General features: G+C 45.2%; 6 protein-coding genes and 1 pseudogene across 27 annotated transcripts; 4 read left to right on the forward strand and 3 right to left on the reverse strand.

The window, feature by feature from the left end:
* Positions 1–4,990: 4,990 nt before the first annotated feature.
* On the reverse strand, positions 4,991–18,826 carry LDB1 (LIM domain binding 1). 2 transcript variants are annotated; one of them, XM_035027814.1, is made up of 11 exons: positions 18,492–18,826; positions 9,992–10,094; positions 9,823–9,867; positions 9,636–9,711; positions 9,405–9,507; positions 9,060–9,232; positions 8,465–8,587; positions 7,923–8,006; positions 7,703–7,826; positions 7,359–7,501; positions 4,991–6,674 (listed from the first exon to the last, which is right to left on the reverse strand). In XM_035027814.1, the coding sequence occupies exons 1-11, from the start codon at positions 18,514–18,516 to the stop codon at positions 6,444–6,446; spliced, it is 1,230 nt and encodes a 409-aa protein (XP_034883705.1). In that variant the 5' UTR covers positions 18,517–18,826; the 3' UTR covers positions 4,991–6,443. The 2 variants fall into 2 exon arrangements, with proteins under 2 accessions (XP_034883705.1, XP_034883701.1); XM_035027810.1 differs by having other exon boundaries at positions 7,353–7,501; positions 18,492–18,769.
* A 12,233-nt stretch (positions 18,827–31,059) lies between these two features.
* On the forward strand, positions 31,060–46,399 carry PPRC1 (PPARG related coactivator 1). 8 transcript variants are annotated; one of them, XM_035027818.1, is made up of 14 exons: positions 31,060–31,224; positions 35,849–36,037; positions 36,609–36,755; positions 36,875–36,976; positions 37,091–39,983; positions 40,283–40,336; positions 41,178–41,235; positions 41,990–42,060; positions 43,050–43,773; positions 44,739–44,888; positions 44,999–45,065; positions 45,184–45,305; positions 45,556–45,707; positions 46,000–46,399. In XM_035027818.1, the coding sequence occupies exons 1-14, from the start codon at positions 31,072–31,074 to the stop codon at positions 46,101–46,103; spliced, it is 4,986 nt and encodes a 1,661-aa protein (XP_034883709.1). In that variant the 5' UTR covers positions 31,060–31,071; the 3' UTR covers positions 46,104–46,399. The 8 variants fall into 8 exon arrangements, with proteins under 8 accessions (XP_034883709.1, XP_034883710.1, XP_034883706.1 ...); XM_035027819.1 differs by having other exon boundaries at positions 36,875–36,967; XM_035027815.1 differs by having other exon boundaries at positions 36,875–39,983.
* Positions 46,400–48,059: 1,660 nt separating this feature from the next.
* Positions 48,060–59,345, forward strand: NOLC1 (nucleolar and coiled-body phosphoprotein 1). 4 transcript variants are annotated; one of them, XM_035027843.1, is made up of 13 exons: positions 48,060–48,269; positions 50,952–51,007; positions 51,119–51,258; positions 51,362–51,492; positions 52,711–52,875; positions 54,574–54,681; positions 54,783–54,954; positions 55,320–55,448; positions 55,645–55,755; positions 55,843–56,487; positions 56,670–56,776; positions 57,376–57,468; positions 57,618–59,345. In XM_035027843.1, exons 1-13 carry the CDS (start codon positions 48,150–48,152, stop codon positions 57,774–57,776), a joined length of 2,136 nt encoding a protein of 711 aa, XP_034883734.1. In that variant the 5' UTR covers positions 48,060–48,149; the 3' UTR covers positions 57,777–59,345. The 4 variants fall into 4 exon arrangements, with proteins under 4 accessions (XP_034883734.1, XP_034883729.1, XP_034883740.1 ...); XM_035027838.1 differs by having other exon boundaries at positions 48,061–48,269; positions 51,116–51,258; XM_035027849.1 differs by having other exon boundaries at positions 48,062–48,269; positions 51,116–51,258; positions 54,801–54,954.
* Positions 59,346–88,965: 29,620 nt separating this feature from the next.
* Positions 88,966–97,679, reverse strand: LOC117998443 (annotated as a pseudogene).
* A 6,268-nt stretch (positions 97,680–103,947) lies between these two features.
* ELOVL3 (ELOVL fatty acid elongase 3) lies at positions 103,948–107,485 on the forward strand. The gene is made up of 4 exons (XM_035020686.1): positions 103,948–104,672; positions 105,647–105,778; positions 106,484–106,635; positions 106,895–107,485. The coding sequence occupies exons 1-4, from the start codon at positions 104,572–104,574 to the stop codon at positions 107,320–107,322; spliced, it is 813 nt and encodes a 270-aa protein (XP_034876577.1). The 5' UTR covers positions 103,948–104,571; the 3' UTR covers positions 107,323–107,485.
* Positions 107,486–108,093: 608 nt separating this feature from the next.
* On the reverse strand, positions 108,094–119,105 carry PITX3 (paired like homeodomain 3). The gene is made up of 4 exons (XM_035020701.1): positions 118,862–119,105; positions 110,117–110,246; positions 109,742–109,944; positions 108,094–109,201 (listed from the first exon to the last, which is right to left on the reverse strand). The coding sequence occupies exons 2-4, from the start codon at positions 110,232–110,234 to the stop codon at positions 108,614–108,616; spliced, it is 909 nt and encodes a 302-aa protein (XP_034876592.1). The 5' UTR covers positions 110,235–110,246; positions 118,862–119,105; the 3' UTR covers positions 108,094–108,613.
* Positions 119,106–122,844: 3,739 nt separating this feature from the next.
* Positions 122,845–242,431, forward strand: GBF1 (golgi brefeldin A resistant guanine nucleotide exchange factor 1). 11 transcript variants are annotated; one of them, XM_035027861.1, is made up of 41 exons: positions 122,845–123,083; positions 135,782–135,887; positions 138,353–138,419; positions 210,224–210,355; positions 215,902–216,020; positions 216,529–216,637; positions 217,149–217,209; positions 218,444–218,498; positions 222,013–222,160; positions 222,489–222,712; positions 223,244–223,412; positions 223,857–224,068; positions 224,407–224,505; positions 225,047–225,241; positions 225,471–225,660; positions 226,551–226,691; positions 227,023–227,111; positions 228,609–228,811; positions 229,282–229,405; positions 229,690–229,815; positions 230,085–230,167; positions 230,801–231,037; positions 231,325–231,418; positions 231,790–231,966; positions 232,295–232,359; positions 232,443–232,566; positions 232,768–232,839; positions 232,986–233,080; positions 233,334–233,487; positions 235,995–236,220; positions 236,733–236,893; positions 237,027–237,273; positions 237,397–237,602; positions 238,461–238,611; positions 238,702–238,832; positions 239,031–239,132; positions 239,409–239,522; positions 239,673–239,853; positions 240,017–240,145; positions 240,622–240,776; positions 241,621–242,431. In XM_035027861.1, exons 2-41 carry the CDS (start codon positions 135,792–135,794, stop codon positions 241,795–241,797), a joined length of 5,640 nt encoding a protein of 1,879 aa, XP_034883752.1. In that variant the 5' UTR covers positions 122,845–123,083; positions 135,782–135,791; the 3' UTR covers positions 241,798–242,431. The 11 variants fall into 11 exon arrangements, 10 of the variants coding, with proteins under 10 accessions (XP_034883752.1, XP_034883761.1, XP_034883755.1 ...); XM_035027870.1 differs by having other exon boundaries at positions 237,397–237,590; XM_035027864.1 differs by having other exon boundaries at positions 223,247–223,412.
* The last annotated feature ends 4,912 nt before the right edge of the window (positions 242,432–247,343 follow it).

The raw sequence follows: 247,343 nt of genomic DNA on the forward strand, positions 1-247,343 counted from the left end.
CCCTTTAGTGACAATCCATTATACTTAAGATTTTTTTTTTTTGAGAAAGAGAGCACAGGAGCAGGGGCAGAGGGAGAGGGAGAAGCCGACTCCCCTGCTGAGCAGGAAGCCCAAACAGGGCTCTATCCCAGGACCCCAGGATCATGACCCGAACAGAAGGCAGATGCTTAACCAACTGAGCCACCCAGGCACCCCAACAACCCATTACATTTAGATGAAATTCAAAATCCTTGCTGACTCTATGACCTTGGGCAAGTTGCTTGGCCTCTCCTGGCCCTTAGTTTTCCCCCTTAGTTTCTGGCTGTTAGCAGTCTCCTCTTAGTGGGAGATAATAACAGCACCTAAACACAGAAGTGTGGTTAGCTTTTTTTTTTTTTAAGATTTTATTTATTTGCGAGAGAGAGAATGAGAGACAGAGAGCATGAGAGGGAGGAGGGTCAAAGGGAGAAGCAGACTCCCTGCTGAGCAGGGAGCCTGATGCAGGACTCGATTCCGGGACTCCGGGATCATGACCTGAGCCGAAGGCAGTTGCTTAACCAACTGAGCCACCCAGGCGCCCCGTGGTTAGCTTTTAATGAGATCATTGATATAAGGGATTTCTCACAACACCTGGGGCAGAATGGATGTTAACTGCTAACAACATCATCATCATCATCAACACCACGGTATTGTCCCATCTGGTCTTAGCCTCTTTCTTGTGACCATTTCCTCTTGCTCACTAGACTCAGATCCCACTGGTGTTCTATCCTTCCAAACTGCCAAGAATTTCCCAGCATCAGGACCTGCTTCCTCTACCTGAAATCCTCTTCCCTATGCTCTTCACCTGGTGAAGCACTCCTCACCCTTCATGTCTTAGCTGATAGAACTTGGAGAGGCCTTCCTTAACATACCGATTGAACCACCGAGGTGCCCCCTCACTACCAAAATAAAGTTTTAGGAATACAGGTATCACCCGCTTTTCAAAAGTTCATGTTGAAAAAAAAAACCTTCACGCTAAACCACTTCACTTTTATGAAAGACCTCCCTTAGTACCTATTTTCAATAACTGAAAGAAGTCTGAAGAAGATTTTCACTTTTGGGGCACCTGGGTGGCGCAATTAAGCATCTGACTCTTGGTTTCAGCTCAGGTCACGATCTCAGGATTGTGAGATCAAGCCCTACATCGGGCTCCATGCTCAGTGCAGAGTCTGCTTAGGACTCTCTCTCACTTAAATAAGTAAGTAAGTAAGTAAGTAAGTAAATCTTTTTTTAAAAAGCCTGAAAGGTTATTTTTTGAGTCTGGGAATGCTCAAAAAATTTTTCCATATAAATTATTGGTAATTGCTTCTTTACACCATTTTGTTACAGGTTTCATGGGAATGTTCTACTTTCAGACAGTGGGGAAAATCTGTACATATAGCAAAGATAAATATATAAAGAGGAAAAAAGAAGTTGGAATGGTGGGAGAGGAGTGGGATGGGAACGGATCACAGATTTCAGTTATTTCCAAGGTCCTTGTTTTCATGTTAATGAGTTCTTTTAACAGTATTATAAATAAATGTGTCCTGTGCATGGAACAATGAAAAGAACGTGTCATGAACCAAAGTTATGATTAATCTAATTCTGTGCACCTGACATCCTTAAAGGAAAAGGAGAGAAATTACGCTTACCTTCTCCAGACAGACTTACTTATTTGGGAACGATGGTGAAAAGATTCTTCACCCCCAACCCTCTCTAGGATTTTTCTCCAGGGACTGTCTCTAGTTTCTCCTCCTGCAGAGGTGAGCTGGTGGGGCAGCAATGAGGGGAGTAATCCAGGGTTTGGCTACTTCAGGAAAAGGATCCCGGAATTGGTGGGAAAATGGACCCTTCCCAAGGCTGGAATAGGAACCTGGAGATGTGGGTCAGCTTCCATTCCTATCCAGCTTCCCCTACTCTCCAGGCTAAGAAGGTCAGGTGTGTAGTCTCCCACCCACTTCCTGTTGCAATTCGTCAAAGACCTCAGGGTGGGGGTGGGGAGGAGCCTCAGAGGTGGGTCCTGAGAGGTGGGACTGTGGCCACATGGTAGACAGTTGTAAGCAGTCTGGATACTGGGGAACTGGGACCAGCAGGGGTCAAACCCAGCATCTTTGAAGTTCAGCTTAGAACTGGGCTGCTGATTCAAAACATTTTACGTACTCCTTTCAGCCTGGCCCAGAATACTCCTGGGCCATTCTCAGCACTTCTTGCTCCTCCTTTGCTTGCCTTCCCTGCCCATCCTCCTTCATCCAGGCTGTAGCTCCAATCCCGTACCCTCACCTCAACTTCTACCAATCCCCAAGATAAGGCCCTACTTTATGAAGTAAGGGTTAGGGGAAAGCCCTGGGGGAGCAGCTTAGAACTTTTCACCTTTCGTAAGGGACTTGAGGTCAGATTGAACTGGGTTGGTCTGGCTGGGCTGGAATCTTACCTTTGGGGAAGGGGCTAGAGGTCAGGCTGGATTAGGCTAAGAGTATAAAAGACGTGCTGGAATCAGGCTCCCTGCTCAGCGGGGAGCCTGCTTCTCCCTCTCCCACTCCCCCCGCTTGTGTTCCCTCTCTTGCTGTGTCTGTCAAAATAAATAAATAAAATCTTTTTTAAAAAGGGGGGGGGGCACCTGGGTGGCTCAGTCGTTAAGCGTCTGCCTTCGGCTCAGGTCATGATCCCGGGCTCCTGGGATCAAGCCCCACATCGGGCTCCCTGCTCAGGGGGGAGCATGCTTCTCCCTCTCCCACTCCCCCCGCTTGTGTTCCCTCTCTTGCTGTGTCTCTCTCTGTCAAAATAAATAAATAAAATCTTTAAAAAAATAAAAATAAAAGAGGTGCTGGAGGTTGTGCTGGAATTCCTAAGAAAGGGGCTGGAGGTCAGGCTGGATTGAGCTAGAATAGAAACACGGGGAAGGAGCTTGGCTCAGGCTGATCTCAGGGTCTGGGGGTTGAGGGCCTGTGTCTTTGCACTGGGGCTGGCCGGGGTACACAGTTGGGCTGAACCAAACTTTTCAGCATCATGCTGGGGCCTGGGGCTGGGCCTTGAAGGGACTTTCCCTTCCCCCCACCCTAGCAATTCCTCCAGACTAAGGGCCTTCCCCAGAGCGGCTGCTGTGGCAAACAGGGAGGAGTCAGATCTAGGGCTCCAGAGGAAGTCGCTGGCCACTGTGCTTCCTGAGTTCAAAAAGTGGGTTCCCCTGTCTCTCTGGCTCACTGCCTTCCCCCAAGAAGGGCAGAGTCCAGGCCTGGCAATCTACCTCTTCCCTTGACCACTGCCTCTTCCAAAACACACACTCACACACAGAGGATATGAACCTGCAACGTTGTCACACAATTGCTGGTGCAGCAGTCCCATAACACAACACAATACTGCCAAGCCATGCATTTAACAACATACCCTCATTTACGTACTTGTAGCCTCCCAGTCACACCTAACAGTCATTCCTTTTCTGCTTTGTTCAGTACCGCATCTCTAGCACCTAGAGTTAGGCCTGGCACCTAGAAAGGGCTCAATGAACAAATAAATCCAAGACACATCTCATAAACAAATGCATAGATAAGCCTACATACATATTCACACATGCAATGTGCCCTTACATACCCATATCCAAGCCCTCTCCCAGCCCGGCAGTCACATACACATATACACTGGCAAACACTCGGGCAGAAAAGCCAGATGTACACACACCTAGGTCCAAATGCGGACACACTGCAGATCGATGTTACCTAGCACTCCCAGGGTGAGTTGGTGGTAGCAGCTGGCTGGTAAAAATGTCCATCAGGTCAGGCCTGCAGTGGAATGAAGTGGGCATGTGCACGAATGCAGGCGTTGGGGTCCTGAGGCAACGGGCAGTGAGGAGCTGGGCTGGCGGAGGACGGGCCAAGATACCTATATGGATTGGAGAGGGGGTGGGAAGGGCCATGCAGTCCTTTCCTCTGGTTTCTTCCTGCCAGCTGAGGAGGTGAGAGTAGAGGTACAGGTCTATGAGGCTACTTCAAATCCAAAGACTTTAGTGGGGTAATAGTCTGAGAGGCCAGATTCCCCTGTTGGGATGAAAAGTCTGGGCAGAGGAATTGGTAGGTGCTAAGATCCCATCCCCAACCTAGAGCAGGGTCTCCCTATCTTGCCAATCTTCTTTAATGGTGGGAGAGAAGAGAGAAGGGGACTTGGGAGGAGTCACCACCTGGAAAGGAGTTTAAAAAGCACACCATTCTTCCTTCTACGTAAGGAGCTTCAAGCTGCCCCTAGCAATTGCACTCAGGCATCCTCCTCCATGTCCCCACCCAAAGTCAGCAAGCAGACAAACAATCCAGCTACTCTCTTACTTCCCCACCCAGGACCTAACACCAGGGGATGCTAGCTCAGAGAGCACAGCTGGGCTGGTAAGCTAGAGGCTGGGTAGGGGCAGGAATCTCGCTGACAAAAACAGGACCAAGTCTCCCAGTCATTCTAACCACCCAAAGCTCCTTCAACCCAAGCCTAGGCAAGGACCCGTCCCCCTCCCCAACATCTGATCCAGGGCCTTCCATCCTAGGAAACCTGCCTCAGGAAGGCCATCTGTCTGGCAGCCCCATGGCAGTTGGGGGTGAGGAATTATTCAATTGTCCCACGGGAGGGAGTCAACTTTTGAGGGAGACAGGGCCAGTCTGGGACAGGAGGAGCAATGGCAGAAGAGTAAGGGGAAAAGATGAGACTGAAGGGGGATCCACAAACATATTCCCACTTCCTTCCTAATACCTGGTTTTAGGGACTGTAGGAAGGAGTGGGGGAAAGACTGCTTGGGACTGAGTTATTAGGCATCAATGACCAACCAAGACAACACTCTCAAACCAAAAAGTCTCTTTATTGATCGGTACCATACATGACTCAAATGGCCCAAAAAAAAAAAAAAAAAAAAAAAAAAAAAAAGGCATTACATTTGGGGTGGGATATCCATCTTCCCCACCCCTTCCCTCAGCTCGACACAATACCCTCCCAACAGTGGCAGCTGGAGTGAAGGAAACTGGGTGTGGGGGACCCCAGAATCCAGAAGGAAGAGTAGGGGAGAGAGGTGGTGCTAACACTTCTGGAACTGGCCACAGGAAAAGGCAGAGAAGCCACAGAGCTGGGCCCAGACCCATGGGACCCTACTCCTGGCCTCACCCTGGGCCCAGAGCCTCGGAGTGTCCAACTGTGAAACAGAGCTGAGGATCCTGGCTGCTTCCCCCCTCCCTTCTACGAGGAAGGGGATGGAAGGGATATTGGAGATGAAGACCCTTCACTTCAGCTGGGGAACAGAGGTCTATTGCTCCCAGGTGGGCTTAGAGCTGGGACATCCTCCGTGGCTCCTTCCCCTCTTTGGAGGACAGGGGAGGATTAGATACACAGTTTGAGGAGTTGGGGGGAAGAGAGTACTGGAAAGAGTGGATGAGCCCTTCCCCCTCCATCCCATGCCAGCCCAGCTGAGACAAAACAAACAGTGACAAACAAGGCGCTCCCTTCCTGCCACACTTCCTAAGGGAGGGAGCCTCCCGTCCCCCCATCCAAGACAGCTGCTCTAGTGGAGGACTTGTAAAGAATATACACGCCATGGGGGAGGGGGTTGGAGGTGGGATAGTGGGGGTCACAAGCACTAGGACAGCAGGCCAGAGTCCTGGAGGATGGGGAAACAGAGACAACAGCAGGGGGTTGTCACAAAGATGAGGCCATCAATGGCCCCCTACCCCAAGGTATGCCTTCCCCAGCTCCAGTCACCCCAGAGGAAAAGGGAAGAGAGATGATAAAGAATCTCCTTGGTCTGAAGCTCTCAAACTGTATAAAATGGTAATACATACCGCCCTACCCCCACACTCACCTCCACCTGGGCCCTAAGCCCCACATTTGCCAGGAGTAGGGAGGTAGCTGGACTTTTTAATAAGGGGAAGAGGGGGTACATGAGTGATTTTTTTTTAAACTTACATTTTTAATAATATTATTTTTTAAAAAACTTGGGAGCTGGCATAGGTGGCTGCAGGGAGGAGCTAGAGCTTTACCCCTCTACTACCAGCCACCCAGGGGAAGGTTTAGGAAAGGGGCACTCAACCAAGCCCCATAACTTTAAGTCCCTAGGGGCTGTGGGATAAACAACCCCAGGCTTGAAGGGGATGGAATCAGGAAGATGTGGAACCCAGAACCTGGGGTGAAGATGGAGGCAAATGCCCTGGGGGTGGTCAGGACATTTCTGAGAGGCCCAGGGTCCACAGAGGCATCCACATGAGCACCCCTTTCCCCCAAAAAGGCTCTGCAGAGGCCAGGCCCAGCCCAGGGCCACTGGGGGGCAAATCTTGGCACCTGCCCCCAGTGAGTCCAGTTCCTCCCTGATGTGGGTGGATGGAGGCTACCCATTTTAGATGCTCAGTCTCTTCATTCTGTCTTCTGCTCCCTAGGGCTGCGAGGGGTGGGGCAGGCAGGCAGAGCGCTGGGTGGTCATGGCAAGGCCTTTACTGGGAGGCCTGTGACGTGGGGTTCTCCGATTTGCTTTCTTGGCTGGATGGAGGCTTGCTGTTCCAGGGGCTGTTGGCGCCCAGGGCGGGGGAGTTGTTAAAGCTGTCCTCGTCGTCAATGCCGTTGGCCGCGTCAAACTGGGTGTTCTCCAGCCGGGTGATGAGCCTCTCGTCCTCGTCCCCGAACTCCCCGCCCATCAGGGTGGGCTCCCCCACCACCATCACATCCTGAGAGTGGCGGAGGTCCCCAAACATAATCGGGGCAGGGGCTCGCCCAGCCCAGGGCAGCAGAGAGCCCCAATACCCACCCAGGAAACTCAACACCCCCAACCCCTTCTCACCCAAATTTAAAACCCCAACTCCTCTGACACTCTCAGGATCCCTGGAATCCTTCCCACTGAAGGACTGCAGAGCATCACAAACACTAGATTCTAGGAGAAGTCAATCTACTCCCCTCACTCCCTAGTTCATATCTCCCAAACTTCAGGGCGCTCCTAAACTTCCTGTTTAGGAAGCAGAGAAAAAACACCAAATGGGGAAAGCGTGTGCATGTGCCTATGTGCGTATTCTAGATTCGCACACGTTCAAATTCACGTGTCCCTCTGTCAGTGTGTGTGTATCTGATGGTATATGGGCCTCTAAGCTATCTCTCCTGAACATCCATGTTCTAACAGCTGTCTCTGTCCCTTTATGTCCTATGTTCTGTCTGAGTCTGTGATCACAACCATGGCACGTGACTGACAAGGACTCTCATCAGTGACAGGAGCCAGCCCATGCTGGCAGCGCACACCAGGAAAAACTCTCTTTGCTTCTATGCCTGCTAGTGAGCTCAGGCTGGGACAGGGTCAAAGGTTAGGGGTCAGCAGTAGGGCAGCCCAGAAGAGAGAAGAAAGCCGAGATGCTTACAGGTACCTGGCTGGAGAGGGCGAAGGTGCTGGCTGGGCTTTTCTTCTTGCTGTTGCTGTTGTTGGCGTTGCCACCCCCCGAGCTCATGGTGCTGCCCCCTGACATCTTTCGTTTCCGCCGCTTGCTGGGCTGCTGCCGCGCAGGCTCCGCTGTACCAGGGAAAGGAGATTCAGGAGGGGCAAGACCTCGGGTCCCTTGTGCCCCATTCTGGCCCCGAGGGAGCCTGAGCCTACCCCAATCCCAATCTCACAGACCCAAGAGCAAGGAAGGGGCTTCGTGAGGAGAGAGACCCAGCGCTGGGGAGCGTCACCAGACCCCGGTAAGAGCAGGGGCAGGTGGAAGGCACTCACCGGGGGGTGCTACCATGCGCTGCCACTTCTGGAAAAGGCAGGTCTTGAGGCAGTCACGGGGGCTGAGGCTGTAGGTCTTGTGACGGGACATGAGCTCCTGCATTGGCTCGAGTATCACACAGAGCTGAGGGGAGACCGGGAGGTGGCTTGTCAGGGGAGAGCTGACATGGAGTTGACACCAAATGGGATGGGGGCAGAAACCGGGTGGTCAAGGACTCACTCGGAGGTAGTTGAGAGTGGAATTGGACAGCCCACACCGGGTGATATTTTTGGAGAGCTGATCCAACATCTGGGGGTCCTGGGCCTAGGTGAGGAGAAAGAACAGAACACTAGCAACTGGGTTACATCTGCTCACCTGACCTATCACCTGGGCCTCATGACACTCCTGAGAGAAGAGGGGCTCTTATGAAACCCATTTTTCAGACGGAGATACTCCGACTCTCTGTCTGAGGTCATGGTCAAGAAATGGCAGACCTTGGGCGCCTGGGTGGCTCAGTTGGTTAGGCGACTGCCTTCAGCTCAGGTCATGATCCTGGAGTCCCTGGATTGAGTCCCGCATCAGGCTCCCTGCTCAGTGGGGAGCCTGCTTCTCCCTCTGACCCTCCCCCCCTCATGTGCTCTCTCTCTCTCTTTCTCTCTGTCTCAAATAAATAAATAAAATCTTTAAAAAAAAAAAAAAAAAGAAATGGCAGACCTTGTGCCACCCACCCTTCCCAGTGCCTGCCCTCAACCCCTGCAGCTTGGGTCCTGCCCACAACTCACATGCATGGCAAGGATGCTGCGGGGGATGAGTTCTCGGTGCTGCCGGATGCTGAAGTGCCACGTCTTTATCCGCATCATGTCATCAAACATGAACTCTAGGTACAACCGGCCCTCCACACACACCTGGAGACAAGCTTGTCACATCTCGGCCCCCTCCCCACGTACCTGAAAGTATACCTGTTCTCCCGTTTGCTCACAACTCTCCCACTGAATACACTTCTGCCATCTGCCCATAAATCTGGGTGCATAACTGACAAAGACCATTCCCTCATACACCTGTCACAAGCCTGGCCCTTACACACACACACACACACACACGCAGTAGAAATGTTGAACAGACCCTTGTCCTCTTCCCAAGTAGCTAGTGATACACTCATCTGCTATAAACTCATTCACTGGTATACCCCTGCAGCCCAGAAAACCGTCATGTACAAACTCAGTAAATGCTTGATGGATGCTGCAGCATGCCTGCCCTCCCTTCTCGTCTTGCCACTTCCTGTTTTGCCTCCCGGGGGAACAGCTGAGTATATTTTGGAGAAAGGAGGGGAATCAAACCCAGGTGCTTCAGTGTTCCACATCCAGCTGGGCTGCTGACCTGGGTGAACATGGGTTTGCCGTGCTGGGTCACCATGCTGCCTTGGTCACAGTCGAGAGACACAAAGTTGCTGTGGAATGCCTCCTTGGGATGCTTAAGCACATAGTACAGCTCCGTAGCACCCCCTTCAAAGATGCTGCGGAAGTAGCGTGGGATCAAGGTCCGGCCAATGGCTGCAGAGATGGGACAAACTCAATAGAACAGAAGGACCTCCAAAGGGGTCAGACAGATGCCATCATTGCCAAAACAGATCCCCGGAGACAAATACCTACTCCCAGTCCTTAGATGGACACAGAAGGTATTACTCTCACAGCAGAACCAGCAGGACCCCCAGAGGCCACTCACTATATCTCTTTGGTCCATCCTCCAGGCAGAAAGTGATGGTTAACATGGCATCATCCTCAAAGAACTCAGTTGTGAAAGCATCCCACCAGAGATTGTCACACTCCTAAGGAGCACAGGGCAGGATGTTTGTGTGTGTGTGTGCGCGCGCGCGTGTGTGTGTGTGTGTCAGAAGACACCCCACAGGGGTTCCCAGATGGTCCTCCCCTCCCAGCCCTTTTCCCCTGGCCATACCTCTGTCCAGTTTTGAAGCCGTTTGTTAAGCTCAAATATTCTGTAGTCAGTTTGGTTGCCATACGGTGTGTGCCTCCTGAGGGAAGTGAAGAAGGGAGGTCAGTAGGAAAAGAGCCTCCCCACCCCCGCCCTTCTGCCTTCACCCATATAATGGAAAGCACCTTCCTCCTCACTGGACTCCACTTACCCAATCCCAGGCTCCAGGTACGTAGGCGGGTACATGGGAGTTGGGCTGTGTAAGGGAAGAGGCTATGAGAATGGCGGTGGAAGACAGGAATTATTAGGGAGTGTCACTCCCTCCCCCTTTTCAGGCAGGATCCCATCTGAAGAAGAGATGGGAAGTAGATAAGACTCACCCCACATCCCGATCTAGCATGGTGCCGGGATGGAAAGGAGGGAAGGCGTTGCCGTTCGGGGGCTCCTTCGGTGAGTACAGCTTGAATGACTTTGAGGAACAACCTAGGAGGCAAAGGAAAAAAGGGTCCCCTGAGTCCCAAGGATCTTTCCTGGAAGTCTCCTAGACTGTGTGGACAGGGACTGGTCTTCCAGAGCCCCCGGAGTGGGTGGACTAGGGGAGGAGGATGACCCTAAGGAACACCTACCTCTGCTTCTAAATCTAGCTTCACTTTTGTTTTATCATGAAACTAGAAGTACTCAGCCCTAATACCCAAGACCCCATTTCTTCATGTGGCTGAACCCTCGATGAGAGAACTGAAGCTGGGAAATGTCAATACCATAGAATAAATGAATATCCAAACACTAGAATCTAATTTTGATAAATCCCCCTTCCATCTGTATCATATTGTTCAATCATCACAACCACCTTGTGAGGTAGCAAGGTCAACTATAAAATCCCCATTTTACAGATGAGGCAACGGAAAGCTCAAGGGGACTTGCCAAGATGATAGAGCTAGTAACTGGCAGAGCTAGGACTTGAGCCTAGATCTGATTCCCATATCCTGTAGTATTTCCACCCCTCTATTGCCCTCTGGAGACCAGGCTGGGGGAGGGGAAACGGGGGGGGGGGTGGAATTTGCCAACTCCCTGCCCCTCCTCCAGCCCCAGGGTCTCAGGAGGGCAGGGGATAAAAGATAAAGGGGAGTGGGTGCCTGCTGGGTGCCTCCCACCAGATAACCAGTTGGGCCTTCTGCCTCCCCCACCAACGGCCACTCCCTTATCAGCCCAGCCCCCTCCCCCACACCCACCATGGGTCTAGTATTGTCTCCAAACCAGAAACCCAAAGCCTCAACCTCCTTTCATTTCTGAGACTTGCAGTGGGGAAGGGAGATAGCCAGGCTTCCAATGGATTCCACTGTATTTACAAACCTAGGCCTGGGAAGGAACCTAGGTTCCAGGGGGTTCAGTCTAGGAGGCAAGTGGTAACTAGACAGAGGTCTCTGCTTATGTGTCTCTGTGCATGGGCACACATGTCCCCTATCCACCTTAATGAGCAGCATACTGTTCCTGGAAGTATTACATTCATAGTTGGGTATGAACCAGGCACCCCTGCAATCTTATCTTCCCCCTCCCAACCAGATAGGAGGGGACACTGAGGCACAGAAACAAAGGTCCTAGCCCCAGTCATAGATGCTTCCAGGCATCCCCAAAACTTGATTGCATTTGGAAGGGGGACCATATTGGCTGTATCTAAGCCCCCTCCCCAAATTAGATACAAAATCTATTTTGTTCCTTAGGGGGAAGAGACAAAAGAAGACCCTGTGCCAACATGCATCATTTAATTATCTCTCCAGGGCCCCCTCCTCACAATATGGGCAAAGGAGCGTCCCAGAGGGGCCTACGCTACACAGTTCCTGAGGGTGCCAAGACTCAGAGCCTGTGTGTGCCTGTACACGCGTGTGCCTCATCCTGCCTAGCAGGCTTCCACCCTCAGCTCGCCCTGACTTGCCTAGCAAGAGCTGGAACCCAGCAGCCCCAGGCAGGATCAGGGTGCCTGCAACAGGCCCTTGCTCCGTACACGATCTCTCACAGGCCACATCCACATGCCCCCAGCACAGCGCACAGCCTTCACATGCCAGTCTGGACTGAATGAGGAGCCTGTATCCTTAGGAAAGAGACAGTCGCCCCACCCAGCCCCCAGCCCCAAGTCTCCCCACTCTGTAGACAGGTAGAATAAGGCCACATAGGTGGCCCCAGCTCCCAGAGCCTACCAAAGGCCAGGTCTGGCCAATGAACCCAAGAGTCTAGATTATGAGACCTGGCCCTTGCCCCCTAACTAGGCCATCCTTTCCCCAAAAGCATCACCGCCCCTGCCCCACAGTTTCAGGGCTACTTGGGAGAAATGTGTCAGCTCAAGACCCTCAGGAGAAGAGAGGCAGCACACGGGTTCCTCTCTAATTTTGAAAAAAGTTTCAAGAGCTTCAATTTCTCTCACCAGAGACCTGGCAGACATTGCCTGGGGCTGGGTAACAGTTCTGAAGAGCTAAAGCCCAAAGTTCTAAGGCCTCTATTTACACCTCCAGTGAATGGACACAAACAAACTCAGCATCTCTTCGGAGCCATAGCAACTCCCAGTAGCCCCAGCACAAGGGCTTGGGAGTGAGAAGAGAAGGGGAGGGAACATCACCCAGACCATCTGTCCCTGTTGCTGCCTGTCCCCAGCAGCAGGGGTAGAGGGAGCAAAGTGGGGGTGGGGGTGAAGGGGATGTGTCATCAGCCTTGGAGTCAGACATAGCCCCCACAAACACACACAACCTCTAGCAATCTGGGAGCCCTTAGGAGGAGGAAGATGAGAGGAAGAGCCCAGAACTAGTAAAGTTTTCTCAGGATGGGAGCTGCATCCTGGGGCTGAGGGGGGCACCTCCAGCTGGGCATTTCCATGGTAACCAGCCTGACCTGAGGGCAGGGCCCCTCCCTTTGGGGGCTGACACAGGTCAGCAGGCCTGAGAGCCCTGGCCTCTCTGAGCTGGGGCACCTCTCCCCCAGCTAGCATACCAGGCCAGGGCCAGATCCAGGATCTTCCACCCACCCCCAAAAGGCTTGCAGGGTGCCCAGACTTACCTGGGAGAACTGAGGGGGCCAGGAGAGGTGCGGGGAGCGGCTGGAAGCCCAGAGGGGCCTTGGCAAGGGTGAGGACTCAGGGGACCAACTTCAGCCGCTCATGTCCCGAGTGGGACAGGCAGGCCTGGCTGGGAGCTCCACTCCACTGGCCGCACAAAGACTCGCATGCACAGCCTCGGCCAGCCCCGCAGCGGCCACAGCCCCGGGGGAAAGTTACAATGGCCACTGGGCCAGGGGCTGGGGGCCAGGGGACCGGCCTGGGGGGCGGGGGGCCGCGGGGAGTCCGGAGCCTTCTTTGTTTGCAAGGTTTCCCTCAACAATGGCTGCTCCGCTCTTTCCTCTCCTCCTCCTCCTCCTCCTCGGCTCTCCCCGCCGCCGCCTCTCGCTGCCTCTGCCTCCAAGCAGCCCGCCCGCCCTCCCCAGGCCAGTAGGCCCCTCCGCGGGAGCACCAGGAGAGGCAGGGCCCGGCACTCACACTCACTCACACTTGCACACGCACAGACACACGCAGCGCCCGCCGGCTCCCTTCCTTTTCTCCCTTTCTATCCCTCCCTCCGCTCGCTCTCCGATCTCCGAGCCTCTCTCAGAATGAGGCCCCAGGGCGGGCGGAGGGTGGAGCTGCCCCCACCGGCCCCGCCCCCTCCCTGCGAGGAAAGAGGAAGAGGGAGAGAGGGAGGGAGGGAGAGACGGAGGCAGGCAGGGAGGACTGCTGAGAAAAACAAAAGAGAGACAGAGACCGAGAGAAGCGAGAGGGAGAGATGGAGACAGAACAGATTGGACCTGGAGAGACCTGGATGGAGGGGAGATGTGTGGGGCCAGGAACTGAAATGCCCCCAGCCCCCAGCCTGATGCTCAGGGGTGAGCAGGCCAGCCGGAGCCACTGGCAGGGATGCAGAAGGGTGCTCTCCTCTCTGGAGACTCCCAGCATCTTCAAACTGCCTCCCCAACATCCCCCAAATCTCTCTTCCTCTCCACTGTGATCTCTCAGGTTGGAAGGCTGGCGGGAGCTGCCACCCTGGGCTTCGGCCCCTGGTGAAATCCCAGAGCAGCTGGGGGGAGCCTCCAGGGGGTTATTTTTGACAGAGACACACACACTGCTTCAGCAGGTAAACAGTGATTGGAGGGAGGGGGACACTCCAGGCTCCCTGTCCCCAACCCAGCTAAGTTCCTAACTCCCTTCCCTAACCCCCACCACCAGAGTCTCGTGGGTGCAAGGGAAAGAGGCCCTGTCACAGCTAGGGAAAGCCAATTTGCCCATCCAAGGGTCCCCAGAAAGGACCTAGTCTGCTGCTGAATTCTCCCCCATCCCAGGGAAAAACTGGTATACGGTTACTGAAGTAGGGCCTGTTCTCCAATGCAAGGGGGAAATCCCAAGAGAGTAGGCGTTTCCAAAACTTGGGTAGTGGGCTGCCTGGGTGGCTCAGTCATTAAGCATCTGCCTTCGGCTCAGGTCATGATCCCAAGCTCAGGTCATGATCCCAGCGTCCTGGGATCTGGGATCGAGCCCCGAATTGGGCTCCCTACTCAGCAGGAAGCCTGCTTCTCCCTCTCCATTCCCCCTTCTTGTGTTCCCTCTCTTGCGGTGTCTCCCTCTGTCAAATACATAAATAAAATCTTTAAAAAATAATAAATAAAACTTGGGTGGTGGTCCAGGCCCTACTACCTGGACAGATAGGAAAAAGGAAACACACACACAGGGGTGCAGCCATACAGACCTCCGACTGCTTTGCAATTTGAGTCTCTGCTCCTTATTCCCTGCCCTGCCCCCCCAACCACATTCACACAGCCCCACGGCAAGATTTCTCATGACAAACACACTGGTTGACTGTGCAATACTGCACCTGGCTCTGTGAACATCCTCCACACATAAATAACACATCTTACTTTCACATAAATCAGAACCTGATACACACAAGCTGCGACATACCTCAAATGCTAAATAAACCCAAACCCAAGACAAACACACACACGTAGTCTATGGCAGCTCTGACTTCTGTACACACTGGGACCTGTGACACATGCCCTTTGACCCCAATACATACACCCAAACTGCATTATAGCCCCAGAACCTGTGACAGACTATTACATACACACCCTGACCTTTTGTTACCAGGGACTTACTCCGTAAACCATCCTCCTGAAACCTGCATACCATTCTCCATCATGGTCTGACTATATGATATGCTCCAGCTTTCACAAACATATTGAAATCTGTGATATTCAGCCAGACCCTGCAACATACTGCCTACCACCAGGAATTGAAATATTCCATTGACTCCCAAATTAGCAGCCCAACTCTGAGATGGCCACACTTCTCCCCTACTGACAGGACAATTCCTGTCATTTGTTTCATGCCTTTAAACTTTCCAAAGTGCATTCATACGCAGTACCTCAAGAGATCCTTACTGACTACAGGGCCAAATATGATGCTAATTTGAACAGATCACAGTGAGACAGGAGGGCCTGAACTGGAACCCTGGACTTCTAACCCCACTCATACAAGCCCAGCCCTGGGGCACTGCAGCCATTCCTATTCCCTTCCCCCTCCAAGGAATGGCCACTCCAGGCCCCAAATGACTGTCTACATGAGGAAGAGGGATGGGTGTGTGCTCTGGCGTCTGCCCCCAGTTTAGAGCTCAGAACCCGCACCCAGTTTGTCTCCTCAAATTTTGGAAAGAAAGGCTCCTAAATACCAAGATGTATCAGGACTCTGGCCCATCACTCAAAAAGGGGCCCTGCTCCTCGTTCCCGTTCTCTAGCAAGTCTGCTCCTCTCTCAGTTCTAACTTAATTCCCCCACTTGCACAGAAGCCGAAGAGGTTCAGCTAAAGAAAGCAAGTCGGAGTTAGAAGGCCCTAAAATTGGGGGGGGCAGTGGGGAGAAAGCAGGGAGCAGCAAAGAATGACAAAGGTGATGAAGGAGAGAAGAGGAAGAGTACCCGTCCTGGAGGTGCTACTCTGAAGGGCAGCAGCCTGTCCCAACCCACAGGATAAGGTACCAGCACTGCCCCCTGCCCGGGCCCCTGGGGCTCCCTGACCCAGGCCTCCAGTGTGCCTGCCCCCCTTCCTTTGTCTGTGCCCGGCCTCCCGTTGGCCTGGCGCTCTGCCATCCTCCTCTCCTGGCTCCCAGCCGCCACCACTGCTGCCTCCTCCCCTCCCCCTACTCCTCCCTGCCTTAACCCTTTTGAGCCACATGCTGCCCCAGACAGGCCCTGGCTCCCTCAGCAACCTGCCCTGCCCCAGTGATGCCCCTTAGCAGAGGTTCTCCCTGCTCCTGACCAAAGCTTCAGAAGCTACTACCTACCCCAGAAGCACTATGGGAGCTGGGGGGGAGGGGGAGGGGTGTGTATGTGTGTATCTTGTGGTGTTTCCTTCCGCGTTTGCATGTGTGTGGGTCTGCGTGTGCTCTGGCTTCCCTCAGTCACATGTGTGGGGCATGTGCTGTCTCTGCTGGGCTGGGGGAGGAGGAGGAGCCGGGAGACAGCAGAGCACAAAGGAGAGACTCAGACAGGCAGGCAGGCAGCAGGCAGGCGGCCTGCCAGGGCGCCTCGGCCCCCACCCAGGCCTGCTCAAGTGGGGGGGTGGGTCTTTGGGCCTGGACTGTACACGCTGCCATGATGCCCTTGTATTCAACCATGTGCTCCCACCCATCCATACAAGCCTGGTCCCCTCCCTTATTCCAACTCCTAACTCCCACCCCTGGCCACTCTCAGGCCCTTCCCCATTTGGTTCTCCTTGAAGTCTAACCTCCATCCACTCTGTGGCATCAATCCATGACTTCTTCACATTCAGGGAAAAAAAACTCCCCACTCTTAGCCATCTTTTGCCCCCCTTTCCTCCAGCCAGGCCACCCAGACACACAAAAGGAACATGTCTTTTGGGGCACTGACTGAAGCTGTTCCCCCTCACACACCCCTGTGCATGGGTCCTCTTCCTGTTCCCATGCTGCTCCCAGGGAAACTGAGGGGGAATCTTTATCCTTTTTCCTACTGGACCCAGCACCCTGCCTCAACTTCAGGACCAACCTCTCATCTACCTTCAGCCTGACAACCCTTCCATACCTACCTCCTACCCACTACTTGTAGTAACTAAGAATTAAAATCTAAGACCCAGCTCTCTAGCTTGTTCAGAACCTTAGTTTCTGCTAAGTTCATGTGTGGTGATGGAGGATGAAGGCCATGGGGAGGACTCACAGTGTGGATGGATCTGAATGGGTACCCAGCACAGGGCAATTATAAAGAAAATACACATATAAACATGCACACCAAGCTGGTAGGAGGAGGAATGATGGGGCCAGGCAGGATTCCAGCTTGGCGAGCTCTTCCCTCTCCTCCTCTCCCCCACCCTCTGCAGCAGGAGCCAGGGGTTCCCACACCCGGATATTCCAGGATCCTCAGGCTCTACTAGTCCTCCCTCCCTTAAGGGCCCCATGCCCCTTTAACGTCAGCCTCACCAGGCACTTTAAATGTGTGCCCAGCCCAGCCTGGCCTGTCACATGATTTTCAAGGAAGCTTCCGCACTGGCAGCTCCCCTTGGGGATTGTGTGTATATGTTTGTGTGTGTTGTTTGTGTATAGTGGGGGTTCAGTTGTGAAGTATGGGGCTCCCAGAGAACGAGGCATGTGCAGAAGCAAAGGATCCAAACCAGACTAGATTCTGGGACACCTGACTTTCAGAAGAAAGCTAACTCCAGCTTGGGACAAGATGAGGTCCTGCACATAATTCAAGAACCCAGAGTCCTGGGCGCCTGGGTGGCTCAGTTGGTTAGGCTGCCTTCGGCTCAGGTCATGATCCCGGAGTCCCTGGATCGAGTCCCACATCGGGCTCCCTGCTCGCCAGGGAGCCTGCTTCTGCCTCTGACCCTCCCCCCTCTCATGTGCTCTCTCTCTCTCATTCTCTCTGTCTCAAATAAATAAATAAAATCTTTAAAAAAAAAAAGAACCCAGAGTCCTGAGAATGAGGATAGACAAGTGTGCTGAGGCCCTCTGAAAACTAAGTCTCCAGTCACATAGCCTCCTGGCAGTGAGGTAGAGCCCTCCCCCTCTCCAGGAAAGAACTCAAACCCAGGCTGTCACTAGCAAGAGCTGATAAGTGTTTTGGGGAGACAGGGATCTGGGCCCGAGTCCTCTCCCAAGTTCTCACTTTGGGGTCAAGTATTGCTCCCCTGAACTCGACTCCCACAAATCACTCTATTTCCTAACTTGCTTGGAGCTGCCACATTCCCCCTCCCACCAGGGTGGAGATGCCAGACCCTGAGGGCCTAATTATCTGCCCCCCTTCCCCAGAGTACCTCCTGTCCCTCAGGAGGGCTAACCTTCCCTGGCAACAGGCAGGAAAATTTGGAGGAGGGGGACAAGATGGGCCCCAATCAATCCCTCCCCCCAAACATAGTCCTCAGAAACAGCCTGGAGGGGGGTATCACAGGAAAAGTAAGAGGGGAATAGGCAGCACGGAAGGGGGGGCAACCCAAACCAGCCAATCACAACTCTATGATGACCTGGGGGGGGGGTCAAAAGTCCAGACTCACTTCTGATTGGCTAACACACTGGAATTCTGGGAATTTCGGCCCCCCAAACCTCTCCTCAATTAGCCTCCCCCACCAAAACACAAACACACAGACACACAGACTACCCCTAGCACCCCCTCCCATGCCTCTGGGCTGCTGCGCATTTGCATCTGAGGAGAGCCCTCCCCCGGACTAAGGCCCCGCATACCCCTCACAGCCCCCGGCCTCCGCCATGCCATCGACGCCCCCCACACAAGTTCTCGCCAAACAAGGGGTGAGGGATCTGCCGGGAGGGCTTGGGAGGGAGGGGCCGGGCGGCCGCGCGCCCCACTCACCAGGACAGGCACAGCCCACTGACATCTTCACATCGCCCGCCGCTGGGGGCCCAGCCGAGTCACGGTGCCCGCCCGGCGCGGGGACAGGCCAGGCATGAGCCGCCGCCGCCGCCCGCGGTCCCGCTGCCCTCGCCGCCGGCCCGGCCCGGCCTCGGCCCGGTGCTGGCGGCCCCTGGCTGCAGCGAGGGGCCTGTCAGGCGCGGAGCAGACAGGAAGGAAGGAAGCCAGGCAGGAAGGCGAGCTGCCTCTGCGTGTGTGCGCGCGGGTGTGCGTCTCCGGAGTGTGTGTCCGTGTGTGCGCGTGTGCGTGTGCGTGTCTGTGCGCTCCCGCCGCCCTCCCCGCCGCCAACGCCGCCGCCGCTCGCCCCCTCTCCCTCCCGCGTCCGCTCGCGCTCTCGCTGTCGTAGGCGCCCGCTCTCCAGCCCCAGTCGGGCTGGGCCGGGCTTTATTAATATGCTAATTGCCTGCTAGTGGGAGGGGAGAGCCGTGTCAAAGTGACCCGGGCGAGCGCGCAGCGAGCGACGACGTGCGTGCGCCGCGCGGCGGGCGGGCGGCGAGGGGCCGCGAGCGTTCAGGGAACGGCATGCATGTGACGCAGCTTTTAAAAAAGGAGACGGAGGCAAAGACCCCAGTGGGGAAGGGCGGGGGAGGAATAAGAGGCGAAGCCTCACACTCGGTGTCCGTCTTCGGGGCGCCGCCGAGTTGGGAGCGTAGCTGAGCCGGAGCGGGAGCCGGGACTGGGGGAGGCGGAGTCAGGGTGGGCCGTGAGGTGTAGCTCTTTTCTCCACCTCGGCCGCGCTCTGGGAGGAAAAAGGGACTGCCGACCCCCACCCCACCCCCCCGCCCGTGCTGTCTGAGACCCCAGTCTTACTCTGGAAGGTCTTTAAATTCCATCCTCCCACCCCCACCCCCACCTGGGCGGGGAAAGCACTATCCTAATTCCTGTAGCAGCCCAACTCACCTCCTCCCTAAATTAACCACCCCTCCCTTGCCTGCTAAACCAGTTAGGACTAGAGCCAAAAGGGTTAATTAAGTGGTGTCCCCGCCCTCCCCCGCCTAAGGGCTGAGATCCTGGGTTTTGCTGGGGGGAGGGGGCGGTGGAATGACCGCCAGGTTGGACTGGGGAGGGGGTAATCCGCAGGCCATCCTTCCCCCTTGCGGGCTCTGACTAATCAGTCAAGACACTGTCCTCCCTTCCCCCTTTCTCCATCCAGTCTCGGCCTCCCCCCACTCCCCCCTCGCCTGCAAGCTGCTCTCCTTTGAGGGCCTCGAGACTGGGGAAGAACAGGAAGTAGACCCCTCCAGTGCCCCCTACCCGTAGGGGCTGAGGCGTTGGTGGGGAGTGGGAGGGAAGAAAGTCTGCGTGGTCGGTGTAAGCAACACTCCTTCCCCAGGGAGGAGCCTCCCAACCTTCGGGCACTCCTCAAGGACTCCCCAGGCCAGCCCTAGGAAGCGGGGCGGGGGGGGGGGCTCCATCTCCATCCCTCCCCAAAAGCCCGGCCTTAGCTGCCTTATAAACAGGAAATACCTATTAGCAGGGAAGAGGGAGGGGAAGGGAACTGTCTGGAAGAGAGAGCTGGCCCTCTCCCTTCTGGGGGGTCCCCAGCTGCCAGCTTAAGCTTTAAGGTGGGCTCCAGGAGTAGACACTGGGGACCTGGGCTGGTGTCCCCTCTCGAGGGCGTCTGGCCCAGACTGGGTAGGGGATCCTTCTCCCCTTTGTTACTTGGGAGAGGGGGCGCTTGATTGCCCCCATTCCTGCCCGTGTCTGCACAGCTGGCTTGACTGGCTGGGGGAGGGTTGCAGATGTTGAAGTTCAAGTGTTTATGAGACCCCCTTCTCTCCACCTTTGTTTTTGCTGAGGGAGCATGAAATGAAGGGGAGATGCATAGTCGGGATTGAAAAGAGGGCCTACCTAGAGAGGTGAACCCCCTCCATATGCTAAGGAGAGGATGGGGGAGGGGAGCTGTGGTTAACTCCAGCATTCCCATCCACCTTGTGGATTCCCCCATCCCAGGGGTGGGAGGGGAGGGGGGAAGCTGCAGAGAGACGTGACTGAAGCCATCCATACTTAACGCAGGTATTTCTTTGGCAGCATCCCCTGCCTGTATCTATCGCCTCCTCACATTTCCCCAGGCAGAGTTCAGCACTAGAGGGAGTGAGGAGAATCTAAAGCAACAGAACCCACGCCTGGAATTTGGGATACCTGGGTTTGAATTCCAGCTTTGCCCCTCATTAGAGCAAATGACTTGAGACAATTGACTTTCCTACTCTGAGCTCTGGCTTTACCCTCTGTAATTGGTACCTGCAGCTTGGTGAGAATCAGTAGACAAGGTATGCCCAGTCACCTAGCCTGATGCATGCCATGTAGTCAGTTCTCAATATACTTTAGCCCTTTTCTGCTTTCTGTGAGGTTATCTGTTATTTCTAGAGTGTCAGGAGTGGGCTGGAATGACTGGAGGATTAGAGATAGTGTGGAGGAGAGGGACTGCCTGCTTTGAACCCTTTCTCCACTGTCCATGAGGTTGCCTTCCCCCAATCCTGTGACCACTTAACCCTGAGGCCACTCATTCCAAACAACTAGCTTGGCCAGATTCCATGGTGATCACCAATCACCTGGGTGGACAAAGGGGCTTGCAACCCACCCAATAGGGACTTGCCTCCTCTGAATCTGAAGTTCCCTTCTAGATTACACATATGGAAGTTGGAAGTCAAGGAAGAAGCAAAAATGTGTCGAGTATACAGTATGTACCAGGCACTGTGCTAGGTGTTTCATACCTGAGATCTCACTTTTCATAACGACCTTAGGAGGAAGATATTATTACCTCCATTGAACAAGCAAGAAAAGTGATATCCAGAGAGATTAATAAATTTGAACTTGTCTGTAAAACATTCTTCTTCCTCTTCTTGCCTACTAATTAGTTAATGCCTCTTTAAACCTCAGTTTCTAGCTTCACCTCCCCTTGGAAGGAACCCCTCCCACTCCTACCCCAGCTGATCTAGTGGCCCTGTTTTCTTTAAGGAAATATCTCAGTGCGGGCGCCTGGGTGGCTCAGTTGGTTGAGCGACTGCCTTCGGCTCGGGTCATGATCCCAGGGTCCTGGGATCGAGTCCCATATCGGGCTCCCGGCTCAGCGGGGAGCCTGCTTCTCCCTCTGACCCTCTCCTCTCTCATGCTGTTTCTCTCTCGCTCGCTCTCAAATAAATAAATAAAATCTTTAAAAAAATAAATAAAAAAAAAAAAAGGAAATATCTCAGTGCTGTTGAATGGGTGATTAATGGCTTGTCCTTGAGGAACCAGACTTACAGAGGTTAAGCATCTTGCCCAAGGTCAAACAGCTAACTAGTACTCAACCCAGGGCCCTTCTACCTGCCTTAACTTCTAGTATGGACCAGACTTGGGGAAGGAGAGGACATCTTTGGAGCAGTTTTCTGAATTGTGATGCAGGCAAAAATGGGAACTTACAGCTGCCTGGCAGATGGACCTGGGGTCTGGTAGGGAGGCAGTGAGTCTATGTGGAAGGTCTTTAATATAATGACATGTCCTGGAGGATGGCAAGCTTAGCTCATTTGGATGGATGAACATGAGCACCTAGTATTTTTTTCTTTTTGAGGTGAAATTACATGACATTTAAAGTGAACAATTCAGGGGCGCCTGGGTGGCTCAGTCATTAGGCGTCTGCCTTCGGCTCAGGTCATGATCCCAGGCTCCTGGGATCGAGCCCCGCGTCGGGCTGCTTCTCCCTCTCCTACTCCCCCTGCTTGTGTTCCCTCTCTTGCTGTGCGTCTCTCTGTCAAATAAATAAATAAAATCTTTAAAAATAAATAAAGTGAACGATTCAGGGTGCCTGGGTGGCTCAGTTGGTTAAGTGACTGCCTTTGGCTCAGGTCATGATCCTCGAGTCCCAGGATCAAGTCCTGCATCGGCTCCCTGCTGAGCAGGCAGTCTGCTTCTCCTTCTGACCCTCCCCCCTCTCATGCTCTCTCTCTCTCTCATTCTCTCTCTCAAATAAATTAAAAAAAAAAATCTTAAAAAAAAAAGCACTAATCCCATCATGGGGGCCTCCCCCTGATGACCTCATCTAAACCTAATTACCTTCTAAAGATCCCATCTCCAAATACCACTTTGGGGGTTAGGTTTCAACACGTGAATTTTGGGGGTATACCAACATTTAGTCCATAGCATTCATCATAAATCTATATAGCAATAAAACACAGTAGAGAAATTAATCTTTATAATAAAGTCATTTAAAAAAATAAAAAAGTGAACAATTCAGTGGCATTCCAGTATTTTTTAATACCAGCCATTAGTGCAAGATAGACTATAGACACGGGATGAAGTGAAGTAGGAGGTACTAAGGAGAAGAGGTGAGGTGAGGAAAGGAGAAGGGGAGAGGAGCCCTACAGAGAGGCAGGCAGCAGAAGCAACTAGGTCAGCTTGTTCCCAGAAAGAGGTGGGCTCCTGCTTTCAGCCCCTAGAACCTGTCTCATCCAACTCCCTCTCCTGACTTTGACCTTGTCCTGCTCTATTTTCTCCCACATTTCTCTACCCCTGAAACACCCACAAATATTATTGGCATCACTCTCTTTCAAGGATGAATTTTCTTTTTCCATCGAGGTAGTAGTTGATATGTCTTATTAATGGCTATATCCCTAGCACCTAACAGAATGCCTAGTATTCAGAATACCTACAACTTTGTTGAATGATATAAGAATTTGGACAGGATTTATCTTCCCCTGCCCCAAAATATGATGCCTTTCCCTCTTGTCCATTTACCATCATTATCACCATATACAACCACCACTTCTTTCTCTGCCAAAGCAGTTTCCTAAAGTGTGTAAGAAACTCCCAGGAACGGGTGCCTGGCTAGCTCAGTCAGTGGAGCATGCAACTCTTGATCTCGGGGTTGTAAGGTTGAGCCCCACATTGGGTGTAGAGATTACTTAAAAATAAAATCATAAGAAAAAAAACACCCACAACTTCCCAGGAAACCTGTTAAATATGCAGAAGACCCCACCTTCAGATGGAAAAAATCTCTTCTCCGGAGAAGAGATCTGAGTAGTCTGCATTTTAAAGAAGTTTCTCTGGTGATTCTTCTGCATGCCCATATTTGGAAATAGTTCTTTTTTCTAAAAGTGTCCCTACCCCTCAGAGCATTCCCACCAAGGGGATGAAACCTATTCATTCATTTCTCCTTCAATAAGCACCTGCTTGGTATAGTGGTGGAACTAAGGAGCCTCACTGTGTGCCTCTGCCCAAATGGTTCAACCCTTCCTTAGCCTCAATTTTTTCCTCAGTAGAAGGGAGATAATAATCCTCAAAAGTGGGTTTTGGGAACTAAAAATTAAGCACCAAAAGAGGCCTGAAGTGCTGGCAGCTCCCTAGCAGAGTAGCGGCAGTCCAGGTATATTAATTATCTAATGCTATGGAACAAGTTACCCTCAAATTTAGCATTTTAAGACCACAAACTTTTGTTATTTCACTCAGTTTTTGAGGGTCAGGAATCCAGAAGTGGCTTAGCTGGTGTTTTAGCTCAGGGGCTCTCACAAGATTATAGTCAAGCTGTTGTCGGGGTCTGCAAGGTTTGACTGGAGGTAGAGAATCTGCTTCAAGTTCACTCTCATGGTTATTGGCAGCTGCCATTCTTCAATGGCTGCTGGACAGAGGCTTCAGTTTTTTGCTACATGGGCTGTCCATAAGGCTGCTCTCGCAACATGGCACATTACTTTCAGAGAGAGAGAAACAAGAGCACCTGGGCTGAAAGCCTCAGTCTTTTTGTGACATTATCTCAGAAGCAATATATCATCATTTCTACTTTATGTTATTGGTCACACAGACCAACCCTGCTACAATATGGGGGTGTGGGGGGGCTAAGAAGACTGTGACTAACAAGAGGCAGAGATTATTGGGGGCCATCCGAGGGTTTCCAACCACACCATGTCCGGTCTTCCGCATTGTAGGCCTAGAGATTCAATTTAGGCAGTGAATCAGAATACATCAGATTCAGGAAACTGATTCACACAAATTAAATACACATGAAATATCCTGGTAGACTCTCCCTCTTCTCTGGAATACTTTAGTTAAACTGGTCTTCCTTTGGAACACAACAAATGGGTTATGGGTTCCCACTTCAGAGCCTACGTGCTGACTGTTCTTCTTAGAATGCTTTTTGAATGGCTAAGTCCTCCTTGTGCTTCTGGTCTTACTTCAAATGTCTCCTCAAAGGCCTTACCTGTTCACACCATATAAAATTTTTCCCACTTACTTTTTATACTCTTCATCCCAATTATTTTCTGATAGCACTTAACAGCTCTCTGGTATTATTTTGACTTTTTATTTACTTGCAGAATTTCTCCCCAGTAGAATTTGAGCTCCACTAGGGAGGGTTTTTGTTTTTGTCTGTTTTTTGGGGTTTTTTTGTCTGTTTTGTCATTGCTGTATCTCCAGTGCCTAAAACAGTGCCTGGCACATAGTAGGCACTCAATAAATACACCAGGGTGCTGATTTGCTAATTCACACTGAAAAATATGTCGTGTGAACTGGGCATTTTATCTCACTTGATCAACACACATTCTCAACATAGAAAATGATATGGGAAGGTGGTTACTACAATCAGGTGAGTCTTTGGTGAGCATGGAGTCAAGCAAGGACACATGATTGGAGGTTCCCAAAGTTTGGTGGTTTATAAGGTTTTACTTTTTTTTTTTTTAAAGATTTTATTTATTTATTCATGAGAGATAGAGAGAGAGAGAGGCAGAGGGAGAAGCAGGCTCCCCGCGGAGCAGGGAGCCCGATGCGGAACTCGATCCCAGGACCCTGGGATCATGACCTGAGCCGAAGGCAGACGCTTAACCGACTGAGCCACCCAGGCGTCCCAGGTTTTACTTTTTTTTTTAATATTTGTTTATTTTAGAGAGAATGAGAGAGAGCAGGGGAGAAGGGCAGAGGGAGAGGAAGAGGGAGAATCTTAAGTAGCCTTCCCGCTGAGCATGGCACTCCACCTGACACACAGTTTGATCTCACAACCCTGAGATCATGACCTGAGCCAAAAATCAAGAGTCGGACACTCAACTGACTGAGCCACCCAGGTGCCCCTTTCCTTTTATTTTTTTAATTAAAAAAAATTTTTTTTTAAAGTAAAATCCAATGCGGGGCTCAAATGCACAATGCTGAGATCAGGAGTTGCATGTTCTACCAACTGAGCCACGCAGGCAGGCACCCCTGAGGTTTTCCTTTATGGCTCTTAGAAATGCACCTGCCAGGGGCACCTGGGTGGCTCAGCCCTTAGGCATTTGCCTTCAGCTCAGGTCATGGTCCTGGGGTCCTGGGATCGAGCCCCGCATCAGGCTCCCTGCTCAGCGGGAAGCCTGCTTCTCCCTCCCTGGCTCCCCCTGCTTGTGCTCGTTCTCTCGCTGGCTCTCCCTCTCTGTCAAATAAATAAAATCTTTAAAAAAACGTAAGAAGGGGCACCTGGGTGGCTCAGTCGTTAAGTGTCTGCCTTCGGCTCAGGTCATGATCCCAGCATCCTGGGATCGAGCCCTGCATCAGGCTCCCTGCTCCACAGGAAGCCTGCTTCTCTCTCTCCCATTCCCCCTGCTTGTGTTTCCTCTCTCGCTGTGTCTCTCCCTGTCAAATAAATAAATAAAATCTTAAAAAAAAAACCAAAACGTAAGAAAAGAAAAGAAAAGAAATGCACCTGCCAGGCACCTGGCTGGCTCAGTCGGTGAAGCATGTGACTCTTGATCTCAGGGTTGCAATTTCTTTTTCTTTTTTTTTTTTTTTAAGATTTTATTTATTTATTTGACAGGGAGAGACACAGCGAGAGAGGAAACACAAGCAGGGGGGGGGTGGGAGAGGGAGAAGCAGGCCTCCCGCTGAGCAGGGAGCCTAATGCGGGGCTCGATCCCAGGACCCTGGGATCGTGACCTGACCCGAAGGCAGACGCTCAACGACTGAGCCACCCAGGCGCCCCTCAGGGTTGCAATTTCAAGCCCCATGTTGAGTGTAGAGATTATTTAAAAATAAAATCTTTAAAAAAAAAAAGAAAGGAAGAAATGCACTTGCCAAGGAGACAAGGAACCATGACACACCTGTCTGGGTGGCACTGGAGATCCAAAGATACCTTCTTATCTTTTTTATATATTTTATTTATTTATTTGACAGAGAGAGAGTAAAAGAGCACAAGCACAGGGAGCAGAGGGGGAGAGGGAAAAGCAGGCTCCCTGCTGAGCAGGGAACCTGATGCAGGGCTTGATCCCAGGACCCTGAGATCATGACCTGAGCCAAAGGCAGACGAGTAACTGACTGAGCCACCCAGGTGCCCCCAAAGATTTTTTTTTTTTTTTTTTTTTTTTTTTTTAAGGAGAGAGAGTGAGCACAGGAGGAGCGGAGGGAGAGGGAGAGAGAGAATCCCATGCAGGTTCCATGCTCAGCATGGAGCCCGACAAGGAGCTCATTCTCACCACCCTGAGATCATGACCTGAGATGAAATCAAGAGTCGGAAGCCTAACCGATTGAGCCACCCAGGCGCCCCTATATATTCTTACTTTTTGAGTAGATTCCATGCTGACATCATACTTAAGAGATTAGATTGTTTCACTGGATGATGAAAAAGCAGAAATGGCACAGTTTTCTGCTTTAACATTAATCTTCTTCCCAAAGCCCAATCACCAGAGTAATGACCATAATTAGAGCCCAAATCACTAGTATTTACAGGGCATCTCTTAGAATTTGGTTCTTCCAGGCTGCTCTTTCTGCCCATGGGTCCTGTCCTGGTGCTATAATAAAATCACTTTTTGGAAAAAAAAAAAATGTTTCCTCCATAGAGGAACAATTGTGCCATTCTGTATTGGTTCTTTTTTTTTTTTTTTAAGATTTTATTTATTAATTTGACAGAGAGAGAGACAGCAAGAGCAGGAACACAAGCAGGGGGAGCGGGAGAGGGAGAAGCAGGCTTCCCGCAGAGCAGGGAGCCCGATGCGGGACTCGATCCCAGGACCCTGGGATCATGACCTGAGCCGAAGGCAGACGCTTAACGACTGAGCCACCCAGGCACCCTCTGTATTGGTTCTTAATGATTTCTCATAGGCAAATTATTTCCAAATTTTTGGAAATAAAACTTAGTGTTTCCCTCATTTGACAATTCTATGAAAAAATGGTGAACAGATTCAGTTTCTGAATTTACGGCTTTTAAAGCTTATTTGGGAAGGCAAAACTAATACACTTGAAATATTAAGAAAATAAAAGGAGGGGGCACCTGGGTGGTTCAGTCCGTTAAGCATCTGCCTTCGGCTTGGTCCTGATCTCAGGGTCCTGGGATCGAGCACCACATTGGGCTCCCTGCTCTACGGGGAGCCTGCTTGTCCCTCTCCCTCTGCCTCTTTCTCCCTTGGTGCACTCTCTCTCTCTGTCAAATAAATAAATAAAATTTTTAAAAAGAAAAAAGAAAAGGAGGTTGTATTAATCTATCCAGGCTGCCATAACAGAATACCACAGACTAAGTGGCCTAAAAACAAATTTATTTTCTCATAGCTTCAGAGGCTGAAAGTTCAAGGTCAAGGTACTCACAGGGCTGGTTTCTGGTGAGACCTCTTTCCCTGGCTTGCAGGTATCTCTTCCTCTTCTGACACCAGTCCTATTGGATTAGGCTCCCATCTTTATGATGTCATTAAATTTAATTACCTCCATAAAGCTCTATCTCCAAATACAGCTACTGGGGCTGAAGCCCTTCAACATATAAATTTTGCCTGGATCAGGAGGGGGGTTACAATTCAGTCCAGAACAGAGGTCCTCTCCTCTCATGATTTCTTTTTTTGTGTGAGAATGTATATTGATACAACCTTCCTAAAGGGCAGTTTGGCATTATCCACCAAAATTTCAAATGTAAACATCCTTTAACTCAGCAATCTCATTGGAAGGAAACTATTTCATAGACAGAATGTACAAAAGGGCAAAGATACATGTACACGTGCACAAGAATGTTCACTGTAACTTAATCTGTAACAGTGAAAAATTTGAAATAACTTAAATATAATTTAAATAATAGTATAGTCATATAATGGAACTGGTACTCACTAAGGTATCAGTAAATAAGATCTCAGTAAAGACTAATGTATTGTTACCTGAAAAAAAACCGAGTTGTAGAATCATACATATGGAATGGTCACTTTTTTGGGGGGGGGGTAAAGACTTTTTCTTTTTTTTTTTAAGATTTTATTTATTTGACAGAGAGAGACACAGCAAGAGAGAGAACACAAGCAGGGGGAGTGGGAGAGGGAGAAGCAGGCTCCCCGCCAAGCAGGGAGCCCGATGCGGGGCTCGATCCCAGGACCCTGGGATCATGACCTGAGCCGAAGGCAGATGCTTAACAACTGAGCCACCCAGGCGCCCCCCTAGACTTTTTTTTTTTTTAAGATTTTTATTTATTTATTTGTCAGAGAGAGAGAGAGAGCACAAGCAGGGGGAGCTGCAGGCAGATGGAGAAGCAGGCTCCCTGCTGAGCAAGGAGCCCTCTGCAAGACTCAACCCCAGGACCTGGGATCATGACCTGAGCCAAAGGCAGACGCTTAACCAACTGAAGCACCCAGCCATCCTGATTTTTTAAATTTATCTTTATTTTTTTATTTTAGTTTTGTTTTTGTTTTTTTTTAAGATTTTATTTATTTGCGAGAGAGAATGAGAGACAGCATGAGAGGGAGGAGGGTCAGAGGGAGAAGCAGATCCCCTGCTGAGCAGGGAGCCCGATGCGGGACTCGATCCCGGGGCTCCGGGATCATGACCTGAGCCGAAGGCAGTCGCTTAACCAACTGAGCCACCCAGGCGCCCCTATTTTTTTATTTTAAAGTAATCTCTACACCCAATGTAGATCTGAAACTTTCCCTATGTATTTTTACATGAATACAAAAAGTGTGGATGAATACACACCAAAGGTGACAAGGATTAAATCTGGGGAGTAGAACTGGAATTTGCAGGCCAAGAGCATTTTTAATATAGTTTTATATATAGTTTTGTGCTATTTGAATTTTTTTTTTACATTTATTTGAGAGAGAGAGAGAAAGAGAGAGCACATGCACACGGGGGAGAGGGAGGGGCTGAGGGAGGGGGAGAGAGAAACTTCAGCAGACTCCGCCCTGAGTGCCAGTGCAACTGGGGCTAGATCTCAGGACTCTGAGATCATGACCTGAGCTGAAACCAAGAGTCGGATGCTTAAGGGACTGCACCACCCAAGCGTCCCTGAAATGGTTTTTAAACTTTTGTTAATAGAAAAGTTTTTTAAAAATAAGAAAACGATAAGAAGGAGCTTCTAAAAGGCAAATGAATGACTAGCAGTGATAGTGATGGACTGTGGAAATACAGAGAGGTATCATGGTTTGTTGGGATGATCAGAAAAGCTTTCCTGGATAAAAGAGGGCATGAAAGATGTTTCCAAGTTCAAATATTCCAAACAGAAAACAAAGGCAGGAGAATACCAGTTGTCTTTGTAGGACAGCAAGATGATGTGCAGCAGCAGGAAATACCTTTGGTAATGAGGTGCCAATGTGGGTTTCTGAGTAGCCCAGAAAGACCCCAAGAATGCCTTGTTTTAAGATTAAGCCTACAAACTTCTTGGGGCACCAGGGTGGCTCAGTTGTTAAGTGTCTGCCTTTGGCTCAGGTCATGAGTCCCGCATTGGGCTCCCTGTTCAGCGGGAAGCCTGCTTCTCCCTCTCCCACTTCCCTTGCTTGCTTGTGTTCCTTCTCTCACTGTCTGTCAAATAAATAAAATCTTAAAAAAAAAAACCTCTACAAACTTCCATTTATAAGATAAATTAGTAGTAGATATGTAATGTGCAACATTACATAGCTAATACTGATGTATGATATATAGGAAAGTTGTTAAAGAGTAAATCTCATCACATGGAGAAAAAATTTTTATTTTACCTATGTGACAAGATGGGTTAGCTGAACCTGTCTATGGTGCTCATCATTTCACAGCACATGTAAATCAAACAATCATGCTATATGCCTTAAACTTATACAGTGGTGTATATTAAATATTTCCTAATGAAACTAGAAATAAAGGAAGATTAAACTGTAACAACAAAAAAAGATTAAACTAGCAGGTAGTGGCGCAGTAGATTAGGTGAAGGTTAGCTCCTGGAGTGCGGGTGCCCACTAGGGGGTGCTGATTCAAAGCATAGGCCCACTTGGACTATGTGGTAAAAGGAAAGTACCGCTTTATAGAATGTCAGATAAAGAGGGCGTTTGGACAGTTGGACAAATTAGGAAAATAAAGAGGTGCGTAAATGTTAACCCTCCCCTTATTACCTCGCGCTCCCCAACCCATAGAACCCATAGAACACAAAACTAATCATGACAGTATGACTGTAGCATGTGCCGCTGGGGCTCTGCTTAGAACAACTACTATTCCCAGGCTCCCTTGCGAGGCCAGGGCCCTCTTCCCAGGTGCAAGTGGGTCTCGCCGCAAGGCCTTTTGGGATCCGTAGTCTTTGCAATGTCTTCCGGGAATTGTAGTTCCCATCCCACAGTCTGCTGGGCGAGGCGGCGCCGGCGACCAGAGCTGCGCTGGGTGTTCAGGGGCCAAGATGGCGGCGCGCCGGGGACGGAGAGACGGAGTCGCGCCGTCTCCCAGTGGGGGCCCCGGACCCGACCCCGGCGGTGGAGTCCGCGGCAGCAGTTGGGGGAGTCGGAGCCAAACACCGTATGGGACTGTGGGATCTGTGAGTGGCGGGGAGCAGGTGAGAGGCTGGCGGGCGGCCCGCGGCTGGCAGCAAAGCGGCGTGTGCCGGGCGGTGACACGTGGACGCAACAGGAAAGGGAGGAAGCGCTCGGGAGGCGATGCCGGCTGGCTGCGGGAGACGGGTTGGGCCGAACGGACCTGGGCTGTTTACTGGAGGGACGCAGGCAGAGGCGGGGGTCCCCATGGCCATTCCTCTGGAACGCCGGAGGGGCATAGCCGGGTGTTGGAAACATGGCCCGTGGTGGGGAGTCAGAGATTCGGACTTGGAATCCAGGGTTAAGACCTCCCTCTGAGGATGCCGAGTGGGGGTGCCCCTAGCACCGCGCTGCAGTGCCTTTTTGGAGCCACGTGGGGTGGGGGGAGCAATTTTCCCGGGAGAACTTGTCGGCTTCCCCTCCCCCTCTAGGCGGCTCTGGCACCCACGTGGGTTGGGCTTCTGGTTGGGGGGTGGCCCGCGGGTCCACGTGGGGGCGGGGAGGGGATGTCCACGTGGCTCCCGCTCCAGGCTGCCCGGCATCTCGTATCGGCGTTGGAGCCGCGCTGCTGGGAACTGGGTGTGTCTCAGCCCGTCCCGCCATCTCCGGCCGTGTTGGGGGCCCCTGGCTGAGAAGGAAGGTAGGGCCTGCTAGAAGCAACTTTGCCCAGGGTCTTGGAGTAGTTTTTTTCTCCTGCATTGGTTCACGGCGCCTCGACAGCGGACGGTGAAGGACCTTCCAGATGTGCGGGGAGTCAGTTCCCTGCGGTTGGTGGAGTGTGTTGGGGAGGGCAGAAGGCTGAGGTTAAAGGGCTGTGGAGTAAGCTTGTGGTGGCTTCTGTCTGACCGGCTTGTGGTGGGTTGTGAGTCATGGGCACTGGCGTTTTGGTTGCCTGCGGACCTGCCTCATTCGTGATTCAAGGGGCATGGGGAGTGTCAACATATACGTGGGACAAGCCTAAGTAAGGGAAAGAGAATCCTTTCTCCTTCCCTTTTTCCTTCAGCGTCTCTTTTGAGGAAGCAGCTAAGGCCTCCTTCTGTGAACTGACACATAAAAATTGAGGTGATCTGTATTTAGAGCTCTTTGGAATTTTGCTGGGGATGGGAAAAGTTGGAGGCGATTTAAGAACTATTCAACACTAGTGGATAGGGGTGGCTTCTGTCAGATTCTGTTTCTTTGGTCTTCATTTCTCTATGCTTAGTGTTACCATCTCACTCCTCAGAGGGCTTCTTAAAAGTTGCCACCTAGAGTGGTGCGCAGGACTTAGTCTGAACTGTTCTCTCTCTCTCTTTTTTTTTTTTATAGATTTTCTTTTTCTAAGATTTTATTTATTTATTTAAGAGAGAATGAGAGAGAGCACATGAGAGGGGGGAGGGTCAGAGGGAGAAGCAGACTCCCCGCCGAGCAGAGAACCCGATGTGGGATTCGATCCAGACACTCCAGCATCATGACCTGAGCCGAAGGCAGTCGCTCAACCAACTGAGCCACCCAGGCGCCCTGAACTGTTCTCTCTCTTAAGCAATTAAGCTGAGTCCTTGAAAGCTTTTGGGTGTTTTGCTTTGGTTTGGTTTAGTTCTAGGTGGGAATTGGGCTGCAGGCTACCAGGTAATGTCAGTTCCAGCAGACCAATCCAGGCCCTTGCTTCTGAGGCCCTAGCTTGGGAGCTGCTCACCTTTTAGGGGAGAGACAGGAAGGATCCATGACCCAGCTGTAATCCAATTTAGGTGGTCATCTGGGGTTGGAGAGGGTCTCATGGAGAGATTGTGTTTCCTCTCTCACCTCTCCCCTAAGAAAGGTAGGTATGTGGAAGCTAGTCAGTCAACCAATATTTATTGAGATGCTGTGTTCAGACATAAGGGATCCTGGGGTAAACCACACATAGTCCCTGTTCTCTAGGATCGTATGGTTTTATTGGGATAGACAGACAATAATGATGAGTGGGACAAAAGGAAAGTGCAGCATATTTGGGATTATATAATGAGTAGTAGTAATAGTCTACATTGCAGAGTCTGGGAAAGGACATTTTAAGCTGAGACTTGAAGGCTGTCTGTGGTGAAGGAGGGAAGCTTTCATCAGAGGAAATAGTATGGGAAGGATTTGAAGTGGGAGAGAACATGGCTTATTGAAGAAATGGAGAGACCTGTATGTCTGATGAATAGAGAGAGGCATAGTGGTAAGAGAGGACACATACTGGGGCAGAAGAGCCTGCTGGGGAAGACCAGGACCCCTGTAAGTCATATTAAAGAGTTTAAATCTAGTGCTAAGAGCAGTAAGATGCGGGGCGCCTGGGTGGCTCAGTCGGTTAAGCGGCTGCCTTCGGCTCAGGTCATGATCCCTGGGTCCTGGGATCGAGCCCCACGTCCGGCTCCCTGCTCAGTGGAGAGCCTGCTTCTCCCTCTCTTTCTGCCTGCCTCTCTGCCTACTTGTGCTTTCTCTCTCTGTGTCAAATAAATAAATAAAATCTTAAAAAAAAAAAAAAGCAGTAAGATGCCATTGGAGGGGTTTAGGGAGCGTCTCAAAAAGTGATCAGATGTGTATTCTTAATAGTTTGTAGTTGGTTTTGACCCCTGTAGGGACAGGACTGCATGTGAGAAAGCCAGTTGGGAGGTTGCTGAAGTTAAAGATGCTGGTGGCTGGCTCACTTTTATTTATTTATTTTATTTTATTATTTTATTTTTTTAAAGATTTTTATTTATTTATTTGACAGAGAGACACAGCGAGAGAGGGAACACAAGCAGGGGGAGAGGGAGAAGCAGGCTTCCTGCTGAACAGGGAGCCTGATGCGGGGCTCGATCCCAGGACTCCGGGATCATGACCTGAGCCGAAGGCAGACACTTAACGACTGAGCCACCCAGGCGCCCCGCTGGCTCACTTTTAGCCTGGGTTTAGCCCCTAGATGATTTTGGTAGTCTGACTGCTGTGCTCTTTGGGGATTAGGGATAGATGATGTCAGGTGAAGAAAGGAGTGTCTCTGACTGGGGCTCCAGTACCTGCCTGGGGGTGGTGAGTGGGTCGCAGAGCTGGGCATTGTTTTAAGATTCTGGCCTAGTGACTGGGTCAGGTAGGTGGTAGGGCAAGTTGAGATGCAGCCTCCTTGCTCACCCAGGAGTGTTTGCTGAGCCAGGTGCTATTCTGCTGCTGGTTGTAATTACAGGATTGTGAAGGCTTGGGAGGAGTTAGTGCCTAAAACCTGCCACCTTTCACTTCTCCTCTGGGCATTGAAACTCCTCAGCTTAGTTAGGAGGGTGGGTATGGGGGTATAGTCACACCTGTTGCTTTTTTTTTTTTCTCTTGGAAGAGGTGCAGAGTTTCCCTTTGCTGCAGGAGGGGAGAGGGGATTAGCTTGTTCTTATTTGTTCCTATTCTTTGGCCTTCATCATCTGTTTCCTATAGTGGACATACCCCTGGTTCTGGCCTCCGGCCTTGCCAGCCCCATTCTAGCTACTTCTGGCCCTGCCCACGCCCACACTCTTGAACAGGCCTGGGCGGGTGGCTCCCTGCCTGACAAGGCTGAAGATGTTGCTAGTTTTTAGGCAAGTGGTGGGGTGGGGCTTTTCCATGTACTGAATCAACAAATCAGGCTTTCTCTTTTGTGCTCACATGGTCGAGGTGGGAGACTTTCCTTTGGGACTATCGTTGAGAGATTGAGTGGCCCATTGTAGGGCCTTCAAAATACAAAAATGTGAGTTAAGTGTGAACGTCGACTCTGTATAAGACACTGTGCCAGGTGGGGCGCCTGGGTGGCTCAGTCATTAAGCGTCTGCCTTGGGCTCAGGTCATGATCCCACAGTCCTGAGATCGAGCCCCGCATCGGGCTCCCTGCTCCACGGGAAGCCTGCTTCTCCCTCTCCCACTCCCCTTGCTTGTGTTCCCTCTCTCGCTGTGTCTCTGTCAAATAAATAAATAAAATCTTAAAAAAAAAAAAAAAAAAGACACTGTGCCAGGCATCATGGATCATCAGGAAGTATAAGCACATGTTTAAACCCTTCCGAGATCCAAGAGGGATATAGGCTAGTATGGTACAAAGGGTTGTTTGCCTTAGAACTTAGAATCGGTTTTAGTAATGATGCAAGGAACATCGTGATTGCCAGAAAAATGAGTGCTACAGAAATCTGATTGAATTCAGGGGTATGAGGAGAGATCAGCATGGGTTGGGGAAGTCCGCGTTGTCTTGAACAAGGTTGGGTTTGAGCTAAGTAGAGAAGAAAGGCCTGAGTGGGACTTGAGGGAGGTAAGGTGGTTGGAGCTGAAATTGCCTCCTTGCTGACCACTTCTCCTTTGGTGTACCCCTCAGACTGTCTGCCTTTACCACTGCCAGCAGACAACTCTTCTGAACAATTTTGATCTTTTTGATGTTTTTACTCCCTAGTTTAATAATCTTCTGTGGCTCCAACTGTTTCTGGATGGAGTCCAGACTTTTTTTTTGCCCAGAAGGTCCTTGAACACTGCCATCCTGACTGGTGCTTTGGCTCATGGGTATACTTCTCTCTGCCCAGCAAGTCCAGAGGTTTGGCTTTGGTGGGGCTCCTGAGTCTGGGGCATTGGTGGAGGGCTGAGCGCCTGGTTTACAGAACCTATCACACAGCTGCCCTGGAGGTCCCATACCCTGCAGCCTTCATGCCCTTATGACCATCCTGTTTGCCCCAGGTGCTGCTGCATGAGGAAGGGGATGATTCTGGTTTTGTTAGTCTGTCTCGGCTTGGCCCCTGCCTGAGGGACAAGGACCTGGAGATGGAGGAGCTGATACTGCAGGATGAGACACTGCTGGGGACCATGCAGAGCTACATGGATGCCTCCCTCATCTCCCTTATCGAGGATTTTGGGAGCCTTGGGGAGGTGAGCTGGGGCTGGGCCTAAATGTCTTTAGGTGGGAGGTTTGCATTGGAGGCTATGGCTCAGTGACTCTGCTCTCCCAGGATCTTGGTTCCTGGATACCCAAACCAAGTCCTTGAAGTGTGTTTTTTGTCTCTCAGTGAGAGTTGGGCTGTAGGATGCTAGACTATGTCCCATGTGAGAATGCCCTGGCAGGCTTGAACAATAGTCCAAGGCCTTTCCCCCTGCATGGGCCCCCATCTTACATGTCCAGGGGGTTCCAGTTTGTTTTGAGTCCAGTTCCAGCCTAGCCAAGGGTTGTCTGCTGAGCATCCCACATCTTACCTGAGGGTGGAGGGAGTATATGAAACATAAGCCTAAGCCTTAATTTTGACAGGCCTCTCTTGGCACTAGAGAGGTGGGAGATGGCAATGAATGAAATTGGAGCCCATGCTTTCTGGCATTCAGATCTCTCTCTGGCAAATTGAGTTGAACTGAGCCTGGGAGACTATGTCTCTTGGCGTTCAGTCCTTCTCAGTGGCCAGTAGATCATTAAGGATGATGGTGGGACCTTCCCGTTGTCTTTCTGGAGCAGAGCAGGTTATCTCTGGAGGACCAGAATGAAGTGTCACTGCTCACAGCTCTGACAGAGATCTTGGACAATGCAGATTCCGAGAACCTGTCTCCGTTTGACAGCATTCCTGACTCAGAACTGCTTGTGTCACCTCGGGAGGGCTCCTCTGTGAGTGTGGGACCCGGGAGGGCGGTGTGTGGTTGGCGCAAAGGTTAGAGCCAAGACTGTGGGCCTACTCCTATAGTTGTGAAGCACGAACTCATCTCAGGTCTTTTCCTCCCTCTCAGCTGCACAAGCTGCTCACCCTCTCCCGGACACCCCCAGAACGTGACCTCATCACCCCGGTTGACCCATTGGGGCCCAGCACAGGCAGTAGTAGAGTGAGTGGGGTAAGCCTGACCAAGGGAGCCTCAGAGACTCCCAGGAGGGAGGAGTGTGTGGGGACAGACCTGGAAAAATGTATCCCTGGAGAAAACTTCTGCAGCTTCTCTTCTTCCCTGCAGGTTGAGATGTCTCTCTCAGATCCTCCTTGGGACTTCTCCCCACCTTCCTTCTTAGAGACCTCCTCCCCTAAGCTTCCTAGTTGGAGACCCCCAAGATCAAGAGCCCGCCGGGGCCAATCCCCTCCTCCCCAGCAGCGCAGTGATGGGGAAGAAGAGGAGGAGGTGGCCAGCTTCAGTGGCCAGATGCTTGCTGGAGAGCTCGACAACTCTGTGAGCAGTATCCCAGACTTCCCTATGCACCTGGCCTGCCCAGAGGAGGAAGATAAAACCGCAGCCACTGAGACGGCAGTGCAGACAGCTGGTGATGAGAGCATCTCCTCCTTGAGTGAGCTGGTGCGGGCCATGCATCCATACTGCCTGCCCAACCTCACTCACCTGACATCACTCGAGGATGAGCTTCAGGAACAGCCGGATGATTTGACACTGCCTGAGGATTGTGTGGTGCTAGAGATTGTGGGCCAGGCAGCCACAGCTGGTAATGACCTGGAGATTCCAGTTGTGGTAAGGCAGATCCCTACCCGGCCCCAGCCTGTGCTCCTAGATGACTCGCTAGAGGCCAGTCCAGCTTTGAAGCTACTCATGCCTACACTAGAGTCGGAGACAGAAGCTGCTGTACCCAAGGAAGACCTCTGCCCTGAGAAAGAGGGGTTGTCAGTAGACTCAGAGGAAAAGCTGGAGTCAGTCTGCTTGTTGGAGCCCAGGGAGGTCATGGAGCCCGTGATGCCCAAGGGGCCTCAGAACCCATCAGCCAACACAATGCTGAGCTCCCAGAGAGCTCGAAAGGGCAGGAAGAAGAGGAGCAAAGAGCAGCCAGCAGCCTGTGCAGAAGGCTATGTCAGGAGGCTGAGGTCATCTTCTCGTGGGCAGTCTACCATGGCTACAGAGGTGACCTCTCAGGCAGGAAACTTGCCTCAGGAGGAACTTCAAAGAGAGGTTGGGCCTCCTCGTAGTAGAGGGAAGCCCCGGGCTTGGGCTCGGGCCTGGGCAGCTGCCTTGGAGAAACCTAGCTCTGGGAACTTGGAGAGTAGTGCTGGGCAAGCTAGTCCTGACAAAGAAGATCCTCTAGACCTTTACTCCAACCTGGTTGACGGTATCCAAGCCAACCCTGTTCCAACCCATGTCTCTGCTCAAGCCGGCCCCATGCCACTTGACTCTGTTGAAACCGATCCCACTGAAGTTAATCCTGTTCTAGCCGACCCTGTACCTGTTGATCCTGCATTGGTTGACCTTGCTTCAGCAAACTCAGAGCTGGTTGACCCTCTCCCAGCTGACCCAGTGCTGATTGACCCAGTCCTGGCTGACTCAGCAGAAATTGACCCTACAGTGGTTGTTCGCATCTCAAATAACTTGCCATCAGGTGACCCTGTGCCAGCTAACTCAGCACCAGTTGACTCTGTTCCCAATGACCTGGCTCTGGTTGATCCTGTGCTAGTTAAGTGTAGGCCGTCTGATCCCAGACGTGGTGCAGTGTCATCAGTTCAGGGGAGTCCAGCTCCCCAGATCCTTCCAGAGTCAGAGTCCTTGGACTCCCTAAAGGCTATCATCCCTGAAGTCCAGGAGGTTATGGGTCCTTTGAAGGTAGAAAGTGGTACCAGTGCCACACCCCAGGAAGCCAGACCTCGGCCTCTTAGCCTATCAGAGTACCGGCGACGGAGGCAGCAGCGCCAAGCAGATGCAGCAGAGAGGAGTCCCCAGCCCCCAGCTGGGAAGTGGCCCAGTCTCCCAGAGACCCCCACAGGGCTAGCAGACATCCCTTGTCTTGTCATCCCACCAGCCCCAGCCAAGAAGACAACTCTGCAGAGAAGCCCTGAGGTTTCTCCTGAGGCTTGCTCTGTGCCTGTGGGTTCTAGCCCTACTTCTCCTAGTCCTGAGCCACCTGCAAACAAACCTATGGCCTCAACTCCCACTGAGCAGGTGCCATCCCAAGAGCTGCCACTACCAGCAAGACCTCCACCTCCTACTGTGCAGCCCATGCCTCCCAAAATGCCCACTGCTTTGCCTTTCCCTCCAGGTGGGCTAGGCATGACCCCCATGCTGCCCCTTCCTACAAGTGGGCAAGGGATCCCCAGTCTGCCCCCACCACCCTTGCAGCCTCCCAGTCTTCCGATGTCTATGGGGCCAGTGCCACCTGATCCCTATACTCACTATGCTCCTGTGCCACCCTGGCCTTGTTATCCCCCTGTGTCCCCTTCTGGCTATCCTTGCCTGCCCCCTCCACCAACAGTGCCCCTAGTATCTGGTACTCCTGGCACCTATGCTGTGCCCCCTACTTGCAGTGTGCCTTGGGTACCCCCTCCAGTCCCAATCCCACCTTATAGCTCCAGCTGTGCCTATGGGCCCTTGGGATGGGGCTCAGGGCTGCAACACCCTCCATTCTGGCCTACTGTGCCACCACCTCCTTTGCCTCTAGCATCTGTTGGGAGAGCTGCTCCCCCATCCAAGGTGGAGCCCAGTGGCATTCCAGCTGGCCCTTCTGAAAGTGTACTTCCTGGGCCAATGACTCTCAGTCTTGGGTCAGCTGGCCAGGGAGCTCCGCAGGTAGAGCCCACCAAGGTGGAGGTCAGGTCAGTGCCTGCATCTCCCCATCTGAAACACAAGGTGTCCTCCCCAGTGCAAAGCCCTCAGATCAAGGCTCCACCATGTCTGCCTGCTGAGAGTGTGGCTGTTGAGGAGCCTGCATCAGAGAGGCTAAAGCCTGAGACCCAGGAGACCAGGCCCAGGGAGAAGCCCCCCTCTTCTGTTGCCAAGGCTGTTCCCACACCCACACCAAAGCAGAGCACTGTAACTAAGCTGCCTGCTGTCCACCCAGCCCGTCTAAGGAAACTCTCCTTCTTGCCTACCCCACGTACTCAAGGCCCTGAGGACGTGGTACAGGCTTTCATCAGTGAGATTGGTAAGTGCCACACAGTTTAGTTGATGTGAGTGAAGGGCATGGGGGTTGGATGGTGAGCATACTCCATAGAACAGGACAAACCACCTTGATGGGGCTGGGCTTTGTGGAGGGTCATTTGTTTGTTTGGAGTGTTTTTGAAGCAGAGCTCTGGGTTTGTTTGATTCCTTCCTGCTTTGTGTTGCTGCCTTCATTTACTTAGTATAGTGGGCAGAGGGAGCATAAAGGGAGAAGTGAGGTGATTTGGGAATTCTAGGACTTGAGTACTTCTGTTTCCAATCCTGTGTTGTGTGCTTCTACAGGAATTGAGGCGTCGGACCTGTCCAGTCTGCTGGAGCAGTTTGAGAAATCCGAAGGTGAGGAACCTGGGTAACTATGCTGAACCCCTTTCTGTTGCTATTTTCTTTGGGCCCAGCCCTGTAGTTACTTAGATGGAAGGAAGGGAGTGGTGGAGGGGCAGTCTCAGAGTCTCAAGAGAATTAATCTTATTCTGATAGGAATGGGGAGACAAGGTTCACCTATACTACAACCTAATCCAGGGAGAGGGAGGTGGTACAGCATGGCAAGAACTATAAAGAGTAAATAGATGTTGGAGATCCAAGAGGGTTGGGTTGGTTGGGGACATTTTTCTAGAGGGTAGTAGCTCTCAAGCTGGGCCTTGAAAGACAGGATGTGTGTGTGGTGAATAAAGGCAGAAGTGTAGGAAGGATTGTGTGTGGTGTGTTTGGAAGGCAAGGGATAGCTCAGCCTCTCAGTACAAAGCAAGGACCTAGGTGCTGTGGAGGGTATTGTGCCCTGTTCTCAAGGAGCTTATGGTCAATGGGGAGGAAAATTACAGAAATGACTCCTGAATTAGTAACAAGTATCTATAGTACAAGGAAAAATATAAAATAAGTGTAGAACAAATAGACCCCAAGTCCAGGAAGTTGCTTAGATCACGTATAACCTTACATGCTAGGCTTAGAAGTTTGGGCTCTATCTCAGATTCAGTGAGTAATTAACAGATGTCTCTGAGCAGAGACATGATTAAAAATAGTACTGGCATACCCACTAGAAGAGAATGGATCTCTCTGGGGAGAGTCCAGTGAAATACTAGGTAAACTGGATTTTCCTTCTTTGGGTCTCAAAGTCAGTCCTTCTGCACCTCCTCAATCTGGAACATCTGGTGGCCTTTTAACTAATTTGGTTTCTTTGCAGCCAAAAAGGAGTGCCCTCCCCCGGCTCCTGCTGATAACCTGGCTGTAGGAAACTCAGGGTGAGTATGGAGACATATAAGTGAGTTACCCTACAGCTGTTGGTCAGTAGCCGGCTGGCGCTTCAGGAACGTCAACTGGATGCCTCTGTCACAGGGACTTTTAGTTAGCTTTAGAGTCTTTCCCTGTTTCCCCGTGCCCCACTCAGCCCGTCACTATTGGACACTGTCTTGGGTGGTGAGATAGGAGGATGTGTACCATCCTCTGCTGTTGCCAGTCTGGGATTCCAAATGTCCTGGAGGTGTTTTTTATCTTCTGGCAAATTGTGCCTTTGGGGATTGCTTTCCTTTCTTTAACAAACTTTAAGCTTGCTCAACACTGGTGATGGTATAAGATCAAATGGGGAAGATACTCATGGCTAGGGCTCTCCTGACTCCTTGGAGGAGGCACCCTGGACATCTTCCAGCACTGAGAGGCCTTTTTTCATTTATCATGTTCATGCTACCCTATCCTCTTCTGACCAGCCTGTTCCCATTCACATTGATAGTGGGTTGTTTTTGAGCTAGGTAGGCAAGGCTCCTGGCTTAAAGGAAGCGGGGGGGCGGGTATTCAAGGTCATAGCCAGCCTACCTTCTGAACAGAGCCGAGTTGAGACCCAACCTACATTTCGGTGCTAAGAGCCCATTGTGTTGGAGGAGAGTAATAGGGGCAGTTTGTGTATCTTGTTCTTCTCTGCACAATTGCTTTGTGAGGAAAACAGATGTACAAGATGTTGAGGAGGCAATGAACCAGGCTTTCCCTTTTCCCCCCCGCCAGCAGCGTTGACACTCCCCAGGAGAAGAGGCCCCTAGACCGGTTACAAGCCCCAGAACTGGCCAACGTGGCAGGTGGGTTCAGAGTGGGGAACTCTGCCTTTGATTAGTATGCAGCAAATGTTTATAGAACCTGCCCTGCACCGGGTGTGTGTAGATGTTGGGAATACAGAGATCTGATCCTCATCCTTGAGGTTCTCATAGTCCAGGGAGCAGATGTATAAACCAATGACCATGTTGAGTATCAGAGAGGTTGTATGTTAAAGAAGCCTTTGTGGTTTATAGTGGGGTCTGAGATGGGATAGTCAGGGGAGGGTTATATATAGAAGGTGTAATCCCTGAAGCAGAGGTTTGAGAAAATCACTGATACCAATCAGATTTAGGGGATGGGGCATTCTAGGTCGATGGAGCAGCTGGAGTGAACTGAAGAAACAAAACGAGCCTGGTATGTTTGGGGAAATTGCAAGTTGTTTGGTTTGGCTGGAGTGTAGCGGCTGATGGGGATGGTGGGTAGAACTAAAGCAAGAGATAAAGCTGAAGTGGTAAGTAGGAGGTCAGATTATGGGAACTTTGAGTGCCATGTTAAGTTGTGTGGATTTTATTTTGTGTATTGAAGAAGCAATTGGTTTTGGGGTGTTCCCTCTAGCAGGAATGTAGAAGACAGGGTAGATGGGCGTAAAACCTGAGATAGGAGATCGTTGGAAGATGATTACATGAGTCCAGGCAAGATGTAGCCGTGAAGTCACGCAGTGCTGGGTGGGGAGGTGTGGGGCTGGGTCTAAGAATGGAGGGGTGGACCAGACAGGAGCTGGTCACTAGCTAGGTTTGGGCAGTGAGAGGTTGAGGGGTTCAGGAGGACCCTAGCTGGCTGGGGGTTTCTTTTGCTTCATCCTCAAGATGGGGAACTTGGGGGAAGGAGTAGTTGCAACAGTGGGAAAAGTTGGGCTGTTGACTCTCGGTTACTTTGTGACATGAGGTGGGGGTCTCTGGACCCTCTCTACACAGTGTTTGGAAGTATAGAATCAGATCTCATCCTGCTATCTCCATCCTCCCTCCCCTCACAGGGCTCACCCCACCAGCTACCCCTCCCCACCAATTATGGAAGCCCCTGGCTGCTGTCTCACTGCTGGCCAAAGCCAAATCTCCTAAGTCTACCGCCCAGGAGGGAACCCTGAAGCCTGAAGGAATTACAGAGGCCAAACATCCAGCTGCAACCCGCCTCCAAGAAGGGGTCCATGGCCCTAGTCCAGTCCATGTGGGCTCTGGGGACCATGACTATTGTGTCCGGAGCAGGACTCCCCCCAAAAAGACGCCTGCCCTGGTCATTCCAGAGGTGGGCTCCCGATGGAACGTCAAACGCCATCAGGACATCACCATCAAACCCGTCTTGTCCCTGGGCCCAGTCATCCCCCTGTCCCCACGCACAGCTGCTTCCCAGGAGCCACTTGATCACAGGACTAGCAGTGAGCAGGCAGATCCCCCAGCTCCTTGCCTCGCCCCATCTGCCTTGCTGTCCCCTGAGGCCTCACCTTGCCGGAATGACACGAACACTAGGACTCCCCCTGAGCCCTCAGCCAAGCAGCGGTCAGTGCGCTGTTACCGAAAAGCCTGCAGGTCAGCCAGCCCCCCCAGCCGGGGCTGGCAGGGCTGCCGTGGCCGCAGCAGCCGTTCTGTCAGCTCTGGGTCCAACCGGACCAGCGAAGCATCTTCCTCTTCATCCTCATCGTCGTCTTCCTCATCCCGGTCCTGGTCCAGGTCCCTCTCCCCCCCACACAAGAGGTGGCGAAGGTGAGCTCTGATGGCCTGTTAGGTCCTCTTCATTTAGGAAGTCTGTGTGCTCTCCTCCAGTTTACTTTGAGAGCTTTTGCACATTGAGTTTGATATTTTCAGGCTCTAAGGCTTCCACTTCTGTCCTTGGCTTTTGTCTTCTCCCCCTTTCTTAGATTATTGATGGAGGCAAGTTGTGAGAAGATAGCTTCCATCCCTGTTTGAGTTTGGGTATCCCTGAGGTCACCTGCTTCCTCGACCCCTGCCTTGGGGAGACCATTAGGGCTGGATCTCGCCCGTGTTTACTCTGTCACATACTGTATCAGTCCTCACTTCTGCTCTCTTCTTGGTGGGCTGCCGAAAGATGGGATAGTGGGTTGTTGATAGCAGTTCTAATTGTCTGTTGAGGAAAGAGTCTGGACAGTTCCTTTGTTACTGTGGCCTCATACATTTTTGGGCAGTACCTTTTTCTCAGTAACAGACCCAAATTTTCCCGCTTAATCCATGAAGAATTCTTGGTTTTGGAACCAGAATGACCTCTTGAGAAATGACTCTACTACAGGTCTGGCAAGTCACCTCCCTTTTACGCCATGGTCACAGCACTGCTATGAGACATGTTAGGGGAGGAGGAACCCAGAGACGCAGGCCTGGCACCCCCAGCTAGTTGTAAGACCTAGGGCCCAGTCCTTTATTTCTGAGTCTCCATTTATTTTTCTTCTTACTGACTTGTTAAATATTTTTGTTTTTAATTGCATAATTGAAAATAACTATGATCTGTGCCAAAACACTCTAAAACATTCCAGATACATCTAAAGTTCATGAGGGCCTCAGTTTTATCATCTGTGGAGTTCCTCTAGACCTCTTTTGCTCTGCTTTACCTTTGGGCCTGAGCTTCCTGACAGAGAGGCAAGGCTGGGGCCAAGGTGAGGTAAGTAGAATATATTTGCACCACTCCCAGCATTCCCACCTGCCCCTTTATCCTCCAGATCCAGTTGCAGTTCCTCTGGACGTTCCCGAAGATGCTCTTCCTCTTCATCCTCCTCATCTTCCTCCTCATCTTCCTCATCTTCCTCATCCAGTTCCCGAAGCCGGTCCCGCTCCCCATCCCCCCGACGGAGAAGTGACAGGAGGCGGCGGTGAGTATGTGGTCATGGAGTCTGTGCATCTGGGATGCAAATGCCTGAGAGTTCTGAGACTTGAGGTATTTAATGTCTGGGGGGCTGATCGCACCTTCTTCTCATGTCAGGTACAGCTCTTACCGTTCACATGACCATTACCAAAGGCAGAGAGTTCTGCAGAAGGAGCGTGCAATAGTGAGTAGAGGAACATGTCTTGGGAGGATGGGGCTTGCCCCTGGGCCGTGAGCTTGGAGGGTCTTCTACGTCGGTAGCCCTGGATCATGGTGTGTCAATTTTCCTTGTTCCAACATAGGAGGAGAGAAGAGTGGTCTTCATTGGGAAGATACCTGGCCGCATGACTAGGTCAGAACTGAAACAGAGGTTCTCTGTTTTCGGAGAGATTGAGGAGTGCACTATCCATTTCCGCGTCCAAGGGTAAGCTTGGGCCCTAAGGTCAGAGTGTCCTTTCCGTCCCATTCATCTACCGTGATGCTTCTTTGCCTTTCCTTCTTCCTCTGGTGTGCTAGGCAATGTAGGATGACCCCTGCACTCCCACAGTCAGAGGGTTGGCCATTTGGGGAATGAGAGGAACCACCCCAGTGCCTCTCTGTACCCTGGGAAGTATCTGTTCTCCATGGCATTAGCCCAGATAGCCATCCTAGCCTTGCCTCATCTTCCTCACCAGTGACAACTACGGCTTCGTCACTTACCGCTATGCTGAGGAGGCATTTGCAGCCATTGAGAGTGGCCACAAGCTGAGGCAGGCAGATGAACAACCCTTTGATCTCTGCTTCGGGGGCCGCAGGCAGTTCTGCAAGAGAAGCTATTCTGATCTTGGTGAGTGGAAGAGACCCTGAGGCTTTGGTATACTTCATATTGTCCCCAGAAGGGTTCCCAACCATTTTGAGAGTGGGGCTCTCCTTCATGGAGCTGACTTAATGCTGAATGTGACACAGAGAACCTGGAGGGTGGGATGAGAGGAGAAATGGGGGTTCTCTTGTCTTTTTGACTTAAAACCAAGGTGATATTATTTCCATCCATTATTGGGGTGGGAGGAGGCTGGCCTTTTGAGGACCCTGTGGTAGGGAAGTGTTGTCAGAGACCTTGATGTCTGTCTCTATTTTTATAGACTCCAACCGGGAAGACTTTGACCCTGCTCCTGTAAAGAGCAAATTTGATTCTCTTGACTTTGACACATTGTTGAAACAGGCCCAGAAGAACCTCAGGAGGTAACCCTGGGCCCTTCTTCCCCTTCCCTTTTTCTTTGGAGGTGTCTAACCTCCTCCACCCCCTCTCCCCCACTTTAGGGGAGAGAGCTGCTAGTGAGGAGATGACTGTTTTATAAAGAAATGGAAAAAAGTGAAATAAAAAATGTGTTAAATCAGATTTTTTAAAGGGTTATTCATTTTTTATAACAGGCATTGAAACAAGTTAACTTGCATTCCTATGTTCCGATGGGGCTGAGGGGTTCCCCAGTGTTTGGAAGATCTAAGTCACTATGCAGACTAATAAACACAAACTAGAGAGAATTCCCAAGTGCTGTTGTGCTTCTTTCAGTGGTGCCAGTGCCAGACACACTCTTCCAATCTGAACACAATGAGGGACATGCTTACCTCCATTTAATTCCTAGGACCTCTCTTCGGTCAGGTGCAAAATCCTGTTGGACTTGAAACTTTGCTCCTCAGGATGTGTTGTCAGTGAAATCAGTCTTCTGGGGCAGTGCTTCTCAAGCTTTAAAAGAGAATTTGAATTATCTGATGATCTTTTTAGAATGCAGATTCTGACTTCAGGGGTGGGGCCTGAGATTCTGCATTTCAAACAAGGTGATGCTGATGCTGCTACAGTCCCAAGGAAGGGATTTTTACCATTAAGGACCTAAAAGAAGCTCACACTTGTTCCAAATAAAGATGGGTTTTTTTTTTTTTTTAAGTTTTTTATTTATTTGACAGCAAGAGAGGGAACACAAGCAGGGGGAGTGGGAGAGGGAGAGGGAGAAGCAAGCCTCCCGCGGAGCAGGGAGCCCGATGTGGGACTCAACCCCAGGACGCTGAGATCTTGACCTGAGCAGAAAGCAGATGCTTAACGACTGAGCCACCCAGGCGCCCCCAAATAAAGGTTTTCTAAAAGAGACTTATGTGTACGTGTATGTACCAGTTTAGCTTGAGCACAATGCTTGGCACACAACAGGTACTCGGAAGAATGCATGCATGTGAATAGACCTCTGGGTAAAAGAGATGTAGGAGTTATATCTAAGGAGAGTGCCTATTTTGAGAAGAGCAAAGGAAAGGTATGTCCCCCGAGAAAGTGGATCCTTACCTTTCCTGACAGGTATGAATGGGGAAGTAATCAAAGGGTAGTGGGTAAAGGGATTGATGTCTGCTAATGTGAACTGAAATGTGATAGAATTTGAAATTAACTTGGCAGGCCTGGGCATTGATTTTTGAATACTCGTAACAGAGGCAGTTGGAGGGTTTTCTAAAGTTCTCCCACAGGGAGAGTTCAGGTGTGAACTGTGGCTCAGCAGATAGGGTAATTTCCAGGATTTCAGATTTGCAGAGATTGCTGCTGCTGTGTCACTCAGGGTTGGTGCGCAATGGCTTTTCCCTTCATGGAGCTGACTTAATGCTGAATGAATAAGGGGCGAAAGGGTTCATGATTGAAAGAGGGGCATTTTTAGGGATCGTCGACCCACTGTTACCATGAATAATCTGAAGGATCCTCTGCAGTGGAGGTGGGAGTTGGAGCGGTATCTGACATACGGCCTCGGTGGGTGTTGCAGGCAGGGAAAATGAAGGGTGGGAATCGGCTGGCGGCGAGAATGGGGGTGGTTGGGAGATCCTGTGACCAAGTCTAGAGAGTCCAAGGACAGCTCAAGCCCGCCGGTCCACTCTACTCTGGAATGCGAATCCCAGCTGCGGCTCCAAACCGCAGCTCTGAAGGAAAGGGCTCGAGCTGAAAGGGCGCGGGAAGTCTGAAGTTTTCCCGCCACTGGTGAGGGCGTGGCCAGTGACGTCAGGGCTCCGCCTTCACAAGGTGGTGGACGGAGGGCTCCGCCCTTAACAAGATGGCGACACTTGTGGCACCGGAAAGAGCTTCTAGATTTCGCCTCGATCCTGCCACCAAAGTGGAGGCGGGACTACCCTGTGGAGTGTGCCGCCCCTTCCGCCGTGCGCCCGCGCCGCGCGATGAGGTCACAGTGGTTCCGCCCTCACCCCTCCGGGTTCCCGAGTTCCTGAGTCTTGAGCGTCGGCAACCGTAGTGACGCGTATTGCCCGGAGGATGGCGGACGCCGGCTTGCGCCGCGTGGTTCCCAGCGACCTGTATCCCCTCGTGCTCGGCTTTCTGCGCGATAATCAGCTCTCGGAGGTGGCCAATAAATTCGCCAAGGCAACAGGCGCTGTGAGTGCGGCCTTGGGACAAGGGCTGGGGTGGGATGACCACAGGTCTTCGGGCCCTGACATGTTTAGGTTTCCGGGTACCGAGGTCTGTAGGGTCCGCCAATCCAGCCTTTGTGCCGAGCTCTCGGCGGTGACCCGAGAGCCTGGAGTCCCGGCACCTGGTCTCCCATGAAGTCTCACTGGATAGCATTGAGTCTTGTTGCTTTTTTCTATTGAGCGGTGCAGCGACGGCAGCGTGGGATCCTCGTGGCCCAGGTCACGTGGCTGGCGGAGTGCGGCGTGGAGGAGGGAGCGTGGTGTCCCACCGGAGGCGTTGGAGGCTCTTGGTTCCTTCTTGGGTTTTACATTGGTTGATGCAAAGTGTGACGACCTTAACTCTCAGTCGAATTTACCCCGGACTCAAAGATAAAATTGCGTTAGAAACGAGGGATGGGATTGTCGTTAATAAAGAAGAAAGTGAAAGAGAGTAGAGACAAAAAGCAAAATTGAGCATCATAGCCCTGCCAAGCAGTGGGCTTGGATCTTTGACTTCTGGAATCAAACACATCTAGATTTGGGACCAGGCTCTGTTTTCTTAAAATGTATAATCTGAACATCTTGCTGAACCGCTCTGAGTTTGTTTCTGTTCCTAAGGGAGATGCCATCATCCACTTTATAAGATTTTTGTGAATTTCAGTAACATGATAAATATGAAGTGGCAATTCCAGTGCCTCGTGCTCAGGAAGCATCAGTGAGTGAAAGCTGTTATCATAGTTATGGTAATCTAGGATGTTCCAAACACACGTAAAAAGTGGACTAGGGATGTGAAAGGTTTGGAATCTCCCTAAAGAAAAGCTATCATGGGGCACCTGGGTGGCTCAGTCTGTTAAGCGTCTGCCTTGTTCAGGTCATGATCTCACGGTCCTGGGATCAAGCCCCACGTTGGTCTCTGCTCAGTGGGAAGCCTGCTTCTCCCTGTGTTCCTCCCCCTGCTTGGGCTTGCTCACTTTCTCTGTCAAATGACTAGGTAAAAATCTTTAAGAAAAAAAAATATGATGCATGGGAAAACATCTTGAGAGAGGGTATAGTCTTTGACAGTCTTCTTAGCCTTTAACTAAGAAGATAAGTTTTTTCTTTGTGGCAGAATCAGGCTGCACAAGGACAGAATCAACTCAGCTTCAGAAAGGACTTCCTTACGCTGGGACAGCCTGCCATGTGATCTCCTACAACTGCTTTCATATTGGAACTGTTTTTTGAATTGACCATTAGGGAGACTGCAAAAAGTATTTTCACAATGGGCTGGATGGAATTGGGCCTTTCATAATCAGGATTTTTTTTTTTTTTAAAGATTGTTTATTTATTTGAGAGAGAGAGAGAGAGAGAGAGCATGAGAGGGGGGAGGGTCAGAGGGAGAAGCAGACTCCCTGCCGAGCAGGGAGCCCGATGTGGGACTCGATCCTGGGACTCCAGGATCCTGACCTGAGCTGAAGGCAGTCACTTAACCAACTGAGCCACCCAGGCGCCCCAGAATCAGGATTTTTTTATATGACAAAAACTAATCTTTCTGGAAGACTTACTAAGGGCCAGATGGGGTTTCCAGATGCTAAGTCCTCTATATGCATTATCTCTAATTCTCTCAACAACTTAATAAGATGTATAGTATTATCTCCATGTTATAGAGAAGTAAACAATCTCAGAAAGATTAAGTAATTTGCTCAGGGTCACACAGTAATAATAGGCAGAGGTGAGTTTCACGTCTGTACACTTCTAACTCTGAGTCTATACTCTTGTTGGTACTGTAATGCTTTGCAGTTTTTTTTGCATCAAATAATCTGTATCAGTGTAATTAATAGCTGAATGTAATTTTGTACTGAGTATATAACTTAGCTTTTTAACCAGTATTGGAGGCTGGATTCCTATGATTTGGTATTATGAACCACATTTCAGGAAACACCCTCTTCCGTTAATGTTTGTGTCCTTGTTTCATAGGTAGGGATAAATTCCTAGACAGTGCATTGCTAGAGTAAAGAGAAAGCACAATTTTTTTTTAAAAGATTTTTTAAAATTTTTGTTTGAGAGAGAGTGCGCACACGCAAGCACGAGGGGGGCAGGGGCAGAGAGAGAGATGTAGACTCCTTGCTGAGCAGGGAGCCTGTCACTGAGCTGGATTCCAGGACCCTAGGATCATGACCTGAGCCGAAGGCAGATGCTTAACCGACTGAGCCACCCAGGCACCCTGGGAAAGAAGATTTTTTAAAAGGCTTTGATAAATAGGATTGACTAGGGATAGATGGTGACAGAAACTGTAGGAGTAACCCAAGTTTTTGATGTCAAAAATTAGGAAGTACATAAATAGGTTATTTTTCAAGTAGAAGTCTCACAAAGATGTAACAATTACACGAAATATAGCAGGTATAAAAGAGGTCACTTTTTAAAGATATTGTTTATTTATTTGAAAAAGAGAGCAAGTAGCACGAGCAGGGGGGAGAGGGAGAAGCAGACTCCCTGCTGAGCAAGAAGCCTGATACCGAACTCCATCCCGGGACCTGAGATCATGACCTGAACTGAAGGCAGACACTTAAGTGGTTGAGCCACCAGGCACCCCAAGCAGGTCATTTTTAAAGAGAGAATAAAATAAAATCTGGTTTCCCCCTAGAACAACCAGGATAAAATTTTCTTACTAAGTTATTTTTTTCTCCTATAGACCCAACAGGACGCCAACGCCTCTTCTCTCTTGGACATCTACAGCTTCTGGCTCAAGTAAGTCTTCCCTGTACCACTGTGACTGTTTTTCCCCCAAGGAGTTGGGCTGTGTTCCCTGGTGTGGGAAGGTCCTGATCCCCCAAAAGTTAGCCTCATCTATCTCAGCAGGTCCACCAAGGCCCCGAAGCGGAAGTTACAGGCAAATGGACCAGTGACTAAGAAGGCTAAGAAGAAGACTTCATCCAGTGACAGCAGTGAGGACAGCAGTGAGGAGGAAAAAGCCCAAGGACCTCCAGCTAAGAAAGCTGGTAATGCTGGACAGGGAATTGGGGTTAGTGGTTCCCAGAAAGGAATTTGTAGCCTGCCTGTACCACATGGCTGATTCTCACTGGGGTCTGTGGTTTTGTTCAGTTGTACCTGCCAAGCGGGCCAGTTTGCCTCAGCATCCTGGAAAGGTTGCAGCCATAGCATCAGAGAGCAGTAGCAGTGAAGAATCCAGTGATGATGAAGAGGACAGTGACAAGAAGAAAAAGCCTGTTCAGGTTTGCAACTTGAGGAGGGAAAGAGGTTGTTTAAGGGATTAGAAAGAAGAAACCTAAAGTCCTGGCTTGTAGCTTGGAACCAAGGGATGGCAGTGGGTATATAACAGGTGACTGTGGGGGTGCCTGGTTGGCTCAGTCAGTAAAGCATGGGACTCTTGATTTCAGGGTTATAAGTTTGAGCCCCATGTTGAATATAGAGATTACTTAAAAAATAAATAAATAAGGGGCGCCTGAGTGGCTCAGTCGGTTAAGCCTCCAACTCTTGGTTTTGGCTCAGGTCATGATCTAAGGGTCCTGGGATCTAGCCTCCATTGGACTCTGCTCAGCAAGGGGTCTGCTTCTCTGCCTCCCTCTCCCTCTGCCCCTCCCACTACTCCCAACCATGTGTGAGTGCGCATGCGCCCTCTCTAAAATAAAATGAATCTTTAAATATATAAAACATATATAATAGGTAACCATGGAGGAGAAAATAGATGTATGAAACTTGGAAAGGATACGTGAGGGTGAAGTTATACCCTGAATCTAGGAACCCATTCTCTTTCCCAGGCGGTGGTGGGGGAAGAGGGAGAGGGAGAAGCAGACTCTCCACTGAGCAGGGAGCCTCGCTTGGGGCTTAATCCCAGGACCCTGAGATCATGAGCTGAGCTGAAGGTAGACGCTTAAGTGACTGAGCCACCCAGGAGTCCTCTTTCTTCCTCCCTCCCTCCCTCCCTTTCTACCTTCTTCCCTTCCCTTCCCTTCCCTTCCCTTCTTTCCCTGTTATTTTTCTTTCTTTCTTTTCTTTTCTTTTCTTTTTTCCTTCCTTCCTCAAGATTTTTGAACTATTTTTAAGTAATCTCTGTACCCAGTGTGGGACTCAAACTCATAACCCCAAGATCGAGTTGCATGCTCTACCCACTGAGCCAGCCAGGCACCCCAATATTTTTGTGTCTCATGAAGAATTTGGTGCCCTTTCCAGAAGCTATCTTTTTTTTTTTTTTTTAAGTACACTCTGTGTCACACATAGTGCTTGAACTCCTGACCCCAAGATCAAGAGTTGCATGTTCTACCAACTAAGTCAGCCACGCTTTCTCAAATGTTGTCTTGCTCAGCTTTCTTTTGCTCTTACTGCTCCATTAGCTCCTAAAAAATAAAAGTCTACCATGGTTTCCACCTTAGGATGCTGTTTGGGTACCCAGAACCTCTTGCTGATTCTCCTCATTGTGTGTTTCCTTACAGAAGGTAGTTAAGCCCCAACCCAAGGCAGTCAAAGCTCCTCCTAAGAAGGCCGAGAGCTCTGATTCCGATTCAGACTCAAGCTCAGAAGATGAGTCACCAAAGAACCAGAAGCCAAAGACAACACCTGTGGCAGCTAAAGCTCAGACTAAAGGCTCAGCCAAACCAGGTACTATTTCTGTTCCCAAGAGACCAGGCTGGGGACTAGCTTGCTCTGGGGACCGGTATTAAAATTGCTCATTCAGGGGCACCTGGGTGGCTCAGTCGGTTGAGCTTCTGCCTTCAGCTCAGGTCATGATCTTAGGGTCCTGGGATTGAGCCCTGCATTGGGTTAAGATTCTCTCTCTCCCTCTCCCTTTGCCGTTCCCCATCCCGTGTGTGCATGCTTGTGCACGTGCGCTCTCTCTCTCAAAAAAATTGTTCATTCAGCACAGGGGTGAAATGGCACTGGTTGTTGAGCTAGAAGTATTGATTAGTGTCTCTCCCCCCACTTAAAGAGGCTTTTTATTGGGGTTAGTAACTGGAGAAACAGTCTGCAGTGAGGAAAAATGTGTTTTTAAAATGGTATCCAGAGGCACCTGGGTGGTTCATTTGGTTGGGTGTCCGACTCTTGATTTCAGCTTGGGTCCTGATCCCAGGGTCGTGGGATTGAGCCCCATGTTGGGCTGCACTCAGAGAGTCTGCTTGAGGAATCTGTCTCCCTCACCTCCTCCCCCCAGTCTTGTGTGCTCTGTCTCTCTCTCTCTCAAATAAGTTAATCTTTTTTTTTTTTTAATTTATCTTCTCTTAAAGATTTTATTTATTTGAGAGAGAGAGACAGATAGGGAGAGAGAACAAGAGCGGGGAGGAGAGGGAGAAGCAGGCTCCCCGCTGAGCAGGGAGCCCAGTGTGATGCGGGGCTCGATCCCAGGATGCCTGGTCATGACCTGAGCCGAAAGCAGACGCTTAACTGACTGAGCCTCCCAGGCGCCCCTAAAATAAATAAATCTTTAAAAAAAAAAAAAGGTATCCATTTGCCATTCTTGTTCATTTCATAGATGATTTACATTCCCACAAATGCCATTCTGTTATGAACGCTTATACATCTATCGTTTGTGCTTCTTTTTTTTTTAAGATTTATTTATTTGAGAGAGTGAGACAGAGAGCACAAGATGGGGGAGGGTCGGAAGGAGAAGAAGACGCCCTGCTGAGCAGGGTGTCCAATGCGGGACTCGATCCCGGGACTCCGGGATCATGACCTGAGCCAAAGGCAGATGCTTAACTGACTGAGCCACCCAGACGCCCTCCTTTGTGCTTTTCATTGCCATCATTTCTCCTCTGTATTCACTCCGTAGGACATGTGAGAATTTAAACTCTTTTCTGTAATATTCTTGTGATGACAGGTTATGATTTATAGGAGTTTCTCTGAATGGAAGTTGGAGTGAAAGATTTCAGAGAGCACGTCTGAATTATTTACATCACATCTTTTTTATTTTCTTTTTAAAGATTTTATTTATTTGAGAGAGAGAGAGCGAGCTTACACATGAGCTGGGGGAGGAGCAGAGTGAGAGGGACAAACAGACTCCCCTCTGAGCCCAGAGCCTGACAAGGCTTTGATACCATGACCCTGAGATCATGACCCGAGCCGAAATCAAGAGTCGGACACTTAATGGGCTGAACCACCCCGGCGCCACTACATCGTATCACTTGTTGAAGATAGTTTTCTGCTTGAAATTGCTCAGGAAGGTCATCTTCCGATAGTCAGCCGTGGCAGTCCCTCATGCCTGCCCCAAAGCCAGGAGCATTGATAGACTCCTAAGTTCCGAGCTGACCGGTTTCTGTGGCCCATTAAGGCCTTGCTACTTCTTGCCGTGTTTTCCCTTCCCCGGTACCCCAGGCCGGCTGGCGTCTAAGCTAGCCAACGGTGAGGTGGCCGCCCGCGAGAGCAGCAGCAGCAGCGAGGACTCGGAGGCGCCGGCGGCCGCACCGAAGAAGGTTTGGGCCATGACTTCCACCAGGGCACCCGGTTGGGGTTGGTGAGGGTGTCTCCATTTCTTGGCAAGATTAGTTGGACCAGCTTTTTCCTGTGGTAACAGATTTTCTGTATGATGCAGACTGTACCTAAAAAGCAAGGTGTGGCCAAGGCCGCAGTGAAAGCCACAGCCGCCCCTCCCCAAAAGAGTTCCAGTAGTGAGGACTCCTCCAGTGAGGAGGAGGAGGAGGAGGAGGAGGAGGAAGAGCAGAAAAAACCTATGAAGAAAATGCCAGGTGAGGTTTGTTTGGTTTTTTTTAAGATTTATTCGTTTTTTAGAGAGCACAAGCAAGCACGCACGTGTGGTGGGGGCAGGGGGAGGGGCAGAGGGAAAGGGAGAGAATCCCAAGCAGACTCCCTGCTGAGCATGGAGCCCCACCACAACACTTGTCTTTTTTTTTTTTTTAAGATTTTTATTTATTTCATTTATTTCAGAGAGAGAGAGCGAGCACGTGTACACAAACAGGGCAGCAGCAGAGGGAGAGGGAGAAGCAGGCTTCCCAGTCCCCTGGGATCATGACCTGAGCCAAAGGTAGACGCTTAACTGATTGAGGAACCCAGGCGCGCTGACACTTGTTTTTGTTTTTGTTTTTTTAAACAGGTCCCTATAGCTCAGTCCCTCCGCCTTCTGCTGCCCTATCCAAGAAGTCCCTGGGAACCCAGGCTCCCAAGAAAGCTGCAGAGAAGAAACAGCCTGTGGAGAGCAGTGAGGACAGCAGTGATGAGTCTGGTGAGTCCCCACCCGTGGAGAATGGGTCTGGGGAGTAGATGAGGAATATAAAAGACAAAAATGCCTCTATGCCTTTTGTTTTTCACTGAAGCAAGACAGTGCTTAAGTTTCTGTGTGGGTCTTTGTAGCCTCCTTTTTACTGCTTTTGGTTGGGTTGGGACTCTGGTCCCAGCCTAATGCCATAGGTTCTCTCCAGATTCAAGTTCTGAGGAAGAAAAGAAACCCCCAGCTAAGGCAGTCATCTCTAAAGCAACCACCAAACCAGTTCCAGCAAAGAAAGCGGCAGACAGCTCTTCAGACAACTCAGGTGAGGCATATGGAGGCCCTCAGGGCATTGGGAGTTCCAGGGGCTCTCTTCATTCTGATTTATATGTATTCTTTGCTCTCTCTCTAGACTCTGACAGTTCTGAGGATGAAGCTCCTTCCAAGCCAGCCAGTACCACCAAGAATCTACCAAGTAGGCCGGTTGCCACTCCCAAGCATCCTGCAGCTAAACCAGCCACAGCTCCCAAGCAACCTGCAGGTAGTGGCCAGAAGCCTCTCACCAGAAAGGCTGATAGCAGCTCCAGCGAGGAGGAGAGCAGTTCTAGTGAAGAGGAAAAGACAAAGAAGACTGTGGTCACCCCCAAGTCCAAGGCAGCCGCCAAAGCAGCTCCATCTTTGCCTGCCAAACAGGCCTCCCAGGGTGGTGGGGACAGCAGCTCTGATTCAGATAGCTCTAGCAGTGAGGAAGAAAAGGAAGAGAAAACGTCAAAATCTCCAGTTAAAAAGAAGCCACAGAAGGCAGCAGGAGTTGTAACCTCTTGCAAGGCAGCTTCCACAAAGAAAACAAAGGCCGAGAGCAGCAGCAGTTCTTCCTCTGATGATTCCAGTGAGGAAGAAGAGGAGGAGAAGCCCAAGGGCAAGGGCACTGTAAGGCCACAAGCCCTCAAGACCAATGGGACCTCTGCACTGACTACCCAGAATGGAAAAGCAGACAGGGATAGCGATGAGGAAGAAGAAGAAAAGAAAAAGGCAGCAGTGGCAGTTTCTAAGCCAGGTCTGTATCCAAAGAATCTGTCTCCTTAGTGTGTTCCCCCAAATATGGGTGGGATATACACTTGGGGGATGGGGTGGAGAGAGGAGGCCCACGATTAGGTTTCCAGTTGCATGCCCTGGGTGTGGAAACCCGGGAGGAGGAACATGAAACTGGTCTCCTGAGTCTGGCTTTTTGTTTCGTAGGTTCAGGAAAGAAGCGGAAGCAGAGTGAGGCTGCGAAGGAGATAGAGACTCCTCAAGCCAAGAAGATAAAGCCCCAGACCCCCAACACATTTCCAAAAAGGAAGAAAGTAAGTTATCTTATTTTCTTCTCAGGAGCCAGCCTTTAAAGAGTAGAAAGGGGGCGCCTGGGTGGCTCAGTTGGTTAAGCGACTGCCTTCGGCTCAGGTCATGATCCTGGAGTCCCGGGATCGAGTCCCGCATCGGGCTCCCTGCTCGGCGGGGAGTCTGCTTCTCCCTCTGACCCTCCTCCCTCTCATGCTCTCTGTCTCTCATTCTCTCTCTCGCAAATAAATAAAATCTTTAAAAAAAAAAAAAAAAAAAAAATTTAAAGAGTAGAAAGGGACACCTGGCTGGCTCAGTTGGTTAAGCGTCCGACTCCTGATTTCCTCTCAGGTTGTGATCTCAGGGTCGCGAGATTGAGCCCCGAGTAGGGCCCTGTGCTCAGCGCGGAGTCTGCTTGAGATTCTCTGTCCCTCTGCCCCTCACTCCATTCTCTCTGCCCCCCTCAATCAATCAATCTTCAAAAAAAAAATAACAAAAAAAATCTGGGATCATCTTGACAGCTCTCTGCCTGGCCTGGCACTCGTGCACATGTGTAGCTAAGGAGGGCTTTTCTGTTGAATGGCCACTCCGTCTTTAACTTACTTCTTACTTCATTCTTCTCTAGGGAGAAAAAAGGGCATCATCCCCATTCCGAAGGATCAGGGAGGAGGAAATTGAGGTAGATTCTCGAGTGGCAGACAATTCCTTTGATGCCAAGGTGAGGGGAGAGGGTGTTTGTCATTCTTAAGGGGGATGGATGGAAGAGAGGGCAGCTTTTTGGTTCAGGTTGCCTTGAGCAGGGAGAAGAAAGTAACAGGGCCTTGATGTTGTTCTTCCGTGTATTAATCACTTCTCTCTGCTTACCAGCGGGGTGCAGCTGGAGACTGGGGGGAGCGCGCCAATCAGGTTCTGAAGTTCACCAAAGGCAAATCGTTCCGGCATGAGAAAACCAAGAAGAAGCGGGGCAGCTACCGGGGAGGCTCCATCTCTGTCCAGGTCAATTCCATTAAATTTGACAGTGAGTGACCTGGGGCCACCTGTGGTGAAGCCAGCGTGATGATCCAAGACCACTTAACTTTCCCCAGTGGACCTGGGAAACCCTCAGCTCTATTAAGAAAGGGTCTTGGTGAGGACAGCAGTTTAGAATAGGTCCGAAGACTTTGCTTCGTAACATCCTCTCTCGTCCTTTTCTGTGTTCGTAGTTTTGTACAGATTTGTTTTTGAGTGTTGAGTAGCAAGGACAACATAAGGGTCGTGTTCTTTTTTAAGAAAAAGAAAAATTTTAGTTGTCATCCCCTCTCCCTGTTCTGTGAAAGTCCTCATACTAAGAAATTTGTATATTTTATATTAAATCATTTCCTATTGATTTTTGTTGTTATTTCACAGGTGGGTTCCCACAGATAAAATCTTAGCTATTGCCTAAAACGTAGTAAAGGTCGTCACATTATGAGTTTTTATAATTGGAGAATTCTGCCTGTTGTGCACATTTCATCCGTCCTACCCCTCACAGCTTTGGGAAGGGGCAGTTAAGAGTGGTAAATGTATGTGTTCGCTAAGCATGCACTGTGTAGTTTATACTCATTCATGGGGTTTAGGACTGATGTTTTCAGCGAGCATGGACTTAACTACTTTTTGGGATAAAATTTACTTTTGTTACAGGCAAAATTCTGGTGTAGTGTGAATGCCATGCGGTTAGTCTAAATATTTTGTTTTCTGTAATTTTAACATCTAATGTTTGCAATACGTGTTTAGTTTTTTAATTTGAAAACATAAACTTTTCTATTGTTCAAAGACTTTTTTTGATGACCCTTAATAGTACTAAATTGAGGACTGCATTTCCTTGTTTTTTACATTTTAGAGAACAAAATAACTATGAAAAGTATATATCACTTGGTATTTCTGTTTTAGTAACTGGTGACACAATTAGTTTCATTAACTCCTATGTGGTTGGAAATCACTGATCAAGAAGGTGAAAGAATAAAAACTATAATTAAAAACTTCAATCCTCAGTAGGAATTAGATTACATTAGTCAGGCAAATTTATAGGTAACCTGTGTGTGTGCTGATGGAAATGGGAAGAACCTTTATAAAAGCATATTAGGGGGTAAAACTCAAGTAGGGTGGGATTGGGAGAGCATCCCAACAAGATTGTTGTGTTTTGTAGTTGGAACAAGGGAGCAATTGATGTACCCCTTTCAGAACCTTAATTGTCAGTAACAGTGGAGGTAACGGTAAAAACCAGTGAGCAGAAATACAACTCTGAGGCCAAGTCGGCTGATCATAAAGCTGTAGGAGATGACAGTGTTTGGCCAGAGCAAGATGGGAAGGGAAGAGGCAACAGCAAACTCTGGAGGCTGGGACTGTTCCTGAGCTGGGAAAGTGTGCCCTAGCTTCATGGATGAGGGAGGTGTAGGTTTTAAGATTAGCCTCCCCTTGTTTGGATTCCGTACTTGCCAAGTAACTTGATAGTAAGTTGGTTTTCCATGTAACTGCCTCTAGGAGGAACATGCACCATTCATGCTGACATAGGTACATCAGTCTGCATGGTAAAAGTTATCCATCTTACAAAAAAATAATAAACTGGCTGGTTTATAACGTGTCTTGGGAGTTTTTTATTGTGAGTCCAAAGCCCTCCCACCTACTCAAACCGGAACAATTTGCCAGTTAGAGGGCTGGAGTGAGACCTGTGAGTTCACTGCAGACCTTCTTGGCAGCAGCTTGCTGGCTTTTCTTGGCCATACCTTGTCTCATGGTGCCTTGTCCAGGCCGTAGTCCAGAATGTGCACAGTCTAAACTGGGGTTGGCAGAATGGCCTATGGGTGAGTCCAGCCCACGGCTTCTTTCTGTAATGCTTAGACGCTAAGACTGGCTTTTACATTTTAATTTTATTTATTTGTTTTTAAGTAGGCACCACACCCAACATGGGGCTTGGTTTTTTACATTTTAAAAGTGCTTGAAAGAATATGTGGCTGACTTTATGTGGCTCACAAGGCCTACAGTATTTACTAACTGGCCCTCTGTGGAAAACGTTTGCTAATTCCTGGTCTAAATCAGTGATTTCACAACACTGGCTGAAAATTAGAATCATCTGGGAAACTTTTTAAAAATACTAAGACCCAAGGGCCCATCCCAGACTACCTGAGTCAGACTCTGGTACTCTCTGGTGGGGCCTGGGTGTTAGGACTTTTTTTTTTCTTTTTTTTAAAGCTACTGGGTGATTCTGATATATGAGCAGCTGAGGTTGAAAACCACTAATCTAAGAGTGTTTGAAAATAATTGAATTGGGGTGCCTTGCTGGCTCAGTCGGTTGAGCATCCGACTCTTGTTTTCCGCTCAGGTCATGATCTCGTGGGTCACGGGATTGAGCCCTGTGTCGGCTCCGTTCTCACAGTCTGCTGGAGATTCCCTCTCCCTTTGCCCCTCCCCTGCTCGTGGGCACACTCAATGTCTAAAATAAATAAATCTTAAAAAAAAAACCTGGTATTTTTTTCATTCCTTTCATGCTTTCATTTTCAAATATACTTGTTAAATTTAATAGTATAAAATGAAAATTAAATTTCCATCTTAGCTCAGTTTCCTGGGACTTGATTCTGTGTCTTCAGTTTCTCTGAATGTACTATTACATGCTTCCACTCATATTTTTCCTTACACAAATGGGGTAGCAGTGTTTCGTAAGTTTGGAGCTCATTTTATAACACAGCAGCTCATTTTTAATGGCTGCATGGTACTCCATTGTATGGAAATAGTATAAGTTATTCAAAGCAGTAATGTTGGTAGATGTTTTGGTTTTTTTCAGTATTTTGCTACTACAAAAGAACCACAGTGGTTATTCCTTTTCTTTTTTTTTTTTTAAGTAAACTCTGCCCCCAGTGTGGGACTCAAACTCATGACCCCGAGATCAAGAATCACATGCTCCTCTGACTGAGCCAGCCAGGTGCCCCGCACAGTGAATATTCTTGTACACAAAACTGAGTATCTGTGGATTAAAAAAAAAATTTTTTTTTTTTACAAGAGTTCATTCTTAATTGTACAACAGGATCTAAGACCTAATTCTAGCTATAGATGGCAACATGCTATGATAGGAAAGCCAGATGTTTATTTTTTTTTAAGATTTTATTTATTTGACAGAGACACAGCGAGAGAGGGAACACAAGCAGGGGGAGTGGGAGAGGGAGAAGCAGGCTTCCTGCAGAGCAGGGAGCCCAATGTGGGGCTCAATCCCAGGACCCTGGGATCATGACCTGAGCCAAAGGCAGATGCTTAACGACTGAGCCACCCAGGCGCCCCCCTTTTGCCACATTTCCTAATTCCACTTGTGGCCCGGGGGCCTTTCCCCATGGCCTTCATTTTTAGCTCCTCGAGTTTCTTCTGTTTCTGCTTGAATGTCTTCCTTTTTCTTTTCTGATTGCTGGGACTTCCAGTACTATGTTGAATAGAAGTGGCAGGAGTGGACATTTCTGTCTTGTTCCTGATCTTAGAGAAAAAGTTTTCAGCTTTTCACTGTTGAGTATGATGTTGATTTGGCATATATGACTTTAATTATTTTTTAAAGATTTTATTTGTGGCACCTGGGTGGCTCAGTCGGTTAAGTGGCTGCCTTCAGCTCGGGTCATGATCCCAGGGTCCTGGGATAGAGCCGCATGTTGGGCTCTCTGCTCTCTTCTCCCTTTCCCTCTGCCTGCTGCTCCCCCTGCTTGTGCTCTCTCTCTCAAATAAATAAAATCTTAAAAAAAAAAAGATTTTACTTATTTGAGAGAGAGCGAGCATGCACCAGGGTGGGGGGAAGGGCAAAGGGAGAGGAGAAAGAGACTCCCAATTAGATGTGGGGCTCAGTCTCACAACCCTGAGATCATGACCTGAGCTGAAGGCATAGGTTTAACTGACTGAGCCACCCAGATGTCCCTGGATTGATTGATTATTTATTTATTTATTTATTTATTTATTTATTTATTTATAAAATATTTTTTTGACCCACACTGGGGGTAGAGTTTACTTAAAAAAAAAAAAGGATAAGAGAGCACAAGCAGGGGGAGCAGCAGGCAGAGGGAGAGGGAGAAGCAGGCTTCCCACTGAGCAGGGAGTCCAAAGTGGGGCTCCATCCCAGGACCCCGGGATCACGATCTGAGCTGAAGGCAGATGCCTAACCAGCTGAGCCACCCAGGCGCCCCTATTTATCTTTTTCTTAATAATTTGTAAGTGCTCTTGATGTATTAAAGGGATTAGCCCTGGGGCGCCTGACTGGCTCAGTTGGTGGAGCATGCAACGCTAGATCTCGGGGTTGTGGGTTCAAGCCCAACATTGGATATAGAGATTACTTAAAAATAAAATCTTAAAACAGGAAGAAAAATAAAGAGATTAGCCCTTAATCACAGATTAAAGTTTTTTTCCAAATATTTTCATTTTAAAATGGAATATAATATGTATCCATTAACTTTTCTCCTTAAAATAGATGAATAATTTGTAAGCTTGTTGTTTTGTTTTGTTTTTAAGTTTTTTATTTTATTTAAGTAATCTCTACACCCAGCGTGGCACTCAAACTTGTAACCCTGAGATCAAGTCACATGCTCTTCTGACTGAGCCAGCCAGGTGCCCCAGCTTATTGTTTATTGTTTAAACTATGACGTATTTGTTTTTTTCTTTTGCATTTTATAAATATAACCCATCCTAGCCTTGTTTGCCTTTTTAACTTAGTAGACCTCCTTTTCCCTTAGGGCCTTGCAAAACTCAACCTGCTATATATATACATAATGTGTATGTGTGTATGTATGCAGGTAAAGTGTTACACAAATGAAGCAGTTTAGTAAATTGTCTAACAGCATTTACTAGAAAGATTACTTAACTCCTCTGAGTCTATTTTCTCATATTTAAAATGACAGAGTATTTTATTATCTTGTCTGTAAAATCTGACTACCCCAGAAGACTGTTGTAAGGACTGAGGATTTATCTAAAGCACTTAGCACAGTTCCTGGCACATTGTAAGGACTCTCTGACTGCCACTTGCACAATAAAAGGGGATTTGGGGAATAACACTCCTTGGTGTCCTTGTGATATGCAACATACCTTTTGAACAGTCTTTTTTTTTAAGACTTTATTTATTTGAGAGAGAGAGAAACAGCATGAGAGGGGAGAGGGTCAGAGGGAGAAGCAGTCTCCCCGCTGAGCTGGGAGCCTGATGTGGGACTCGATCCTAGGACTCCGGGATCGTGACCTGAGCCAAAGGCAGTCGCTTAACCAACTGAGCCACCCAGGCACCCCTTGAACAAAGTCTTGAATCGTATCTTAGAGTTAATGGTTATATCCAGGCAATATTTTTTTTGTTGTTCTTTGATGTTTATCTATTTAGCATCTTCATTCATGATGCCAAATATTGATACGCAGAATTGATCCTATTTCTTAGGAACTTTAGGTTTGTGAGGAATCTAGAATTCCCACCCAATGCTGATGGGTTCTGGAACTGTTGTTGAAATCCATAAATTCAGTGGATCCACACATCATAGCTCATGCCCCTCATGCCCCTCTGCCATGTACTTACTTCATATGGACAAAAGGTAGGAGACTTTCCAACACCTTGTAGGTTTGTGCTTTGCAGGTTATGTCCTCACTGCAACCCAAACCTGTTAGATCAAGGTTTCTCACCCTCAGCACCGGTACTATTTTGGACCAGATAATTCTTTGTTGTGGAGGACTGTCCTGTGCTTTGTAGTTTGTGTGGCAGCATCCCTGGCCTCTACCAGTGGGTGTCAATATCATTTCCCAGTTTGGGCAACCAGAAATGCTCTTGATAGATAGCTAGGAAGAAACCTAACCAAAGAGGCAAAGGATCTTTTCTCAGAGAACTGTAGAACACTCATGAAAGAAAATGAGGAAGATACAAAGAAATGGAAAAATGTTCCATGCTCATGGATTGGAAGAACAAATATTGTTAAAATATTGTTAAAGTGTAGGTAGAATGCTACCTAGAGCATTCTACACATTCAATGCAATCCTTACCAAAATACCATCAACTTTTTCACAGAGCTGGAACACATAATCCTAAAATTTGTATGGAACCAGAAAGGACCCCAAATAGCCAAAGGAATGTTGAAAAAGAAAAGCAGAGCTGGTGGCATCACAATTCTGGACTTCAAGCTCTATTACAAAGCTGTAACCACCAAGACAGTATGGTACTGGCCCAAAAGACACATAGATCAATGGAACAGAATAGAGAACCCAGAAATGGACCCTCAACTCTATGGTCAACTAATCTTCGACAAAGCAGCGAAGAATGTCCAATGGAAAATCAAGACATCTTCAACAAATGGTGTTGGGAAAATTGGACAGCCACATGCAGAAGAATGAAACTGGACCATTTCCTTACACCACACACAAAAATAGACTCAAAATGAATGAAAGACCTCAATGTGAGACAGGAATCCATCAAAATCCTAGAGGAGAACACAGGCACCAACCTCTGTGACCTCAGCCGCAGCAACTTCTTGCTAGACACGTCTCCAAAGGCAAGGGGAACAAAGGCAAAAATGAACTATTGGGACTTCAGCAAGATAAAAAGCTTTTGCACAGCAAAGGAAAACCAAAAGACAACTGACAAAATGGGAGAAGGTATTTGCAAATGTCTCATCAGGAAAGGGCTGGTATCCAAAATCTATAAAGAACTCATCAAACTCAACACCCGAAGAGCAAATAGTCCAATCAAGAAATGGGCAGAAGACACGAACAGACATTTCTGCAAAGAAGACATACAAATGGCCAACAGACACATGAAAAAATGCTCCACATCACTCGGCATCAGGGAAATACAAATCTAAACCACAATGAGATACCACTTCACACCAGTCAGAATGGCTAAAATGAACAAGTCAGGAAATGACAGTTGTTGGTGAAGATGTGGAAAAAGGGGAACCCTCCTACGCTGTTTGTGGGAATGCAAGCTGGTGCAGCCACTCTGGAAAACAGTATGGAGGTTCCTCAAAAAGTTCAAAATAGGGGCACCTGGGTGGCTCGGTCAGTGAAACATCTGACTTCACCTCGGGTCATGATCCCGGGGTTCTGGGATCAAGCCCTGCATCGGACTCCTTGCTCAGCAGGGGGGGGGGGTGCCTGCTTCTCCCTCTCCTTATGTCCCTTCCCCTGCTAGTGCTCTCTCTCTCTCAAATAAATAAAATCTTTTTTTTTAAAAAAGTTGAAAATAGAGCTACCCTACCACCCAACATTTGCACTACTGGGTATTTACCCTAAAGATACAAATGTAGTGATCCAAAGGGGCACCTGCACCCCAATGTTCATAGCAGCAATGTCCACAATAGCCAAACTATGGAAAGAGCCCAGATGTCCATCGACAGATGAATGGATAAAGAGGATGTGGTAAATATATACATGGAGTACTACTCAGCCATCAAAAAAATGAAATCTTGCCATATGCAATGATGTGGATGGGACTAGAGGGTATTATGCTAAGCGAAGTAAGTCCATCAGAGAAAGACAATTATATGATCTCACTGATATGTGGAATTTAAGAAACAAAGCAGAGGATCATAGGGGAAGAGAGGAAAAAATAAAACAAGATGAAACCAGAGAGGGAGACAAACCATAAGAGACTCTTAATCTCAGGAAACAAACTGAAGGTTGCTGGAAGGGAGAGAGGTGGGGGGATGCGGTGATGATGTTAAGGAGGGCACGTGATGTAATGAGCAGTAGGTATTACATAAGACTGATGAATCACAGATCTGTACTTCTGAAACCAATAATACATTATATGTTAATTAATCGAATTTAAATTTAAAAAATGGAAAGATAAAATAAAATTTAAAAAAATGCTCCTGGGGCCGCCTGGGTGGCTCAGATGGTTAAGCGTCTGCCTTCGGCTCAGGTCATGATCCCAGGGTCCTGAGATCGAGTCCCGCATCGGGCTCTCTGCTCCTTGGGAGCCTGCTTCTCCTCTGCCTCTCTCTCTCTGTCTCTCATGAATAAATAAATAAAATCTTAAAAAAAAAAAAATGCTCCTGATAGTGCCACAAGTCCCCTGGGAGACAAAATTGCCCCTAGTTGAGAACCACTGGGGAAACAGCTGAGTATCAAGTGATTTGCTTAGGGTTGATAAAACTGTAACTTGTGGCATACTGAGATAAGAACTCAAGTCTCTGTCTTTTGAATATCCATCTACCTGAATTCAGCATTGTTTGATTGTCTATATTGTACCAGCCATAGAACTCTTTGAGAGCTCAGTGTCTAATGGGGGAAGTTGGACCTGGGAACAGTTCTGTACACCATGCTGAGTCCTGACACCCAACGGCCAGAGTAGCACCTCAAAGGGGACAAGCAAGGAAAGACTTAGCTGGCGTTGGCCCAGGATTCCGAGAAGAGTAACAGCTTCACATATAAGGAAGGCACATGCCATGCAAGAAATGAAAATTTTCTAGTGGGAGAATAGGGACTTTAGGATGGAGCAAGTGGAGGGTGTGTGGGAGGTAGGGGCAAGATAATGCTGTCTGTTCAATGACAGTGGCCTTTTGTACCTGGATCAGGAGTTAGTACTTTGTTTGGTCCACCCATGTATGTTAGGGGATGCGTATAGTCCAGTGCAATGCTCCTGGCACTAATACAGCTGCCAGGAAAGCCAAGTTACTGGTCACTGAGTTCTCCTGCTCCCCGCAGAACCTGCTTAAACTGTCTGCAGTTACTAAAGAGGCCAGTAGATGGGGCTCTTGCCCACTGCTGTGTGAAGGTTGGCATCCTTACTCCAGTTACATTCAACAGACTCAGAGAACCTGCTGTCAACCTTTGGATACAGAAATGAATAAAACAGGCCCTCATTTGAAGACCCTTGGTTCTGGAGAGTGGAGAGGGGAGGCCCTCTGGTCTCTAGTCTGTTCTGGTTATCTATGAGAGGTGACCAGTTAACCTGAAAGTTAGCAAGAGGCAACATGGCTTATAAAGGAACCACAATGTTCACCATAGAACCCTCAGCCTTCCCCTCAGGTTTTCACAAGGGGGACTACCTACAAGTCTGCACTCCTTATGGAAACTGCAGACCTGTTTCCTTCCTAGGCTTGAGAGCTCAGAGGCTCTGGCACTCTTCCCTTGTCTTGCCTGTGTCCCCTCCTCTCCCAGCATAATCCCCTTATGGAGCTCCGGATTGAGAACGAACGGCCAGGCTTCCACCTCGGAAGTGGGTTGGAGGGTGGGGGTGGGGGACAGAGTATTTCAATAAATTAACCTTCCAGACACAGAAAAATCATCCATTTAGCAATTATGAGTGCTTGCTATGTGCCAGGCACATATGTGATTCTGTGTGATAGATAATGAGGGTACAATCATGAATGAAAAAAAACAAAAAACAAGACACAGTCCCTGCAACCAAAGTTTACCCAGGCTAATGAGAGGGCAAAGATATTAATCATTACAAGTAAATGCATAAATATAAACATAAGTGCAATGAAAGCAATGTGAAAGAGCTATGAGAACATGTAATGGGCAGCTGACCCATGTGGTGGTGGGACTTCCTCACAGATTGGGTGACCATGTAATTTATAATCTAAACTGGGATGCTTTTGAGGGTGAAAGAACAGTTAATTTGGCTGGAGATAAACAGGTATAAACTGAGAGTGCCCTAGGTATGCCAGGACATATGGTCACCATAGTAATAGAAATTTTTACTGAGGAAGTGATGTTTCAGCTGAGATTTGATGATGAGAGTTAATTAGGTGAAGGTGCCTTGTGTGTTTTTTCCAGTTAAAGGGAATAGCATGTATAAAAGCCTTTTGGTGAGAAGCAGCATGATGGAGACCCCAGTCTGAAAGAAGGTCTATGCAGAATGAGGAGGAAAGCTGTGTAAGATGAGGCTAGAGACCTACATAAGTATTAGAGCATGCAGAGCCTTTGTAAGGCATGTTTAAAATTTTGGTCTTTATTCTGAAGGCAATAGGAAACTATTGAATAGTGTGTGTCTTAGCTTGGGCTGCTGTAACAAAATACCATTGATTGGGTGGCTTATAAACAAATTTATCTCACAATTCTGGGGGCTGGGAAGGCCAAAATCAAGATGCAGGCATATTTGGTTCCCGGTGAGAGCTGTCTTCCTGGCTTGCAGATGGCTTTTTGCTGTGACCTCTCATGGTGGGGAGGGAGAGAGCAAGCTCTCTGATCTTTTTATAAGGACATTAATCCCATCATGGAAGCTCCACTCTCATGACCTCATCTAAACTTAATTACTTGCCAAAGGCCCTGCCTCCTCATACTATCACATTCAGAGTTAGGACTTCAACAAATGAATTTTAGGAGGACATATTATGGAACAGTGAGTATATATGCATGTGTTTTAAAAATTTTTTTATTGGGGAAAATTTCAAATATATACCAAAGTGGAGAGAACAGTATAATAAATCCCCATCTTCCCATTTAGCTCTTATCAATCCATGGTCTGTCTTGTTTTATCTCTAATACCCCAACCCATACCTTTCCCCAATCTCTTCCCATTGGATTGTTTTTTTGTTTTTTGTTTTTAAAGATTATTTATGTGTCAGGGAGAGAGAGAGCACACAAGCAGAGGGAGCAGCCAGCAAAGGGAGAGGGAGAGGGAGAGGGAGAGGCAGACTCCCCGCTGAGCAAGGAGCCCAATGCGAGCCTTGATCCCAGGACCCTGGGATCATGATCTGAGCCGAAGGCAGATACTTAATGAAGGAGCCACCCAGGCATCACTCTTGTATTTTTTTTAACAGAAAGTTTGCTTTCTCATTTAGTCAAATGCTAGATATCTTCCATTTGCCCCTCCATATACACTTTCTACCTTTCTCCACTGGCTCTCTGCCTGGGGAGGTTGACCTCTAGGAACTACGTCATTGGGCTCTGTGCCCTTTGGCTTCCGGTTGGGTTTGGTCCAATGGGGTGTTCCAGTAGGATAGTATAAGAAGGTGGAGAATGAAAGGAGATATCTATTTCTTCTCCTTCAACCTCCTGTGTCCTCAAATAAAAAAATCACTGCTCTTCTTCAGGCAGTCTCCTTTGCAAATTTTTTCCATCAGGGATCAGAGCTCCTTATGGTCACTGCTTTTGCTCAGGTGTGGTAACATCCTGCTGCCTGTAGCTCCCAGTCAAAGCACTGTCTTAAATTCTCCTATACCCATACTGCTGTAAGTAATCTTTTTAATATAAAGGACCTTTTCTCAGACTATTTTAATCTGAGTGTGTCATCTATTTCCTGTTGGATTTAATACTTACTAATATTTTAAAATTAGTGCTTTTTGTCTGTTCTTTAACAAAATTTTCTTGGGGTGCTTGGGTGGCTCAGTTGGTTAAGCGTCTGCCTTCATGATGCCAGGGTCCTGGGATCGAGCTCCTTGCCGGGCTCCCTGCTCAGCGGAGAGTCTACTTCTCCCTCTCCCTCTGCTGCTACCCCTGCTTGTGCTCCCTTGCTCTCAAATAAATAATGAAATCTTTTTAAAAATTAAGAAATGTTTAGGGGAAAAAAAGAAATTTTTCTTTATCCTAGGGTAACGAAAATATTCTATATTATCTTCTTTTTAAAAAAATTTATTGGGGCACCTGGGTGGCTCAGTCGATAAGCGTCTGCCTTTGGTTCAGGTCATGATCCCAGGGTCCTGGGATCGAGCCCTGCATTGAGCTCCCTGCTCCGTGGGAATCCTGTTCTCCCTCTCCCACTCCCCCTGCTTGTGTTCCCTCTCCCACTGTGTCTCTCTCTCTCAAAAAAATAAAAAATCTTTTAAATTTTAAAAATATATATATATTTAAATTCAGTTAATTAACATATAGTATATCATTATTTTCAGGGGTAGAGTTCAGTTATTCATCCATTGCATATAACACCCAGTACTCATTACATCCCGTGCCCTCCTTAATGCCCATCACCCAGTTAACCCATCCCCCCATCCTATATTATCTTCTAAAAGCTTTATTATTTGTTTTCCTTGTTTTGTTCTATAGTTTACCTGATTTTAATTTCTCAGTCCTCTTATATTTATAAAGATTATGTTATTATGGCCCAGCAAATGGTCTGTCTTGGTGACTCATGTGCACTTGAAAAGAACGTGTGTTTTGGTATTGTTGGTGGAATGCTTTATAAATGTCAAGTAGGGCAATTTGGTTGGTAGTATTGTTCAGGTCTTCTACATCTTTGCTGATTTTCTGTCTACTTGTTCAATTACTGAGAGAGGCATTTTGAAACAACTATGATTATGGATTTGTCTTTTTTTTCTTTCTGTTCTCTTAGCTTTTTCTGATATCAGTATAGCCATTCCAACTTTCTTTTAATTAGGGTCTGAATAGTATTATTTCTTTCAATCCTTTTACTTTTTTTAAAGATTTTATTTATTTGTCAGACAGAGAGAGAGGAGAGAGAGAGAGAGAGAGGCAGGCAAGGGAGAAGCAGGCTCTCTGCTGAGCAAGGAGCCCAATGCGGGACTCGATCCCAGGACCCTGGGATCATGACCTAAGCCGAAGGCAGACACTTAACCAACTGAGCCACCCAGGTGTCCCTCCATCCTTTCACTTTTCACTCTTGTCTTCATATTTAAGGTAGATTTCTCAAAAACAGGATAGCCTCTTTTTTAAAAATCTAGTCTGACAATCTCTGCCTTTTAATTGATGTGTTTAGACCATTTATATTTAATGTAAATATCAATATAGTTAGGTTAAGATCTATCATTTGATTATGTATTTTATGTTTTCCCCATCTGTTTTTCTTCTTCTTTTTATTATTCCATTTTATCTTCCACTATTGGCTTATTTGCTATACCTCTTCATTTTACTTTTTATGTTTGCTCTAGGGATACAATATGCATCATCTTTAACTGATAACTGTCTACCTTTAGGCAATATACCATTTCATGTATAATATAAAAGCCTTCCATTTTTCATACCCCATTCTTTGTGTTATTGTTGCCATACATTTTACTTCAACACATTATAAAACCAAAAATACCTTGCTGTCACGTTTGCTTGCTTGCTTTATTTATTTATTTAAAAATTTTTTTAAAAGTAGGCTCCATGCTAGGCATGGAGCCCAATGTGGGGTTTGAAATCACATCCCTGAGATCAAGACCTGTGCTGAGATTGGGACGCCTGGGTGGCTCAGTTGGTTAAACGTCTGCCTTTGGCTCAGGTCATGATCCCAGGGTCCTGGGATCAAGCCCCATATCAGGCTCCCTGCTCAGCAGGGAGCCTGCTTCTCCCTCTCCCACTCCCCCCTGCTTGTGTTCCTTCTCTCGCTGTGTCTCTCTGTCAAATACATAAATAAATAAATCTTTAAAAAAAAAAAAGACCTGCGCTGAGGTCAAGGGTCGGATGCTTAACCCGCTGAGCTACCCAGGTGCCCCACATTTGCTTTAAATAGTTATCTTTTCTCTATATTTTTTCCACAGTTTTATTGAGGTATAATTGACATAAAATAAACTGCACGTTTTTTAGGTGTAAATTTCATGACGTTTGACAAATGGTTTACATCTGTGAAACCATTACCATAATCAAGATAATGAATATTTTCTTTTTCATGTAATTCTTTGTAATCTATTCTTGTTGTATACTTAGGAGGGAAATTGCTGGGTCATATGGTAATTCTCTGTTTAACCTACTGAGGAACTGCCAGACTGTTTTTCAAAGTGGCCTCACAATTTTTTTTTTTTAAGATTTTATTTATTTGACAGAAAGAGACAGCGAGAGAGGGAACACAAGCAGGGGGAATGGGAGAGGGAGAAGCAGGCCTCCTGCTGAGCGGGGAACCTGATGCGGGGTTCGATCCCAGGACCCTGAGATCATGACCCAAGCCGAAGGCAGACATTTAACGACTGAGCCACCCAGGTGCCCCAAGACAGGTAAGTTTTACTACAGAAACACGTAGGATGTCTTTTCGGAGGGGGAAACACAAAGCCAAAAGACAGAAAAAAACCTATGGGAAGAATATTTGCAAAATAGGACAGACAACCATTTTCCTATTATACAAAGAATATTGTATTTTTTTAAGTTTTATTTTGTTATGTCAATCACCATACATTACATCATTAGTTTGTTTTTTTTTTTAAAGATTTTATTTATTTATTTGACAGAGAGATCACAAGTAGGCAGATAGGCAGGCAGAGGGAGAAGCAGGCTCCCTGCTGAGCACAGAGCCCGATGTGGGGCTTGATCCCAGGACCCTGGGATCATGACCTGAGCCGAAGGCAGATGCTTAACCATCTGAGCCACCCAGGCATCCCTACATCATTAGTTTTTAATGTAGTGTTCCATGTTTGTTTGCGTATAACACCCAGTGCTCCATTCAATACGTGCCCTCTTTAATACCCAAAACCAGGCTAACCCATCCACCCACCCCCCTCCCCTCTAGAACCCTCAGTTTGTTTCTCAGAGTCCATAGTCTCTCATGGTTTATCTCCCCCTCCAATTCCCCCCCCTTCATTTTTCCCTTCCTACTATCTTCTCTCTCTCTCTCTCTCTCTCTTTTTTTTTTTTTTTTTAACATATAATGTATTATTTGCTTCAGAGGTACAGGTCTGTGATCCATCAGTCTTACACAATTCAAAGCACTCACCATAGCACATACCCTCCCCAATGTCTGTCACCCAGCCACCCCATCCTTCCCACCCCCCACCACTCCAGCAACCCTGTTTGTTTCCTGAGATTAAGAATTCCTCATATCAGTGAGATCATATGATACATGTCTTTCTCTGACTGACTTACATCGCTTAGCATAATACCCTCTAGATCCATCCACGTCATTGCAAATGGCATGATTTTGGTTTTTTTTTTTTGATGGCTGCATAATATTCCATTGTATATATATATACACCACATCTTCTTTATCCATTCATCTGTTGATGGACATCTTAGCTCTTTCATAGTTTGGCTATTGTGGACATTGCTGCTATAAACATTGGGGTGCATGTGCCCCTTCAGATCACTACATTTGTATCTTTGGGGTAAATACCCAGTAATTCAATAGCTGGGTCATACGGTAGCTCTATTTTCAACTTCTTGAGGAACTTCCATACTGTTTTCCAGAGTGGCTGCACCAGCTTGCATTCCCACAAACAGTGTAAGAGGGTTCCCCTTACTCTGCATCCTCGCCAACATCTTCTGTTTCCTGACTTGTTAATTTTAGCCATTCTGACTGGTGTGAAGTGGTATCTCATTGTGGTTTTGATTTGGATTTCCCTGATGCCGAGCGACGTTGAGCACTTTTTCCTGTGTCTGTTGGCCATTTGGATGTCTTCTTTGCAGAAATGTCTGTTCATGTTTTCTGCCCATTTCTTGATTGTATTATTTGTTCTTTGGGTGTTGAGTTTGGTAAGTTCTTTATAGATTTTGGATACTAGCCCTTTATCTGATATGTCATTTGCAAATATCTTCTCCCATTCTGTCGGTTGTCTTTTGATTTTGTTGACTGTTTCCTTTGCTGTGCAAAAGCTTTTTATCTTGCTGAAGTCCCAATAGTTCATTTTTCCCTTGCTTCCCTTGCCTTTGGTGATGTTTCTAGGAAGAAGTTGCTGCCACTGAGGTCGAAGAGGTTGCTGCCTGTGTTTTCCTCTAGGATTTTGATGAGTATTTTATTTTTTAAAAGATTTTATTTATGTATTTGACAGAGAGAGCACAAGTAGGCAGAGCGGCAGGCACCTCTCTGCAGGCACCCAATGCAGGGCTTGATCCCAGGACCCTGGGATCATGACCTCAGCCGAAGGCAGACGCTTAACCAACTGAGCCACCCAGGTGCTCCTCCTATACAAAAAAAAATCTTAAGAAAATAAAACAACCCGGAGCGCCTGGGTGGCTCAGTCGTTAAGCGTATGCCTTCGGCTCAGGTCATGATCCCAGGACTCTGGGATCGAGCCCTGCATCTGGCTCCCTGCTCAGCGGGAAGCCTGCTTCTCCCTCTCCCTCTCCCTCTGCCCCTCCCCCTGCTCATTCTCTCTCTCTAATAAATAAATAAAATCTTTAAAAAAAAGAAAATAAAACAACCCTATAAAAAATTGGGTAAAAGATGTGCATAGATTGCAGAAACTGAAATTAAAATAGCCAATATAGAAAGATGGTCAGCCACACTACTACTTAAATAAATAGAAATTGACATACAATAGAGGTCGTCATGTTCACCTACTAGTTTGGCGAAGACATAAAAGATTATTGAAATCCAGTAAGGGAGTGAGAAAATAGGCATTCTTATATATTGTTAGTAAATGTACAAATTCGTGAAGTTCTTTTTTTTTTAAATTTTATTTATTTATTTATTAGAGAGAGAGCACACGAGAGAGAGCACAAGCATGGGGAGGGGCGGAGGGAGAGAGAGAGGCAGACTCCCCGCAGAGCAGGGAGCCCAGTGCGGGGTTCGATCCCAGGACCCTGGGATCATGACCCGAGCCGAAGGCAGACGCTGAACAGACTGAGCCACGCAGGCACCCCAGAAATTCGTGAAATTCTTAAGGAGGACAGTTTGGCAATATCTTTTGAAATTTTATTTTATTTTTTAAAAACATTTTATTTATTTGAGAGAGAATGAATGAGCAGTGGGGAGGGGCAGAGGCGGAGGGAGAGAAAGAGAAAGAGAGAGAGAAGCTGACTCTCTGCTGAGCAGGAATCCCGATGCAAGGCTTGATCCCAGAACCCGGAGATCATGACCTGAGCAGAAGGCAGATGCTTAACTGTCTGAGCCACCCAAGTGCCCCATCTTTTGAAATTTTTAATTTTATGCCCTTTGTCTGACTAATTCCATTTTTAGGGAGAGGTATTCTAGAGAATTACACAAGTGGAAAATTATATATTTACAAGACTCAACACTGACAGAAAGGGACACTAAGTACTTGTTTAGCATACCAACAGAGTAAGAGTAGCAAAATAAAAAAACCTTTTGAAATAATTTAATATTCGGTATTGTATTTTTTTTTAAGATTTTATTTTTAAGTAATGTCTACACTCAACATGGGGCTTAAACTCACAACCCGACGATCCAGAGTCTCACACGCCACTGACAGCCAGTCAGGCACCTCTTGATATGTGGTATTCTAAAGCAGTATTGAGTAAATTATCTTGAGAAAAAGCAACTTTGCTGGAATTTCTTACACTTGATTTGACATTGGTGTTGATTTTATTTTTATTTTTTATACAAGGGTAGGAAGGAGCATTGTAATATTTCCAATGTTTAATGATTCTGAAGGGTTTGCAATCCAATCTTCAAAGCAGTGTTTATTGTTAATTAGTGTTAGTTTACTTATGTGTATAATAATAAATTTACACAATAGTATTTTAGCTGGGTTAAAGATGAGACACTATTAGGCTGGAGTGTAACAATACAACACTTGCCTCTAGAGGTCCTCTGTGTGCTTACTCCAGACCAGCCTTTCAGCAATAGTATAGCGCTTTTTTTTTTTTTTAAGATGTTATTTATCTATTTGACAGAGAGAGAGAGAGACAGCGGGAGAGGGAACACAAGCAGGGGGAGGGGGAGAGGGAGAAGCAGGCTTCCCGTCAAGCAGGGTGCCCGATGCAGGGCTCGATCCCAGGACCCTGGGATCATGACCTGAGCCGAAGGCAGATGCTTAATGACTGAGCCACCCAAGCGCCCCGTGCTTTATTTTTATTTATTTATTTTTTAAAGATTTATTTATTCACTTCTAGAGAGAGCAGGGGGAGAGGCAGAGGGAGAGAATCTCAAGGAGACTTCCTGCTGAGTGGAGAACCCAATGCAGGGCTCAATCTCACGACCCTGAGATCATGACCTGAGCAGAAGTCAAGAGTCAGACACTTAACCCACTGAGCCACCCAAGTGCCCCAATAGTATAGTGGGGTTTTTTTGTTTTTGTTTGTTGGTTGGTTTTGCTTTTTGTTTTTTAGTATAGTGTTTAAATGCTCATGTGGTGGGGCTCCTGGGTGGCTCAGTCATTGAGTGTTTGCCTTAGGCTTGGGTCATGATCCCAACATCCTGGGATCAAACCCCATTATCCCCTGAGCCGGGAGCCTGCTTCTCCCTCTCCAGCTCCCCTGGTGCTTGTGTTCCCTCTCTCACTATCTCTCTCTGTCAAATAAATAAATAAAATCTTAAAAAAAATAAAGGCTCATGTGGTGACAGATACTGAAACATGAGGTATGAAGGAGGCCTAGGAGTGCAGGTAAGGCAAGAATTGGAACCTGGTCCATATTTAGAATTCAAAATGTGTGCTCCCAGATAGCCTAAGGATTTCTGAAAAAGTCAGAATCATTGGAAGGATATATCATTAGCTGGGATCTACTGGAGTGGGCTGGACCAAACAGCATAGCTGGGTTTTGTTAAGAGCAGTGGTTCCAGTCTGTATATAGAATGTCCACAAAGTCTGGAAACATAGATAATAGTATTTTTACTTTGAAATAGTAAAAATAGTATTTTTCAAAGCAAAATACTATTATTGAAGATGCTTTGATGGTATGTCACCTCACTGGTGTTTCTAAACTGTATGGACTGTGGTGGTCAGGAATCCCGAACACTTTCTGAGTCTCTCAGAGAGTCTGTTCAGTGAAGGGGGATCTGTGGTGTCAAGGAATGACTTGAGTCCTTACAACCTCAACATCTCTGCTGTGGGAATGCCCTCTGGTTGTGAGAGAGGAATTATCCCTTTGTCCAGAGGGTTTTGAGCACTAAAGGTTGGCAGCAACTGCAGCTGCTGAGGTAGTGGCCAGGCAGGCAGCCATGACACTGAAGAAAAGAAAAGGTCAGCAGCAACCTAAGCGCCGTCATGATTAGTTGGCAGCAATGTGGGCATTGGCCTGTGGACAACAGGGTGACAACAGCCAGCAGACCAGCAGTAGCAGCTGAAACGAATGCTGATGGCTTACAGAGCTGTTGGCAGCTGTTCTGATGATATCAATAATAAATATCTCCACCCCCACCTCTAAAACCCTTAGAGAAATAACTATAGAGGAAGATCCTGGAACCAAAGCTTGAAGATATGGGTGTTGCTATAAATGTGACCCATCAGTGGATGGTGGGGAACCTATGGATATATCAGTCTCTGATGAGGGAAATCTGCTAGTCCCTTAATCAAAGGAACTGTAAGTCACATATTCAAAAGATTAAACACTCTGAACACAGTACTAGGACTCTTTTTGTTTTTGAATTTTTTTTTTTAAAGATTTTATTTATTTATTCATGAGAGACAGAGAGAGAGAGAGAGAGGCAGAGGGAGAAGCAGGCTCCCAAGGAGCAGGGAGCCTGATGCGGGACTCGATCCCAGGACCCTGGGATCATGACCTGAGCCGAAGGCAGACGCTTAACCATCTGAGCCACCCAGGCGCCCCTGTTTTTGAATATTTGAATCTTCTTTCAGATGTATACTTTACCTTGTTTACTTGTTTACTGTGACTTGTTTTCAAATGTGTATTTTATTTTAATTAGTATTAGTACCCCCTGCCATTTTCAAAATAGATACCACAACCTTTTTAATATTTTGGCATTTGTTTACTTGTGTGGACAAGGGCCTTCTTTACCTCTAGATCCCAAAATGATTTCTGGAAAAATTGGGAAGGCAGCAGGTCTTGAGTTGACTTCTGTATAAGAAAACCCATGAAGCCAATGTGTTAAGAGCTAAAGTGAAATACTACCCAGATTCTGATTGGGAGAACCTCTTCTCACTTCCTCCTTCATGCAGATTTTTTTAGTAAATGCCCAAAATCATGTTTCAAAAACTTCCGCATTGTGGTCTTATTTCAATAATATTATAGGGGCGCCTGGCTGGCTCACTTGGTAGAGCATGTGACTCTTGATCTCAGGGTTTTAAGTTCAAGCCCTTTGTTGGATGTAGAGATTACTTAAAAATAAAATCTTAAGTAATAATAATACATATACAATGGAATATGACAACTATTAAAATGAATACAATAAGGAAAAAGATGTAGCAGGATATACATCAAACTCCTAAGATTGGCTATCAAAGTAGGGTAAATGGAGGTAACCTCTTGTAATGATGCATATTATAATCTCTGAAGTAATCACTAGAAGCATAATAAAAGAAAGTACAACTAAAAAGCCAAACAGGAGTGAAAAATTGAAGTGCAAATATTACTTTATCACTCCAAAAGGAAATGAAAAGGGAGGAATGCAGGAAAAAAGAACAGATGGGAAAAATAGAAAACAAATACCAAGATGGTAGGGTTTTTTTTTTTTTTTTAAGATTTTATTTATTTATTTATTTGACAGAGAGAGACCCAGCGAGAGAGCGAACACAAGCAGGGGGAGTGGGAGAGGGAGAAGCAGACTTCCCGCTGAGCAGGGAGCCCGATGCGGGGCTCAATCCTGGGATCATGACCTGAGCCAAAGGCAGACGCTTAACGACTGAGCCACCCAGGCACCCCTCAAGATGGTAGTTTTAAGGCCATCTATATCAGTAGTTAACATTAAATGTGAATGGTCCAGGGGCACCTGGGTGGCTCAGTCAGTTAAAGCATCTGCCTTCAGCTCAGGTTATGATCCTGGAGTCCCAGCATTGAGTCCCAGGATCGGGCTCTGCTTCTCCCTCTGGCCCTCCATCCCCTCTTGTGCTCTCTCTCTTTCTCTCTCACTCTCTCTCAAATAAATAAAATCTTTTTAAAAATGTGAATGGTCTAAGCGCTCCAATAAAGAAACACTCCAATAAAAAAGAATATCAGGTTCTTTTATCTCTGCCACTGACAAGCCATCCAGAGTGAGGAAGACCCAGAATTTTGGGGCCACATGAGCCATGGCCAAGGCTGCATGGGCAAGTACCCAGGAGGTTGGGGTAATGCCGGTGGTGTGCAACATCACAGGATCAACTTTGACAAATATCACCCAGGTTACTTTGGGCAAGTTGTATGAAGCAGCATCACTTAAAGAGGAACCAGAGCTTCTTGCCCAGCTGTCAACCTTAATAACTGCGGTCATTGGTCAGTGAGCAGACACTGGTAAATCCTGCCAAAAACAAGACTGGACCTGCTCCTATCATTGATGTGGTTCAACTGGGGTTCTGGGGAAGGGAAAGCTACCAAAGCAGCCTGTCATTGTAAAGGCCAAATTCATCAAAAGAAAAGTTAAGAAGATTAAGGGGGGCAGGTGGTGTCATGGTAGCTGGAAGCCACAGAGAGGGAAGTTCATTAAATGCTAACAAGTGCTTTAACAAAAAGGAAAGAATGTCGGACTGTATATAAAAGAACAACAACAACAACAAAAAACCCACCACAAATCTTACTTATGGTACTTATAAGAGATACAAATTGGCTTAACATTCGGGGGCCTGGGTGGCTCAGTCGTTAAGCGTCTGCCTTCGGCTCAGGTCATGATCCCAGGGTCCTGGGATCGAGTCCCACATCGGGCTCCCTCCTCGGCAGGAAGCCTGCTCTCCGGAGCTCTCCCACTCCCACTGCTTCTGTTCCTGCTCTCGCTATCTCTGTCTCTGTCAAAAAAAAAAAAAAAAAAAAAATCTTAAAAAAAAGCAAATAACAAATTGGCTTAACATTCAAAATCCATTTGATATCATCACCAGTTAACAACATAAAGGAGAAAAATGTGGTTTTGACCTTTTTTTAAATCCATAGACTTTATATTTTAAAGAAATTTTAGGTTCACAGAAAAAATGGAACAGAAAGTACAGAGAGTTCTCATGTTCCCCTTGATCCGATATACACACAGCCTCTCCCACTATCAGCATCACTCATCAGGGGCTCCTGGCTGGCTCAGTCAGTAGAGCATGTGATTCTTGATCTTGGGGTCATGAGTTTGAGCCCCACATTGGGTGTAGAGCTTAGTTAAAAAAAAAAAAATTGTTTTATGGCCTAGAATATGGTCAGTCTTGGTAAATGTTCCATGTGCACCTGAGAAGAATGTGTATTCTGAAGTTTAGTGGAGGGTTCTATAAATGTCAATTAGGTCAGATTGTATAAACCAGTCTGAAGAACACTATAAACGTGTTCTTCAAATCTGTATCATACTGATTTTCTGCCTAGTTTTCTATCAGTTACTTAGGGAAAAGTGCTAAAATCTCCAATTACAATTACAGATTTGTCTATTTCTTATTTTCAATATAGCCACTTCAGCTTTCATTTGATTTTTATTTGTATGATAGACATTTTCCCATCCCTTTACTTTTTTTTTTTTTTTTTTAAGATTTTGTTTATTTTTTCATGAGAGACAGAGAGACAGAGGCAGAGGGAGAAGTAGGCTCCCCACGGAGCAGGGAGCACGATGCAGACTCGATCCCAGGACCCTGGGATCATGACCTGAGCTGAAGGCAGATGCTTAACTGACTGAGCCACCCAGGCGTCCCTCCCATCCCTTTACTTTTAACTATCTGTTTCTTTATATTTAAGTGAGTATCTTGTAGACAACATGTGGTTGAGTCTTAGTATTTTATCCAATCTGATCATTACATTTTAATTGGGTGTTTACAACATTTACATTTAATGTAATTATCAGTATGGTTGAGTTTGAAGCTATCATCTGGGCTATATATTTCTTATTTGTCCCATCCTCTCTGTTACTTTGTTCTTGTCTCCTTGCTTTCCTTTGGATTGACTATTTTTCATAATTCCATTTTGTCTCCACTATTGGGGTATTAGTTTTTCCTTTCTTTCTTTCTTTTTTTTTTTTTTAAAGATTTTATTTATTTATTCATGAGATACAGAGAGAGAGAGGCAGAGGGAGAAGCAGGCTCCCAAGGAGCAGGGAGCCCAATGTGGGACTCGATCCCAGGACCCTGGGATCATGGCCTGAGCCGAAGGCAGACGCTTAACCATCTGAGCCACCCAGGCGCCCCTTTTATTTCTTTAGTTGTTGCCCTGGAGTATATAAAATACATTTTTAAAAAAGATTTTATTTTTTTATTTTTTAAGATTTTATTTATTTATTTGACAGAGACACAGCCTGAGAGAGGAAACACAAGCGGGGGAGGGGGAGAGGGAGAATCAGGTTTCCTGCTGAGCAGGGAACCCAATGCAGGGCTTGATCCCAGGACCCTGGGATCATGACCTGAGCCAAAGGCAAATGCCCAAAGACTGAGCCACCCAGGTGCCCCAAAGATTTTATTTTATTTTGTTTTTTTTCTTTTTGTTGTTTTGTTTTTAATTATTATGTTAATCACCATACATTACATCATTAGTTTTTGATGTAGTGTTCCATGATTCATTGTTTGCGTATAACACCCAGTGCTCCATGCAGAACGTGCCTTCTTTAATACCCATCACCAGGCTAACCCATCCTCCCACACCCCTTCCCTCCAGAACCCTCAGTTTGTTTTTCAGAGTCCATAGTCTCTCATGGTTCATCTCCCCCTCCGATTTCCCCCCCCTTCATTCTTCCTCTCCTGCTATCTTCTTCTTCTTCTTCTTCTTTTTTTTTTAACATATAATGTATTATTTGCTTCAGAGGTACAGATCTGTGATTCAACAGTCTTGCACAATTCACAGCCCTCACCATAGCACACACCCTCCCCAATGTCTATCACCCAGCCACCCCATCCCTCCCACCCCCCATCACTCCAGCAACCCTCAGTTTGTTTCCTGAGATTAAGAATTCCTCATATCGGGGCACCTGGGTGGCTCAGTTGGTTGAGCGGCTGCCTTCGGCTCAGGTCATGATCCTGGAGTCCCGGGATCGAGTCCCGCATCGGGCTCCCTGCTCAGCGGGGAGTCTGCTTCTCCCTCTGACCCTCCCCCCTCTCATGTACTCGCTCTCTCTCATTCTCTCTCTCTCAAATAAATAAATAAAATCTTTAAAAAAAAAGAATTCCTCATATCAGTGAGGTCATATGATACATGTCTTTCTCTGATTGACTTATTTCGCTCAGCATAATACCCTCCACGTCGTTGCAAATGGCAAGATTTCATTCTTTTTGATGGCTGCATAATATTCCATTGTATATATGTACCACATCTTCTTTATCCATTCATCTGTTGATGGACATCTTGGCTGTTTCCACAGTTTGGCTATTGTGGACATTGCTGCTACAAACATCAGGGTGCACGTACCCCTTCAGATCCCTACATTTGTATCTTTGGGATAAATACCAAGTAGTGCAATTGCTGGATCGTATGGTAGCTCTATTTTCTTTTTTCTTTTTTTTTTTTTTAAAGATTTTATTTATTTATTTGAGAGAGAGAGTGAGAGAGAGAAAGAGCACAAGAGGGGGGAGCAGGAGAGGGAGAAGCAGACTCCCTGCTGAGCAGGGAGCCCGATGCGGGACTCGATCCCAGGACTCCAGGATCATGACCTGAGCCGAAGGCAGTCGCTTAACCAACTGAGCCACCCAGGCGCCCCTGGTAGCTCTATTTTCAACTTTTTGAGGAACTTCCATGCTGTTTTCCAGAGTGGCTGCACCAGCTTGCATTCCCACCAACAGTGTAGGAGGGTTCCCCTTTCTCCGCATCCCCGCCAACATCTGTCATTTCCTGACTTGTTAATTTTAGCCATTCTGACTGGTGTGAGGCAGTATCTCATTGAGGTTTTGATTTGGATTTCCCTGATGCCAAGCGATGTTGAGCACTTTTTCATGTGTCTGTTGGCCGTTTGGATGTCTTCTTTTGAAAAATGTTTGTTCATGTCTTCTGCCCATTTCTTGATTGGATCATTTGTTCTTTGGGTGTTGAGTTTAAGAAGTTCTTTATAGATTTTGGATACTAGCCCTTTATCTGATATGTCATTTGCAAATATCTTCTCCCATTCTGTCGGTTGTTTTTTGGTTTTGTTGACTGTTTCCTTTGCTGTGCAAAAGCTTTTTATCTTGATGAGGTCCCAATAGTTCATTTTTGCCCTTGCTTCCCTTGCCTTTGACGATGTTTCTAGGAAGAAGTTGCCGCCACTGAGGTTGAAGAGGTTGCTGCCTGTGTTCTCCTTTAGGATGTTGATGGACTCCTGTCTCACATTTAGGTCTTTCAACCATTTTGAGTCTATTTTTGTGTGTGGTGTAAGGAAATGGTCCAGTTTCATTCTTCTGCATGTGGCTGTCCAATTTTCCCAACACCATTTGTTGAAGAGACTGTCTCTTTTCCATTGGACATTCTTTGCTGCTTTGTTGAAGATTAGTTGACCATAGAGTTGAGGGTCCATTTCTGGGCTCTCTATTCTGTTCCATTGATCTATGTGTATGTTTTTGGGCCAGTACCATACTGTCTTGATGATGACAGCTTTGTAATAGAGCTTGAAGTCCGGAATTGTGATGCTGCCAGCTTTGCTTTTCTTTTTCAACATTCCTCTGGCTATTCGAGGTCTTTTCTGGTCCCATACAAATTTTAGGATTATTTGTTCCATTTCTTTGAAAAAAGTAGATGGTATTTTGATGGGGATTGCATTGAATGTGTAGATTGCTCTAGGTAGCATCAACATCTTCACAATATTTGTTCTTCCAATCCATGAGCATGGAACGTTTTTCCATTTTTTTGTGTCTTTCTCAATTTCTTTCCTGAGTATTTTATAGTTTTCAGAGTACAGATTCTTTGCCTCTTTGGTAGATTTATTCCTAGGTATCTTATGGTTTTGGGTGCAATTGTAAATGGGATCGACTCCTTAATTTCTCTTTCTTCTGTCTTGTTGTTGGTGTATAGGAATGCCACTGATTTCTGTGCATTGATTTTATATCCTGCCACTTTACTGAATTCCTGTAGGAGTTCTAGCAGTTTTGGGGTGGAGTCTTTTGGGTTTTCCACATAAAGTATCATATCATCTGCAAACAGTGAGAGTTTGACTTCTTCTTTGCCAATTTGGATGCCTTTTATTTCTTTTTGTTGTCTGATTGCTGTGGCTAGGACTTCTACTACTATGTTGAATAGCAATGGTGATAGTGGACATCCCTGCCATGTTCCTGATCTTAGGGGGAAAGCTCTCAGTTTTTCCCCATTGAGAATGATATTCGCTGTGGATTTTTCGTAGATGGCTTTTATGATATTGAGGTATGTACCCTCTATGCCTATACTCTGAAGAGTTTTGATCAAGAAAGGATGCTGTACTTTGTCAAATGCTTTTTCTTCATCTATTGAGAGGATCATATGGTTCTTGTTCTTTCTTTTATTAATGTATTGTATCACATTGATTGATTTGTGGATGTTGAACCAATCTTGCAGCCCAGGGATAAATCCCACTTGGTCGTGGTGAATAATCCTTTTAATGTACTCTTGGATCCTATTGGCTAGTATTTTGGTGAGAATTTTTGCATCCGTGTTCATCAAGGGTATTGGTCTGTAATTCTCCTTTTTGATGGGGTCTTTGTCTGGTTTGGGGATCAAGGTAATGGTGGCCTCATAAAACGAGTTTGGAAGTTTTTCTTCCATTTCTATTTTTTGGAACAGTTTCAGAAGAATAGGTATTAATTCTTCTTTAAATGTTTGGTAGAATTCCCCTGGGAAGCCATCTGGTCCTGGGCTTTTGTTTGTTGGGAGATTTTTGATTACTGCTTCAATTTCCTTAGTGGTTAAAAGTCTGTTCAGGTTTTCTATTTCTTCCTGGTTCAGTTTTGGTAGTTGATACATCTCTAGGAATGCATCCATTTCTTCCAGATTATCTAATTTGCTGGCATATAGTTGCTCATAATATGTTCTTATAATTGTTTGTATTTCTTTGGTGTTGGTTGTGATCTCTCCTCTTTCATTCATGATTTTGTTGATTTGGGTCATTTCTCTTTTCTTTTTTGTAAGTCTGGCCAGGGGTTTATCAGTCTTGTTAATTCTTTCAAAGAACCAGCTCCTAGTTTCGTTGATCTGTTCTACTGTTCTTTTGGTTTCTATTTCATTGATTTCTGCTCTGATCTTTATTATTTCTCTTCTCCTGCTGGGTTTAGGCTTTATTTGCTGTTCTCTCTCCAGCTCCTTTAGGTGTAGGGTTAGGTTGTGTATTTGAGACCTTTCTTGTTTCTTGAGAAAGGCTTGTATTGCTATATACTTTCCTCTTAGGACTGCCTTTGCTGTATCCCAAAGATTTTGAATAGTTGTGTTTTCATTTTCATCTTTTTCCATGAATTTTTAAAATTCTTCTTTAATTTCCTGGTTGACCCATTCATTCTTTAGTAGGATGCTCTTTAGCCTCCATGTGTTTGAGTTCTTTCCGACTTTCCTCTTGTGATTGAGTTCTAGTTTCAAAGCATTGTGATCTGAAAATATGCAGGGAATGAGCTCAATCTTTTGGTACCAGTTGAGACCTGATTTGTGACCTAGGATGTGATCTATTCTGGACAATGTTCCATGGGCACTAGAGAAGAATGTGTATTCTGTTGCTTTGGGATGGAATGTTCTGAATATATCCGTGAAGTCCATTTGGTCCAGTGTGTCATTTAAAGTCTTTATTTCCTTGTTGATCTTTTGCTTAGATGATCTGTCCATTTCAGTGAGGGGGGTGTTAAAGTCCCCCACTATTATTGTATTGTTGTCGATGTGTTTCTTTGCTTTTGTTATTAATTGCCTTATATAATTGGCTGCTCCCAAGTTAGGGGCATAGATATTTACAATTGCTAGATCTTCTTGTTGGATAGACCCTTTAAGTATGATATAGTGTCCTTCCTCATCTCTTTTACAGTCTTTGGTTTAAAATCTAATTTGTCTGATATAAGGATTGTCACCCCAGCTTTCTTTTGGTGTCCATTAGCGTGGTAAATGGTTTTCCACCCCCTCACTTTCAATCTGGGGCTGTCTTTGGGTCTAAAATGAGTCTCTTGCAGACAGCATATCGATGGGTCTTGTTTTTTAATCCAATCTGATAGCCTGTGTCTTTTGATTGGGGCATTTAGCCCATTTACATTCAGGGTAACTATTGAAAGATATGAACTTAGTGCCATTGTATTGCCCATAAGGTGACTGTTACTGTATATTGTCTGTGTTCCTTTCTGGTCTATGTTGCTTTTAGGCTCTCTCTTTGCTTAGAGGACCCCTTTCAATATTTCTTGTAGGGCTGGTTTCGTGTTTGCAAATTCCTTTAGTTTTTGTTTGTCCTGGAAGCTTTTTATCTCTCCTTCTATTTTCAATGACAGCCTAGCTGGATATAGTATTCTTGGCTGCATATTTTTCTCATTTAGTGCTCTGAATGTATCATGCCAGTCTTTTCTGGCCTTGCAGGCCTCTGTGGATAGGTCTGTTGCCAGTCTAATGTTTCTACCATTATAGGTTACATATCTCTTCTCCCGAGCTGCTTTCAGGATTTTCTCTCTGTCTCTGAGACTCGTAAGTTTTACTATTAGTTGTCGAGGTGTTGACCTATTTTTATTGATATTGAGGGGGGGTTCTCTGTGCCTCCTGGATTTTGATGCCTGTTTTCTTCCCCAAATTAGGGAAGTTCTCTGCTATAATTTGCTCCAATATACCTTCTGCCCCCCTCTCTCTTTCTTCTTCTGCTGGGATCCCAATTTTTCTAATGTTGTTTTGTCTTTTTTTTTTTTTGTCTTTTTTTTTTTTTATTTGAGACAGAACGAGAGAGAGAGAGAGCACATGAGAGGGGGGAGGGTCAGAGGGAGAAGCAGGTTCCCTGCTGAGCAGGGAGCCCGATGCGGGACTCGATCCAGGGACTCCAGGATCATGACCTGAGCCGAAGGCAGTCACTTAACCAACTGAGCCACCCAGGCGCCCCATGTTGTTTCGTCTTATGGTATCACTTATCTCTCGAATTCTGCCCTCATGATCCAGTAGCTGTTTATCTCTCTTTTTCTCAGCTTCTTTATTTTCCATCATTTGGTCTTCTATATCACTAATTCTCTCTTCTGCCTCATTTATCCTAGCAGTTAGAGCCTCCATTTTTTATTGCACCTCATTAATAGCCCTTTTGATTTTGACTTGGTTAGATTTTAGTTCTTTTATTTCTCCAGAAAGGGTTTCTCTAATAACTTCCATGCTTTTTTCAAGCCCAGCTAGTATCTTTAAAATCATCATTCTGGGGCGCCTGGGTGGCTCAGTCGGTTAAGCGTCTGCCTTTGGCTCAGGTCATGATCTCAGGGTCCTGGGATTGAGCCCCACATCAGGCTCCCTGCTCCTCGGGGAGTCTGCTTCTCCCTCTCCCTTTGCCCCTTGCCCTGCTCATGCTCGCATTCTCTCTCTCTCTCTCAAAAAAAATAAATAAATAAAATTAAAAAAAAAAAATAAAATCATCATTCCAAACTCTAGTTCTGACATCGTACTAATGTCCGTATTGAGTAGGTCCCTGGCAGTCAGTACTGCCTCTTGTTCTCTTTTTTGAGGTGATTTTTTCTTTTTCTTTTTTTTAAAGATTTTATTTATTTATTTGACAAAGACAGAGATAGCGAGAGCAGGAACACAAGCAGGGGGACTGGGAGAGGGAGAAGCAGGCTTCCCACTGAGCAGGGAGCCCGATGTGGGACTTGATCTCAGGACCCTGGGATCATAACCTGAGCCAAAGGCAGACGCTTAATGACTGAGCCACCCAGGCACCCTGAGGTGAGTTTTTCCATCTTGTCGTTCTGTTCAGAGAAGAATAGATGAATGAGAGAGCAAAATACTAAAGTGGCAACAATGATCCCAGAGAAATATACACTAAACAAATCAGAAGAGACCCGAAACCAGGAAAAAAAAAGAGAGAGAGAAAAAGAGAGAATATAATCAGACAGGTGAGCAGAATAGAGCAATACACTGGATTCGGTGTGTATTTTGGTCTGTTTTTTAGAAAACTAGATATCAAAATTGTAAAGAAAAAAATATGTACAAAAATAAAATTAAATACAGTGGAAGGATAGAATGTAACTGTAAAAATGGAAATTGAAAGACAAGAAAAAATAAAAGAGAAACAACAACAACAACAACAACAAAAAAGGAAAGGATATAAACAGGTGAACAGAACAGAGCAATACACTATCTCCTGAGTGTATTTTGGTCAGTTTGTTAGAAGAAACTATATCTAAAAATTGTAAAGAAAGAAAAGCTTTAGGGTGCCTGGGTGACTCAGTCGTTAAGCGTCTGCCTTCGGCTCAGGTCATGATCCCAGGGTCCTGGGATTGAGTCCCACATCGGGCTCCCTGCTCGGCGGGAAGCCTGCTTCTCCCTCTCCCACTCCCCCTGCTTGTGTTCCTGCTCTCACTGTCTCTCTCTCTGTCAAATAAATAAATAAAACCTTTAAAAAAATAAATAAATAAATAAAAAAGAAAGGCTTTATGTATATATATAAATATATATACACACACACACAAATAAAATTAAGTACATTGAAAGGGTAGAATGCAACTATAAAGATGACAATTAAAAAAGATTTTAACAAAACAAAAAACCAAAAGAACCAAAAAAAAAAAAAAAAGGGAAGAAGAAGAAGAAAAAGCAAACAAACAAAAAAGAGAATATGATCAGACAGGTGAATAGAACAGAGCCATACACTAGATTTTGGGTGTATTTTGGTCTGTTAGAAGAAACTGCATCCCAAAATTGTAAAGAAAGAAAAACCTATATATATACAAAAATAAGATTAAATACAATGAAGGGTTAGAATGTAACTGTAAAAATAAAAATGAAAAAAAGATTTTAAAAAGGAGTTGATAAAATAAGAGATTGGTTGAGAAAGGAAAGAAAAAAAAAAGTTGAAAGACTAAAGAATCATGGGGAAAAAGCCATGAATTCTTTTTTTTTAAAGATTTTATTTATTTATTTATTTATTTGTTAGAGAGAGAGAGCGTGGGCAAGAGAGAGTGAGCGAGAGTACAAGCAGGGGGAGCTTCAGGCAAAGGGAGAAGCAGGCTCCTTGCTGAACAAGGAGCCCGATGCGGGACTCAATCCCAGGGCACTGGGATCATGACCTGAGCCGAAGGCAGCCGCCCAACCGACTGAGCCACGCAGGTGCCCCAGATAATGTATTTTTTATATCTAGATGTTTCATTGGATCTTTCTTATATCTTCATTTTCTCTAATTATTGTGGCCATGTTTTCCCCTGTCTTTTTGAACTTATAGAGCATTTTTTATTTTTTTTTATTTTTAAAAAGATTTTATTTATTTATTTGAGAGAGACAGACAGACAGAATAGTGAGAGAGGGCATGAGCAGGGAGGAGAGGGAGAAGCAGGCTCCCCGCTGAGCTGGGAGCCTGACATGGGGCTTGATCCCAGAACCCTGGGATCATGATCTGAGCTGAAGGCAGACGCTTAACAGACTGAGCCACCCAGGAGTTCCTACAGAGCATTTTTTAAAAGATTTTATTTATTTATTTGACAGAGAGAGAGAGCACAGCACAGGGAGAGGGAGAAGGAGAAGCGGAGGAAGAGGGAGAAGCAGACTCCCCACTGAGCAGGGGCCCGATTCGGGACTCGATCCCAGGACCCCAGGATCATGACCTGAGCTGAAGGCAGGCACTTAACTTATTGAGCCCCCCAAGCGCCCTAGAGCATTTTTATAATCACTGCTTTTATGTCCTTGTTTGTTCCATCACATTATTATTTCTGGATCTGTTTTTATTGGTTGATATTTTTCTTTTTTTTTAAACAAAGTTGTTGAGGTTTTATTTACCAGTAGCTTCTCTCTCTTCTCCCTGGCAGCCACTGTGCCCTTTTCCACACTCTCAGATTCAGGAGAGGACTTCCCTGACCTCATCAGTGGTAATCTTATGGGAGTAGAGGTCCGTGGAAAGAGCTGCCACATATTAGTGTGCCTCCTCTGGGGCCTACAAGTCCAACCAGGCCAACCTTTCCTTCAGCAGATGTTCCAGAACTTGCCTCACTTTGTCTCCCATTTAAGACTGGCTTTGATCTCCCTGTTGGTGACATGGCCATCTTCCCTGCAGGCAGCAACACCTAGTGTGATCTCTGTTGAACTCAGAACAGATTGATGAGGTAAGAGCTACCCACAGGGATGACGCTGAAGCCAGTGCCTTTAGTTACTTAATGGCCCTGATCAGATTGTCTTGGCTGATATCCTAGGCAAATTTTCTTCTTTCTTTGAATAGCTATTGATATAGGTCCTCCAAAGTTCTCCAAAGAAGTTTCATTTGGACCTATCTTATATCTTCCATTTCGGGGGAAATGGAAGGGCCAGGCACACTGTGATAATTTGTATCCCCAGCATCTCAGACCAAAATCGTTTTTCAGAAGTCAGAGGATCCACACCAGTGGTGGCACACATGTCCTGGAACTGTACTTGGAACTTGAGGACTCTTCTGGATCTTCTGCTTGTGCTTGCTGGCAAATGGCCCCAGATTGGTCTTGAATACATTCAACTTCTTGACATCTGGGCCAGTGATACTCAGCCAAGACAGTCACTTGCTTCTTATAGCTGGCCTTGGCACACTGGCTCTATCCTTGCTATCAGCCAGTGGGCCACCCTGCTGCCAGGACCCTGGGTTTCTGCATCCCTTGATCCACCACTGGCCTCTATTGACTGATTTTTATCCTGTTTATGGGTAATATTTTCTTGCCTTTTTTTGGATGTTTAGGTTTTTTTGAGTCAGACATTGTGAATTTTACATCATTGGTTGCTAGATTATGTTGTATTCTTTTAGATAATGTTGGATTTTTTCTGGTGTGCTGTTAAATTTCTTGGAATCAGATGGATCCTTTTGAGGCTTGTATTTAAATTTTGTTAGAATAGATCCATAGCAATCTTTAAGGATTTTATTTATTCATTTGCCAGAGAGAGAGAGAGAGAACGCACAAGCAGGGAGAGCACAGGCAGAGGGAGAAGCGGGCTCCCCGCTGAGCAAGGAGCCTGATACAGGACTCAATCCCAGGACCCTGGGATCATGACCTGAGCTGAAGGGAGATGCTTAACCTACTGAGCCACCCAGGCACCCCTGGCTCTCAGTTCTATTCCATTGATGTATGTCTGTCCTTAGGCCAGTACTACACTGTCTGGATTATTATAACCTTTTTTTAAAAGATTTATTTATTTATTTGACAGAGAGAGTACAAGCAGAGGGCGGGACAGGAAGAGGGAGAGGGAGAACAAGCAGGGCCTCCATTTTAACTGTTTTAAAGTGTAGAATTCAGTCGCATTAATTATATTCACAATGTTCCGCAACCATCACTATTATCTGTTACCAAAATTTTTCTGACTTCTTTCACTTAGCATTATGTTTACAAGGCTTATCCATGTTACACCATGTATCAGAACTTCATTCTTTTCTATGGCTGATTAATATGCCATTGTATACATATACTACATTTTGTTTATCCATTCATCTGTTGAAGGACACTTTGGTTGTTTCAACCTTTGAGTATTGTGAATAATACTACAGTGAACATTAGCATACATGTGTTTGCTTGAGTCCCTATTTTCAGTTTTTCTGGATATATACATAAGAGTGAAATTTCTGGGTCATATAGTAATTCTATGCTTAACTTTTCCAGGAACTCTAATGCAGACTTTTAAAAATATAGATTGAGGGGCACCTGGGTGGTTCAGTCGATTAAGCGTTCCACTCTTGATTTCAGCTCATGTCATGATCTCAGGGTTGTGTGATGGAGCCCTGTGTAGGGCTCCACACTCAGCGTGGACTCTGCTTGAGAGTCTCTCTCCCTCTGCCTCTGTCCCTTCCTGCACTCATGCTCTCTCTCAAAATAAATAAATATAATCTTTAAAATCTAGGGTGTCTGGGTGGCTCAGTCGGTTAAGTGTCTGCCTTTGGCTCAGGTCATGATCCCAGGGTCCTGGAATCAAGTCCTGTGTAGGGTTCCCTGCTCAGCAGGGAGTCTGCTTCTCCCCTTCCCTCTCCCCCTCCCCCTTGCTTGCTCTCGCTCTCTCTCAACTAAATAAAATCTTTTTTTTTTTTAAGATTTTATTTATTTGACAGAGAGAGACACAGCGAGAGAGGGAACACAAGCAGGGGGAGTGGGAGAGGGAGAAGCAGGCTTCCCTCCGAGCAGGGAGCCTGATGCGGGGCTCGATCCCAGGACCCTGGGATCATGACCTGAGCCGAAGGCAGATGCTTAACGACTGAGCCACCCAGGCGCCCCATCAAATAATTAAAATCTTTAAGAAAATAAAAAATAATAAAATCGGGGCACCTTGGTGGCTCAGTTGGTTAAGCGACTGCCTTCAGCTCAGGTCATGATCCCGGAGTCCTGTGATAGAGTCCCAGACTGGGCTCCCTGCTCAGCGGGGAGTCTGCTTCTCCCTCTGACCCTCTCCCCCCCTCGAGATGCTCTCTCTCTCTCAAATAAATAAATAAAAATCTAAAAAAATAATAAAATCTGTATCTATATAATATATAAAAAATCTAAATCTATATATAGATTTTAAAGATTATAAATATATATTATATATAAATAATATATATGTATAAATTATATGTTATATAAACATATATACTGATGTGATTCCCCTCCTTAAAACCTTGTAATGCTTCTCAATTTAAACTTATTATAAAGTTATAAAAGGTTGCCTGGGTGGCTCAGTTGGTTAAGTGTCTGCCTTTGGCTCAGGTCATGATCCCAGGGTGCTGGGATTGAGCCCCACATCAAGCTCTCTACTCAGCAGGAAGCCTGCTTCTCCCTCTCCCTCTGCCTGCCATTCCCCCTGCTTGTGCACACGCTCTCTCTCTCTCTCTCAAATAAATTAAAATTTAAAAATGAAAAAAATAGTTAAAATGGTAGTTTTCATCTTTATATATTTTATCACATTAAAAAAAGAGATTGCTTTGGCAGCTGTGAAGAAATCAAAGGTAAGGTTACTGCAGGAGTCTAGGTTAAAGACGATGTTCTGAAAAAAATAAATAAATAAAGATGATGTTCTGTTTACCATTGTAGTTTCACTCTATCCTTCTCTGGAAGTCAACCTATATTGACTTATTAACTGGCTCCTAGGCCCTCAGGCTTCTGGTTGAACTTGGCTCATGTGCAGCACCAGCAAGAGATCAGAGGGTGGGAGGAGCTCAATCTGCAGGGTTGCTGTGGGCACCTATGGCAATTGATTACAGGTCACAGCTCCTGTCAGGCAGCCCTCTCCACAATGCTCTGTGTGTCTGTATTCTAGGAATGGCTCCCTTCCCCCATTCCTTCCTTCTAGGGGTAAAGTGGCCACCACCTGTATTTCCCTATACCAGTTTATTAGTTTAATAGTTCCCTTATTAAACTTTTTTAGAATTACCCAACTTGAGTGTGCTATTAGTTTCCTGCCTTAGACCCATTTGGATGTAGTGGACAGAGCAATGAATATATTTGGCAGTAGAACCTTGAGGTTTCGATAGATTGGATGGTGTGACAGACATGGTCCTGGCTCTCAGAAAAGTTCTAATAAATTGGGGGAGGAAGGATGACACAGTCTAGAAAAATAAAACAAAACATGATTCAGGCTCATACCAGCTAGCGATAGTCCAGCTACGGACTCAGGTGCTAAGGGGGTTGGAACTGGCTACTCAAGGCACTGATCCAGATAGTACTAATGAACTCTTTCCCTATCTCGGGGACAAAACTGACATTTCTCCAAGCTCTCAGATATGCAAGGGAGAAACCAAAGGACGTTGGTTGTTTTCCACAGAGGAATTAGAAAAGTGAGGTCTCAATGAAGCAGTGGAAATTGAGGTTTGGAAACCCCAGGAAAAGATCTATTCAACTGGGTGAAAGGTCAGGATGCAGACACTGACTTGCAATGGCTCAGCCCTCCCCATCAGACAATCTGGAGATGTTCAGGCCTTAGGGTTAATTACGTAATACCCTGTTCCATCCACTAGTTGGCCTCCTGAGCCCATTCTGTCCCTGAAGCCATGTATGGGCTAATTGGGGGCGATTTCTCTATCATAGACCCTACACTACTTCTACCCCTCCAACTATTTCCCTATTTTTCCTCTTTTCCCTGAATGCCTCTCATCTACACATGGCCCTTCCAGCTGCCGTAGGGACGCATTAGCCGTACATCCCTGCTAGTTGACCAACCATCTCAGATCAGGTTTTCCTGACTCATACTGGAAATCCTTAATGTCTTGCCTGCCTTGCTTATTTCCCTTTGATCAAACATGGAGAATTCTGATTGGGGTGTAACTCCCACAACATGACCCTTAGATCTTGAGTCCCTGGACCCGTTCTCTGAGGCCTGCTAGTTGTTTCAGCTCAGCTTTCAGACCAAGGCCTTTTGTGGGCCAGAACAGTAAACTTTCTTTCTTACCACACCCACTTTACACCCACAGGAAGCACTTACCCACCCCATCTTAGTCTCTTCTATGCTGTAAGGATCCAGTCACCTTCAGAAATTCACAGCTTCTGGCTAGCTGTATAATCTCAGACGCATTACTTAACTTCTGTATGCCTCAAGTTCTTAACCCATGCCTGGCATATGGCAACACTCAGTAAATGTTAGTTGTTGTTGTTGTTATAATTGTATTTTTAAAATATCAATATGTTCATATAACAGGTATGACCCACTTCAAATTTGAGTCTAAAAAAATCATGTTTCTCTCTTTAAAAAATTCTGAGTCTAAATTCAGTTTATTTTTAAAAGATTTTATTTATTTTATTTGAGAGAGAGTGTGTGTGCAAGTGGGGGAGGGGCAGAGGGAGAGGGAGAGAATCCCAAGCTGACTCCGCGCTGAGCACAGAGCCCCATGTGGGGTTCAATCCCATGACCCTGAGATCAGGACCAAGCCAAAACCGAGAGTCAGACACCCAACCAACTGAGCCACCCAGACACACCTAAATTCAGTTTATTTTTATACCTGTTTTATTTTAGCTTTCTTTTCTTTTCTATTAAAGTAAGCTTTATGCCCAACTGGGGCTTGAACTCATGACCCTGAGATCAAGAGTTGCATGCTTTACCTTGTGAGCCAGTCAGGTGCCTCTGTTTTAGCTATTTATTTCTTAAGTAGTACACCCAGAAAAAATTCCCAAAAATGTCAAAAGGCTCACCACTTCTCCTATTCACCCAGTTCACCTTAACAGCTCTGCATAGACAGCACCCACACCATAGACAGCTCTCTTAACAGTTCTTTCCTTAGATATAAAATATTTCTATCACTATGAAAAGTTCCCTTTACCCCATTGCAATCAATCCCCTTACCTAACACTTAGTTCTGTCCAACCACTGACCTGCTTTCTGCCACTGTGATTTTGTGGGTTTTTTTTTAGAATTTCATATAAAGATTAGAGCAGAAATAAATGATATAGAAACTTAAAAAACAATAGAACCGGTTGGTGAAACCAGGATCTGGCTCTTTGAAAAAAATCAATAAAATTGAGGGCTGCTGGAGGGGAGAGGGGTGGAGGGATGGGGTAACTGGGTGATGGACATTAAGGAGGGCATGTGATGGGGCGCCTGGGTGGCTCAGTTGTTAAGCATCTGCCTTCAGCTCAGGTCATGGTCCCGGGGTCCTGGGATCAAGCCCCACATCGGGCTCCCTGCTCAGTGGGGAGCCTCCTTCTCCCTCTCCCACTCCCCCTACTTGTGCTTTCTCTCTCGTTGTGTCTCTCTCTGTCAAATAAATAAATAAAAATCTTTAAAAAAAAAAAGGAGGGCATGTGATGTAATGAGCACTGGGTATTATATAAGACTGATGAATCACAGACCTATACCTCTGAAACCAATTCTACATTATATGCTAATTAATTGAATTTATTTTTTTAAATGATTTTATTTATTTATTTGACAGAGAGACAGCAAGAGAGGGAACACAAACAGGGGAGTGGGAGAGGGAGAAGCAGACTCCCAGCTGAGCAGGGAGCCTGATGCAGGGCTCGATCCCAGGACCCTGGGATCATGACATGAGCTGAAGGCGGATACGTAATGACTGAGCCACCCAGATGCCCCTAATTAATTGAATTTAAATTAAAAAATGTTTTTTTAAAAAGATTTTATCCATTTATTTGACAGAGAGAGCACAAGCAGGGGGAGAAGCAGAGGGAGAAGGAGAAGCAGGGACCTGATCCCAGGACCCTGGGATCATGACCTGAGCCGAAGACAGATGCTCAACCAACTGAGCCACCCAGGCACCCAATAAAAAAATGTTTAAAAAATTGATAAACTGGGGCTCTTGGGTGGCTCAGATGGTTAAGCATCTGCGTTCGGCTCGGGTCATGGTCCCAGGGTCCTGGGATCGAGTCCCGCATCAGGCTCCCTGCTCGGTGCAGAGCCTGCTTCTCCCTCTCCCTCCGCTATTCCCTCCACTTGTGTTCTCTGGCTCTATCTCTTTGTCAAATAAATAAATAAAATCTTTTAAAAAATTGATAAACCTCTAACCAGACTTATCAAGAAAAAAGAGAAAGGACTCAAATAAATAGAATTTGATATAAATGGCATCACAGTATGTAGTCTTTTGTGTTTGACTTCTTTCACTTAGCTTAATGTTTTTCTTTCTTTCTTTTTTAAGGTTGATGATGTCGACAGTAGGTGGATGTGAGACAGGTTGGGTCAGGGAGGCCCTTGAGAAGAAAGTCAGGTGTAGCCCACAAGACAGAGACAATCCTTAGCAGGACTGGTGAGCAGACGGCATGGCCAAAGCGAGGGCGGCTTCTCTCTAGCCACTTCCAACCTTCCTTTTAGTACCTACATCTGGTGGGGCTGCCCCATCTTGCATAGCCTCCTTCTGACCTGCGCTGGTGGCTTGGACAGCAGGGGTCACTATGGGCTCTTGGTGGAGCCATGGCCTTCATGAATTCATTTGTCCAGTAACAGTTAACAAGTGAAGAACTGAGGGTTCTTCAAAGATGACTCTCAAAAACTTTGAGCCTGTGGAGAGTTTCGATTTATTTTTTCCTGGCTCCCAGCAACACCCTCTCCCTCTGCTAACTCCTTAACCAGTGGTTTTCAAATTACAAGATGCAGCCTATTAGTGGGTCATGATGGGCATTTTTTTTAAAGATTTTATTTATTTATTTGACAGAGTGACAGTGAGAGAGGGAACACAGCAGGGGGAGTGGCAGAGGGAGAAGCAGGCTTCCCGCCAAGCAGGGAGGAGCCACCCAGGTGCCCCATGATGGGCACTTTTTTTTAAGTCGTCTCCACCCCCAGTGTGGAACCCAACGCGGGGCTTGAACTTATGACCCTGAGATCAAGACCTGAGCTGAGATCAAGAGTAGAATGCTTAACCAACTGAGCCACCCAGGCACCCCATGATGGGCATTTTTAAATAATGAAATACAGTGGCATAAAAATACCAGACACAACATGGAAAGGATATGTATGTTTTGAAAGATGTTTCCAATACATGTGTATGTGTGAAGTTACAACATAACATGTATTTATCCTTGTGTGTCTCAATCAAAAAATTATGAAAGCCACTAACATTGATATTTCTCCTGGGGTTGTAGCCTCTTCAATCTTCTGACTCTCATTAATAGTTCCCAAACTCTAATGAGCAAAAGAATCACCTGGGAAGCTTGTTGAAAGTGTAGTTCCCAAGCCCTACCTACCTCTAAATATATTCAGTATCAGAAGGCTGGCGTGAACCCAGGAGACTTCATTTTTTTAAAAGATATTCATTCATTCATTCATTCATTTATTTATTTGAGAGAGAGAGCACAAGCAGGGTGAGCAGCAGGCAGAGGGAGAGGGAGAAGCAGACTCCCCACTGAGCAGTGACCACCCCCCCTCCCCAACTGATGAGGGCTCGATTCCAGGACCCTGGCTGGGTTCATGACCTGAGCCAAAGGCAGATGCTTAACCTACTGAGCCACCCAGGTGCCCCAGGAGACTTCATTTTTTTTTTTTTAAGATTTTATTTATTTATTTGAGAGACAGAGAGCATGAGAGGGAGGAGGGTCAGAGGGAGAAGCAGACTCCCTGCCGAGCAGGGAGCCCGATGCGGGACTCGATCCTGGGACTCCAGGATCATGACCTGAGCCGAAGGCGTCGCTTAACCAACTGAGCCACCCAGGCGCCCCCAGGAGACTTCATTTTTAACAAGCTGGAGATGACAGTGTAAATGGTCTATGGACCCCAGTTTGAAAGGCCCTGCTTGACCTCTCCTTGGCCAATTTCATCCACAGCCAAGAGTTCAGCGGTATCCTCTACCCTGAGAGTTGAAGGCAGATTGACAGCCTGAGTTTTAGACAACTGGTTATTTTCTGTGTTCTGTCACTAAATTGGCTTTTCTGCTTCTACCTTCCGCACCCTCAGATCCTGCATGTCCATGTCAGATCACCTCCTTTCCCCGGTATTTTTACTGTCTTGGTTTTGCTTCTATATTTCTTCCTGTGCCTTTGCTGGTCTTCTTCCCATACTTCCCACCTCTTTAATGCTATTGTTTCTTAAAGTCCTGTCCCTGTCCCTTACTCCATCTCACTGTATACTCTTTCCTGGCTAATTTTCTTTCATGATTTCACCTGTTACTTCTATTTGGCTAACTCCAAACTACTTATTTTCTATCTTGACCTCTGTTCTCTGTTCTTGCTCATATTTCCAACTTCCCACTGGACTTCTCCACCTGGCTGATCTGAGTTACAGACAACTCACATTCAGGTGTAGAAACCCTATTAGTTTTGATCACCTATTAGTTTTGAACATTTACTGATTACAAAAATAATTTTTAAATCACCCATATTCTACCATCCAAACTGTTAGCATTTTTGTTGTATTTCCTTCCAATGTTTGTTTTCAGCATAGTTTTCTTCCATATTTTTTCCTCTAGAGAAAGTTTACCAATATTCTATCTACAGTCTTTCATGTTTTTGCTCCACAAATCTGAGACCATACTATACATATTCTCATATCCTGCATTTTTAAAAGTTTACATTCTATCCAGAGCACTTCCTATGTCATTAAAAGCATTTTTCCCTGGATTTCAAAATCTTGTGACATCAATTTTAAAGTATCATGAAAGAAAATTTAAAATACTTCTAATTTTTTTCCTATAATATCACCCACCCCATCAAATGATTTCACGTTTTAGTGTCTCTTTTCAACTTCAATCTTTAAAAACATCATCACTGGGGCACCTGGGTGGCTCAGTCATTAAGCGTCTGCCTTCGGCTCAGGTCATGATCCCAGATCCTGGGATTAAGCCCTGAATTGGGCTCCCTGCTAAATGGGAAGCCTGTTTCTCCCTCTGCTCTCCACTCCCCCTACTTGTGCTTGTTCTCTCTCTCTCTCAAATAAATAAATAAAATCTTTTAAAAAAGATAAAAACTGAGGTAACTGAGGTAATAGGATAGATACGGTTTTAAATATTGTTTTCTTTCACATTATTTTGCAAACATGGTTTCATGTTTCTCCATGTTCTGGTAGCTGTAAGCTGTTTTATACTATGAAGTGTTTAATAATTTAATCACCTACTGACATAAGTGTTTCAGTACATACAGATTTTTTTTTTTGCCTATATCACTGGTTTTTAAGTTTCTAGGTGAGGGTTTGGGTCAAAGCATACCAGCTGACTCTTGCTAAGTATTACCTATGTGTGCTTCTAGAAGGATTAAATCAATTTACCCAGCCACTAGCCAGGTGTGTATATATCTTTTCCCAGGGCTTTGACTGGCGTTGGGTATTTAATTTTTACTTGGTTTAATGGCTGTTAATTGGGACCACAGTATACATATAGTCTTTAATTTGCATTTCCATAATTACTGAGGAAGTTGAGTCTTTAAAATATATATATATTTACTGTTTGTATTTCCCCTAGATGCCTGTTCAATTCAAAGCAACAGACATACTCTGAGTGCCGTCTATGGGCCTAGAGCTGTGTGCTTCCCTCAAGGATGGGTGCCCTAACAAAAATGACCTTTTGGGATAGGGTGGGGGAGCCAGGTAGTACAGAAAATATATAATTAACTTTACTCCATTGGTGGAAGCACAATACCAGCAGGCAGTTTGGGCAAAGTCCTGTGGGTGGAAGACAGAGAAGGAAGGGTTTGACTCTGAAGCAGGTTAGGCTTTTGCAGGTCAAGTGCTTTAGAGCTAAGGCCAAACAAAGAGTAAGATTTGTCCAGATGAGAAGATGTCTGGAGAGATAAAACAATGTGGAGAGAGGTAAAGGGGTTGAAAAACATGAAATATAGTATTAGTTAATGGAGTTGTGACTTTCTAAAGCTAAAATGTGAAACACTGGGACGCAAAGGGATGATGGAACATTGGCTGGAGAGGAAGAGTGAGGGCTAATCTCAGGATTCTGACCTTTGCCCTGAGAATTTTTTTGTTGTTCTTAAAGAGGAATGGCATGAACTAACTTGTGTTTTAGGAAGATATTTCTGGAAGCTAATGACAGATGGATCTGGGGACACTAGAGTCTATAAGATGAGCATATCTATGTTTTACCCATTTATCAAGGGTCATAGATAGGACTAAGGGTAAGCTTTTTAGGTAGTATGCACATTAACTCTTTATCTTAAAACTGTTCCCATTTTATAGCCTTCCTTTAAATTTTTTAAAAATTGCGGTAAGATATATGTAACATAAAATGTACCACCTTAACTATTTTTAAGTGTGTAATTCACTATTGTTAAGTACATTTCACATTGTTGTGCAACCAGTCACGAGATCGTGACTTTTTTTTAAGTTAATTTAGTTCAGTTTTATTAAAAAGAAATTGAGGGACACCTGGGTAGCTCAGCTGGCTGAGCGTCTGCCTTCAGCTCAGGTCATGATCCCAGGGTACTGGGATCGAGCCCTGCATTGGGCTCCCTGCTCAGTGGGGAGTCTGCTTCTCCCTCTCACTCTCCCTCTGTGCTTTCTCTCTGTCAAGTAAATAAATAAAATCTTTAAAAAAATAAAAAGAGGGCGCCTGGGTAGCTCAGTTGGTTAAGCAACTGCCTTCGGCTCAGGTCATGATCCAGGGTACTAGGATCGAGTCCCGCATCGGGCTCCCTGCTTGGCAGGGAGTCTGCTTCTCCCTCTGACCCTCCTCCCTCTCGTGCTCTCTGTCTCTCATTCTCTCTCTCTCAAATAAATAAATAAAATCTCTCATTCTCTCTCTCTCAAATAAATAAATAAAATCTTTAAAAAAATAAAAAAATAAAAAATAAAATAAAAAGAAATTGAAATTTGTACAAATTTAACTTTTTTGGTAATTACTGATGGCTGCTTAACACTTTACATTGTATAATGCTCTTTAACATATATGATCTCATTTGATCCTCATAAACATCCTTCTAAGGTAGATATTATCCCCATTTTACAGATGAGAAAGCTGAGGCCAAGAGCCAAAAGACCAGACAAGCTTGGGTGTGTGTTTATCCTGGAGAAACAAAGAGTGTCACCCAGATTTATAAGCTGAGGATTTCACCCATCCAATCAGTCATGCAGCAAATATTATCTGAGTACCTAGTATGTGCCCAGGGTTAGGAAAATGATGTTGAGCAAAAAAGACATATTCCCTGCATTTATGGAGCTCAAGGACTAGTGGGGTAAACAGGCATTCATCAAGAAACCATAAGGGGCACCTGGTTGGCTCAGTCAGTAGAGCATGTGACTCTTGATCTTAGGGTTGTGAGTTCAAGTACCACACTGGGTGTAAAGATTACTTAAAAATAAAATCTTTAGGGGTGCCTGGGTGGCTCAGTCAGTTAAAAGTCAGACTCTTGATTTCGGCTCAGATCATGATCTCAGGGTCCTGGGATCGAGCTCCCTATCTGGCTCCGTGCTCAGAGGGGAGTTTGCTTGAGCTTCTTTCTCTCTCCTTCGGCCCCTCCCCCTGCCCCTGCTTGTATGTGCACATGTGGTCATGCTCTCTCTCTCAAATAAATAAATAAATTAAAAAAAAAACAACAACAGGGCAGGGCACCTGAATGGCTCAGTCAGTTAAGAGTCTGCCTTCGGCTCAGGTCATGATCCTGGGGTCGTGGGATGGAGCCAGCATTGGGGTTCCCTGCTCAGTGGGGCGTCTGCTTCTCTTTCTCCCTCTGCCCTCCCCCCGCTCCTGCATGCTTTCTCTCAAATAAATAAATAAAATCTTAAAAAAAATAAATACCACTTCTTCCAAAAAACCTTTAAAAAATAAAGTAAAATCTTTAAACTTCACAGGGAAAGACGATGTAAAATATCCTCTTTTGAGAGCAGCTCAGGACCACGTATGCTTATGCTATATGCATTTGTAAACCTTCCAAAATGATTCACCCTGACATTTCCATGTGTCTGTCTAATCCACAATATCCTTTCCTTGACATTATATGATTTGTATACTGACCCCCAACCTTGTGAGGTAAGCAGGCAAGTATGACTGTCTATATTTTACTGATGAAAAATTCAAGTCTCAAAGACTCGATAACTTGCCTAAAACCATATGACTAGTTAATGGTGAAGCTGGGATTTGAATCCAGGTCTTGTAACACCTAGATTGTTATTCTTGTAGTTTTCATTCTTCCATCTATTCATTCCTTCATCAAATATGCACTGATCATCTTCTGAGTGTCAGCCTACATAGGGAGCAGTCAAGAGCCACAGAAGGGTTTGAAGCAGGAAAGCAGCATGATCCAATTTAGATTTTTTTTTTAAGATTTTATTTATTGGGGCGCCTGGGTGGCTCAGTCATTAGGTGTCTGCCTTTGGCTCAGGTCATGGTCCCAGCATCCTGGGATTGAGCCCCACATCAGGCTCCCTGCTCAGCGGGGAGCCTGCTTCTCCCTCTCCCACTCCCTCTGCTTGTGTTCCCTCTCTCGTTGTCTCTCTCTGTCAAATAAATAAATAAAATATTTTTTAAAAATTAAAAAAAATAAAGATTTTATTTATTTATTAGAGAGCATGAGGAGAGCATGAGCAGGGGGAGGGACAAAGGGAAAGGGAGAAGCAGGCTCCCCGCTGAGCAGGGAAGCCCCACACAGGGCTGGATTCCAGGCCAGGACCCTGGGATCATGACCTGAGCCAAAGGCAGATGCTTAACCAACTAAGCCACCCAGGTGCCCCTCCAATTTAGGTTTTAGATGAGAGGGCAATGATGGTTTCCAAAATATGTTCTGGGACCACCTACTGGGTCTGAATCTCTGGGATTGGGGCTCAGGAATGTCACCATCAGCCAGGTTTGGGAATTCCTTTCCAATTCTAATGCAATGAAGAGAGAGAAGCACTGTATTAGAGAAGGAGGTGGTGCAAACAGTTAACATGACTAAGGTAGGGGCTGTAGTGAGAGCCAACCAGGTGAGAAGTGATGAAGTACAGGGACAAAGTGATACACTTGAGGATCATTAGAAAGCATGGGCAGGGGGTGCCTGGGTGGCTCAGTTGTTAAGCGTCTGCCTTCAGCTCAGGTCATAATCCAAGTGTCCTGGGATCGAGCCCCACATGGGGCTCTCTGCTCCGCGGGAAGCCTGCTTCTCCCTCTCCCACTCCCCCTGCTTGTGTTCCCTCTCTCGCTGTGTCTCTCTCTGTCAAATAGATAAATAAAATCTTTAAAAAAAAAAAAAAAAGAAAGAAAGAAAGAAAGAAAGAAAGGAAGCATGGGCAGGACAGTGGCTGAGGTTCAAAGAAGTAGAGCTGGGATTCCTGCCTGGGGCCTCAGGCTCTGGAGCCTGTGCGGTTTACTGCACATAGACTTTTATAACCATGTCCCGATTTTAAATATCTATATTTACATCTCTCGGCCCTTGTTTTGCAAATCTCCATCTTATTTCAAACTGCCTTCAAGTCTTGTATTTCTCCCTCACTTTCATAAAGCCTAGGAGAGACATTAGGGACAGACAAGGCCTTAAAAGCTTTAAAATATTTATTTCTTTGGGGCTGGGTGCCTAGGCAAGGAAAAAATAGATTTAATTAGACAAGCACAAACTCTGGGAGAGAATAGTAAGATACTGGGGAGATGCACTGCATCTCCTCTTCTATAAACCCTAGAAGGCCTCCAGAAAACCTGAAGACAATAATCCCAGAAGCCCAGAGGGTGACCGTAATTCCTCTCCAAGGTTATTACTGGGTTTCAAGCTGGAGCAGTTCAAGAATTCAGGAAACTGTAAAGAATCCACAACAGCCTCAACTACCATCTCCCCAAACATCAACATCAACAACCTTGACAATAAAATTTTTAAAATTCAGGGCACCTGGGTGGCTCAGTTGGTTAAGCGTCTGCCTTCAACTCAGGTCATGATCTCCGGGTCCTGGGATGGAGCCCCGCATCAGGCTCCCTGCTTAGGAGGGCATCAGCTTCTCTCTCTCTCCCGCTGCTCCTCCCCACTCTCTCTCTCTCTCTCTCTCAATTTTTTTTTTTAAAGATTTTATTTATTTGACAGACACAACAAGAGAGGGAACACAAGCAGGGGGAGTTGGAGAGGGAGAAGCAGGCTTCCCCCTGAGCAGGGAGCCCGATGTGGGGCTCAATCTCAGGACCCTGGGATCATTACCCGAGCCGAAGGCAGACGCTTAACGACTGAGCCACCCAGGCGCCCCCATAAATAAAATCTTTAAAAATATATTAAAAGTAGTCTCCTTCCCACCCGCAACCACAGACCTGAAGAGGGCAGATGGGACTATGGGGGATTCGTCTGCATCCGGGGTCTGGGTTTCCCAGGGTCTCAGGGAGACGAGAAACTGACACCCGAATTTCTGAATGCAGGCATCAGAGGCTGAGGACGCCTCCACTCTCTCCTCACTGCCAGGTAGGTCAGGATTAAAGCGCACTCAGCCAAAGGCTATGGTTGGCAGTACAGGGGCTTAGCCAAGCAGGTGGGCGGGAATGGAGGTGTGGGAGAAAAGGATGGGAAAGTGGGTGTGGTGGGATCCTACCACTGGCATTTGGGTTGGGGTGTGAGAAGCACCTGGGGGAGGTACCCTGGAGGATGACCAATCAGAGGGCGGGTTGCGGCCCAGGGGCAGGACAGGGGCGTATCTTGGTCGAGATTGGATAACGGTCTGGAGCTGGGAGGGGCCGCGCGCCGCCCCGGCCCGCAGCTCTGCAATTCAGCTTCATAAACCGCAGCGGCAGCGGCGGCGGCGGTGGAAGTCGTCTGACTGTGGCGCACGTGCCGGAATCTGACGCTCCTCGCTTGCCGCGGAGTTCCTTGCCTGGGAGTTCCGCGTGCGTTTCGTCCTGCCCCAAAGTTCGCTCCATCCTCGGTGCCCCAACCTCTTGCCCAGCTTTTCAAGCTCCGGACCTCGACGTCTGCAGAACGAAATGGTCACAGCCATGAATGCCTCGGACGAAATAGAGCAGATATTGCAGCCTTACAACTTCGAGCTGTTCCAGGACATGAGGCCCCTTTTGGAGGAGTACTGGTGAGACCTGGGGAAGGCGAAGGGCCGTGCCAGGGTCCTGACCTTGATGACTGCTATGGGGGGGGGGGGGGGGGACACTGGATGCCTGCAATGATTTTCTTAAAGAGCAAAGGTATCGGGCTCCTCTGTACTGACTCCATATCCCTGTTGTCCAAGGTGCAGTTAGCGTGGCATCTCAGAGATTAGACCCGGAGGAAAGAAAGAAAGAATGAGAGAGAAAGAGAAAAAGAAAGAGACAGGGAGGAAGGGAGGGAGAAAGGAAGAAAATGGGTTGAGGAAAGTAGGAGACAGAAACCCAGGGGAAAGAGTGTAGTGAGAAATGATCTCTGAGGAAGGGGTTGACCTGAACTCCTACTCCCACCCACCTTATAGACGACTCTCCTTTGTCCTTTGTGGCCGTGTGTGCAGGCATAGTGCTGGTCCCAGGGACAGTCTGCCTTTACATTTATCACGCTATTCCCCAAATGCTCCATTGTCCCCGCTGTGGAGAAGGAGACACAGTCAGGGAGCTCTTTCAAGATTTCCCCAGGCTCTTTGATCTTGCCCTAAAGCTCCTCAGAGGTGTTTGTGGGCTGACTTTGTGCTCCAGCCAATTTACCATAACCCAACCAGGCAGAAACTATTGCCACATTCTTCTTATACCAGACCTCTGGGTTGGTTCTAGGCATGGACACAGCAGCTGTCACCCACTCAAAATTCCACTGAGAGCAATAATCACAGAAACCTTGAACACAGCCCCTGCCCTGCACTAGGTACTTTATATACCTTAACACTGTCAGGCGAGGAGTGTTATTTCTCCTTTATAATAAGGAAACTGAGGCTCAGAGAACTAAGTAGTTTTTTCCCAATGTCACACAGCTAGTAAGTGGCAGAGCTGGGACTCCAACCCAGAGCACTCACCTTGAGAGACCAGTGGGCATTCCTGTAACCAGCACCCACCCATAAGCCCATCCCCTCTGCCTTCTGCCTGCCAGGGCAACCTCATTCCTCATAGCTCTGGTCTACCTGCTACTCATCTTTGTGGGGCAGAACTACATGAAGGCACGGAAGGGCTTCAACCTGCAGGCGCCTCTAATCCTTTGGTCCTTCTCCCTTGCACTCTTCAGGTAAGACCCCCCTCCCCCCAGTCTTCACTCCCTGCCTATCCTGTAGACCCTAGACCCTCATTCTATCCCTAAAACCTTTCTGGAAACCCCAAGTGAGTCAATGCCCCAAGTTGCCATCTAACTCTTTCCCTAGCCCATTCCCTCAGCTCCAGCTCCCTCCCCAGCTTCCATCCTCCTCCCACATTACCCTGTTTACTTTCTTCCCCAGGCCCCATACAAGCAGCCTCTGCTCTCTCTCATGAGTCCTCTTGTGCTTATGGAGTCTGTGTACTTTTAACAATTTTCTCCAGCCTCTAATGCTCTCAGAATCTAACACCCTCTCCCCCCCCCAAAACAAAACAAAACACACTCTCCCAAGACCTTCCAATAACTTCTGTAGCCCCTCCTTCCCAGATTTCATTCCCCAAACTCCTTCCATCTTCCCAATCCTGTTGCCCATCCCCTCCCACGTTCCTACCCATCCCAAGAACCCTAGTCCCTAACTCAGTTTTCAGTCCCATCCTCCAGCATTCCCTGGTCCTTCCCCAGCCCTAATCTCCTCTAGATTACAGGTTGGATCCTGGCCCCAGGATCTCAGAAGCTGTGACCCATTCTGCTGGAAGGGGGAAGTGGTGGAGCTTGGGACAGTGACCTGCCAGGCCACGGGGGAAGGGTGAATTGGTGCCTGGGGATGACCTTACACCCTTTTCCTCTATCCCATTTCAGTATCCTGGGGGCACTGAGGACATGGGGCCATATGGCTACCCTGCTACTTAAGGGGGACCTAAAGCAAACTGTGTGCTTCTCCATCTTCATCAGCACTCCCATAATCAGATTCTGGTCCTGCCTCTTTGTTCTCAGCAAGATCATTGAACTTGGTGAGTGGCAAGTCTTTGTCTCTCTGGTGCCCAGTCAATGGCATCCCTCCTCAGGAACCCCCCCCCCACCTCCCCCATCACATGGAGAGGCCCTTCCCCACCCCTGGGTCCTAACACCTCTTACCCAAGCCCCTCTTTAAATTATTTGCCACAAAGGCCCTTCTCCATGCCCTGAGAATTCCCCCTATGTCCCTCTGTTCATCATGGAGGGTGGTGCCAACACTGGGTGGTATGCCAGCTATGACTCCCCATCTCCCAGGAGACACGGCCTTCATCATCCTGCGTAAGCGGCCACTCATCTTTGTGCACTGGTACCACCACAGCACAGTGCTAGTGTATGCGAGCTTTGGATACAAGAACAAGGTGCCTGCAGGCGGCTGGTTCATGACCATGAACTTTGGTGTGCATGCCATCATGTACATCTACTACACTCTGAGGGCTGCCAAAGTAAAGTCCCCCAAGTGGTTACCCATGCTCATCACCAGCCTGCAGATCCTGCAGATGTTTATGGGAACCATTGTTGGCTTCCTAACTTACATCTGGAGACAGGAACAGGGATGCCACACCACAATGGAACACTTCTTCTGGTCCCTTGTCTTGTATATGACCTATTTCATCCTCTTTGTCCATTTCTTCCACCAAACCTACATAGTGCCCAAAGTCAAAGCCAAGACCAAGAGTCAGTGAAGGGTTGGAGAAAAAGGAGCCCCAGGCTCTCTCCCTGCCAAGGCACCAAAGGGTTGAGCTTAGGTTTGGGAGAATAATTAAGATGCCTTCCCTGCATGGTTTTTCCCATGGGATCTGTGCCCCAAGGTGGCAGGAAGTTGTGTCAGCCGTGGGTGGGGTGTAATCTAGTACTTTGATGTTTCTATTTTTAATGTGAAGGCCAAGCAAGCCCTGGGATGGGGGTAGAACTGAGAAAGATTTCCAGAGCTGAATTTATATTTCTATCCAGAAATTTTCTTACTCCATTTTTAAATTAAAGATTTCAACAAGTCTTTTTTGGGGGTTTTGAGATTTGGGGGAAGAGGACTGCTGTGATGGGAGAGGGCTGCTGGCAGCGGGATGATCACTGAGTGAGAAGCCTAAGAAGGTGTGAAGGTGTGTGGAAAGATGAGAGGCACACACACACACACACACACTCAATAAAAATTCTAGGCCTGGTAGGCACTTAATAAATGTCTGTTACAGACCAGAATTTTATTGCTATTAGAGACCCAAGCCCCTCATAGGAACAGTGAGAAACAGGTGCAGAAAGGCGGTGTAACTTATCTAAGGTCATAGGCTTCCTAAGTTGCAAAATTGACACCTGCAAGCAAGCGTTCCAGACCAGAACTTCCAGTTATCCTGCATAAGACCACGAGGTGGCGCCGCAGCACCAGCTTTGGCCAACGCTAGCGAAGTAGCTAGTCCCTAAGCCACACCTACATACTCGCTCGCAGGTGCCCCCCCCCGCCCCCCGCTCCAGGAATCCCCCAGCTGCCCCATCCGGGTGTTGGGAGCTGAGAGGGGACTGAAACCCTAGAATCCCAGGCCCTCACTTCTGTCCTGTACACCCAGCTCTCCTTTAAACATGGGGTAGCCTGAGGGGAGGGGGCTCAACCGCAACTCTGAATCATCAGGCCTTTGGCAGTCCGCGCACGTTTATTTCATTTATCTTTGAAAATGGGGGAGGGGAGTCTGGAGAAGGCGGGGTGGGCCAAGGGTCACTTGGCCCCCGGGGAACTGGTCCCTGTTCCTGGCCTTAGTCCCAGGGGCGTGGACTGTGTGTAGGGTGTGTAGGGCCCAGTCCATCCCTCAGGGCCGGCAGCGGGGAGGCTCTCTCCTGAGCTGGCCGCCCACCCCTCCGCCCTCCCCGAGCTGTCCCAGCACCCCTCTCAGACCCCGGGATAGGGGCAAGCCAGTCAAGACGACCCCAGTCCGGGGAGGCTGTGAATTCTCGCCCCCGCCCTCGGGGATGGTCGACGGACCGGGCCGTTCATACGGGCCGTTCCACGGCGTACTGACACGGACTGAGATTGGCGGCCGGGGGCGGCCCGGGCACGGCGGGATAGCTGAAAGAGGCGTGCTGTTTGGCCTTGAGCCTCAGGCTGGCCAGACTCGAGTTACACGGGTCCCGATATACGTAGGGGGAGGAGGCGGCTGCAGCTGCGGCTGCAGCGGCCGAGGCGTAAGGGCAGGACACTGCCCCGGAGGACACTGCGGCCGGAGCCAGCCCGGGGGGCCCCCCGCCCAGGCCCTGCAGGGCCCCGGGCCCTGGCACGGTGCCCGGGGCGGCTGCGGCCGAGGGCACCATGGAGGCGGCGATGGAGCTGGGTGGCGAGAAGACGGGCTGCGAAGCCAGAGGCCCCACGTTGACTGAGTTGAAGGCGAACGGGAAGGTCTTGGCGGCGAGTGGCGGGCCGAGCGCCTTGGGTGGCCAATTGCCGTACGAGTAGCCGGGGTACACCTCCTCGTAGGGCGGCACCAGCCCCCCTAGTGGCGCGGCGAAGCCGCCCTTGCACAGCTCGGCTTGCTGGCTGCGCTCGCGCTTCCGCCACTTGGCGCGCCGGTTCTTGAACCACACCTGCGGGCGTTGGAGGAAGGCTGTCAGGGCCGGAGCCGGGCGGGGGGCCGACCTGGGTCCGCGCGGCTGGCGGCGGGGTCACCGAGACCGGGGTTCGGGCCAGGACCGCGCCAAGGATAAACCAAACGGAAGCGGGGCAGCCAGGGGGTGGGAGGAGCGCGCCGAGTCAGGAGGCTGAGAACAGGAGTGGGCGGCACGACTGAGTCAGGGGCTACAGGGTCGGGGCGGGGGGGCGCGTAGGATGGAGTCAAGGAGGGGTGAAGAAGAGAACGGGAGACAGTGCCGGGGGGAAAAGGAACGAGCGGCCTGGAGCGACAGGGTGGAAGGAGTCAGAGCAGAGGCCGGAGGCTGTGCGGGGCAGCCCACGGAGGCAGGGGCACGTCGGGTGTTGGGCCGAGGATAGGCAGTCGGGGGGAAGCGCAGGCTGCTGGCTCCAGGGCAGCTCGCTGAGCGGCCAGTGAGAAAAAGGCCCGGGGCCGGAGCAGGAAGGCGGGCGGGGGCGCGGGGCAGGAGAGGGTTGCGGGTTTGGGAGGGCCGTACCCGCACGCGGGCCTCGGTGAGGTTGGTCCACACCGCGATCTCTTCGCGCGTACTCATGTCGGGGTAGCGGTTCCTCTGGAAGGTCGCCTCCAGCTCCTGCAGCTGCTGGCTGGTGAAGTGGGTGCGCTGCCGCCGCTGCTTCTTCTTCAGCGAGCCGTCTTCCGGGGAGCCGCCGGGCAGCGAAGCCGAGGCCTTCTCCGAATCTGGGGGCCGAGGTGGGGGCAGGTCACAGGGCGCCCAGGCCTGCGCGGATTCCGCGGCTCAAGGACCTCCTCCACTGACCCCTCACTCCCACCCGGCCTTCCACTGCCAGATCCCACCCCCAGGAGGGACAGAACTGTTCTCTCCCCTACCCCCAGTAGGGGGTGCGCTCACCACTGTGCTCTGGGCCCTTGCAGCCGTGCTCTGGGAGTGGCGGGTGGGGAGTGCCCGCATCTGACAGCGAGAGGGCCGGGCTCCGGGCCTCCGCCTCGCTAAGCAGGCCGAACTCCATGGAGGGAGGACTCTGGAAGGGAGAGAAGACACAGGCCAGGTTGATGGGGATAAAATCTCCCGGTTATCGGGTTCCCAGTAGTGTTTCCCCTCAAGTTCACTGCCCCTTTCTCAGCTACCGACATAAAGCTATCCCTGTGTGGGGTACCCTAGGATAGAATAGGGAAACAGCAGCCTAAGGGGAGAAAGATGTGTACCCAGGGGTATTATGCACAGACATGCACACTAGACTGTGTTTTGTTCACTGCTGGGCACCTAGCTAGAACTCTGCCTGGTACCCAGTTGGTGTTCAATAGATACTTATTGAATTAGCTAAGGAAAACCACGCTATTGCGCACCGCATACTGTATACCACATCCTCAAAAACTTCAGTTCCTTCTCACATGTATGTCCGGTATCCACACAAACTCATACATGCCCCTCAGCCCCTCAGCCAATCACACCTGAACACAGTCTGTTACTCTCCGGTGGGACAGATTTGATTTTGAAGCCGACCCAGTATGTCTCGCATGAAGATAACCACTGCTATTATTTATGAATACTTACGATGTGCCTTTACCTCATTATCTCTCTCCTCACAAGAATGCATCGAAATTAAGTATGATCACCCTCATTCAGGTGAGGAAACAGACTTGAAGTAACCACTAAGGTCACAGAGCTTAGTACGTCGTGAAACCGGGATCTGAACCAGGCCTGGGAAACTCCTAAGCTAATGCTTTTTCTTCATTTGCTTTTTCCATTTGTTTTCCTTGGGGCCCTACCCAGACACCCCCTCAGGGACTGGAATTTGGGGCTAGCCTCAGGGATAGAAGTCTAGCTTGGCCTTGCTTGGGTCTGCTTCAACCAGGGCAATCCTGCTTTTGCTTGTTTTGTTTATGCTTTCTAGGGAGATAGCATTTGAAGAAAGGATTCCAGGATCAAAAACAAGTTTGAAAGTCCCTAGGCCTTCTGGCCTTGTCCGCTTCTGTGCCCGTGCAGACACACCTCACCCCCTTACCAGTTCCACCCATGCCAGCCTCCACTACCCCCCCCCCCAGCAGATGTGAGCTTCTTAAAGCCACATTCCCGCCCTTATTCCCTATCCCAGGAGATGACCCAGCTCCCTCTCCAAGTCTCCCCAGTAGGGTCCCCCTTCCTGCTGGCTCTCCCAAGCCTCCTCTGGTGGGAGGAGGAGAAAGGGGCACTAAGTGAGGCTCAAGAACTCTGGATGCCTCTTGGTCAGAGGAGAACCAAAGGAGTCTAGGTACAGAGGAACAGGGGTAAAGAGCTGGCTAGGAGGGGTCCATCTGCCTCTCCATTAACAGGGACTTAATGCAGGCTGTGCAGGGTGGCATTAATGTGGTGGATTAGCCTAGATTGAGATGTGTGTCACTTGGCTCTTCTGAATTTATAAGGAGCCTCTCTCTGGGAGGCGCAGATGGGCAGCGGCCTGTATTTGCACATGGTAATGCCCCCGTCAACCAGCTGAGAGAGGACAGCTGCCCCCCCCAACCTCTCAAGTGAGATTGGGGGTGCAACAGAGGTCAAGGCAGGAGGTTGAGAAGCAGTCCCTGTTCTTTTTGCAGGGGGTGGGGTCTAGACTTGAACCTTTTTCTAAGGTTGGAGAGGCAGGACTGAAGGGAACCGGGAAGGAGAGAAGTCAGGCTAGGGGTGGGGATGCTCAGCTCACCTCCCCTTCCAGGTCTGTGGTCAGGAGTCAGAGGCTTGGGGCTGGCCCAGCGATGCTCTGATAGAAGGGACATGCCCTTGGGTGAGACCTGTGGCAGCCCTGACTAGTAGTTCTTCCCAAATAGCTCAAAAGGCTTAGAACTGAGAGCTGGAAAAAGGGGTGCTCTCAAGTCTCCTCGTACTTTATACCCAAGATGCTCTCAAAATGCAAGCCACGCCCCTGGCTTCTCCAGAGGCCATGGGAACACCACCACTGGGAAAAAAGGGACAATTTGGTTCACCTGTAGAGAAAACTAAATCCCACCAGTGCCATTTGTCTTTCCAGTCTGCCTTGGCTCCAGATTTCCAGTATTCCAAACTCCCCTTCCCCCAGCATTCCGTACCTGTATCTCCGTTTCACCCTCAACTGCAGCGGAGGGAGGCAGGGTGGAGAGAGATAAGGGCCAGAGTAAGAGATGAGGCCGAGAAAGCAGAGTTCAGGCTGTGTATTCCCAGAGACAGACAGACACACATGCAGACACACACGAGCCCCCACTCAGACAAAATAAGCACTTGGACTTGGAGCTAGAGGCATACAAACACATACTCTCCCACACATGCGCTCCCACATTCAGGCAGACAGACCCACACCGTCACACAGTCTCCTCTCTCTGTGACAGGGACAGCTGCCTTGGCTGTTTTGGAGCTAGCCATTACTCTCCCCCCCTGCCTGGCCCCTCTGAACCTCAGCTCTCAGTCCCAGGAACTAAGGACTCTGGGGGGGAGGAGGAGGCCAAAGGGGCCAGGGGAGTGGTCTATACTCAGTGGCTGCTGGGGAGACCCTGTTTCCCTGGGTGGGGAGAAGTCTGAGGGAAGAGGATGGCTTGGGGGTAAAGGGTGGAAACTGCCCAGGCCCCTCCTAGGAAAGTAATCTGGAATAGCCAAGAAGAAAATAGGTTTGGAGACAAAAGATCTGGGTTCATGTCCTGGCTCCCCAACTTACTAGCTGTGTGTTCTTGGCAAAGTACTTTACCTCTCTGGACATATTTTTTCATCTCTAAAAGGGAGATCATACTCCCTTCCCTACCTACCTCTAGTATTGTTATAAGGTTAAAATAAAACATAATGTAAAAATGAATGGGGATAAAACTCTATCCAAGTTGCTTCCCCGCGCCCCCCTCCCCATTCATTGAACAGATGTCTATTTGGCACCATCTATGAGCTGGGCATTGAGTAAGGCACTGAGGATAGAGTGGTAAGTAAGATCTCATCCTTATCTCTGCCTTTGCTTGAGTTCACCTTCCTAGACCCTGTATCACCCAGTGAAGAATTCCTCTGGTGAATAAAGGTGAGTTCGCTGCATTTGAGAGTGGGATGCAAAGGTGTGTTGTGAATACTCGGCCCTGAACATAAAGGAGGACCCAGCCAATAAGGTAACAGCAAAATGGGCAGAGTAACCGAAGCTGAGAGCCATGGTAAAGGGAAGAAGGAAACCTTCAGGCTCTTGACCGGTGTAGTAATAGTGGAAAGAGGGGTTGAGGCCGAGAAGAGCCCTGCCTGCGAAAATGAAAAGGCAAGAACACCACAGCCAGGCAGGCAACAGAGAGATAGACAGCGGGAGCACAGGCCTCCAGCGGACTCGAGTCCGGGTGGGCTAGCCAGGCAGAGGCTGGGGGTGCCAGGCTGTTGTCTGAGCTGGAGACAGGCTGGCTGAGGATTAAGCTCCCCCAAACTGTTGGAGGTCAGGAAGCTGGGGAGTTGGGACTGAGGCCAGGGGCTTCGCCTCACTCGGTGGACAGGGACAAGCAGTAGGTCTGGAAGCTGCAGGATTGGTTGATGCTGGTAGGAAATACCAGGCAGGGGCAGAGAGAGTCAGGAGATAACAGTGGGGTGCTGAATCCAGCTCTGGGAGGGGCTGCCGGTCCCCCCTCCAGCCTTCCTGACACACCCTACTGGGGATGTATGGGCCAGGCTCCATGGTGTCAGGGTGACAATCCCCACACTGGGAAGAAGAAAGGACCTGCAGGTGTGCTTTGATTCTTTAGTAAAAGCTGGCATTACAGGAAGCCTATCATGGACTGCAGGAAGAACAAAACATTCAAGATATATTAAGGTGGAGAGCACAGGTTATCCCAGGTCAGAGAGGTCAGAGAGGGGAAGTCATGGTTTCCAAGGGACCCAAGCTCATGGCAAGAAGGCAACTGCCACGTGTGCCCACTTATGCCCTGACGCCAAAGGGGCAAATCAGGGCCTCAGCTAGAGAGCTCCCAAGTAGTTGCAATAATGATGCCTGGGCGGAAGGTGTACCCTAGACCTGAGATAGGAGAAAACCCTTGGAAGATGGAAGGGATAGAGTCGTGGCACCATGGCTCAGCTCAGCAAGTAGCAAGTTGGTGATAGAGTATAAACCAGGGCCCTTAACTAGCATGGAACCCACCTAGAAACCTGGATCTGAAAGTGAGCCGTTTAAGTTCATTAGGGATGCTGAGGACCCAACTTGTCTGGTCTGCTGAGCTGCGGTGAGCAAATGGGCGCAAATGAAAACAGCTATAGACGAAGGTCACAGACCCAAGAGGAAACCCTAAGACTCGAGTGGAGGCAGCAATGATTCTATGCAGTTAATTTATCAAGGGGTAAATTAGGGATCAGAGAAATGGGCCCCCACACCCACCCCTCCCCTTCCTCCCGTCTTTCCTTCAGCAAGTGTTAGGTGCTAGGACAGATCCCCAAGAACGGTAAGGCACAGACCCTAATTTCTAGGAGTCTACAGTCTGGGAAGGTAAACAGGATGGACAATGATGGGTTAAATAGGCCTAATTCTCACATTGTGGGGGGTCAGAGAGATGGAAGCCCATGTAAGCTGATATCAAGTTATGGGGCTCAGAGAATGTAGCACATGGCAGAGCTGGGAACTAGGGAGGCAGAGAAGGAGCAGAGGCTTCTAAATAATAGAGCAGTACTGGGAATGAGCTGGCAGGTTCCGAGGGCAACAGGCAGTCTCAGGCAGCCAGGGTCTCAGTGTGGGCAATGGGAAATCATCAGAGGAAAACAGGTCAGGCTGCAGGAGCCTCCAATGAAGGGCATGGGGTGGTGCTTCAGGTCTGATAGAGTCTAAGCTAGAGCATCTCCAGCTTTTCCATCAAAACCTCCTAAGACCAGTAAGAGAGAACATCACTCTGGGAAACTGGGAGCACAACCTCAAACAGCTGCCACCAGTTTGAAATTTCTTTGAGATCTCCAGCCTTACGTTAAAAATTGAAGCAAGTTTTGCATTCTATTCCACACTTAAGCATATTTATTTTGATATAAAAGTAAAGTTTTCTCTCCACGTCTCCAAGTGACATCTTCAAGTGACATCACCACACCAGGAAGATGGGGCACATTTCAGCTGCAGCATCATGCCCCTTCTACTCCTGACCTGCCTGCTCTCCCCATCCCCCGCTTTTGAGAAGCAGTACTCCAAGCAGTGGGAGTCGCTGGAGGCTTGTAGGCAGGGGAGAAACATAAGGGCAGCGGCTCTGGGACCTTGACTTGGCTGTGGTGAGCAGAATGGATTGGGCGGGGGAAAGGTGGGAAAGGGGGAACTTAACTGAAAAGTGTAAAGAAGGCCCTGGGGAGGACAATGGAGAAGGAGTAGAGAGAATTTTGAAAGCAGCTCTCATTCCCCCCACTGCCTACCTTCTTTCCCTTTCTGTCCCCATCACCCTCATCGTGGGTCCCTGCGCATGACCATGGGCTAGACACTCCAGATAATCCCAAAACTCAGGACCTAATGGATCTTTCAGATTAGCTGCCTTCTTCCTCCCCACTCTCTAGGATGCATCATTTGGAGCGAATGGAGAAGAAAAGATCTGGGTGGCTCTGTCCTTCTCTCATGCCTATCCCCAGCTCAGCTCTAGCCTGCCTCCCATTCCCCTCCTGGACCTGTGTCCCAGGCCCATATTCACATCCTTGAGCAGGAGGCAGGCAGAGATCAGATCAGGGTATGTGGCCTGGTGGAGGAGTTAAGCATTTGGGGAGCTCCCTAGAACTCTTCTTGGAGAGGAGCAGGGATAATGGCTGACATTGGAAGCTTGGGATAGGGTGTTCCATCTGTCACTGAGAATCTTCCTATGTCTGGATCAGGGGTGCTATCAGGCTTCTCTAAGACTTGAGACTCCATCCTTCCAAACAAAGATTCTGTGGTTACAGAGGACCTACAGTTTGGGCATAATAATAGCAATAATGTTTCTTACTTCTGTGGTGTTTCTCCATTTGCAAAGGACTTTCAAATACATGATTTCATTGAACTCTTACAACCACCTCGGGTAGCAGGAATATCCATCCTTATTTCACCTCTAAGAAGATAAATTTGTCCAAGGTGACAGAGATTGAAGAAATTCGAATCCAGTTCTCCTAAAACCAGGGTCTGAGCTCTTTCCATGCCTTGCCCCCTCTACTCCAGCAGCCATTTGTGGTTCTGACATGCACTGATCCTCCCAAGCCCTGAAGGATTCCATTTCCACTTCCTGCCTCTGCCTCCTCTCTGGAAAGCTCTGGAAGTTTGCTGCCCACTGTGTGCCAAGGAACATTTTCCTATTCATCTTGAGTTTGCATCACTCCAGTTCTACGAGGCCCCCTCATCTCCCATTTCAGGATTTGGGGAGCAAACAAATCTGCTTATCTAGGCCTTTCATTATTTGTGGATTTCCATCCTGTTTCACCTTCCAGAGGCCTAAGCTTTTAAGTTTGCTCTCTCTAGCAGCCCCTGGCTCCCCATTCTGTGGATCATTTTCTGACCCTTCTCTGGGTCCATAACATTCTCCCTAAGAGCCAGTGACCAGGCATGCACTCAGCTACATGGCTTTATGCAAGGATGAGAGAAAGTTCTGTCTTTTGTTTCCATTCATCTTTATTATAAAGCCATTACTTTTTGGCCTTTTTGGCAAATGCAGAACTTTGGGCTAAGGTCTTCAGGGAACCATCTGCAATGCCTTTGCTATTCCTTTCCTGACTCAGAGACTTTCATTTCACCCATAATTTCAGTGATTTTCAAAGGTGATGGGAGCACAAGCCCCTGAAAAGTGTATCAGAATATGGTAGGAGTAATTGGGGTGTACCTTTATATTTATCAAAAGGGGGCAAGGACAAAAAAGGTTGAGAAACAATGTCCTAGCCAGTGATAAGCAAACTTTAAAACTGAGGAATGGAGGTGAGAGTGTGGGGAATACATATTATATGTCATTCATGGGTGGACGGTAAGAGAGGTTGAGACCCACTTGTTTAGATTACTGATTGCTAAATATATCACCTTGCACTTATCCCATGAAAACTCAGTCCCTAGCTGAGTTGTTTTGCTTACTTACACAGACTGGGAAAGTTCTCTCTTCTTTGTTCCCTTTAGCTTAACTGGGCTCTGGTTAAAGAGATGGGGTCAGGGTGGGTGGTCACTATATGGATCCAAAGGAATCAGGGCCCTTTCCCAACTACAGAAAAAACAAAAGGGACAGTTGGGTAGGGCTGAGACATCCTTCCCAACCAGTCTTGGAGGGCCGTCTAGGCCCCATGTTGACCCCAGAGTCTGGATTCCATGTGTCTCCTTCCTCTCAACCATCAGGGTAGTGTTGGGATTGGTGGGGTTGAGAGAGCCAAAAGGGAAAAAAACCACAGGGTTTGCTTTGCTAAAGGGCTGCAGTTTTCTCTTTGGGCCTGGGATCCTGCCTCTTGCAGGGAAGGAGGCTTTAGCCCGCTGACAACCAGGTAGGAATTCAGGGCTATCTGGTCAGCTGTATTGGAATTAGGGGTTGACTATGAGTTTGTGAGGAAACTGAAGCTGTCAGGGAGGCTTGTGTTGGACTCCTCCTTAGCCTCCCATTGCCCTTGTGGTTCATTTTCCCCTTTCCTTGTCTTTTACTAGTTGTCCTGCCATGGGCTTTCTCTCCTCAAAGTTGGATTCTAGAAGTGCCGGGTGATGCTCAGATCTAGTCTGGGTTGGAGGGTGAATGTCCCCCAGCGCCACTGCACTCCAAGGCCAGGCCTTTATTCTCATTTGCCTGCTCCTGTCATCCCCTCACCCTCACTCTGCAGCCCCTAGGAGCAGAAACTAGTTTGCAAAGTGTGAGCCGGGATTTGAGGCGACCCACCAGAGCGAACCCCACTGAACACGCAGCTGGGCAAGGCGCGGCCGGGTACATGGACATGCCACTCGGCCAGGGACATTCTGTCCGCCCCTGCCGGACACAGCGCCTGCTCCGGAGAGACCCACCTAGCCTCCCCGGACATTCTGTCCGCTCTGAGCCCCGCGCGCCCTGCGGACATTCCGTCCAACTCCATGCGGCTCCAGGCCGAGACCCATCCGGGCCCTGACACCCCAAGCCCGACTTGCCAGCCCCGCCGCCTAGTCACTCGGGCTGCCCAGCTTTGGCCCGGCGGCCCGCACAGCGGCCATCTGACCCGGTCGCAGCCAGGCTCCCACAACACGGCTCCTATCCAAACTGCGAAGCGGCTGGGAAGAGAAGCGTGTGCGACCAGACTCACCCCGGCTCGCAGCCCCTAGAGTCTGAGCCCTGGGCGAGGGGCGTCCGGAGCCGCCAACTACCCTCACGCTGTGCGGCCGCCGCCAGCTCCCCCAGCTGGCCAGGGCTTCGGCAACCCCTTTAGCTCCCTGGCTGCCTGCCCCGCGCCCCCGAATTCCAGGGCGCTTTCTGGTAATGATTTTCCGACTCTACTCCCTGCTTCGCGGAGCTCCTGTCCTGGCTTCATGTCTCCGGCTTCCTTCTGGATCCCTTGAGTCTCCCTCTTCTCTGTCCCCCGAGTCCCGACGCTGAGTTTTCCTTTTCCTAAGTGCTGGCCCCGGGTCTGCAGTACGCCCTCCCAGTCTAGACCCGTTCCCCAGGCACCGTTCCCCAGTTCAGCCACCCAGGTCCTGTTTTAGGGATCCCGAAGTTCGGTCGTGGCCCCTCGGCCCCATGAGCCCCTGTCCCCGCATAGTCAAGCACTCACAGTGAGTCCCGCAGCAGGCAGACTCCCGGCAGCGGCGGCGGCGGCGGCAGTCTGGAGGGCAAGCAGGGGCCAGGGGCCGGGCACCCGGCCGCGGTGGGGGCCGCCCCCCTGCGCCCGGGCCGCCGCTCCGCTCCGGCGCTCTCCGACTCGCAGAGGGAGAGAGTGAGCCTCGCGGCGGACTGCCACCCCCCGCCGGAGCCCATTCACTTTATGGCAGCCCAGGGCGCCCCCAGCCCGCCGCGGCGAGCCTCGCGCGTCGGGCCCCGCCCCCTTCCAGCTGCGCCGCCCGGGCTCCACCCTTTCCAGCTGTGAATTTTCAGGCCCCGCCTTCGGGGGAGGGGTCCGGCCGGCGAACCGCCAAGAAGCCCGCCCCTTGGCCAATCGGAGGCACTCTTCAGCATTGGGCCACGCCCCTCCCCACGTGGCTGAAACCTCGCCGAGCGAGACCGTTTTGGCAGAGCCAAGCGGGCTAGAGTATAGTGGCCCCGGTGGCCCCGGAGAAGTGGGGCCAGGCCGCCACCCTGAACGATGTGCAGTGGTGCCGGGCGAATAGGGCAGCCCGAGCGCCAGGTGGGAGGGCGCACGGGCCGGGAGAGGCCACCGGGTTTCAGCGCTTGGTTGCCGCTCACGTTTCGCAGATTTTCTCCACTTGTCGCTGTCTGTCTCTCCGCGCCTTTGTCTCTGCTCCAGTCCTCCCACATCTTGCCTTTCTTTCCTCTTCTTTCTCCTCCGCCGCTTGCTCCTGCTGTTTGTCCCTCTCCTCCCTCCTCTTCCACTTTGAAAGACTAATTTACCTTTCTCTGTGCTCTTTTTTTTCTTCACATCTTTCTCTCTTCCTCTTCTCGGCTATCTCCCGCCCTCTCCCCCCACCTTTCCTCTCTTCCAATTAAGGCAGCTTCGTGGACAAAGCAGAGTTTGTTTGGCATGAGGCAAACCAAAGAGTCATTCTAACCCTGCTACCAACATTCTAATCCAGCCACCATCACCGAGTGACCTTGGACAAGTAACTTAACTATCACCCGTCCTACTCCTGCCTACCCCTCAGAATTAAAGGAAGCTCTTTCTGTCAGTACTTAGGCTGGGCACTCAGGCCTGGGTGGTTCGCCTGTTAGTCTGCACCCTTGGCTTGCCCAGGCTATGCTCTCCCAGCCTTAAGAGGGCTATCATCTTCCTGGTGATACCAGGTTCAGTCCTGTGGGAGAGGTGTGGCCTTGGTGCTTGCTAGCTAGGGAGTTGCAAGGAACAGGACAGATGTCCCAAGGAACATGTGGAGTCAGGCTGGGTAGCTTGGGTGCCCCTGAGGGCCCTAAGTGATCCTAAAGGAAATCCGACCAGTCATGTCTCTGCTTAAAACCCTGCAATGGCTCCTAATTGTCAAGATAATGGCTAACCCCCCTAGCCTGGCATACAAGACTTTCAGCACCTGACCCTGTCTTTTTTTTTTTTTTTTTTTTGTAGTTAAAGCACAGGGACAGGACCCATGGGCAGGAAGAGCTGCCTGGACCTAACCCTGTCTTAATATCCAATCTCTGAGTGGTTTCCTGCACATCTCTGGCCTTTCTTCTGACAGTAACATACTTCCAGTCTTCATCTTGCCAACTCCTACTCATTTTCCTCAGCTCCAATCAGGTTTCATTCTCTCTGAGAAACTTTTCCTGAACTTCCAAGATAGCCAGATGTCTAGCTTCTTCCTCCCACAACCCTCTTACACATACCCTCTATTATCCCACCCACTATACTGAAGAGATCAGCTTATGTGATGTCCTCTATGATGCTAAGACTGAGGAGGGCAAGTACCATGTCTTCCTCATATTTCTATTCCTAGGCATAATGTAGGACTCAATACTGAAATCTGAGGGAGATGTTCTGCCTGGTAAGATGATGGGCATGTTCATCTTTCTCCTCCTCATTTCTAACATAATCCAATTCATGCTTTTTAATTTTTTTTATTTTTTACAAGATTTTATTTATTTTTAAAGATTTTTATTTTTATTTATTTATTTGTCCGAGATTGAGAGAGAGAGAGAGAGAGAGAGAGAGAGAGAGAGAAAGAGAGAACACAAGCAGGGGGAGTGGGAGAGGGAGAAGCAGGCTCCCTGCTGAGCAAGGAGCCCCATGTGGGACTCAATCCCAGGACCCTGGGATCATGACCTGAGCCAAAGGCAGATGCTTAACGACCGAGCCACCCAGGTGTCCCAAAAGATTTTATTTTTAAGTAATCTCTATGTTTAACGTGGGGCTTGAACTCATAACCCTGAGATCTAGAGTTACATGCTCCATTGATAGAGCCAGCCAGGTGCCCCAACCATTCAGCTTTTAGGTTGATTCATTTTTGGAGGTATATGAGAGTGGAGATGAGGAAGACAGGGAGTTTTGGTCCACTTAGGATTTTCCAGTTGGCTATCCAGACCTCTCAATCTGAGACAGGCCCAGAAGACCAAATCCCAGTTTTCAAATGAAAGTGGAAATGGTTCAGATGTACTGTGGAAAGATGTGCTAAGGTGGTTTTATCTTCTTCCTCTGACTCTCTTTGGTTGAAAGATCCTCAATCTGGACCCAGAGTTCAGGAGCCCAATATGCAGGTGCAGGGAGCTGTTGAGGAGTTCTTCAGGTCTGATGTTTAGTCTTATGGATTCTTCAAATTAGAGGAATCTAGAGCATTCCCACATTCCTACAGGTTAGGTATGGGGTCTCTCTGGATTTGGGTCATCCATAAGTGGGAAGAAATGAGGAGAAAGTTGGTATCTTTTTCCACTCCCTCAGCAGTCTCTTCAGGTCTGCCTGTAACCCTGGGTTCTATCCCAGCAGATAGGCTGAGAATTCCACCATTCAATCAGCAAGGAGGAAACCCCCCTGTCTTCTTCCCCCGCTTTTCTCACTTCTAGGTAATTCTAACTATACTGGAAACCTGTATCATCTCTAGCAAGGGGAGAGGCAGCTGGGGGTAGAAGAGTGAAGATTGGGGTGGGCATCTAGCTCTTAAGCCTTTTAGCATTTCCAAGGCAAACAGGAAAAGCTTCAGTTTCCTGTGACTGGTGATGCTGACTAACCCCCTGATTAGCTTTTTTCCAGGTAGGTAAGGAGCACCCAAGGCTTAGTATGAGGAGCAGAGTTGGGAATCACAGCCTGATAGACTAAGGCATAAGAGGTAGTGAGAGGCAGTGAAAAGGAGAGCTGGACTGAGGGTGAGGATACCTGGGTTTGTCCCTCTGCTCTGCCTGCTCTGCCATTAACTAGCTATGTGAACGTGGGGGCCATCTTTCCACACTGGGACTCGGTTTCCTGCTCTGCAAATTGAGACCTGAATTAGATATCCAAGATTCCTGCCTCCTCTCATTTTCTCTGTTTCTGGATGATAGGAATGGGCACAAGACACAGAAACAGTTGGGATGGGACAGACAGGTGTATGAGAAGCCAAACGGCAGGCAGACGGGAGGGTGGGGGAGGGGAGGATGGACTAGATTGAAGGACTGGTCCTAGGACGGAAAGAACCCAGAGCTGCCTCGAAAGGAAGTGATCCCTCAAGGGGCAAGATATTGGCCTAGATGACTTTGATAGGTGGTGGCCGGGGGTGCGCAGGAGAGTAGGGTCGCCCGCTCAGGTTCTCAAAACGGACCCCGCCCCCTTTCCAGCAAATCGTAGCTTTCCTCCCCATAATGCCCAGCAGCCACTGCTAAACCGCGCACTGCAACCGAACTCTACCTAACTCCGCCTCCCTGACCGCCCAGTACAATTTCTCCATTTTTATTGGCTTTTATGGCTGTCATTCAGAGAGTACCCGTATTCGTTGGTTGTTCCTCCTACCTACTCTTTTCTTTCCCTTTTAATCTCGCCTACTTAGGCTGTACTTGCCCCCCGAAGCCAATTTCCTTTTTCTATTGGGTAGCTGGAATGCCATTTCTCACGATACAAGCCTATGATTGGCTGTGCGCGCCAGGGCTCGCGCAGTTACCAGGCAGCGGGCTAGACTGAGGCTAGTTACCACGTCAGTGAGCTGACAGGGAAGGTAGCCGGCTCCACCGCCCGTTCTGGCCGAGTCTTTCTGGCCGACTGTGCGGTCCCTGACTTCGGCCTCAACTTCCAGGAAACGGGCTCCTTCCCTTCTCCCATCTGCCACCAGAGCCGGGAGAGTCGGTTAAAGACGTCTTCGGGGCCCGGGCTGGACATGAACAGCGGCTGCGGGTCCTGGGACTAGGCCCCGCCATTTTGGATCCGCTGACAGGTCAGCGAAGTCTCTTCTTAGAGTTCCAGTGTCGTGAAGGCCGCCCTGACATCGCCATAGGGAATGAGGGGAGGAGGGCCCTTAAGTTGGACGAGCCGGGTGGGTTAAGAACGCAGGGGCAATAATAAAACAGGAAGAGATTGTTGTGGGAGAGAAGTGGGAGGCATGCAGGGGGCAAAGGTCAGGCCCTTGCGGCCAGAGGGGCGACTTCAGCTCTGACTTCTGATCCCTTTCGCGTGCTGGAATCTTTCTTCTTGTGTTCTCAGGCTTCACCTAGCCTTCAGCTTCCCTCTTCTAGAGCTTTCGGTATCCCAAAGAGCCCAGTCCTCAAAAGCTGAAAGCAAACCTAAAGAACATTGTATCTACTTTTTAGGGTTGATTTTTAGACCTTAGAAATTAGAATCTCTGCAGATCCTGTACAGCGTCCACTTCTGTGTGACTGCCTCCTTAATACAGCTGAACTGCTTCATTAATACTGGATGATGAACTAGTGCAACCTAGACTCAGGTAGTGAGAAGAGGTGTGGAAGGATTGAGGCCAGTCTTATGAAGATCTGGGCTAAGAGAAGACTTTCCACTTCTGGGGCAGCTCAACTGCCAGTCTGGGTCTGTATGTAAACACTGGACTTACCTTCTGAGAATGTTTCTTCCTTTACACAATCTTTTACAGGTATTCCCTTCTGGTGTGTATTTTGGTTGGCATTTCCCCCCAAGGTGGTCTCGTCATTTGACCTAAAGAGATGTTTAATCACAAGGGAGCCACTCTATTATGACATATTTGGCCGAGAACAGAGAGGGATTTGAGTATTGGTGAAGTTTGGTAGTTGGCCTATTATTTTTAATGGGTAAAAAGGCTCATGAAAGATGTTCAGCTAATTTAAAAGTGGTAGGGTCAGGGCAGCAGAGTGAATGATGGAGCATAACTCCAAGGAGTAGTTTATGGCACTGTGGTAATCTTTGATAAACTGCTGTATTGTAAAACTGTAAAAGTCTTCAGAGTGCCTTCAGAAATGAGGAATAGTGTAAATAGTGTTTTTTGATGCACAACATAGAAATGTTTACGCCTTTAATTCAGGTATATAAGGCACTTCTCTGGGCCCTGTGGAGGATACAAATAGAAAGGTCTGTTTTGGGATTGCTCTGTTTAATTTACCCACTTCTTAAAAGCAGTGGCATATATGTACAATGGCCTACCTAGAGCATGAGCTATAAGCAGTATCAACCTAATGCCTTTCAGAAAGTAATGGACACTCAAAAAGTGTTATCTGTACCTAGGATTAGTTGTATGTAGTATGTGATCCTGACTTGTGGCCTAGTTCTGGCCTTGGCAGTCAGGACTTTGCAAGGTGAGGTACTAACAAGGAGGATCAAAACCTCATTGTGTTAGAAGGAAAAAATGTATAGGAGTGACAGTGACTAAACTCAGTTTCTTCTTACCTAATGCCCTCTGCCCTCCTGAAATTTTGTGTGTGTGTATGTGTGTGTGTGTGTGTATGTTGGTGGGGGATAGCATTGTTTGTATTTATCAATTTTAAATAAGTGGGAGGGAAATGGTCCAGGAAACAAGTTTGTATTTTAGCTTGCTGATCTAAGTTGCAGAATTTCTACAAAAAAATAGAAAGTGGCTTATGAAATGACATAGCCCAGGAAGTATCCAGGTTTGATGAACCTGCCTTGCTCACCTGGGTTGATGTGCCCTGTTGTGCCCTGTTGAGTTGATAGGCTTTTGCATAACAGGCAGTCTAGTCTTTGAGTAGATAGTGTGACCAATCCAGCATCTTTTCAGTTGGGCCTGGAGGTGACTCAGGCCTCAAAGATTTCCCCTTTCTTTACCAAAAAGTCATTTTCTAGGTAGGAATAGTTTTTCACCCCCAACCCTCACCCCAGATCAGAAAATTTGTTCTTTTGTATGTCAACCATACTTCAATTAAAAAGAAAGAAAAGAAAATTTGTTCTTCCTTCAAGACTTGAATTTGAGCTATATTTCAGAGGTGGCTGTAGACAGTGTCTTCTAATTTTTTTTTTTTTTTTTTTTTTTTTTTTAGTGTCTTCTAATCTTGACAGTGATGCTTATTGGCTCCGTGGGAGCTCAGGTTGTAGACACCTCTCCTCATGAGTAGCCGGGCACCAATCCCAGTTGAACTCATAGTTCTCAGAGTTCCACTACTTTCACGTTCCAGAATGCATGATGACTGCCACTTTTAGATAATAACTTCATTGATAGGGTACTTAGACTGGCTAGTGTGGGCAGCTGGAGAGGCAAAAGATGCAGCTCCTGCTTTTAAGGAGACACACTGTATTTATACAGTACTCTCTGGAAGGATCATCCTCGTCTTTGTTTGCCACTTCTGTTGATTGATCACAGTCTGTCCCTGTGGTTCAGTGTGACTGATAAGAATGATTCTGCTGTTGGGGTAATAATGGTGAAGTTGAGTTGAAGGGAGAAGGGGAGGTTTGTTTTACCATCAGGCTGAAAAGGCTTGTGTAAATATAATTAGCAGCTGTTTAGCTTTTATTGTTCTTTTTCTATATTCAGTATGTTCAACAGCAGTTGTTTAATTAAATGAAAACATAATAGAGCAGTCTGTTGATTTGGAGCTCCAGTCATAGTGAGAGTGATCATGGAAGTAACGATTTGTTGCCGTCACATAAACCAAGGATTACAAGCTTAAATGCCTGAGTATCAGGCAGGTAATGTAAATGAGGGAAGTAAGCCAGGTATGAATGTATTAGGATGTAGTAGGGACTGTTGTGTACTGGCATGTGGGCACAGTATGACCAGTCTTCCTATTTTTCAGGAGAAACTTGAAATTCAGATCATTGTGTTTTAAACTCTTGGCAACTAGTTAAAGTCTTTAAAAACCTTTTCCGGATAGAACAAATATGTCTGTGGATTGGATTCTATCCATCATGGGTGGATGATGACCCCTGATAGACAAGACATGCCTTATGAGACTTAATCACTGCAGTTCTCCTTATATAATCACACAGGCTAACTTTTTATCTTTGTCCTACTCTGTGAACTGTCACCCTCAGTTGTCACTTTGGGTGCTATGAGTGGTTAAAAGATGAGTGAGAGAGAGAAGCATTGTTTCATTTTTCATCTCCAGGCTGGTAGAAAGGACATCTTTGGACATATCTTAGTGGCTCACCTTGCATATCATCTTGGGATAGACTCAGAATCTCCATAGAGGGAGGAGGTATCATGGCAGAGCTGAGGTACACTGGTTACCTGATTATTGGGTTTGGGAGGATTTTCCAGTCGTGACCTCTCAGGGCACCAACTCTTTCTAGTTTGACTTTCACTTACCTCCACCTTCTGGGTAAATTTCTTGAGCCAGTAAGTTATTTACTAATTCAGTAATTCTTGGTCACTCTCTGTGCTTTATTAGCACAGAACTGTGTTATATTCCTTGGCTAGCTCTGGGAATTTTTTTTGGTGGTGTTGTTTTTTAAAGATTTTATTTATTTATTTGACAGAGAGAGACAGTGAGAGAGGGAACACAAGCAGGGAGAGTGGGAGAGGGAGAAGCAGGCTTCCCGCGGAGCAGGGAGCCCGATGCGGGGCTCGATCCCAGGACCCTGGGATCATGACCTGAGCCGAAGGCAGACGCTTAACGACTGAGCCACCCAGGTGCCCCTAGCTCTGGGAATCTTACAGGCTGCATCTTTAGTGCTTCTCTGGAATATTTGAGAGAGTGAAGATAAACCTTGGAAGGGCCAGTTCAGGGTTATTTAGCTTCTGCCCTCTCAGAAAGCCCATCCATTTTCTTGGTTTGCACAGCTCTGTATTAGACAGCAAAGCACCATGAAGCAGACAAATAGCTTTTGCCTTTGGAGAATCTAATTTCTTATTGGATAAGGGCAACTTTTTTTTTTTTTTAAGATTTTATTTATTAGAGAGAAAACACACACACACACACACACACACGAGTCGGGGGGACAAAGAGAGAGGGAGAAGCAGACTACTCACTGAGCACGGAGCCTGACTTGGGGCTCTATCCCAGGACCCGGAGATCAGAACCTGAGCTGAAGGCAGACGCTTAACTGACTGAGCCACCCAGGCGCCCAAGAATTATATATTTCTGAGAATATGTGAACATGCATATAGCACATGAGGAGACTTCAGGAAAATAGATAAGAAAATAGACTGGTGGGTAATGTGGGTTCTTTTTGTCTTTAGAGTAGCCTGTGTGGAATTTGTAAGAATATGAAGTTCTTCAGTTTTGCAGATAGAGAAACAAATACGGGATGCAGAAAGAAGGTTTGCCTGCCTGGCTTAGAGTCCTTGTCTTCTATGAAGTTATTGTTCTCACAAGAGCTGGATGTGAGCTGCACTATATTGAAGAGTCAGTCTTTGATGTTTTTTCATCCATTTGTTCATTTGCTCCTTCAGTATTTATCATTTATCTTACAGGCATTGGGGATAAAAAGGTGAATAAATCATGGTGTCTTCCTGAGATACCTATAGACTCATGGGAGAGACAAACTAAATGAATAATTATAAATGAGTATAAGTTCTTTAGAGCTATCTATGTACAGTGTAATGGGATGACAAAAAGGACTACTAATCCTCTCTGGGGGAGTGGGTTAGCTAGGGAAGATCTCACAGAGCAGGCATTGTAATAACAACTAATTTTTGGAGGGTTTAAATAGTGCTGGTACCATGCTAGGTGCTTTACAGTCTTACGTAGGCCTCACAACAAACAGATGAGGAGGTACTATCTTCATTTTGCAATGGAGAATTGTAAACTGGGGCTCAAAAAGGCTAAGAAACTTGGCTAAGATCATAAAGGTGGTAACAGTCAGGACTGTTTTGCTTCTGAAGCTTGTTCTTGTAACCACTGTGGTATTCTGACTTTCTCATTGACTTTTGGATGGAATGATTAAGGGTTTACCAGGTGGACAAGAGTGAGAAAAAAAAATGCAAAACAGAGAAGGAACAATAAGTGCAAAGGCAGACAACAAAGACCATGATTTTAAAAAGAAGGAACTTTTGATGGTCTATTTCATACATAGAGAATATGTATAGCATATATGGGGTATCAGTGTCCCCTACCCAGCTTAAAAAACAAAATATCACCAAAACGAGGGCTGCTTGTATATCCTTCTCTGTTAGTCACATTCCCCCTCCCCTTGGCCACTATTCTAAATGTTTTTTGTGAGTTTCTCTGGGGTATAGTCTTAGCAGTGTAATTGCTGAGATATAGGATATGAAGTTCTTCAATTTTGCAAGATGATGCTAAATTGTAATCCAGATGAATTGTATCCATTTACATACTCACTAGCCACTTGCTCTGCAACTCCTAATATATTTTTTTTTTTAAAGATTTTATTTATTTATTTGAGAGACAGAGTGAGAGAGAGCAAGAGCACAAGAGGGGGGAGCGGGAGAGGGAGAAGCAGACTCCCCGCCGAGCAGGGAGCCCGATGCGGGACTCGATCCTGGGACTCCAGGATCATGACCTGAGCCGAAGGCAGTCGCCCAACCAACTGAGCCACCCAGGCGCCCCGTCCTAATATTTTTTTTTTTAAGATTTTATTTATTTATTTGACAGAGAGAGAGATAGCGAGAGCAGGAATACAAGCAGGGGGAGTGGGAGAGGGAGAAGCAGGCTTCCTGCTGAGCAGGGAGCCCGATGTGGGACTCGATCCCAGGACCCTGGGATCATGACCTGAGCCAAAGGCAGATGCTTAACGACTGAGTCACCCAGGCACCCACCAACTCCTAATATTGTCAGATTAAAATTTTTGTGCTGTAAAATGGTATCTCATAAACTTATTTTACAATTTTCTTGATTATTAATGGAGCTAATAATGTTTTCATATATTTATTTGCTGTTTGTATTTCCTTATTCTGTGAAATGCCTATTCATGTCTCTTGCCAATTTGGGGGAGGGTTTATATGTCTATTCTTATAGTTTTGTAGCATTTTATTATTTTATTTTATTTTAACGATTTTATTTATTTATTTGAGAGAGAGAGGCAGCGAGAGAGGGAACGCAAGCAGGGGGAGTAGGAGAGGGAGAAGCAGGCTTCCCGCCAAGCAGGGAGCCCGATGCGGGACTTGATCCCAGGACCCTGGGGTCATGACCCGAGCCAAAGGCAGACCCTTAATGACTGAGCCACCCAGACGCCCCTGTAACATTTTATATTATGGATATTGCTTCTTTATTAGTTATATGTGTAAGATATACAAATATTTTCTCCCAGTTTGTGACCTATCTTTTCTCTCTTTTTCATGGTGTTTTTTGAACAAATGTCTTTAATTTTAACATGATTTAATTTACCAGTTTTTTTAAACCAGTTGTGCTTTTTGTTTCCTGTTTAGGTGCTTCTCTTCTATGCTGAAATTATAAAAATATTCTTATATATTCTAAAACTTTTCAAGTTTCCTTTTTCACATTTAAGTCTTTAATAATTCATTTGAAATAGATTTTTTTTTTTAATTCCATGAAGTAAGGATCCAATTTATTGTTTCCGTTTCTCCTGCTTTTGTTTAGATCTAGAGGGAGTTGCTAGTTGATAGAGTGACTCCTCTTTGGATCCTCTTGGGGTGAGTAACTGGGATGCCACAGAGCACCAGGGGAATGCTATAGACTCAGCTTTAAACAGACAGTACTTTCAAAGGGTATATGTGGCTTAGAGTCTCTGGGCCAGTGGCTTATTTGGCTGGGGATCTTAGTTGCTGCTTATTTGGTTGTTCCCTCTCATGTTATTTCTGATACAAGATAGACCTTAAATTCTTTTCTACCATACTTAAATGAGGTCTCTGCAGGCCTTTGTGACCTTGTTTTTGTTTTGGAAATGACTGCTTTATTTTTTTTAATTTGATTTTTTGGAAGATTTTATTTATTAGAGAAAGAGAGCACGAGCGGGGGGAGGGGTAGAGAGAGAGGTAGAAGCAGACTCCTTGCTGAGCAGGGAGCCCGATGGGGGACTCGATCCCAGGACCCTGGGATCATGACTTGAGCCGAAGGCAGACGCTTAACCAACTGAGCCACCCAGATGCCCCCCCTTTGTGACCTTGTGACAAGGGGTTCTAGGCTTTCGCCTACCAGGTAGCAAGTGCTTCATCTGAGCTTCCCATTTGAAGCTGAAGGGCAGGTTCCCTTGGGAGAATCCTTCTGTGAGGAGACAAATGCTCAGAGGCCTGGCAGATTAAGGAACTCTGTATGGTCCTTGAAAATAATTCCTCTTCATTCTCTAGTTGTTTCTTTTTTACTAAGAAATGAAGCTTAAGACAGTGATTTTGCTTACATCTTCACTGTCTTAGAAAGTTCTTAGCTTTTGGTGCTTAATAAATTTTGATCAAATGTTAGGTTGATTACTTCAGTTGGAGTCCCACTTCAAAATTTATTTTCTCCGGGAAGGCTTCCAAATAGCCGGTAGATCCTTTAATTTACTAGTTAATAATTGGCACTTTTTTTTTTTTTTTTTGCAATTTGTAGTATAGTGTTGTTGTTTACCTGTTGCTGTGTTATTTTCAGTATGGGTGTTTTCTCTCATTCTCTTAGTTCTTTGAAAGAGAAATTAAATATTCTTTTTCTTTTTAAAGATCTTATTTATTTATTTGAGAGAGAGAGAATGAGAGATAGAGAGCACGAGAGGGAAGAGGGTCAGAGGGAGAAGCAGACTCCCTGCTGAGCAGGGAGCCTGATGTGGGACTCGATCCCGGGACTCGAGGATCATGACCTGAGCTGAAGGCAGTCGCTTAACCAACTGAGCCACCCAGGCACCCGAGAAATTAAATATTCTTATTTTATAGTGTCCCTTTACAGGCCTTCCAAAATATATTTTTTAAGATTTTATTTATTTTAGAGATAGAGACCGCAAGCAGGGTGAAGAGCAGAGGGAGAGGGACAAGTAGACTCCATGCTGAGTGCAGAGCCTGACACAGGGCTAGATCTCACAACCCTGAGATCATGACTCCAGGTGAAATCAAGAGTCTGGCACTTAACCGACTGTGCCACCCAGGCGCTCCCAAAATATTTTTTATAATGGTAGGTATTCAGTATACATGCTGAATAATAACTATATATTGAAGGCCCTCCATGATATGCCCCACACTTGCTGTTCTAGCTTTACCTCCTATTATTCCCCTAGGAATAATGTTCCAGCCAGTTTGGAATAATCATGATCCCCTAAATACCTACTGAATTTTCCTGCCTATGAGCCTTTACCCTTACTATTCTTTCCTTATATTTTTGACCGTTTGAATCTGGTCTGGTGGCACCTGGGTGGCTCAGTTAAGCATCTGGCTCTTGATTTCAGCTCAGGTCATGGTCTCAGATTCCTGAGATAAAGCCCCATGTTGTCAGGCTTCATGTTCAGTGAGGAGTTGGCTTTTCTCCCTCTCCCTCTGCCCCTCCCCCTGCTCACTCTCTCGTGCTCTCTCTCAAATAAAAAAATAAATCTAGAAAAAACCAACAACAAATCCTGTCTTTTCAGTTGCCTTTCCAGAGCCCTCTGCCAGAAATAATTTTCTTTGTTCCACTACTGTGACACTGTGTATTACTCATGCATCAGAGATATATATGGGTTTGTGTGTGTATGTATATATTTTATCTAATCTACTAAATTATAAATTCCTTGTGGGTAGGTAGTGACAATTCTGTATGCTGTGCCTAGTATTTTGCTTAGCATGTGTTAGGTAATGTCTGATTGGCTGAAGTAAATGTTAGCTAATTAACTTTGATGGCTGCTCTTAATCATTACATATGGAATAATATAACTACTCTTCACTATTCTAATTTATTTTTTTAGTACTTTAAAAAAATTATTTTATTTTTAAATTATTTTATTATTTATTTATTTATTTTAAATACTTTGTTTTTTTATTTGTCAGAGCACAAGCAGGGGGAGTGGCAGGCAGAGGGAGAAGCAGGTTCCCTACTGAGCAGGGAGCCCGACGCGGGATTTGATCCTAGGACCCTGGGATCATGACCTGACCCAAAGGCAGACACTTAATGACTAAGCCACCCAGGTGTCCCTTTAATTATTTTTTAAAAAGATTTATTTATTTGAGGGGCGCCTGGGTGGCTCGTTGTTAAGCGTCTGCCTTCAGCTCAGTCATGGTCCCAGGGTCCTGGGATCAAGCCCCACATCGGGCTCTCTGCTCAGCGGGAAGCCTGCTTCTCCCTCTCCCACCCCCCCGCTTGTGTTCCCTCTCTCGCTGTGTCTCTCTCTGTCAAATAAATAAATAAAATCTTAAAAAAAAGATTTATTTGAGAGCGCATGCACAAGTGCGAGTGGGGGCAGGGGCAGAGGGAGAGAATCTTCAAGCAGACCCCCCACTAAGTGGGGAGCCCGACTTCTGCTGGATCCCACCACCCATGAGATCATGACCCAAGCAGAAACTAAGAGTTGGTGGCTCAATTGACTGAGCCACCCCGGCGCCCCTTTGCTATTCTAATTTAAAAATAGGCAATAGGTAATATATATGTGTGACACAAAATTCAAGAGGTACAAAAGAATATACAGAGAAAAGTAAGTCTTCCTCTCATCCTGGTTCCCTACTTCCCTTCTCTGGAGGCAACCTCTGTTAGCCATTTTTTCAAAATCCTTCCAGAGATGTAGAACATATTCATCTTGCCTAAATAATTTAAGGATGGAACGATACTAGAGATTTTATCTTTTCTCTTCTGATACTTTGAATTATTTTTGAATTTGTTAATCTTCTGTTTCTTGGTTCTCTTCCTCCTTATTGTTGTTATGTTCTCATTGTTGAATCTTGTCAGGAGAGAACACGTGCCTAGGGCATTTGGAAAGCAGATAAGTCTTCTGGGACTAACCTAGGTGTTTCTTTTCTTTCTTTCTTTAACCTAGTTGTTTCTTTAAATTGTCATTAAAATCAATGTTTTGTTATGTTGGATTCTCTTGTGGATTTGAAGGCGGTATTATGGTCCTGGACAAAATTTGTTCCTGTCCTTTTTCCCTTTATTATAATGGTTTTCATACTTCCTGCTTTCTGGGGGTCCTGTCTTATGCAAAATATGCAAATGGTCCTACTGGAAGGATGTATTTTTTTCTGTAGATCTCTGGCTCATTTTCTTTTAGATCCCATCAAACTCTGTAAATGCCTCATGGGCAGAAATTATATTTCATCTCTTTCATCATTATTGATTTTAAATTATATATATATATATTTTTTTTTTAAGATTTTATTTATTTATTTGAGAGAGAGAGAGAGAGTGCACATGAGAGGGGGAGGGCCAGAGGGAGAAGCAGATTCCCTGCAGAGCAGGGAGCCCTATGCGGGACTCAATCCTGGGACTCCAGGATCATGACCTGAGCCGAAGGCAGTCGCTTAACCAACTGAGCCACCCAGGCGCCCTGATTTTAAATTATATTGATGGTATAGTAATATAGTTTCCTTGTAAAAAATTAAAAGATTATAGGTAAGGCTAAAGTGTCCTCTGATTACACCCTGATTTCACAATATCATCTCGAGAGATAACTATGGTTGTCGAGTTTGGGGTACATCTGCCCAGACTTTTTCTTTTTAAGATTTTATTTAGTTGACAGAGAGAGACAGCGAGAGAGGGAACACAAGCAGGGGGAGTGGGAGAGGGAGAAGCAGGCTTACGGCTGAGCAAGGAGCCCAATGCGGGGCTCGATCCCAGGACCCTGGGATCATGACCTGAACTGAAGGCAGACGCTTAACGACTGAGCCACCCAGGTGCCCCCATTTTTTTTTTAAAGATTTATTTATTTGGGAGAGAGAGAGTGTGGGTGCGATGAGCGGGGGCGTGGGTGTTTGTGGTGGTGGGGGATAGGGAAAGAATCTCAAGCAGACTCCCCACTGAGTGTGGAGCTGGACGTGGGCCTGTCTCACCCAGAGACCATGACCTGAGCCAAAATCAAGAGTCAGACACCCAACCAACTGAGCCACCCAGGCACCCCTGCCCAGACCTTTTATTCTCTGTTTACATAGGTATAAATTACCTGGACAAAATACATTAAATACACTTAGCAACATGGATGACTCACAAACATAATGTTTCAAGGGAAAAGGTCAAACTGCAGAAAAATACATGCAATATTATATTGGTTACATAAAGTAAAAAAATATGCAGAATAATACTGTTATTTAAAAATATTTATCGGAGCGCCTGGGTGGCTCAGTCGTTAAGCGTCTGCCTTCGGCTCAGGTCATGGTCCCAGGGTCCTGGGATCGAGCCCCGCATCAGGCTCCCTGCTCAGCCGTAAGCCTGCTTCTTCCTCTCCCACTCCCCCTGCTTGTGTTCCCTCTCTCGCTGTGTCTCTCTCTGTCAAATAAATAAATAAAATCTTTAAAAAAATAAAAAAAAAATTTATCAATGAAGTAAAAGTATGAAGCAACATAAAAGTTTAATAAACATCAGATTTAGAATAGTGAGACCTATGGATGAAAGAGAGGAGGATATGATTAGGGAGAATACACAGAGACTTCAGTTGTATTATTCTTAATCTGGATCCTGGCTGTTCTATTGCTTTTTATATTGTACTATATGTTAAATATTGCATATTTTCAAAAACAAATCTAGTATTTTATGTAGGGTGGGTGGGTTGGTTGGTTTTTACATAAATGGTAACATAGAATTATATACTACAGTTCCTTTTTTTTTAAATTCCATATATCTGAGAGCTCTATCCATGTCTTATTTGCTTTGTATCCTTAGAACTTTGAAAGATGCTGTTTGCATAGTAGGTGCTTAATAAGTAATATTTGTGGATTTCTTTCTTCCCTTACCCGATAACCTTACTGTTTTAACTTTCCTGGAGCCTGATCTAAATGTTTGTCTAACTATATGCCTCCGTCACCCTTTCCCTTTCTGCTTTTTAAAATTTTGTCCTTGTGAGGAGGGTTTCTAAATAATGGAAAGTGAAAAGTACCTAGGGTTTTCTCTATGCCAAGAAGATATTCTGTTTTTTTTATATTTTCACCTGGGAAGAGAATTAAATATCTTTTCTAAGTGCTGTTCTAGGCAGCAAAGAAAATCCTGTGATAATTCAGTTGGGAACACTTAAAGTACTAACGTAGTATTTTAGCTTCACTTCAGAGATTCATACAGAAGGAGCTTTAAAATGAGTCTACTTTTCAGTCTATCTTATTAGAGAGTTCCTGCTCTAAGCAAGTGAACTTGACCTTTCAGAACTTTTTAAAGGTGGTATCACTGCCACTGTCCAGTTTTCTGGAGCTGACTTGGTAGAATGGATGTAGTCTATAAGTTGACATTGTAATTGTGGTTCCAAACCAAGGCTATTTTTCTAACAGCCTTCATTCTTTTCTTTTAACTTAAGCTTTCACTGTTACTTTATTGAGGGAATAAAGAACAACAAAGGGAAGATCTGAAATATATCTTTAACAAACTAGTGACACAGATGTATCTGCGAACCTAAAATCCTCACAAGAGAGATTTTGGGGACAATTGACTTTGAAGAATTTGACACGCTTGCTAGATATTGTTGAGGTGCTTTTGAGAAATTTTCTGGATTGATACTTTTTGAGTTGTATCTTGAAATTCTGGAGACCTCCAGGAGAGCCGGGTAGCTGGATTCATAACATAAGATGGACTTCATCCCATCCTGGTATTACTGGGGGGAAATCATGGTACTGAGAAGTTAAATCATAATTCTGACCTTATCAGGTACTGATTTAAACATGGGTATGCTCTGAGTAACTAAATATTAACTAACTTTTAACTGTTTTGGTAGGTTTACCAGGATGGTGGATAAAAATATTTACATCATTCAAGGGGAGATTAACATTGTGGTTGGGGCAATCAAACGAAATGCCCGATGGAGCACTCATACTCCACTGGTAAGTAGGGAATGGGCAGATAGCTTGGTCACTGAGTTGTAAGGGATCTGATGCATGGTTAAAACAGTAATCAATTTCTCTGTAATAATGAGAGTAGTAGGAACTCAGAATTGTTCTTGGTATCAAGGACCCTTTTATTTTTTAAAGATTTATTTATTTATTTGAGAGAGAGAGAGTGCACGAGTGGGAGGAGGGGCAGAGAAAGAGAGAGGGGGAAGCAGACTCCCCATTAAGTGGGGAGCCTGATGTAGGGGTTAATCTCACGACCCTGAGATCATGACCCTAAGATCATGACCTGAGCTGAAACTAGGAGTTGGTCGCTTAGCCGACTGAGCCACCCAGGCAGCCCTATCAAGGACCCTTCTGTTTTATTCCAACTAGTGTCAAATTCATAGGCTGCCTTTTTTTTCTCTGGGACCCAAAAGATGATACTATTCTTCTAGCTATTTTTGTGGACAACTGAAGGTAGCACTCGGGACCTCTTAAATATGCCTTACCTTTAGATTCCCTAGGACTATAATTAGCTATCAAATTGATACATGCAGGGTGGCTTGGTGGTGGTACTCCTTGGGAGTATATAGAGCAGACCATATCTTGCCAATCAGATGAGTAAGAAGTTTACCTGTTGTAAAGCTGTCTTTCTTTGTTGCATATGTATGTTCAAGGATATTTTTTGCACAGTTGTATAAAACAATATTTGGCACAATTGTAAAAACAAGTTTAGACATTTCCAACTCAGTGAATATATGTACATGTGTTTGGAAATTTCTCATGTTCATTTATAAAAATGGATTGTTTAGGGGTGCCTGGCTGCCTCATTCGAGGTTGGAAGTTTGAGCCCCATGCTGGGTGTAGAGATTACTTAAAATCTTATTTTATTATTATTATTTTAGTAGGCTCCACGCCCATTGTGGGGCTTAAATTTACAACTGTGAGATTAAGTGTCCCATGCTCTACTGACTGAGCCAGACAGCCGCCCCAGAGACTTTTTTTTAAAGATTTTATTTATTTTAAGGGCGCCTTGGTGGCTCAGTCGGTTGAGCGACTGCCTTCGGCTCAGGTCATGATCCCAGGGTCCTGGGATCGAGTTCCACATCGGGCTCCCTGCTCTGCGGGGAGCCTGCTTCTCCCTCTCCCCCTGCTTGTGTTCCCTCTCTCGCTGTGTCTCTCTCTGTCAAATAAATAAATAAAATCTTAAAAAAAAAAAAAAAGATTTTATTTATTTTATTTGAGAGAAAGAGCAAGCACGAGTCAGGGGCAGAGGGAGAAGCAGACTCCTTGCTGAGCAGGGAGCCCGATGCGGGGCTCAATCCTAGGACCCTGAGATCATGACCTGAGCCAAAGGCAGACGCTCAGCTGACTGAGCCACCCAGGCACCCCAAGACTTTTTTTTTTAGGATTTTATTTATTTTTTATTTTTATTTTTTTAAAAGATTTTTTATTTGACAGAGAGAGACACACAGCGAGAGAGGGAACACAAGCTGGGGGAGGGGGAGAGGGAGAAGCAGGTTTCCTGCTGAGCAGGGAGCCCGATGCAGGGCTCGATCCCAGGACCCTGGGATCATGACCTGAGCCAAAGGCAAACACTAACAACTGAGCAACTCAGGCGCCCCAAGATTTCATTTTTAAGTAATCTCTACACCCAGTACATGGCTTGAACCCACAACCCCGAGATCAAGAGTCACATGCTCTACCAACTGAGCCAGACAGATTATTATCTCCAAAAATAAAATCTTAAAAAAATAAAAATGGTTTAGAAGTGAGAGTGGAATCAGCAATGTCTTAAAATGAGTATGTATGATTATATAATGAGTATAAAGAAGGAGAAGAGATAGAATAATACATTATTTTAGTCTTTTGGGATGCTATAATAAAGTACCACAGATTAGGTGGCTTATAAACAAGAGAAATTTATTTCTCACAGTTCTGGAGACTGGAAGTCCAAGATCAGGATGGTGGTCAGGTGAGAGCCCTCTTCTGGGTCTCAGACTTTTCCTCCCATGATGGAAGGAGCAAGGGAGCTCTCTTGGGCCTCTTTTATAAGGGTATTAGTTCCATTCATGAGGGCAGAGCCCTCACCACTTTCTGAAGGCCCTAATCACCCACCTTTTAAAGGCTCTACCTCTTATACCATCACATGGACATAAGGATTTTTACATATAAGTTTTGAAGGGACATGCACATTCAGACCATAGCACATATAAAGGCCCTGGCAATCTATGGTAGCTTGAGTGCTGTGGTTATAGTATAGATTTAGTATTTCAGTGTTTACTATTTTAGGTAAGCCCAGAGTATCTTTATGAAATAGGAGATTAGGGAACTGGGAAACTGAACCATGGCTAACTTTATTTTCCTCAGAAGGGAAACTTAATCCTTGGATTCAAAGTGCCCTTGATCTATCTGTTATTTCCTTTTTCCTTTTTGTCTGATACTGACTCTTTTTTTTTTAAACCTATGTACTATAGGATGAAGAACGGGATCCTTTGCTGCATAGTTTCAGTCATCTAAAGGAGGTTTTAAACAATATAACAGGTAAGTCCCCACATCTAAGTAGGATTATTTATACTGATAAAAAACCATGTGTTTGATTTATTGTAGGGATAGACAAAACTTTTCCTGAAAGGGACTATATAGTAAATATTTTAGGCTTTGCAGGCCCTAGCAACTGTGCAACTGCTCAATTCTGCCATTGTAGCTCAAAAACAGACATAGATAATACTTACATGAATGAGTGGTAAATAAAAATTTTTTCAGAAACAGGTACAAGCCAGGTTTGGCTCATGGGTATAGTTTGCCCCTGGTTTACTCCATTGTTGATCCTTTTCCTTGAGTTCCTGGTACAATGTCCCACTTTAGTGGGGAATCAATGTTCATACAATTAAAGCTTCCTTTAATAACCCTTTGAGTTATTATGAAGTTATTTTGGTCTTGTTTTAACTACTTTCTTTCTCTGTCTCATGCATGCCATGAGGTAGGAAGTTGGTGGCACAAGTGAAGTTTTTATTATTATTTTTTACAAGTCAAGTTTTTAGTACTTGCAACAAAACCCTTCTCTTATAGAAAGTCGTTGTCACTTTTAGGGCCTTATTTGTGTGTAATATAGATCTTTCAGTCATCATGTGTTCCCAAAGTCATTTGTCCCTTTTTTTACTCCCTGTTTTCCTAGTCATAATAACTATGTAATATTCATATGTTTAGAATTTTCAAAGCCTCTTTCATGTTTATTACCTTATTGAACTTTTACACAATCCTGTGAAGGAGGCGTAACAGACATTGTCCCCTTTTTATGAATGAAGTTGAAGCCCAGAGACATTTTAAATGATTTAGTTGAGGTCACATTGATCCTAAGTGGTGGAGTCAAAACTAGAACTTAGGCCTGGTTTAGTGCCCTGGTCTGCGTTGCTTCTGTTTATGAAATTAGAAGAGAATGTATGCAGGAAGTACCTCCCATTATGTATATGTATGTGTCAAAGGAGTAGGCAAATCTCAATACCCTTGGGTTTTTCAAGGGGAGAGAGATGGAAGGGGAAAGCCTCAGAGCTATGTTCCTCTGTCAACCAAAAAGGACTTTTGCAATTTATATTCCTGGAGTGGAACAATTGAAATAGTTTTTAGGTTTCTGCAAGTTAAGTAAGCAATAACACATTTTTTCCTTTCATGAGAAATGTAGGAGGATATCTGGAGAAAAACTCCTTTTTACTTTCCTAAACTTGGGCTGAAGTTATCTAAGTGTTCTCTACATGTTTATTTAAAGGAGCAATTTCACTCAGTTGAAAAACATCGGAAATGTTAGCCAAAGATCAAGTATAGAGGAAGCGGTTAGTAGCCAGTTAGCAGGGTTAAAGCTGCAACTAAGTGGCATGTTCATATTTTATGGCCTGTACTGTAAGTGACTTGGCTGCTTTAGGAAGTTGGCTACTTGAACAGATTTTTTTTTTTTTGTTAACTTTACAGATAAATATGCTTACCTATCCCAATTAGAAAGAAAATGTAGTGAGTAGGTATTTACAACTCTTTTTGGTGGCCAAAGTTCAGCGTGCAGTTGATCCTTGAATAATACAGATTTGAACCATGTAGGTCCACTTATATGTGGATTTTTTTCAGTACATACAGTACAGTACTGTAAATATATTTGCTCTTCCTTATAACTTTTTTTTTTTAAGATTTTATTTTCAAGTGATCTCTACACCCAGTGTTGGGCTTGAACTCACAACCTTAAGAGCAAGAGTTGCATGCTCTACTGACTTCACCAGCTGGCTCCCCCCTTATGACTTGCTTAATAACATTTTCTTTTCTCTAGTTACTTTATTATAAGAATAAAATATATAATACATATGACATATAAAATATGCATTAATTAACTGCTTATGTTATCAGTAAGGTTCCTGATTAACAGGCTATTAGTTAAGTTTTTGAGGAGTCAAAAATTATACATGGATTTTCAGCTGCAAGGGGGGGTTGGTGGCCTAAACCCATGGGTTGTTAAAGGGTCAACTGTACTATCTTTTAAGAGATGTGAAGAGGATTAAATATGTTAGTATACTTGGAAACATATGACAAACAATTTATACCCAGTATTGTGTTGTATGTGGTTGGAAACACCCAAAATGGCTGAGATCAGACTGGAGTAGCCTTGTAGGCCTTTTGGGCACTCTGCAGACGTTGAGGAGCTGAGATGGTGCTGCTATCCTTTTTTTTTTTTTTTTAAAGATTTTATTTATTTATTTGACAGAGAGAGAGACAGAGAGGGAACACAAGCAGGGGGAGCGGGAAAGGGAGAAGCAGGCTTCCTGCCGAGGAGGGAGCCCGATGTGGGGCTCGATCCCAGGACCCTGGGATCATGACCTGAGCCGAAGGCAGACGCTTAATGACTGAGCCACGCAGGCGCCCCGGTGTTGCTATCCTGACAGAGCTACATTTCCTTCTTGCCGTCTAATCCATATCCCATACTTGTTTTCTCTATCCTGACATATCCCTGACATATCTCAAGAGACCATATCTGTGGTGAGTGGCGCAGTCCAGGACTTGGGGTTCTTGACCATCTAAGAGCTGCCAGAGTTGAGTCTTCTGCTTAATTTTCCTTTATCTTTGAGTCAGGAATCCGGATTATCTGCTGCTTCAAACTAATAAAATCAGGATGTGCTGAGGAGCCAGTTCTGTCAGTGGTACTAGGAACATAGCTGGGTGTTGCCAAGCTCTCTCCTGGAGCAAGAAGGTAATAGTATTTTCCAGGGCAGATGTTGAAATGGTGTCTGCCAAGGTTGCTCATTGTTCTTAGGTTTTAACATATTACCTGCCTGAAAAAATGACAGAGTGGACCCAAAATGGAACATTTCGTAGTCTTTTTTTTTTTTTTTTTTTTTTAAGATTTTATTTATTTATTTGACAGAGAAAGAGGGAACACAAGCAGGGGGGAGTGGGAGAGGGGAAGCAGGCTTCCTGCCGAGCAGGGAGCCTGATGTGGGGCTCGATCCCAGGACCCTGGGATCATGACCTGAGCCGAAGGCAGATGCTTAACGACTGAGCCACGCAGGTGCCCCCGTTTCATAGTCTTCTGATTGGTTCTGACCCCCCACAAAGTGCTGGCTTCCAGGAGCAAGTTTATGGGTCAGCTGCCCCTGTGGTCCTGGACTCTGTAGTCCATGACCAATTTCTTGTTTCTTTTACTGAGACAAACAGATTTTTCTGATTGGCAGTGTCAGGAGGACTGCTTTCTTGGAAGCCTATTAATGCATTAATGGTAGGAGGCTGGGAAAGGGTTTTGAACTTGGAAAGAGAAACTGAAGGGACTGCCTGCTCTGTGTGACTGGGAATGGTGTCCCACCTAGACTGGAGGAGGTATGGCAGGAATTCTAGGACTTCCATTCAGTTTAACTCATGAAACTGACTTGGGCTTAGACTCTTCTTATAAAAAGGCTTTCTACCTCTGAAACAAATAATGCAATATATGTTAAGAAAAAAAAAGAAGAAGAAGAAGAAGGTAGCAGGAGGGGAAGAATGAAGGGGGGAAATCGGAGGGGTAGACGAACCATGAGAGACGATGGACTCTGAAAAACGAACTGAGGGTTCTAGAGGGGAGGGGGGTGGGAGGATGGGTTAGCCTGGTGATGGGTATTGAGGAGGGCACATTCTGCATGGAGCACTGGGTGTTATGCACAAACAGTGAATCATGGAACACTACATCTAAAACTAATGATGTAATGTATGGGGATTAACATAAGAATAAAAAAAATAAAAAAAAAATAAAATGGAGCAGTTAGAGAACAACAAAAAAAAAGGCTTTCTATTTGCTTTTTTCTAGGCTATCTGCTGGCTTGGTTGGTTAGGAGTATCAGTGTTGGAAATGGGTAGTTCATTGGACAGTGTCAGTAAACCAAAATGATTTTTTTTCTTTTCTTGTAAATAGAGGATCTTTTAAGTAGATAAGCACTACCTACTCTTCCAGGAGTATTATCTGAGCATTGTGGAAGAAATAAGTCCATTGTCTCTAATAAGGTTAGCTAACTCAATACCAGTTATTCTCACAGATACATGTTTCTGGACTACGTTCGCAGTTAGTATTTGCCCAAATTGCATGATGACTGCATGCTTTGTAGCATTTAGAGTAATAAAATAGTCTAATATCAAATCTAAAGTGACGGTTGCACTTGGAAGATACTGGGTACCTAAGAGCAAAGTTTGCATGTTGCTATTTTGGATAAAACCTTAGCTCACCATTAGTGAGACTTGAGTGCTGCCCCTCATTTGGTCTTTAAGCCGTCTTAGGAATCCTTTTAGGAGGTTATTCTGAAAAGTTAAATTAGATGTGTGGTTACCAGGGGCTGGGAGGGGGTCTGGGGAGTGACTGCAAGTGGGTATAGGGTTTCTTTATGGGGTGATGAAAATGTTCTGGAATTAGATAGTGGTCATGGTTGTACAACTTTTTGAATATATTTTAAAACATTGAATTGTACACTTTAAAAGGGTAAATTTTATGGTATGTGAATTACATCTTAATTTTTAAAAACAGCAAATGTAGGCTGGAAGAGTAATGGGATTCGCCAGTTCTTCCTCAGGACTCAGAGCTATGGAGGGAAGCCTCTGTAGCTGCCGCTGTGCCCTGAACCCATTACCCAGCAAAGGCAGCATAAGGCTCTCTTCAGCCTCCTGGCCCAGTTTGTCCTTTTATGTCTCTCTCATTAACTCAAGAAGCACATGGCTTTTATATTTAAATTTATTCAAGCTGTAATCTTTGACATTTGAGTTAGCTTTTAGTACAGTTTTGCATTTATAGTAATATATATTATGTATTTTCTCTATCCCCAAAGAATCCGTTTTAATCTTTTCCGGATGCAAATTTCAGGCTGTCTTGTCCCATCTCCCCTCTCTTGCTCTCTTTCCCCTCCCCCCACGGAGTGTGTTTGATCAGGTGTGGCAGGAATATCCACTGTCAAGCTGCGCCCTTTATATTAGTCAATATTATCCTTCTCCCCCCTCCCTGTCTGTCTGCCCCTATGGGCTTTCCCAGTTGATTTATAATTTTGGAATTCTCATCGGAGTCTGTAATACAGTTTGTTCATTATTTAACCAAAACCTGTTTAATGAGCAGAGAGAGGCAATGTAAATGTTAGGCATGTTGCAGTGATGTACCTTTGTGCTTCTCAAAGCGGGTGGGTAGTTAACTCTGTGCTGCCTGCTGGGCTGGGGTGTCTTGGCCTTAGGGGCAGAAGGACCACTGCTTCTCCCTTACATCTTCCCAAACCCTGCCGTGGTTTGGGATTCCAAAGACACGTTTCCTTTTATTCTTCTAGAGATCTTGTGGGGGTTCTTGCATATTGAAGTTATCTTCAATCTTAACTGCTAGACAGGTGGTAAGATCTGTGGCATGGGATAGGGGGGTGAAAGGGAAAGGAAAATATCAGGATACTTGGTACTGCTCCTGGTTTTAGGTCTGAAGAAAGTAAGCAGTTAAAAAAAAAAGAAGAAGAAGAAAAGAACATAAGCAGTTTAGAAGAATCCTTCTAGCCAACATGGTGTATGGTCTTTGATCTCTTTGTTCCCCAACTAGACAAGTCCTTACAAGCCTTAGTGCCCTCATCCAGTATAGCTTCACGGAAAGGGCTCTAGTCAGTTGTGATTTGTGGTGTTTGACTGTGGTCATTTGCCTCCAGATTTAGGTTGTCTTTGTCCTTGGTCTTTAAACTTAGATAATTACAAAGAGGTTCTTTTCCAGGAAATTTTTGGTTTAAAGCAGAGAGAGCGGAATAGTCTAAAAGTATCATAGCCAGAATCTTCTCTCATCTTAAGGGATTACCTCTTAGGGCCAGAGCTTGAGGGAGACTTTTTAGGGGTGTGTGTGTTGGGGATGGTGGGGGTTCAGTGGGGTGGGTGTGAGTTTGCCTTTGGAGAATTAACTCTAGTCATTTAAAATTCTGAGGACCTATGAGGATTGGGGATATTCAGCATAAGACTAAGATGGTCTTGAGGCCCAGTATAAGCATCTGTATTAACTGTGGAATTGTTTTATCTTCTTGGACCTTTTTTTGCTGGGGTTCACCAAGATTTGAATTCCTTCTGGGTCAGGATTATTAAATTGCTTCTAAACAATATTTGTTGAATATCTGCTATGTGCTAGGCATTTTGATTAGGCACTTAGGAATTGGGTCTGTAATGGTATAGCCAGCTCATAGCCACTGGTTTTACAAGACTAGTGGCTCTAGCTGACCATTCCAAGGCCAACCTTTATGGCTTCTGTTCTGTGCCATATGGTTCCCTGTCAGGCATGGAATGGCTGATAGTGAATGAGGGCAGTCTGTGGCCATCTTTTCATGTCTTACTAACAAACAAGCCAAAGAAATGAATAAAAATTGTAGCTTATATATTTGCTTATTTGGCTTTTTCATATAAAGCAGTTCTCACCAGAAGTAGATATTCCGAAAGACATCAGTGGTTTGTGTAGAGTAACTCTATGGGAGAGGATTTTTTTTTTTACTGGACAATAAGATATGGTGTACTTGAGTTTAAGAGGGAGAAGCAGGTGCCTGGAGAAAGTGGATGATGTATCAGGAGTTTATTTACATATAGTTTATCCTGGACAAACACACCTGTAGAGTACTGTCTGTCTCAAGCTCTGTGAATTCAGAGCTAGGAGGTTTGAATCCATATAACCTCCAGAGGTTTATAGAGAACATTTAAACAGAGTCTGGAAGCCAACCTGGGAGGAACGATGACTTAACACCTGTCTAGCTTAGGTCTCATAGAAATACCCTTCTAAGTAGAAGCGAAACTGTTCAAGGATGCCTCATACCTCAAGTTTAATCTGTTTTATTTGGCACATGGGAAGGTATTAGGAAAAGAGACTTAAGTAGTCTCTGTCAGGGAAAGGATTGAGTACGGGTGCATTATTTGAATAAAAATTTTGCTAGAGTTATCATCTCCCATACTGATTGAGTGCATACTCACTTTTTCTGTAGGGGCCTGTAGTTTGGGGAGTAGTAAGTAATACTTCATTATTAGTCAGCATGAGAAGAAAGTTGAATGAGTCATTAGCTTTGTCCCACTTGAAATTGAGCTTGTGAATTGTTCAAGGCCTAACTGGAGACTGAAAGAACCAAGTGTGTATGATAAAATCTGGCAGACAAATTCATGTAATGGGTTGAGTGTTGGAAGAACAACGTTGGGCACACTTATGTAAGTATGTATTTCCTGTGCCCTTTTTGACTTTTTTGTTCTATAAATAAAAGATTGTATTAGTTTGGAGATCGTTGAGCAACACATTAGGATGTGACCTGAATTTGAATCAGACTGACTTTGGCACCTTAGAATCTTGGTAGCTTGAGTGGCTTCAGACTTGTGGGCATTTCAGCACAGTTAGAGAAAATAAAGGTACTGTGATTATTTTTTTCCCCAGGGAATATTTATATCAACAAGGTGACTCTAAGAGGCCTGTAATTTGATGACTTTGTCCTTCCTGGGAATGATCTGAACCCTCCTCAGTTGACACTTCTAAACCAAGAAGCTCTTCCAAACATTTGTTTGTCCTAGAGATTAGAAAAATGAAGACTTTGAGAAGAAGAATCAGCTCTGCATAGTCTGGCTTCTTATGAGCCCAGCTCTCCCTTTTTCTCTCCGTAATACTTAAATACATTTAGCTATCAGAAATAGTTTGCTGACAAATTTACTACATGTATCTGAAAGTGGGTTATGATAAAAAGGGTTTTCTTAATAGCTTGGATTCAGAAGCAGAGGCAAAGGAGCCTAATTTTTTTCTAGTAGAGGTTAAGGGATGGTGTGACATTGTCGTCTGAAGTGGGCATCAAAGTTGCTGGTATTGCTGTCATTGCCATTGTCCTCTTTGGCACAGATACCTCTTGAGGCCTGAAATTTCTCTCTGAGTATGTGCCCAGCTTGCCATGGCAGCAGTCAGATGAGTAAAAAGAGGAAAAGCCAGCTGCTGCTTTGTTTTTAACAAGGATGCAGGCAGAGTCTCTTTCTTCTTTTCCACCCACTCAGAGTAAATGCCAAGAGAGTTTCAGAAGAAGCCAGATATTTGAAATTTAACGTGCAGTTTTGATTAGAGATAGTAGAGTTATTTGTCTCAGCCTTGCCTTCTCTAACCACCTCTTTATGTTCATAGATGCTTAATTGGTCACCCTAGTTTCTAAAGTGATACTGGATATGTTAATGGAAAGGATGAGTGCATTTGTTTTTTCTCTCCTGGCACCCATTAGAAGATAGAACTGGGTATAGAGTAAAATGAAGATTTGATCATTTCAGCTCAGATCACCTCATTAGGAAAGGTTGGTTGATGGAGAGCAGTGACTCCCTTAAGCTCTCAGTTTTGCTTCTGGAAACCAGAAGATAAGATGCTCCTTAGCAGGTTTAAGGCTTTTGTTTCTTTACTTTGGTCTTTGGAGATCCTGAAGGACTTAGATGGACAAGCACTCCTGGCTGCCTGTTGTCTGGCTTCTCACTGCATACCTCTTCTGTAACACCAGCCTTCTGTTACCACTGTTACCACTGTAGGTTGAGTTGTGAAGGGCTGCCACATGTGCACACATCACAACTGACCTTTCCTTGTTCCACGCTTATTGAGCAATTACTTGCCCATTTGTAGAACTCACATTATTGCCTTGGGTTTCTGGCCCAGTGTTAAGTGGGATCATCCAGGAAGTGGCCTGATAGACTGTACATCAGAGGGCAATAAATTGGCATATGAATTGGTGGAAAGGCAGGGCCAGATGTAGTGTGGGAGCAAGGGTTTTTCTGTAGTCAGTCATGCAGCTTGCTTCCAGGTGTCCTGGAAAGCAGCTTGGGAACTGGAGGTTGAGGGTAGTTGGGAACATTAACTAGGGAGGAAAAGGATCAAAAGGACTTCAGTGTTATCTGTGATGGGCCCTGCATTGGGAAAAATCCTCTAAAAGTAGAGGGACAAAGGAAATTTCCTCGACACTGGTAGGAATTTTTCCACTGATTATTTTTCCTTTCAAATAAACTGAGTTATTAATTGGCAGAAAAAATACAAAACTTGAGAGACTCCTAACAAGGGGTTGCAGAATAAGAAAGCCTCATTCCACATGAGATTTTTCATGAGGGCTCATTCTTCTCTTTGGACAAACAACAGGTTTAAGAAAACTGGCTCCAAATTGATAATAAAGTGAGAGCTAAGGTATTATGACTGCCCTACCATGGGCTAGAGTGGTATCTTTCAGACTGCAAGTTGCATTCTGTTAGTGGATTGTGAAATCATTTTTTTTTTTTTTAAGATTTTATTTATTCATTTGAGACACAGAGATACAGAGAGAGAGAGTGAGAGCATGAACAGGGAGAGAGGCAGAGGGAGAGGGAGAAGCAGGCTCCTCGCTGAGCCAAGAGCCCAATGTGGGTCTTGATCCCAGGACCCTGGGATCTTGACCTGAGCCGAAGGAAGACGCTTAACCATCTGAGCCACCCAGGCATCCCTCGTTTTTTTTTTTTTTTTTTTAAGGTTTTATTTATTTATTTGACAGAGAGAGACACAGTGAAAGAGGGAACACAAGCAGAGGGAGTGGGAGAGGGAGAAGCAGGCTTCCCGCAGAGCAGGGAGCCTGATGCGGGGCTCGATCCCAGGACCCTGGGATCATTCGGCAAACACTTAAGGACTGAGCCACCCAGGCACCCCTAGGCCATTTATCTTTAGAATGTTGTACGTTCTGGTTTGTCTGTGTCCTTGTGGTATCATTTAACTTGTTCCTCTATCTCATATATTCCTATATTCTAGAAGTTAGGATTAAAGGCTTAACTTGATGCAGGTTAAACATTTTTGGCAAGAGTACTTTGTAGGTGATACGGTGTATTTCATATTATCACAGGAAGTATATATTGTCAGGTTGGTCCCCACTATTGGTGGTGTTAAGTTGGATTACTTGCTTCTGGTTGTGATTGCCACATTTCCTCATTGTAAATTTATTTTTCCCTTTGCAATTAATAAGTACTCTGTGAAATAATAATTTGGCACCTTTTTTTTTTTTAATTTTTTATTTATTTGCGAGAGAGAGAATGAGAGACAGAGAGCATGAGAGGGAGGAGGGTCAGAGGGAGAAGCAGACTCCCTGCCGAGCAGGGAGCCCGATGCGGAACTCGATCCCGGGACTCCAGGATCATGACCTGAGCCGAAGGCAGTCGCTTAACCAACTGAGCCACCCAGGCGCCCTAATTTGGCACCTTTGACTATCCTGTTCTCTAATATCTTTTTATGTAATGATAATCTACTGATGAATTTTTGCCAGTCATTTATTTCAGTGGGGTTTACAAAATGATGATTTTCTAATTCATTTTTTCTACATTGATTAGCTGGCATTCTCTGTTAAGAACCACTTTCTTTCATAAACTGGAGGATGAACCATAGTTTCTCCTAAAAAAGCAGGGAAAATGCTTAATTATTTTCCTTTAATTGCCTACTTTCAGAGTAAGGAGTTAGTGTTAATAATGATCACTAGTGGTGGCAAATGAGGGTTTTCCCCCTTGGGGGGCTTGTGAATATTTATTCAGTGTTTTACAATTTATTACATTTATGATTATTTTTGGTGCTCACATCATTTTGAGTTTGGCCCCTTCCCCTTAGTGTCTTTGTTCCTTTGATATGACCCCTTTGAGCACTTCGCTGTTTTCTGGTACCAGCTTCAGTTATGAAGGGAGGAAAAAAAAAAAGGAATAGAATAGAAAGTATCCATGCATCACACATAATAAGGATAAGTATTATTTTGGGGAACTTTTGTTTTAGTTAGAGACCTTGTATTCTGAGTTGTAATATAAACTATATTTCTCTAAGTCATGGTCAAAAAGTTTCAAAGCTCTAGTAGAGAGAGCTTGTGATTTACTTCTAGCACTGGTTTGAATTTGTCTCTCTGCAATGTTATTTCTTGGGCAAGGAGTCAAAGAGGGTGTTGAGTTCTTGACATTCTGTGAAGTGCCTTAGCCCCCTTGACATTTGGAAACCAGTGGACTATTATATCTGAATATTATCCTTATCAACTTTGGTTTCAGTAAAGCATATCTGTCTATTATCTTTTCTGTTATCTATTCATTTATTTAAAGTTCTATTACATGTTATTTTCTGCCCCCCACCTTTATTGAGATTTAATTGTCATAATACCTTATGTAAGTTTAAGCTGTACAGTATGATGATTTGTTTTTTGTTTTGTTTTTAAAGATTTTGTTTATTTATTTGAGAGAGAGAGAGATAGCGAGAGCAGGAACACAAGCAGGGGGAGTGGGAGAGGGAGAAGCAGGCTTCCCACTGAGCAGGGAGCCCGATGCGGGGCTCGATCCCACGACCCTGGGATCATGACCTGAGCTGAAGGCAGATGCTTAACGACTGAGCCACCCAGGCGCCCCTACAATATGATGATTTGATACAAGTATACTTTGCAAATATTTGTACCACAATAAATATTTTTCCATCACCTTGCATAATTATAATTTGTGTGTGTGTGAACATTTAAGATCTACTCTCAGCAACTTTCAAGTTTATAATACAGTATTATTAAACCATAGTCACCATGCTGTCTTATTCATCGTATAACTGGAAGTTTATACCCTTTGACCAACATCTTCCCATTTCTCCTACCATCCAGCCCCTTAGCAAGCACCATTCTGTTTCTATGAATTTAGCTTCTTTAATTAATTAATTAATTAATTAATTTTTTATTTTTAAAGACTGTATTTATTTGAGAGAGAGAGAGAAGCACAAGCAGGGTGGAGGAGCAGAGGGAGAAGGAGAGGGAGAAGCAGACTCTGCACCGAGGAGGGAGCCCAATGCAAGGCTCAATCCCAGGACCCTGAGATCATGAACTGAGCCGAAGGCAGACGCTTAACAGACTGGGCCACCCAGGTACCCTAAATTTAGCTTTTTTTAGATTCTACATATAAGTGAGATACATTATTTCTTTCTCTTGAAATTGACTTATTTCAATTAGCATAAGAGTCTCAGGGTCTATCCATGTTGTTGCAAATGCAGGATTTCCTTCCTTTTTTTTTTAATGGCTGAAGCAGTTCTTTTTATATGGTTGTTTCTCTCTGGGTGAGTCAGCTTTTGCAAAGCAGAGATTAATTTGAGACCATTTGAGTCATAACAGTCCTGGAGAATGTTAGAGTAAGTATTCTTCCCCAAGGAAATAGGATTGTGGATGTAATTGTGCCTGGCTAGTCACTCTGCACCTTGATCCCTTTTATGTGATGTTAAGCTGATTGTTCAGGGAAAGGAGGATAGTATGTTACACATGGCTTGGCCATGCTTTTGAGTCCTTTTGGTGGGTTGAGGATGGAGTCGTTTGTTCTGGAAAGACTCCAAAACAGCATCTTCTCCAGGAAGTTTGCTCTTGACAGGAATTCATTTATATATTCAGTCAACAGATATTTCTTTTCTTTTTTTTTTTTTTTTTAAAGATTTTATTTATTTATTTGACAGAGAGAGACACAGTGAGAGAGGGAACACAAGCAGGGAGAGTGGGAGAGGAGAAGCAGGCTTCCCGCGGAGCAGGGAGCCCGATGCGGGGCTCGATCCCAGGACCCTGGGATCATGACCTGAGCTGAAGGCAGATGCTTAACGACTGAGATACCCAGGCGCCCCATTCAACAGATATTTCTTGAGCATTTAATGTGTGCCATACACTGAACTAGCTATTAGGAACCTAGTTTTCAAGGAAACTGACACAGTTCCTGTCCTCATAAAGTTTACGGTCTAATGGGCTGGTGATTTGAGAAGCTCTGGAATTTGAGTAGACAGTTGGGCACTGGTTTGAAGGCTGCCCTTCTTCCACATGTGACCTCAGGAAATTGTCGTATGCCGTGGTGTGCTGAAAGAGGTTCTAGGATGGTCAGGAAAACAGCAGTGGTGTTTGTCTGTGTTGTCTATCCTGCCCCTACCCTCTGCCCTAGCCCTGGCTGCCTGGCAGCAATAACCAAGTGCATAGCAGCTTCATTAGCTGCTTTACGGCTTTGGATATCTCAGGGCTCAATTAGTCCTTTAATAGTCACCTGTGGTTAATCAATCTGTGTATCTCAGAACTGAACTGACTAAAATTGTACCATAGGATATCAATGGCTGTTTACCTTTTCTAATAAAATTCAGCTAATAAAATATTCTAATAAAATTAAGCTCTCAGGCTTGGGTTTCTGACACAGTTGTTAGCATTTTGAAGTCTAGGGGCACAAAACAAAGATGTTAATGGTTATTTGGCTAAGGTGCTAAAAGAATGAGGAAAGTCCTTTGCTATAGCTTGGATCTAATAGTCCCAGTTCAAAAATAACATGAATGTTTTATAGTAGCAACCCATTGTCTTTAGTCCAGGAGTTCATGTGAGGAACAAGTATCAAAACCCATGTAACTTTGGATGAGGTTTGGCTTCAAATTAGTAGAATATCCCATCATATATTTATCTTCTGAATCCCAGAGAAAGCATCCTTATTTAGAAATAGCCCTTGGGAACCTTAGGTCCTCAGGGAGAATACCCTTTAGAAATGTCCTTTCTCCTCAGGAAAAGTTGTCCTAGGATTTTCAAGGGTGGAAGGAGATAACAGTGAGACAGTGAAGCAATTAAACAGTGGTTAAGCTATTTCTAAAAGAGAGAGTTGGAGTGGATGTTGGAATACAGATATATTCCACAAAAATATCAGTGACTCATCATTTGCTTGATAGCTTATTGTGTTCTGAATTTAAAGAGTAGTTTTTTCTCCTTTGCCTCTTTTTTTCTGAGATGAGCCTACTGCCAAGGTACATCATTAATACCTACCATAGCCAAATACTTTTTGTGACCAGATTCTCGTGACTCTGGCAGAGGATCCTGGTTCTGTCTGGCCCAGGAAGTTCTTGGTTTAGCTCACCTGGTCAGAAGCATTGTGGGGAAAGTAGTCCAGGGAAAATGGATTTCTGTTGCCAGACTCCAAATATGGCTCATTAATCCTCCCAAGTGAGCCCAAGATTAGCATCTTAATCAGTCTCATTTCAGAGGTTTTAAGACTCATTCCATTCTCTAGGTTCTCTGTAAGGAAGGAAATGAGCATTTGGTAGAACTTGTTGGTACTCAGAAAATGGAAGACTTTGCCAGGGTCCTAAGTAGGCTACAGGCTCAAGAATCGATAAAATTGGGTTGTGTGCATGAAGTAACAGAAGGCAGAGAATGGGAAATCTTTCTGTTGGTAATAGTCTTTCTCTAAAGGCTCCAATGGGAAGGAAAAGTTGGCTTGTTCCCCTGCCAGAGGTTGTTTTAGTGTTATCTTTTACCTAAGATAAAAGAAGTAATACAGTATTGTTAAACCATAGTCACCATGCTGTCTTATTCATCATATAACTGGAAGTTTACGTAAACTAGAAGTTTGTCAGGACATTTGATCAGGTCAACTGATGAATTTTTTTGAATTTTTATTTTGAAATAATGTCAAACTTACAGACACATTGCAAGGATAATACACCCTTTTGCTCCCATATACCCTTTTGCTACTTGTTTTTCATTATTCTCTTTCTCTAATATACACACACACACGTAATTTTTTTCTAAACCATTTGAGAATAGGTTATATATACATCATCACCTTTTATTCCTTGGTACTTCAGTGTATACTTTCTAAGAAGAAGGATATTTTCTTACATAATCTTTGGCACAGTTATCAAATTCAAGAAATTTAACATTGATATAATACTTTACTATTGATTCTAATTTTGTCAGTTTTCCCAATAATAAACTTTAAAAATTTTCCCCTTCAGTCAAGGATCACAAATCCAGGTAGTTGTCATGTTTTTTTAGTCTCCTTTCATCTGGGACAGTTCTTCAGCCCTTCTTTGTTTTTCATGGCATCAACATTTTTATTTTTTTATGATTATAGGCCGTTTTTTTTCTTTCATTCTCTTTTTTCTCCCTCTCTCTTTTTTTGGGGGGGGGAACGTTCCTCCTTTTGGGTTTGTCTGATGTTTTCTCATGATTAAATTCAGGTTATGGGGGTGCCTGGCTGTCTCAGTAGAGCATGTGACTCTTGATCTCAGGGTTGTGAGTTCAATTAATTAATTAATTCATTAATTCAGGATATGCGTGGGCATGAATCTACATGTCACTACTGATAATAGTACCCTGAGGATTTCATATGTAGAGGTATCCTTCCAATGGTGATATTACTTTTGATCACCTAGTCAAAGTGTTACTTTGTTTTTCCACTGGATAGATACTGTTTTCCCCTTGGAACTCATAAGCAATCTGTGGGGAGATGACTTTAAGACAGGATTTTGCTCCTTATTAAACTTTCCCCCCATGATTTATCATACATTGATGATTCTTGCCTGAACAATTTTCAGGTTGCAGTGATGGTAAATATTGAGTGGTTGTTTAAAATATCTGTTCCCTGAGTGATAGACGTTAAGGAGGGCATGTGATGTAAGGAGCACTGGGTATTATATGACTGATGAATCAGTGACCTCTACCTCTGAAACCAATAATACATTATATGTTAATTGAATTTAAATAATAATAAAAAAAAATAAAATACCTGTTCTTAAAGGACTTCTTAGGGGTGGACATGAACTGTCTTTGTAGCTTACTTATGTTTAGAGTTTCTTTCTTTTCTTTTCTTTTTTTTTAAAGATTTTATTTTATAAAAATCTACACACAGTGTGGGGCTTCAGCTCACAACCCTGAAACCAAGAGTTGCATGCTTCACCAACTGAGCCAGCCAGGTGCCCCAAGAATTTCTTTTCTTTTTAAGGAACACAATTTTATACCCTAAAAGTCTGTATCTCTTTATGGCTTTAGTGATGCTTTTTTTTTTTTTTTTTTTTAAATAGTAACTAAAAAGAGTTTTCAAAATTGGAAAAAGTTTTATCTTGATGAGGCTTGACTGGGGGCTTGGCGTTTTTTTTAGAATATGGCAACATCACCTCGTGGCATTTGTTCACCACTCAACCAGCAACATGAATGCTTCTCCTCCAAGACAGACTGGGAACAGTCATGTGAAGCTGGTTCCCTCCTTCTTCAGCTTTTTAAAATCTGTAAAGTTTGGAAATGCCCATTGTCCAATTCTTTAAGAGAAAAACATTTCCCATCTTTATTTAGTATCACCTTTTTCTCTCCTTCCCTCTTTTTTCTCTGCATTTTTCCTTTTGCCTCTATTTTCCTTTCCTTTGAAGAATCTGATTAATATGCATGACTGAGCTGCCTTAAGAAAAGAAAAGGCAGAGAGAGAGAGGTATTACTCTTGAGTCTCACGTTCTTCGATGTTACTACTGTAGAGAGTAGGCTAATGATATGATATTATAATGAAAGCCTTATTAGCTATCAGTTATGTTTTGTTGAGGTAACCTTGCTCAGAGTAAAAAAAAAAAAAAAAGTAAGGAGAAAAAAGAACTAGAGAGGCAGAAATTAAGGAGGAATGAACAGAAAGGAGCGAAAGAAAAGGACTTGGGACTGGGAATACAGGAGTGGAAGGGAAGGACCAAGAATACAGAGCTGTTAAAATAGGAAAATGGGAGTCAGCTCTAGCATTTACCTTTACCCAGTCCAGTGTTTGGGCTTCCCCTTTCAGTAGAATATGTTACAAGGTAAGATGAGGTGGGGTGAATGAAATGATCCCATCCTTGACTCTTTAGATTCATCCACTCAGAACTGAATTTAGATTCATCCACTCAGAACTGAAGAGTTTACCCTGTAATAAGGTGACTTGAGAGCCTGATCCTAGTAGGTTGGGGTGGAAGAGGCTATTAAGTGATGCTTTTTGGGCAGTTAGCATTAACAGAATTATTTTTAACCTCCCATTTCAACCCCTTCATTGTGCAGGCTCCTCCATTGGCTACTATGAGAGCAGTCAAAATTAGCAACTATACAAAATGAAGTACCTCTTGTCTCCCCAGTCACTTCCAAAATAAACAGGGAGTAATACTGTCCGTATTTTGTCTCACTTTACTCTGAAGGCTACCGATAGAGGAAGCATGGATTAGTGTGTAGTGATTTCTAGGCTCTGCCCTCTGGACAGATTCCCCTCAGAGTGCTGTGGCTGAGTGACAGGACCATGTGGCAGGAGTGCAGCTGGAAGTATATCATCGGCAGATTTGGGTTGGGTAAATATAGCAGGAGCAGGATGTCAGTGTGGGAGATGGATTGTTCTGGGAAAGGAAGTGTTGTCTTTCGTCTGCGAAACAATTTCCTGCACTTCTGGGACTCTTGCTTTCTTCTTCTTCTTCTTTTTTTTTTTCCAGGGCAGAACAGGAGTTGGCAGGAGTTGGGTACACTTGCTGAATTCTATCTCTTTGTGTCTGTCTGTTCCTACATTTGAAGTTGGGAGTAGAAATCAGATCTATTTCAGCCAGTTAGGAAATGGACCCAATAAATAGCTATATCCATGCCTTACAGTTCACATTTTTGCAATCTTAAGGCACATACCTGTGTAGAGCCTCTTTTTAAAAAATAATTGTTCTTTTAGTAAAACTGATAGGTCGAGAGACAGAAATAATTATACAAAGAGAATCAACCCTATTGAAAGTCAGACATGAGGCACCAGCTGGCAGGAAACAGCTGGGATGTTTCTGGGGGCTAGACTCTTCCACACCAGAACTTAACTCTTCAAGCCATCTCTATTATATGAGCTACTAAGATGGCTGCCTACCTGCCAACAATCTACATAAAAGACTAAGTCTACTAAATTATGCAGTATTTTACAGTTGACTAGAACTTTAGAATTTTTATAAAGTTCTTTTGCATATTTTCTTTACTTTTTAAAATAGACTTAAAAATTTTTTTTTTTTAAGATTTTATTTGTTTTTGGTTTTTTTTAAAAGATTTTATTTATTTATTCATGAGAGACAGAGAGAAACAGAGGGAGAAGCAGGCTCCCAAGGAGCAGGAAGCCCGATGCGGGACTTGATCCCAGGACCCTGGGATCATGACCTGAGCTGAAGGCAGACGCTCAACCATCTGAGCCACCCAGGCGCCCAAGATTTTATTTGTTTATTTGTCAGAGAGAGAGAAAGAGCACAAGCAGGGGGAACGGCAGGCAGAGCAGGCAGAGGGAGAAGCAGGTTCCCTGGACGCTGGACTAAATCCTAGGACCACGCATGACCCGTGCCCAAGGCAGACGCTTAACCAACTGAGCCACCCAGCGTCCCTAAAATAGCCTTTTTAGAATAGATTTAGGTTTATAGAAAAGTTGTAAAGAAGTTCTCATACGCTCCACACCAAGTTTCCCCTGTTACTAACATCTTACATTATTATGGTACATTTGTCACAATTAATGAACCTGTATTGATACACTATATTAACTAACGTCCATACTTTATTCAGATTTCCTTAGTTCTTACCTAATGCTTTTTTTCTGTTGCAGGGTGTCATCCAGGATACATTACATTTAGTTGTCATGTTTCCTTAGGCTCTTGGCTGTGACAGTTTGCCTATGTTTTTATTTTGTAACAACTCACAAATAGACTTGGCCTTTATTAGCATTTCCCTTTCACAGATAAAACTCAGGTTCCAAAAAGAGTAAGTAACATGTTTAAGGCTACACAGTTAGTAAAAGTTTCTATTAAAATATGACTATGATTTAGAAAAAAAATCAATGAGGTAACTTTATTTGCTTTTTATGTGAATGAAGGCAGAACAGTAGTTAACCTTCAAATGGGCCATTTGCAGAAGAGGAACAAGAGACAGAGGTGAACATAGCACTTGTTTCTGGGCTTTTCCGTCTTACTTGCATACAAATTAACATTATAATTTTAATCACAATGCCATGGGGAAACACCCTTTCTCTTTGTGATTCTGCTCTGTCTGTGAAAGGAGCAGATCCCAGAGAATCCTGGCCTGCTGTCCTGTTGATCTTGTTCTCCATCAGCTGACTTCAGGCAGCTCACTGGTCCCTGTTGTTAAGACACCCAAGTTTAATAGAAAGGCCCACTGAAAGCCTGGCATACACACTAACACAACCAGCCTGTTTCAGGCATATGTCAAGGTAACTACTGGGGAATAAAGCACATGAGCTTTTTAGTTCCAGTATCTAATTGGGCAGACTGATGTTCTGGCTTGGGGTTAGGAGATTCACAGAAATGCAATGCTGAGAGGTAGTAGAAAGACTAAAAATCCAACAAGACATGGCAATTACTGGCTCTGAATGCTCTACCCAGAAGGATGAGTGAGGGGAGAGGTGAGAGGAGGTAAAGTGTGGTATGATACTGATAATCCTAGCTACTATTAAAAGATCATCTCAGGGTGATGGAAACTATTAGGGGTACAAACCATTAGATCTTAAGGGATGGCATAGCACCTCTTGCTTAGAAAAGTAGTCGTAAGGATTGTACCTGGATTGTAAAGAACAACTTTTATAAAGTGTTCCGACTTTAGCTGACAGGGTAAGAGGTAATTGATACCATTAACAACCACTTTTATTGGAGCAGTTTTTTTAAGATTTTATTTATTTATTTATTTGAGAGATTCTTTGCACCATAGCCTGAGGTGACTGCTGGTCTCTGCAGAAGCTATAGAGGAGAGACCAACAGGCTTTAACTGAAACTTGTTTATGGTGTCTCAGAAGGGAAGCTCATATCCTGTTAAAGCACTTTAGAAAAATAAAGAATTAGAGATAAGAGTCTTTACTTTTGTTTTAAAGAGCTTTTTAAAAAAAATTGAGGTAAAATTTATATAACATAAAATTAACCATTTTAAAGGGAATAATTCAGTGGCATTTAGCACATTCATAGTCATGTGACCACCACCTCTGTCTAGGTCCGAAACATTTTAATTACCCTAAAAGGAAACCATGTACTCATTAAGCAGTTGCTTCCCCTTCCCCCTTCCCTCCAACCTCTGGCAACCACCAGTCTGCATTCTGTTTCTATGAATCTACCTATTCTGGATATTTAACATAAATAGAATCATATAATATGTGACCTTCATGTCTGGCTTCTTCCACTTAGCAGAGTGTGTGTGTGTGTGTGTGTGTGTGTGTGTTTAAGATTCTATTTATTTGTCAGAGAGAGCAACAGAGCACAAACAGGGGGAGCAGCAGCAGAGGGAGAAGCAGGCTTCCTGCCAAGCAGGGAGTCCCCAGCGGGACTCAATCCCAGTACCCTGGGATCATGACCTGAGCCAAAGGCAGACACTTAACCGACTGAGCCCAGGCGTCCCTAGCGTAGTGTTTATGAGGTTCATCCGTATTGTAGCATGTATCAGTACTTTATTCCTTTTTATCGCTGACTAATATTCCAGTGTATGTGTCTACCACAGTTTGTTTATCCATTCATCCACTGATGGGCATTTGGATTATTTCCACCTTTTGCTATGGTGAATTGTGCTGCTAGGAATATGTGTGTACATGTATTTGAGTACCTGTTTTCAGTTATTTTGAATTTTATAACTGGAAGTGGAATTACTGGGTCATATGGTAACTCTGTGTTTAACTTTCTGATGAACTCCCCAACTGTCTTCCACGGTGGCTGAACCATTTTACAGTTCCCAGCAGCAATGTGTGAAGATTCCAGTTTCTCCTTACCAACACTTGTGATTTTCTGGTTTTTTGATTATAGCTTCAGAATCTTTTGAGACTGGATAGGACTTTGATGATAAAACTCTTTCCAATCTTTATGGATCTCCTGGCATGCTTCTCTTGAGGAAGCTGGATGGCTCTTCTGGGCTAAAAAAGGTATTGAGGTTCTACATTTTGTGTTAAAGAATGATGACTTGCTTCTGGGTGCCTGGGTGGCTTAGTTGGTTAAGCAACTGCCTAGGGCTTGGTCATGATCCCAGAGTTCCGGGATCAAGTCCACATTGGGCTCCCTGCTCAGCGGGGAGTCTGCTTCTCCCTCTGACCCTCCTCCATCTCGTGCTCTCTCTCTCTCTCTCAAATTAAAAAAAAAAAAAAAATCTTAAAAAAAAAAGAATGACTTCTAAAATTTGTTGCAAACCTAGTGATCACAGCTGATACGGGTTGCCTAGACAGGGTTGAAATCTGACTTGCCAAAAAAAGAGTGTTGGTTACATTTTGGGTATTGAGAGTAGATGATGGTATTTTTGGTTTCATCTGCCATCAGAATCCTGGACCAGGCAATGGGCTGGTCTTGCTGACTATACAGGAGGCTCAGTTTGCTCACAGATTGCCAGCTTATTTTCCTGCTTACTGAATAACCATCTGGAGAGGGGGTTAACTCTAATTCCTGATTGGTGACTGATTCTTTTTAAGGTGCTATATAAGCTGATTTCAGTTGTTAGTCCATTACTGTTTATATGAGATTACATATAGATGTTAAAACTCTAATGTTCCAGGATTGAGTCCCGCATCAGGCTCCCTGCTCGGTGGGGAGTCTGCTTCTCCCTCTGCCCCTCCCCCCTCTCATGTGCTCTCTCTCAAATAAATAAAATCTTTAAAAACAAACAAACAAAAAACTCTAATGTTCCCATTTCTTTGCTGTCTGACCTGATGGTTTCTTATTTTGATGTCTTGCATCAAATTACTGAGTTCCTACATGCCTTTCTCTTACCTTCTCTTTTTAGGTCATCAGTATCTAATTCATGTGTTTATATATTTGTGATTGCCTAATAGTCACTATGGTTAATGTTTTAGTATGTCTTATCTAAATTTATTTTTCTTTTTTAAAAATTACTTTCTTCTTGTGGAAGGAGAAAATTGATGTTGGAATATAGGGTGCTTGCACTTCCAGCTCTCTCAGTTTTTTCTATAAATTTGTCTTTCCTTTTTTTGTTGATACTGTTTTCTCTAGTTTATGTGTTGGGTGGTAGATTTTTCTAACTTTTAGAATAAAACATTTTTTTGCTACCATAATGTGTTTGCTGGGTTTTTTCCTTGTAATATTTTAAATCAGAATACATTGCAGTGTTTATTGCTTTCATTGGTTGCTTTTTCTTTTTTTTTTTTAAACGAGTTTGGACCAGTTTTCAAAGTAAACAGAAAATTGTAGTCTCTATTGCACCTGCCCCCAACACACACTGGTGTTAGGTTTGTAAATGCATCCTAACCATTTGATCAAAGTCAGGCTTTGAATAAGGCTTTATAGTCAGGTGTGGTTGAATGACAGGTATGTCTGGATTTGGTCTTGAGAGATTTGGGGATGTAAAAGTATGAGGGTTTTTTTTCTTCCCTTTCTTTCAGTAATACACTGTGGTCTATAATAGGTTGAGTTGTAACATTCATTAAACCACTCCTCACATTCCCTGTTTTCAAAGCTTATCAGGATGACTTTGATTTAGTTATTTGGAACCAAAAAGGCAGTTTGTGGAGCTGGTCTGGAGCTGTGGAGCAGTAATATATCAGAGATCAGACTTAGGTCCCAGTGGGATTATTCCTCGGGATTTATTTGCCTGGAAGTACACACAGGAGTCAAATGGTATGTATGGAAAGCTTTGCTGGAATGCAAATTGGACACATTTTGTTGGGACCTGTAGGGGATTTTCACTGCTTCATAATTTTTCAAAGGTTTGTTATATATCAGACAGTCACTGCCTCTTCTTTAAATCTTTAAATCCCCCCTCTTTTTCCTGTTGTAAAGGTCAGATTTTTTTGACAACTGTGTGCAGGAACAAGATTTGCTAAATCCCTTCATTTTTATTCATACAAATATCGGCATTCAGTGAGCATCAGTTATCCCAGCATTTAGAGGTAAGGAAAACTCAAGGAGAATCTTGTGAATCTCAGCTTAGTGCCAGGCATATATCTCTGGGGATAAGTTTGCTGCCTCAACCTTAACCCTTGACTGCTCTGATAGGGGACAACACCCTTATAGTGGCTTGCATGTGAAACCTACCCTTCACTAACCCATGTCTACGGCTATAGGATAGATAATATAATTAGTGGGAGGGAATTGTGTTGGACTCTTCTCTTTGACTATGACAATCCTTAACTTAGTGTTAGGAGAGAGAGATCATTCATTCCCTCCAGTGGGACCTCTTCTTTAGCCTTATTTAGCTTTTAGTGGTATCTTGGGCAGTATACCGCTTTTAATTTGAAGGTGACCCTTTTCTTCACAGAATAGATGAAATCATGATATTACCATATAGCATTGTTCCCCATCAAACTTACTTACTTTGATGTTATGTTGTCGTATTATCTATTGCTATATAACAAATTACCCTAAAATTTAGAAGCTTAAAATTTTTTTATTATTTCACACAGTTTCTGAGAGTCAGGAATTTGGGAGCTGCTTAGCTAGTGGTTCTGGCTTAGAGTCTGTCAAGATGGTTAGCCAGGGCTGCAGTCATATGAAGGCTTGGCTGGCCTGGAGAATCATATCCAAGCTTCATGTGACTGTTGTTATGAGTTCTCAGTTCCTCAAAATGTGGGCTTCTCCATAAAGCTGCTATGGAGCTACTATGTTGTTACCTGGCAGGTGGCTTTCTCCCAGTGAATGATCCAAGAAAGAGATTGAAGAGAGAGCAGAAGCCACACTATCTTTTCTGACCTAGTCTTAGAAGTAACGTAGTAACACTTCTGCCATACTATATTGGTCACCCAGACCAACCCTGATACAGTCTGAGAGAAGACTGCACAAAGTTGTGTTATCTTGGAGGCTGGCTACACAGGAAGTTAATTGGAAAATTTCAGATGTTTACTTGGACTTAAAGATTGATTTTTTTTTTTTTCCTGAAAAATTGTGTTCTCTCTGCTCAGCCCTCTCTGTCTTTTCTCAAACTCTTTTGAAGAGTTTTGAAATTACCCAGTGTGTATATGGCAAATATATGTGCGAATATTGCTTCAACATGTGCATCTCTTTCTCTCCCATTGTCATCTTAGCCATAAACAATAATAATTTTTTTAAAGATTTTATTTATTTATTTTGACAGAGAGAGACACAGCGAGAGAGGGAACACAAGCGGGGGAGTGGGAGAGGGAGAAGCAGGCTTCCCGCCGAGCAGGGAACCCGATGCGGGGCTCGATCCCAGGACCTGGGGACCATGACCTGAGCTGAAGGCAGATGCTTAACGACTGAGCCACCCAGGCGCCCCCGTAAACAATAATAAAAACCCTCTCTTCTTCTAAAGCAAGCCAGTAAGCATGATCCCTCCCTCTCCCACTGCTTCCTCCTTCTCTCTCCTCCCTCTTCTTTTTCTTTTGAGGGGACATCTCTGGCAGCTGGTCCAAGGAGACCTCTTCTCATGAGAACCTCTCAGTTGGATTCAGGTAATCCTTTGTGCTTCCTCAATCCTTTTTACTAATGATCCTCTAAAACTTGGTGCAAATAGACTAGAGTGACCAGAGTTTATGGAGCCACTATGGATCTTCCAGACTGAGATTTGTAATGATGTGAGCTCTTGGATTCTATTCAGGAGTTCCAAAATGGAGGTAAAGGCCTTGTGCTTGGAGATACTTAAATTACTTCACTGTTACTTGATGGAATCAACTGGTCCTTTGTATACCAGTCAGAAAAAAGCCTGAAGAGTTATTTGCTATTCTTTACCTTTCTGGGACAAGCAGGTGTATAATCATAGTGAGGAGGAATGCATAGGTTGATCCTGAAGCTAACCAGGGACACTCTCCTGCCTGTTTGGTGACCATGTGAGCCATGCTGTTGTTACATTGACATCTTTCCCCCACCTTGGTATATACCAAATTCTGTACCTGATAACAGAAATCTCTGTTGTGAAATTGAACTTGTTCAGCTCTTGGGCGGGTTTGGGCTGGGGTGGAGGGCTGTTAAAATGGAGAATAATTTACTTTCTCAAAAATTCTAGATCATCTTTGGCTTCCTAGGGAACAGGCTGAAGCTATGAATGAACTGTGGCCTCAGATTCCTGTTCCCATTGACTTGGCTTAGTAGAAAATTAATACCTGGGAAAATCCATTGGATGTGGCTTTGTGTGTGTGTGTGTGTTTGTGTATGGTTTTTGCTTTTTGTTTTTGTTTTTTGTTTTTGTCTAGGCTATACAGAACCAGAGAAGATCCAAAATTATGTTTAACTCTATAGAAGAGTATAAACAAAAGTGGCAAAGCAGGCAAACAAAAAACCTTTTTACCATAAAATCACTATTTATCTAACTCTCTGACCTCCTCTAGTCCTTGTCATCTTAGACACATAATTTAAGTAGCTTAATCAATGTGCCATATTATTTTTGTTCTTTTTATTCATTTAGCACAATTTAATCCAGAATTTTTCCCTGCAGTCACCTATATATTTATTATCTCTAATGATACTCTAAAAATACGTTGAATCAGAATGCCATAGGTTAATTATTCTTTTCAAGTCTTTAATTTGTTACATATAATGAAACTTTAATCATCTTTGTGGCAGTAATATAAAGATGATACCTTTATAATTTGTTTTACATTTCTTTAATTACTAGCATTTCCTGAGGTGTTTTACTATTTGGATTTTTTCCTGTATCTCTTCTTAACTCTTGGCCACTTATTTGACAGAAATTGGATGATATCCTTTCAGATTTGTATCAGCTCCTTTCATATCTGGATAATGCTTTTTTATCTTTTCATATTTATTGCCAGGTCTTTTCCCCCCTATTACTGTGGGCTATTTAAAGCCTAGGTAGGTAGAGGTATTTTCAGGTCCTTACAGGAAAGTATTTGGGCATCGACTAGTATATTTGCATCTGAAATTTAGAAATGAGAGGTGCTGTGAGAACCTTTGGCTCAGAGTATACATGGGAGCCTCCCTGTGTGGAGAGCTGGCCATCCAAGGTGTAAGGAGGGGAGATGAGGACAAGGTTGACACCAGACCTATAAATAACCCAAGATTTAGCTTTGTACTTTAAAATAGAAATTAGGTCACTTTTATTGTCTTCCCCGTTTTTTACTGGTTGGCCATGAAGAAGAGGCGTTAGGATTTTGGGAGAAAACATTACTGTTTTCAGCTCTCAGAGAAGTGAAGAGTGCTGATACTGGTCAGCCCTGCCTCTTGTTTTGTCCATTCTCATAGAGTGAGATGACTAAGTGAAAAGTTTAGGTTTGGGGATTTGTTTAACTAGACATGATATCCAGCTTCCTAAGTAAGAAAGTGGAATTCTAAATGGTGAAAGGGCCTGTATCCCTTTGCTGTGGCACCATGCCTAGGACAGATTTACATGGTCACCCAGCATGTGTCATTCTTTTCACCATTGAACGAGGTCCTTTTTTTTTTTTTTTTACCTCTATTATAAACTGTTGTGCCCAATCATTCTCATTCATTTCTCTGCAGAGAGTCAGAGGCCCAGACTCTTAGAACTTTGTCTATGGTGCTAGTATCTAGTGTTCTCTCTGGGCTCTCAGTTTTCTTCTCTAAAATGAGAAAAGTAGACCAAATGATCTCTAATGTCCCTAAAGTCCTAAGATTCTTTGGGCCCATTGCCCTCTCACATAAGTTTAGAAATCCTTTCAGAAGAATTCTGTTCTATATGAATGTCATTATACTGTACTTGTAATGAAAATTTTGATGTTAGAATATTACAGAATGTAATTAAAAGAAGAAAATATACACAGTCTTTATTCCTGTGTGTTTTGAGGTAATCCAGCTTTACAATTTCCCTTTGTCTTTCTGTTGTTCAGTTAGGTCACTTTTCAGATGAACTGTGTTTTTTTTTTTTTTTAAAGATTTTATTTATTTATTTGAGAGAGAGAATGAGAGAGAGAGCACATGAGAGGGGGGAGGGTCAGAGGGAGAAGCAGACTCCCTGCTGAGCAGGGAGCCCGATGCGGGACTCGATCCTGGGACTCCAGGATCATGACCTGAGCCGAAGGCAGTCGCCCAACCAACTGAGCCACCCAGGCACCCCAGATGAACAGTGTTTTAAGCTTGTTATATAATTGTGTAATAGCCGTTGAGTTTCAAGTGAATGATTTTAAGATCTTTGAATCTCTCTCTTTTTTTAAAAAAAGATTTTATTTATTCATTTCAGAGAGAGAGCTAGAGAGAGCACAAGCAGGGGGAGAGGCAGAGGGAGAGGGAGAGGCAGACTGAGCTGAGTTGGGAGCCCAACATGGGGCTCGATCCCAGGACCCGGAGATCATGACCTGAGCTGAAGGCAGACGCTTAACCATCTGAGCCACCCAGGCGCCCCGAGATCTTTGAATCTCTTAAAATTTTCAGTAATTCTTGAAAATGGATTATTATTGCATGAATGTCAAGTGAACGTGTTCTGTTTTGACTTAAAATTTTTTACTCATTAAAACGATTTATATTTTATATGTTAATATATATGAAGATATATAGGTATGTGTCAATTAAGCCTCACAGCAGTCCTGTGAGGTAGGTATGAAGATGTGGAATAGTACTCCCTAATACCTACTCTTTCCATCATATGCTACTCCCTTGGCAACTCCTTTCACTTCTTCTAGCAGATTCTTTTGGAATTCACTTCTACAGTTGTATACTTAAATTACATGCTTATATTGCTACTTCGTGGTTTTTCAGTTTTGTTTTTCATTTTAAAGATTTTATTTGTTTGAGAGAGAGAGAGCGCACATGCGTGCACATGCATAAGTGCGGGGCGGGGGGGTTCCCTGGGTGGCTCATTCGGTTAAGTGTCTGCCTTCCACTCGGGTCATGATCCTGGGGTCCTGTGATTGAACCCCACGTCATGCTCCCTGCTCTGTGGGGAGTCTGCTTCTCCCTCTTCCTTTGCTGCTCCGCCTGCTGTGCTTGCTCTTTCTCTCTCTCTCTCTCTCTCTCTATGTCAAATAAATAAATAAAATCTTAAAAAAAAAGGTGGTGGGGAGGGGCAGAGGGAGAGGGAGAAGCAGACTCCCTGCTGAGTAGGGAGCCCAACATGGGGCTCCATCCCAAGCCACCCAAGCCAAAGGCAGCCGCTTAACTGACTGAGCCACCCAGGCACCCTGGTTTTTCAGTTTTAAGCATGAAGTTCCACTCATTGTATTTCTCTCTCTGTTAATGTTTACAAGAGTCAGGGTATCCTAGAACTGGAAGAGATGTCAGATCCTCCAGAGACCCAAACTTAAAAAACTTCAAGGGCCTAGCAGAAAACTATTTATTTATTTGAGATAGCAAGAGCAAGAATGCACGAGCGGGGGGCAGGGGAGGAACAGAGGGAGAGGGAGAACCCGACTCCCCATTGAGTGGGGAGCCAGATGCGGGACTCCATCCCAGGACCCTGGGATCATGACCTGAGCTGAAGGTAGATGCTTAACCAACTGAACCACCCAGGCAGCCCCGTTCAGTTCTGTTTGTTTGTTTTTTTTTTAGATTTTATTTATTTATTTATTTAATTGACATTCCAAATTGAGCCCTAACTAAAGCACTAATTGATATAATGTAATATTCTTTTATATATTTTTTGGCAGTTATTATTCTTTTAGATGTGATGACAGTGATATGCTTATGTTCTCAATGAATGATGAATGAAATGAAATTAGTTAGGGCTCAATTTGGAACTATTCAATTTCTATAATTATCATAAACTTTTCTTTCATGTTATGTTACGTTTGTATGAATCAGGATCCAAATAAGATCCATATATTGCAACTATTTGATACGTGCAGTTAAAAAAACAGAAGGATTTGCTTCAAAATAATATGGGAGTAGGAGGGGATAATGAAAAAACAAGATTAGCCCTGAGTTGTTAATTATTGAGGCTCGGTTTATGGTACAAGGGAGTGCATTAGTTTTGTGTAATTTTAAAAATTTTCATAATAAAGGTTAAAGAAATTATATTATTCAGAACCTAGTCTCCTTAGGACAGGAGTATAGAATGAGGAGAAAAGGAATCCAAAATAGGCTAGAACAAAGGCAGTTCTATTAGCTGTACTGTTTAAAGGTTGTCACCAGACCCTTAATATATTCAGTTAAATAACTGTTTGTTGTTATAAATGTTCATTTGTCTAGAATATTCTATTATTTATTTGTATACTCAGTTAAATATTTATTTGTATTCTTAAGTAGTTGGTAATAACATGTAATTCCAAAATGTGGTTTCAGTTCTTCTCAATAAATTCATTTATTGCTATAAAAAGTAAAACTTACAGCATATACCAAAAAATCCCCACATCTTTGGATCCAGCCTAAATTTTTTACCTGGCCTTCAGTTTGTGATTTCTGAGTCTGCTACAGCCTTCTCATTTTTTTACAGAAGAAGAAACTAAAGCACAGAGTAGTTATGATTTGACTAAGATCACAGGTTATTAGAGGGAAAACTAGAACTCAGGCCTCCTTACTTCATACATTGTTTCTTATGAGAAAATTGCCCAGTTGACTTAAGATAGAAGGGTTATGGTTATGCCTGGCAGTTTTCTTGTTTGCTGACCTTAGATATTTGTTTTTAGAACATTGGCTAGAGATTTAGCTTCTCTCTTTTTGTAGGGTGATAGGGCTGAGATTCAGTCTTTTTTTTTTTTTTTAAGATTTTATGTATTTATTTGATAGAGACACAGCAAAGAGGAAACACAAGCAGGGGGAGTGGGAGGGGGAGAAGCAGGCTTCCCGCCGAGCAGGGAGCCCGATGTGGGGCTTGATCCCAGGACCCTGGGATCATGACCTGAGCCGAAGGCAGACGCTTGACGACTGAGCCACCCAGGTGCCCCAGGATTCAGTCTTAAAGTCTGGTGAAAATCCAGGCCAGGGATGGTTATATTTCTTAAGATGATGATGAATTGGGCGCCTGGGTGGCTCAGTTGGTTAAGCGACTGCCTTCGGCTCAGGTCATGATCCTAAAATCCCGGGATCGAGTCCCACATCGGGCTCCCTGCTCGGCGGGGAGTCTGCTTCTCCCTCTGACCCTCTGACCCTCTTCCCTCTCATGCTCTCTCTCATTCTCTCTCTCAAATAAATAAATAAAATCTTAAAAAAAAAAAAACCATTAAAAAAAAAAAAAGATGATGATGAATTGCAGAGCTTAAGCAAGTTATAAGCACAAAACTAGTTGAAGCAAGGTGTGCCTGGGTGGCTCAGTTGGTTAAGCATCTGCCTTCAGCTCAGGTCCTGATCCCAGGATCCTGGGGTCCTGGGATGGAGCCCTGTGTCAGGGCTCCTGCTCAGCAGGGAGTCTGTTTCTCCCTCTGCCCTTCCCCCGCCCCCTGCTCATGCTCTCTCTCTGGAGTCCACTCTCTCTCTGTGCCCCCCCTCAAATAAATAAAATCTTTTTTTTAAAAAACAACTTTAACTGAGGCAGGACTGGAAAAATGAACCTTTTGGTTCTATTTGATCCCCAAGTGAGATTTCACTCCCACTAAAAACTACTTGTGTATATGAACAAAAAAAATTTTTTTTAACTATTTTCTCCCAAGTCCAGAGCACTAAGCCAGCAGCATAGATGTTCAGACTTGCCAACTGTGGGGAATGTGTTACTAAGTAGCTGTGAAGAGCCTTGGTAAGATGCTTTGCTGTAGAGCTGTTACTAGGTTTTGTTCCCAGGTCAGATTGGGAAATAAGGATTTGGTCAGTCATATTTTGTATATATTTTATTTACATGCTTAATTAAAAGCCTAGGAGCACCTGGGTGGCTCAGTCGTTGAGCGACCATCTGCCTTCAGCTCGGGTTGTGATCCCAGGGTCCTGGGATCGAGCCCCACATTGGGCTTTCTGCTCAGCGGGGAGCCTGCTTCTCCCTCTCCTCCCTGCTCCTGCTGTCACTATCTCTGTCTCTCTCTCAAACAAATAAATAAAATCTAAAAAAAAAAAAAAAAAAGCCTAATAAGCCTGAGCTGACTTCCAGTTATTGCGATACTGGCAAAGATGCACATGGTAAACACTAGTTGAAGGAAGAGGATTTATAGAAAGCACCAGAAGAAAGTAGAAAGATTCTTATAGATAGATTTTAATAGTCTTTCCACCATTCCAGCTTTTTCTCCTCTTTTTTACCTTCCTACCCTAAGCCTGTTTATTTATATATTTTCCTACCAAGACCAAATAGAAACAAAAGAGAAGGAAATGATCTTACAGAATTCCTTTGGATATGGAAGTTGAGTTCCTTTAGACTTTAGTTCAATAACCCTTTTGAAGCATACTCTGTCTTTCTAAAGAAACCAAAAATTTTATTAAACTAGTCAGTCATCAGTCACTTATCTGTCACAGAATTTAGGCCATTATGTATTTTTCTTCCTCTCAGATGTCAAAGATTATTAGGGAAAATACCATTTTTGAAATTGACGCAGATACCTGGAAGGGAAGAGTTGGAACCAGTAGTTTTGAAAATACATTCTAGATGTTGACTGGTAAAGACTTTGCCTTTAACTATGCCTAAGGAATATTCTAGGCTAGAAGACAAGTGGATTCCCTTCCTTACCTGAGTCTTGATTCTGATTTTTAAAAAAATTAGGGATGCCTGGGTGGCTCAGTCAGTTAAGCATCTGCCTCCAGCTCAGGTCATGATCCCGGGTCTGGGATTGAGCCCCACATTGGACTTCCTGCTCAGCAGGGAGTCTGCTTCTCTCTCTCTCTCCCACTCTGTCCCTCCCCACTGCTCATTCTCTCTCTCTCAAATAAACAAAATCTTTAAAAAAAATTAAATAGGAAGTTCAAGTTATTGGCTAAAATTAAATTGAGTTTGTCTCTATAGTTTTATAGATCCAGTCACACAGTTTAGTATCATATAATGGCATTAATTCTATTTTTGGGAAACTGTCTCTTTAGCCAGAATATATGTTCCTTGTAGTCAGGGACTATGCCCCTTACATCTTTCAGAGCTTAATAAATACTGACTTGTGTGTTTAGTAGGTATTTTGTTTGGCATGACTTTATTGGCTCTGTTCAACTTGGGTGGCAATAATACTGTTCTTTTTTTTTTTTAAGTTTTTTATTTTTTTACAGCTTATTTATTTCTTAGTAATCTTTACATCCAACAAGGGGCTTGAATTCGTGACCCCAAGATCAAGAGTCATATGCTCTTCCGACTGAGTCAGACAGACCCCCCCCTTTTTTGACAGTAATATTGTATGTCAGGAACTTTACGTTTTCTCATTTAATCCTTCCAAGACTACTTCAACATAATATTATCCCCATTTTATAGAAGGGAAAACTGAGGTTCCAAAAAGTAAAGAATTTGTGTACATTTACATACTTAATAAATGGCAGAACTGGGATTCTAAACCTAGGCCTGTTTCACTGATGATAGTTCCTACCCTTATCTCCATATCACGCTCACTTAAGAGCTTTGGAATCATTGCCAGAAGTCTTAATCTATTCTCAGCCTCCTTTTTAGTAAATATGAACGTCATTTATTCTATGGGCCTAGAGCCCTCCGTGGGTTTTTGTTTTTTTTTTTTAAGATTTTTATTTATTTATTTGACAGAGAGAGACACAGCGAGAGAAGGAACACAAGCAGGGGGTGTGGGAGAGGGAGAAGCAGGCTTTCCACTGAGCAGGGAGCCCGACGCGGGACTCGATCCCAGGACCCTGGGATTATGACCTGAGCTGAAGGCAGATGCTTAACAGCTGAACCATCCAGGCACCCCGCCCTTTGTGTTTAAAATTAGGATCATGGATTGCTCTTTTGAGAGCCTAGGTGGCTAATAGGGGGCAGTATGTATAGTAGTTAAGAGTATGGGTTCTAGGGGTGCCTGGTTGGCACAGTCAGTTAAGCGTCCGGCTCTTGGTTTTGGCTCAGGTCTGATCTTGGGATCGTGAGATCTAGCCCCATGACAGGCTCCGTGTTCAGCATGGGGTCTGCTTGAGTTTCTCTCTCCTTCTGCCCCCCCGCCAATTAATTAAAAAATCTTAGAAGAAAAAAAAAGTATGGGTTCTAGAGTCACAAAGACCTGGGTTACAAGACTAGCCTCAATTTGGTGACCTTCAGCAGGTTACTTAACCTGTCCAAGCCTCAGCTGCCTTATCTACAAAACAAGGACAGTGTGGAATGCTACTCAGCAATAAGAGGAATAAGCTATTGATATACACAAGAACTTGGATGAATCTCAGAGCCATTATGCTGAGTGAACAGTTCCAGTTATATGACCTTCTGGAAAAGGCAAAACTATGGAGACAAGAAACAGATTATGATTGCCAGGGGTTAGAGGTGGGGAGAGGGTATGACTACAAAGAAGGGTAGTAGAGGGAATGTTTGAGGTGATGGAACTGATCTGTATCCTTAGTGTGTGGTGGTTAAATGACTGTTTATATGTTAAGGAATAGAACAGTATTTTCCCCCACCCTCAAAAAGTCTACTTACTGTATGTTAATTTTAGAAAATAAGTGTAAAGGGGGCGCCTGGGTGGCTCAGTCGTTAAGCGTCTGCCTTCGGCTCAGGTCATGATCCCAGGGTCCTGGGATCGAGCCCCGCATCGGGCTCCCTGCTCGCCCGGGAGCCTGCTTCTCCCTCTCCCACTCCCCCTGCTTGTGTTCCCTCTCTGGCTATCTCTCTCTCTCTGTCAAATAAATAAAAATCTTTAAAATTAAAAAAAAAAAAAAGAAAAGAAAATAAGTGTAAAAAATGAGGACAGTAATAAACCCTTTCTCATAAGGCCATCATGAAAATTAAAAACAAGATAATGTAACTGAAGTGTTCATCACAGTAGTTGATATGTAGTACAAATGACTAAGTGGTTGTTTTTTTATTGTTATTTTTATCATTAAAAGTATGACATTAAATATAGTGATACTCATTGAAAGGAAGATGGAATAAACTTACACACCATCTGCATGGGTAGAGTCAGTAAACAGAAAAGTGAGTAACCGTGAGTCAGATGGAGTGTGCATTTTCACATGTTTTGGCAAGGGACTTGAGGTCTTCTGGAAGGTAGGGAAATATTAGGCCTAGTATTTCTGGAGTATCTTGCAGCTGGCTTCTTTTCTGGCTGCATATATAGTTCCCTTGATATTATTCCTCAACAAAATAGCTTTGGTCTCAGAAGCCACAGCTCCTTTCACTGGCTTCAGATTAGAGCTGAAATTTTGATTGAGCAAACTGATCAAAGAAGGAGCTGGAAGTGGTTCTCATACTTGGAAGATGGTAGCTGGTCTGTATAACAGCTGTGGCTTCCAGAGCCATTTCCTCCTGCCAGCCACAGTCTCTGTATTAGACAGTGACAACAGCAGGGCAAGCATTATTCAAGAGGTAAAAAAAAAAGTTAAGGTCAAAGTGGCATTGTAGTTGTACTAGCAGTGAAAGAGAGGCTTTAAAGTGAAACCTTGACCTTTCCACCATGCAGGTTGTCTTGTACAAGAGCTCAGAACCTGAATTTTAAAACAAGTTGAACTGATAGTAAAAAGGATTCTGACCTTACAATATCTGCTATACTAGTTACTTACCAGTATTACTAGGAAGTACTGGTCTGTGAACTACATTCATTTTAGTTAATGACACTGGAATTGAGGAAGCAGAAAAAAAAAAAAAAAAGAATAGGGATCTTAGTACAGGACTGTGGTTTAGAAGTGACTTATTTTTTCCTAGTTTCTTCACAGCAGTGACACTAAATTTTAAGCAAAACTCTATTATTCATTTTGCTTCTTTCATAGCTCGTCTTATTGTATATATGTGACTAAGTCATTGATTGCTATGAGGGACATTACTCCTTTCTAGATTATGAGGAGACAATGCCAAGGTGACTAGCCTATTTTTTTGCTTTGGTTTTGGTTTTGGTTTTTAGTTCCTTGGTAGTTGTGCTGAGTAGTTGGTTAGGACAGTGGTTTAAAATAAAAGAGGATCAGTATTTTCGAAAATCACCATGCTTGGTTGCACAACTCTGAATATATTAAAAAGCATTCAATTGTACAATTTATTTATTTATTTATTTTTAAAAAGATTTTATTTATTTGACAGAGACCGACCTAGCGAGAGAGGGAACACAAGCAGGGGAGTGGGAGAGGGAGAAACAGGCTTCCCGCTGAGCAGGGAGCCCACCACTGGGCTCGATCCTAGGACCCTGGGATCGATCCTAGGACCCTGGGATCATGACCTGAGCCGAAGGCAGACATTTAACAACTAAGCCACCCAGGCGCCTCTCAATTGTACAATTTAAAGAGGTAAATTATATGGCATGTGAACTAGATCTCAATAAAACTGTTACCCCCAAAAAATGCCATACCAAAAAAAAAATTATCATACTGATCTATAGCCTTATCTTGGAAGGAGTTGGACTAAGAATTTTCCAGATGGATATTGGCATTTAGGCAGGATTCTGAGATCATCTAAAAATGATGGCTTATGGAGTATTAAATGACTTTTCTGAGAAGTTCTTAGAGTTCATCTACTAAGCAAATAACCATTTGGGTAGTCATGACGTAGACATTGGTAATTTTGCAAGGGAGGAGGATAAGGAGCATCATTTAATTTATAATAGTAAATCTCAACTGGCAGTTTTGCCTTCCATAGAAATCTGGCAGTATATTGAGGCATATATTGGGGAGGGAGGGAGGCTGCTAGTATCTATCAGGCAGAGGCCAGGGGGATGCTGCTAAACATTCTGCAGTGTACACAATAGACTTGCAAAACAGAGAATTATCTGGCTCAAACTATTATTAACGTCAAAATTGAAAAACCATGGTGTACAATTTACACCTATGTTTTCTTCTAAGATTTGTCTAGTTTTAGCTCTTATATTTAGGTCTTCCATCCATTTTGAGTTAATTTTTGTGTGTGGTATGAGGTATGGGTCCAACTTCATTCTTTTGCATTTTGCATTTGGGTATCTAGTTGTCTCAGCATCAATTGTTAAAAAGACTATTCTTTACTCACTGAATGGTCCTGGCACCCTTGTGAAAATTAATTGACCATAATTGACCTTGGTATAAAATGATTTTGATATTTATATAGACTTCCCTAGAAAAGCCAACACAGCCTCCCTGAGGTCTTAGATAATCTTTTTTTTTTTTTTTTTTTTTTGGGGCAGAGAGAGAGAGAGAGCATGAGCAGGGGAGCAGCAAGCAGAGGGAGAGGGAGAAGCAGACTCCCTGCTGAGCAGGGAGCCCGATGCGGGACTTGATCCCAGGACGCTGGGATCATGACCTGAGCCGAAGGCAGCCGCTTAACAACTGAGCCACCCAGGCGCCCCAGTCTTAGATAATCTTGATGACTCTGTATTGCTTCAGTTATCTGAAGAATAACTCAGGATGATTCCTATGGTTGCAGCTACACCTGAGTAAGAACAGGTTAAGTGAGGGTTAGGGTGTCTCTAAGCCTCCTCCTATCATATATTCAGGCAGCTCACACCACACAGTCTCAGGGTTCCTCAGGCAAAGGTGTGGCACTAAAATTGTGAAGGGACCCTAATGATCATTTAATTCAATTCTCTACCAAGTACTCTGAATTTTCTAACATTATTGTTTATAATATATTTTAATGTACTGTCAAGTACCCTCTCAGTACTTAGCTTTTTCAGAAATTTACTCTTGTCTGGATGTTTTATATACATTATTTTATTTAATTCTCAAACAAGCCTATGAGGTAAAGTTTTTAAATCTCCCTTTTTATAGATGCTGAAACTGGGGCTTAGAGTTTATTTGCCATTGTCATGCCAGAACTGGAATTTGAGTCTAGGTGTTTTTGACTTCAAAGCTACTGCTTTTAGAGGCATATAATAATCTTCACATAAAATGGAGTCCTTCTAATGGGAATAAAATAACTATAAAAATGTATACAAACTTAGAGGGGAGGGGGGTGGGAGGATGGGTTAGCCTGGTGATGGGTATTAAAGAGGGCACGTTCTGCATGGAGCACTGGGTGTTATGCACAAACAATGAATCGTGGAACACTACATCAAAAACTAATGATGTAATGTATGGTGATTAACATAACAATAAAAATTTTTAAAAAATGAATGTTAATTGAAATTTTTAAAAAATGTATACAAATGGAAAAATGGTACATGAGCTTTAAGTTCAAACCAGTATATACATGGGGTATGTGTATGTGTGTGGGGGAGCTATACTATATTTAAGATTCATTGACGTTTTGTAGTCTGTATTCTGACCCAGAAAGGTAATGTAGACTGTTCTCTAAACACACTGGGCTTCTTATTTGCTGTATAGCTAAAGAGGTTCTTACAATGGTGGGCCTCATCCTACAAGATTTTGAAAACAAAATCATAGCATACCAACACCTTGAAGACCATATGTGGTTCTGGTTGTAGCATCTAATAAAGATATATTTTTTTAAAAACCTTTTTGAAAAAAATTCAGAGAAAGTTAAAATAAAATGAAGAGATGACTTCCAAGTCTTGAAATATTAGAATTCAGGAACATAATCTTCAAATTGGAATTGGGTATAAGAAAAATTCTTCCTTGTGTGGTTATAAATAAATTTATAAAATTTTATACAAGAGATTGATTCAAGAAGGATTGAGATCAGACATTCTGATTTGGGGTCTAGGAATGGGATTCAGGAGATTAATAGACTTCCTGAAATTATATGGAGAATTATGTGTGTATATGTGTATATATGCACACTAACACACACACTTTTCTGAGAAGATCCATATCTCATCAGAATCTCAAACAGAGCTATTAAGTTCTAAAGCTCCATGAACTAACTTTACCTTTTTGTGTTTCATTTTCTTTCATCTGTAAAATGATGGAGCTATCCTGTGATCCTTAGTTTCTTTCCAACTCTGGTGTTGAGACTTCCTTTTCTTTATGAATTGGCATTCTTGGTTCCACATGCCTGAGGAAGTGTTAGCTTTTTTTTTTTTTTTTAAGATTTTATTTATTTGACAGAAAGAGACACAGCGAGAGAGGGAACACAAGCAGGGGGAATGGGAGAGGGAGAAGCAGGCTTCCCGTGGAGCAGGGAGCCCGATGCGGGGCTCGACCCCAGGACTCTGGGACCATGACCTGAGCCGAAGGCAGACGCTTAACGACTGAGCCACCCAGGCGCCCCAGGAAGTGTTAGCTTTAAACTTGATTACAGTGAAATAGTATTAAGAGGTACCACTTCTAATTCTGGGCAGTATCTCTCTCCTATCTATAGAAGTCAAAGTCCTCTCAACTATGTTTCTTTTTTTTTTTTTTTTAAAGATTTTATTTATTTATTCATGAGAGACAGAGAGAGAGAGGCAGAGGGAGAAGCAGGCTCCCAAGGAGCAGAGAGCCCGATGCGGGACTCGATCCCAGGACCCTGGGATCATGACCTGAGCCGAAGGCAGACGCTTAACCATCTGAGCCACCCAGGCGCCCTCAACTATGTTTCTTTCCTAAAGAATAATTTTCAGTACATTTCTATTGAATGTCTTTGGTATGCCAGACACGGGTGCTTTGTTGTAGAATACAAAGATAATCACATTTATTGAGTGACAGGTACTGTTTTGGACAGGTAAGGGGTAAAAGGAGAGCATTCCTGCCAAAAGATGGAGGTAGGACAATTCAGGGTTTGGGGAAGAGCAAGGAATCTAGTGAGAGAAAAGGGTGACAGGTAGGTTGGATTCATGTTGTAGAGGGCCTCCCTGCCAACTGAGGAAGGGCACTGGGTATAGTGAAAAGAGACCTAACTGGAAATCTGAAGACCTAAGACATAGACTGGGCTTTGTCATAATTATGTGTGTGATCTTGAGTAAATGACTTAACTTCAGTTTCATTACAAACACACACACGCACACACACACACACAGTTGGGAATGGGCTGGATGAGTGTTTGTTTCTTTAGAACTCTAAAATTCTATTATTCTCCTTAATTCAGTTAGAAGTGGGGCATCATTGAAGTTTTCTAAGCATTGGGTGTTTTCATCAGCAGAATTACTGCTGTCTCACTGCTTGGATGCTCCTGTTTATTAATGCTGCTTCTTTCACCCTTATGTGATGGATCTGGAAGGACTTTCACTTTAGATAGTTCTTGATGTGGTCAAGGAGTTGGCCATTGTCATTATTAGGTTGTGTTCTGAAGAACTTGGGAACTACCAGATATCTGTTCTTGAGTCAGATCTGAAGCTAGTCTTGTTTCCTCATGTTATCAGTCACTGACCTGAGAGCTGGAACATGTGTCCAGAGTGTGGGCAGCAGGTAAGTGCTGACATTTTGATGGCCACATCATATTTCAGGGATCTGTGAGAAGGCCTGTAATGACCATAGAAAGCCAGCCAAGAGTCTCCTTGCCATGGACAAATGGGAGAAGTTACTAAGTTTAGCTGACATTAAGCTGTAAATTATTTGAAAGGTGGAAGAGGATTCTATTCAGAGGCTATCTAGAATTTCCATTTACTAATCAGGTCTGTGTGCTATAGGGGCTTTCATCCCAGGAAAAGTATTGCTTTCTCTCTTTCTGTTTCTCTACACTTTGTCCCTGTTATGTTGGGAAGATGATTTGTAGCTCTTATTGGGACCTGGCATTTTAATGCTTCCTGCTATTCTTAGATGCCAGGGTACTCAAGATGATAGGATCAGAGGTTGGAACTACTGGTTAAAAATTGAAATACAGGCTTAGTTGGAGTTGGGTTTTATCTGGAGCATGATAGAGACATGTATGAAATAGCATTAACTCCTGATTTTTGAGAGGAATATTCCTAATGATACTCACAAATCACCAAACTTGGCAAATAAAAGTCTTTATAAGAACTTAAATAAATTAATAAGAAAAAGGCAGATTTTCCAACAGAAAAATAGCCAAAAGACTTGAACAGACACCTCACAAAAGAGAATATCTGAACAGTCAGTGAACATAAGAAAAGGTGTTCAACTTCGTTAGTCATTAGAGAAATTCAAAGGCACAATGAAATACTACTACAGGTAGAGCAGAATGACTAAAATAAGCTGATAATGCCTATACCCTATGAGCCAGCAATTCCATATCTAGGGATACGCCCAATAAGAATTTATACAATATATTCACCAAAAGATGTTTATACGAATGTGTACAGCAGTGCTATTCATAGAAGGCAAAAAGAGGAAATTACCCAAATGTCCACCAGAAATAAAATGGATGAATAACATACTATATTCTCAGTGGAATACTATACAGCAAGGAAAATTAGTAAACTACAATACATTACAGCACAGGTGAATTTTTCCAATGTAATATTAAGCAAAAGAAACCAAACACGGAGGAGTCCATACTACATGATACCATTTACATATTAAATGCTTTGCATTGAGTATGCAAAGCAAATCACTGGTAGTAGAGGTCAAGATAATGGTTACCTTTGGAGAGATTGTGACTGGAAGAAGTCATGATAGGCACTTCTGTTCTGGGTCCTAGTAATCTGTGTCTTGATCTGGGTGCTGGTTACATGGGTAGCTAAATTTGTGAAAATTCATTGGGCTACACTTAATGTTGTGTACTTTAGCTGAAACATTTCCTTAAAAGGGGAGGGAGGGCTTAAATTTGCAGATGCTGAGGAATTGGCCAGCTCACTCACTAGCTAAATAAATTACTGTTACAAATCGGCTTTAGAGCAGAATTCAAACTTGTGTCTCAGAAAAGTTATTACAATTTGTCTTGGATCTTCAGAGTCACTTTTAAATAGTTGAAATGGTAAATGTTAAATCTATGGATGCAAGGGTATATATTATTTTGGTTATCAATACTAATAAGATGGCCTTTGGAGAAATGAATGTAAATCACTAAAATAAAATGGCAAGAGGAGGTGTACTGTTTACCCTGATATTAACTTTTTAAAAAATATTTTCTTAGAGAGAGAGAGTGAGCGAGAGAGAGGGCATAAGAGCACAAGCTGGGGGTGGGGGGAAAGGCAGAGGGAGAAGCAGACTCCCCGCTGAGCAGGGATCAGCCCTGATGCGGGGCTTGGTCCCAGGACCCTGGGATCATGACCTGAGCCGAAGGCAGTTAACTGACTGAGCCACCCAGGCACCCCCCCGCCCATATAGATTTTTTTTAAGATTTTATTTCTTTCTTAGAGAGCATGAGCAGAGGTAGGGGCAGAGGGAGAGGGAGAAGCAAACTCCCTGCTGAGCAGGGAGGCCGACACAGGGCTCGATTCCAGGACCCCAGGATCATGACCTGAACCAAAGACAGATGCTTAACCATCTGAGCCACACAGGTGCCCCACCCTTATATTAATTTATCCCCTCATCAGAATCAGGCTCCCGTGGTTGTATACGTGAAGCTTGCTCTTTCTCTTTAGGCTGTTCATTTCGTGGCTTTTCTTAGTTTTGCCTATCTTGATTCATAAGTAAGATATTGCTCCCACCTTCCATGGCTGATAAGCAACTCTTGTGCATTATATTTGGTCAGAGTAGGCTGGATTTTTGTGGGAACTTTTTGAGAATTTTTGGTCTTTTTAGTTACAATTTTTATGTGTCCTTGTTTGTGGATCTGGAACTTGATTCATTATTAGTTGTGGAATGAAAGGCAAGATATATTTTGGAAAAAATATATCTAAAAAAAATCCTGATTTTCTATTATTATTATTTCTATTATATTCTATTATTTCTATTCTATTCTATATTATATTATATATAATATATAGTTCTATTATAATTTCTATTATGACAGCAGATCTTTACATTTGCTCTCATAAAGCTTTAATCAGAAGCTAATTTGGTGATGGAGTTAGTCCTAGAAATTGCCTTCAATTCTAGTTTATCCTGTGTTTCTGGGTTATAGAAAAATCTCATTTTATGATTCTTGGTTTACATTTGTATAATTTGGGGAAATATGACCATCTGTATTTTAAATATAGATAGGCCTCATTTTTTCTGTTGAGCTTAAAGAGCTGTGTTGGATATTGTGGAACTGGAAGGAGGCCATGTGGATAGTTATGGGATTTAGGTGGATTTGCAGTGGGTAGAAGTGGTGAATTGGAAAAATAGTAGGGTACACGTGTTTTTCATTCAAGTCTAGTCTATTCTTACTGTTTGATGTCAGAGTAAAAAGTGTCAGTAGCTTGAAAAGGCAAAAGCATCTTGACAGAGTGGAAAAAGTTGTGCTTCGTGTTCTGTTGACTAAGAGGAGGTTATATTTTCAAACTAGCTTCCTGAGATGAAACTGTAGTTGTACATCTGCCCTGCTTATTCTTCTTAATCCTGATTTAGGTTTTTCAAATCTTTCCTATTAAATATGATGTGTTATATTAGCATTGGATATTTCAGAGTCGGCTATGCCTATATTGGTTGAGATCCCTATTAATCTGTTAAGTCATTTCTACTATTGGCATCCCCTAAAATAGAGGTATGCATGCATGCTTGTATTCTGATGAGTATAGGCACTAGGGGTTTTTCCTGGGACTGTTAGAAAACCTTTCAGCAGCATTAACCTAGGAGAGACTTGGGGTTTGCAGGTAGCTATGGGGGTTTGGTCAGTTTGTTGCCTCTACACAGGCTGTTCTTTATCAGCCCCAAGCCATGGGGGTTTGAGCAGGGGTTGAGGAAGGGGTTGATTTTCTATTTATTAGAGGTGACATGAGCAGTGGGGCAGCGGCAAAGAGGCCATGTTGCTCTTGCTAAATATACATCCCTGACAGTTGGATAATAGGTTCCAGGAAGTTCAGTGGAAAATTAAAACAAAGCAACATTTATAGCTGATTGAACTTGAAAAGCCATTTTGGTGTTGAATGGCAAATATGTAGACTTCAGCATTCCTGGAGCCTGATGCATCTCGCTGGATGGCCCTGTTCCTGTGTACATGATGGCCTGGGGACTCAGCAGTGTGCAGGGTACTCTCCTTTAGAGAGTGCTTTGAGGAAGGAATGTTTACTGCTCTTGCAGAGTCCCCTTCCCACAGACTTATGTAACATAGGTTCCTCATGTCTGGGGAGCACCTTTCCTCTGATGGTTTGAGGACTTATTAGAAGGACAGGAATGTCTGGCGAGAGACAGGGGAGCTGTTAAGTACTATAAATACTCCTACTCTATTGAGGCTGAAGCTCTAAGCAGATTGCTGTGGTGTATACACATGATCTTAGCATGGTAACATTTCTGATTAATGTCCTTAGCTGTCCTGAGGCCACTGGCTTGAGCCTTAAATTGAGCTAACTTGGCTGTGAAGAAAGAGCTTTGGGGTCTATGCATGGGGTGGTTAATTTTCTCAGGACCAGGAGAGAGGCTGTGAGAGAGGAGACAGTGAATACACTGAACGTAGGTGACTTGAGCCTTTTGCAGCTATCAAGAAAAGTTGCTGTGTGTACCCATCTTTTTCTCTAGGATGATCGCATGCTGTTATTCCTGTTTGTCTTGTGGAGAATGAGGCTTAGATGTCTGATGGCAGCTTCTGAGCATTGGTTTGGTGAGGGTCATAAGAAAGCCCCTGTCACTTAGCCCTGTCAATCCCACAGCACTTCATGCTTAACCAGCCTGGCTGTCAGGAAAACATGAATTGTGGATACGGGCCTAATTTTCTTTTGTTCTCACCCAGGTGAACTGCCTTTGTTGGCTATTGAACCAGCTATTCCTGTGCCCTATGAATTTCCACATTTCGAGTGGAACTAAGCTAACAGGTTCTCTAGCTTATCAGGGCATCCCCCCACCCCCGCTAATGAGAGGGTTTTCTTTCCTTGCGCCTTAACAGGAAAACAGATCCAGCCTTCAATAATCCCCTCAGCTCCTCCTTTTGTTAGTGAAGAGCTTGAGTGGGTCCCACTTTTAGACGTCCCTCCTGTAAGTATGGTGGAATGTTTACAAACTTAGAAAATGTTAAGTCTGTCTTTGCCCTCACTCAGCTGAGGGGTTGAGGTATAAAACACTTATACCTCAGGTCTCTTCTCAGCTGCAGCCACAGCAGGGCTATGCGTAGGTTGCTTAGCAAGCATTTATAAACTTTGGATAACCTGGCACCAGGCCCTCGGTTCACATATTTTAATGCTAGTGAAGTTTAACCTTTAGTTCAATAACCTTTGTTGCTCGGGGCCTAACTGTTCTAGTTGGCAATCTCACCCATCGCAAGGCTGTCTTGGCAACCGATCCACTGTTGTCTGTGCAGTTTAAAGAGTCTTTAGTTGGAGTAAACCCCTACTTTTGGTGTTCCCAAACTATGAAACTGATGCTGCAAGGTAGAAGCAGTTGTTTCAGTTTGGTTTCTCCAGCACAAACAACTCTGCTCATGAACCTCTGCTCCAGGTGTTTTCCTCAGGTAGAGTCACTGAGGAAGAAAGATTTCTAGTAAATTGAGTTTAATTGTGGCCTGTTGTCACACTGTTGTGGTCTGCATGTCACACTGGCACCATTAGTTTGCTTTCTAAGCCAGTCAAAACAAAGATGTGCCTTGTCCTGTGATCTAAGGCTTGCTAGGCTCATCTTGGTGGTCTCTTAATGGTGAAATTAAAGCCAAGGAGCAAGGGAATCCTGGTTCCTGTGGTGTCTTGTGGATATAGTTCTTAGTGCTCACTTTGGCAGGACCAAGAAAGTAGTTCTGAACGTGCACTTCAAAGGCCCTGCAAGCGCAGCATACTGTGGGTGCTAAGAAGACGAACTATGCCTCTGGGCAAAGGAAACAACTCCTGACTTGAATAGCAGGCTCCTTGTATTGTGGAGGGCAGGTTATTTTCCCAACTTGAGGGAAGTGATACTACAACAGAAAGCTTCATGTTTTTCTGAGTACATGCAAGTCTAAACTGCAGTTAGTTAGTACTTTTCTTTTCCTGAAATAAGAAAGTGATTTACGAGGTGAGGGCCCTGACGTGAAAGAAAACAAAACCGGCTGCTGTGTGGGCCCGTAAAATTCTTGTGCCACCTCGGTGGTGTGGGTTACAGGAGGAGAAGATGGAGAGGGCTAACTGGCCCTCCCTTGCTGGGGCTCAGCTGCCCCAAATACTTGTGATATTGTGGGTTATTTATGAGCTCGTCTGGGCTGGGACTCACCACCCCACATCCTGGTAGGTGAAGATTTGCAGGCAGAATGTAGAAGTCCTCATTAATCTTTCTGGTCTTGTTGAGGATTTCTTGCCCGCTAGAGCTCCTATTGGAAAACGTACTGGCCTTTCCCACTGAACGGCAACGGCTCAGATTAATATTAATCCCTTTAATGCTGCAGTTCATGATATAGTCATTAGGTGACTTGGAACTAATCCTGTCCACCTAACTAGTGTGATTTATTAAATACACATGGAGATCGAGTCTGAATACAGCCAGGCAGAATCAGCAGCAAATAAATACCTCTGTGTATCTGTATTAATGCTGGTTGATTGGGACACAATTGCAGGCTGGGCTGGGGAGAAACAAGGGAAAAAGGAGGCTGAGCTCTCTAATCAACAGCATTTGCCCACCCCTAGTCTTTAAGTGGCAGAAAATAAAAAAACTCTAAAGACATAGGCCCATACTAGGGAGGAAGAAATCTCTTAAACATATCAATTATTTGAATGACTTTTCTCCTATACTTTTTCTTCCTTTAAGTTTTCAGAGTAACTATTCAAATAGAACTTTCTCCATGACTTAACTTGCTTAGATTCTTTGAGTTCTTAATCAGTAGACACCCTAAGCAGGGCACTGGGCATACTGGTCTATCTCCTCTTCTGGCTTCAGGGCTTAAATTTTTCTTTTTGAAAGGGGTAAGGAGGTAGAGCAGCCAAGCCTTCCAGATAACAGTTCTCTTCTTTGATATCCTTGCCCAAGCTAGCAGAAGCATAATTTCTTTTGTAAATAATTGAGGTTTATCATTTTCTTTTCTCAAACCTCCTTTTCTTCCCCTTCTTTGCTCTTTTAGCAGAGATGGCATTAGTATGAAAAACATCTACCTAGCTGGCTTCGTTTAATCAGGCAAGTCTGACATTTGTGAAACCTCTCATTAACATTTTCCCCAAAGAGCACAAAATGGCCTCTCCTCCCATCTCCCCTCCCAATACAGCCACCTCAAAGTTTAGGCTGCTTTCCATCACTACTGGCAGACTGTTCCCAGAGATGTTGCTTCTCTAAACTTTCACTCTTGGCCATTGGCCACTGGTTACATATGGGGGGACCTTCTGTCAGGTGCTGCCCTATTCCTTGTAAACATTCCTTTTTACCAGTTTTTCCTGGAAATGATAAGAAATCTTTGATAGGAAGATTGGGGTGTGGATTTCTTTAGTACTTCTTTGTGACCTTTTTTCAACTAATTCAAAAACATGGGTTGAATACTACTGTGTTCATGGCCTAGTAGGCCCTCTGTTTAACACAAAAAGCACAGAAACCTTGTCCCTCTCTGCCATCAAGGGGCTTACAAACTATGGATAGCTGTTCCATAAACCAGAATATGCTATACTAAAGCAACAGCACTCTGGAAGTACCAAGAAGGACGAGATTACTTCTGGTAGCAAGAAGTCAAGTATAGTCATCTTTGCTGGGATTGAGAAAGTGAGTAGTGAGAGAGTCAGGCCTAAACTCTTGGGAAGATCTTGGCTTTGTTACTACCATCAAAGCAGAGATCTTGTGTGCTCTGAACCAGTGGGTAAGAACTAACCCAGAATAGGGATCCTGACACATCATGGGGGCAAATACTACTACCTAGTTTTGCTGCAAGGTGGGCAGTAGTAGTCCTCTTCATTGCTTGTACTCTTCAGTTTTGTCATTCCATTTGTCTACTTTATTTCAAAGTAGCATGCTAGTTCATATCCAAATGAGGATAATAGTCTTTTGTCAGTTCTATGTTTAGAGCATATTTGTGAGAGATTCTACCTCTCTAGTTTTGTTCTTTTTTTGTTCTTTTTTTTTTTTTTTTTAAAGATTTTATTCATTTATTTGACAGAGAGAGAGAGACAGGGAGAGAGGGAACACAAGCAGGGGGAGTGGGAGATGGAGAAGCAGGCTTCCTGCTGAGCAGGGAGCCTGATGCAGGGCTCGATCCCAGGACCCTGGGATCATGACCTGAGCCGAAGGCAGACACCCAACGACTGAGCCACCCAGGCGCCCCTTGTTTTGTTTTTTTAAGATTTTATTTATTTATTTGACAGGGAGAGGCACAGCGAGAGGGAACACAAGCAGGGGGGAGTGGGAGAGGGGAAGCCGGCTTCCTGCCGAGCAGGGAGCCCGATGTGGGGCTCGATCCCAGGACCCTGAGATCATGACCTGAGCCGAAGGCAGTTGCTTAACGACTGAGCCACCCAGGCGCCCCTACCTCTCTAGTTTTTGACTGAGTATAGTTTAGGTGAGGATATGGCCTCCTTATCTCTTGGTAATTTCGGTCGTCTTCTTCCCCTTCTCCTTTCTTCATACTCCACCTCAGCCCAGTATTAGCGACTACTCAACAAGCATTAGCAACAGAACCACCACTTAAGTCCTATGTGAGCTACAGATTTAAAACTGTGCCCTGGTTAACAAGTAGGAACATTTGGCATGCCTTGACAATTAGAAATCATAGTCATTAATTTCAGAGCCGTATTGTCATTTCCAGTTACTATTCTTTCAGGTAGATAGAAAAATAAATCAATTAAACCCCCCCCGCCCCCAAATTTGAGGTTTGGCTATGGTCATACAAGCTAGTGTAGTCTATAGTCTGTAAACAAGAACTGTAGGTTATTCATCTTTGTATCTCCAAAGTTTAGCATAGGACCAGGTCCCACAGGAGGTACGAAATAGTATTTGTTGAAGGAAAAGATGAGGGATTTGAATCCAGAAAGGCCAGTATTGTTTCAGTGATCTTCCAAGTGTAACGTGTTTATGATTATTTTTAATTTTCTAAAAATAGAATATTACAGTAAAACCTCATCCTCAGCTGTTTATGAACAAAAAATCAGTATTCATATATTAAGTTTTGGTTAAGTGACAGTTTTACTCAAACAGTAATAATATTCCATCACACTCTTGTGACTTAAACTGCCTAATTCTCCCTTTTTTCCAACTAAGTTTTAAAAAATTAAAAATAATATTAAATTACATAATGTATTTCACATAGAAGAATTTGGAAAATACAAAGGAGTTGGAAATAAAAACCATCCATACTCCAATCATCTAGAAATAACTATTATCTCTTTTTATACGTGCACATGCACACATACACACAAAATAACACCCTTCAGCAAAATTGGGACCATATTTTATATGTTCTTTTTCCCTCTTGCTTTTTTCTTTTGTTATATTATGGGCATTTTCCCATGTCGTTGCACATTCTTAGAAAACAAGATCTAGGGGCGCCTGGGTGGCTCAGTCATTAGGCATCTGCCTTCAGCTTAGGTCATGATTCCAGGGTCCTGGGATCGAGCCCCACATCGGGCTCCCTGCTCTGCGGGAAGCCTGCTTCTCCCTCTCCCACTCTCCCTGCTTGTGTTCCCTCTCTCGCTGTGTCTCTCTCTGTCAAATATATAAATAAAATCTTTAAAAAAACAAAAAAAACCCCATGATCTAGGGACGCCTGGGTGGCTCAGTCGGTTAAGTGTCTGCCTTCAGCTCAGGTCATGATCCCAGGACCTGGGATTGAGTCCCAGGCTTCCTGCTCAGCAGGGAGCCTGCTTCTCCCTCTGCTGCCACTCCCCTGCTTGCCCTCCCTCCCTCTCTCTCTGACAAATAAACAAAACTCTTTTTAAAAAAATCTAATGATCATTGTATGAATGTTTCAAAATTCATTTAAATGGTTTCCTGTCAGTCATTGATTATTTAGACTATTTCCATTTTTCAATAGTATAAGTGTTGTAGTATAAATATCTTCGTACAGAATTCTTTGCCTGTCACTTTTATTTCCTTATGGGAGATTCTTTTTTATTATTTTTACTTCTATTTAGGTAATACAGAGTTTTAAAAAGTCAAATAGTGCTACAAGACATGTAACCGGTGCTGCTCCCCCCCCCCCCTTTTTGGGATCCCTCTCGAAACTCTTTTAGCTATTTGTTTAGATATTTACTTTTATATTTCTAAAAAATATGCTGATACCACCTTTCTTTAAAATGGAATTTTTGCATTTGAAGCAGTATCTGTTGACTTCTTACTCATAGATGTAGAGAGAACACTTTTTGTAGTACTTCATGTTCCCATTTTCCTTCCCTTCATCCTCGCAGTATAGTTATCTCTCCACTGGGTTAAACCAATATTCAATCTTTACTTTATTAAGATCTTAAGTATTATCACTACCCAGTCAAGTATTTCTTCCTATTCAAAAACTATGCTTAGTTTTCTATGTTACTATCACTGTTTCTTCTCAAGCTCTACAATACAGTTCTTAAAGCTCTCTGAATACTGTTTCCCCACATGATCAAACACACAGCTCTTCTATTCCCCTTTTATCTCTTCCTAGAGACATCCTTCTCAGAGCCTCCTGTCCTCTTCTTCCATTCTGCATTGTTTGCTCTCTAAATGGAACTTTCCTCCACTTTTCTCTAGACTCCATTTTCCTGGATCCCATGTCTACTTTTTATCTTGGTTTATTCTCTCATTTTGGTTAAAAAAAAGAAAAAAAATCCTCCAGAGGCTCTTGAGAAAGGATACCTGGGATGTAATTTTCTTTAGACCCTGCATATCTGTAACTATTTTTATTCTATACTGACACTAGATTGAAGATTTGACAGAATAGAGAATTCTAGTTTGGAAATTATTTTCACTGAGAATGTGGTGGCTTCTTCGGTCTTCTCATTTCTAGTGTTGATCTTGAGTAGTCTGGTGCCATACTGATTCTTAATCCTTTGTATTTGAACTAGACTTTTTTTTTTTTTAACAATCTTTTTGTTCCCAGTGTCCTAAAACACTGGTGTGGGTTTCTTTATTCATTGTGCTACGTTCTTAGTGAGGGTCCTTTTGATCTAGAAAATCATATTATTTGATCTTAGGGGATGATCCCATATTAGTTCTTCAATGATTTCCCCCTCTTCCATTTTTCTTCTGTTTCCTGAACTGGTCCTCCTGTTTTCTTGTCTTCCACCTGGTCCTTCCGTTTCAGAGCTTGTTCTTCATTAGTGCTTCTCTTTAAAGGCACTTGGTGTATTCAGCCTTTTCAGCTCTGCTTCCATTTCCTTTTCTTCTGCTAAGAACATGTTGATGAATCTCATTCACTACTTTCTTTTCACCTCAGGTCCACTTTATTCTACCTATTATATATTTCAGTTTTTATATTTTACTTTTGAACACTCTTAGCACCTTGCACTTCTTCATAATACTTGTGTGAGCCCTTGCCTAATGTTGTTCTCTTCCACTACACAGGAAACTCTATGGTGGGGGGGCAGGGATTGCATTGCGTTGTTCACCACTGTGTTTCTATTATGCACTCCAGTGACTGGCACAGAGTTGGTGCTCATGAATGTTTGTCTAGTGAATTAATATCTTCCTTTAATCAAATAGAATTTATTTTATCAAGTGGAATGAAATAGGAGTTTAACGTTTACCCCATAATAATTAACCATGTGTTACAGAACTATTTATTGAATATTCTTTCATCATATATAATATACTATACATTGTCCTACCTATTCTTTTGCTAGTAGTGTACTTATTTGTTATAGCTTTATCATACATTTTTAAATGGTATTGCAAATTTTCTGTCATTAGTTTAACTATTTTAAAAAGTATTCTGACTCTTCATCGGGTTTTTCTTTCACATACAAAGTCACTTACTCAAGTTCTTTTTAAAATTTCCATTGGAATTTTGATTCAAAAACATGAGTTAGTATGGGGAAGATTGACATCTTTATAATATATTTGGCCTTCCAGGGGCGCCTGGGTGGCTCAGTCGTTGAGCGTCTGCCTTCGGCTCAGGTCATGATCCCAGGGTCCTGGGACCAGGTCCCACATCAGGCTCCCTGCTCAGCGGGAAGCCTGCTTCTCCCTCACCCACTCCCCCTGCTTGTGTTCCCTCTCTCGCTATGTCTCTCTCTGTCAAATAAATAAAATCTTTAAAAAAAAAAGTATATATATATGTATATATACATATATATATATATTTGGCCTTCCTTCCAAGAACATGCTATGGCCTCTACATTTGTTCAAGACTTCTTTTGTGACTCTAGTAAAATTTGTAGGTTCTTTTTCCCCCCATTTTTGTGCCATAAATTTCTTAAGTTTATTCTTAGGTATTTTTTTATTTTCAATTGCTAATGGGAACGGAACTCCCCCTCCCTCCCATCATAAATTCCTTTTTTTTTAAGATTTTTTTTTTTTAATTTGACAGAGACACAGCGAGAGAGGGAGCACAAGCAGGGGGAGTGGGAGAGGGAGAAGCAGGCTTCCTGTGGAGCAGGGAGCCTGATGCGGGGCTCGATCCCAGGACCCCGGGATCATGACCTGAGCCCAAGGCAGACGCTTAATGACTGAGCCACCCAGGTGCCCTTAAATTCCTTTTATTTTAACTAAAATTGGGTAGATTTTTCTGTATTCCTGAAATACAGTTTATGTTACTTGCCCAGGTCAAAAGAACTACTAGTTTCATTTTTAGCAAAATCCAGCTGTTTCAGTTATCTATTGCTATATAACACACCGCTCCAAAACTTTGTGGCTTAAAACAACAACCATTTTATTATATCTCATAATTCCATGGGTTGACTAGGGCCCAGCTGGGCAGTTCTTCTAATAGTCTCACTTGGGGTCTCTTCTGTGGTTACAGTCAGCTATGGCTGTGGCTTGGATGTCTGGCATCATGTGGCTTCTTTTGATGTGATGCCTCAGTCTCCAGGGCTTTTCCTCATGACCTCTCCCTTCCATAGCGTAGCTTAGACTTTGTACATGGCAGTTCAGATCTCCAAAATGGAAGAAATGGAAACTTCAAGGCCATTTTAGTGCTTGGGTGTGGAAATCCCAGGTTGTCATTTCTTCTACATTGTATATGTCAAAGTACTCACCAGATTCAAGGGGAGCAGACATAAGCTCTACCTCTTGATTGGAGGAAGGGCATATGAGGGGTAGCACTGTATGGGACTATCTTTGGGACTAATTATGATAGTGGAATTTGTTGCTACCTTTTTTGAATTCCTTCTACCAAGTAGCTACCCTGAACTCTTAGGTTCCCATAAGCAACTTTTGTCCAGTCAACTAACAGTACCAAATAACTATATTCATTATATAGCTGGAATCTGGTTGAAGGGGGTAGCAGAGGAAAAAACAAAAATGTTTCCACCTTGCCATTTGTTCTCCTTGGTGAGGCATAACTCTCGTGGACAGAAATACAGAGTTTGCTTGAGCATGAAATACCAGACAAGGGGACAGGTGTAAATTGGCCTTGTTCTCCTGAATCCTGCCTACTCTCCAGGAAGGACAGCCTCCCCCTCTCCTCCCCAGCATAGTCCAACCCCTTCCCTCATTATGGCTTGTCATAAGAGCTCACTCCTATGCTGGTTCAAGTGGAAATCAAAGAAAGTGTTATTCCTTTTCTTTTTTCATATAGTACTTCTTCCCACCCTGGGGTTACTAACTTCTGGCTTAAATATGCACCAAGCGAAGATGTATAGTCTTCCTCCCTTCCTCCCCCTCAGCTTGGTCTGAAGGAAGGCAGCAGGTGATGGAATGCATAAAAGTTGGGGGGTTGGGCAGGGGGTGGGTGGGTGGAGGAGGAATCTTCTCACACATTATGGATGTTGCTCAACAGAACGGGTGTGAAATTTAGTCAGAGCCACAGCATGTGTTTCAATTTTCCAGGGAATTTTCTCTTCCTAACTGTAGGTTTAACCCTTTTTTCTGTGTAGTGCCAAGGGCTACCCAAGATAGATGAAATGAGTTATTTGCAAGAAGGAGAAAATGCTGGGATTTCACAGGGCCCCTTGAAGATCTAGGATCTCTAACTTATTTCCTGCCAAATGGTTGTGGAAAAAAGCATAAACTTTGGAGTTGAATAGACCTGGCTTCAGATCCCATTTCTACCATTGGGTGGTCTTAGGCAATTACTTGGACCTATTTGAACCTCCATTTTTTTATCTATAAAATGAAGATAAAAGGGGCGCCTGGGTGGCTCAGTCGGTTAAGCATCTGCCTTCGGCTCAGGTCATGATCCCAGGGTCATGGGATCAAGCCCCGCATTGGGATCCCTGCTTGGCAGGAAGCCTGCTTCTCCCTCTCGTGCTCCCCCTGCTTGTGTTCCCTCTCTCGCTGTCTCTCTGTCAAATAAATAAACAAAAATCTTAAAAAAAAAAAAAAAGAAGATTAAAAACTTGTCTTATAGGGTTCTTGTGAGGATTAATGAGATGATGTGTGCAAGGTGCCTATTTGTACAATGCATACCTTGCATATAGTAGGTACTCATATAGTAGGTACGTTTGTCTGTTTTCCTTCTCCAGTCTTCCTACTGGATTTTGAGGGTATTTACTCCTCTTTAACCTGTGCCACCTTGTGTTTGCCATTTAAGCAGCTTCTCACATCTTAGATTTGTTGCTTTTCTCTCTAACTCCTTAAGTGTGTTAGAGAGGAGGCATCCTTTCACATGATATGCAGAATCTCTCTGGAGGTCCTCATTAAGCTAAAGGATGAGTCTATGTAACAGTGCTGAGAAGGGTTACAAGACTTGCCTTTCCCATCTGATCCTGAAGGCCACATGAACTTAAAAGAGTTATAAAATCATGCAGTGGTAGAGTTAAAATGAAACATAGAAGTCATCTAGTCCAGGGTGCTTGGGTGGCTCAGTCGTTAAGCCTCTGCCTTCGGCTCAGGTCATGATCCCAGAGTCCTGGGATCGAGCCCCACATCGGGCTTCCTGCTCATCGGGCTTCCTGCTTCTCCCTCTCCCACTCCCCCTGCTTGTGTTCCCTCTCTCGCTGTGTCTCTCTCTGTCAAATAAATAAATAAAATATTAAAAAAAAAAAAAGTCATCTAGTCCATTGTATAGAGAACTGCGGCTTAGAGGTCATGTCTTATGCAAGGCCTCATGACAGAGTAGTGGCAGTTCTGAAACTGGAGTGTTGACTTGTCTGTTAGTCTGGTTATAATTTAATTTTTTTGAAGACTGAGTTGTAATTATTAAGGGCCTAGTTTTTGTTGTATATGAACTTTCTTCTTCTAAATTGGATCCCCGATTATACTTCGAGCAATGGGAAGTAAACACTGTTGAAGACAGTTCAGTGACACTCCTTTGGGAAGCAGGAGGGCACCATTGAAGATATATCAGTTACCACCTGAAAATCTCTTCTTCCCCAAAGGTTGCCCAAGGGGCACTGAGGTGGCAGCTCAGCTGGCTGTTGAGCCTCTGCTACCAGAATGGTGAGTTGGGAAGTAAATTTCTTTCTTCTCTTCTATATCTTCATTCTCCCAAATAATGCCAAGTAGGAGAGGCTTACCCCAAATTCCCAGTTCTTTTCTCTTTTTAAATTGAGGTATAATTAACATACAATAAAATGAACAGACCTTAGGTGTTTAGTTAATAAATTTTGATAATTATATAAACACATTGTAACCACCGTACAAGGAAAAAAAAAAGATACAGAACATTTTCATTACCCCAGAAAGTTTTCTCATGCCCCCTTTAAATTACCCCTAACACACACAAAACCACTTTCTGTGTTCTATTACCATTGATTAGTTTTGTTTTTGGGTTTCATATAGTTGGAATCATAGGATATGCTCTCATATCTAGCTTCTTTTCACTTAGCACATTTTTCGAATTCATCCCTGTTGTTTCATGTATCACTGGTTTTTTGTTTGTTTTGATTTATTTTGTTTTACTGACTAGTTTCCAATTGTATGGATAAGCCACAGATAATTTATTCATTCTCTTACTGAAGGACATTTGGATTATTTCTAGTCTTTGTTAAGAATAGGCTGCTATAAATACTCCTATAGAAGTCTTTTTGTGAATGTATGTTTTAGTTTCTCTTGGATAAATACTTAAGAGTGAAATTGCTGGATCATAATGTAGATGTGTGTTTAACTTTAAAAGAGGTAGTTTTTCAAAGTGGCTGTAGCCCCCAGTCTATCTTCTTTCTCTCCTGAGGAGCTAGGCTCTTTAAGTTGAGGATTTGGCAGGAGAAGAGAACCCACATCATCAGGGTCCCTGCTGCCAGAGCACAGTGGCGTGAATCGGACACTTAAAAAGCTGAAACAGGTGTTTGAAACCCTACTCCAGCCTCCCTATTTGATGCCAGCCCCCTGAGAGGCTGGGGCTTGGCCAACAGAATTCAGACCTAATCTAATGGATATTGGATTAGAGACTTTTGCTTGCAGGACAGGGGTACATAATAGTATATATATACTGTGACTTGATACATTTGAAGCAGGTAAATGTACATCTTCATGTAGGAGAGAGGGGCCTTTGGTGTCCCACGTGCTTCTTGAGCATGGGGTAGTCTGTGTCCCAGATGAAAGCCCCTCCTTACCTTGCTTCTTACCCCCACCCTTCTCCTCGAAACTGTGTGCAGAAGTCAGCACTTTCTTTAGTGATGTTCATATTGCCAAGGGCCTTTAGCGAGGTAAGAGTTGGTACCCTATGTGTCAAATATTATGGGAGAGAAATTATTCCCTGGTAAACTGTTTCTCTATATTTTTATTTTTTTTTTCAAAGATTTTATTTATTTATTTGAGAGAGAGGGAGAGTGAATGAGCAGTAGGGAGGGGGAGAGGGAGAGGGAGAGAGAGAAGCAGACTCCCTGCTGAACAGGAAGCCTGACACAGGACTCAATCCCAGCCCCGGAGATCTGACCAAAGGCAGATGCTTAACCGATTGTGCCACCCAGGTGCCCCTGTTTCTCTATATTTTTAATGCCTCTATCTTACCTAGGCCGTGGGGAACTAATTCTCAAAGGTTAAAGCAAGAAACTGAAGGTTAGGGTGCGGGATCCCAAAGGCAAATGACTTAAAATACCAAAGCAGTAGTTTCTCTAACCATGCTCAGTGGGGTTGAAGTTAACAGAAATGTAGTCTATCATTAAAGGGCAGCTTCAACTGAAAATTTTGAAAGAATAGGTTCCAGTTCTAAATCTTCTCTAATATTGGTTAGAAGAGTCCAGGGAGAGAGGAAATAGGTTCTCCATGCTAGTCTAGCCTTTCCACAAATCCTTGACAGGAAAGGGCATTTCTGAGTTTAGGTCGACCTTCATAGGTGGCCTTTCCTTTAAACCTAATCCGGATATCTTCAGACCTCAGTCTTGAAAGGCAGGGCCTGCTCTTGGGCTGCATCGTGTGGATGCCATCCTTGGTATGAACTAGGCTGAGACTCATAGACTATGATTCTTTCAATAGATATATTTTCTTTTTTTAATTTTCATAGTAAAAGTAACTTTTTTTAGTATACAATTGTATGAATTTTGAAGATTTATTTATTTGAGAGAGAGAGCACTCATTCGCGAGTGGGGGGGGGAGGGCAAAGGGAGAGGGAAAGAGAGAAGCTCTAGAGACTCCCTGCTGAGCACGAAGCCCTGAGATCATGACCTGAGCCGAAATCAAGAGTCAGACGCTGACCCCACTGAGCCACTCAGGCGCCCCCAGTTTGTATGAATTTTAAGATACACATAGATCCCTGTAATCACTGTGACAATCAGGGTTCAAAAGAGTTTCATCGCCCCAGAAAACTCCCTCTTATCTCTTTGTAGTCACACCCTCCTCCCCACTCAAACCCCTGTCAACCACTGATGTATTCTCCATCACCACAGTTTTATCAAGAAGGTCATAAAATGAAATCATACAGGATATAAACATTTGTGTACAGGTTTTTGTGTGAAGAACAATGGTTTGCATTTCTCTGGGATAAACACCCAGGAGTGGGATTTCTGGGTCAAAGGGTAAGTGTACGTTTAGCTTTATAAGAAACTGCCAAACTGTTTTCCAGAGTTTCCGTATCACTTTGCATTCTCACCAGCAATGAGAGTTCTGGTTTCTCCACATCCTGTCTGGTACTTGGTATTTTCAGTATTTTTATTTAAGCCATCCTAACAGGTAGGTAGTGGTATCTCCATGTGGTTTAGATTTGCATTTCTTTAATGGCTAGTGACACTGAACATCTTTTTCATGTGCTTATTTGCCATCCATGTATCCTTTTTGGTCGACGTGTCTGTGTCTGTTCAAGTCTTTACCCCATTTTTTAAATTGAATTGTTTGTTTTCTTACTGTTGAGTTTAGAGACTTCTTTATTTATTCTGGATTCGGTCTTTTATTGGCAATACAATGATTTACAAATGTTTTCTCCCAGTCTGTAGCTTGTCTTTTCAATCTCTTCACGGTATCTCTCATAGAACAGACATTTTTACTTTGGTGAAGTCTGGTGTATCAATTTTTTTTCTTTTGTGCATTATGTTTTTGGTGTCATATCTAATACTCTTTGCCTAATCCCAGGCCACGAAGATTTTTCCTATGTTTTCCTCTAAAAGATACACAGCTTTATGCTTTTTGTTTACATCTGTGATCTATTTTGAGTTAATTTTTCTATAATGTGTGAGGTTTGCATGGAGCTTCTTTTTTTTTGGTTGGTTTTGGAGGGGGGGTTGGGGTTTTTTTGCAGATGGATGTCCATTTGTTCCAACATCACTTGTTGAAATTAATGCCTTCTTTAGACCAAATTCTCCTTAGGACTGTGCCTTCTTTAGAAATGAAGGAGTTACAGAGGATTCTTTCCTGGGTTCCTCCTCTCTTTCCAGGAATCACCCTTGTACTCCTGTTCCTTATTTCTTTCTGAGTCTTTCTGATTTGGGGTTTATTTTTAATGCCATGTAGTGGAACACTTATTATTTGTGAGTTGATTGAGCATAAAGTATTTCATTATAAAGTGGCCATCCATCACAAGAAGGCATGTGGGCTGTAAAAAACATTAACTGTGTGCCCTGGGCTGGAATGCAACTTTACCAGAATAATGCAGCTTTTGTATTGTGTGCAGTTGGGATAAAACGAGAGACAGATAGATAGACAGATATTGTTGGGGAAACAGGTGTTGGCTGAACTCGGGTTCTGCATGTTTTCTGAACATGGTTGTTTCCCAATGCTTTCAGGATTGTTCCTCCAGATTTGGCTGTCTTAAAGGTTCTCTAGGTACCTTTCAGAACAAATAATGTGACTTCTCAGAATACTGCTGTTTCCAAAAATGTTCTTGTTCATTTTTCAGCTTACACACGTCTTTAGAGACAGCAATGGCAAGTGGTTAGAATACTTGTTCTGGCCCTTATGGGTTACACTTTTGATGCCTTTGTTTTCCCCATCTGTAAAATGGGAAATGTACATTATCGTCAAATTCTTGAGCCCAATAGCACAAAGGATATCTGAGGCAGAATAAGATTCCTTAGTCTTAGTGTCACTAAGAATTTATGATCTGCTGCTGTAGAAACCATTTTCAGCTGTTGGAGAAAAGTGAATAAATAGGATTCTGTACACTTAAGGCACAGGGGAAGACTGCTACCAGTCCTGTAATTGATACTCTTTGGGGACTCTGATTCTTCTCCAAAAGTTTTGGCTGTTGACCCTTCGGTCTTTTCCATATCCGTAGACTTTGCTAATGTCAGTTCAGAATTTAGTTCTTTTTTATTTCCTTTTATTTCCCCTTCAGGGCCCCTAGAGGAGACCTGACAGGGTGGTAACTGATAATAAACCTATAATTGCCTTCTCTTCTTGCTACCATCAAACACTGGAACTTTTTTACAAGACTATGAGAGGAATTTGGATTGAAAAAGTTGCTCCAAGTGTAATGACTGCATAAAGTTGGGGTGAATTGTTCTCTTTTAAAGTGTAGCAACAGAAGTTTTTAATTTCTCCTGGGCTTTCAAATTGCCTGCTTAAGTTTGGGCTTGGTCTTGTACAATGTATGCAGAAAACGGCAAGGCAGAGTAAAGGACCAGAGCAGCTCTGGCTTTTGCCTGTATGTTACAACCTAATTGCTTTCCTTTCAATATGTGCCAATTTCCTCTAAAAGGAAAAAACTAGTGTTTATAGAGTTGATACATATCAAACTTTGCTCTCAGTAAGACAGATGGATCAGTCTGTCCTCAGGCCTCTGCGTTACATTTGAGGCCAGTCCCTGTGGGCCTCATTTAGCCCTGCCAGCCTTGTTAAAGGAGCCTCACTCTTCCTCTTGGATTAGGAGGCAACCTGGGCAAACCTGATGCTTAATTCGTGTGGCAGTACTAAAATCAATAGCGAACAGTGTTTAGTCAATGGATAGGAGGAGGAAAGGTAGAGAAGAAACTTCAATTCCAGGATAGCTGAATTTTAAATTTTTATTTGCCATCCAACTCATGCAGTTAATAAATATATCTAGTAGTAAACCTGTAGCAGCAATAGCATGGTATAATATTAAAGGACATAATACAGTGTTTAAGAGCATGGTCTTTGAAAGCCAGAAAAGACCTGGCTCTAAATTCTGGCTCTTTGATTTACTGTGTGATCTTGGGCAAGTCTCTTAGCCTTAGTGCCTTGGTTTGTTCCTTCCTTCCTTCCTTCCTTCGAGAGAGAGAGAGCGAGCAGGGGAGGAGGAGAGGGAGAGAATCTTTTTTTTAAAATTTATTTCTTTGACAGAGAGAGAGACAGCCAGAGAGGGAACACAAGTGAGGGAGAGGGAAAAGCAGGCCTCCCGCAGAGCAGGAAGCCCGACGCGGGGCTCAATCCCAGGACCCCGGGACCACGACCCAGGCCGAAGGCAGATGCTTAATGACTGAGCCACTCAGGCGCCCCGAGGGAGAGAATCTTTTCTTTTTTTTTTTTTTTTAAGATTTTATTTATTTTGACAGAGAGAGGGAGAAGCAGGCTTCCCGCGGAGCAGGGAGCCCGATGCGGGGCTCGATCCCAGGACCCCCGGATCATGACCTGAGCCGAAGGCAGACACTTAACGACTGAGCCATCCAGGCGCCCCTGGAGGGAGAGAATCTTAAGCAGGCTCCATGCTCAGCAGTGCAGAGCCCGACGTGGGGCTCGATCTCACCATCCTGAGATCATGACCTGAGCAGAAATCAAGAGTCAGTCGCTTAACCGACTGGGCCCCTGAGGTGCCCTGGGCCTTGGTTTCTTTATATGTAAAATGGAACAGCAATACTGTTTCTCAGGGTTATTGGGAGAATAAAATAAATAATCTATGTATAACAATTATGCTTAATAATCTGTGTAGCTGTTCCTGATGTCCGAGTCAAATTAAGGTGGTTGTTCTTGGCAGTGGAATAGGATTCTTCTTCTAAGGGTGGTAGATAGCAGCTCCTAGCAGCAAGCTAAACTGGCTATTCAGGTTGGGTTGGCCATTGAGGGCTAGAATTAGCCTAAAAAATGAATACTTCCTAAAGAGTTTTTTGGTTTTTTTTTTAAGACTTTATTTATTTATTTGACAGCACAAGCAGGGGGAGTGGCAGGCAAAGGGAGAGGGAGAAGCAGGCTCCCTGCTGAGCAGAGAGCCTGGCATGGGGCTCGATCCTCACGACCCCAGCTGAAGGCAGATGCTTAACCAACTGAGCCACCCAGGCGCCCCTCTAAAGAGTTTTTTAAAAGGATCAAGTATTAGAAGTAATTTGCCTTTCTTAGTGTAAGTGGTTGGTACCATTATCTTATGCTGGCCATGGAGTCACCTTGTACCTAGATGTGGTAGTGATTAACCCAACATCATATTTTGTCTCTTAAGGGTCATAATATCAAAGATAATTGACCCCCTTCCCAAGTCTAAAGGCGCCTTGAGAAACTAAGCATTTGGGACAGATCTGGGAACTGTTAGGTGATAGCTAAGAAAAGAGGATCTCCTGTCAGGAGCTTAGACAAACAAACTGGGCTTGCTTTTCCCCCAGGCTTCCTTTGTAACAGACTGTCTGCATTCATGTGCACTTACCTCAAACTGTACTTTGCATTTTATAAGTTTTAGGAATCTAAAGGAGCCTTAAAGAATTTAGTTAAACTACCACCACTGCCATCTTCCCTGGGAAAACTCTATGGATGAGGAAACTATGGGCCAGAGAAGTGAAGTGTTTTGCCTGAGATAGGCCAAGACTGGGCCAAGTGCATTTCTTTATTTCTCCTGTTGTATAGAGCAAGGTTGCAAAGGCTTGTCTGGGTTTGACCCTTAAGCCTGGAAGATAATACATTTCTCTGAAAGCTGCCCTTTGTCAGTCAGTCTTCGTTCAAGTCAGTTCCTGAAGTCAAGCCTAAATCCCCACATAACCATTTGAGGTCTGGAAATAAAGGTATGGCAGGTGTGGCAGATACTCCAGGGGCTTCTGGCTTTACCAAAGTTTAGTTTTGCTCATCCTTTGGACCACTACTCTTGATGTCCTCTAGTGACCACAAAGAGTACAGTTTCTTCCTACTGAACTTAAGAGTATCTCAAAAATTCCATTTGTAGATCATTCCCAATCTTACTTCGACTTTTACCAAAAATATTCCTAGGTATAACATAGTCAGAAAAGTAGAATATGAGGACCTGACCATTTTTCCTAAAATAAAATGTCCAGGCATAGACAGAAAAGCCAAAAACCCAAAAGCTTTTTATGTTCAAATAATTTTGTCTGTGTCTCTGAATACAGAAATATCAAGAGGGGTAAATGAACTTGACTTTTGTTTGTATCATGCTCTGATTTATTAGTCTGTTATACATGATCCACCTTGTGAATGACAATATTCTGTCTCCAGGAACATGAGCCAGTATTTGCAGGATAAGGAGCAAGGATGGGAGCAGGCTGGTGACCCTCTAGAAAGCAAGAAGGGAGAAATAGGCTCTGAGGGCAAAAGGGTCGAGACAGGCATTTCTGAAGCCAAATGGTGTTGAAATAATATACCACAGGCCTTTTTCCTTGTCAGCGTAATCCAATTGAGAATGCCCATCCGCCCCTGACAAGAGTCACTCAGGAGTGAAGAGCTTCGCTACCAGGGAAAGCAGCTTATGTGTGCATTTTGGCTCAGGAATGTGCCAGCCCAATGCTGGCCAAATGAGAAAAGGCTGCTGCAGGCTGGAGAACCCCAAACTCCTAGGAGGAGAGTGACTGTTCCCCTATAGGCTAAGAAGAGAGTGTTCCCTTTTGTCTAAGGGCAGTGCTTGATGCCACATGTTGAGACCTTTGGCATAGATTATCAGTGAGGGTGGCAGCTCTGACGTAAAAAGAAAACAATGTCAGGATTCATTCCCTTTTGGACAGGTCAACTCATCATCTGGAAAGACAAGAGACTTGGGGGACATCTGCAGATTCTCAGATTGATGTTGGGCCAAACTGAGACTTCTCTGTTTTAATATCTTTTTTTTTTTTTTTAAGATTTTATTTATTTATTTGAGACAGAGAGAATGAGAGACAGAGAGCATGAGAGGGAGGAGGGTCAGAGGGAGAAGCAGACTCCCTGCTGAGCAGGGAGCCCGATGCGGGACTCGATCCCGGGGCTCCAGGATCATGACCTGAGCCAAAGGCAGTCGCTTAACCAACTGAGCCACCCAGGCGCCCTCTGTTTTAATATCTTAATATAGGGAGTTGAACTCCCTGTTCACAGCTGTTGAACAGAGTATGAGGGGAATACAACCAAGACATCTCTAAAGGGTTTCACTTTGCTTGGTGTTGAAGTGGTTCATGAGCTTCTCCAGAAATAGTTTAATAATTCTTGTTGTAATTGTTCTTATTCAGCACTGATTAGCCAGAAGTAGGACTCAAATTTGGTTTTAGAAGCAGGTGGCCTAGGGCGCCTGGGTGGCTCAGATGGTTAAGCATCTGCCTTCAGCTCAGGTCATGATCCCAGGGTCCTGGGATTGAGCCCCACATTGGGCTCCTGGCTCAGCGGGGAGCCTGCTTCTCCCTTTCCCTCTGCCTCTCTCCCTGCTCATGCTCTCTCTCTCTCTGTCTCAAATGAATAAATAAAACCTTTAAAAAAAAAAAAAAAAGAAGCAGGTGGCCTAATCCTAGAAGGATCCCAAGTGTTCTTTTTTCAATGAGGAGTTGCATTTCCCCTCCTTGTACTCCTTCCCTTTTTTCTGTCCCATCTTGGAACATGGACCAGTCACCTTCAGAGTACCCCTCTACCTGATCTGCACTCTCTGTTTACTGGACTGTTTGTGCCTTGAAGTTGACAACCTTCCAGGGTGGGAATTTTGGCTGCTTGGCAGTGGTGTCAGATGTCTCCTTGGTTGTGAAATTACTCAGCCTGATTACTATGAGCAGCATCATGGGCACCTTTCCCCTGAAGGACTCAGGCAGCTTTTTCACTCTTTTGAAGAAGATCTAGACAATTGAATTCATTTGCCAGGCAGGCTGAGCCAGAAGGCAGAACACCAGAAACTTTTCTGTTCTGGCTTCGTAGGAAGCAGTGGAGTTGAATAGCTACAAGCACAGATTTTTGAGTCACATGAACCTGGATTTGATTCTCATTTCCACCACTTGTTAGCTGGTGGGTAGATCTACTTTCTCAGTCTCATTTTCATCTTCAAAATGGGGATAATTTTGGGGGTGCCTGGGTGGCTCAGTCGTTAAGTGTCTGCCTTCGGCTCAGGTCATGATCCCAGGGTCCTGGGATCGAGTTCTGCATCAGGCTCCCTGCTCCGCGGGAAGCCTACTTCTCCCTGTCCCACTCCCCTTGCTTGTGTTCCCTCTCTTGCTGTCTCTCTCTGTCAAAAAATAAATCTTTAAAAAAAACCAAAAAGCAAAATGGGGATAATTTTGAAGAGAGAAGGTATATAAGGTGCTTAGCACATGGCATGGCACAAGGTAATAAATAGTAGCTACTATTATTGTTATTTTTTTATTTTTATTTTTTAAAGATTTTATTTATTTATTTGAGACAGAGAGAATGAGAGGGGGAAGGGTCAGAGGGAGAAGCAGGCTCCCTGCCGAGCAGGGAGCCCGATGCGGGACTCGATCCCGGGACTCCAGGATCATGACCTGAGCCGAAGGCAGTCGCTTAACCAACTGAGCCACCCAGGCGCCCTATTATTGTTATTTTTATCTCTTCTAAAAGGAGGATGAATATTTCACTCATTTGTTTAAGAAAGGGGAGTCTCTTCCTTTCTCTGATAACTATGCATACCTTGGAGAAAGCTGAAACCTTCAGAAATTAAAAGAGCTATCTGAAATTGCACCATACATAAATAACAACCACTAGTTATCTTGGTATCCTGAATTTTTATCCCTTTTAGTGTTTAGTAATCAAAGATAGAGAAGGCTTGCCTTTGAAGTTTTTGATATTTACTTAGATCTTAAGAAATAAAACTGAGGGACGCCTGGGTGGCTCAGTCGTTAAGTGTCTGCCTTCGGCTCAGGTCATGATCTCACGGTTCTGGGATCGAGTCCTGCATCAGACTCCTTGCTCGGTGGGGAGCCTGCTTCTCCCTCTGTCTGCTGCTCCCCCTGCTTTGCTCTCTCAATCTCTCTCTCTCTGACATATAAATAAAATCTGGAAGGAAGGAAGGAAGGAAAGAAAAAAGAAAAGAAAGGAAGAAAGAAAACTGAACTGGGACGCCTGAGTGGCTCAGTTGGTTAAGCGTCCGACTCTTGATTTCAGCTCAGGTCATGATTTCAGGGTCGTGGGATTGAGCCCTGCATCGAGCCCCACATCGGGCTCCATACTCACTGTGGAGTCTGCTTATCCCTCTCCCTCTGCTCCTGCCCCCATTTGTGTGTTTGTGCTGTCTCTCTCTCTTTCTAAAATAAATAAATCTGAAAAAAAAATAAACTGAACTTAAAGTAACTTACAGTATTAAGAACCCTGGACTGGGACCCAGGACTAAAAAACTAGAATAATAATATCTTAGTTATATTTTACACATTTACTGTATTCCATGCATTGTACAATATATTTATATGCATTAAATGAGATAATTTATGTAAACTACTGAGCACGGTGCCTGACACATTCGTATATGCTCAATAAATGTTAGCTGCTGTTATTTCTTTTTAAAATATAATTAATTTTTAATTCTTTAACACCTATTTTACAGGTGATAAAATACAGGCTTTGAAAAATTTAGTATCTATCACACAGCCATTAAGTTGCCCAACTGGAATCTAAATCCTATTGAGAAGCCCATTTTTTTTCCACCTAGTGCCCTCAACTTCTAGTCCTGGATCCAATACTAACTGGCTTTGTAGCATTTTACAAATTACTTAACCTTTCTAAATCTTTTTTTTTTTTTTTAAGATTTTATTTACTCATTTGAGAGTGAGAGACAGAGAGAGCACAATCGGGGAGAGGTAGAGGGAGAGAGAGAAGCAGACTCCCCGCTGAGCTGGGAGCCCAACAAGGGGCTCAACCCCAGAACCTGGAGATCATGACCTGAGCTGAAGGCAGAGGCTTAACGATCTGAGCCACCCAGGCATCCCAGCCTTTCTAAACCTTAATTATCTCATTTGTAAATTTTTAAAAAAGGTATTATTTATTTGACAGAGAGAGAGAGAGCACAAGTAGGCAGAGAGGCAAGGCAGGCAGAGGGAGGGGGAAAAGCAGGCTCTCCGCTAAGCAGGGAGCCCGACGTGGGTATCGATCCCAGGACCCTGGGATCATGACCTGAGCCGAAGGTAGACGCTTAACTGACTGAGCCACCCAGGCACCCCTCATTTGTAAATTATTTTTAGGGCCTATCTTAGCCATAATATCCTAGGATTTGGAGGATTTTCTAGAATGGCCAGTTGAAAATTAGGGTTTATTTTTCTAGAGCACTGTTACTCAAAGTATAATCTATAAATCATTTTAGGTTCACAGATTGCTGCTTGGTACATGATGGGATGTATGCAGAAATTGAGGGAAAGCATTTAGAAATTTTTATAACATCTTGACAGTAATTTTATATATTGTTGATTTTAATAATAAAATGGAGTTTATATTATGTCTTTGTTTTTAAAATTTCATTCTCTAGCAGTTCATTTTATTATGGTTTATAAAATGATGGGTCTGCAATGGATTGACATAAAGGAAAAAAAATAAATTGGCCCTAACCACAGACTGTTTGAGAAAGCACTATTATAGAGGACCATCTGAACATCTTAACAGGATTTTGAATTGAAATTCCAGGGCTGGTTTTTTGTTTTTTGGTTTTTTTTTTAAACGTGTTTACAAAGAGTTACCTCTTTTTTTTTTTTTTTAGAGAGCGAGCAAGAGAGAAACAGCATGAGAGGGGAGAGGGTCAGAGGGAGAAGCAGGCTCCCCGCTGAGCCGGGAGCCCGATGCGGGACTCGATCCCAGGACCCTGGGATCATGACCTGAGCCGAAGGCAGTCGCTTAACCATCTGAGCCACCCAGGTGCCCACAAAGAGTTACCTCTTAAATCAGAAGTGTCCTCACTAGTGGCACCCTGCTAGTAGCACAGTCTCCCCTGCCATGTCTGTCCCGCCCACTACCACCACCAAAAGCTGCAGGGGGTGTTCCTGTTAGAGTGTCCCTGATGCTCTTAGCAATCAGCAGTTGAACCTAGAGAGCAAAACTCCAATTCTGCCTAGACCAAACTCTTGGAAAAATTAATTTTATATATCACGATTCTCTTTTTTTGTAGGGGTTATGGGAGTGAGGGTAATAGTGAAGGTTCCTGGTGGGCTAATTAAAAACTCTGGCTCTGGGGCATCTGGCAGGCTCAGTTGGTAGAGTGTGTGGCTCTTGATCTCAGGGTTGTGAGTTCAAGCCCCACACAGAGTATAGAGAGTACTTAAAAATAAAATCTTTTTTAAAAAAAGTCCAGCTCTTCTAGTTTGCCATCACTAAGTCTCCATAAAGCATTGATTCACAGAATAGAAGTGTCAGAAAGAACGTATTTTAGCAGTCATAGATTCTAACTACCTAATTTGACAGATGAGCTTGAGTGTCATATGCCTGGCTATTGGTAGTAGTGAGAAGTAGTGAGACTAATGATCCCTTGTCCATTGACTGGATTATATACTGTGCAAGGGCCACATCCAGAGCCTCCAGAGAGTTCTCTATGGGACTTTGTCCAAGCCTTTATATGATATCACTCCTGCCAACTTCAGGCCTCTCATGCCATAGTGAGCTCTTTCACCGTATGAAACAGATTAACAAATAAAATCTACCAATATATTAAAAGAATAATATACCGAGACTAAGTGAGTTTTAATCCTAGGAATGCAAGAATGATTCAATATCTGAAAACCAATTAATCTGCCATATTAACATTCTAAAGAAGGAAAACCACTTGATCATATCAATTGATGACAAAAAGGCATTTGATAACATTGAAATCCACTCATGATAATGAACAATTACAAAAAAACTTATGACTAATATCTACTTTACAGTGAAACACTGAATGCATTTACCCTAAAATTGACAGCAAGGAAAGATGTCTGCTTTCATAGTACTGGAAGTCCCAGCCTGTACAGTGAGTCAAGAAAAGGAAATAAAAGGCATGTAAATTGGAAAGGAAGAAATAAAACTCACTGTCTGCAGATAACATAATTGTCCATGCAGAAAACCCCAAGGAATCTACAAAAACAAAAACAAAAAATCCTAGAACTAGTAAGTGAGTTTAGTAAGGTCACAGGATATAAGGTCAACACACAAAAATCAGTCACATTTTGTCTCTTTGATCTTGGCCGTACAGATGAGATGATGAAGGGGATAGCATTTGGAAAGCGTCTCAGTAAGACGCACACATTGTGTTGCCGCTGTGCCTCTGAGGCCTGCCACCTTCAGAAGTCAACCTATGGCAAATGTGGCAATCCTGCCAAGCAGAAGAGAAGTATAACTAGAGTGCCAAGGCTAAAAGACAAAATACCAGGGCACCTAGTGGTGCCATCAGTTAAGCGACTCTTGGTTTTGGCTCAGGTCGTGATCTTGGGGTGGTGGAATCGAGCCCTCCATCTGGCTCTACACTCAGTGTGGAGTCTACCTTGGTTTCTCTTTTGCTCTCCTTCTGCCACTCCCCCCTAGTGCACGCTCTCTCTTTCTCTCTCTCAAATAAATAAATCTTAAAAAAACAAAAACGGAATCCCACTGGGACTGGTCAAATGAGGCACCTAAAAATTGTATACTGCAGATTCAGGCATGGATTCTGTGAAGGAACAATACTTAAGCCCAAGAGGGCAGCTGTTGCAGCATCCAGTTCATCTTAATGGATTTCAATGATTGGTCACACATTAAATGTTCTGATTTAAAACAACAACAGAAAATCAGTCACATTTCTATATATTAAAAATGAACTTCTAGAAACTGAAATTGAAACACAATACCATTTACAAACATACCAAATAAAATATACATCTAACAAAACATACAGAATCTAAAAAGATATAGAGAGACTATACCATGTCCATGGATTGGTAGACACAACTTAGTAAAGATGGCATTTCTTCCCAAACTAATCTATAGACTCAGTGCAACTCCTATCAAATTCCCAGCAAGATTTTTGTAAATATAGACAAATTTATGTTGAAATAGAAAGGCAAAGGAACTAGAATGCTGAAAGCAGTATTGAAAAATAATAAAGTTGGAGGGATCACACTACCTGATTTTAAGACTTAGAATATAGTTAATCAAGACAGTTTGCTTTCAGAGAGTGAGATACACAGATCAATGGAACAGAATAGAGAACCCAGAATATACTTATAAAAATAAGGTCAGTTAGGGGCGCCTGGGTGGCTCAGTTGGTTAAGCAACTGCCTTTGGCTCGGGTCATGATCCCAGGGTCCTAGGGTCAAGCCCCACTTCAGTCTCCTTGCTCAGCGGGGAGCCTGCTTCTCCCTCTCCCTCTACCTGCTACTCCACCTGCTTGTGCTCTCTCTATCAAATAAATAAATTTAAAAATCTTAAAAAAAATTTTTTTTTAAATAAGGTCAGTTAATGATTGGCGCAGAGTGCAATGATAATTCAGTGAAGAAAGAATTTGTTTCAATAAGTGTTGTTGGAACAAATGGACATCCATATGCAAAAAGAAAAAGAAGCTCCATGCAAACCTCACACATTATAGAAAAATTAACTCAAAATAGATCACAGATGTAAACAAAAAGCATAAAGCTGTGTATCTTTTAGAGGAAAACATAGGAAAAATCTTCGTGGCCTGGGATTAGGCAAAGAGTATTAGATATGACACCAAAAACATAATGCACAAAAGAAAAAAAATTGATACACCAGACTTCACCAAAGTAAAAATGTCTGTTCTATGAGAGATACCGTGAAGAGATTGAAAAGACAAGCTACAGACTGGGAGAAAACATTTGTAAATCATTGTATTGCCAATAAAAGACCGAATCCAGAATAAATAAAGAAGTCTCTAAACTCAACAGTAAGAAAACAAACAATTCAATTTAAAAAATGGGGTAAAGACTTGAACAGACACAGACACGTCGACCAAAAAGGATACATGGATGGCAAATAAGCACATGAAAAAGATGTTCAGTGTCACTAGCCATTAAAGAAATGCAAATCTAAACCACATGGAGATACCACTACCTACCTGTTAGGATGGCTTAAATAAAAATACTGAAAATACCAAGTACCAGACAGGATGTGGAGAAACCAGAACTCTCATTGCTGGTGAGAATGCAAAGTGATACGGAAACTCTGGAAAACAGTTTGGCAGTTTCTTATAAAGCTAAACGTACACTTACCCTTTGACCCAGAAATCCCACTCCTGGGTGTTTATCCCAGAGAAATGCAAACCATTGTTCTTCACACAAAAACCTGTACACAAATGTTTATAGCAGCTTTACTCAAAATTGCCTCAAACTGGAGAAGCCAAATGTCCTTCAACTAGTGAATGGATAAACTGTGGTACATACACGCAATGGAATACTACACAACAATAAAAAGGGAACAAACTGTTGAGCGGCAGTTTAGGTGAAGGCATCATGCTGAGTGAAAGAAGCCAGTCTCAAAAGTAACATCCTGTATGATTTCATTTTATGACCTTCTTGATAAAACTGTGGTGATGGAGAATACATCAGTGGTTGACAGGGGTTTGAGTGGGGAGGAGGGTGTGACTACAAAGAGATAAGAGGGAGTTTTCTGGGGTGATGAAAGTGTTCTGTATCCCAATTGTCACACTGTCACAGTGATTACAGGAATCTATATATGTGTTAAAATTTATAGAACACTATACCAGAAAGAGTTGGTTTTACCAAATTAAAAAATGCACATGGGGGCGTCTGGGTGGCTCAGTTGGTTAAGCGACTGCCTTCGGCTCAGGTCATGATCCCAGGGTCCTGGGATCAAGCCCGCATCAGGCTCCCTGCTCCGCGGGAAGCCTGCTTCTCCTTCTCCCTCTCCCCCTGCTTGTGTTCCCTCTCTCACTGTCTCTCTCTCTCTGCCAAATAAATAAATAAAAATCTTTATTAAAAAAAAAGAAAGAAAAGACATCTTATTTAAAAAAAAATTAAAAATGCACATGGCTCTGGAAGTGTCAAGCCATGGCTGTAAAATTTCCCTAGTCTTTCACCATGAAGAAAATGCAGTTATAGCAACTGGATGAAAGCTCAGAAAATCTTTCCTTTCCCACCTCTTAATTAAAGATTATTTTTACATCTAGACTTTTATATCTCAACTATACTAACTATGACCATATTTTTTAAGTGACCGACCAAATCATATGTAATAGTTAATGTTTCTAAAGCAAGACTAGGTGACTTTATATTTTTTAATATGCTTTACACAAAAGTATTTTATATATTTCAGTTTTTCCTAGTATTTCCATTCCTTACATCTCAACCCTCTATCACCTCACACACACAAAGGTTTTCTTCTAGGTTTTTCCTGCAAATTGTACATCTCTAGGTGGGGGTAGGTGGGGGATAAGAAGCAGGTTTTATACAGCTGATGTGATCACTGTCCATACAGGCTTGGAAAATGCTACCCAATCTGCCAATTAATTAAAGCATTAATCTGAGGAGCAGCCGGGCCCAGGGAATGTTTACTCAAAGAGGGGGGTGGTAGGAATGGAGTGGGAAGCTCCCTACATTTGCATGAAAATGAAGGTACTTAGAAAACCCAGCTTTCTTTTGTCTCTAAAGGTGGGCAGCCTTGATCATGCCCCTTAATCTTTCTGAGCAATTTAGGAAGGCTTTTAGTGAGCTGGTCTCTGAAAGATAAAAGCATTGCAGACTCTAGAAAAACAAACTGTAGAGTAGGGAAGAGAGTAAGGCCAGTGCAGTATAGCTTCTTAGATCTGGAATGAAGCCTTCTAAATTCAGGAGTTTGTGCTGGTAGTTAGGTAGAATAGATGTAATGGTTTCACAAGTTTTGAAAGCATGTATACAGACTGCATTCAGATCCCAGCTCTGCTTCTTATTAGATGTGATTTGGGGCTAATCATGTAGTTTATCTAAACCTTATTTTTCTCATCTGTAAAATAAAGATTATTAATTGCTCCTTCATCTCAGAGCAGTTAGCCCTTTGCTGTGCTCTAGGCAGAAAGGAAGCCGAAGAGTGGTTAGGACCTTGCAAGATTACAGTCTCCAAGAGTAGGGACTGTGCAGCCTTTTGTTCTTTTTAGGCTTATTTTTCAGCAAGGACTAGAAACCTCAGGGTTTTTCCTCACCTTCCTGGGGTGTGCTACATTTTTATCTGTAAGGGAAGTGACCTTGACCATAACAGCAAAAGACATAAAGAGGGTAGCTCATCCTGGGACCTGTTTGGCCAACTTGAGTTGAGGTTTATCTATCTGTCACTAGGAGGAGTGGTGAAATGGACATGGAAAATTGACCCAACAGTACTTGGTGACATTAAGGAATTACTGTTAATTTTTAAATTATTGTTAAAATTATATATATATATAAAACAAAATTTACTATATTGGGGCACCTGGGTGGCTCAGATGGTTGAGTGTCTGCCTTCGCCTCAGGTCATGATGTCTAGGTCCTGGGATCAAGCCCTGTGTGGGGCTCCCAGCTCAGCAGGGAATTCGGCTTCTCCCTCTGTGCGCACTCTCTCTCTCAAATGAATAAATAAAATCTTAAAAAAAAAAAAAAAAAGCCGCCCAGTGTGGGGCCTGAACTCAAGATCCTGAGATTAAGACCTGAGCTGAGATCAAGAGTTGGACGCTTAACTTACCGAGCCACCCAGGCGCGCCCCTATTGCTACTTTTTTAAGCGTGATAATGATACTGTGGGTTTTTTAAGATTGATTGATTGATTTGAGAGAGAGCACAAGCAGGAGGGGCAGAGGGAGAGAATCTCAAGCAGACTGCATGCTGAGCATTGAGCCTGATGCTGGGCTCCATCCCACGATCCTGAGATCATGACCCTAGCTGAAACCAAGAGTTGGACGTCAAACTGACTGTACCACTCAGGCGCCCCAATAATGTGTTTTGTTTTGTTTTTTAACTTCTTAATCTTTGAGCTACATACTAAAAATTTTATAGATAAAATAATACAATGTCTGTGATTTGATTTAAGGTAATCCAGAGGAAGGAAGATTGACCTAGTAACTAAGAATTCTAGCCTTATGGCACAGATAAGAAGGCATCCCTTCATTTCTGTTTCTTTTCTTGTAGAACTCTCAGAAATTGAGCCCAATGTGTTCCTCCGTCCATTTCTGGAAGTGATTCGCTCTGAAGATACCACTGGCCCTATCACTGGACTGGCGCTCACCTCTGTCAACAAGTTCCTGTCCTATGCACTCATAGGTAAGAGCTCAGGCCTACTTGGATGACCATAGCACTTCATTTCCTGCCTCTCCTGGGGTGGTCAGGCTTTAGGTAGTGAGCTGGTGGCAATGGAAGGTTTCTCCTAGCCATCTGTTTCCTTGTAGGAGAGAAATAAGACAGTTATTGGTTACTCATCATGCTAATGGACTCAGGTTATGCAGAGTGGGGAGGAGGGGGGTTTCCTTGGGACTCTGGTTTCTACATGCTTTGGAGGGAATTAAGGGTATGGTGCCCTTGGAGGTTTGGTTTGGTTTCTTTTTAAAGTTATTTTTCAAATACAGTGCATGCTTATTTTAAGAAGATAAACAATAAAGAGGTGACTAAAAGAAAAATTAGTGGTGTCTCCTCTCTCTCAAAGTTCCTTCTTCTTCCTTACATAAATAATGTTGACAGACTGGTTTGAATCTTTCTCTACCTTTCTCTACATGTATATAAATATATGTAAAGTACCATTTAAAAAAAAGGAGTATGTGCTTTGGATTTTCTTTTTTCACTTAATAGTATTAACTTAGATTGTACATGATATAATTATCCCTCTGATTTATTCTTTTCCCCCAGTTTTGAAATATAATTTATGTATAATATTATATTAGTTTAGGGGCGCCTGGGTGGCTCAGTTGGTTAAGCGACTGCCTTCGGCTCAGGTCATGATTCCGGAGTCCCAGGATCAAGTACCACATCAGGCTCCCTGCTCAGCGGGGAGTCTGCTTCTCCCTCTGACCCTCTCTCCTCTCATGCTCTCTCTCACGCTCTCTCTCTCAAATAAATAAAAATCTTTTAAAAAAAATATTAGTTTAAGGTATACAACATAATGACTTAGTATACATGTTAGAAATGAATACCACATTAAATCTAGTTAACACTCATCACCTTGTATAGTTTCAAATTTTTTTTCTTGTGATGAGGACTTTTAAGATCTACTCTCTTAGCAACTTTCAAATATACAATGTAGTATTTTTTTTTTTTTTAAGATTTTATTTATACATTTGATAGAGAAGGAGAGAGAGAGCACACAAGCAGAGGCAGAGGGAGAGGGAGAAGCAGACTCACCACCAAGTAGGGAGCCTGATGCGGGACGTGAGCCTAGGACCCTGGGATCATGACCTGAGCCGAAGGCAGACGCTTAACGACTGAGCCACCCAGGCGCCCCTACAATGTATTATTTTTAACTATAGCTACAATGTTATTCATTACATGCCCAGAACTTATGTATCTTGTAACTGGAAGTTTGTATATTTTTCTTTTATTAGGTAAGATATATATAATATAAAAATTGTCATTTTCATAATTTTTAAGTATATAATTCAGTGGCATTAATTACATTCACAGTGTTATACAATCATCCACCACCATTTGTTTCCCAAACTTTTTCACCCCAGAAGAAACTCTAATCATTAGGGAACAATACACTATTTCCCTTCCCCTCAGCCTCTGGTAGGATTTTTTTCTTCTTAGTAAAGCTGTGTAATTTCCATCATATAGATACAACATCAGTCTTTCTGGGTGGCTCAGTTGGTTAAGCGTCTGTCTTCAGCTCAGGTCATGATCCCAGGGTCCTGTGATCAAGCCCCACATGGATCCCCATGTTCTCTGCAGAGTCTGCTTCTCCCTCTCCCCTTCTAGCCACCCTGCCCCCCCGCTCATATGTGCATTCTTTCAAATAAATAAAATCCTTTTTAAAAGATCTCTTATTAATATTTAATATTTAGGTTTCCTATTTTGAGCCACTATAAATAAAGCTGAAATAAGCATTCTTGCTCATATCTCCTTATTTATTAATTTTCCTTTGTATGACAGACTCCTGTACTTGAAATTTTTGGATTAATGGCCATGTGCATTTATATTTTCATAGGTACTACCAGCTTGCTTTCCCAGAAGATTATAGTATTTATACTTCCAATGTTTGAGAATTTCCATTTCCCCACCCTGACACCAGCACTGAATATTAGCAGTATTCTTTATTTTTGCTAATTCGATGGGTGAAAACTGTTATTTTATTTTTTTAATTTTTTTTTAAGTTAAACATTTGAACAACTCCTTTTCCTCTTACTGAATTGTTTTGTTTTTCTTACTAATTTGTAGGAGTTCTTTGTATAGTGGGGATATTAACCCATTGTCTATCATAGTACTACAAATATTTTCTCCCAATCTAGCCCAAATATTTTATCTAGTCTATTATCTCTGAATTTGTTTATGCTGTCTTTTTTGGATTCCTTTTTAGTTGGTCTTGTCACTCAGGATCCTGAATTCCTTTTCCCCTATTGCTAGCCCATGTGCAAGGGTGAGAACATAGAAAACAGGCAGCTGTCTTTGTTTCTAAGTAAGGAGACAAGAAAAGAGACAGCTCAGGCTGTAGCTAGCCAGGAAAAAAAAAATGGCCTTCAGTTCAGGGCAAGAAAACCCTTTATGTTTTCTAGAAAGTGGGATTTGCTTAGCTGAAGCATTTAGGACCCTTAGCAGAAATCCTAGATGCCAGCTAGGTTCTGAAGAGGTGCATAAGCCTGTCTAGGCACCCTAGTCCTAACTTCATACTTTTCCTAAGCAAAAATCAGCCCCAGCTATTTCCAGCCTTACCCTGAGCACCACCTGCAGGTCATCTCTCTCCACAGCCTCCAGCCACCACACCCTGTGCTTCTTCCCTTTGCTCTCGTCAGTGTTACTCTCTCCCCTTCCTGGGCTTGGCAGACAGCTTGTCATTGGAGACCTCAGGCCAGCTGGTCATTGGAGTTTCCTGTGGTGGGAAAAGAGAATGCTGGAGGTGGTGATTGCAGTGGGCATCAGAAAGGGAGAAGGAAGGAGTATATGAAAGCCAGAAGGCAAAGGAGTTGAGATTGGCAAATTTCCCTGCATTCTGCTCCAGAGTGGCCAGGAAAGGGGGACATTCTAAGGAAGGGGTTCTGGGGAAGACAAGTTCTGCTAAGTGAGCCCAAGCCAAACAATCTTTTATTTAGGCTATCCTAGAAGAAATATCCCTTACCCTTCAATCCTGTGACCCAAGGCTTCTAGGATTATTTTAGGTCCTACTCCAAGGATCAGCCTTTTGTTTGGCCCCACACAGCTGCCAGACCAGGATTTGTGCCACTGATCGCCTGGCAGGCTCTGCCTATAGTTCTAAAGACCTGTCACTCCTACCTGCCTTTTTAGAAGATTAACTTTACTACTTCATTCAGGCTCAGAGGATAAGAGCTACAAAGAGATCAGTTAAACTACTTTAACAAGGGAGATGACTGAAAGAGGGGAAGAAATAGACCCCTAGGAGCCTTGTGAGGTGGGAGCAAAGCTGCGCTTCACTGAACTCTGAAACACCACACAACACTGAGGACCTGGATTTCCTGTGCGAGGAAAAGTCCTGCTGTGGACCCTGGAGGCCTGAATAAAGACGGTCAGACGGGGCTATGAGAGAAGACTCAGGCCAAGGGCCTTCAGAGTATAGGATTTTCTGAGTCAAATGGGAGAAACATGGAGAATTGGGGTGATAGAAAGAGCTGGGTTGGGCGCCTGGGTGGCTCAGTTGGTTAAGCAACTGCATTCGGCTCAGGTCATGATCCTGGAGTCCCGGGATCGAGTCCCACATGGGCTCCCTGCTGAGCAGGGAGTCTGCTTCTCCCTCTGACCCTCTTCCCTCTCATGCTCTCTCTCTCATTCTCTCTCTCTCTCAAATAAATAAATAAAATCTAAAAAAAAAAAAAAGAGCTGGGTCACCCGTATACTATGTATCATCATGAAATTGGCTTCCTTCTGCATGACCTCTAAGTAACCACTCCTGATGCTGAGTAGGGGCATGCTGTAAGGACAAATTGAGTCTTTGGCCAGGTGTCAGAGAGGAACCAGGACAGAAGAGAAAAATGAAAACCACTTATAATTAATGAAAGTCTTCAGGCTCATTGTTGCAAGGGAAATGTCCTGGTTTCTCAACTATCCCCCTGAACTTAGGCTCAGGAACTCTTCTATTTATTTATTTATTTATTTATTTATGTATGTATGTATGTATGTATGTATGAATGAGAGAATGAGAGAGAGAGCACATGAGAGGGGGGAGGGTCAGAGGGAGAAGCAGACTCCCTGCCGAGCAGGGAGCCCGATGTGGGACTCAATCCAGGGACTCCAGGATCATGACCTAAGCCGAAGGCAGTCACTTAACCAACTGAGCCACCCAGGTGCCCTTTTATTTATTTTTTATTTTTTTAAAGATTTTATTTATTTATTTGAGAGAGAGAATGAGATAGAGAGAGAGAGCATGAGACGGGGGAGGGTCAGAGGGAGAAGCAGACTCCCTGCTGAGCAGGGAGCCCGATGCGGGACTCGATCCTGGGACTCCAGGATCATGACCTGAGCCGAAGGCAGTCGCTTAACCAACTGAGCCACCCAGGCGCCCTAGACTCAGGAACTCTTAATTTCAGGTACCAGGAAAAAGAAAATGATAAGATTTCTTTTAATTCTCACCTCTTAATGCTAGAAGGTGTTCCTGTATTATACCATGCCCCCTCTGGAGCAACTTTTTCTGTCACTTGCAAAGCTTTGTCTTGTCCCTGCCTTTTTTTTCCTACTTATGTTTCCCTTTCAAGGATAATCCAGGCAGTTCTGCGGGACCCTTGTAGGCCTTGATAGAGGCCACTTCTTTGGCTCTCCTTGTGTATATTTTAACACATGAATGGGAGCAGTTTCCCCCTTGGCAGCATTTGTGTTAGTTTCCAGCATGGTGCTGGTTGGCTGAGCTAGCTTCTCCCCTCTTCTTATTCACTATTGAAATTCTCTCTTCCTCCTGCTCCCCAGTCAGCCAGCCTCCAGTCCTGTTTAGTTTGTCCCCTTTCTCTTCTAATGCTTGTTTAGTTAAGCTGGTAAAATGATTCTTGTTTTGTGTCATATTGTTTTAAATAAAAATGAAACCAAAGCAGGAAGAGCTCTCTGATTTGTTGTAATGTGGCACCCAGGTTAAGTATCAGCAGCAGTGACTATCCATTTCTTTGCCGTACTCCCCAGCCTCAGTTGCACCTGAACACAAAACTCTAAAAGCAACCAGAGAGAGATGTGTTGAAAGAGAACACATGAACAGAGAAAGGCTACAATCTTGGTGTTCAAAGGTCTGGCCCTATTTGGCCCTTGCTGTGGGCCAAAAACTCGTATTTCTAGGCCCTTCCTTATGAAATGAGTAGCTTTACACCAGTGATTCCAAAGTATGATGCCCCTGACCAGCAGCATTAAATCCTCCTGGGATCTTGTTAGAAATGCAAATTCTCAGGCCCCGCTAATTCAGAAGTTCTCAGAGCAGGCTCAGCAATTTGTATTTTTAACAAGTTTTCTGAGTGATTCTGATATATTCTTAAGTTTGAGAACCACTGTTTAACACAGTGGGATTTGTGCTGAGGAGCTTTTTAAAACCAGTTATGGGCAAAATTCTCAGGTAGCTTAAGTAGCCATGGGTTAGGAAATTGGAGAGGAGAAAAACAAAATCCTATACAGGATATCTTGCCTTTTCTGTCTCTCCTCTCTGTACCATTTAGTCTTCTCTTTTTTTGTTGGAGCAGATCCCACTCATGAGGGCACAGCAGAGGGCATGGAGAACATGGCAGATGCTGTCACCCACGCCCGTTTTGTGGGCACAGATCCTGCCAGCGATGAGGTTGTCCTGATGAAAATCCTTCAGGTAAATGGATGGGAAGAGCAGTTAGGCTGATGGCCAGGAGCTGGTGCTGTCAGCTCTCCTTACCCAATCCTTACCCAAGTCTGCAGGCAGCATGAAACTGTGTTTTGACTCCACTGGGGCTTAGGGAGCTACTTTGTTTCCAAACAAGTAGCTCCGGTACCCAAAGTAAAAGCTTCTTCTAAGGAAATAATTAAGAGCTTTAAATGAATTGATATCAGATACTGGAAGCCCTTAATACACATGTACCGCTGGCAGACCATATCTGCCGTCCATCTGTTGGGCTTGTGGGCTAGGGCTGGATTGGGCACAGTTCCCAAGACAAGCTCCTGGGAGATGCCCCCTACCAAACTGAAGTGAGGTCAGCATTCTTGCTAACCTCTCTTTCTCACCCCTGAGTGCTTCCATAGGAGACTAGAGGAACAGGAGGCAGTTTCTCTCCCCTCAGGTGCACCCCACTTTACCCAGCCTGCTTTATTTATCACTGTATCTCCTCTTTCTTCCTGGTTAGGTGCTGCGGACTCTGTTGCTGACCCCAGCGGGTGCCCACCTAACCAATGAATCTGTATGTGAAATTATGCAGTCTTGCTTCCGGATCTGCTTCGAAATGAGGCTCAGTGGTAGGTGCTTGAATATTGGGCCTGTCATCATTTCTAGGGCCAGTGTCCATGAGTATAAATATCGGATGCTGTCTCTGAACCCCAGAGAGGTAGAAAACTCAGGGCTTCTCCATCACCTACCTTGTGGAGCCATAGGGATCTCGAAGTCTTTACTTGATTGTTGTACAGCGGAATAGAGACCTTAGTTCATTGTGCCAGGGCAGGAACTGGGATAGATCCCCGACTGACTCAGCCCAGGCACCAAATCTTCCTCCCTTGGGGTTTCTGGGATTGACACTAGCCTGCAGCCCATGAAAACACATCATTGTGCCCCCTCCTTTTTTCTCCTGACTCAGTAGTGCCATCTAGTGGGCTAGTGCAGTTGTGGCTGCCAGGCTGAGCTGGAGCTGGTTTTAATAAGTTTGGCATAATCCTTAGTAAACAAGGTTTGGAGGGGAGTCTGCTCTGAGACGTCTCCTGATAATAGCACAGCAAGTAATGACACCTGTGTTATTTGTTTTTGCCTGTGCAGAGTTATTGAGAAAATCCGCAGAGCACACTCTCGTAGACATGGTGCAGCTGCTCTTCACAAGGTAAACCTGCTGCTGTTTGCTTCAGCCCGGCTGCCCAGGCCTCTTGAGCCTGCCTGCTTCCACACAGCCACTTCAGGGACCTGGCCAACCCTACAGCCACTTCAGGGGCCACTGGGATTTTGGATGGGGGTAGTTCCCTGGGTCCAGGGTTACTGAACAAGGGAGAAGGAGGAGGGAGCTGGCTTGGCCTCAGGGGGAGGCAGAGGGTTATTTGATCTAGGCTGACAGACCTTGTTCTGCTTCCCAAACTTGTGTCTGTTTCTGTGCAGGTAGCAGCTGGGAAAGGGAACCCATAAAGGAAGCGAAATTCAAGGGAGCCTGGAATAGGGTGCTGAGCTCTGTGAGGAAGGACCAAGGCTAGGGTGACAACCTTGTTTACCCAGACTGTCCCGATTTTAGCACTGAAAGTCCTGCATCCCTGCAAACCCTTCAGTCTCTGGCACCCCAGGACCACCGGTTACCCTAGTCAAGGCCCTCAGTTTAGGGCCTAGGGGGCCTTTTCATACTATGCCTAACTGCCTGTTTCCTATACCTTTTTTCAGTAGAATGATTTTGAGAAGATCTGACTGAGGCAAGGGCTTTAAAGGCTCCTTAGGTGATATTAATAATGGGGATGGTTATGCATCTGTAGGGGCTGGGATTATATGGGAATCAATGTACCTTCTGCTCAGTTTTGCTATGAACCTAAAATTGCTCTAAAAAACAGTCTAGTTAAAAAACAAAAAAACTTCCCCATGGGATTTCATTTTGCTCTCAAATCTATAAGTAATAATTCTTACTATCTACAGACCAGATCTGCCCCTGGGCCCTGCTGCAGTGTTCTTACTCCTCAGGCTCAGATTTATTGGTTTCAAAACTCAACCTACCTTTAACTCCTCACTCTTTGCTGAGTCTCCTAGGGTTTTGATGGACTGCCCTCTTCCCCATCTTGTGGCGTTCATCAGTACTTGTCAGGTAAACACAAGTAGGAAGGAGTCAGTTTAGGATGAAAAGAGCCACCATACTCCAAGAGCACTTAGTCACCTTGCCCTGGTGACTACCTTCTTTTTAAGAAAGTGTTGTAAGTCCCCCAATTTCTTCCTTTGATGAGGCTCTCAAAAAGCTGCTTCTCTTCCTAGCTTTTCCTAAGAGACAGGGCATGCTCTGGCCCAGAGCACCTTTGGACTATGGCTGGCATGCAGGGGAGATTTGTTATTATCCCTAATGACAGTCCATGGGATTCTCTGTCTTATAGGTTACCTCAGTTTAAAGAAGAACCCAAGAACTATATGGGGACCAACATGAAGAAGGTATGACCTGCTGTCCCTCATCCAAACCTTGGTCTCCCAACTTCAGTGCTATGGGGATTTTCCTGGGTACCCTTGCTTAGCAAAAACATGCTTTTGCCTTTACAGGTCTGCCTGGAATCTAGAAACAGCTGTCACTCCTTTAGTGAGAAATTTATTTTTCCCCAGATACCTCTTCTTCCCCAACCTTTCCTTCCCAGCCTATCTTTGTTGATCCAACACATAAGCTGGTGAGCCAGTCTTTTACGGAATCTTGGTGAGGCTGATCAGGTTGCGATAAAAATGTATGTTGATAAAGGTGAACGTCCTACCATCCCCTCAAGGCCCAGCCTTGTTGGCAGGTAGGAGGCCTGAGGACCCTATGCCCTAAGTTCCACCCTAATGCTGGATTAGACTGGGCTCACACTTGCACTAGTCTCTGTTGACGAGACAAATCAAGCCTGACTAGATCAGAAGGTTCTCAAACTGCTAGAAGAATGGTGGTCAGAAGAATGGCCTCTTTCTATCTTGAACTGAAGTCCTGGACTTCACAGGCCTCTGATGATTCTACTTGCAGCCCTAAGAGGTTCTGCCCATGGAGATGACCCTTGGCTGTTTGGTGCATGCACCTGACCTTCCTTCTCCCTAGCCATCCATCCCCATTCCTGCCCTCTGCTCTGTTGGCGTGTGTCTGAGTTTATGTCACTTTGTTTAAATCGTTCGTTTGCCTGTCTTTCACAGATTTCTCCATGTCTCCTCAACAAACTGGAGCTAAGTAGTGGGGAGCAGACCAAAGCCCTGAACCAGTTAGAGAGGGTACTACTCTTTAAGAACCTCAAGGTCTCTCTCCCTCTCCCTCTCCTTTCCTCCTTTTAATTTATTTAATGTTTATTATATACACACACACACACACATATATATATATGTATATATGTATATGTATATATAACATCTGGGTCCCATTTCCGTTGTGCAAAGCACAACTTACCCCTCCCTAGTAACACAGCATGGCTTTGGAAGCGTTGCATGTGTTTGTAGCTTTGCAGTGTTGGGAGTTTTCCTGGGGCATTTGGTTGCCTGGAGGCAGAAGGAAGCTTTGAACTGGTGATACATCATGTAATGAGCCTAGGTAGAGGGCCTGGGTCCTGCTGACATCTTGGTAGGAGGTTTAATATCTACCATTTCTAGGGGAGCTGTGAGCGACCTCTAAGCAAGGCCCTTACCCCTTCTACCCTCTCCTGTCTCAGAGCCGGCATATGGAGCTTAAGCACAGTCTTAACTCTACTTGGACACTTGAACTGGGTTTGGAGGGAAAGGAAAATCCATCTAGTTGGGTTCTTTTTTTTCTTAGTTAACATTAAAGGACTTATTCCAAGATTTAGGACTCTAGATGGATGGGAAGGAGCTGGATAGCCCAGGTCATTGAAGATAAAAAGAAATGTGTGTCTGTACACCTAGCTAGATGGTCCATAGGCCTGCATTCTGTTTGCATGAATTGTGTCAATTTTCATTTGTGTGCTTGACTCATCACAAGTTGCATTTCTCTTTAGTAGCTTCCCAGCGTTTTGCCATGATTATTAACCTAGGACCTTTCTTTGTAAAGCTTATACTGCCCTTTGGAAATACAGTTATATGGATAAGGTGTTGTAGGGTTCCATGAACACCTACTGCCCAGCCCCAACTTTAGAACCTTAGGACAAGGGAGCATAACTGTACTTTTTAAGGGCTGAGGCATTTGTGAGACAGAGAGACAGGCCAGGAGACAGAGAATACTAATTGAAATGATCACGTTGGAGCTAGCTTTGCAGAGGTTAGAAAAGGAAACAGGAAGGACTAATCCTAGTGTAGGAAGGAATCTCAATGAGTGACTGGCTTCTCAGTGGAAGTAGAACCACCTAGAGTCCCTGAAATTGGGAGGCCACCTAGAGAGAAGATAGCTCACAAAAGTGGATCCAGATGTTAGTACTTTTTGGACCTCAGTAACAATTGCTGATAAACTCAGGAGGTTCTTGTTTTCTCTCATTGATCTCTTGAGCTTCTTGACTGTATATTTGGCTGACTCTTACTCCCAGAACATTCTTTTTACCATGAACTTGCTACAGATGAGCTTCAGTGGTTACTGGAGAGAGCACCCTGGTTCCTGTGTAGCCACAGTGCTCAGAGCACTTGAAGCTCCATGCTAGGCATTTTACTGTAGGCATTTTGGAGATGGGGGGACAAGAAGTGAAAATCCAGTATGAGGCTGTTGCTGTGTTAGTAAGAGCTGGGTGCAGGGCTCAACTCTTGGACCTCTTTCCTTTCTGGGTGGAGCTATTGGTAAGGAAGGAAGAATTATGTGGTTTCTAAGCAAAGGATCAGTGGTTACCCATGTTCGGGAGGGCTTGGGGAGGTTGAGGAAGGAGGCCTATCCTCCAAATACTAGAAGGAATCAAACAGGCGAAGGATAGCCTGGGTATATTCAGCCTTTAGAAAGAGGCAGGGAGGAAGAATGCTTCTACTCTCTTAGAGGCATTCTGATGGTTCCTGGACCATTACTGTTGCCCAGTCCAGGGATGGTCCATCAGTCTAGGAATAGTATGGTATAACTGTAGAGGGACTGGTTTCAAACCCTAACAGAAGGCATCAAGACCAGGAAAATGAAATGGGCCTAAACAAAGTAGCTGTGAGCTTAGGGTGGAGAAAATACATAAAAACTTACATCTCAGAATAGTTCCCACAATAGGTTTTAGAGATTTTCCTTTGTGACTAAAAGGAAGCTATAGGAGAAATGGAAATACAGCAGGAGAGAAGGAAATGGAATAGAGCAAGGGTCCAAGAAATCAGTAGCCTTACACTTGAAAACATAAAATTGCATCTAGAAAGACCCAACAGTGAGAAGGACAGGTCTCAGTGATGTACCAAAATTGGGAGCAGTAGAGAGCAGAACAGCAGCGTGACATGACCCTCCATCCTTAACTCCACAAATCGGCTGGGATACCACTCCTTCCTTAACTCCAAGGAATGAGCCTTTGACCAATCTGATGCAAAAATTTCAGAGAGCCAGGAATATGTTTAGAATCTAGGCCCAGTTCACGAAGCAGTGGGAAAGCTGAGTGTGACGGGGAAAGTGTAGACTCTCATAGTTGAGAGAACCATAGTTGGAGTAGGAGGCTGTGCTACAGGTAGTTGAACAAAGCCCAGGAATCCAGGACCTGTAGATCTGAAGCTTCGGGCAAAGGAGCCTCTGCCCTCACCCTTTCTATAAGAGGCCACCATCTACAGGACTTAGGATTGCCACCCAGGACTCAGGGAAGCAGAGTAATGTGTGATCAGCCTAAAAGTAGAATGTTTAGGAGGCTGCCAGGCTGATCTGTGAAGTGGCAGATGTAGAAGCCAGGTTAGAGGAGTAGGAATGTGCTCTGATGGTCTAGATTTTTCCTTTAGCACAAATGTGACATATAGTCTGTTTTCTAGGGACCAGTAGAAATAAAAGAAGGGAGATTTCTAGGGAAAGAATCTTAGTTTGAATACCAATGCTAATGAGGTATTCTATTTCCAGCTGAAAATGAGAGCAGGAGGCATGAGTGATTCATCCAAGTGGAAGAAACAGAAGAGATCCCCCCGGCCCCTGCGCCATGTGACCAAAGTCACATCAGGTTCAGAGCTGCCCACCCCCAATGGAACTACCTTATCCTCTAACCCCACAGGTGAGTGCCCTGGGTTGCTTCCCCTGATTAGGATAGAAGAAAATGTCCTTCCTCTCTTGGGGATTTTAATATTGAAAACCAGCCAGTTGAGGGGCTTTGGTCTTTCTGCTAAGTGCAAAAAGGAAAACTCCAGGTCTGTTCAGACTGTGACCATTTAGCAATTCTGCAGTGACTTAAGATTGTTCTCCTTCCAGAGGGACTCTGACTACTTTAGAGACCATCGTTTACAGAGATTATTATGCAGTCTAGGAAACAGCCCCTGGTGCCATGGAGGGTATGTGTTTTGCAGAGTCTCTCAGCTTCAAGCCTTACTTACTTTGCTTGGCAGGGGGCATGCCCTTCATTGATGTGCCCACTCCCATCTCCTCTGCAAGTTCAGAAGCTGCCTCAGCGGTGGTCAGCCCCTCTACAGACAGTGGCCTGGAGTTCTCCTCCCAGACCACCTCCAAGGAGGACCTTACTGACCTGGAACAACCTGGCTCTCCAGGGTATAGCACAGCTACAGAGCCTGGCAGCAGTGAGCTAGGGGTTCCTGAGCAGCCTGACCCCCAGGTATGGCTTTGATTTCTAAAGGCCCCTCTCTAGTCTTCTCCTGTGGGAATTGGCTTGATCCTTTGCATCCTTTGTCCAGGCCTTGGCTCAAAAGAAGGTTGGGGTAGGGGGTTATTTCTTGTTTCCTAGAATCAGCTGTGCTGTGTAGAAAATCCACAGCAAGACTCACTGTGAGAGGTAGCTCATGGGATTTATGAAGTCATGCATACAGGTAGTACTTGGCAGAGGTGAGGGAGATGGCCATAGCTTTGTCTGGAAGGTAATGATTTAAACCCCAAGCCTAAGAGAGCCTCTGTTGCCTCTAGAGTTCTAGTCACTTTAGGTCAACTGATGCCTCAGGAGGTGCTTTCTGAGTCTTTCATCATACTCTGCCCTGAGCCACCTTGCATCTTGCATTGATTCATAAGCCCACTGAGCTGGCCCTATATCTGCAGTCCATTAGAGACACTTGGAGCATAGGCACTTCAGGGGAATAAGTTCCAAGTTGCTCTTGTTTCATCCCTCTTCCTATCCCCCTGCTACTGGTCATAGCAGGAAGGGGTCCATGTGGAAAAGGCCCAGTCAGCATCCGTGGAATCCATCCCTGAAGTGTTAGAGGAGTGCACGTCCCCTGCTGACCACTCTGACTCTGCCTCTGTCCATGACATGGATTACGTCAATCCCCGGGGTGTGCGCTTTACACAGTCCTCCCAGAAGGAAGGTGAGTTCTCTCAGGCAGGCTGTGCCTGTTCACCTCCCCCATCCTGCCCACTAAGCATCCTGAGTCTAGACCATCTTGGACCCAAAGTGTCTTCTGGTCCAGGTTCTAGGCCATTTTCTGGTCAGGAAATGGAATCAAGCCAGAGGACTGTTGGCTTGGATGGAGCCCTTCTCTAACTTATACAGAGAGGGACTTTGGTGGACAGTAGGAAGTGAGAGGGAAGAATAGAAAGCTTGGGACTTTTAACAGAAGGTAGGATCATCAATTCTGATTGCCTTCAATAAGTGAGAGTAACCTTCTTACCTCCCCAGAAAGAAAACTTTTTTTTTTTCCTTGAAGAGAATCACTTATCTGAAATTGCCTTGTATAATGCAGGGCAGGCCAGGCCAAGCTGTCAAGCCAGTTGTTTCTTAGCAATCCCACTTTACTCCTGGCCTTCCCTAGGTACAGCTTTGGTCCCCTGTGGTCTTCCCTGCATCCGTGAGCTCTTCCGCTTCCTCATCTCCCTGACCAATCCACACGACCGCCACAATTCAGAGGTTATGATCCACATGGGACTGCATTTGCTGACAGTGGCTCTTGAATCAGCCCCTGTAGCCCAGTGCCAAACCCTCCTGGGCCTCATCAAGGATGAGATGTGCCGCCACTTACTCCAGGTAAGACTGGATTTCTAGAGGGGCTCTGAGCCCCTGGCTGTTTTTCAGGGTCTCTTCAGGACCAAGAGTGCACGGGGACATTTGGCTGATTGGTGCAAAAAGTATAGGATCCAGAAAAGAACCTCCCTCCCCAGTTGGCCAGTGGTCATTGTCAGAAGGATACTATTAGTTCCCTGGGGACTCTGGCAGCCAAAGAGAAATACGGGAATGGCTAGCTACAGAGTTCCCTTAGAGCACAGGACCTTAGTGGCAGCCTCACACAGTTTGCTCTCCTGCTTTTCTCTTGGTTGAGCCATAGGTTCAGAAAGCTAATGATTTAACCCTACTCTGATCTCTAGCTACTCAGTGTAGAGCGACTCAACCTTTATGCTGCTTCCCTGCGGGTATGCTTCCTGCTGTTTGAAAGCATGAGGGAGCACCTCAAGTTCCAATTGGAGGTGAGTGTATTGAACTTGGAAGAAGAAAAAAAAATGATGTATAGCATCTTCAATGGGGCCAGCTCTGTTATTCTGCAGGGATGGGATTTAGGGGCTCCTGTAGACAGTGCTTTTAGCCTCCATAGTTTGGTTCATTGGCTGGCCTCTTTGGTGGAGAAATTTAAAGAAGCCCAGAGGAAACAGGCTAGCTATAAAATGAGAGAAGCCAAATACGAAGACTGGTAGACAACCTCACCATGAGTGGGTATGATTTTCTGCCTAGCAGTTCTTCTGCAGCACAGGCAAGCAAGTCAAACTGGTCAGGCTCACATAGAGAGCACAAAGAGGGGCAATAGCAACTTGTTTTGGATCAGGTGTGAGGTAGAGAGCCAGGCCTCCCCCAACATGGAGGCCAAAGAGGATAGAATACCTTTAAGGGTCTCTTAATGCATGCCTCCTGGCTGGACTTCTCCTTCTTGTGTTTAATGGTTTACCTGTCTAATTTTTCTCTCCTATCTTGAATCCTTCCCCTCCCAAATGGCTATTACTGGATTATTGCCAGATGTACATCAAAAAGCTCATGGAGATCATCACTGTGGAGAACCCCAAAATGCCTTATGAGATGAAGGAGATGGCACTGGAGGCCATTGTGCAGCTCTGGCACATCCCCAGTTTTGTCACTGAGCTCTATATCAACTATGATTGTGACTACTACTGTTCAAACCTCTTTGAAGACCTCACCAAGCTGCTGTCCAAGGTGCTGAGCATTATTACTGGCCTCTAGAAAGGCTCTATTAAGGAAATCTCTCTGGTGGTAGTGAGCATACTATATGCGGGGTGGGAAACACTTGAGAGTTGGGGAACAGGAAGAAGAAAGGCATTTTCTCAGGACAATGTAGAAGTTACAGGCGGTTTCAGGGTTTTTGGAAAAGGATAAAGTGTAAAGTATTCTCACCTCAAGTCTACTGGATCTGTTTACTTTCCAGAATGCCTTCCCTGTGTCTGGTCAGCTCTATACAACACACCTCCTGTCTCTTGATGCCCTGTTGACAGTGATTGACAGCACTGAGGCCCATTGCCAGGCCAAAGTCCTCAACAATCTTACCCAGCAAGAGAAGAAAGAAGCAGCCAGACCTGGCTATGAGGCAGTAGATGGCTCCCGAGAGTCCAGCAATAGTGAGAGGCATTTCTTTCTTTGAGGATCCCAGGGTTCTATGCTTATCACTTCTCTACTCACTGAATCCTCTCTCCAGCCATTATATCACTTCCTCTGGGGGCTCTCCCAATTCTGTGTTTCCAGGGTTTGGTGGTTTGAATCATTGGCCAGGCATATTAGCAAGACTCATGGACTTGTCCTTTTCTTATCCTCCACACTTTGGCTTTCTTATAGAATTATTATTATTTAATTAAAGTATAGTTAACGGGGGCACCTGGGTGGCTCAGTTGGTTAAGTAACCAACTCAATATCGGCTCAGGTCATGATCTCAGGGTCGTGGGATCAAGCCTTGCATTGGGCTCTGAGCTCAGCATGGAGTCTGCTTGTCCCTCTCCCTCTACTTCTCCCCCTGGTCATGTGTGTGTGCACATACTCTCTTTCTAAAAGAAAGAAATAAAATCTTTAATAAAATAAAGCATAGTTAAAATACAATGTTACATTAGTTTCAGGTATACAGCATAGGAGTATTCTTATTTTTTTATGGGGAGAAAAGAGAACCTAGATGAAAGGATATAGGATTTCTGTTCCTGAAAGGTCCAGGTCCTACCTTCCCCCACTCCCAGTATCTGCTTCCACCCTGATTAATCTTCTCTGACATCCCCTTGAGACTGAGGTTGCAGAAGATCAGAGAATGGGATTAGGTAATCTCTATTAAATTATAGAATCTAATGCTTGACTAACCTGGGACAGTGACTACTTATTTGGGCTTAGGTTTGTTGTCTTCAGGCCTGGTGACCTGTGTAGGTCTATGTGGGACCTATCCAGGTCTCCTTGGCCTAATACATAACTTCTCTTGCAGCTCTGCTTGATTTCCTACCCCATCTTCATTTATTTTCTTCTCTCTTACCAGCTGAAAGAACAGCCAGTGATGGGAAACCTGTAGGCATAGCCCCAGACATCCCAGGCCTACATCTGCCAGGTGGAGGGCGGCTGACAGCAGAACATGGGAAGCCAGGATGCAGTGATCTGGAGGAAGCTTCTGACTCTGGGGGTGGGTACTGGGTGTCCATGATCCTCAGCCCCCTCAACTGGAGGGTCTGGTGGAGAGCAAAGGGAAGGGGGGCAGGGGCACAGACACCCTAAGGCAGTTGAACCTTGACTGCTCACCCATGCCCTCAAACATGGAGAGAGGAAATAAAATGTTTGGAGCCCTAGAAGATAGGACTTCTGGGAACATGGAAGACTGATGAGGACAAGAAAATTTCTGAGGCATTCTCCTTCTTCACTAGAGAGTATATTGGTGGCAACCTTCCAAAAGCCATTATATCGTAAAAGCAGTCTTATGGGTTTTTCCTTTTCTTCCTCCCATCTCCCATTCCTAGCTGACAAAAAGTTTACCCGGAAGCCACCTCGATTTTCCTGTCTCCTGCCAGATCCACGGGAACTGATTGAAATTAAAAACAAAAAGAAGGTGTGTATGGCTATCCCCAGAACTTAGCCTCTGCCTGCCTCTGTCTGGGTGTCTTTTGTAGGGTTTCTGTCCCAGAGGATAAGGGAGAGTCTAGCAGCTCATTGGACGGTTTCCCAAGGCTAATCTTTGCATTTGTTGGGACTTCAGCAACCACCCAGTCTCCTTTGAAAGCCTTCACTTCTAAGCCATGTAATTAGGCATACCCTGTTGTGTGCCCCTGGGCAAATGCTGCCCTGGGTGTGAGCCAGTTGTTACTGGTGGTAACAAGAACCTGGGACCTGGTATCATGTGAGTCGCTGGAGGTTATTGGTCGTCTCGAGCTCTGGGGTAAGGATTGGCAGTGTAAGGGAATCGACATTTATCTGGTGCTTTAGAAAAGTTCAAAAAAAATTTTTTTTAAACACAAAACCTTCTGTTTAACCCTTTCTTCCTCTTATGGTCAGCCTAAATGACTGGTTTATGTGTCCCCTTGATTGCAGGTCTGTGACTCAACAGACAAAAAGTTGAGTTATCATCACAGTTAGTTCACTTTGTCCTTAAAAGTTGGAAAATAGAAGAAAGAAGGGAAATCTAAGCTAGACTATAAACAGATGCCAGGACGGCTATAAAACTCGAGAGAAGAGGGACGCCTAGATGGCTCAGTTGGTTAAGCATCTGCCTTCGGCTCAGGTCATGATCCCAGGGTCTTGGGATCGAGTCCCACATCGGGCTCCTTAATCGGCAGGGAGCCTGCTTCTCCCTCTGCCTGCTGCTCCCTCTGCTTGTGCTCGCTCTCTCTCTCTCTCTCTGACAAATAAATAAAATTTTTTAAAAAAAACTGGAGAGAAGAGAACCTTCTCTAGTCTCTCTTCTACTTTTTCCTGGTTGCCAAGTTGGTGGAGAAGGGCTGCGTCTTGAGAACTCAGAAAATGAGTGAAAAGGAGCTTCTCAGCTGCTGCTGCTGCTGCTGCTTCTGCGTCTTCTCCTCCTCCTCCTCCCACCTCCTCCTCCTCCCCCTCCTCCCCCTCCTCCCCCTCCTCCCCCTCCTCCTTCTCCTTCTTCTTCTTTCTTCTTCTTCAAGTAGGCTCCATGCCAAGTGTGGGGCTTGAACTCACAACCCTGAGATCAAGAGTTGCATGTTCTACCCGCTGAGTCAGCCAGGTGCCTCTTATAGTGCAATTTTTTAAAAATTATGTATTTTATTTTATTTATCTTATTTTATTTTTTAAGTAATCTCTACACCCAACATGGAGCTCAAACTTACAGCCCTGAGATCAAGAGTTACATGCTCTACCAACTGAGCCAGCCGGGCACCCCAGTTCCTCAGCCAGTTCTAATTAGACATGAAGATTGGGAAGAGCTATGGCTGGTATGATCCAGCCTTAATTTTGGAGTCACTTAGAACCACATCCTAGGAGCCCATTAGATGACCATCTGTGGACCATGATGGAGTTCAGCCTGGCCTTGTCTGGTTTAGGAGCAGAGCAACTTGTGACACCTCTGGTATCTCTCCTCCAGCTGCTAATCACTGGCACAGAGCAGTTCAACCAGAAACCAAAGAAGGGGATCCAGTTTCTGCAGGAGAAAGGCCTCCTCACCATCCCAATGGACAACATAGAGGTAGCCCAGTGGCTCCGAGAGAACCCTCGGCTGGACAAGAAAATGATTGGAGAGTTTGTGAGTGACCGCAAAAACATTGACCTGTTGGAGAGCTTTGTGAGGTGAGGAAGTGGCAAGAAATGGGGGACATGGTTGGTGATCAAAGGGCAAGGCATCCCTCCCTCAAAATAGTCTCAGTCAGTTCCTGCTGGTGACCAAGGTCACACACTCTTCCTCTTCCCATGACTTATGTCTGTTGGACCTGAAAGAGTCTCCAGCAAGATAGCTTTGGGAGCCATTCCATTCTGCATAGAGAGCATTGCAAAGGGGTAGACCAGGGTTCCTGAGCACGAGGTAGTTCTAGTGGATGAGGTTTCCAGGCAAGAAGGCACTGATGTGGAAAGTACTAAAATTAGGAGTTACCAGATTCTAGTCTGTGTAGAGATGACCACAAGATTGTTCCCCTTTGCTAGAGCCTTCAGCCTCCTCTGTTCCAATATGAAAAGGTTAGAGGGACTAGAGCTAATTAATAGGGAGCCCAACATTTGTAGCTTATATATCTTTAGCCTCTTTGTCCTTCCTTTCCCTCTAGCACCTTCAGCTTTCAGGGCCTACGGCTGGATGAAGCTCTTCGCCTCTACCTGGAAGCCTTTCGCTTACCTGGGGAAGCACCAGTCATCCAGAGATTGCTGGAGGCATTCACTGAGCATTGGAGAGTGAGTTGAGTGGGAGGGCCTGAGCCCGGCATCCCAGGTTCATTTGACTGGAGGGTTTTTATGGCTCCAACTGAAGGACCCAGCTGCTGTCTCCTAAGAAGGCTGAGAGCAACATCAGCGAACTTTCCATAGAGATACCAGCTTCTGTTAAGGAGTTGGCAAGAGGTTGGAGGCTTTCTGGCTGGTAACCCCCCTAGGTATCCAGCATTGGCCAGTGGGTTGGTAGTGAAGGTTTGATTGGCCAGAGAAGGGCATTGATACAGGTGGGGTCTTTGCTTTTTCAGAATTGTAATGGCTCCCCATTTGCCAATAGCGATGCCTGCTTTGCCCTGGCCTATGCTGTCATCATGCTTAATACTGACCAGCACAACCACAACGTTCGCAAACAGAATGCACCCATGACTCTAGAGGTAAGCTTGGATCCCAGCCAAGGCAGAGAGGGTCCAACACAGTTTTGGAGGTACAGCAGGAAGGACATGAGATCTTCCAGTGGGCACAATGGACAGAGTTTGTCCAAGGGAATCAGGAAGGGCTGGCCAATCCAGGAAAATAACTGGGTTAGGGATGTGGGCTCTTTCACTTACTGTTTCCTTAGTCCTATTTACTGTAGACCCAGGAGTTCTTTAGGTGGGGCTTCAGCATTGACATATGGGGGAAAAGCTTATTGGCCTGTCTCTAGGAGTTTCGCAAAAACCTAAAAGGTGTGAATGGAGGCAAGGACTTTGAGCAAGACATCCTGGAGGACATGTACCATGCCATCAAGTGAGTATTTGTGGAGAATAGTTGGGCATCTCAGATTTTAGAGTTCCTTCAGACTTCAGTGATTCATATGCCCTGGATTTAGCCTTGAGACTCAGCTGGGCAGCCCCTCTTCCCATTTATTTCTTAAAGAAACCTGAATAGTACTGGAGCTCTAGTACTCTGAGCCAGGATCTAAACTGCCCCTGCTAAGTAGAATATCATGGGCCCATTTTCTGAACCCAGAGCATCTGGGTTTTCCTGTTCAGCTCACAAGATGCATTCTGATGCTGGTAGAGAACCCAAGATGGGCACTGGAGGGTGAGGTTTGGGTCAGAGATCAGAGATGGGGCACTTAGTTTTTTATTGTAAATCAGAAAGGGTAGAGAGAAATGTTCATCCTCATACCCAGAAAGAATGGAGATCTCACTATAGAACTAAAGGCCCCAGTTAGAGACAGGGCTTTGAGATTATGGGGCATTACTAGGTGCTTCCTTTTTTTCTCCCTGGTCCCACTAGTGGGTAGGAAGCAGACCACTGAGCTGCACTTTTGGTGACCTCTCATTGATGGACTGTACCAGTATGGGCAAAACCTGTTGTCCTAGTTTGGAACCAGTTAGGAGCAGTGCATCTACTCTTTCCTTTACCTCCTGACAGGAATGAGGAAATTGTGATGCCTGAAGAGCAGACAGGCTTGGTTCGGGAGAACTATGTGTGGAATGTGCTGCTTCATCGAGGTGCCACCCCAGAGGGCATATTCCTTCGTGTGCCTGCTGGCAGCTATGATCTTGACCTCTTCACCATGACATGGGGCCCCACTATTGCTGCCCTTTCTTATGTCTTTGACAAAAGCCTTGAGGAGACAATCATCCAGAAAGCCATCTCAGGCTTCAGGTAGCCCAGCTGTGGCCTTGGTCTTGACCTCCTCTCACCTCTCTGGGCAAACATGGTTGCCTCCATGCCTTTCTGATTCCTACTCATATTTTTATTAGAATGGGTTTTCTCTGAGTTTTTGAAAGGAGGCTGAAGCATGGGAAAGCTCAGTCTTAAACAGATTGAAGAGTAAAAGGTTTCTTCCTGGGACTGATTGGGGAAGAATCCCAAGTAAGCCTCCTCAGGGACTTGGAAGGGCTGCTTGGCCTTCCAGTGACTCACTCTGTTTCTGGAATGTGAAATTACAGGAAGTGCGCCATGATCTCCGCCCACTATGGCCTCAGCGATGTGTTTGACAATCTCATCATATCTCTGTGCAAATTCACAGCTCTTAGCAGTGAGGTGAGCAGGGGTAAGAACTGTGTACTTAGAGTTCCAAAGGAGGACCTCTCTTTTAGCCATAAATCTATCTTTATCTGTGGAGCTGTTTTCCCTCGGCATATTCTTTCACTCCCCCTAGACTACAGTAGCACTTAGGCCATTTCTATTTCACACCCCCTAGGATGAGAATAGTGTCACCTCATGCAATTGGGATGGGAGAGGAGATGCATCAGTGGGGAAGGCCTTAACCAGGTTAGCCCTTCCTACCAGTATTAGGGGGGATTGAACCATAACAAGCAGAAGGACCCTTGGGGAACTATAGGTAAAGGCCTAAGAGATCTCCTTTCCAGACATTTACCAGACCCTAAGCCTTTTCTCATCTTCCTTTTCAGTCTATTGAGAACCTTCCCAGTGTGTTTGGAAGCAACCCCAAAGCCCACATTGCAGCCAAGACAGTATTCCATTTGGCCCATCGTCATGGTGACATCCTGCGGGAGGGCTGGAAGAATATCATGGAGGCCATGCTACAGCTCTTCCGAGCCCAGCTGCTGCCCAAAGCTATGGTGGAGGTAATTCTTATAGGAAACTAGTGGACAATAAAAGGCAAAAGCTCATAAACTATGTGCTATCTGTGTATGGAACTGGTTGAGAGTAGCACTGGGCCCAGTGACTGCTGAAGCTTACCAGGAACACCTTAAATGTAAGACCACAGATCTTGGGCGAGGGGATAGCTGTAAAAGAAGGCTGATATAAGCCATTGCCAGTCACCAGCTGTAGGGGGCCCAGTCAGGAGTGTGGGGCACTGAGCTACAAGAAGAAAGCCAGAGAATTTTGCGTGGAGAAGCAGAAAATGCAAAGGGCATGTGGAAGGAAATTATTCTTGACCTGACTTTCCAGGTAGAAGATTTTGTGGATCCCAATGGCAAGATCTCTCTACAGAGGGAGGAGACACCATCAAATCGGTAAGGGCAGATCAGAGGCTAAAGGCCTTGGAGAAGGAGGGTCGGAACTATGGAGCTCACCAAGGTTTGAACTCTTTCTATAGAGGAGAGTCGACAGTACTAAGCTTTGTGAGCTGGCTGACACTAAGTGGTACTGAGCAGTCTAGTGTGCGGGGCCCATCCACTGAGAACCAAGAGGCCAAAAGAGCGGCCTTGGACTGTATCAAGGTAACTGCCTCTGCCTACCCTTGGTAAACAAGCCTAGATCCCTCCCTACTGGATAGAGGTTGCCCTAGAAACTGAAGAGTAGAATCATCCAGGGCTTATGACCAGAGCTGATGCCTTTTGTCCTCTCTCTCTAGCTCTTGGGAACATTCTCTTCCCTCCAGCCCTTGTCACTGACCCTCCTCCCTCTTGCATCCCCTCTAGCAATGTGATCCAGAAAAGATGATCACAGAAAGCAAGTTCCTTCAGCTGGAGTCACTGCAGGAGCTCATGAAGGTACAGAGTGAAGAGGAAAGAGGAGGGATGAAAGGGCTGGCTGTGTCTGGGAGGGGAGATGGAGACAATGGTGACTGCCTTAATTTCTGTCAGGGCAGGGCCAGTGGCTGACTTCTCCATGCTCTCCTGGTATTGTTGTGCTTTAGGCTCTGGTCTCAGTGACACCAGATGAAGAGACATACGATGAGGAGGATGCTGCTTTCTGCCTAGAGGTGCTGCTGAGGATTGTGCTGGAGAACAGGTAGAAGGCAGTCTTTAGGCAGGCCTCATACTGGGCTTGTGCCAAAGGGATGGAAGACGGGAGCCATCTTGCTGAGTGGGCTTTAGGGGCAAGAAGCACATGTAGCTGTAGGCAGTGGAGAAGCTTGTTTATTATACCTTAGCCTGCTTAGGGTATAATACCAATGAGCTCTGAAAGGCCTAACCTGGATCAAAAAGACTTATTGCCCAGTGGCCTCTCCAACTGAGACTGTCCTCACCTTTATGTTCCTCAGGGACCGTGTGGGTTGTGTGTGGCAGACTGTCCGAGACCATCTATATCACCTGTGTGTCCAGGCACAGGATTTCTGCTTCCTTGTAGAGCGGGCAGTGGTGGGGCTGCTGCGCTTGGCCATTCGACTACTCCGAAGAGAAGAGATCAGTGGCCAGGTAAGCAGAGTACAGCCTGGAGGGCAGGAAGTATGCAGGGGACTAAAGCCACAGTGTCAGTTATGGGTATGGCCTGAGACAGAGAGTACATTTAGTGCCCCATAGCATGAGTCTGGTTATCTACCACAGGGCTAGAGGAATCTAACAGGTGGCATTAGGGATAAGTCTAGAATGGTCTCAAGTATGAAGCTGGTACTTAGCACCTCTGCAGGCTCCTATGAATCTGCTCTGTAGGGTTGGATGGCTACTGCCTTGTGGTAGTCTCAGCCCTATACCTGGTTTCCTGGTTCTCATGCTTAGGACCCTCCTGAGATCTCTTGGCTCAGGTATAAAAGACAGCCAGCATAGAACTAGTAAGTGAGTTCAGCAAGGTCACAGGATATAAGATTAACACAAAAAATCACACAGGGGAGGTGGGTGGGGGATGGGTTAAATGGGTGATGGGCACTATAGAGGGCACTTGTAATGAACACTGGGTATTATATGTAAGTGATGAATCACTAAATTCTACTCAAATACTACACTATATGTTAACAACTTGAATGTAAATTTAAAAGGGGGGGGGCGGCGCCTGGGTGGCTCAGTCGTTAAGCATCTGCCCTCGGCTCAGGTCATGATCCCAGGGTCCTGGGAGCGAGTCCCGCATCGGGCTTCTTGCTCGGCGGGGAGTCTGCTTCTCCCTCTCCCTCTGCCTGCCTCTCCCCCTGCTTGTGTGTTCTCTTTCTTTGACAAATTAAAAAAAAAAAAATTTATTTATTTTGAGAGAAAGTGAGCATGTAGGGGGAGGGGCAGAGGGAGATAGAGAGACTCTCAAGCAGACTTCCTGCTGATCAGGGAGCCTGACACAGGGCTGGATCTCACGACCCTGAGATCATGACCTGAGCCAAAATCAAGAGTTGGACGCTTAACCGACGGAGCCACCTAGTCACCCCTCAAAATAAATCATAGATTTAAATGTAAAATGTAGAACTATGAAAACTTTAGGAAGAAACCTAGGAGATTATCTTCAGGAGCTAGGAAAAGAATTCTTAGGCTTGACACCAAAAGCACAATCCATAAAAGGAAAAATTGGTAAATTGGACTTCATCAATTTTAAGAATTTATACTCTAGGGGCGTGCTTCTTTTTGCCCCCAACCTTAACCCCTGCAATCTGTCCGTAACTTTTAAAATTCTGTCATTTCAAAAACGTTATATAAATGGAATTGTTTTTAAAAGGTTAACCTGTGGTGGTGGAACTATTCAACATATTGACTAGTGAAGGATACACAAACCTAAAATTAGGTGATTAAATTATGTAGAACTTAATACACACGTGCATACACATGAGTAAAGTAAAACTGGGAAAACTGAATAAGATCAGTAGATTGTATCAATGTCAGTATCACTTATCATTTACTATAGTTTTACATAATGTTACCATTGGGGTAAGGGGGCAGGGGCACCTGGGTGGCTCAGTCGTTAAGCGTCTGCCTTCAGCTCAGGTCATGATCTCAGGGTCCTGGGATCGAGCCCTGCATCGGGCTCCCTGCTTGGCAGGAGGCCTGCTTCTCCCTCTCTCACTCCCCCTGCTTGTAGTCCCTCTCTTGCTGTGTCTCTCTCTGTCAAATAAATAAAACCTTAAAAAAAAGGGGGGGGGGGCAAAGCATACAAAGGATCTCTTTGTATTATTTCTTTTTTTTTTTTTTTTAAGATTTATTTATTTATTTTGAGAGAGAGCATGTGCACATGAGTGGGGAAAGGGGCAGAGGGAGAAGACAGAATCTCAAGCAGACTCCCCGCCAAGTGCAGAGCCCAATGCGGGGCTCGATCCCACAACCATGAGATCATGACCTGAGCTGAAATCAAGAGTTGGACATTTAACTGACTAAGCCATCCAGGCATCCTGCTGTATAATTTTTTACAACTGCATATGAATCTACAGCTCAATAAAAATTTTAATTAAAAAAAAAAACTGGGGGCGCCTGGGTGGCTCAGTCGTTAATCATCTGCCTTCGGTTCAGGTCATAATCCCAGGACCCTGGGTTTGAGCCCCGCATTGGGCTCCCTGCTCGGTGGGGAGCCTGCTTCTCCCTCTCCCACTCCCCCTGCTTGTATTCCCTCTCTTGCTGTCTCTCTGTCAAATAAATAAATTAAAAATCTTTAAAAAAAAATTAAAAGAAAACTAAAGAAGGGACACCTGGATGGCTAGTCGGTTAAGCATCTGCCTTCGACTCAGATCACGATCCCAGGATTCTGGGATTGAGTCCCGAATCGGGCTCCCTGCTCAGCAGGTAGCCAGCTTCTCCCTCTGTCTCTCCCCTGACTCATGGGCTCTCTCTCTCTCTCAAAAAAATAAATAAATAAAATCTTTAAAAAAACAAAAACAAAAAATTGAAGAAAAGACCAGCAGCAGTACTCTTAGGAGGGTCCTAGCCAAACCATCCTCACTGGCCTAAGGAAACTGGTGGGGAAGGAGTCCAGACAAGAAGCTGTGTGCCCACTTCCTGCTCCCCACCCACCCACCCAGGTGCTGCTCTCCCTGCGCATTTTGCTGCTAATGAAGCCCAGCGTGCTGTCCCGAGTCAGTCACCAGGTAGCCTATGGGCTCCATGAACTCCTTAAGACCAACGCAGCCAACATCCACTCAGGTGATGACTGGGCCACCCTCTTCACACTGCTGGAATGCATTGGCTCAGGTGTAAAGCCTCCAGCTGCCCTGCAGTCCACAGCCAGGGCTGATGGACCTGATGCTGGTAAGCCCTTTCCCAGGGAGACCCTCATTGGCAGATAAACAGTTATGGCCCCAGGGGTTGAGACAGGAAAACAAAATACAGGTTATTGTATTTAGCAGATTAAACACCCCTGATTTCCGCCATCTGCTTCCAGAGCTTCCTGTACCCACTGGCCTTTCCCCAGCACTCGTGGGTTAAATAGTATGAAGGCTAGTAGGCAACATAGATGTCTATGACACTAGGCTTCCTACCTAAGGACTATTTTCTCAGAAACTATGTCCTCCCCACCACCCCCATCCCCTGACAGCTGCTACTAGATGCCATCAGGAGCCCAAATTAGCCTACTGCCCCATTTGGTCAAGAGAGAATCTATCCAGACCATCCTTCAGCCCCCTGGTGACAGGGCTGAAACTAAGCTGGACCAAGAGAGAGGAGAGCCCAGGCTTCAGCACCTGTTTCTTAGAACTGAAATCATCCTTAATCTCAGTGTCCCCATTTCCACCCTGACTCTTCTCTTCTCCCTGCTGACTCAGGGGCCCAATCAGACAGCGAACTCCCATCCTACCATCAGAATGATGTGAGCCTGGACCGAGGATACACTTCTGATTCAGAGGTCTACGCTGACCATTGCAGGCCTGGCAAGATCCACCGATCAGCCACAGACGCTGATGTGGTCAACAGCGGCTGGTTAGTGGTGAGTGAGCATACGGGCAGTGGGTGAGTCTTCCCTCCTTGGCCTGTGGGAAAGATTCCTGGTCCTCCGAGAGGGCATCTAAGGGAAGATCAGGCTCAAGCCTGGGTTCCCAGCAACTCTGTGTACTTTACAGGTGGGGAAGGATGACATCGATAACTCCAAGCCAGGTCCTGGGCCCAGCCGGCTAGGCCCTTCACCCCTGGTCAATCAGTACAGCCTAACAGTGGGGCTGGACCTCGGGCCACACGATACTAAGTCCCTGCTTAAATGTGTAGAATCTCTGTCCTTCATCGTGCGTGATGCTGCCCACATTACACCTGACAACTTTGAGCTCTGCGTCAAGACTCTCCGCATCTTTGTGGAGGCCAGTCTGAATGGCGGTGGGTTACCCAATGAAGGGGCAGCTGGGGAGTAGCCATGTGAATATACGGGGGAAAGGGAGGAAAAGGTAGGCCATCTGTGTCCATGATGTAGAAATGTAACCTGGGTCTGACTCTGCTCAGGGTGCAAGTCCCAGGAAAAACGTGGCAAGAGTCACAAATATGATAGCAAAGGAAACCGCTTCAAGAAGAAATCCAAGGAAGGCTCAGTGCTTCGGCGGCCTCGAACCTCCAGCCAACATGCCACTCGGGGTGGGCATAGTGACGATGATGAGGATGAAGGTGTGCCTGCCAGCTACCATACGGTGTCTTTACAGGTCAGTCAGGACGTAAGTATGGCATCCTTTACTTCCTCTCCTCTCCCTGCCCCTGACATTGGGAGCGTGGGCAGGGCCAGGGACAGCCAGGGCTGAGAGGAAGGGCCTATGTTTTCCAACCCAGGGCCTCGGCCACCACTTCCACAGTGTTTCCCTATCCAAGACCACTGTAAATCTTTGTTTGCTTAATATTTAAGATTTATGTTTTGAATAAGTAATATATACACGTAGTACAAAGTTCAGAAGTACGAAAAGGTAAACAGATAAAAGTAAGTCCTATTCCATTCCTGCCCCCAGCTGCTAAGTTCCCCTCCCCAGAGGTAGACGCTGCCACTAGTTTCTTGTCTATCCTTCCAGAATTCTTTGTCTATTCAAGGCGTATAAAGTTTATTTTATGAGCAGACTTTTTATCACTAAAAAAATGGAGAACTAATTGCCTTAAATAGAATAACCTTAGAAAAATTATGAAAACAAAAAATTATTAAAGTTGACCAGACACTGTTGCCCACCAAAGCCTCTGAGCCTGAGGTTTGCTTTCTGGTTTTAAAATGAAATTAACAAGATGAAGCTTTATCTGTCATCAGAAGGTATGAAAGAGAATTGAAAATACCTTTTTCACCATGTAATTCATTGTTATTACACACTCATTCCACACACCTCCTTATATCTCCTCCACTAGGATTAACACCCAATTTTGGGAAACACTGGCTGGCAGGGGACAACCAGCTCATGAAGTCGAGAAAGAGGGGTGAGGGGTAGAGTATGGTGTGATGTACTAGGGGCTCCTTTGAGGACTCAGTCAGGGACAGTGTTGGGGGGCATCAACCAGACCTTACCCCAGCTCATTTCCTGCCCCTCCTGTGACTCCAGTTGTTAGACCTGATGCACACCCTGCACACTCGAGCGGCCTCGATCTACAGCTCTTGGGCGGAGGAGCAGCGCCATCTAGAGACAGGTGGCCGGAAGATCGAAGCTGATTCCCGCAGCCTCTGGGCCCACTGCTGGTGCCCGTTACTGCAGGGTAAACCTCAGGGGAGCAGGCAGGGCAGGGGTGGAGGTGGAGCTGGCACTTGGGATGCCTGAAGGATCCTGAGCCTGCTCTTGCTCTCAGGCATCGCCTGCCTGTGCTGCGACGCCCGGCGCCAGGTCCGGATGCAGGCACTGACCTATCTACAGCGAGCACTGCTGGTACATGATCTGCAGAAGCTAGATGCCCTGGAGTGGGAGTCCTGTTTTAACAAGGTGGGACTTCCCTCTGGTCTTAAAGTTCAAATCCTTAAGACAGGGAGAACTGGGCAGCCTGAAGAGCCCGTAATGTCAGTCCTCAGTTTGCATCCTACCTTTCCTTCTGCTCTGTGCTTATCCATCCCAGCCCCTGGCTGCCTTGGAGTAAGGCTGCCAACTGGCCTGTTAGGGACCAATTGGCTCTTTACCCACCAGGTGCTGTTTCCTCTACTGACCAAGCTCTTGGAGAATATCAGCCCTGCAGATGTGGGTGGGATGGAGGAGACTCGAATGAGGGCTTCCACACTGCTGTCTAAGGTACTGCTCACCACCCTCATCTACCCACTCTCCCCACACCTGCCTTTCTGCGAGGACAAAGCCAGGGCTTCTCCTAGGACCTGGAGATGCAATGTGGGTGCTTGGGACCCCCAGCTATGGAGACTCATCAGGACCCAGGGACCTGGGAGGATTCTGGAATTCAGAGGAATCTCTGATTTAGGATTCCCATGCAAGATAGGACAGGCTTGCCTCCCAGCCTTGGAGAGGGATGCAGATAGCTCCGACCCTTCACTAAAATGGGCTGGCGGGCCTTAGGTCTTCCTGCAGCACCTGTCTCCGCTGCTGTCACTCTCTACCTTTGCGGCCCTCTGGCTGACCATCCTGGACTTCATGGACAAGTATATGCACGCAGGCTCCAGTGACTTACTGGTATGTTCTACCTCAGCCCAACTCCCACTGCCTGCTTCCTCGCCCACCTGCTGGGAAGACATGCTGTTTTGCCCTTGGTGGCTGCCTCCTCCTTACCATGTCCCCGCCATGCCCTCTTTCCTATTTACATGGTCCCACTGCCACCAACAGTCAGAGGCCATCCCTGAGTCTCTGAAGAACATGCTTCTGGTGATGGACACAGCAGAGATTTTCCACAATGCAGATGCCCGAGGAGGCAGCCCCTCAGCCCTCTGGGAGATCACCTGGGAGCGCATTGACTGTTTTCTGCCCCACCTACGAGATGAGCTCTTCAAGCAGACTGTCATCCAGGGTAGGGGGCTTAGTTCAGCTTTGTCAAAAGAATCCTCATCAGAGAGTCTGGAGCTAATACTTAGTTCTCTGTACTCATATCAGTGGGAAGACTGGTGGGTAGCCAGGGCTGTGGTTGAAAGAAAACACTAAGAGCTGCCACCTGGTTTTTCTGCCCTCCCCAGACCCCATGCCCATGGAGCCACATGCCCAAAAATCTCTGGCCTCAGCCCACATGACTCCTGCTGCTGGGGACACAAGGACACCTGGCCATCCACCTCCCCCAGAGATGCCTTCTGAGCTGGGGGCCTGTGGTGAGTCCTTTTGAGCTAGCCTCCTGGGTGTTGAGCAGGAAGTAGGAAGCCTAGGAGGAGCCCCAGGGTAGTTTGGGATTACTGCTGAGTATGGGCTGTGAGCCAGGGGAAGGAGGGAACCAGAGTTCTTCCTGTGGGAAATGGCAGGGCCAAATAAGCTATGATGAGCTACCTGCTTGAGATTTTCAGGCTTGGAAGGAGAAGGCTGGATCAGGAACTTGGAATAAATATGCAGAGGTTGCCCTTTGGGGATTCTAGTAAAGATCAGATCAGAACTTACCTGACTGGAGGTAAGAAGCAAAGGAGTTAGAAGGTAGATACAGGATAGCTGGATATTGAATGAGTTTCAAGGGGAGATTCCCAACTACTTAGCCTGATAGGGGTCATTTTGTTCACAGGAATGGGGAGAAGCAGAGATTAGGTAAACCAGCTGGGGAATGTAAAGGAGTCTGACCAGCCCCTTGCTCTCCCTACAGACTTTGAGAAGCCTGAGAGCCCTCGACCTGCCAACAGCGGCTCCGCTGGATCACCAGTGGCGTCTAGCCCCAGCAGACTGAGCCCTACTCCAGATGGGCCTCCTTCCCTGGCTCAGCCCCCACTAATCCTACAGCCCTTGGCCTCCCCACTGCAGGTGGGCGTACCACCCATGACTCTGCCCATCATCCTCAACCCTGCTCTCATTGAGGCCACCTCACCAGTGCCCCTCCTGGCCACACCCCGCTCCACAGACCCCATGCCCACCTCCGAGGTCAACTAAGGCAGGCCCCTCAGAGATTAGGACCAGTACTTCCTACCAGACTGTCCCCAGCCACCCTTCCAGCTGTCCGCAGGGCACAAACTTTTCAGGCCCAGCCTGAGCTGCTGTTACTGCTGCTTGGATAGGGACCTGAAAAAGAGAAGTTTTATAGCCCCTCCTAGGACCCACAATCAGGATGGGGGACCTTCTTCCTCAGCTCTCCATTCCTGGGGGTCTAACCTGAGAACACATTCAGGTATCATGTGCAACCTGGCAGCCCTGGGGAGGCATCTCTGTGCCAACCCTGTAGTACCTGTCCTCGTGCCCCTCCTGCCCCTCCTGCCCCTCCTGCCCCTCCTGCCCCTCCTGCCCGTGGTCAGGCATTGAGAGCCAAGCCAGCCACTCTGCACTTTGTGTCCCTCTCCCATCTTCACTCCCATCAGCGCTGGGCCACCTCCTCCAATTCTTCCTCTTATTAATTAGTCAGTTTGGAAAGTTGATTGGCACCATGGAGGGTTGGCAGGTGGGGCTGGACAGAGGGACATGTACATATGGAAAAACAAGACAACAATGGACTTTTTATGATGTAATAAATGTCTTAGTACCAATGTCACTGCCTTACCTGCTGGTGTCCTTCTTGAGCTTATGGGCACTGTGTTATTGGGATACCTAGGGCTTGGGCCTTGCGTGAACAGAAGTGAGGCTGAACCTACCAACAGTCTGGCCCATGTCGCCCCAGGCCAGCAGCCAGCCAGACGCCAGCCAGGATTCCTTCGCCAGAGCTGCTGCCCTACACCACCACCACCGCCAGAGCAGTGCACTCTTGCCACGGGGGGTATGCCAGGAGGTTGGTATTGTCCTCTTCCCTCACTGCTCCACACGGTCTGAACTGGGGTCAGAGTCAAAGGGAAGGTGAACCAGAGTTGAGCTGTAGTTATTCAGAAGTCTTCCCTCAGATGTAGCCCATGGTCCAGGAGCCCAAAGGGGAGACCGTGGGGCTTTAGGAGCTGTCTTGCCCACAGCTATGATTTTGGGTTTCTGGGCACAGGGCATTTGTTTTGTTGGCCCCAGACTGAGGAGGGAAATTTTGTCCTGCCCTACAGTCCCTATCCATCTCACTTTCTGAAGCATGATTAGGGAACCTTTCCCATTCTTCCCCTTTGTGTCAGGGTAAGACAAGTGGGAGTGTGCGCGGGGCAGGCAGCATGGCTCCTGCAGGCTGAGGCACTGTGGGTGGGATACAGGATGCAATGCACGAAGCTTTCCCAGGTGAAGCCTCTACATGTCTTGGCTTCCTCCTCCACGGTAGTCCCTTCCCTCTCTAGGAGGGGCAAGGGAGTAGTACTACCTGTCGTACACCAGCTGGCTTCCACCATGGAGAGTTAGGGGTGCTCAGCCTCTCCATGTGGGCCCAGCTGGCTATATGATCGATCAGTCAGGAGCTTGGACTCCCCTTTGCTCAGCACAACCACCTGGATGTTGCTGGGTGTCTAGACCTCAGGAAGTGCCTTCCACACGTGTAGGAAAGGGTACCTTGGAAATGGTAACAGGCTCATGTGGAAAAATACTAACATGTGACCTCCTACACTAGTTTTTCCCTCTTCCCTTCCTTCTACCCAGGTAGTTCAGACCATGCCTGGTTTCCACACTAACCAGAAGCCTTGTCTGATCCCGTCCCTAGGAAAATTAGGAGTATGGCTGCACTCCTGATCTGTACTTTTCTGTATGAATGCTGAAAGGCCTGGGTCTTCAGTCAGGTAGACACTAGGGCCCTCGGCTTCGGCTGAGATGTCTTTATTCTCCCATCTGAGCTCCACAAGTGCTGCCTTTCGAAGCTTCCCTGTGGGGGAAATAATGTTGGCTACTGCAAAGGAATTTGAAGGTCATCCTGTGAACAAAAGAATATGACAAGTCTGTGCCCCTCAGTCTGCAAATATTGGAAAGAAGCTGGAATGATTGCAAACCGACCCTCTCCCCATTGGGTTGCAAAAAAACACTTGGAAGTCTCATTCTCTTAAAGATCAGCTGACACATACATTACTTACGTTATTGACAAATGTTCTCCCTGAGAAGGCAAAGGAAGCTACAGAAGAAGCTAATATTCAGGCCCCAATTCTAATCAACACAGAAGGACTTCGTGATGTGGAAGTGCCAGAACAACTTTTAGGAAAGTAACAGTGTGACCCAGAGGAAAGTGTTGGTCTCCATGGTGTCTCCTATAAGAACTCCAGGATAGCAGATTTCAGAAAGTCCAGAGGAAAGCTAGGGACCTAAGACCAAACGTGGAGAAGTGACATTGTTGGAGCACCGTATGTGTCAACAGTAAGTGCGATGGCCACACAACTGTGTAGAGGTGTTTACTCTTACGGATGAGGCAACGGGTTCAGAGACGCCAAGTCCTAGGTCTGCCTCACTCTAAACCTCATGGTCTTTCCTATGACACTTCCTCAATTCAAAAGTGGTGGTGGTGGTGGTATGGAAACCCTTCAAAGCTACATATATTTTCCATAGCTCTTAAGAAATAAAAGGTTGAGGGGCGCCTGGGTGGCTCAGTCGTTGAGCGTCTGCCTTTGGCTCAGGTCATGATCCCAGGGTCCTGGGATCGAGCCCCACATCGGGCTCCCTGCTCCGCGGGAAGCCTGCTTCTCCCTCTCCCACTCCCCCTGCTTGTGTTCCCTCTCTCGCTGTATCTCTCTCTGTCAAATAAATAAAATCTTTAAAAAAAAAAAAAAAAGAAATAAAAGGTTGAGGGCGCTTGGGTGGCTCAGTTGGTTAAGCGACTGCCTTCGGCTCAGGTCATGATCCTGGAGTCCCTGGATCGAGTCCCGCATCGGGCTCCCTGCTTGGCAGGGAGTCTGCTTCTCCCTCTGACCCTCCCCCCTCTCATGTGCTCTCTCTCTCATTCTCTCTGTCAAATAAATAAAAAAAATCTTAAAAAAAAAAAAAAAAGAAAAGGTTGAGGGGCACCTGGGTGGCTCAGTCAGGCGTCTGTCTGCCTTCGGCTCAGGTCATGATCTTGGGGTGATGGGATTGAGCTCCACATCGGGCTCTCTGCTCAGCAGGGAGTCAGCTTCTCCCTCTCCCTCTGTGATATCTCTCACTCACTCTCAAATAAAAATAAAATCTTTTTTAAAAAGTAAAACATTGAGCATCTGAAGGGACATGTTATTACCTAGTGAGCTAAGAGTTCACTAGAAAACTAGAAAGAGATGCACACGAAGAATAAATTAATTTTCTAATCACATAATGGTATCAGGAAGGATGAATTACAGAATTAGCTACAAGGGACACATACCTCCCCCTACCCCCCCCAAAATGCTAAGAACAACAAAAAATGTGGGTATTTGAACCCTCGGGTATTTAATTTTGTTCAGGGTTCACTGCTTGGGAGACGAGTGGCCATGAGTAAGCAAGAACCACTCAGCCCCTGGGCTTCAACTGAGGAAAAACTTTATTTTTTCTTAAGTATGTATTTGTTTATCTATCTATTTATTTATGAGAGAGAGCCAGCACAAGCAGGGGGGACAGCAGAGGAAGAGGGAGAAGCAGACACCGCTGAGCAGGGAGCCCAATGCTGAGGGATCCCAGGACCCTGGGATCATGACCTGAGTCAAAGGCAGATGCTTAACTGACTGAGCCACCCAGGTGCCCCGAGGAAAAAGAACTTTGGTTCAAATACCCCCTCCTTGAAATACTCTTCCCTTGGCTTCTGAGACACTAGTTTTCTTTGGTTCTCTTCTACCTCACTGGCCATACCTTTTTTTTTTTTTTTTTAAGATTTTATTTTATTTATTTGACAGCCAGAGAGAGAACACAAGCAGGGGGAGCAGCAGAAGGAGAGGGAGAAGCAGGCTCCTTGCTGAGCAGGGAGCCCAATGCGGGGCTCGATCCCAGGACCCTGGGATCATGACCTGAGCGGAAGGCAGATGCTTAACGACTGAGCCACCCAGGCGCCCCTGGCCATACCTTTTAAATTTCCTTTGTTGGCACCTCCTCATTCCTCATCTCCATAGACTGTGAACATCAGAGCACCCCAGGGCTCAACCCTTGGTCCTCAAATTCTTTCTCCACACTCAATTGCTGGATGATGTTGTCTACTGTCAAGACTTTAAATACCATCCACTTTTTGTCCAACTACCCCTCATCATATCCACTTGCATGCCTCACAGGCTCTCAAATATAACAAACTTAAAGGAAAAATTATTGATCCCCCCAAATCTGCTCCTCCCCCACTGTGCCCCATGTCACTAAAAGACTTCATTCTTCCAGGTTCTCATGCCAAACCTCCCCCAACCCCTTCTCATATCTACATCCAGTTCCTCAGCAAGTCTTGTCGCTTTTATCATTCAAATCTATCTGGAACGTGACTACTTCTCACCATCCTCACTCACTATCACCCAAATCCAAGCCATCGTCTGTTGGACCACTGGTCTCCCTCCTTCATTTCAGTCCTATATGCTCTCTACTCTCCACACAGTGAAGTGTATCTTTTTAAAACATGTCATACCGGGATGCCTGGATGGCTTAGTTGGTTGGGTGCCTGACTCTTGTTTTCAGCTCAGATCATGATCTCAGTGTCATGGGATCAGGCCCCGCATGGGGCTCCATGCCCAGCGCAGAATCTGCTTGTCCCTCTCCCTCTGTTCCTTCCCCTGCTCTCTCTCTCTCTCAAATTAATAAATTAAATCTAAAAAAACAAATGTCATATCATTTTCACTCCACTGCTCAAAATCCTCCAAAGGCTTTTTTTTTTAAAGATGTTATTTATTTATTTATTGCCAGAAAGAGAGAGAGAGCAGCAGCAGAGGGAGAGGGAGAAGCAGGCTCCCCGCTGAGCAGGGAGCCTGATGGGAGCTTGATCCCAGGATCCTGGGATCATGACCTGAGCCGAAGACAGGCGCCCAACCGACTGAGCCACCCAGACGCCCCCCCACAAAGGCTTTACATCTCACCCAGAACAGAGTCCAAAGTTCTTACCTTATCCCACCTACCTAAGCTTCTTGCTTTCTCAGATATACCAAACACATTCATATTGAAACTTTACACTGCTAGTCCCTCCTCCTGGAATGCGTTTCCCTCTGATAGCCACATCACTCCCTCACTTTTTTCAAGGCACTGTTCAAATGTTACCTCATCAGAGAAGCCTTCCCTCCACTGCTACAAAGAAAAGCCTTGTTACCACCTCTTTGCCTACTTAATTTTTCTGCTAGCCCTTATCACCAACTGAACATCCATTTGATTTTTATCTATAAACAAAGACATTCTGTTCTAGAGTAGGCCCTCACTATTGGTGAACGAATGGAGTGAATTTATGGTGCCTCTTCTTTGGACCAAGTGTAGTGCTAAGGCTAGGTACAGGAACAGATAATCATTAGGCTGGAAATTAGTGGTGAAGAGGTTTCTTAATCCCAGATAGATGAGGCTATAGCAACTGACAATAAACTACTTTGAATCAGTTAAAATCTCCAGGCCCAACGTTGGGAATTGTTGGAGCTGACTGATGGATACATGGGGGCTCATCATACTATTCTATATGTTTGAAAATTTTTTAAGGTTTTATTTATTTATTTACTTATTTATTTAGGAAAGAGCACAAACGGGGAAAGGGGGAGAGGGAGAGGGAGAAACAGACTCCCCGCTGAGCAGGGAGCCCAGTGCAGGGCTCCATCCCAGGACCCCTGGATCACGACCTGAGCCAAAGGCAGACACTTAATCCAATTGAGCTACCCAGGCGCCCTATGTTGGAAACTTTCTATAATAGAGTTTTTCTTCTTTAAAAATCTTCAGATAAATTACAGCTCAGAATCTTATATTTAGAAATAGCTCAACCTCTACGGGCTCTTTTAGAGGCAGTTGTGGAGAGTGGAAGAATTCATGGCAATTCCAGCTGGTAGTCTATGAGCGCTTTGAAAGGACAGTTGTAATCATTGGCAACCAGCACAGGCTAAGTTGAGGTATACCAAACTAACCTCATTTTGTTTTAATGTAAGGGTTAAAGATTTGGTTCACCAGGGGAATGTAGTAGACAATATCCCTGGATTTCAGCAAAAATTTTGGTAGTATTTTATGATATTCACTTGAGAGGCTCACAGTGGGATGGAAAGGGCTGCTTTGTTTTGTATCAGTTTAAGGAAGAGCTTCATCCTAGAATTAATAGACTGGGTATTTTGAACTCTCACTCTGTCCCTTTCTAGGTGTTGTATTTGGTCACTACTTCACCTCTCTGAGCCTTAATTTCTTCATCAGTAAAGGTAATATTTACCTCCAAGGTTGTTGGGAGGAAAAATAAGAACTTATACTAACAGTACCTTAACACAGTACTTGCCACATTCCATTTGCAAGATGAAGAGGAGGGTGAAATAACAGGAAATAGCTCATATCAAGGGCTATAAGAGTCTGCTTTTTATGCAGACCTATGCAGGCCTGTAAATCCATTATTAAGGTCAGGGGTGGAGGCCCCTG

This window comes from Mirounga leonina, unplaced genomic scaffold, assembly GCF_011800145.1.
Source record: "Mirounga leonina isolate KUSES-001 unplaced genomic scaffold, KU_Mleo_1.0 Mir_114, whole genome shotgun sequence".
Taxonomy (NCBI): Eukaryota; Metazoa; Chordata; class Mammalia; order Carnivora; family Phocidae; genus Mirounga; species Mirounga leonina.

Bases quoted from the DNA above. Each gene is read 5' to 3' on its own strand.
- PITX3 (XM_035020701.1), bottom strand. From the start codon at position 110,234: ATGGAGTTCGGCCTGCTTAGCGAGGCGGAGGCCCGGAGCCCGGCCCTC. The intron at 109,945-110,116 runs GTGAGCGCACCC...CTCGGCCCCCAG, and splicing joins CAAGGGCCCAGAGCACAGTG to ATTCGGAGAAGGCCTCGGCT. The intron at 109,202-109,741 runs GTACGGCCCTCC...CAACGCCCGCAG, and splicing joins TCACCGAGGCCCGCGTGCGG to GTGTGGTTCAAGAACCGGCG.
- ELOVL3 (XM_035020686.1), top strand. From the start codon at position 104,572: ATGGTCACAGCCATGAATGCCTCGGACGAAATAGAGCAGATATTGCAG. The intron at 104,673-105,646 runs GTGAGACCTGGG...TCTGCCTGCCAG, and splicing joins CCCCTTTTGGAGGAGTACTG to GGCAACCTCATTCCTCATAG. The intron at 106,636-106,894 runs GTGAGTGGCAAG...CCCATCTCCCAG, and splicing joins CAGCAAGATCATTGAACTTG to GAGACACGGCCTTCATCATC.
- LDB1 (XM_035027810.1), bottom strand. From the start codon at position 18,516: ATGTCAGTGGGCTGTGCCTGTCCTG. The intron at 9,712-9,822 runs GTAAGTGGAGTC...CACTTCCCTCAG, and splicing joins TACCTGGAGCCTGGGATTGG to GAGGCACACACCGTATGGCA. The intron at 9,508-9,635 runs GTATGGCCAGGG...TGTGCTCCTTAG, and splicing joins GGCTTCAAAACTGGACAGAG to GAGTGTGACAATCTCTGGTG.
- PPRC1 (XM_035027815.1), top strand. From the start codon at position 31,072: ATGGCGGCGCGCCGGGGACGGAGAGACGGAGTCGCGCCGTCTCCCAGT. The intron at 43,774-44,738 runs GTGAGCTCTGAT...TTTATCCTCCAG, and splicing joins CCACACAAGAGGTGGCGAAG to ATCCAGTTGCAGTTCCTCTG. The intron at 45,306-45,555 runs GTAAGCTTGGGC...CTTCCTCACCAG, and splicing joins ATCCATTTCCGCGTCCAAGG to TGACAACTACGGCTTCGTCA.
- NOLC1 (XM_035027838.1), top strand. From the start codon at position 48,150: ATGGCGGACGCCGGCTTGCGCCGCGTGGTTCCCAGCGACCTGTATCCC. The intron at 54,955-55,319 runs GTGAGGTTTGTT...TTTTTTAAACAG, and splicing joins ACCTATGAAGAAAATGCCAG to GTCCCTATAGCTCAGTCCCT. The intron at 55,756-55,842 runs GTGAGGCATATG...CTCTCTCTCTAG, and splicing joins CAGCTCTTCAGACAACTCAG to ACTCTGACAGTTCTGAGGAT.
- GBF1 (XM_035027861.1), top strand. From the start codon at position 135,792: ATGGTGGATAAAAATATTTACATCATTCAAGGGGAGATTAACATTGTG. The intron at 227,112-228,608 runs GTGTGTATGGCT...TCTCTCCTCCAG, and splicing joins AAATTAAAAACAAAAAGAAG to CTGCTAATCACTGGCACAGA. The intron at 233,488-235,994 runs GTAAGCAGAGTA...CCACCCACCCAG, and splicing joins GAGAAGAGATCAGTGGCCAG to GTGCTGCTCTCCCTGCGCAT.